The sequence below is a fragment of the Sturnus vulgaris genome, chromosome 9 (assembly GCF_052056855.1).
Source record: "Sturnus vulgaris isolate bStuVul1 chromosome 9, bStuVul1.hap1, whole genome shotgun sequence".
Classification (NCBI taxonomy): Eukaryota; Metazoa; Chordata; class Aves; order Passeriformes; family Sturnidae; genus Sturnus; species Sturnus vulgaris.
The window spans coordinates 27783402-28043276 of NC_142251.1; the positions used below are offsets into that span (position 1 = coordinate 27783402).

The window sequence follows — 259875 nt, forward strand, 5'->3', positions numbered from 1 at the left end:
GCAAAAGCACAAGCCACAGGCACCCTTAGATTTGGGGTTTCTGCTTACATCACCACACAGTTGGTGGAGTCTGCATCTTTAAAAAGCCTGGATTTCCACTGATACTTAATGAATGTAACCTAAACACCTTTGTTTGGCAAACACAGCAACAAGGTGCATTTGCACCTATCCACCCTCACATGGAAACCTTGGCATTACAGATTTTTTTGACCTTGGGCTCAGGACCTGCCCAAGGACTGAAGGACACCATCCTCACTCCAGCACACATATTGGCTTCCGCGTGTTTTATCCCAACAGCTGCCCAAGCTTTGCTTGCAATATCATAAGACTGTCACACAGGAATTCGAGAGGTATAAACTGTCTTCATTAGGAACTATTATCCCTACATAAAGTATATAACCAAGACACTCGATTCCAAAGAACCAAATTTTGAAAGCTAGACTGTGTGACATCAATAAAACTGAAAGTAAAAAATTACTCAAGAGCCCACATGAAAGGAAAACATTAGGCAATAATAAGCTGATGGTAATTTTTTTTAAGTGGTTACAGATAACTAAAAGCAACGAAGCAGCAGCAGGTGGAAGCTGTGGTCCAATGTCTGATCTCTTACCAGAACACACTCTCAAATCTGCAAAAGCATAATCGGCCCTGTAGGTTCCTTCAGATGCTTTATTCCCATGACACATTTCCCATATGTTCATTACAGGACCAGCTTTATCACTGGTGTTTTTCCACAAAATGCATCAACTCCTCAGCCCCTAAATCAGGCCCAGTTTTTAACATGTATAAAGGGAGCAGGGTAGTAAGGGATTGGTTTAGAATCCATTTGGGTTTCATATCTGCAACTGTTAACTTGAAAATCGGAACTTGTGCTTGGGATTTCAACACACAGCCTCATTTATCTGGGAGCTTTTAGTTCATAGCCAGTGTGTCAAGAGGGGCTGTTTTAAGAATTCAGTCACATCCAGCTTCAGGTGATTCTTACTGAAAAGCCCAGTGGTTGCCTGGGCAATGAAGATACACATGCTTCTAACAACTGACGGATCAAGTGGAAGGAATAAATAAAAGAAACCCATACTTTCCCCCCACAAAACATCCAACACTCTCTTCCCTCAGGAAACTCCACATTCAGTTTTATTTTAAAGTCAGAGTGCTATGATGAAGCAGAGAGTCCTGAGACACTCAAGTGAAAACTCAGTGCTGGGGAGGTCTCCTCTGACAAGGAGTCGCTGACCAGCCCGTGAATTTGGATTTGGCTGCACACAGTCCTGCTGGGCCTGACAGAATTAAGTCAGAGGGGGAGCGACCAGTAAAGGGCAAACTTCAAGCTGAAAACTCTGTTTTGAGATAATGACTGCCTAAACTTTCCTTTCAAGGCCTTTTGTATCCTTCACAGTATCAAGAGGTCATTTCATGCAGTTCTTCTCACAGAAAGCCACCACATGCAGGGATCCCCCAAGGCAAGTGTGAAGTGACCTGCTGGAAACCTCTCCAGCAGTTTCACAGGGCCACAATTCCTGACCTTTTGGACAAAGCACCACTCAGCCCTCAGAATCCACTCCCCCACACTCTTCTTTATTTAAACATTAAAAAAACCATCTAGGCTGACAAGTTTATGAACTCCTTACTACAGCCCAAAGGATCCCAAGTCCTAGTCCTAGACTGAAATTTTAAGACCAGTCCTTCACAAAGAATGTAAGCCACGAGTTTCATTTTCAAAGGAAAAAATGCGAGTAAATGAAAGACAAAGTGTTCAGATTTATTTGGAAATTCACAGTTTCTAATGGCACTACAGCTCTGTAGTTACATACTCTTGCTCCACAACGTTGGATGCTGCACTCTGGTGGTATGAATTTTCTTCATCCAGGTTTGACATCCTTCTGAATTCATGTTCAACACGTCTGGTTCATGTGCTCTGACTGGCTAATTGTGCAGATCAACTCTGAAAGTACATCACTTTAAAGTACTCATAAACTAACAAGAAAGCAGCAAAAAACAAAGGCTTTAAATAAGTCACATTACATACAATACCCAGGAGAGGCATTAGATCTGTTAAAAAGGGTACCACTAAAAGTGCTCAATAAGTTAACTTATTTTGTACAACGTGAACCTGTAACACCTGTCCAAAAGGAATAACCTTTTGTTCCACTCACTCAGAACCACACTCAACAGCTCAGCAACCACACATCCTATAGTATCCAAATACACAGTCACAGTCAAAATAAAAAACACTTGAGTATGAAATACCAGCCATACCAACACTGCACATTTGTTAGCCAATACAAAAGCAAACGTTATGGAAACACCAGCTGTGAGCCAGCCCCGAGGCTCAGACTCCCAGGCTTGGCAAACTCCGAGAATGCAGCCTCACATTCTTCAGCACAACAGCAGGGAGCAATCCTCATGCACTTCCTCCAGAGAGCTGCAGCAGGCCATTCAGGTGACAAATGCCTTCCTCAGCCTCAGATTCCTCACCAACAGGAAATCCTGAAGAGCCGCCGTCACTGATTTTGCACATCAGAGTAAGCTCCGATTGTGACTGAAGGTGCAAGTAAACACAATTGCCATCCCTGGTGAGAGATTTTCCTCAACAGAGTTTGCAAAACAAGAATCTAGTTAGGCAAGTCCATCTCTTGGTATTTTTACAGTATCCAGTCCACATTACTGAGTCCAGCTGAAGGCCAACACATGTCCCTTTACAGCACTGTAGTGTTGCATCTTCAAAAAAAGCTAGAGAAATTACAAAATAAATCAAATGACAAACAATTGAATCTCCCCTCTTCCAGTGGCATTATAAATAGACAAAAGGCACATAAATATGGGAAGGTGCAAGAAATAGGAACAAAGCTAAAGGAAGAGGATTAGGCTTTTATCCCTATTCCACCCAACAAACTGGGTTTCAAAAATTCTCTGCCCCAGGAACTGTGAAAAAAAACCTTTATAAAATGAACCCTGCCCTCCCTCCCCCCCCAAGCTGTTCTCATAGGAAATTATCAGCCTTGTAAAGCTGCAGCTTATAGCCAAGATTGACACAATCCCATCTATTTAAAAAGGCAGAAACCAAATTTCTGAATACTTTCCAATGAGTCGAGCTCTTCGTCTCCCACTATCCTCCCACAGAATACCACAGACTGTTCTCAAACGAACAAACACTCTCCTGTTTGACAAGTCCAGCTAGCTTTAGATGTGTCCAGAGACTGTCGTGACACCGAGTGTTCCCACTGCTAGATCTTTGTTTCCTTTGATTATGTCATGCAGGCTTGGCATGGACCCCGACTTAGTCTGTATCAGAGTTTTTATGAGCTTCCCTTGCTCTGAAACTTTCGACCGTCTCCGTTTGAGAGCTCTCTTCTCAGTTTTTGTCTTTTGGCTCTGCCCGTTGCACAGACTCGTGCACGCCGAGATGCCACAGAAGTAGGATTCATCTGACTGTGACGATGTCTCAGAGCTCCCCTCGGATGGAGGGCCCTTGTAGGAAGAATGATAAACCTCCCCAATGTTAGAGAAGTCCCTCTGGTTCGTGAAGGGCTTCCTGCCTTTGATGTCCCCGTTGGCTATCGGGTGCAGGGGCTCTGTTGTCGGCTTAATAGTCTCTGGTTTTTCGCTTTTGTACTTGCAACGCTTTTTCTGAAACCACAAATGGAAAAAAAAAGAAATGGTGAGGTTCTGGAAGGGAAGCAGAGCAACCAAGCCAAGCCTAGGAAGCAGCAGGGAGAGCAGCTGAGGAAGGACGTTGAGATGCTTGAGAGAATCCAGAGGAGGCAACGAGGCTGGGGAGGGGCTTGGAACACAAAGCCTGTGAGGAATGGCTGAGGGAGCTGGGGTTGTTTAGGCTGGAATAAAGGAGACTCATGGGTGACATTATCACTCTCTACAGCTCCCTGGAAGGTTCTTGTGGTCAGCTGGGGTTGGTCTCTTTCTCCAGGTAGCACTGACAGAACCAGAGGACACAGCCTTAAGCTGTGCCAAGGGAAATACAGGTTGGATATTAGGAAAAAGTTTTTTACAGAAAAGGTGATAAAGCTTTGGAATGGTCTGCCTGGGGAGGTGGTGGAGTCACCATCCCTGGATGTGGCATTCAGTGCCATGGTCTAGTTGAGGTGCTGGGCTGGGTTAGACTCCATGATCTTGGAGGTCTCTTCCAACCCTGGGATTCTGAGCCCCACCTGCCAGCACAAACACCTCAGCCCCACCAGCTCCCTCCCCACAGGGTGAGATGGTACCTTCTTCTCTGGGGAAAACTTCAGGGGCTCCACAATGTACAGATCCTCTGCATCCACTGTAAGAGAGAACAGACACTCAATAGTGCTGACACTGCCAGCTCTAGAGCAACACAATCCCAACCAACAGCAGCATGACAAAATATTCCACTGAGCAGGCACATTTTTGCCTCTCTCCCTTTGTAAGTTAAGGGGGGCACAATACAAACACTGGAAGTAGTCACCACACAAACTCCCCTGTGTGTCATGGCAGCTGTGAGTGACAACACTTGAAAACTCCTGGCTTCCTCACAGTTATGGCCATGGGAGAGGTGCAAAGAACAGGGAAAAGGAGGAGTCTGAATGCTGAAGTCTAGGAAAACAAACTGCTCCCAATGTATTTCACGTGCAGCCTAACCCTGACAGCACAGATGTGCACCCACCAACAAGGCAGATGTTCAAACAGACCTGAGACCAGCAGGGAGAATTTGGGAAAAGTGTCCTTCTGAAAAAAAAGTAGTCTGGGCCTTAGCTAGTGTTCATGCCAACTCAAGAGTTTTAATGGAGTTTTATTCACAGAACAAAAACCTGTGAAGCAAGTTTGCTGCACCCAGAAGAGCTGTGTCAGCAACATACTTGCTAGTTACTATGATCTCAACTCTTGCTTTTGGATGACACTCATAGCCTAGGAAATCAAAATTCAGTTGTCCCAAATCTACCACGAATACTGCAAAGATCAGATCATTCCTCTTACCCAAGCCAAGGTAAATGGTCTAAGATTTCTTACTGAAGTTGCTAAATTTGAATCCTAAATACCTGCCAAGTTTCAAACATAGGCTATCAGGACTTCAGAAAAGTAGGGCACTCAGACTTCCCACGTCTGGCATTTCCAAGAGAAAAAAAAAAAAAAAAAAAAGCAGCTACTTTCTGCAAGCTTCACATCTCTGCAGACCTGAGTGCCTGCACTGATTGACTGATTGCTCCTAACCCCAAAAAACCATCTGCAGAGCAGAATATATCTGCAGCAAAAACTGCATTTAAGGTTTTAGCATAATTCAGCACAGTTCTGTGAATATCTGGTAACTTGTTCACAAACCACCTTACAGAACACACACATGAACCACACACACATTGTGCAGCACTAAGAGCAGCACCACAGACCAGATCTATGATATAAATAATACCTTCTTTACCAGCTAGCTGGAAAGACTGGGATCTGACCAGTGGAAGGGAAGTTCTTCTTTTCAAATTCATATCATCATATGAAGAGAAACACCTAGGAAATTCCAGAAAGCTTTTTAAACACATTTTTCTCAGGACTTTGTCATGTTTAAAAATCATTCTTGGCAGAAAGACAGAACTGTTGAGGTGCCCAAGAAAGCCTGGCTAACAGACACAGGACTGTTTGCTACAAGTTATCAAGGCATATTTTTCAAGTGCAGTAGTTCCAAAATGCTCCTAGGAGAGTGTTACAATGGAGAGCCCTTTGCTATCAATTCTGAGTGCACAGAAAGAAAACTGAGAATTAAAGCAGACGTGCCAGTACCAGCAGACTCAGGAAATATTAATAAAACCTGCAAGAACAATTAAGTTTCAAATATAAATCTATTACCTTTTGGGGCTAGGGTAGTGATTGCTTTTGGGAATTTTTGAGAGGTAATCTTCACAGAACTGAGAAGGGCTCCTGCACCGCTGCACAAAAAGCACCAAGCCCAGAATGAGGCAGAGAACCAGAGAGATCACCAGGTAAGTCTGGCGGTCAGAAACCTGCAGGGATTTGAGACACCTCTTAAACACAGAACAACTCCATGACACTGCCATTCTTATGTTTTAAGCTCTAAAAGACAAATGCTATGTTCTCAACTTATTTTTTCTTTAATTTCACTAAGCACCTGCTCATATTCGAGTGATTTTTCAGAAGTTTGATGCAGTCTATTGGCTGTGCAGCATTTGAAGAGTGAAGACTGAATCCCACCAGCTGCTAACAGGACAAGATTCCCCTAATAATTCCAATATCAGCATAACTACAGAAGCTGCCAGCCCCTGAAAAGAGCATCCAAACCTCCCTGAAAGCAATATACTCCTCATAAAAAAAACATGCTCAGAAAGAAACTTCTCTGGTTCTCAGCTGACATGGATACAATACTATGGCAAATCTAAACTGCTTTTTATCAGCTGACACTGCAGTACTTCAGCAAATACCATTATAATCACTTGGTTCAATGGCTTCACTGGCCACAGCACTAAAACAGAAGCTTAGCCAGTCAGGTATCAAAGGAGGAGTCTCACCAAGTGTTAGCTCAAGGGAGCTCCTTGGCAAAATGCACAAAATATAAAAGATCATGTTTATGGTACTGCTGGAAATGCCAGCCAGGCAGAACATAAACATTTGAGAGAAAACGTTCCTAATATTGTTGCCAAGATTTCCCTAATCTCTAAAGATGACAACAGCCAGTGAGGGAAGGAGAAGGATGCCCTGGCTCACACTACAATCATGGGGGCTGGCAGGGCTGCAGTAACCATGACCAATTCTGCTGTGCACAAGACAGCTCCTTTTACTCAAATCTGCAGCTAGAAGTTTAGGGTAAAGTAGGCTGAAAGCAACACTACAGACAATTTAAAACTTAATTTGAAGACTCTGATCTCTTCAAACAGATGTGTTTATGCATCTATTTCCTCTGAGCTGTGATTACCTCACGTTTCAGCTCTGCCACGGTTGCTGACAGATTGGAGGCCAGCTGGGTCATGTTGGTGAGCTGTGCTTGGAGCAGCTGGATTGCCTCTGTCTGACGCTGATCCTGTGGGGAACAGTCATGGGCATGCTGTCAGTGCTCTGGCTCCCACTGTCACATGCACTCATGGCTACAGAATTTGTGTTCTGTCTGACACAGCAAGGCACTCAGCAGCCACACAGCCTGTCCCGTGTTGTTTTCAACACGGCCTTCACATGAAACATTTTTATTTGTCAGCTAACATTTCCTACCATGATGCCAAGTGCATTTCATTAGAGAGACTTCTGCTGTCCTCACCACGGGCACAGTGAGCAGGCAGCTCCACAGTCACTGTCAGGAGGCCACAGAACACACACAGCTGCCCAGGCACAGCTCCAGCCTAAGGCTGATGCACAGTCCAGGACAGGAGCAGCTTTCCCAGACAACTGCTCCATGGGAAGAGCCCTGACAGGACTCCATCCTCTGAGAATTTAAGGAAGGTGAGCAGAACAACAGACAGACTAGCCTCAGACTGACCAGCACTGATACTCTTCCAAAAAAACCCCAAATCCTACCCAGAAAAGGCAACACATTAAACTTGCCATTTTCTTCATTGTTCACAGATGAAGAAACTCCAGGCCTAGGACAGCACTTCAGAAACTTGCAGACAGTTTGGGATCAAGTCTGCTATGCCACAGCTGCTTTAGTGAATGTTTAACACAGCAGTTACTGCTCTATTTCACAGCTGCTCAGGAAAGCCAAGATGGCAGAGCAGGGAAAATCCACGTTTTAAAGAATGAAGTCAAGACTTTGTTACATGCACTGCATTTTAAAATGCAGATTTGGCCCATTACTGTACCCCTCTACCTTCCCATAGGTTCAATCTCTTCAGCAGCAGGGAAACTGTCTATCAATACTTTAAATCAGATATGAAAAATGAAGCAAATTTTAAAAAATTTGTGTGAGTGCAGTTACAACCAATAAACAAGGGTTGGAACTGCCCCAGATAACTCTTTCATTGACAAAGACATCGAAGAGTTTTAGCCATTACCAGCTGACAACTGATCTTTTCTTCAAGTACAAAATCAGAAACCAGAGCTGAAAATGGCTTTATTCTGAAACAACTAAGAACATGTCTAAAAATCTCCTTATGGAGAAAAATAGGGAAGCATGAAATGGATGTTTTCAAAAGGCAGACATACAGCCCAGCTGAAAGAGAATTTTTGCACCTCTGTGCAGCTCTTGATTAAAAGTAAGTCTTTCTAACTTGGAAAACAACAATGCTCCAAGCAAATCATACCTGCTCTTCTGCTATTCTTGAGGTGTTCTGAAGTTTTATTATTGTTTTATTGAAAGCCTTCTGCATTTCTTCCATTTGTTTTCGGTACCTAAAACAAAAAGTGTTTAAGGTTGAAATATTAGTGCACAAAACTCCTCAAAGCTTAGACTTGTCTTCAGAAAACATGACTATGCCAACAAAAACCTTCTCTTTGCCCAAAGAGGTTCATTTAAACATCAAGTGGTATCTGCTTTAAAGTTTCACAAATAAAACTGATGTGCCTTTTCTTTTTTTCCTCAAGGTTAGGGTCAAATCTATTTCAACACCTTCAAGCTTAGTGCCAATTTACTGAATTCATTCTGCACAGTAAATGTAACTGTGAGCCCCTTCCTTGGAATGGGTACATTTCCCCACTCTCCTGTAGCTAAGGAACACCACAGATAAACATTAACACACAGAGACATTCTCCATAGGAAGCTATCGGTTCCCTCTCCACAGTCACTTATTTAACCAGAGTTACTACAGATAACAGGGTACTTTAAGTGGAAACAATTTAATAATAAAGGCATTGTAAGTCTGTGACATTCAGTTCAACAGTAACAAGGATGTGCCCTTTTGTAGAAAGAATTATTGATAGGATGAGTGCCCACATCCTAACAACACTTTATCCTTTTAAAAAAACCCACAATACAACAAACAGGATTTTATCTGAAATACAAAGAGGCAAGAGCCTTGTCTCACACGGGGTAACTCCAACAGCCACCTAGGCTTGGATCCTCCCTTTCCTCAGTTTTGCATGAAGTTTTAAGCTGTGATTAACCCTCTGTCCAACTTGCCCTGTACTTGGCAGGCCCTGAGCACCCCTGCTCGGGCTCACCTCTGGCTGAGCTCCTCCAGGTAGCGGCTGCTGAGGGACATGTTCACTTCCAGGGCCTTGATGCGGTTGTTGAGGCGCATGAAGACAGATTCCTTCTGATTGGATCCATGCACGAGGTTCCCGTTGGCATAGCCCAGCTCTGTGGAGTTCTGCAGCTCAGCATAGAAATCTGTGGCTGTTCTCTGTGGCCCCCCCGAGACAGGAATGGCCAGCAAAGCTTCCTCTGCTGCCTGCTCCTCCTCCTTTGTGTCTGCAGGCACAGGAGGCTCCACAGGAGGCACCGCAGGTTTCTGCACTTCTGGAGTGCTCTCCTTTCCCTCCGCAGCATCGCTGGCTGCCACGTCCACCGTGCTTTCAGGCTGCACAACAGTCTCTGTAGGCTTTGCCATCACTGGAGTAGCAACAGTCTCTCTTGTGCTCATCTCCTTTACCTCAGTGGCCACACTGGTCTCGGGGCTTTCTTCTACAACTGAGCTCTCGGCCTTTTCCATTTCAGTGCTGAGCTCTGGCACATCCACCTGGGGAGTGGCCCTTGGTGCCACCTGGCCTGAGTCTTCCTTTGGAGGCTCCAGCACCATGTCTGCTGTGGGGGATGGCTTCACTTCAGAAGTCACTTCTAGGAGGAGGGATGGAGAGACAGTCTGAGGATGGCTTGGCTCCAGCTCAATGGACTCTGTGGTCTCATTACTGATCTCCTCGTGGGCTGCACTGAAGTCAACTGCAACAACAGTCCCAGGGGGTTTCTCAGCTTTGCTGTCCAACTGCTCAGGCAGAGGCTCCTCTGCTGCTGTCAGGGCAGATTCAGGCAGAGCTGGCTCTGGCTGCTGCACATCCACAGGGTAAGGTGGCCTCTCCTCACCCCCAGTTTTGCTGTGCTGCCGATGCATGGCTGCTGCCACCGAGCACCACCTGAACAGGTATTCCGAGAAGGTGGAAATGCAGCACACTGCTGCCATGTCACAGCAGTACTGCTCTGTCTCCACTTCAAACCACGCTGCTGCTTCCTCCTCCTGCTCATCACTGAGCAGCAGAGTTACTGTGGACTGGCTTGTATCCTCCTCATACTCTTGCATTAGCTGAACAATTGGGCTTTCTTTAGTCAAATCCACCGTTAATTGCTCTATCTGTGGAATATCTGTAGTAACAAGTCTACAACAGAGTTAAAGACAAGGCATTAATTCAACAGTTTTACATCCCTGCTCTTGAAGACCATGAAAACAGTCTTTCAGAAAATTAGCAAAGCTAAGTCCAGTGACCAAAGGCTGGTTTTGAGACAGAAATTCTGCAAGACAGCATTTTCAATTTTCAATCCCAATAAGCAAATTATTTCAATCCCTGCCTCTTAAACAGCAAGTTTTCTCAATTAGATATTGCCCCTTCCCTCAACCCTGAAAACAGTCAGCAGTTCAAAACCTCTTTTTTACACAGCAAGCATCTCACTCTGCTGATGCAGCCCTCAAATGCAAGAATCCCAGCATTCTTACTGACCTTCCTCAGCCTCACAGCAGGAATGATAGAAAACCATAAAGGCACTAAATACACCAAAAGTCATGTCTTAACACTGAAGAGGTAGGGTCTTGGCCTTAAACAGCCTAATTATCAGCAATTGTAATCAACTGAAAAACAACAGAATCTATAGAGAACTTCTCAAGCTCACTCTGTACATTTACATATATGTTTTCATTAAGGGAAGTCTACCAAAGCAGAAGCTGCTAAACCAGAATTTTGTCAATGTAATTTTACTGAAGTTTCAGCAATACAATTTACATTCCTAATTAGTCTCCCTTGCAGGAGACCACAAAACCTGGAACAATATTAAGTCAGTTTCTGTGTCAAAACAAAACACACCACAATGGAAATAGCTATAATAGACATAACCAAAACACTAAATTTCTCTGGTTAGTGCCATTACCACACTACAGATTTTACCAAATACCTGCTTTTTCCCTTGTTTATGTCTGCATGGAGCACATTACAAAAAGCCCAAAAGCAATCACTTACTCTGGTGAAGGAACAGGTGTTGGTTCAGGCAGTCTTGGTGCAGCTGTTGAAGTTGCAGGGGTGGCAGTGACATTTTCAGACACGCTTTTGTTCCCAGCTGCAGGAAGGAGGAAAATCTGAACGTGGAAATTCAAGAACTACCTTTGCTTTCAACAAATTCTAAGGTCTGGGTGGGGTTTTTTATGATTAGCTGTACTACCAAATTAATTGCAGAGTTATCCAAAGTTATCTGAATGAAATGCTACTGACAGTTTATGAGTATGATGTTGTGGACAGCCTCAAAATATTTTGATAAAGAAGCAGCAAGTTAGGACTTGACAACTTCAGTTGGGTAACACGGAGCAAAGATCTCCAATAAAGCTGAACAAGCACATGTGTCATCTTTGCATGGCTTTTCTTCTCAACAAATTCAGCACTTTTCACAATCACTAGGTTCTATGACACCAATCAAGTGTGCCACAAAAGGTGAAAAAATTCATTTAAACCATCACTGACCATCAAACTCCTCACAAAAAAAACCTTAAAGAAATGCAAACTTTCCAGAATGCTTTTCATCTAAACTACAGTACCTTCAGTTTCAGATGCCTCCTCAGTTTTGGCTCCAAGCATATTAGCAGCAATGTTCACCATACTCAGGATAGCATCTAAATGAGACAACAGCTATTCAGCAAGGGCACTCTCTGAGGGCCCAGAGATCAGCAGCACTGAGAAATTTCATATTTTGCAACACTTGCTTGAAATGAATCACAGTGTAAAGATGTAATATCTGGTCATTCTATTACACTGGAGACAGCTGTTTCTTTTAAAGGTAAGTGTATAAGCCACAAACCTGCATTTGAAAACCTGTACCATAATATCCACAGATCTGGCTTACACATGTATTTATTTTAAGGACCTGTTAAGTAGAACAGTTCCTCTCCCCTCTGAATTCACAGAGGTGAATTCCAAGAGGGCCTGCTCTACATCAGCACAGATATGAAATACAGCTACTTGATAATACAGGTCTTGATAATGACAACAAACATAATTGCCAGACTCATTTAGAAGATGAGGAACAGGTAGAGAGCACAACATTGTAAACACACAGAAGCTGGTTTCATTTTGCCCATTTCTCCCCCACCCATCAACACATGGCAATGTATGTCACACGGCCAAGGTCATCCTGCTAGAGAGGCATTTTAGTAGTAATGACTAATTCCTTGGGCTCCAGGAAGTTGTGTTCAAAACTTTGGTTCTGCCTTTCCTCCAGAACATGTCAGAAGCTGCAATTCCTGATTTATGTTCATTTATCTGGGTTTGTATAGTGCAGAATGTCACAATACTCAAAAGATGCTAAATTTGAGCTATGGATGGTTTCTTATGAAAAATGAGGGTGAATACAGAGCTGGTGTAGAAGCTTCACAATGTGAGAATGGCAGGAGAGAGAACAGTGAGCCACCCTCAAAGGCTCAGACTCCTGGAAGATTGCAGAATGTTTCTTATGAGATTAAATGTCTGAGAACCCTCCATCTCCTCCTCAGAGGACCTTCTTTCCCACTCTACTTTTAAGATTCACAATGGAAACCTGTCACATTTGTCTTTGTGCATACAAAAAAACTTCACCAAAAAACAATACCTATAAACTCCACTCCTTCCAAAAGAGGAGCACTGACCACCCTGACAGAGAGGAAAGGTCTCAGTAACAAAACCCACCAGGCAGAACTAAATACTGGTCACTGCAATGTTTCAGTGCATTAGAGAGACAGCTGAGCACTATCAGCAACAGGTGTTTCAAATCTTTTAATCCTAGCTTGAGTAGTCTAAAAAATTAAATGGAAAGTCACTGCATTTCTCAGACAGTGAATATAAACATCTAATACTGCCCTTGCAGACAGATCACGTGAATATGCATCACCAAGATAGCTTGAAGATAAGAAATTTAGAAGTCACAAGTAAGAGATAAGCAGTGTCAGGGAAGAATTTACTGCTTTATCTCATCTGTGAGAAGCAGCACACAGTTAGAAATAAACTGCCTTTTTCACCATCTATTTCCTTTTCAAAACTATTCTAAACTGTGAATATTTCTAGCCTTGACCTTATTCTCAGGAGACAACAATGTTCTAGGAAAAAGTATGAAATATTTCTGTAGCTCTGATCTACTACAGGATGAAAGCAAAGCCTGACTCCAAACAGCGTTAACTGAGTGCAAATCTACACTAGAAAAACAAATCTTCATTAGGTGGGACAGAAGGGAGAGTGGTAGAGTGCAAGAGCTCCTTAGGAAATGGTGTGTTCAGGTGATACTACCCTGAATAATTCAGCAGGGAAGAATACCATTAAAACTGAATATTCAAGGATTCTCAGCCAAGCAAACCTTACACATGGAAGTCTTCCAACGGGAAAAGTGAAAGGAGATAGTCAAGAACCTTTAGTTCTCTCCAAAAAATACACAGCCCTTATGAAGAACATAAATCACAGTATTTACATGGAGTGTTCTCAGAAATAGCATTCCCCATCCTTCTCTCCCCCTGAAGTTGTACAAAGCAAATCTTTATATTGCCTCCCATAAGTTAAGCATTTTAATTAAACACAGATTTCCAACTTCCAGTTAAAGTTCTACATCACTTTAGTACTGGTCATTTACATCCCCATGCAACTTTTACATGATTTTCAGTACTCAGAATCCTTAAGTACAGAAAACAAGTTTCCACAAAACAGATATCCTTACAAATTGAAAAATCATTTTTAGAACACTAAGAATGATCCCCAACTACAAATTTTTCATTATTTCTATGAAACTAAAGAAGAATCACAAATTCCTTCAGCAGAATATGAAAGTTGTAGATGTTACATGACAAATTATTTCATTTTCAATTAGCACACCTTGTTTTAAGCACAGGAATAACTTTTTCTAAATAATAATAAATCATACTCACTTGTAGCAGAACCAAGAAGATTTTTTGAAGATTTTTCTTCCCCTGTGTTATAATCCAATAGATAATCTGTGTATAAAGAAAAACAACTCGTGACTATAAAAATTTAATCTGTCATAGGCAAAGAATATAAACCTCAAGATTTAATATGTCACTCAATGATGTCAATTTGACAGTGTGGAAATAAAATTACAGAAAGCTTGAGGTCAGATATTACAAACTGAAATGGACACTAAGAACAGAACTGTTTTGTGTGAACTGCTTTATTTTAGTAATCCTTTCCTACTGTCAGCACATGAAGAAATTGTCTATTCTGTCAAGTAAATCAGAGACTTATTACTATCATTTTAAAGCAATACTCTACATAGCTACATTTAAACATTGTTTAAAACTTCACAGGATTGTTAGAAAAGTCCAGAAATGCTGAAACACTGTCAACAAATAATTAAACAGTCAAATCTTCCATCATATACAGGAAGTGATGAATCACCAAGATCAGCACAATAGCTGTGTGAATGGCTAAAAATGCACAAAAATATTTGCTTACCATAATCTTCATCAAACAGTTCCTGTCGTTCAGACTGATACTGAGAATCAGCTATTTCTTCATATTCTTCAACCATGCTAGTACCAAATACTCTATGATCAAAGTTTTAAAATAAAAAACTAGTATTAGGAATGATATGACATAACTGATAAGCAGTGTTACCTTCATGTAACAAGTATTGAGATACAGTAGGTACAGTCAGTTAAGATCAAGCAGCAGGGATGTTTATTTTCTCTAAGCTGTATCTACAAAGAACCAAAACAAGATCCTGTTTCTCATTCTAATTCCCAAGAGTCTTTTCTTCCTTTCCAAGTCTAACCTAGACCTCTTTGTCTTTCCATGAGCTCTTGCATCTCCTCTTCAGTCTCACCTTTGACTTGCTTTAGGAATATCTAAATATTAGGAATATCTACTCAGAACTACCTCACTTTGCATACCACATTATCTTGGACTGAATTTTGGCAGAAGAGGTAAATCTAAATTAAAGCAGTCTTGTGAACTAAAAATATAGTCTGACTTCTTAACACTAAAGACCTCCCAGGTTCAAAACCTGTTTTTTAGGAACAGTACAGAGGCTGATGGCTCTCTGAATTACAAATTCACAGGTTTTTCTACTCAGCTATTGCAAGCATTACTGACTACATGCACCCGTGGTGCCAAACAGCACAGCAGCTTCCAAAAAGCACTCACCACACCTGCTCTTTTTAGTTTACTTGTTCCTTGTCCTGCTTTGTCAGCCTTGAAATGCTCTTGTCCTGCTCTAAAGCTGCTCAAGGCTCCTGTTTCCTCCTTCCCTCCCCCTGCAAATATAAACTATTACTTACATACTGGGGAAGCAAATAAAAAGATTCAAAGATTCTTTAAACAGACATGAAAGACACTACACACCAGGCAGGTCAGGCAACTACTTCAATCCACAATACTTACAAGTAACTGCAGCTGAAAATTGGAATTGTTGCCCAGCTATTCTAAAAACAGACTAATCCTCATTGCAAGGAGGTAGAAAGATTAAGCAAAACACAAAGTATTACCTTATAAGACTTAAAGGACAAAAATGCTCTGATCCAAAGTGTGATATCAACTCCACCTAAAGAATAAAAGGTACTTAAAATAAAACTCCAAAGACCCACAGAGCCAAAAGTTCACTTGACATAAACATTCAATCTTGAAATTGCAAGTTTTGTTCACTCCAGGGAGTTGCAGCTTGCCCACAGCAGAAAAGCCCAGAGATTTATTCTTGCCATGCATTAAAGAGCTGAGTCGAGCAGAGAACACCCCCAGCCCCATGCAGCCATCACTCCACAAGAAGAAGTTGCTAACCTTTATGTACTTGATGAACATCTGAAGCGAGAGAGAGGAAAGGAGAAAAAAAAAAACAAAACAAAACAAACAAAAAAAGTAGATGTCAGTACAAAGGCTGAACACATGCCACAGGCAACTACAGAGTCCTGCTGAGTTTAATTCACTTCTATAAATGCCTAAGATGACAAGCTGGGAAGGATTAAGTGGTAACACAACTTCATCTGCCTTGGGTAGCAAGATTCCATTTAGCCCTTGTACCTTGCAGACTGAAGGTAACATGCAACAAGTGTTTTATTAAGCCATTGAAGTTATTCAATTTTTCAGGGCAGCATGACTGCAGATAGAGTACTGGAGTGTGTTAAATGTCCTAATGTATTTTTTCCCCTTAAAGGATACAGACTACAGAAAGTGACTCAAAAGGAAAAACCCATGTAGCATGCACTCTATATGTACTGCTGCTGCTTCAACTCACTATAAAGTATTTCAATTTATAGAAGCACAACTGTAAGAAATAGAGCAGCTGATGACAAACTTGGGAGCTTCAGACAGCTGTGCATTTCTACTGCAACCTTGATTACACACTGGTAGTTATTTAATTTGAAGTAATTTGCAAGTATTTATTAAACCACTATGTATACACTATCAGTGAGACCAAGACAAATAATCCCACAACAGCAAAAATCCCATTGTTTTTTATAAAGTTCAATAAGCCACTGCAAAAAAACTTTTGAAAATATTCTGGATTCATTCTGTAGACCAGACATATTTAGAACTTGCTTACTTTTTGCACTGTGAAGTGAAAACATAATGAGAACAAACCTTTGGAAAATTTACCATGCTGTATTATATACAAGGCAGAGCACTGCATCCACCAAGGGATTAAGGTGCTGCAGCATCTACACGAATTCTCCAACTTCAGTGACAATGGCAGCTACCTTAAGGCATTAATTCAGCCAGAAAACAGCATTAAAAATAAATGAAATCTCTACTCTGTGACTCATGCAGAATTTCTGGGTAGAGAAGTTAGACAATTATCATTCATAGCTACTTTTTCATAAAAGCAAAAAGCATAATTAAGGAGCACAAACTAATATTTTTTTTTGGCAACACCATAATTGGAAGACAACACTTCACTGAAGAGGACCTAAAAGGTTTGTATTTTATTTAAGCCTTCACTACAACTCAGTATTTCCACAGAAGCTTTAATCCAAACTCAAGTACCACATTAATTATTCATGGAGTTTTATTCCCTTTGAGTCTCCTGAATAAAGACAGCTTAATGCAAACTATTTTGAAGGTGGAGGTATCATGGCAATGCTGCAGTAGCAGTGAGCATAAATAATTTGCCTGAGTAAGAATTATGACTGAATAACTGCAGAACTGCACTTGGAATCTGTTAATGAAAACCAAGATGCAACCACTTCCACTTTCAGATTCACTGAAGTGTACAGCACAACATGGTACTAAAATCAAGAAATAACATGTTCTGATCTGTGCTCCAGAGACTGAGTGTGCAGTGTGTGTATATATACATATATATCTAAATAGATACAGATATATGTATATATATGTAAAGCAGGTACAGCCAAACAAACCAGGTCGAGATTGTTCTGATCTTACATTCAGGGGAAGGTGGTTAAGTCAAACAGAACAGAACTTTGTCTAGGTTTTCCTTAATTCAGGCATCAGCTCAGTATATACTTGGACCCAAGGGGCTTCCCAATATCCTTCAATTACCCAAGTGAGCAAGGTAATAATGTCACAACTGTGACAAGGATTTAGTACCCAGACAACCCAGCTGGGGCCACTAATTAACCAAGGGCAATTAATGGTAAGGCAGGCTTTGATAACACATTTCTTGGGATGCTGTTATACAGAGGAAACCCTTCCTTCCCTGAGGAGCATGGATGCTTTTGCAGTACTGAGTTACCTTAACATATTTTGCATACATCTGTTCATCCAGAGGAAAGCTCTGGACATTCCTCTCATCTCTGGCATGGAAAGTACCTAATTTAATCCATTTGTTTGTTGGATACCTAGAAAGGAAACAACAGTCAGGTAATGAAATGCAGCAACTCACTCTTTCCAGCTATTTCCCTAAGTTTCTCCTAATGCCTTTCCAGAGCAGAAATACATTTTATTCTTTCCAGCTGCAAGGTAGCAGCAATGTTCCCAACCCAAAACCTCAGCAGGAGCTTCACACAACAACAGCAACGTGCAAGATCTTGAAGCACAAAACCCCAAACTTATCCAATCACTGAAACTCCCCAGAAGAACAGTGAAGAACACAACACCTGACAGGCAGGAGCAAACTGAGCAAAGCAGAGCTACAACTGCACAGCAGAACAAGTGTTCAAAGCTTCTAAGCATACCTGCCTTAGGCATCCAGGAAAAGGAGTTTTTCTGATGCCCTTTGAAGGTCTGCTCACAGACCAGAATTATCTGCTCATTCCAGAAAGCAATAGGGACACAGCACTGCCTAAATCTTTGTGAAGCCACCCTCTAAGCAGCCACCTGGCCAACCTGTAGCACTCTCACCCCTTCCAATTTCTCAATAGTGTACTACACTTTTTTCTTTTCGAAGAATTGGTGGTGTTTTGGGCAGAGTTCAGCATTGAAGACAGCTCAAACCATGTGAAAAATGGTCTGAATTACAAAGGTGGGGAGAGCCCACAACCTCAGTGGTATTTTATTAAGGGATTTTATAATCTGCCATCCACTACCCAGCTACTATATAAATTATGCTCCTCAGCAAATTTTTCCTTTTCATTTTTAAGGTGGCAAAGGAAAAAAACTGCTAGCAACTGACAATATGCACAAAGAAAACCATGTGACTTCACATGACATTACACTTTGCATAGTAACAAGCATACACAGACCATGCTTCATAAAGCCTTGCATCGAATAATTATTTCATTTTTTAATTCAGAAGGATGAGTTTAGGTAACATACCTGTCACTAATTGACACCAGAAAGTCTTTAGGAGTGGAAGAGAATAATTCATGATTTGCAATGTCAAACTGCTTTACTTGCACTGGTTCACAGAGCTCAACAACAAACCTTAAAGACAAAAAGTAATTTTTTTTTAAGAAAATACTTTTCCTTCTGCAGTTACAATCTCCAGCCCTTCACCTCATTATCACATCCTTCACTGGGTGTAAGGAGGAACTACAAAAATGCTGTGCCTAAGAATCACTGGTGGTGTTTTTCTGAACATCTACTTTAATAACTCCAGGTAGCACCTGCAGCTACAAGAGCTTTATTCATCCTGTACTCAAAGGCATCGAGTCACAGAACTAAAAACTCAGAACACCAAACAATTTAAATCACACCTGAAGTACCAATTAATGTATGGTAAATTCTGTTCACTTGTACTACAGTTATTTGACAGTCAGGGAAGGAAACCAGGAGTCTTGATTTGAATGCTCAAGTGCTTTATCTGCCATAAGATAGTTATGCAAAACTTACACATATTAAGATAAATAAAAATATCACCTTAATATTACTTCTCAATAGCAGAGCTAGATTTCTGTGGAAGACATAATAAAACATTGTGCTAATTCTGCCAGAGTTCCTCACACACCCATTCCAAGGAGCAGCACACCAAGGTCAAGGCAGTCCCACAGCAACAGAAAACTGTCACCACTTCTGCCACAAATGTGAACCTCAGGAACCTACCAGATTTTAGTGCTGCAAGGATTGAGCATATAAAGATCCATGTTTTCCATCAAAATAGCTGAAGTGCTCTGTACAAAGAAAAAAATTAGTATTTTAAATTGCATGGTAGATACCAACAACATCAAGGATTTTCCCCCCTCTTTCCAACAATAATTTAAAAACAGGTTTGTAGACTAGTAGCAAGTTTCCCAACACTCTGAACAAGGTAATTATCCAGGACACAGTATGCCATACTTTAGGGTAATGATGGATTATTTACTGTGGGGAGCTCTTTAATATAACTCTGTTCAGTTTCTGTAGGAAGTAGACTCTGCTCCCATTTTCTGAGTTCACTTTAAAAGACATCAAGTTCTATAACAATCCCGCTTAAAAAAAGCGCTGATTACTGTTTATGTCTTATTTTTATAAATCAAAACCCCAATAAATCCAAACACAAAATAAAAACTTCACAAACCAGTGTTCAGTTTTAAGTGTACTTTGTGCTACTTGTTGCATAACAGTACACTAAAATAACACATACTTTTAATTAATAAATGCTTACCTTTGCCTCTGGATTCGCTGCCAAAATTTTGGCACCACACTCTACAGAGGCATAGTTATTCCTGTTTTTCTGGACCTTTTTCGTGGAATGCTGCCCACCAACAGCAGAAGGGTGCATTGACTGACCTAGGGACAAGAAAATATTGCTACTATAACAAACCACACAAACAAGCAGTATTTGCACTGTCAGGGAGCTTCTGCTCACTGCTTTTCTATAATGAAGGCTATTAATTACGTAGTTCTAGCAGAAAAATCAAGCTCCAGGCTGCATTCCAAATGAACACAGTCTCTCTATTCAGCTCTAGTGTGAGATGACAGTGGTCTGTATTTACACCAAACTAATGAATCCTGAACTTACTCTTTTCTTTCTCCACTTCCATGACTTTCTTCTTCCATTCATCAAATGTTGGAATGTCTCCAGGGTCCTTTGGAGTTATTACTGATGTAGGGTCAATTTCTCCTGTCTTTTTAAAGTCTTTCTGCAAAAGAAAGAACCACCAATTGTGAATATTTTTCAGGACCAACAACGAAAACAAAGATGAACTTCAAAAAACAAAGCATGGTCTGATCAAGTCAAGGGCACAGACATCATTTGCACCCATGTTAACAACTTAGAGCCAGTGTAAGCAAGATTATGAGCCAGAAAAAACATGTGATGATTTTTCTTTCAATTACAGATTATTTCACTGAAATACTGGCAATTTTTGTGGCTAAGCTAATACATTTTAAATAAAATGTAAGTCTTCTTCTCCAACACCTGCATTTTCTTCCCAATTTTTGCTTTTCCTCTTCCAAATGAAGAAAGGTCTCCCTGTAGCAAAAATCTTTAAACATCAATGCTTGTCATGACAGAATTCCAGAGGTTCTCTGGAATTTCTGAACATCTCAAAACCAGCAGAATGATTAAACATTAAAGGAACTATTTTTAAGTATCTCGGAAATCTCAGGTTTTGGACTTGCCTGACAAAGCAAGAACCCTGCCAACTAAACTGTACATTATTCCATTTCCAGTCTTCACTTCTCCTTTGTACAAACATTTTCAGCACACCACCAGATGACTGAAAGTTTTTGGTAGACATTTCAAGAGTGGAGGTTATTCTGCACACAACATTTTAAAGGTAGCTGCCAAGTGACAGCTTAAACATGATCCTAAACCAGCAAAAAATGGTATTGCCATGGCCTTGGTCATTCTGATTTGAAAAAGAGTCTTATTTAAAAAACACAAGTTTTAGGGAGTACCTCACAACCAGAGCATGAAAAAAGTCACACAGTTAGGCACAGAAGGCCAAGTGCTACTTCTGGGACAGAATAAAAACACATCACATGTTTCACCAGTGGTGATAACCAAACAGAGGGCATTACTCCTGGGTGTACTGAGGGGATACCAGCACTGCTTACCTCCCTTTTTAAGTTCTCTGAAGCATTAAGAGCAGATTTTTGCTCATCTGCCCCCTTTTCAGCTGCTGAAACTTTGGACTCAAACTCAGATTTTGTCTTCTTTCCCTTGCCATGTGAAGATGATATGTTCTCTATGTGTTGGCCTGCAAGGCTGAAAGTTTAAAGAGTATTAGGATCTAGAACATGGTCAGCCACATGCAATATTGCACACACACAAGTATGGAGATAAGCAAGCACATGCAAATGTTGGTTGCAAAGCCAGCACAGAAAAGAACAACTCCCTTTTAAGAATTCAGAGTCACACACAACCTGCTTGGATACTCACCTCTCTGGTGGACTGACAAAAGAGGAAGGCTCACTCTGAGGGTCAGCCTCAAGTGTCCCACCAATATCACAGTCAGGTTCTGACTGCTCAGCTTCACTAGAGCTGACTACAGGGATATCAGCACGGGAATTCTCTATTGCACTGAAGGGAAACAAACAACATGCTTTTTTAGCCTTCTGATCATACAAGGAACCCTGACAATCAACTACAAAGATATGTGAAAGTTTTAATAAAGCAACCATCTCACAGAAATGATTAAGAAAAGAAGAATGAAGCATGCAGTACTTGTGGAATTGCATTCTCAGCTGTACCCATGAAAGAACAGAATTTCCTTTTCCTGTCTGTCCCAAAAAGGAGCTCAAAACAAGCTTCTCATCTGCCACAACTCTCATCTAACACCTTACCAAACACTGCAATGGATAATTCTTCCCAGCATCACTACAAACTAACAGCATCTTCCTAGTCACCTGCCTGCCAGCAATTTTCTTTTCCCTTTCAACAAAGGAAACAAACCCGAGACAGAGTTCCCTCACTAAAAGCTCCTCATGTTCCCAAGTCAGGAGGCAGCAGTCAGAACAGAACTTGGCTAAAATTAGAGAATAGAGGGGAGAAAAGCAGAACCAGCCAGACTTCCTTTCTACTGATTTATTTCTTCTTTTTTGCTGGTGTAATAAGAATCAGGTAACCCAGCAGACCATTATCCAAGCTGTACCAACAGCCCAAACCAGCTCATCTGCCCACTGCTTCAGCTCCTGTCCCAGGAAGGCTGAGCACAGCTCAGACAAATCCTGAGGCACAAACCAAACAGAAAACTTCCCATGTGCTCTTCAGGAATGATGGAATGAGTGGGGAGAAGAAAATGGACAAAGAGTAACTCTCAAGTGATAATTTCTGCCTGTCCTCTCCTCTCCAGCACAAGGATGCCTTTCATGCTATCCAGGCTACAGACACATCTAAGGAAAAGCTTTACTCTGCTTTCTAAATTTCCACATAAGCTTTCTTTAATGGAAGCAGCAAACTAGGTTAATCCAGTATCATGACAGAGCTGCCAAAACACAAACAGCACGTCAGCAACTTAAAAGGGGATCTTTTGGTTCTCTCACTGCTACAATTATCAACAGAAGCAGCTGCAACCAACCCAGGGAGACAATTTCAGTACCTTTGACATGATAAACTTCCTGTGGTATAAAACAAAAAACTCCTAGGTATTCCAAGACTTTTTGCTATGCAGCAGAATCTAACAAACATGAATACAAGAATTTATTAGCTATGAACAGGGAATGTTTACTCTGTATGCCCCAAAATGCCTCCATCTGAGATGCAGTGTTTGGCTCTGCATGCATCTTTATACTGACTAAATAAAGCTGACCACTACACAAAACTGAAAAGCTCCACATTCTCCATTTCAGTGGGTAGGTGACAGGATGAATAATTATCAACTGAATAAAATATGACACAAGAAGGAACTTGAAAATTCCTTGCTCTCAGGGTGTACCTGACTGGTCTCAAAGTAACCAATTTTGGCAGAAGATGAGTCTAAAAGCTGTAATGTTCCCTCTCCTTTGGATACCTTGATTTGCCTTAATTTTTAAAATGCATTACATTAAGGTCACTTTGCACAGCAGGTTCCTTACTTCCAGACATAAAGAGCTTGGATTATTTTTCAATAATTTTTCCTCAGATTAGACTTAGGTAGAAAAGTTAAACTCAGTGCTGCTCTAAAAAAGGATTCACTACAAAGTGAAACTTGTTTGGGATAAAATTCCTGTCAAAATATTTTAGCTAAGAGGTTCTGTTGAAATATTAGACCAGTAACACCTGAGAGAGCTGGACTTTGTTACACTGTCAGGAATCAGCATCTAAACCAGCCAAAATGTAAAAAAATGTCTGAAGATAACAAATGCAAGTGTGTCTTTTTAATGATCTTGTTTAAGGATGGAGCTGGACCACAGCTGGTTTGGATATTAACCTGTTCATTACTGAGAGCTGAAGTGCAGTTGGAAATAATGCATCAACATGCTTCTCTGCTACACCAGCTCTGCCCTTTCTTCCTGTAAATGGCACTGGTGCCACAACACCACTGCCCAGCATGAACTCATCCATCAGGTGCTCCAAACCAAGTTTCTATTTTCATTTGTTTCACAGTTCAAGTCCTCAGAGTTCACCACTCCAGTATTCCCCAGCTATGGCAGCCAGACAATTTCCAACAATTACCAGACACCAAGCTGAATGTTTCAAAGAAAATAACATCCTGTCTCCTTCTAGGACCTGACAAAAGTAGATCTTACAACACATTACATAAATAAATCAGTGGAGCAGTCAAAAAAAAGCTATAAAAAGAACAGGCTGAAGCTACATTCCAGTCTTGCCTTATAAAAATTGCAAATTTTGGAAGGCTTCCAATTAAAGACACTGATGAAATACCAAAATGTGTTTAAGTGTTAGCCCTGGCAGACTAGGCAAGATCAGCCAGCAAACAAAGTTTCCATACCTTTTCTATGGTAAAGAAATGAAATTTGGTAAAGCAGAAAAATTGAACTCTAAAAAACCCCAAAACACCAAAGACAAGCCTATTTCATTTTCAACGTGTTCAATTTTTATCTAACAAAATACTTCATCTTTATCAGCAGTCAGGACAGGATTAGCACACATCAAAAACCCAACAGGACTTTGTGAAAATCCTTTGAAGAAGACATGAATTTCCATACTACAGTTCACATTGGATAGCACAACATCCCACAAGCAAAAGGAAACAAAAAGTACATGGACTCCAGAAAGATGCCTGCAGCAGAGGCAGCTCTGCAATACACTACTAAGCACTAGAACTAAACTGCAAATATGAGAATTTGCTATTTTGTCAAAAGTCTCTTATTGTCAGAACTCGAGACTCTGTGTTTTTAAGTCCAGATAAAACTCTGCAGTGTTCTTCCTGAACTGAAAGCAGAGGCCACTGCTGAAGCAGCCTCAATGCTTGTTGACACAGATGTGAAAGCACATTTGTGAAAGACAGAAATCCTAATGGTAAAGCCCTGAGGGCTTTTATAGTACAGATTATCTAAGCACGTTGGCTTTTTTTTCAGAGCAGCAGCTTAGAAACTGATCATGGCAATAGTACTGCACCTCATGCAAGTACACAACTGTTTATCCACACACTCCATGAGCACTGACACCATAAACCAGCAAAACAACTGTGGGGAGCAATCCCACCTTATCCCTACTAAACATTTTAACAAGAGCAGAGTAAGGGAGACCGAAACAACAAAATTGCAGCAGCTTACTTGGGCTGTGAGACTGGAGGAATCTCTGAGGTAGGTGAACTGGAAGTGTTTTCAGTGCTTGGGACTATGCTGGAGGAAGCTTCCTTTACATCTACTGAAGGTGGACTCACAACTTCAGGCTGGCTTGTTTCACTCACTTCTGTTATCTGTAAAAACATTCCAGGTGAATATACATTTTTTCAACACCTGAGTAAGAAAAGCATTCACACAATAACATCTGCTATGGAGTTCTAGCAGTGCAGATTTCTGTCAGAAATCAATTTTGTTTCTTCTAACACCTAGGTGGTATTTTGTGCTACTCTGGGATAGCTGCAGTACTCTTCTGTAGTCTGCAATAATCATGTAAAAAGTTGGAGCAGGCCAGTGCAACAGCTTCCTCAATGATGAATTCCTATAGAGACTGCCATGAGAAAAGCAGCTTGAATATGGCAGCAACCAAGAGAAACAGTTCTATTTGCATGCTCCATCACAATCAAATGTGCTGTTTTCATCCTAAACAAAATTTTAGAGAAGGCTTTTAATTTCATCACTCCAAATGATTTAAAGCCTACTCCATGCTGTAAGTGAACAAAGAGATAAATCACTTTTGAGCATTTAGTGGTCTTGAGTCTTATTTATTCTAGGTCTTCAGTTTTCATAAGCACACTCAAAATAAGGCTTTGTAAATCTGAAAGAGCATATAACCAGTGAAACAGGTCAGATGAACTCCTGCAGCAAAAGGAAACATTATTGTACAAAAGTCTCTTGTCAACAGCTACATTACTCCAAGTCATCTCACTGAAGGGGTCAGGAAGGTTTAACAGATTTAAACACCCAAAACATGAAATAAATATTCTGAATAAGTTCTATGTATGAGGTCTTGTAATCTACAAAACAAAAATATGCAATCAAATAAATGATCTTTAACAGTGGGTTTGTAACATTTAACACCAAGCACTGACTTAACAGCATCCATGGCATAGAGCTGAAGTACAACCCTTTTCCCATTTTAACAAAGGAAATGAAAGTGATAGAAGCCATGAAGGATCAAAGCTAAAACAGATTGCTATAATCAAGTCTGATCTACAAAAAAGACCTCAGAGAAAAGACTTATGTTTTATTGATAAACAGACATCCATACTTACAACATCCAATTTTAATTTATCTTGGAAAGTTTTTAGTCAGTACCTCCAAATACTGAATTACTCATTATTTATGCAGATGGGAAATGCAAGGTCTGTTAGCTCACACATTTTCTCTTTTACTGGAAACACGAGTCTGACAGCAACCCAGTGTACAGGTGAAATGTGAGAGATGGTTACTATGAACTTCAGATAACCAAAATGAAAGACTGAAATGCAAGAAGCATTTGCAGACTGTATGAGGACAGAGAATGAAACAAAGCCTTGCCTGGTCAGATTTTGTCAGGTCATTGAGCAGCTCTTCCATGGAGTAACTCCGTGTACTGGAGTCTGCATGCTCAGGCTCCAGGCTGGGAGCAGCCTCTTCCCCCTGGGATGTTGGAGGCAAAACAATAAATAAGTAAAAAAAAAAAAGATAAAAATCAGTCAGTCTGCAGGCACAGGCGTTCCATGCTCAGCCAGAGCAGCCACTACTCAATAACAGCACTTCTTCCACCAGGAAAACAGCAAGAAACTGAGCTACATTCATCTCCAGAACCACTGCCCACCTGTGTGCAAAATCTCATCTGCACAAGACTACAGCAAGTTAAAGCAATTCAGTTAAATCTTCATTTTAGCATTGTCTTAAACCATTCAGTTTGTTTGCTAAGGCAAGTTCCTCATTCTGCTATGACTTCCCATGTTGACAAAACCACCCCTATCTCTCTGCTGCCCAGAAGAGAAGAAAATTCTAAGCTGACTTGCATCAGACAACCTTTAGAAAATAACACGTGGCACATGTCAGTTGTAGCAGTCTTATCAGCAGAACTACAGTAATTACACAAATCTGCCAGGACCTTTTAAAGCAACCTTCTCTTCTACAACTAAAAATTCACAAAATAAAAAGCATCAACATTTGAGGGGAAAAAGTTTTAAACCCACCAGACTAAAACTAGCAAGAATTTACACTTGCCTTTCAAATTTTTTAAAAGTTGTAACTACAAAACATGCAAGCTGCTTTTGAGCAATACTTTGAAACACAGCAAGAAATGTGGTAGAAATTTACACCCATTTTGTTTTCTAAGGGCCAAATACTGCAGGTTCCAGTGCTGAGACCCAAAATGGGCAGCTGAGCTATACAACACCGTATGATATTAATTGGAGATAATTAAGGCATCCACTGAAGAGCAGGAGCTACAAATCTGAGCTGACAAACCTTGGAGACAACTGAGCAATACTTTCCCCCAAATATTATTAGCTCACATCCCAGTCCCTAAGATGAAACAGCATCAATGGCTGGAAGGGACAACTGATCAAGGGCTGCAGAGCTGCTCCTCTGGAGCAGGACAGCTCCAGCAGTCTAATTAGGAGTAATAGACATTTGCTTAAGATGTCTCATCCACCCAAGAGATTTTCTTTAATGAGAGGAAACAACAGTCTAACATTAGTTTTCACATCTGTGGGTTTAAGCTCAGAAATCTGCTTAACAATGCAGCCACATTAACAGAATGAAAGGAACAATGTTGTAGAGTAGGAAATCATCCACCAGTGGCTTCCCAGTCTCAAAGCTTACTTCAACTTTTCAGTATTATTGCATCAGACACTAAATTCAAGTAGAATTTTTTTTTAGGCAGCCAGAAGAATAGGACTGAGTGCTCTTTGGCTGCACAAGCTGGCAAAAACCAGAGTTACTCTACTTGGTGAAATGCTTAAGAAACCTACAATATTTAAAGGGATTTTTTATGGTCAGGCAGCTCTCCACTGGAGTCAGCTAGAATGCCCTACACACATTTTCCAAGTTTATTGTGGCATATAAAAGCTTTTTTGGAATGAGGATCGTGATTAACACTACTACAGATTGCTGGAGGAAATAGGAAAACCAACACATCATGTTTAGAGTAGGACTGATTCTGTAGCTGGGTAAATAAAGAAATGAAATTACCATGACTTTCTGACTCAACAGCCTGGGAATTCACTGTGCAATGCAAGATGCAGAAACTTGTCATGAGTTAATCAGGGTGGGACAATTACACTCAATTAACCTGAAATGCTGAGTAAAGTAAAAATGAAAGGGACCACAGCTTATTTATTGTACCTTTCAGAAACACATTTGAGCCTTCTTAATTTTTATTGAACAGAAGGAATACAAGTGATAAACGTGACTTAACCAATTAATTTTAAATCTTCTATTAGGATAACAATCATCTGAACACTGTTTTTAACACAATGCAGATGGCATAATGGGGCCTTGACTTACCCAGTCCATCACCTCCTATTGTGGCTCTACACTTCCCCGATGCCCACTCCTAACACCTGGCCCCCAAATTAAAATAAACAGCCACCAGTAGCTTTGCTATTTAATCCTTCTCTTGCCCCAAACTACCCACCCGAATTGTTGCATAACTGCAACAAATGAATGAAAGGAAAATAAAAATTTGGGAAGACACCACAGCTCAAAGAACAACTGAGTATATTAAACATTCTGGCCAAGAAGAACCTTATTTTAGAATTTAACATTTAGTCAGACAGAGTAATTAACAGGATGTATCCAGCATACCTTTTCCTGGACATTTTCATCCTCACTGGCCAGGGCACAAGCATCACCTGAAGCATACTGCACTGCTGATGAGAGACTGTCTTTACAAAAGACATGCCAAACAGGAAGCCTGTAAAAGAAAAGTCAAAAAGCTTTATTTAAAATGAAACTTTAGAATTCTCTCAGAGTCTCCCTCGATCTTCTTCAGCTGTTCTCTTGAGGCATCTAAAAAAACACATGTACAGTTCATGGAAACTCATTCATAAAATCCTTTTGAGGATTCACCGGAAGAAGTCAGCAACAAAACACCAAAAATTTACTATTTCCAAAAGAAAAAATATCACCAAACCAGATCCTGAAGTGCCACCACATCACAAAGTCAAAACTGACACAAATTAGCTAAGTTACTGCAAGTTAGGAACAATATGAATCAACATCCTTTGTCACAAAGCAATGGGTTATTTTTAGCAATCATTATTACTAAGCAAAAACTTAAGTCACAGACTAAAAAGTGAAATCTCCTTAATCCCCTGTACAGAGCCTACCTGAGACTGTTTTGTATTGTCAACATCACCAAGCACATTTAAGAAAATTAGGGAAAATAAGTACACTAAAAAAAGCCTCATGCCAAACCTCCCATGAGATTTGTTTTGTACTTTTTTCCAACAGCTTTAGTTGCCAGTAGAAATGGATTTATTTCTGCAGAAAAGCATCCACTGCCTCTACAAACACCTGCAGTAGAACAGCATCTTTTCTCTCTGATCATACATGGGCCCTTCACATCCTAGGGAGCACCTGCACAGTGAAGCAGCAGCCTTGGAGACCCCAAGGTTTTCATGCACATTTCAACCAAGTCCAGCAGAACACGAAGCAAACTGAGCTTTTATGGAGTCTTCAACAATGCTGGAACACCAGTTACCCACCACTTTAAACACATTTTCCATTCGAGAAATACTGTTTACATAACAATCAAGTGATCAGAATGAGCTTCTGTGAACACACAAACATCACCCTGCACCCTGAAAAGAAGAGGCACCTTCCCCTCAGAGCAGAGATGGGTCTACAGCACAGACAAACCTGGATGCAGCAACCTTCTGACAATAGTTTTGGAAAATAAAACAGCCTTAACACTCATAACAGTAAGATTATTAGAAGGTCATTATTCACTTACACAACTAGGATCACTACTGCTTGGCATTTGAATTACCAGTTTTCTTCACAACTTGAATATCTCCTTTATTGGGAAGTCTATGCAGTGTAGACTCCTCCACTAAGAAGGAACCCATGAAACAACAGACCACAGACAAGTATTAAAATTATAATGTATATATGAGTATGAAAATAATATATATGTGTGTATATATATTCTGTGGCTCTCTCCACAGAAGAGACAGTGCACAAGGACCTTGTGGGATCTGAAATATTATTATAGAGATGAGCAAATAAGGTGTTCCATCTCTGTCTCAGCCCCAAAGCACCTCAGTAATTTCTCTTCTCTTTGAGGTAGCACCTTTCCTCTGTACTAAATGAAAGCCTTCAAGTCAGGCAGAAGCAGCTGTAGGTATTACTGGGAAATAAAGAACTAAATGTAAGCTATAAAAATAGTAATAACCACATATTGTAGCAGGTTCAAAGTCTCACATCTCAACTGAGAATTAGGGATAAGCTTCTCACACATCTTAAATTCCCATCTCATCATGTAGTTCTTGTATTGAGTTTTCCATCAAACCTCTGCCCTACCCTATGCACAAGATGCTCCTTCCAGAGCATGAATTAAATGTTACCAGACTTCTATGACCTTAGTACTAAACTCTCACTTGGAAAAATTAAGTTATACAAATACTTCGAGTCATTTCTATTTCTGAAAAGGGGTTTCAATCATTTCGTGGTGAAATTCTCATGATCTTAATTCCAGTACCTCTGGTCTCTCCTTAGAGATATAAGGACTCCCTGGTTCTTCATAAAAATACACCAGAACCATCAAATATTACAGAGCATCATCCCACCCCTTCATTACACAGGCACACACATTTGTTTCTTATTCTGCTTCCACTCTGGGGGGCACCTCGGGTGAGCTGCACAGAACAGCAGGAACTCCTTGGGTGCAGAAAAGGAAACATTTCAACGCTGTGAATCAGCATTTTAAAACACAAGGTCTATCCTCACAAGTAACTGCTTTAGCACAAAAGGCACAGAGGGCACACATATATTTCTTACCTTAATCTACTGAGAAATTTCATGCAAGAAACCAGGCTTTATCAGGTCACACAGCTTTTAGAGGAATGCAGTTTGGCAGCTCAGATTTAAGCTACTCTGACATGATCTGTGTCCAATGTCTTATTTATTTATTTCCCAAAATTCTTCGTAGTCTACTCCCCAACTTTAACATGATGCCTCAAGCCTCCCAAAAGCCCTCCAAGCTAGGGAGGGGACTGAGAACTCATTCTGTGTGTGTGCATGCACCCACAGGAAAAGCTGATCCCTACTGCAGCAGGGCATGCAGCTCACAGGATGTATCACTCAGCTGCTGCCAGCAAACTCTGACAGAGCACAAACCCACGTGAGACCAGCCAGTGTGGGACAAGTCAACTTAATAACCTGATCAAGACCACCAGCAGAAGGTTTTTTTCTTCTGACTTTGAACATTTTGCATATTAATTCAACAGGCTTCTTTAGCTGAAAGGATAGAGCCCATCAGAAAAATTAATGGTCAAATGGCACAGCACCTCTGTTAACCATAAAAAAATAAAAAAACCAAAGATGAGAATCCAAGTGTTAATTTACAGAGAGCAAAACTCCCCTTGAGTTTAATTGACTTGCAGTGTAGACCCAGTGGAAGTACAGCAGTTTCTGCACACACTAATCTATCTTTTCCTTTCTTGCGACCAAGGAAGTGGAGTGGGATGTTAATGCTGACTCAGAACTGAGCAGACAATGCCCAAATGAGATCAGTCACTAGAGACACAGTCTCAGGTACGAGGTAGATCTTTAAACGAAGAGATTGTTCCAAACACATAGCCCACAGTGACTTACGTGGATACAGAAGTTTCCAACAGCTCCATTTTTGTAAGCATGACTCAAAACACCACCTGCTATTAAATCTCATCAAGAACAAAGCAACTTAAGCATGACTCTTTGTCCTATCATTAATGCAGTTTAAAAGCCATTTTCTCTAATACACCACGAACTTTCCAGCTTAATGTGCAAAGGCTACAAGCTCAGACAAAGCAGCAAGGGTGGGTGGGGGAATCTTTGCTTTTCTCAGGGCAGGCTCATACTGTGGCTGCCCACTGAAGCAGAAATGCTGCTCAGCCCTATCTGCATGGTCCACTACACTCATTGCTACACAAATTGGCCGTGGTCTGCTGATGAACGTTCTGCTTCTGAAAAGGAACGCATTGAAATTCAAAAGTGCAGGTGGTTTTGAAATTGCAGTGTAGGTTTCACGTGAAAGACCATCCACTTCTGAGTTGGCTGAAACTCCTCAAGTAATTGTAAAGAAGGCTGCAGAAAAATAACAGATAGGAAAGCTATGGATAACTGGTCTGACAGGCATAAAAATCAAGGAGAAAATGCAACTGGTAAGAAAAATTAATCATACAACTTACAGCTAAAAAAAATTTCAAAATACAAATGTAAGAGGAGATTTTATACAACATGATCAGAGAGAAACAGTTTAGGCTTTCCTTTCCAAAGACTTCACACAACACTGGCACATAGCTTCAGTTCAAACCCATCTGTCCTCAAAACGATTGATTTCATAAATTCTCCCAAAACAAGACCTATTTCTGGACACTGGAAAGCAAAGCAGGTCAGAACAGTTTACATTTCACACCTGCAAGACAGAGGAACTTGAAGCAAAGGGAAAACAGAAAGAATTTATCACCAGTGCACGATTCCAAGCCCAGGGAACAGTCTCCCTCCAGGGTGATCACTCACACATCTCAGAGGGTTTTGTTACCAACAGGTGCGGATGTGCTAAGAGGGAGAATGAAGATGTCACTGTCCCTGCCACGTGACAATTCCCTACTCAAAACATTCCCAGATCACTTCAGATTGGCCTGTGCAAGAGGAGGGTTTAGGGCCAGGACAGAGGCAGCAGAGCAGGCCTGTGACTGGGGAAGAGGCACCTGTTTGATGAACATCACCTTCATTGCAGATTAATTGATTTTAGATTAATGAGCTTAAAACAAAAATCTGTGAGAAAGGGCAAGGAAGGCAGCAAAATACTTTTTGCTGTGAACAAGTCCTACAGGTCTGTGACTGCTTTCACCAGCTGATTGACAAATAAAAAAAAAAGGCTCTGCAGGAATGAGGAGCTCAGCAGATCCACAACCAAACTCTCCAGTCAGCAGCAGCCACTGGCAACACAGGAAAAACAGCAAAGGCAGAGAATCCTCCCTCTGTCCCCAGCAATTCATGGAATCAATCCTTCCCTCCCAGTCCAGCCAGGGGGACTTCATTTAAAAGGGCCTGCAGAACAAAGTAAATGTCACAGAAAATGAAGAGCAGGACATTATTTCAACCAGTCACAGGAGGAAAGCCACTACTTGCAAGACACTGAACTGCTGCAGCACAACCTCCCTAGACACAACATTCATTTCTGAGTGTGAAATGGAAATACATCTTGATAAATGCAAAGAACCATTAATCTTCTTCAATACAAGTAAAAAACAAAAAACAAAAAAAACAAAACCAAAACAAGGCAAAGCAAAAAACACCAATTATTTGGAAGCCATTTATTACCACAGAGGAGCAGCATGTGTTACTAAGATAATTTTGAAAGTTATGATGGATCTTTAAAGGAGAAAAATGCTGAAAACTAAAACTACAGATCTAGACTAAGCAAGCCACTGGTATCACCTCACTTCCTACCACTAACACAATTCACATGCTTAAAAAAACCAAACCTAAAATATCTGAAATTGGAGCTTTTTTTGCAAATCCTTTACCAATCTGTGGTATGTTTAATTATGTTTTTAATAGCTTGCCCACACTTTGCAAAGAATGTGCTCTCCAAACAGTTATTTCACTCATTCAGAGGAGCCAAACACAAAGATACTTCTGACAATACTGAATTTCATTGCTGCATACAATGAGATTGGTTTAAAACAGGGCTTTCAGCATTTTAAATACCATCGGCATGCAAAGCTTGCAAAAGGAGGTTCCAGGAGCACCAGATAATTGATGAGATTGAACTGATTTACTGCATCCCTCCTTCAGCCACACAGCAATCTGCACCCTCTGCTCTGATCTGGAGATTGTGGAGACATTCCAGTAAGTCCTGAGGGAGGGGAACAAAGTCAGCTCTGAGCCAAGGTATGCTCAGATACCAAACCCAGGGAGAATACACTATTTGCTCATGACTGTCCACTGCTGTCCCAAGTTAAACAACACAAACCAACTTCATTCCTGGCTTGCAGTGCTCCCAGGGTTACTCCCATTCTTTTCCAGCCTGGAAAAGGCTGCTGAGGTTAACAGCACCTTCATAGGACTCTGTGACATTAAATGCCGGTTCCAGTGTAACACAAACAAACACAAAGCTCTTCTTTCTCCAAATGACTATCCAGGTGCCCTACTTCAAGCACTTAAAGCAGGGCAGAAGTCACACTGGAAGCACCCAAAGAACAGGCAGTTCCTGGTGTTCCTTGGAAACAGACTTCTGCAATAGTGAAGGAAGATTGCAGCTCATGAGAGTCTCCCTGCATTCTCAAACTCTAGTTATTTTCTCTGATGCAAGAGTTTGGGGAAGAACACCCACTCCAGAAAAAAACCTCCACAAAACTGATACCAGCCACAAAGACTACAGGAAAACAGAACAGCCAGAACTGTGAGTAAACCTAAAGGCTTCTGGAGTCTGTAGTAACATCAGGACTTCCCTCATCGCTTAAACTCACAAGCTTGTCCACACAGGCACAGCCAGAGCTGTGCAGAAGCAGCAGCTGCTCTGCAGCAACTCCTCATGCTAAAAACCCACCCTCAGAGCAACACAGCTCAGCACAGTGCCAAGGAGGGGAATGGTATGCAAGTTTAGCAAGGTGAATTTCAGCCCAGATCATTGTAAAGCTACTATCACCTGACTCCCAGACATGTCTCATGGATTTTTAATAGGCTTCCTATCTCTTAGAGATTTCAGCTTTCTCTTGACTGCCTTTTCAAAACCCAGCCAAGCCAAGTCATTGCCATTCTTTTGTGCACCCGAGCTCATTTTTGAACTGTTGGAACCTTTTACTAATATTCCAATCCAGCTGATCATCCACATCAACATTTTCACTCACGCAGACTTTGGGATGAGTCTGTTATACCAGCTCAGGATTTGAACCAAGATTTACAAGAAAGTTTTTACATTTACAGATCTAGGTTAACCTGCTCTTGGCACACCTCTCCAGGCAGAGGGCTGCAGCACCTCCACGGTGAACTCTGAAAGACACTGCACGTCCTCCCCTTGAAAGAGGCTTCCCAAAAGAACTTCCCAAAAGCTCGATTAATAATGAAAGCTAAAGACAAAAACTACTCTGTACAAGACTCACAGTAAGAACATCAAAGTGAAAAAGAACTAATAGCAGGTTAGAGAAAGACATTTCAGAAAGAATTCAGATGAAGTGCTCAAGGGAGACACATTTCACTGCAAAAGGCAAGGTCTTCTACACCAACACAGCAACCTCGTGATGGGGTAGAGGCCACTTCAGTACACCATTTGCATAACAAACAAACTAAACTTGAAGTTTTTGGGACAAATCTTCTAGAAGATACTGCATGAAAGCAGCTCACTGATTTTCAAACGATTTTAGAAGGTAAAATATTCAATAATTGATTGAGCCAAGCACTTGTTTTGCTTGCAGGCTTGAGCAGGCTGTAAGCTGGGCAGATTCGATTTTCATTTTTAAGAGTCCAAGAGTTCCAGTGCAGCTTTTGTCCCAACCTTAACCACAGAGTGAAGACACTTCCAAACGAGATACTCCCATACCTAGGAACATACTTTCCATTCTGAAATCAGATGCCTGGAACAACAGCTCTGATTATATCAGTGCTCAGATAATTTCATTTCTTCCTGCTATAAAATGTACAAGTAGTGTTTATTTTAGTATCAGCCTTCTGAAGAGATTTAAGCACAAAGAGGAAAATCAACAGATAAAATTGTGAGACTCACTATAGGCAAGTTACTCTGGTAGTCCTATCCAGACCATGAGGGCACTGTGCTGAAAAGAGGATTTCAGTGGTAAGAGGCACATTAACGAGGCACAGCAGAACACAAACCTCTCACACCTTTCTGCTGTTAACAGAGATCTAGGTCTGAGCCACAAGTCAATAACGAGGCAAATAAATGTTCCATCAGCAAGTGCTCCACTGGTGTGATCTCTAATGGGATTTGCAGAGCTCTCACCTGTGCAGCAGCAGCAGCACACAATGAACCATGGTGGTATCACAGTGCTGCTCCAGCTCTGGGCTTTTCACAGCTCCTCGTGTGTTACAGCCTGCAACGCCAGACAGGACTGAAAATGCAAACCAAAGCTAGAAATACCTTCTCTCATTAAAATCCATGTGAATCTACACCTTAACAGGTGTGAACAAAAACCAGCATCCCTTCCCACTGTACTTGGTAACCCAGGCTTCACTCCTGCCTGTGCCACTGACCCAACGTGACCTTTACCATTTTCAGTGCACACTCTCAGGGTGGATTTCGGTCAGAGCTCCTAGGCCAGGGGTTTTGCCACCAAAACCAGCACATTTTGCTGCTAAATCACTTTGCCACGAGGCATTTCCTGATGCAGGATACTCACAGAATTACAGATGAAGGATCCTGAAGTGTACATGCACTGACCCCCATCCTCCACTTACTCACAGCTGTAAACTCAAGCAGCAGAGTTAATAAAAGCTAAGTAGGTCAGGATATGGCAATGAACTTTCTGAGATAGAAAGACAAATTACTGGATGCATGATTTCTTTATTAAACTCCCAATTAACACTCTGCAAGTGCAGCTCATGGCAGGCAAAGGCTGATGTCAGAATAATTTATACAGGTTACTCTTCAAACAGCTGTCACAGCTGGTCTCACTTCAGATAGTCCTGGTATCCTACAAGCTTCTAAGCCTACTCCACTTACTCAGCTCTGGATATTGGCAAACCACAAAGCACTGCAAGTTTTAAATGTATTTTTTTATGTTCTGATCATCACACAAAGGGATTAACTGGAGCATTAAGATCTCTGAATTCAGGACAACAGCAGTCATTTGTCACACACAGTGGAACCCCAAACTGCACAGATGCCCATTATTTTTGGAGCACTACATTCCTGAGCCATACTTCCATCAGAAGTATTTCCCTAAAGCCATCCTGCTCTTTTGAAACTTGGAATAATCTTGTTGGCTCGGGTCTGTCAGAGCTGTGCTTGGTCCAACTTCAGAAAGCCTCAGGTACTGATAACTGACTCAAAGAGCATCACATCCTCTTTACTGAAAAGGCACTGGCTAACGAAGCCCTGCTCAAGCTTCTGCATTTTTCTATCTCCTAAAACACAGCCACATTTTTAATGAACAAGATGACATGTTCCAGTTCAAATCAATTATTTCCCCCCCATTTAATTTTTATGAATCAGTACTTTCCCAGTGAACCAACTTTCTAAGGTGAGCTTGGAAATGCATGATGAGAGATTTTAAGAATTATTATTTTAAGCTCAGTTTCAAAGAAAGAAAGGTGCTGATTTTTTTCATAGTGAAAAGTTAAATAAATCACAACTTACCAACTTCTGTAGTCCACCAACAATGTATGAAGCAACAGACTTCAATACTAATTACAACTCTGACATGACTACTGAAATTAAACCAGGTCCCAGTGCCATCCTGCAGACAGGATTTCAAACTCTCTAAAGTGAATTCCTATTTGGACAGCAGACTAGGAAACTGGAGTTGCATCCCTCAACACTTAAATTAATCCACTGGCTCCTAACCACAAGCAGAGTGAACATACAACATGAACCTTTCTTTTTTAAACTCTACAAGCTTTGGGGAACTCCAATGCAAACTCTGAGATCAGTTAAGATACTGCTTGAAAGAGCAATCCCTTTTGAAGAGTAAGAAAAAGAGCAGCTCTATTTTCCTCCTAACCACACCAAAGAAGAACGCACAAGCTGTCAGGGATTTACAGAACAAATACATTATTCCAACATGACAGCTGAACATGATAGTCCCCTGTCAATATGCAATTATCCTGAAAAGAAAAAAAAAAAAACAACTGGATTTTTTCACAAAATCAAGTCCTGGTGAAACAGCAGACTAAGAACACAGCAGAAAAAAAAATTAACCTGACTACCTATTGATCATTAAGCTAAAAACTCCTTCCACTAACAAATTACCTGAAGGCAGGAACAAATTATCAGCCCTCAAGGCACTGTAACCAAGAAACAAAAACTCTTTTCCTCCAAGAATCCCAGCTATACAACTAAAACCTGTTGCCAGAACAAACTTCACTGTCCAAGGATTAAAAGCAAAGCTGTCTGGAGACAGTTCATGAGGCTCACAGCTCACCTGATCAAACCCCCACGGCCAGGAGGTTTTTTTTTTGTTTTAAATTCTGCTAAATGTACACACAGCAACCGAGTTTTCAAGCAGTTTCTAGATTCATTTTTGTCTCCAAACCCCAAAAATGTGATGACAGAAACCAAAGCTGCTTCAGGACTGTCCAAACACAAACGCCAGCACCAGATTTGCAATTGATTGTGTAAATAGGGATACCTGTGCTGCCACTCTTCACCCAGCTGTGAGACAAGGCAGAACTTCAGGGTGATTTCTTTTTCTAAGCAGACTATCTGAACAATCTACAGGAACTGTACTGTAGTAATACACCTGACTGTGGCTGTTCCATTTGCAATATTTGCAGTTTGCTGTTCAAGCTGCCTATCAGTTCTCAAACAGTGACTCACCCAGTTCCAAGAGGGCCAAAGTTTCAGAAGGTTGGCACTTATCATGCAGAAATACAACTCTATTCTACTAATATTTGTATTCTAGTAAATGTCATCTCTTAAAGGAAGTTTGAATAGAAAGTAAACAGGAGATGCTGGAACAAAGTACGGCATTGAGGTAATCACTATAAAAAAAACTGTCAAAGGCATAATCAATGCAAAGAAAAAAAGAGAGTTCGTTTGATTTAACTTAACACCTGATAAAAGAGTTTCAAGAATAAGGCACCATCATTTTCCAGAGGATAGCGTAAGAGCTCAGCCTGGAATTGGAAATGCACGGATGCCTCCGGTAAAAGCAGAGAGAGACAATAACACACACGGAACTTCGAGCCTCGGTGTGTGGGTTCAGCCCTCACCTGACTCCTGGCAGTGGGATTCGGCTCCCGAAAGCTGTCACCTTTCCCGGGGGACACCGCACGGGAACCCATGCCCAAAAGGAAGCGCCTTTACCTTCCAGCCTGCCCAGGCAGGCCGCGGGATTTCCCTCGCTGGGAGCGCTCAAAACCCACCTGTGTCACCTGCCCCAGGTGACCCTGCCTGGGCTGGACCGGCTCATCCCCACAGCTCCCTTCCAAGCCCACCGATTCTGTGACTGCCCAGCGCGGCCCGGGCTGCCCGGGACGGCGGGGCTCAGAGGCCGGCACTCACCAGAGCAGGACGCAGAGCAGGAGGCAGGAGCCCAGCGCCAGCGGCCGGCGGGGCGGCTCCCTCATCGTCTCCCCCGTCTGGCTGGCGCGGCCGGGGCGAGGCGGCGCATCCTCCACCGGGCAGGGCAGCGGCGGCGGCAGAGGCGGCGGCGGCGCCGGGACGCGCGGCGGGAGGCGCTGAGGGGGATCGGCCGTTGTGCGCACGGCCCCTCCCCGCGCGCGCGCGGCCGTTACTGCCCGCCGGGCCGGGCCCCGCGCCCCGCCCCTTTCACCGCCTCACGCGCTGAGCTGGAAGGATGCGCGTCACCCGCTCCGCGCCGCCAGCCAATGGCCGGAGCGCTCAGCTGGATGGCCCCGCCTTCCGGCCACGCCGATTGGTCAGCGGGCGCGTCTCTCCCCGCCCCTACAAGGGCCCCGCTCTGTGAGGTGGCTGCGGCAAACAAGCCGTTAAAGGGAAATCGCCATAGTGATAAACGACGGCTGGCGGCCAAACCACCGGCCGCGAGGCGCCTGACGAGCGCCGCTGCCTCTGTTTCCAGGGACATTTCAAGCACCGGCGCTCCCACGTGACATCTGTTAATTATTTTTTTATTATTTTGATCAGGCTACTCTGCAGGCTGCCGAGCGCTGAGGCCCGCAGAGGGAAAGCCGCGCGGGGGCTGCCGGGAGTTGTAGTTCCGGGCCGCACGGGGCTGAAGCGCGGGTCTCCGGCCGCCATTTTGCGGGCGCCCTGAGGGGTCCGTGAGGGGTAGCGGCGCTCGGCTTCACGCCGTGTGCTCCAGGTGTGTCAGCGCACATTTATATCAATCGTGGGAGCAGGGACCGAGCAGGACTGCTCCTGGGAGACCCTCGGAATACAGGCCAGCTAGCATCTGCGACAGAAGAGAGGACTAGACCTGTAGAACACACCAGTCGTTACCAAAACACGAGGCCTTTTTGTGGATAACCGGGCCCAAACGTGCCCATCTGCAGCGTTGGTCTTCACACTGAGGCAGCAAAACCTTCCTTGTGGCTCACTCCTGCCAAAAACGCCCTCAGGGTCGGGGGAGTGCGGGGGGAGCAGCAAGGCCCGGCCCGGGGAGCAGCGGCACAGGGAGCCCTGCAAGGGGCAGGGGGTGAGTCAGGAGGATGCCACGCTGGAAACGTGCACATGTCAGGACTCTGGACGAGGAAGGACAGCTCAGCCTGCTGAGGGTGTGAATCACGGCAATCCCAGTAGCAGCAGGTCACAGCTGCTGTTTTTCCCAGAGCAGCTCCAGCCTCATGACCCGGCCCTTACAGAGCTGCATGATTGGAATCAGCCAGCAGTGGAAACCTCGGGAAAATCTTTGTGTCTGCTCTTTCCCTGATTTTTTTCACTTTTGTGCCTTTGTTAACACCTGGGTCTCTGTGCCCTTCTGGAATTCCCAGAGGGGTGGAAGCAGAGCACAGGTCCTGGGGCCGGGGGTGCCTCGGGGTGTTTGCACAACAACACAGCCTTGGCTACAAAGTACCTGCTGGGATGGCCAGGACCAGAGCATCCTTGAGTGAAGCACTGGAAATTCCAACAGCTGCTGATGTGGCTGCTGGAAGAGCTGGTAAACATTCATTAGCCCATTGCTGAGTACTGCCAGCCAGAGCTCTTGGCCTCAGCCTGCCATGGGGTATGGCTGGGCCTGGTTCCGTGTTCAGCCTCTGTTGTGCTCCCAGGGCAGGAATTTGACTGGAGAAGGCTCTGAAGCCACACTGGCTCAGCCATGGGGCTGCTCTGTCCTGGCACAGCTCCCACACACTGTGATCCCGTTACCAGTGGGGAGCAAGCACAGCCTGGACCAACCACAGCCCAAGAGCTGTCACAGAGGACACATCATTTCAGTGCTGGGATCATGGAGAAAAAGCCCCTTTGAGTCTGTGCCCACCAGGTATGAGCATTCCCCAAAAGAGCCTGGATCAGCCAGACAGGGTCTTGATGTCCCCACCTCTGCCATACCCACATACCAGTGCTTGCTGAGCTTGTTTCTAAACCACTGATGAGCAATATGAGAGTCAAAAAATGACAGATTACCCAATCTCCCAACTAGAGCCCCTAATTAACCCAAAACCCAGTGGCCTATGGGGTTACCAGGGAGCAAATATTTGTGTGGGACTCTCAAAAAGTGCTGCACATTTGTAGCAGGGGTTTTTTCGCTTGCTCTTGGCTTTTCTCATGGAAAACCCCAGGACGAAGTGAGCTGCTGCAGTTCCTGTAAATCCTGAATTTGAGCTCAGCCTGCATCCTCTGGGCAGGGAACATCACTCTGCTGACCAGGAATAAAACCTGGGTTGGAAAAGCTGGAGGAAACCACCCAAGGGACACCTTGTAAGCAGCAGGAAAGAGAAGGTGCTGCTGTTTTACCTGCACAGTGATGGGGCAATGCTTGTCCGTTCACTCCAACAGGCCTGGCTGTAGAGTGTCCCCCAGAGATTTGGGCTTTTTAGGACTGACTTCTGGAGAGACACCTGATCTTGGGGTACACCCTGGGCCTTTGTCTTTCAGCACTTTGCAGCATTTGTTTGCTGCAGTGGCAAAGCTTTCTCTCCCATTCATCCCTATCTGCTCTTTACAAAGGCTGCTTGTTTTCCCAAGTGTTGCCTTTTTTTTTTTTTTTTTTTTTTCCTTTCACGTGTGATTTAATTCACACAAACTCCTTCCTCTTCTGGATATTGATCTTGGCTCCTTACTGGTTAAAATAAAGTAAATCTTTCATAAGCAGGTTCTGACAACACAACTTTTGTTCCTTCCAGACACAATTTCCTGTTTAATTTCCTGGCTGTTTCTTACTTGGTAAAGAAAAAGCTGTAAATTGCAAGATTGCTTCAGAGACTTTCCTCTGACTTGAGATGAACCGTTAACCACTTGCAGGAGAGAATCCAGCAAACCAGCACAACACTTGTAAAAAAAACCCTGAACTTCTTTTGTACCTTCTGCGATTCGCAGCGAAAGGAAAGCTGTGCAAAAAAAAATAAAGGTTGGAATCGTTTTCCTTGGAAAAACAAACAGGAGCAACTCCACCTCCAGCTGAGCAGGTAATGGCTCTTTCATCACTCAGCAAACTGCCTGTGACACATGGGCTGTGGTCCCTAATGGGGACATCCCCCTGCACGGGCTCTGATTCCCACCCCCACACTCCTTTAAATCCCCAAGAGAGTCCCTCCCGCGGGCACATTCCCGGCTGATCCAACGGCACGTTTCCACAGGCAGGGTCACTCTGTGCGGGTTAATTAACGTGGTTAGGGTTAATTACCGTGGGCTGGCGCCGCGCAGGGACACGGTGACACCCGGCTGGGGCTGCGTGACCTGGTGCAGGAGAGCCACTGCTCAGATCTGCAGCCAGCAGCCACAGCCCTGCCCGAAAGAGCCCTGAATTCCAGCACAGGTGGCACAGTGCCACAGTGGCTCCCAAAAGCAGGATGGAGCCAGGAGCACCTGTGACAGCCCCTTGGGCAGCTCTCACAGGGCACAGCCAGGTCCAGCTCTGCTCCACCTGGCTCTGAGCCCCCTCTTCAGTGCCTCAAAACCTGCAAGTCAAAACTTTATGTAAGATGAAGAAGACGAATTGAGGTGGGACTGTCACTTCTGAAAACATTTGTATTTCTGTTTCTCATTTCAAGTGGCTGAATTTTAACTTTGCCTAGAAAGAGGAGATAAAATGATTGCTCCAGTGGGGATGCCCAGGCAGGGTGCAGCAGGAAGCTGCAGCATCTCCTGGCCCTCTTGCAGAACCACAGAGCCTCTGCATGGCAGCAAAGACTCCTTCCTACAGCCAGTGCTTGGGAACAGATGGAAAACAGCTTCCAGGGGAAGGGATCCACCTTATCCTAGCCTGGCTGGCAAGTGTTCCAGGCACAACTTCAGCAGCACCTTGGCAGTGCTGTGACAGCAGTGCAGAGCCCTGCTGCTGGAGAAGACAAACGTGGTCAGTCACTGGGGAGCTTCTCTGCCATGTGATGGGGCTGATAGAATGGGGAAAGTCCAAAGGCTGCTGACAGCTGAGACACAGAGAATCCAAATTCATTCTTGCTGTCGTGATGGAAATGTGTGGGAGTGGGGGCTTGCAGTGGGGTGGGTGCTGTGATGCCCCTGGTGCTTCCTAACAGCTGCTGTCTCAACTCCCCTGGGAAAAGAAAAATCAAATTTCACTGCAGAAACTGAGAAACGGCAAAACTTCACTATGAAAGTGTAAACTTTTTTTTAGCTTTATTTCTGGGAGGACAGTGTGGGCTGAAGCTTCCCCTTCCCTCCTCACCCTCTCCCCGGGGTGAGAGGAAGGGCTGGGAAACCACCTGGGGCAGCCCAGGGCTGGTTTCCTCCATGGCCCTGTGCAAAGCAAGGCCACAATAGGGGATGTCACAGGCGCCTGGTGCAGCAGGTCAGTGCATCCATGCATCCATGGCTTCCTCAGCACAAACCCAACCCTGAGACCCACCCCCCACACATCCCCGGGGCTGGAGGATGCTCGGAGCCCTGGGCAGCAGTGCCAGGAACAGGGGAGGGTGGCACAGCCCACACAGGAGCACCTCTGCTGGATCCCAGTGGGGATGAGGGGCCCAAAGGGCTGACCAGGCACACACAGAGAACACCACAGGCTCAGTCACAGGCTCAGCCACTTCCCCTTTCTGCCCACTACTGAAATAAACCAAATTCCCACCTGGCTCCATCCCCAACCTGCCAGATACCACATATGATACCAGATGCATTTATCCCACTTGTATCTGAGCAGGAGGAGCAGAAAAATCTTCTTTTATGAAAAAGAGATGATGAAAATTCTTTTCTGAAAAATGAGATGGGCAGGACCAGATGACCCTTCCTTGGTGCAGCCTCCCAGAACTCTGGGTATTTAAAAATAGGGAGAGGGGTAGGGAGGTGGCTGGCAGCAGGAGTGCCACTCCTCAGGGACTCTCATGCTGCAGGTGAACAGGCACCCCCTCCCTGTGGTTTGGGGCAGGATGAGCTGGTGTTGCAGGGAGAAGCACTGTATGTTAAACACTCCTCAGCCCCCACATCACTGCTCCTACCAAGCACTCCTGCTTGGAGCTCCAGGTAGATGTTCAAAGGAAAAGGGCAGGGAGGGCTGCTGGTGTGAATATCTCCTGGGAAATCCTGTGTTTCCAGACTGAGGCCATGCTGTGCTTGAACAAAAGCTTCTTTACTTCTTCACTAGGCAAATGGGAAGGTGGGCACAGAGGAGGATCCTCTCATAGCACACCAGGCTGAAATGGAGCTGCAACCTCTTTTTGACCTGTGCACACCAAATTTTTCCCCAGCTACACTTCCTAGAAAAACCAACAGTGTTTGCATACATGGTTTCATCCAATATCCCCCTCCCCATTTATAGAACAAAAATATCTCCATGGCAGACACTAAAAAAATCTTGTTAGGAACTCTGTGTCCCAGAGCTGCAAGGGGAGGGCAGTGGCTGCTGAAGGAGGCTCAGGGCAGGGCAGAGTTGGTGCTGGGGAGCTGCCCTGTGGCTCCAGCCACCACCCCTGGGGGGGACATTGCTTTTACCCTCTGGGGAGTTGGGCTTTTCAGTGTTTTGTCACCTGCAGCTCTTGATGCCTTTCCACCAACTGTGGAAGAGCTGGGTCAGCAGTTCCTATCCCATTCCTACATTACACATTTAGGGCTAAACAAAAGGGAACAGAGTGAGAAACCACTTGGCAAAGCTTTGCTATGGAGCCCCAGTCCTGCTCTGCCAGGTCTTGGAGACAACTGCATGGACCCTAAGACCCTCCTTCTTCCCAAATCTAAGTTTTCACCTTCCAGCTTCCATGACAACCCCCACTCAGGTCCCACAGGCAGGTTTTATTATTTTATCCCGAAGGTCTGGTTTCCTCCCTGTATGTCTGTGTTAGAGATGTGCCACATACTGAGCTTACCTGAGCAGCTGAAGTTTGGACTCATCCCACCTGGAGCACTCTGCAAGTGGAAGAGCACGTTGCTGATGTCATTTTTGGCTGTAGTTTCTTAGGGGTTTTCTTTTTTTAAAGCAGATTAAAAAGCAAAAACATCTTTGCTTGACCCTGATAGAGTTCCCCTACAAAACAAGCCCTGCTGACCCACTGCCCTGGAGCAGGCCAGGCCCTGGGCTGGGCTGGCTTGTCCTTTTTCCCAGAGCCCAGAGTGGGTGGTGGGGAGGCTGTTTTGCCACAGGGCTGCAGGGATCCATGCTGACCGTCAGGGAATGCCAGGAGCGAGGGAGCTCAATTTCACAGCCCCCCCACGTGCTGTGTGTTCCAGAGGTCACATCCCTGCAGACGTGTGTCTTTCCACATCACACCTCTCCTGCCCCAGATCCTCAGCCTTCCCATCTTTCTCCCTCTGCAACAGGCTCAGCAAATCCCAAACCTTGCTCTGGCAGATGCCAGTCCATTATGGGCTTCTCCCACCCAATCCCAATTTTCTGGACTGCTCTGCCCAGCTCTGAGCAGAGTTTCTCCAGCAGCCTTGGTACTTCCTCATGTCAGCTCAGGAAATCTGACCTGCACACAGGGAAGGGAGAGCTGGAGCAGGCCCTGCAGGGCTCTCAGGGCAAGCAGCCCTGTCTGCCCCAGCATCCCCCCATGGGGCTCAGCCCAGCTGCAAGGCATGGGCTGGTGTCATCCCAGTCTCTTCTGGGGATGGAATCCAAACAATCCTTAAGTAGGTGATTGCAGGAGAGCAGGCCCAGCCTGTGTCATGGGGCCTTTTAAGGCAGGAGACGGTCTCTGGACATGGAAAAATGCAGCAGCTGGAGCTGGGCCAGCCTCCCCCCTCCCTGAAAAACATTCCTGTGGAGGGAGGGCTTGGCTTCGGGGTCAAAGGGGAAGGCTGGGGGATGGTTTAGCAGAGAAACGGGGCCCAAGGATCCATAGCTGTGCAGTGTCATTCCCGTGGGGTGACACGCAGGGGAACAGCCCTGTCTGAGGGACAGGGAGAGCTGCAGGATCCACCCTCACCCATGCAGCCTCAGGCCAGCTCAGACCCTTAGCAGAGTGTGCTGTTCAGTTATTTTGAAGCCTATTTCTGCAGCACAAGTGATGGTCCCGTCCTGAGGGGAATCAGACACACCTGGAGGCAGCCCTGAGCCAGTGGTGGGGGAGCAGTGCCTGCCATACTTTGATATTCAAATATCTCCGTGGAGGTCCGGATCAATCCCAGCTATTTCAGTCCCAGGCTGTCACCTTTTCCAGCCTTCCTTCCAAACAACTTTAGCAGTGTATTCCAACCTTCAGAGCCAACAGACACTGAACAAATCTGCAGTGGGGTCCCTTTGCAAAAGGCAGGGCAGAGCCAAGCCTCAGCATGGGCAGAGTCTGTAGTGCCATGGCACCCAGCTCCTTATCCCTGCATTTCAGCAGAGGGGCTCAAAGCACTTCAATCCTACAGCCTCTCCAAAGGCCAGTGGCACTTGGGGACACCCAACTGTGAGGTGAGGGAGGTCTTGTGGCATGGAATCTTGAGTGGGCATTTCAATGCTCACAAAGGACTTTTTGACCTCAGCTATTGCCTAACCCTGCCAGGAGAGCTCCCAGGAGGGCTGAGGGATGACTCCATGGCACAAGGTCCCCTCTGAGCAGCAGGGCCGGCCGGTGAAGGTGACGTGGCGTGTCCCGTTGTGCAGGCAGCAGAGTCACTGCCCTGCGGCAAAGTCTGGGCCACCTGGGCAGCAGGGCCGAGCCGCCCTTTGCACCGTGGGCGGTGCCATCACACGTGGCAGTCACACGCTGTCCCCTCCCGGGGACACGGTGCCAGCACAGCAGCGGCAGCTGCTTCGTCCCAGAACCTGCTGGGGTCCCCCAAGCACCAGGTGGGTGCCAGAGCCTGTGGTCCCAGCATTGCCCAGAGTGCAGAGCCAGCGCCACAGAGATCCCCTTGTGTGGGTGGGCACCCGCGGGGGCTCCAGCTGCTGTGCTGGTATCTCCCAGAGGGGTTTTGCTTTGCTGGCATGCTCAGTGTGGCTCAGGAGCGTTCTGAGTCTCTGGCAGCCCCAGCCTCCCACCTCTCCCTGCCTCCACAGGGTACTTTGCTGACCCACAGCAAAGATTTGAAAGGGCACACGAAGTAGCCCTCACCTCTGTTCACTCCACTGGGGTTTCTACGTGGACCTGACCCCGTGGAAGCAGCCTCGTGCTCCAGCCCAGCCTGCTCTTCTTGGTCCCCAAAGCATCACAGATGTGCACGAGAGCCCAGGGCCAGGTTACAGCAAACCTGCTGTCACCACTCATGGCTAGATCACAGTATTGCCCTGCCCATACCCATGGGCGGTGATATTCCACTTCTGTGGTGGTCGTGGCACTTCTCAGAGCAGCACTAATGGCACTCTGCCCTCTCAGCTTTATTCTATGACTTTGGGAGAAGGACATTTCGTTCAAAATCTCAAGTTCCCAGGCCCTGGGCACCAAGGCAGTGCAGCAATCACAGGAGCTGGCAGCACTCCCTGTCCCTGTGGAGGCACGTGCACAGCTCTGTGCAAAGTGTGGGGCTGGGGGCTTTTAGGGAGGTCAGCTAAAACTGAGTCCAGCTCCATGCTGGCTTGGATCCTGCTGGCATGGGCTACCTGCACAGGGTGAGCAGCTGCTTCTGCCCTGCCCTGCTAAGCAAGTGCAGTGATAGGGGCAGGGAGGTGGCACTTCTTAGATGTCACTGTGGTGTGTCTCAGCCTGAAGCCTTCCCAAAGGCATACCGGCAGTATGGGCATTACCTGCTGCTCTGCACGTATTGATGAGGTGGGATCTGTTTGGAGAGTCTCCTGTGTGAAAAAAACCAAGAGCTCTTTTCCTTGTGACAGCAGGGCCGTGAATGCCCCTTCCCACAGCACAAACAGGGCCCTGTTCAGGGCTGCTCTGCCCCAGGCCGAGGCCTCTCGGCTGAGGCCAAAGTAAGCAGCTGCTCAGCAGCAAGCACCTCTCTGGGGCTGGGAAGGCTCTGACCTGAGCACAAGCAAACACAGACTTAGGGAAAACACCTCTGGCCTCCTGAAACCTCCCTTAATATGCCCCTGTCCCCTTGCTGCACATGCTGAGTCCCTTTGGCGTGGGGATGGAGGTCCTTGCAGAGCTGCACCTCTCCAGCCCTGCTTTCCTCCTCGGCAGGGTAGGGCTGAGCTGTGAACAGGCAGGAGCTGCAAGGGAAGGGCACCCTGTAGCATCACACCTACATTCCTGACCTGGCTGCTGGAGCCTGGTTTGGCCAGAAAAGCAGGTGCCTTGCTGGCCCGGGACAGGGAGTGAGGCTTGCAGCACGGGCTGGGGTCATGCTCCCAGCAGGAAGACCGGGCTCGCACCGGGACATCCAAGCACGGAGAGGCCCCAGCTAAATCCCACCGGCCGGCTGTGGCTTTCTCGGTGGCTGCGTTTGAGCTGAGGGGGGCAGCCCTTCGCCACGGTGTGGGACCATGGCAGGAGCGTCCCTCCGAGAAGCGAGACAGCCCCCAGCACGCACTGGCGTGGGACAAGCACTTGTGGCTCTCGGGATGAGCAGATCCCAGCGTGGAGCTGCGGTGTGGCCTGAACCCACCGCCAGGAGCTGCTGAAGCTCACACGGAGCGGGGAGCGGGGTCCGGGGAGGGACGTGACCCCTGCCAGGCGTGGCGGTGCCCGGCCCGTGTCCCGCAGTTCCAATCCCGTGTTCCCGGGACCCCGGCCCGTGTCCCGCAGTTCCAATCCCGTGTTCCCGGTTCTCTGGCCGGGAGGTGGCGGCCGCGAGCGCCCCGGCGTCCCTTGCGCCAGCTCCGGGAGCGGCGGCGGCGCGGCCGGGCCGGGGCTGCCGAGCTCCCCCGCCCGTGCCGGGCCATGGAGCCGGTACCCGGGCGGCGGTGGCAGAAGGTGCTGTACGAGCGCCAGCCTTTCCCCGATAACTACGTGGACCAGCGGTTCCTGGAGGAGCTGCGAAAGAACGTGCACGCCCGGCAGTACCGGTACCAGGCCGTGGTCTTCCAGTCGGGAGCGGTGGTGCAGCAGCTGTGCAGCGTCTGCGTCTTCGTGCTCACCTGGTGGTACATGGACGCCGGGATGCTGAGCCCGCAGGGGCTTTTCGGAGCGGCCCTGGTGTCCTCCCTGCTCGGCTATGTCCTGTTTGACGCCGTGGACGGCGGGGCCGGGCGCTGGGCGAGCGGGAGGACGCGCTGGGCCGACCTGAAGAGCACGCTGGTGTTCGCCGCCTTCACCTACGGCTTCTCGCCCGTGCTGAAGACGCTGACCGAGTCCATCAGCACGGACACCATCTACGCCATGTCGGCCCTCATGCTCCTGGGTCACCTCATCTTCTTCGACTACGGTGCCAACGCCGCCATCGTGTCCAGCACGCTGTCCCTCAACATGGCCATCTTCGCCTCGGTGTGCCTGGCCTCGCGTCTGCCCCGCGCCCTGCACGCCTTCGTCATGGTCACCTTCGCCATGCAGATCTTCGCCCTGTGGCCCATGCTGCAGAAGAAGCTGAAGGCCCGGACGCCGCGCTGCTATGTGGGGGTCACGGTGCTCTTTGCGCTGGCGGCGCTGGCCGGGCTGGCCACGGTGTCCAGCGTGGGCGCCGTGCTCTTCGCCTCCCTGCTGCTCGCCATCTCCTGCCTCTGCCCCTACTGCCTCATCCGCCTGCAGCTGCTCAAGGACAACATCCACGGCCCGTGGGACGAGGCTGAGATCAAGGAGGACCTCTCCAGGTTCCTCATGTAGGCCTGGCCCAGGGGGACCCTCTGCTGTGAGCAGTGCAGAGGTCCTGGCTGGGGGAGGACAGCTGAGCCAATAAAGTGTCTCACACAACAAGGAGCACTTTGGTGTTCCCCTCGGGATCTGTTTGCAGAGCCGGCTTGCGTGGCTTTGGTGAAGGAAGAGTTGAGCTCTGCAGTGCAGGGGTGCAGGCAGGCAGGGAGGAGTCGGCTCTGATCATGCAGACTCAGGCTCCGGGGGGATGTGGCCCATGGAACCCTCAGGGTGCGCTGGGGACTGCCAGCACTCCCGGGGAGGGCAGGAAGTGGTGCAGTGGCTGTGCCAGAACAGCCTCACAACACTGCCGACACCACACCACCCTAAATCCCTTAGGAGATGGGGAGGATGAGAGGGCATCCCGCCTGCCTCTCATCCCTATCCCTATTCCCTTCCCAGAGGCAGACCCCGAGCCAGAGGGAGGGGGCTCAGCACAGTCCCCCATGGGTGCTGGGGAGACGCCAGGCTGCCGGGACAGCGGCAGGGCCAGCGAATGTCCCACCGCCCCCGTGTGCCCGGTGTCTGTGTGTCCGGTGTCCGTCTGTCCCGCCACAACAGAGGGCGCTCCCGGCAAACAAGTGCCGCTGCAGGGCTGGGCTGGCAGGAGGGGGACCCGGGCCGGGCCCTCCCCGGCGCTTTCCTTGTCTCCCTGTTCCCATCCCTCGGCAAGCCCAGCCCGGGGGGCAGAGCCGGCAGCACGGGAGGGAAGGGATGCCCACACCTGCCCCAGCCCCATCTCCCAGGGCTGCGCTTGGCATCGCCCCGGTGTTTATGAAACTTCTCTTTTGGAAAAGCTGCAGGAGTGCAGCTTTCTGCTCGATTTTCCCCATCCCAGCGAGCAGGCGCTTTTCATGTGCTCCTTGGGCTTTCTCGGAAACGAGCAACCCCCGGCGGAGTCCCCAACACCTTCAGTGCTTTGTTACTGCTCTTGCCAAGTGTTAAATGTTGCTGTTGTTGTCGTGGTAACGACTACATCTCATTTCGCTTTTAATTAAAACCTGTAGCATTTGGAGCCTGCGCTCGGGTCTCGCAGGGAGCACAGAGTAGCCAGATGCTCAGAGTCAAGATGACATTTTTTAGCTCTGCAGAAAGGAAACTGTTTTTTCACAGGGAGGTTTCCCAGAAAGCTGCTCAGTGACCCCGATGTCCCATCTGACACTGGGCTGCTGCCAGTGTAACGCTGCCGTGCCAAACAGATCCACAGGGCCCATTGGTACAGGGGCCAGGCTGGAATGTAAATCCAAAATAAATCCAGTCTCGTCTGCTTGGCCCTGGCTATCACAGCACAGGCTACAAAGAAAGCAGAGTTTCTGTTGCACCCACTCCTCCATGGAGAAATACTTACCCCCCCCCAAAGTACCCTTCCCAAATTCACACTGTCAAAAGCAGTGGTGGGTTAGGAAAACTGCAAGCATTGACACTCAAACTTCAGATGGCACAGATGGGCACAGGCTGCCACCTTCCCCTCAGCTGGAGCAGGGACCTGTGCAGATCTGGGGACTCTGATGCAGGAGGCTCCATCCACCAGCTCCAGGGGGATGCAGACTGTCCTACCCAGCCCTGCCTGCTGCCCACAGCCCTGACTTCTCTGCTCTGCCCCAGATCCTTCCCTTCAACTCCTTAGAATAGAATTCTAGGATTAGATTAGGACAGCCTCTCAGTTCCCAGAGAGTCCCAGGGGAAAGGCTCAGCCCTCCCCTCACCTGCCCACAAAGACACCCTCCCCACCCTAACCTGGGAAATTAAAGCAAAATTCCACAGCCTGGCTACACAAAGGGACCTTGAAGGAAGAAGGAATGCCAAAGGGAGCCAGGGAGAGGAGAGGAGAGGGGAGGAGGAGACACAAGGGCAGGCTGGGTTTCCCTAGGACTTCCCTGACCTTCTCCTGAGGACATGTGCTCTGCAGTGCTGTTGCTATTTAAGCTGCTGTATAAATGGCCATTATTGGTGTGTCTGCATGCCTGAGGTCAGAATATCCTCTACAGAACAGGATTTTGCCATAAGTCTACACCTATCCAGTAAAGCTGGATGTCCTCTGGGCATTTGCTACCTGAGCAAACCCTCACTGAAACCCAAGAAACGGCTCCTTGGCTGTTGATGCAACAAACACTTCCTCGAACAACCCTAAGGAATTAAACGTTCTTTTGCATTCCAAGTTTCTTTCCCTTAAGGTTCAGTCCACTGAGATCAGTCCTTCCATGGGACATTCTCTTTTGATCTGAAGCTGGCCAAATGTGAGTAGCTGTGAAGTGGCTGGGGATCAGCCTTGCTCCTGGGGGAGCTGCTGACACGTGCCAGCTGCAGTCTCCATCTCCAGCTTTGCTGCAGGGCTGGAAAGGCCAGTGTCAGCCACCCACACCGTGCTCTCAGGGGCCACGGCCCTCCCCACGTGGGGGACTGCATCTGGGAAGCCTGCAAAGAACAAAGCTCCACTCTGATCAGGAAAGCAGAGCAGGATTTTGGTCCTAACCCAGCCAGTGCCTCGGAGTGTCACTGGTGCAGCACCCTTGTCCTTCTCCCCAGAGTGAACACCAGGGCAGGCTGCAAGCAGCACAGATGAGGTGAAACAGCTTCTTCTAACAGTCACCCTGTGAGCTGATGTTAAAGAATGTGCCAGGGTTTCCCAGCACACCAGCTCCTGTGCCTTTCTACTCCAGAGATTTTAGAAACAGCTGCCATAAACCCATGGAATCTGGAGTCCTATTTTCAACAATATTTTTTACCAAATATTTCCTAAGAAGGTAAGGATCTATGTGGAGGATTTACCACCACAAGATGCCCCAGGAAACCAGTTTGTGCCTTCCAGCCCAATGCATAGAGGGCAGCTGGGAGTCAGCTCCTGGCTGGGTGCTGTGGGCCAGGCATTGAGCTAAAATATCACCCACCTTTCAGCTGTTGTTGGTTCTGTACTGCAGCACAGAGAGATTGCAGGGAGAGCTTCCCCCAGCCCAGAACAGATTTTTTAACAACCTGGAGAAGCAGCAGCTTGTAAAGTTCAGCCTGTCCCCCTTCCCTCTTACCTCAGGCATGAGCAGAACCTCCTCAAGAGCTCACCAGGTACAAACACTGTTCCTTCTGTAGTAGTTCTGGAAGTGCACAATTCCTGAACTCTGCTGAGATGTTTCTGCCTCAGCACCTGATGGGTTCCACAGGTGAAAGCTACAGCCAACCTCAGCTACTCCATTCTTGGACAGTTGTTTTCCTGGAACTGCAGGTCTCCATTTCTCCATTATCTCAGGGTGTGGGAAGCACCTCACCCAGTCCCAGCAATTCCCAGTTCAGCACATGCAGCTCAAAGGTACAGCAAGGTTTGGGGTTTCCCCACTTTTTACTACACTGTTACTGTTTCTCTCTTCTGCTCTACCAAAAGACCAAGTCTAAGTGAGAAGAAGGAAAAATATCTGTAAGTCTACAGCTTTCTGGGCTTATATCCCCTTCTATTTTGAGCAAACTCTGTGTCTGGTATTTACCAGCTCATGCAGGTGATTCAGCAGCTCCCTGGATGTTTTAGAGGACCTAAATCAGCTGCAACAAGAGGAACTGCCCAAATTCAGCAAAGCTGCGTCAGACCAGGCTTGTAAACAAGCACAGGCTGGGCGTCATTTGGCCCTTTCTCCACACACCAAGTGATCTCATCCCCTACCCTGCCCTCATCCTGAGCAGCAGCACTGCAGCTCCCTCTCACCATCACCTCCCTACTCCCAGGAACATCTTGCTGGAGCCCCTGGAACAACAAGCTGGAGTCCAGCACCCAGTGCTGCCTCCTGACTTACCTGCACGGTTTGTGAGATACCCCCTTTGCTTTCCTGTGAGGAAAAACAGCCAGCTAAACCCATCAGCTCCTCTTTTTTCAGACTTCTCTGGCACCCAAAACAAGCACATCACCTATATCCCAGCTTTTCTTTTTCACACAGGGACAGGCACATTTGGAATCCCAGAGGTAGCTACTTACAGCTGCTTGAGCTCAGATGCTCCAGTGAGGTCGGCTTGCAAGGAATTCAGAGGTTTAGCTTGAAAAAGATGGGTCAGAACAGCTGCAATTTATTTATAATTGTGCAGATTAATCAGTCTAGAGACTGTCTAGAGACTGCTGCAATCTTCTACTTCGAGTTTCCGCTCGGCCAGGTGCTGCTGGTGCACTGGACGTGTTTAGGAGCTCTGCTGGCTCTTCTTCCTGCTAATGCTAAGCCAAAGCCATTTACAGGGAGCAATCCTGGTGGTGAATGAATTCAGAAGCAGTGCTGGAACTCCAGCAGAATGTCCATCCCTCCCTCCACAACCTTGGAAGGTAGGAGCCTCTACAGGGCCCAGGTAATTTCTCCCACAAGGTAACAACGTCTCCATGTGAGAAAGAGCGAGTAGACCCTTCAATAGAAGCACAGGGCACACTCCTTTGGTACTCAGAATTTTATTTTCTTTACATCCAGGCTTATCATTGACATCTGAAAATAAAATTTTTCATTTACAAATAGGTGAGTGCAAAATAAAGGTAATTTTGGATAAAAAAAAAAGACATTGCACATAACAGAAAAGAAATGTGTGTGTTAGGGTGATCTTCCTGGAACAGCTGGTGGAGGTCGCCTAGGAAAAAACCAAAAAATAACCCAAAAATCACAGGGAGAGGAGAGGAGGAGATTTAAAACAAAAGGCCAAGATACAATAAAATGACTCATATACAAAATTATCTTATTAAAATGGGTTAAGAGAAAAAGGCACAGAACATGCATATTAAGGAAAGGAGCAAGAGCAAGATTAGAATCAGCTGGCTCTCAGCACAGCCTGCCTTTCATCCTCACCGCCTCCCTTCTGCCTTGCCAGTGCCAGAGAACCAGAACAGTCCCACCCCAGGTGTGGAGGTCACTGGTCACAGGCTTTCTCATTTTCCTGCACCAAATTATAGCCTCTGGAAGAGCTTTTAAAATTCTCACCACTGTCTGCTTCAAGCACTGCTCTTGGAGTAGAGCTTTTGTGAGGTGCTGATGAAACGAGGTGGCCTGTGGGGTGTCTGGACTGGGGTGTGTAGAGGGGACACATTGCTGGGAAGGGTTAAAAATGAAGCTGAGAGCCCCTGGCAGTGAGGGCTCAGAGCACTCAGCTCCACCTGCCCAGCATGCCTGGAACCAGGCTCAGCCAGGGGTACTGAGGTGCCCTGGGCAGAGGGGACACGTGGGACACTGCTGTTCCCTCGGGGCAGTGCAGTTTATTAAACCATTAAGGACCAATAAAGGAATCTCCCAATGTTACAGGATACAGGATACACAGCGGGGATGTTCCTGCTGAGCTCATCCCACCTTCTGCTCCCTCTTTTCCCAAAACCTAAGGACCCACCTAGGCACCGTGGTGTTCCCACAGGAAGCTGTTGTGCTCTTTGTGCCCCACAGACCATCTCCAAGCACTGATTGCAGCTACTTGGCTCATCTTGATCTGCAGGAGGAACTGAGTAATCAGGACATCTGCACGTTCCTACACAACCTTTAGGGGGAAATCCCTTTTGGGGACATTTTAACTCCAGCTCCTGCTTTGGAGGACTCAGTCTGGCCTTCTGCTCAGCTCTGAAATTCCTCTGAACCTGCCTTCCTCAGCAATGAAGTGAATTCCAGGTACTGCTTGTAAAACATTCATCCATTCCCCAGCAAAATATCTCTGCAGCACTCCAAGCCCCTTGCAGGGGAACGGGCTGAATGCTTCCCAAAGGGCTGCATCTCCCCTTTAATGACATCTCCAGTGATGTCAGCACAACAGCACCTCCAGTAAATCCTCCCTGCAGCCCCCACCGAGGCACTGTGGAATGCTGAGATGATGGAGCAAGAGACAGGAGGCACCACTCATACACATCAGAAAGTAATAATAAAAGCCCATCAAGAATTACAGTTTATTTTAGGTTCAGAAATGCAGCATAACATTTTTACAGCAGGTGTATGTGATGCTCAGTAATGACCACGGTTTCGGGAATCCACTCGCTGTGCTCAAAGGTCAACACCGGGAACCATTTACAGATTACGAAACCAAAGGCAGATGTTTTGGCTCACATGACGTAGGGCATTAACATACACAGCAAAAAAAAAAAAAAAAAATCAGAAAAAAATTAAGCATTTGCTTCTTACAAAAAAGAAGTCATGGTTTAGCCCGTCCTGGAAAAGTAAAGAGACAGCAGCAAAGCAAACGGCCGGCAAGGAGGGACAAATCATAGATCAAGCAAGAGCGGAGGACTGTCGGGACGGGAGGAGCCGTCGGCATCAGCTCGCCTGCAGACAAAGCAAGAGGAAAGACAGGCAGAGTGACATTCATTGACACCAGGGAGCTGCTCTGCACCAGCCTGGCAGCAGGGGCAGTGCCACAGCAGGAGGAGCTGTGCCAGGAGGCTCCCTGGGGGCACGGGCACAAAGCAGGTCTGCTCTCAATTCAGGTTTGGACTGTTTTAAGACAGAAGGACAGAACTAGTCAGGAATCTCGGTATGCTGTACACACCATGGCTAGTGGAGCTGTGTGGAACACAGAGGATAATATTTTCTATGTTCTACTGGAACACGAAATGCCATAACCTATAATGTATCTTCTTTAATATAATAAATAATCTACCTTTTAGGAGGCTTACTCCGAAAGTGCAACAAGATCAGCAGTAAAGTAAACACACATTAATTATGTACATAAGCCTTTTTGTTGAACATACAATCTTTTTAACCCTAGCACAAGATCCCTTGAGATCCAAGGCCCAGAGCTGTTCACAGCACGCACAAGCTCTTGGTCAGCCACAGAGGGGTGAGGTGGAAATGTTCTCTAGGCAGAGATCCAGGCTCAGCCTAAATTCAGTATTAGATGAGCACCCTCCTGAAACTTAGCAACTGCACCACCCAGATCTTTGTGTACCTCAGGTAAGAGCAGAATCACTGGTGTTGCTTCACTATTGCTCCACCATGCCCTGGCAATTGGAGCTGTACCAGAGGCAATCAGAGAAAGGCAGAACAACCTGCTCAGACACCGAGTTCAGACTTGGCTCATCCTGAGTGGGTCTGCAGAGATGCTCAGGCCCTCTGGCAGGTCCACAGGTGCTTGTCCTGCTTTCCTTCAGCCATGGAGTGAGTTGCTGCCAAGGCTGCTCCTCCGAGAACAAGGGACAGGATGGACGGGACAGCATCAGGACTAAGTGGGACAAACAAACCCATTCCAGACACTCTAGAGCAGCAGGAAGTGGGCCAAGGCTGGAGGACAGTGCTTACTCAATTGGATGTGGCAATTTCTTGGGAAGCATTTAAGTATTTTTCCTAGAAACAATTATTCTACATGGTTTAGTCTCACAACCGCATACGCAAGAAGAGGTGAAATCATCAAGCCCTGGATTTGTGCTCACTGTTATTTATTAACCTGCACACCTAAAAGTGTTGCATTTAGGGCACAGGGTCAGATTTAGATGAGATCTGAACGAGGATGCAGAGGAAGGAAGGCTGTGCACCCTCAGCATCAAGCACAGAACCAGATGGTGCTGACACCTCCCTGTCTCCTCCTCCTCTTTCGGGTAAATCCACCCTTGAGAACTTTATTTACACTTCAGGATTACTGCCGAAAAATAGTTTCTTGGGGGCAGAGTAAAGGACAGTGCTCAGTTGTGCCACCTACTTCCTTATGCTTGGCAGAAACAGTCATTAAAGTAAATTGGGGAGTCTCAAGCAGAGAACATTTAAAAGTATGTTTTTAGGCCAGGATCTGTGTAATTGAGGCTCCTGACTTACCAGCACTGCCCTCGTGTCCTGTGCAGCCACACTGGCCTGAATCACCTCCTGGAGGTGATGCTCTTCCCACTGAACAAAGGACAGCTAAGCTGAGTCCTTGGGCTATGGTGGGATAAACCCAGACTGTGGCCTTGCAGTATCCCAGAATGGCTTGGGTTGGAAGGGACCTGGGAGCTCATCTTGTTCCAAGCCCCTGCCATGAGCAGGGACACCTTGCACTAGACCAGCCTGCTGAAAGACCCGTCCAACCTGGCCTTTTACCACCTGATAAACTGTCTGCATATACAGGAGTGCTGGTGAGGAAACAATATGGGCTACTGTGGCTATTTACAAATTATATCCAACAGATGCAGCACAGGTTACAGCAGAGAGCACTAAGCAGTGGAAAGCTCTGTAGAAGACAAGAAGAATCATCAAAAAAGTTTTCTTTTTTGCAGTAAAAATTAGTATGACTGTGGTTGTGTTTGCAACCTTTTCTTTTCCTTGAAAGCTGATTCTGTGCACTTGGCATTGGAGATGTGGACCTGTTCCCCAAACAAACCAACTCCATCTTCAGTGTGCATCAGATGTGACCTCCAGACTCCCCAGGAGTGTGTCACAAGTGTGGGGTTGACAGGAAATTAAAGTTGAGCTAACATACAAATCATGATGCTTTCCTAAGCTTGTCTCTCTCCTGCAAGCTGAAACATGACTTGGTGCACTGGTGAGCACAGCTAATCAGCAGCCTGGGGATTAATAGGCTAATTCCCCATTTGTTGTGGATCTTTGATTGGATTCTTCCTAACCATGGGGCTACAGCATACTGGAACCCTACAAGCAGTCTTAATAAATGCATTTATCAGACTGGTTGTACTGGGGGCCTTTGAAACCACCAACTGCTTTGCCTAGGGATCTGTAACCATAATTGTAATAGCAGCAATTCGTATTTTCTGAAGGAACAAGGCCAAATTCCACTCTAGTTTCATTAACTCTGTAAGTTCTAAGCTTTAAGGGTGACACTGACCCTAAGTGTTTAAAGTGAAGTAATGCAGTTAAGACAAAAGGTTTTTCTAATGCATTAATTTATAACGTGCAAAACAAGAGGCAGAGAGGAGCTCTGCATGTGAGCAGCTGCTAAAATAATCCAGGATGCACAGCTGAGCACTTCCCAGAACTTGGCTGGATAAAGCAACAGTAAACCAAGGTGTGTGCAAGGAACTAATGCAAAAAGAAAATCTTTACACAGGGGGCACAGGGAAACTTTATTGACTGGCATGTGAAAATATCATAAATATCTCACATCCAAACCCAGCCCTTGGGAAGCTCAGCTGCCAGTCTAGGCTGGAGCTCTGTGAGTGGGCACAGGAGGGGCATTCATGCCCAGCTGTGCCTGTATCTGTATTTCTGTGTCCTCCTGTGTCACAAAAGGACCAGAAGCAGTGCTCAGTTCCCTGGATCCTGCACACAGAACATTTCCATGGACTCACCGCCCTCCAGTGCTTCCCAGGAGTGTGAGCAGGCATTGGCACAGGACAGAGGGAGTGGCACACGCTGCTCTGTGACACCCCAGCCCTGCAAACCACCCTGTCCCATCCTGGGAGCTGGGGCACCCCAGCCTGCTCCTCACCGACCCAACCAACCTGGCATTGCAGCTGCCAGGATGGAAATAAAGCAAAACGTGCCTTGTCCCACACACACCCTGCTCGTTTAACAACATTCCTTAAAACTAAATTTCGGATAAGGAGACTTTATAGGAGAAGCAAGCCTCTTGCAAGAGAGACCTGGAAGTGTGGGGCCTTCAGAAGAGCTTGGTAAGAGACCATATGGCTTTTCTTTGCCCAGTTTAGCCATTACAAGAGAAAATAGAAAACCTGGAAGGTACAAATAAAAGCATGATTCCTTTCAGGTAAGAGGGGGGAAAAAAAGCAGCAGATCAAATTGACACATGCACAAACACACACACAGAGGCAAGCCCTCTGTTTGCTGTAGAGGACTGCGAGCACAGTTGTCTGGGTGGAGATATGTGTCAGTAAGTTAGCTAACATCAGTTATTGCAGAAGGAAAAGTCAAGGCAGCACAGACCTTCCCCAAACATTGAAGACCTCAGAAGAATGGACAGAGTACAGCAGTAAAACTGGTTACTTGCCTAGAGATGTCCATACATGCGACTATACATTGGTTATTGAGATAGTTACCAAGCAATTTGTTTCCACAGATTTGGTTAACAAGAAAACCATGCCAGAAACTCCTTTTAGTCTAACAGGGATGAGTCTAACGGGCGGATTACAGTGGGCCGAGTAGGTGAAGGGGGAGGTCTTCGACTGGAGAGAGAGAGAGAAGAAATAATGAGCAAAACACTGAGCACAAACACTGAGTAAAAGACTGAGTAAAACACTGAGCACAAACTGGCTGGTAATACATGGGCATGCACATGCTCATACACACAATAATGCTGTTTCCACATATGCTGGAGCAAGACACCCCTGAGCATGCACAGGAAGGAAGGAGGAAATGGGTTTGCCATTTCTGCCATGCTTTACCCTCTCACCCATCACTGTGTGCAGTCTCCACACACCATTGCCTTCTGGAGCCACGCAAACCAGCAGGAGAGGATTGTTATTCCCTGGTTTTAGGGCTCAGTCCCAGCCTGGACAGTCACAGAGCAGACTTACAGGCACATTTCAGAGCAGGTGAAAACAGCCTGCAGCAACTTCAGGTCTGTTTGCAGAAGCAGGAAAATCTGCAGCTTCTTGCACACCTGGGTAAACTGCAGCCCTATCAATGTGCCTGCATCTGAGGCACATTTTGAGGCTTTATATCAATGGCCAGGTTTGAAAATGCCAGTTATGGCCACGGCTGCTGGATTCATTAATTTACCACTAATGCATTTCAGGAAGTGCTACGGAGTCACAGCTTTTTTGGGAACACTAAAGTGCTTTCATTCAATTTTCCTGTGTACTGCAAACCCCTGCATTTTAATTTGCACTGTGTCATCCTCTGGTAAGAGACCCCAGAGCAAGAGTTAGCAGCAGTGTGACCTCCAAGCACATTCTACCTGCAGTCCAGGCTGGCACTTATCCCTCCCTCCCTTCATCCAAGAGTACCACCCAACTCTGCTGGAGCTATAGAGTCCCTCTGGTAGCTGTGCCACACTTTACCTTTCTGTGTGCAGTAAGATCCACCTCAGGGTGTGTGGAAGTAATTCCATCAGCTCAGTTACAAAGAGATTGTGTTGATGCTCCATCCCACCTGGGCCTGCCCAGGCAGAGTCTGAGCTGACAATTGCCTGCACCAGCTGGCACAGTCCTGCCTGGCACTGCTGGCTGCTGGATAATCAGCCTGGGACTGCTCCTGCCTTAACCAGCACCCTCCAGCAGTGCTCTGCTGCTGCATTTATCCCAATCCATGTCTTCCAGGGTGCTTTTGCTCCCTTTCTTTAGCAGGAAGTACCAGGTTCTCTCTCTCTATTCCTTAACCCAGCTCAGATCAGCAGGAGAGCTCATGGCTGCACCCAGGCTCTGAGCAAGGTGGGAGCTGAGGTTGGTTCCCATCAGAGCTCATTAATCATTTTAATAATAATAAATGAATCATTTGCCCCAACAAACTGTGCAGCCCTTCCTAACCCATCCTCCACCTGTGCAAGCAGGGACAGTTGTGGCTCTGAAGAAGATTGCCATGGAATTGTGTCTCATTCTGCTAAAGCTAAACTGAAGATGAAAAGAATGTAACAATGTGTTAATCTTCTTTGAACTGGAACAAAATATGTGAGACAAATTTACACTTGACAAAAAAAAATCTCGTTTGGCTCAAAGGGCATCTTGTGTGACAATATTCTCTTTTGGTAAAGAAACGAGAATTTTAATCCCTACCATGCAACAAATACAAAATATGCCAACTAAAGCATTCAACTAAATCAACAAGCTAAAAAAATAGGCAAAATATAATTTCTTCATGGTGTATTTTTCTTACAGGAAAAATGTTACTGTGTTAACTATTGTTTCTTGTGTTGCTCCAGTGTAGGTCTTCTGGACTCATTTCCAAAATTTGTAGTTTCATAAAGAACCACTTCTAAGGCTCTGCATTTCTGCTGGGTTGCATTAAATTATTCCTTTGTTGAAATGCCTCACATTGCATTGTTTAGTGCTTACTGAAAACATCGTATCATATGTATACAATTGACAAACAAGGGAAAATGCATACAGCTGTCTTCATATCAAATTCAAAAGATACAAGCCCAAACATGCATTTTAATACCAGGTTAAATGCAGCCCACTGGATTCAAATAATGCAATTTAGCCAAATTACTATTTAACACAGCAGGATCAGAAACTGGAGAGCGCAGTGGGAGGATTTCCTGGATATAATCAGTCAAACCAAACCTGAACCAAAATCAGGCCCAAGCCCCATTTCCTCCTTGAGGCAGAGCTGTTACTGCACACTGGCTGCTATTTTGAATTTCCTTTCAAGCCCAGTGCAGACCTGAACAGAAAAACTCCCCATCAGCTCTTTCCACTGCAGGGTACCAAGCACTTCAGGAGAAGCTGATACCCCTAAGGGAACGCTGTGATGAGGAGCTGCTGCTGAGCCACAGCATCCTTCTGTCCCTGTGCCACACCTACAGACAGGAGTGCTCAGCAGGGACCCTCCAGCCGTGCTCTGTCCCACCTGGGGACACTCCCAAGTGTGGCTGGGATGCTCTGACACGAGGTGCCTTCTGGAGCAGTGGCAGTGTTTGGGAAAGGCAGCACTTGGGAAAAGAGCAGCAGCAGCAGCACCAGTTCCCTCCAGCCCTGCTGCTGACACTCCCCTGGGGCACCTGCAGTGGGGAAAAGGGGAACCATGATCCCGAGGCCCTGGACAGAGCAGAGGGGTTCAGCCTGGGGAACAGACCTCACCTTCCTTGCCACTGGCACAGGAACAACTGGCACGAGCTGGAGCTCAAGTCCGAGTGAAGGAAACAACAAGCCCTGAAGTTGCCCGTCCTAGATTTTCCTATCAAGGTGACAAATCACTCTGTGACCATTTCTACTATTCTACCATTGCATTCAGACCTTTTTTCACCCTCTAACAGGAATCCCAACCCCAGAACCAAGTCCAAGGGAAGGAAACAAGCAGCCCTGAAGCTGCCTGTCTCATATTTCGCTGTCAGGCTGACAAGTCATTCTGTGACCATTCTACACTGGGAGTAGCATTGAGAGCTTTTTTCACCCTCTAACAGGAATCCCAACCCCACAAACAAGTCCAAGGGAAGGAAAGAACAAGCCCTGAAGTTGTCTGTCCCAGATTTCCCTCTCAAGGTGACAAGTCACTCTGTGACCACTTCTACTATTCACTGCTACATTTTTCACCCCCTAACAGGAATCCCAACCCCAAAACTAAGAGGCGAGGCCAAGCCCCGTGTCCCCTGTCCCTCCCTGGCTCCTTGGCACCGCAGCGGTGGCTCAGAGCTGTGCAGGATCCTGAGCCACGGCGACATCACCGAGCCAGCGGCGGCTCCGGGCCAGCAGCCAGCCCAGCTCCGAGGACGCCGAGCGTGGCCCCCCGGGCCAAGGGAGGCTCCCCAAGGCTGGGATGTTCCCAGGCAGCCCCAGGGATCGATCGGGGGGAAGCGGGGCCGGCGGCGGCAGGGGGAGCTGCAGCCTGCCCGCAGCCCTGCGGGGAAACCGGGCAGCACCGCCTCCCCCGAGCCCTGCTCCGCATTTACTCTGCGCTGACTTAATCCGTGACTAAGCCCAGCTCAGTGTTTAGTCTGAGGCCCAGCCCGGGCAGCGCTGGAACCCCAAAGCTCCGATAAAGCTGCTCCGGGAAATCTCCTGCTCGCTGTCGCCAGCATCCTCCTCGCCTTTCGGGGCCGTGGCTTTGGGGTTGTTGTTATTTGTTTTGCTGCCTTTTTTTTTTTTTTTTTTTTTTTTTAGGAAACTGTTTGTAAAAGTTAGTGCTAAAGGGCCAGGAGATCATAGGTCCCCCCGGGGTTGAGTAAACGAGTCTGCAAAAAGAATCAGTTCTTCTAACTAGCACACATTAAGCAGACACAAAGAATTTACCAATGAAAATTGTGGACTAAGTATGTATTTAATAACTCCCTGATGTTGCTGCAGAGACTCCTTTGAAGAGCTCAGTGGGGTTTTGAACAGAGGGGAGCTCTTACCCCCGTGCAAAAACTTTTTTAAAAAAAGGAAAAGTTTTTACATTTATTTTTAACCTAAGCAGCAAACTCCCCCCCATGTTTCCAGTTTAAAAAGAACTCTTATAAGCTTTAGCTAGGCAAATGCAGAGCAAAAGAAACTAAATAAAGCAAGTCTAGACTTAAAATTCGATCAGAAACATATGGGATTTCTTCGAGCCCGTGCCTTTCCAGACGCCCTATCGCTCCCCACCAGAGTGCACAAAATGTGCTTTCAGCAAAGCATGGCTGCAATTACCAGGGGAGGCCCCGCTCCAGGATGGCTTCTCACAGCACAGCCAGAGGACTTCGAAATAAAAGGCTTTCATTTCCACTTGTACTTGACATTCTTGCTTGCTTGTGACCACCAGAGAACACTTGTGGAAGGCATGCACAGAACTCGATTTTATGATACATCCTATAGATCTGAAGCTGTGAACAGAAGCCCATTATTCTCTCCCTTTTCCAGCATCTTGGTTTCCCTATAACCCAGCCCTCTCAGTGTACCCTGATACGTGACATCGTCTTTGTAGAATTTAACAAGAAAATACTTCAAATCTCTAAGCAGCTTTAGGACTGACTGCAGGCAAATTTGTTTTAGGTGACAGAACAAACCTGGATGTGAGGCATACAGTAAGAGGGCAAACAGTGACTTACTGCAGGTGAGGAATAAATCTGCTTTCCTGTTTGGGGGGATTATTTAGAGAACTAAGTAGCTTGGTCTTGAGAAAGTTATAACGCTTTGACTGATTTTATTTTTGTACTGTTTCTCTGGTTTTCTCTGTTTCAGTAAGATCCTGAGAGACCCACACCCTCTATTCTTGTATCAAGCTAACTTGTATATGGCATCTCTCGACCTCCATCAGCCTCAGGATTTGGAGGACAATCCAAACTAGAAGTGGAACTACTGTACCCATCATGCTTGAAAAACAGAGGCAAGGCACAGCTTGGAGACCTAATTAGTCTTCAGTCTGTGCATGCTTAAATTAAACTCTGTCCTACAGCAGAGCAGAGCAGCTACTGCAGAGTTTCACAAATACCAGTTCGGGAGCAAGGATCTGGAGTGGAAGTGGGAAAGCCAAGGGGAGGAAAGGCACTTGATCCTAGTGACACAGGTCATAACAAAGCAGGAAAAGCAGGAAAAGGAGGATGACACTGGGAGGAGTACAGCAGGAATCACAGACAGGGATCAGGAGGAGATGGTGCTTGCAGGGGAAATGAGAAACCACACTGAGTGGTGATGAAAGGAAAAAGGAGCTGGGGAATATCTGCCTGAGATGGTTCCTTATCCCAGAGTAATGGTCCAAGAGAGTGAAAATTGCTCGGATTTGTTTCTGTACTGGAAAATGTCATTTTGTTAAACACAGAATGTCTGCTCTAAGCGTTGCCCACGGGATCACTATGGTTGGGCAGGTCAGGAAGGGAAGCCTCAGGCACAGAGCACAGCTTTTGGGGGTGGCTGGCAGTTCTGAAGCAGTTCTCCAGCTGAACTCAGGCTCTACAAATGCACAGAGGGAGTGCTCAGACTGTACTGCCAGGGACTGACTCGGCTGTCCCTACAGCTGAACCCCAAAACTGCCCAAAAATCACCCAGCTGCACAGTGCTCTCTCAGTGGAAGAATTTTTTTGTTCAGTATAAGCAAATTAAGGTAATTAATTATGCTGTTTTATCAGGTATCCGTTTCTTTTAAGTGGAAGAAAAAATAAAAAGAGTGAATGGGGAGAATGCGTCCTTCCACTGGCCACCACTACACTGCAGCAGTATAAATCTCTATTAATTCAAAGGCTTACACTGTTTGAAAGCACAAGGGTTAGTGAGGTTCCTCTGTGTGTGATTTAACTTAATACAGATACTCCTTTCAGAGGCAAAGTGGTCCAAAATACGATGTTCCAGCAGAATAATTTATTATCTACAACTCAAGCTAGGTTTTCTATATGACCATAATAAATTCATGTCCATCACACACACATACAAATAGATTGTATGTTTATGTGAACACTGCATTTTCAAATTAGTCATTTCAGGGAATTAATGTGTCATATGAAAAGCTCAGCTTGAATAAACACAAAATTAATTCAACAGAGCAACCGAGACAGACTATTATTCTTAAAAAAACTGAGTGCTCTTGTTTGCCTTCAGCAGGGAACATGTCAAGCAAGCAAGTGTGCAGTGCATCTGTGGAATACTGTCCCAACCTTTCAGAAACCCTAGGCTAGGATGGTCCAGAGGGTCACAACTGGCCATGAAGAAGAGGAAGTTAGGAGTGCTGAGTGGGAACGTTCAGAATGCTGCTCTGTGCACAGAAGATGGCAACAGAAGGGCCACAAAACCAGCAGGAGGAACATCTGATCTTGTGACAGTAGCTGTGTGCTGGTCTGTGTGCAGCTGCACTGTTTGCCATTGGTGGGAATTGTGGACCCCACTTTTGTACACATCTCTGGTCTGCCTTCCTGCTCAGCTTTGACCTTCCTCTGCCTTGGTGCCTCTCTCCTCTTTACTTACCTTGGTGCAAGAAGGGGAGCAAATGTCCTGCTTGTCACCTCCAGCTGGAGTTGCACCTCTTCTCGTCCACGATGCCAAATAATGGGATTAGCACTGTTGTTAATGGAGCTGTGGAGTGCCCTCATTCACTACTGATCCAGTACAGCTCATGGGGGACAGGAGAGTTTCAAGACAGCCTTTCAAGATGCCTGCAGGTGCAGGAAGTTCAAATCATCACTGTTTCTCTCTGTTTACTCTCAGATGTTTTCTCTTCTAGCATTTGGCAGCCTAGAAATGCGCTGCTGCTCGCCCACTCTTTCAGACAAGGCAGGAATTCCCTGCTCAACACTGTCCCTCTAATCCTGAAATGCCTTCATGGCAACTATTACTAAACTACTTATGAAACGAAATAATTTTTTGGGACAAAACACATCTTCAGGTTTCTGTCAAACAACTGCTATTGCTTGACTCTACTTTCCTTCTTCAAGTAGGGAGATGTTAAAAATAAAACCACTTCCTTCTACTAACAGTATCTTGAGAGAGAAAATGCTAAGGAGGTAAGAAAAGAACCTAAACTAAACCAAACCAAACTCGAATTCTTGCTGAAATTCATTCAGTGCATCAGCTGCCACTCCTGCTATGTTTGAGGTCTGCACTTGCAACATCATCTTTATTCCAGAATCACTTCTTTCAGTGTTCAGTGATGCTTTTCAGGTTCCTTGTTTTTCTGTCTTTCCCCCTCTTGCATCTCTTACTTACCCTTCCCCATCACATAGATCTGGTCTACACTAAGAGTAATGAAAAGCCATTTCACTGCCAGATCCTCTTTGCTGAACTTTTAAAGTGACTTGCAACAGTCCCAATGGAATGTCGTTTTGTTATAAAACATTTTTTGTTGAATAAGGCAGGAGCAAGTAGCTCAGGAACAATACTCCAGAAGATAACAGCTACCTGAGATGCAGTAAATAGATCAAACCTCAACCCTGTGCAGAACAAGTGATTCTTCAGATATTTTTGTTCATCTGCCATAGTGAACTGCCCATCAGAAAATTCCTGGGCCACTGAAGATATGGACAGCCTGCCTCTGGCTGATGAAGAGAAATGCTGAGAGAAGTTTAGAGTCAGTGGCAGCAGACATGGTACCCAGGCTGTCATGTCTGGCATCCCATGAACTTTGTTTTCCTCTGTCTTCAAGGCAGTCATCTGGGGGAGAGGAATATAAGGGAAGGCAGTAACAAAATCCTACTGCCAGTCTAAAAGAGAGCCATCCTTTCACGGGCAGCAGTCACTGAGGCTCCTGGAGCAGAAGTGAAGGGTCTCCTGTATCTCTCATGGCATTACAGCTCAGGCAGCTGAAAAATCAGTTCTGTGCAAATGCCATTCCAAATTTCTCATAAGATCAGTACTGCAGAATTACAATGAAACCACCAGACTTGCTGTACTGTGACATTTTACATGTTTTTACAACCTGCTGTGACCTCCTTTCTGGCCAAGCTCTCCAATACTTATCCTCATGCAGAATGCTCCTTCTTTCAGTGCTTCTGTTGTCCCTATTCATTGCAGGGGGGCTGGACCAGATGACCTTTAAAGGTCCCTTTCAAACCAAACAATTCTGTGATTCTATTCTTTGATTCTATTCCATGACTAAAGTTGCACGAAGAGCCCAGGTTTGCACCTGGCAGGGTGACTGCCCCAAGCAGTGGAGCTCGAGTTTCTGATGGGTGTCACAGCGACCACTGCCACCAGGCTGCTGTTAAGAAAGATTGCCAAATATTGCATTCTATGGCTGGAAAACTGCCTGAAAAACTCTAAAAGACAGAAATGCAAGGTGACAGATTTACAAAGGTGGCAGGGAAGGGATAAGTTGGAAAGAACCCAAGATGGTGAGAAGGAAAGGAAGGAATATATGAGGAAGGGAGACAAATGTACCAGGCAGGAAACCAAGTGAAAGGAGAAGGTGAAGGAGGAAGCAAACAGGATGGCCAAGAAAGGGACAGAGAGGGAAAGACTGAGGAAAAAAAAAAGGGAAAACAGTGAAAAAGAACCCAGTGGAGGAGGGGAAAATGCAGAGCTTCTTTCTAAGAGATAAGAGAAAATAAATGGAGTCTGCTGCTCCAAGCAGCCAGCAGCAGAAGTAACACATTACTGGGTGTGGATTTCAACGAGAAATGTACATCAGACTGGTAACAAATTACACTGTCTTTTCTACAAAGGGCTGTCTTTTCTCTGGGAAGAAATCACAGAAATAATAACTGATACTCTCCTAAGTCTTGTGATTTTGGGGTCCTTGGACAGGCAGAGCTGGAAACATACTGACTACAGAAGGGCAGGATCCCCCCTGGGAGGGGTCTGGCTTTGCCCATGTAGCTGTATATTCTTTTGATCACAGACATGAGATGCAGAATTAAATTAAATTATCCTTTGGCTTTCTTTTCTCCTGAGGTTCAGCAGGATTTTGAATTCCGTCCATGTAACACTTTTGTCTCTTTGCTAGCATGAAACAATCCTAATTGCAGCCTATACTTTTGGAACAGAACTTCTGCCAAAGATCCATTCAAAGAGGACAGAGAGCTGTGCTCTCCTACTTGGGTGTTCAGATTAAGATCATCCAAGTCAGCATGCAAACACTCTAAGGTGGGCTCTCACTCATCCTGCCAGAAGAATTTGGTGCAATGACTATTTGATTACAATTTATATTCCATTAAAAAATACAGTAGTAAGCTTTTAAGGCTGCAAGGTCAAACTTTCAGGAGAAGGAAGATTGCCAGGCTCAGGCAGGATAACCCTTCTGGCCTTATATGCCTATGCACTATGACAGATTTTATTCAGAGGATCATGTGCAATTTTTGCACAGAATCCCCTTATCATTCAATGCACAGGGTTAGACATTTCATTAAATCTTTTCAAAGAACTCTAATCCGTAAAAATCCATCAGAGAAAACTTGGTGAATGGTTGATTTGGGCAATCAAAGAGTTGAGTGGGAGCCTGTGGGCTGGGAGACGTCAGGCAGCAATGCCTTCTGCACTAAAACTGACTTTGTCTGAGAATTTCCAACTGCAATTACTGTCAGGTAAAAGTACCTTTTGTGCCAGAAATATGTAATGATGGCTTACGAGGTAGATTAGCTACCAACACAGCAGCTGATGGAAATTAGCCTGGGTGGCAAAACAAAGGGGAGCTGCAGAGCTGCCACCAGCCCTCCCCTGCTGGCTGGCTGGGGGTGGAAAGAAATTGTAGGGACAGGATGTGAGCAGCACAACGGGAATTCTCTCCCCAAAGCCTTGGTGGGTCCACAGCAGCACTGCAGGACAGGACCCAGGGAGAAAAGGGCAGCCCCCTTCCACCCCCACAAACACCACGGGCTCTGCTGCCAGGAGAAAAAAAAAAAAAAACATTTCCAATTCAATTGTTTTCCTCGTGGCAAAGCTGAGATTGCCATTCAGGATGTTTAAAAGCTAAAAATCAAGCATCCACAGTAGAACTTAAACTAGTCCTGATCAGGCTTTGCACACAGGCAGGCAAGCACACATCAGGGTAAGCTGAAGTGCTTCTAGTGCCTGCCTAAAGCTGTCTTACCAGAGCAAGCACACAGCTGCATTTTCTTTCAAAATACTACTGAAGCCTTTTAAGAGAGAGGAGGAATAATCCAGATTCTGGCAGTGGGGAATATTTCACAAATCATATATGCTTTGGCATCAAGCCCTTAAAGCCAGGGGCCTTTACTCACAGGCTTTGCTGGGAGAGATCCACCCACCTCAAGTGGGATTAATTAAAAGAGGCATGTATCATGCAAATAGTTTCTGTTTCCTTACAGAAATATTCAGAGCACATAACCCAAACCAGCTTTAGAATCAGAGAGAAGCAGGGAACAAAATTATTTCCTGCTCTCCTAACTCTTTTCCTTTCCCTATACATCAAGGGAGGAACAGTGAGAAAATGCCAAGAGCTCACCATTTCTGCACAATTCCTTTGATTAAATGCTAATAAAGCAGAAGAAAAAAATTGTGTTTGCAAAGACAGGGGCTGTATCTCATGGAAAGGTGCCAAATTTTCTACACCAAATGTCTGCTAATCTGCTCCTTGGACAAGGACGGTGCAAGTCTTACCCCTGAAAACAATCTTTTTATCTTAAGGCAGAAGAAGAGAAAATGGAAACTTTGTATTTCTTCAGCATGTCAGGATTTTCAGCTTCATGTGACAGGGGCTGCAACAGAAATCTCCTTTGGACAGTGAGATAAACTTTAAAAAAAACTACTTTCTTCTCAGGAAGCTGAACTATTTCCCTAGATAAGAGAGATCCCAACACTTCAAGGAATCACTGCAGAAAATGGTGGTGGAACAGTCAGAGCACAGAGCCCCAGTTCAAAAATAAGTCACACAAAAAGCTCAAGTTTCCACAAGAACTCTTCCTCAAAACTCTTTTTTCCCCCCTTTTAATATCTCAGACCCATTTTCTGAGTCAATTTCCTATGATCCTGCAAAGGCTGTTATTAAAACCAGACCAAGCGTAGCTGAAATTCCAGGGCTCAAAAGAAACATTTACCAGGCCAGGAGCTGGCCACACTGAGCTGGCCACACTGTCCCCCTCAGGTGATTTCCCCTGCAGCCCCTTCCCTGGGATTTCCTCCCTTGCAGTTTAGTCAGCAGCAGAAACCTGAAGTTTCAGCAGAATGGCAAACCCTTCCTTCATTCTTTAGCAGTTTCTGTCTGAGGTTTTCATAGCTCGAAAAGAGAGAGAACTAGGACCCAGTCCAGAAGATGTGTATTGCAGATTATTTTTTTTTCCACAAAAATGTCAGGCAGCCTCACATTCAATTCTGTATCCAGCTACAGTATTTTAAAATCACTGACCTCCTTTATCCACCACTGCTGTTCACGCTCCCGCACCGAGTCGTTCCCAGGCTGCTTACCCTTGTGTCTTTTGAGTGCTAGAAAATTCCTTCCTGGTCTCCATCCCACCTATCACTTAGGCATGAGAAAGATGATCATCAGACATGCTCTTGGCAAGCCAGCCCAGGGAAGCAGAGTCCATGCACGGCCACGGCAGGCAGGGAAGGAGCAGGTTGGCAGGGCGAGGGGACAGGAGCCATGGCTCTCTCTGGCAGCACAGCTGGCAAAACTGCACCTCGGCCCTGCAGCTCATTCCTCTGGCTCTGCTGGCACAGAGGAACCAGCAGGGCCTGCACCCTTTGGCTCAGCCCCAGGCTCTCCCAGCCTTGGATGAGCCTTGGGCTTCTTCCCTTGCAGCGCAAAGTTTGGAAAGGCAATTCCAGGTTTCTCCCCTGCTTCAAGCTGCAGGATATCCACTCAAGTGAGAGAGTGTTTCATGGCTGGGCATTGATGCAACAACGCCCTTTTCATAGCAAATATATTAAAATGCTTCATTCCTTTGATATACCTTATTTATTTATGCTTTCTATTATAAAGGGTAATTATATTAGGAACACCGAGCCTCAAATTTAAGTTACTGACAACTACGACAGATCTCACCTATTTAAAAGAAAATTCTCCTCCAAAGGTTCTCTTCTGAATTACCATTTTTAAAATTGAAAATGTGCACATTTTATTTTGTTCCTATTTAACTGGCTCTTTTTTTCCCCCAAACTGTGAGTACTTTCAATGTAACAATTTATCAAAAACGGAGAAACCCCTTTGTTCCAACACTGCCTTATCTGCCCACGCCTCTCATAATTCAGAACGTTAATGAATCCCTCAGAATCAGAGGTTTTAATATATATATAGAAGTGATTGGGTGTATTACATCATTGTGAAAATAAACATTAAGGACATTCTATTCATATAACTTATATAAAAAAGCAGTTAATGCCATAGAAAATTATACAATATGCAAAGCTACTGATAAACGCAAAGCCCTGGGAAGGAAAGGAAATAATGCACTGAAGAGAATCTTGTTCCTTAACTAATTGCTTGGTACCATATGAGGTACTCTGTCAGACAACTGTTTGCAACTGGCTGGAAATCACTGGCTTTGCAGGACAGGAATCAGACTCCTACCACTTTGTTCCACTGGTTCTACAAGAATTGCTCTTGTTCTGTCCCAGGTGAGCCCTTGCTTCCCCTGGTGAGGGTTCAGAGGGGCAGAAGTGGGGAGCTGCACCCCTGCCCCTCTCCTGCTGGGGGTAGGTGACCTCTCCCTCTCTCTGAGCCCTCATGAGGGTACAACACAACCAGAACTGGGGTTTTAATGTAAGCAAATCAGGGGCTTCCAACTGACTGACTGGGATTTTTTTCAATGAAAAAAAATCTTCCTATCTTTTCAAACAGGGCACGTGCCAAAAATGAGTTCCACCAAACACCTCTGACTATGCAGGGAATGCCCAGCTTTGCTTTGCTACGAGACTTTCTGCACAGGAGCGCTGGCAGGGTGCAGGGTGTGCCATGCCAGGGGGAGAGAACCATGGCGGCAGCAAGAACCCCCAGCTCCTTACCTGGGCACGCTGGGAGGAGCCCGGCTGGGCCGAGAGGGGACCTGGGGAGGGGCTCCGTGGGCATCAGCGGCCGGGAAGGGAGGCAGAGCTGCCGGGCGGAACGGGACCGGGGGAGCCCCCGACTGAGGACCTGGAGACGGGATGGCAGGAGCGGGGCCCCGGCCAGATAAAGGTCTGCTCGGGGGGTTGCTCAGCGTGGGCCTCCTCGGAGTTGAAGGACTTGGAGGAGGTGATCTGGTGAAAGAGCAGAGATTTTAAGAGTGTCAGTAAGGTGGAGGTCCGAGTTTTGGGTTTTATTTTACTTTCGACGCCTGGGACGGGTGGCTTTTATTGGCATTTTCCTTTGCTGTCGGTGTCAGAGGATCACGTACAATTAAGTCTCAGGTGTTTCCCACTGACAACATACAAGCAAAGAGGTAAATATAATGGATTTTATTATTCAAGTCCTAATAATGTTTCGTTAAGTGGAATTTCTAGGACATGGAGCCCAAGATGCTGAATTACTGTAACAGCTTACAAAAGGAGGCCAAGTGGATACACAACTGGGGTGACAGAAGCAGCTGCTATTTGTGATGCCTAGAGAGGCTACCTAGAACAGAGGCTAGACAGAGTTAAAGGAATAAAGTAGGGTGTTATTAAAAGGCCTTCAAAGGATTCGCCTTGGGCAGTACAAGAGCCTGGCTGTGGCTCAACCCCAGATGGACTCAAAATGGACCCAAGATGGACCAAAGATGGACCTCAAGTCCCGAGTTTTCACACTTTTATAAGTTTTGGTCCATTTCCATCTTGGGGTTCATTGTCCAATCCCAGCTCCAGGTTCTGCAGTCCCATCCTCCCAGATTCTCTCCTCAATTCCCTGTTGTTTGCACTTTTTGGGGCTGAAGCTGCAGCGGTGTCCTTGGTTGTGGGGCTGGCAAAGGATTGTTTTGTGTGCCTGAGCTGTGAGGAGAACTTGTAACACTTTATATGAAGTTCAGAGTCACACACTAATGCATTACAGAATTTGGAAAATATGAAAGCTAAACTTAAGGCATCATTTGAAGCATCACAGCTGCTAAGTCCACTGCATGGTCTTTTGCAAGGCAAATATCCTGCCTGGTGCTCACATAAACATACCCACAGGTATATAAGGGAAAATGTTTTGATTTTCCTCACAGGTGCCACTAAGACCTGGAGGAGCACCTTCCCAAAAACGACAGGCAGGCAGGGAGCTCCTGACGCCGAACTCCGTCCACCTGTCCTGAATTTCGTGGCAATGCAGATTGGAGGCTCCTCACCTGCGTGCCTGCTGCAGCCAGGAGTCATCCACAGGAGGGGGAGCAGGGGTGGACACCGTGCTGGTGCTGATGTCCCCGATGATGGCCAGGGCCTCTTTCAGTGCCTGGTACATGCGCAGGGTCTCGTCGCGCCGCTGCGCCTGCTCCGCCGACTCCTCCATCAGAGTGTTCTGGTCCTCGGAGGAGTACAGGTGAGCCAGCAGCTCTGCATTGATAAATTCTTTCACCTATTTCATCAGACAAAATAAAACAAAAAAATAATATATTAAAATATATTAAAATCCAAGCCAAAGAAATAAACAGAAATCTCGACGGAAAATGCAGCGCTGAACAAATACAGGGGGAGATGGATGGAAGCAGGAGATTTAATCACAGATTAATTACTACCTTACACCAGTTCTGCTGCAATTCTGCATCTCTGAGGTGACACCTCTGCCTACAGTTCATTTCAAACAGCTCCCAGGAGCCAGCTGGCATTCGGGGCCATTTCTGAAGGGCTGACTGGGAAGTTAATGGCATCAGATATAAATTCCTCAGGGAATGGGAATTTTCAGGCTTTATGACATAGCTGTCAATTACTTTCTTAGCAACAATTTACCCTACTGTAGACAGTGTCTTTCATTTCCAGCAAGTCTGTCAGATTCTTGATAACCCATCCACACACTTTGAAACTGAAGGGAGAAGTCTCCAAGTAATCTAATTTACTATATTGATTTCCAGCTATGGTTATGGAAACCTGGGCCACATTAAGAGACATAAAAAGCTCAAGGTACTCTGATTAAATAAGACTGTGGTAAATAGACCAACTGCTGACCTACTAAATCCTTGCACTGGAGACTTTTGTTACTGTTCTGATCTATTTCTCATCTGGTGCTTTGCTCCATAAAGCTTTTTTTGAGCTGGAGATACTGATGATAATACATTCCCAGGACTCTGGTTACATAAACCTGAGCTCTGTTTGCACATGGGTTTGTGCTAGTTTGGGGATTTAAACCTGCCAGTGAGACTAAGGCACTGTTTGTGTTTAGAGAAGGTCAGGGAGAGCAGTCAGCCAGAGCAGGGACCCTTTCTGGTCACCAGCAAGGAGCAGGCAGCCAGGACAGACCTCACAGGGAAACAAAACCATCTTGCCTGGCCTTGGCTGTCATTCCCCATTCACGTATGACAGGAGATGTACAAATTCTTAGCAAAGCCTGCAAAACTTTTCCATGAGTTTCACGCTGTTTTCCAGTAGATGGTACTGATCAAGAGCCAGAGTACACTACTTTCCTTGTGATTGCCAAAAACTCCACATTAGAAACAGATATCATAGTTAAACAGCATCACATTCTGCTCAATGAAATGAGCATTTTAATGGCATCACTTCAAAAAAAGAAGTCCTAAAATTAGATTAAGGCCAGAGCTGATTGTAAACGCATTGTTAAACCACAAATATCTGTTTGAAAAAAAATCAGCCTGTGACAATTATCATGAGAGGTCCCTGTCTGTCACTGGCAGAGGATTTGAGTAAATCCCTGAACTCCTCTGTGAAGGGAAGACTGCTGTGTTAAGGATGGTTCTTGGATCAGCCTCCTGCCCTCACGTGCTGTACCAGACAGAAGATCTTCCACCAGAGCCACTTTCTCCAGCTTGGAAAGGGAAGGGAAAGTGATGCTAACTCATGTTTGCTCCTTTCTGGAAAGCAGACTCACAGGAATGGTGTAAAGCATTTTCCTTCACAGACATCAGGCCTGCAGTCAAAGCTGAACCATAGCAAGCATCCAAATCAAATGCCAGTGCCCCAAATCTGCCCTGGCACTCTGACAGGGGCTAAGGTGGGCTTGGAACCTCAGCAGTGGGAAGGGAACACATGGCACTGCCTCAAATGCAAACACAGCCCATTCCTGGGCCTGCAGCTTGGCAATAACAAGTCCTCTGGAGTTTTTCTCCTCAGCTCTGAGATCACTATCAGCACTGTTTCTGGAGCATACACTGACTACTCTTAAGACCACCCCTCTTGGATAATCCAGGATACCAAGGCACCATGAAATACAAATTTGTGTGTGTGTGTGTTTTGTTTGGGCATGTTTGAATTGGTAATAGTAACTCAATGCAGTTCTGTGTGGTAAATGTATTTTCTTTGAAGGTAATCAACATCCACCCTAGGGGAAGAACAAGGGATGCACTTGGAATACAATAATCTAGGTTTAGGGTCCAAAATACGCTCAGGGACAGCATCTAATTATTTTCTGTACACTGAGTTTGAACCTGATACTTTCCTCGAATTGTAAGTACTTGTTTATGGGCCCACAAAGTGGAAAGGAAGTTCTAGGAAAACTTGGGAGGTTGCAATTGTCATGGAAACAAATTCCTTGGGATTGATTTGTTTCCAGAGTTTGAGAGGCAACATGATGGGGCAGCAGAAAACACAGAATATGTTCATTAAGGGGGAGGGAGGGTGTTTTCATTTAACTCCTGGTGGATGGGTTGGACTTCTCAATACTCCAAGGAACACACACACACACACGACTTAACAGGACCCACCTTCCATCACAGCTCCACTCCTTTCCAGATCTTTGCACAACCTTTTGGCAGGGCTCAGCACTCTTGATTCAACCATTTCTTTCTCTTTTCAAGAGCCTTGATTTTTAAAAATTGCTATTTTACCCATTGTTTTCAATATGGTGTTTTACTGCCTATGCTGCAAATGTTTGTAATGTTTGTAGTGTCACTCTTTAGAGTTCTTTCAAATGCTCAGATGCTTTGCCACAAATTTAAACTGCAGGATGGAGGTGTAGGCCTCAGCTCACTAGGAAGCCCAAATGCAGCTTGGGACTATGAGGTCAGCTGAAAGGGAGCTGATATTTTAGGAGTGTGATTTCTGTGTGCCAGCCTGGCAGGCTTTATCAATGTCACCAACAGCTGATGAGACTGAAAGCACAAAATCTTCCAGTGATCGACTTCTGAGGGAGGCACACACTTTAGAGACCCCTAAACAATTCCAGATGAGGAGGTGAGTGGCAGAAAATTTAATGTAAGCTTTCAAAAGCAACTGCTCACTGAGCTCTGCTGTTCACGACATGAAAGCTAAACCCCAGCCTTTCCAAAGGCACTGCAGATAGGCTAAGTCAGAGCAATGATCTGGAAAGAGCAGTGAGGACACACACTCAGCAAGTCTAGAGCATGGCTGATTTCCAGAAAAAAGGGCAGTTCCATTGCTCCCATGGCTTTTTGTAAAAACTCAACCATTATTAGAGCATTACTTAGATCTTGACTCCTCTAAACCTAAAGAAGTTAATGAAAAATCTCTTGCTCTCGTGCAAAAATTCTGCTCATATTAACCGTACCAGGAAATCCCACTGAAATTTCCTGTCCAGCCACCTAACTCCTAAGAGCAACACAAATTCCACAGGGCTAATGAAATCCATCAGATGAAGGCCAGAGGTGGCTCTGAGTCAAAAGCAAATGCTCCCTTCTAATCACATTTGCCTCACAGCATATTGCACTTGTAAAGGCTGGTTGGTTTGATGACCTCTCAGAAATGGTGCTGCTCACAACTAGCAGGGGCTGTGCTTCCCATTAGTAATTCATATGGCAGCAGTGGCACTAATATTAAGCTTAGTTTTCAGCAAGGTCCATTCAGAACTCAGGCAGGATGTGAAGGCTGAGATCCCACTGCAGTGGAGAAACAATGCTATCTCAAAGCCGTTTTTTTAACCAAATAATCTTCAGATCTGAGAAAGACACACACAATAAATCAACCAACCACATCTGCTTATCTAAACAACAGTGTCCAAAGCTTCCAGATTTATTCCTTGAAAATGGTAACCTGAAAATATAAAGAAACCCAAACAAAGTAAGAACTGCTTTATGAACCCGGGACAAAGGGTGCAGATTGAAAATTAAGGAAGCACAACTCTGCTCTGCTGCTCTCACAGGCTGCCCACACGGAGCTCCCAACTCCTTCTCCTGTTGTATCAAAAGCAACACATCAAATAGAAACCCAAACAAAACCACCCCACCTCGATTTACCTTTAAATAATAACTTATGTTTTGATTAAGATGTAAATTAATTCAGTCTTTAGGATTTTGGGATAAGCACTCAGGGCAGCGTGCCAGCCTTTGAGAAGGCTGCAGAACTTCCAAACCCTATGGAATATTGGAATATTTTGTCTATGAGTGTGATATTTATTCTTCTCTTTAGTACCTGCTGTTGCTGCTGTATTGCAGAGGTGTGTTTGAGAGTGAGAGACCTGACAGACATGTTGAATTAATTTAGAACTGTAGCTGCTACTTACATTATTGATCATGAGGTGCATGATTGTTTTCGGTATCAAATCTCGGATACATTTGTTAATAATAGACATGTAGGAGTCCACAAGATTTCGAATTGTCTCCACCTGTCTTTCCAGCTGGGGGTCCATTGAAAAATTATCTGCTTGGCCATTCTCTTCAGTCTCAGTCTACAAAGAAGAAAAAAAAAAAAAGCCTTTCAGATTGCAGTAAACCTGAAATATGCTGGGGGAAAAACCTCTGGATTTAAACTGTAGTTATCCAGCAACACAACTCATACAAAGACCATCCACAGGTTAAAATATGATGTCTTGGCCTGTGTAACATCAGTGCTCAGCATCATGAAATTTGGACTTTTATAGCTGAATGCCAAATGAGACCTTTTGCACAAAGGACATGTATGTATTTCCACACAACTTTGTAACTTTATGTTAAAGAAAGTTTTCAGACAAAGATGCACGGTGCTAAATGTCACACCAAGAAATGGCCTCAGATCACTTACTGCAATACTTATTATCAAATCTTGTACCATTCACATTCAGCCAGCTGGGCCCTTGCAAGAAAGCAGCACCACAAGTCTGGATTTTGAATTTTACCCTTCTGTGGGTTAAACCACCCTTGTTATTTGAGGCTGACTCATTAGTGACAAATTTTGCAGTTCAGTCTCAGATTTGTTAGATGGGAACAGCACCTATAGAAACAAAGGGTGTGTAAAAGATAACAACAAAAGCATCATTGCTTCCAATGCTCAAGGCTGAATTATATATTTGAGGCCTCTTTTCCATTGGACAAAAAAAAAAAAACTTCTTTGCAGGTAAACAACTGATCTAATTAAATATCAGGAACTTTAACTGGAGGCTAAAAAGCCTCTACTTTGCCTCAGTCTGGCTTGTATAAATATAGAAAAACCTAAGAAAAAAAAAAAGTAAGCTTTTGGTGAAAATCAAACTGTCTGAGGCTTGAAGATGCCAAAAGAACAGAATTTCTATCCAGAGTGTAGAACAATATCCTACAAAGAACAACATTTCCCAAACTCTGCTATAATACTTCTCCCTGAAAACCACTGCCAGAGCATTATTAGCATGAACTGTAAAATCTCAATCTGTTCTGTGGGTACCTAGAAGCATAAAATCACAGAATCACAAAGTGCTTTGGGTTGGAAGGGGCCTTGCAGCTCATCTTGTTCCAGCCCCCCTTCCAGGCAGGGACACCTCCCAGCACTCCAGGGTGCTCAGTGCCCCATCCAACCTGGCCTTGGGCACGAAGAACACAAAGAAACAGAAAGCACTTGCAGAAACTGAAGAAGCCAACAAGGAGAACGAGTTATGGATCAGCCAGAGCCCTGCCAGCACAGCTCCATCTACAACAGAGCTTTTAGCTAAAACTGACACATGGCTGGTGCTCTAAAGATTTCTGGAGCAGCTGAGATCAGTATCAAACCCACCAGACAAAGGCCATTAGTGCCAAATATGCAAACAAGTCACCAAAGAGGCTTTTCCCTGCATGGAACTGGGCCCAGAAGGGATTCCTGGGTCCATGTCCTAGTGCAGGGTGTGCTTCTGCTCATTGGCAGGTTGATCACTTGTAACTTTTCCAACTTCAGCCTGGTCAGTCCAGTCTAAATGAAATGGTGTGTTCGTGATGGGTTAAGTTATAGTTTTGTTAAGAAATAAGGCCCAACGTACCATTTAGAAACAAAAGTGAATGTTTGTAAAAGAACTTTCAGAAGTATGGGTGGATTACTGGAAAAGCAGCTGATCTTTAAAAATAACTAACAGTGCTTTCTAAAATCTCGTGACAGTGGAGGACACTGGAAGAGCTCTTGATGAAAACAGGGTTTTCAATGCTGTAACATTGGTAGACAATACCTCATAAACCTTAATCTTTTTGTTAATAAACTGCATATAGCCAAAAGTGCAAAGATTATTTTCTTTAGTCTCTATGTCTAAAGAAAAAGTAATGGTAATTTTCCCTGTGAAATACCAAATAAATAAAAAAAATCATACATCTATCATGTATCTGCAGATTTGAGCCAAGTAACTGCAGACCAAAAATGCCCCCTTTCCAGTTCCCCTCTATTTGACATCTATTCTCTTTCTTCTCTTCTTTGCTGTCTATATAAAGTGCAGTTTGTTCATGTATTTTTTTTTCCTTTTTTTATTTTTTTTTCACTCTTTAAATTACACATTGCAATAAGATTCCTAACTGGCTAAGCAGCAAAGTGACAGATGTTTATCATTATCCTCATCAAGTGAATGTAAAGTAAAAATAGTAATTTGTCTCTGATCTTTAAGGCAAAGGGTAATAGTCTCTTGTTTGAAACTGTAACAGAGCTGACTTCATACTGTTGATTTATTTTCTCTGAAATCAAAAAAGATCAATCTTTCATGACTTTACAGTAATTTATTATGAAAGCTTCTGGCCATAGCATTCCTAATGATTTGATGTCTCAACTGAAGGCTTTTCATGCCAGAAACCATCTTGTTTGCATCGCATCATGCAGATGGAAATGTGCTCCCAGCAGATTTCTGTGCCCTCCAGGACACCCCCAAGCATTTGGAAGCTTTCTTTGCTCTGTGCCAACAGCAGCAGCCAGAAATGAGGTTGCCTGGTAAGGCTGGGCATGACAAGTGGCAGAGATGCCCTGTTCCACCTCCAGGCCACCCTTTCACAGCAGCTCTTGTCTCTCTGAGCCTCACAGCGACTCCACCTTCAGTGCAAACCATCCCTGAGCCCCAGCCCTGCCCCTCTTTCTTACACAAGGCTCCTGCAATGAAATAAATGAATAAACCCAGAGCAGAACAAACACGGGAGCAAACCCTCCCAGCTCTCTGTGAACGGAATGGCCAAGCTGAGCAGGAAAGGAGAACAAAGAAGGAGCAAACAGGTTTCCATGCCTCCTTTCCAAGGCAGCCCCAGTCCTTCCAGCTCCTCATCCCCAAACCTCACTCGTTCCAACACCGAGTGTTAAGTGACAGCACATGAATCTGGACTAAGTTTTTAGTCACTTGACTCTTGCTTAATACTGCTATTAATTGTTGACAGCAATGGAATATTACTACTTCAAAGGAATGCAAATGCAATTACTTTAGGGAGTTCTGTAAGCCTCCAGCAGAGAAGCTAAGGAAGAAGCTAGAGTGCTAAAAAACAGGTAAAGGAAATTAATTCATCTAGGAAAACTCTAATCAGAATATTGATGAAAGCACACCAAGGCTACAAAGAAGCAACAGGTGAAAAAACCACAGATGAGAGAAGGTAAGGTGGGAGCCAGGGTGGTGTTTCCATATGCCCTCCCACACACATCCTTCCCTTCTGCTCCCTGCACTTTAGAAGACTAAAAATATCAATCCCTTGCACTCTGCTGTGGGTCTCACCTGTCTTTCAGAAGCTGCTCTGTGATCTCTGCATAGAAAGGTGCCACTGAAACCCAAGGTGCACCACTGCTACTCTGAGCTTCTCTGCATTTAGACACCTTCTGCACTGAGAATGTGTTAAGGATTAACTAATGTGTCACACAAGAGCAGACTAAAAATTGCCTGTGAAATCCAAGCCACTTAAGTTTGTGGGAATTTTACTGCTGGCTGCAGTGGGAATAGGATTTCATCATTTCTACCAGAAAAGTTATTGATCTTCTGAAGATTGTAAACTCTCTGCTGCAAGAGCAATGATTTAGTGTGGTGCTGGGGATGCAGGCATGAGGAACTGTGTGCAATCCAAAGCAAAGGGGTAATACCTTAGGATATCAGGGTAATTCTTCTGATTGTAGAAATTACAAGCAAGTTCAAGAATGTCCCAAGGAAACTTAATGAAAAGTGATTCCTTTTGAAATTCACAGCAAAACTGGGTAACACACTGAAAACCGTCCTGAGCTGGCCACACAGAGAGAGCAATACTTCTAATTTCCATGATTTCATTACATTCAGGGCAGCTGGCAACATATTTAAGAATGTCTTGTATAACATTCCCGATGTCAGTTCCAAGAAGGAGCATTTGTCTAACATTTTCATTAGAGAAGTGTATCAACCAATTTTCTGTAATCAAAAAGGCATTCTATTAACAGTGACCAAGAGGAAGCAGACTGGAAGGTGACTGACTCAAGGGTAAAAATCAGAGCAGCAGCAAAGCAATGCTCTGTACAGTGAGAAATGTGCCCATGGCTGCAGTAAGAAATTGCTCATTTAAAAGCTGCTTTCAGCTCTTTCATTTACAGTTCCAAGTTCGTTACAACAACGACCACCTGAGAATTAATTATGCCAGCCAGATTGTATTTATGTTTTCATTCACAGCTGCTGAAAATACATATAAAATCTATTTTATGTATCCCTGTCCAAGTAAGTTTTTTCTTTAATGCACCAACACTCAGCACACTGCAGTTGTCCTTAGCCCCCTGCTTTTCCCTAAATCTGTACAATTGATTTTTCTCTTCACTGCAGTTTGATGCTGGATATATAATTTAGCTAAGATCCTCTCAGCTGTACATAGCGTGCCTTTTGCCAGAGGACTGCTGAAACCACATGATGGCTTCACACAGAGAGGTTTTCTTACTGGAAGGAACCACAAGTAAATGACAATACATTACTTTTGTATATTTACAACAAAGCAAGCAGCAGAAAAAGAACACTTCCCGGGTAGCTTGGAAGCTGTCCTTTTCTCTCACAGAGGGTGACTTTGCCACTCTCTTCCATGCTTTCAGCATGTCCTGACTTTGTACTGCTGTTCCCTTTACTGAGCCACCCACAGGCTGTCCCTTTCAGCTGCTCTGCCTTCTGCAGCAGCCTTGAACTGCTCCAAGCAGAGGTTATGATCTGCCTTTCCCTCACACACACCATCTCCCTCACTTCATAACCCCCACAAGAATGATACACCCTAGTGCAATTTGGTTCACAAGGATTTCACTCTCTGGATGAGCCTAAAGCAGCATTTACTCCAATTCTTTGCTGTGGTTACAGGCATTGCCCAGTTCAGACCATGAGCTAAATCCTCCACTGCTCCCCAGGTACCTGCATGGCTTTAACCATCCCAAATATTCAGAACCTGTCAGGCTCTCTGCCTTATCCCGTAAAGAAGGTGATTTGGAACTGTGACACCGAGGGGAATGATGTATGAGCAGAACTCCAAGAAATCTGGATTTACTTTCATCTGGCAGTCCTTAACAGGTTGATAACTGATCATGGCAAGTCAATCCAATCTCCTTTTAGAGTAGGGACTCGGATCTTATGGGTATTAACACAGATAGCACACATTTCAGACTTCAGTAAAGCTTCCTGACACAATCTCAAGTGACATTTTGATTAATGCAAGTCCAGTTTCCCTGCAGTTACTGGTTGGATGCTCATTGCACAGGAAAGCTGTCAGTGGCTCGCTGGCAAACTGGAGAACTGGATCAAGGGGACTTTCACAGGAGCTGTGGTCTGGAATGTGCTTATTAAAGTCTTAATGCTCAGGGTGGTGGGTTATAGCCTGGGTTTATTACACATGCAGATGAGAAGAAACTGGAAGGGAATATGAACAAGTCAGATGACAGCACCACAGTTCACAATGACCTGGAGAAACAGGTTCCAAATCTAGATGAATTCATAATGAAGAGAAAGTATTTGACTTCACAGATTCCCCTGAGTTGGAAGGGACCTGCAAGGATCATCAAGTCCTGGCCCTGCACAGGACACCCCAAGAATCCCACCATGGGGTTCCTTAGGCAGGAATAAATAATTTATAAAAAGTGTGAGAATGGCCACTCAAGGAGCAGTTCAGCAGAAAAGGAGCACAGTGCAATATAAGCAGAGCATGGGTCAATAATGTCTTGCTGTTATGAAATCAGTACAAGAATTGTGCATCCAGTGCTGGTTATCACACCACCAGAAATTTAAGAAACATTTTGAGAGTGTTCACAGGAAGCCACTGAAGATGGTTCAGGGCTCTGTAAAATATTACCTGGAAGGAACAGGTAAGATAAATTGGGACTGATGAGTTCAAAAGAAATCGCTTGTGGAAGGGAATAGGTAAGCTGTCTTTGCAGACAGCAAAAGATGTCAAATAAATATTTGGAAAGTGTTATATGGTAAGAACAGTGAAGCACAGAAATAGATGGACTAGGAGAGCTGCAAATCTCTTCCAAGGATTAGAGCAGCATCCCTCAGAAAAGACCTAGGTACAGAGATTTTCCCTTGAGAAAAAGAAATAGGCAACCTCTCACATCCCTTCCATCCAGCTGGAGCTACTGGATGCAAAGTGCTGTGAAATTACCCACAGCACTGCAACAAGAAGAGAGATTTCTGAAAATACAAAACCCAAAAAATTCAAAATTATCCTCTACTTTTTGTTCTATGCAAAGATCAAGTGAAAAAGAAAACCTTGCTGTGGAGAGAATAGCTTTCTCCCCTCCAAGAATCTGCACTCCAATTTCACCATTTGCTGCCATGTACATCTCTCACACAAAGGACTTTTACATAACCCTCCCTGCACTGCAAGTTTTGACTGGGGGCCAACAGCTGCTTCATGCCTTTCAGAACAGACTGCTGGACAAGCAAAAGCAGAAAGAGGCTGGCATAAGGAAAACAGCACCTTTGTTTATAAAACAAATACTACTTTGGAATTTGCAAACTTTTCCATCAAAGAATTTCCTTGTCATAACAACACATGAAGTGCCCCATATTTATAAGAGAACATTAGAAAAAAAAAATCTCGGATATGAGATACTATTGGCATGCTATCTGCTATTATTTCAGTCTAGAAGGATGTCAGTGGATATTGGGAAGTCCAAAAGTGGTGAGTTACCCTGGAATTGAAGTCATGATGATGATGATGATGATGATGACTCGAAGTGTAACCATCAGCCCATATGATGCTCAGGATGAAATTTATTGTGGATTTGTTACCAAATGCCTGAAACACATTCCCAGAGACAGCAGCCTGATCCAGCAGTGGCCATAAAGTGTGAGGGGAGCAGAATCATTTGCTGAGAAAGGAGGCAATCAATGGGTGGAGGCATCAGCCGGACATGGGAGGATTAAAGGATTAAAGCTACTGGCTGTGGTATGCAGTCCCCTAAGAACCAAAACAAATACAAATCCCAGAGTTTCTACCAAAGATGATGAAAACAGAAAGCAAGAAAATTAGTCATCCACGAGGCAGAGCAGAGAAGTATTAACATGAAGACTGAAATCACACCTTGCCTCTCTTCTCTGCTATTTTCCTCCCTTACTTAGCAGTAACCATGCAAGAGAGGGTCACTAACAAAATTCTCCTTATTCCAGCAACATTGCACAGAGCTCAGCTGAAGCATTCCTTTAGGAACAAGGAATTTTCTTATTTTCAAGATTAAAATGGGGCAAGGATGTGCTCAGTGCACAGACAGGGGCTGGGTGAAATACTTTGCTTGAGATGACATGTTACAAGTGCAGCTTATGACTTAACGTGTCTAAGAGTTGCACTTGTTTTACCAAATGTGATAATTTCAGCGGTAGGTACCCAGAATAATCAATTAAAATCATAATTCTGTTTTAATTGAATCCTGTACTGAACTCCTATTCCATGGTCCCTCCTCATTTGTTCCAGCTGAGGTGGTAACTGCTGGGTACTCAGCAGCCTGGTTGAAATAAGTGTGAGTAGAGGAGGAGGAGAAGGAGGAAGAAGAGGAGGAGGAAGAAGAGGAGGAGGGCAGCAGATCCATGTGCAGATCTGTGTGCATGCTGGGAGGGATGGGCTTGGAGGGGCCTTGCAGTGGGGGAGCTCTGTACAGCATCCAGTGCAGGGCTCTATAAATTACAACCCTGTCTTTTATTTTTACTTGATCTCATGCAATGTGGCCCCTATAACTCTGCTCTTTTCCATAATTAATGGTTTCTAGGAAAATATTCTGAAATTCTCCCCTGATAAGCACCTAGACAAACTTGATGTTTCCTCTCTGAGACACAAAAGAGGACATTAAACTGTTTTCACCCCCACATCCCTCAAGCCATGAGAAGTACCAGATCTGTCTCTGCTGGGCCAGACTAAGCCCTGGTTCACCACAAACTCAGTGCAGCACCGACAAATGATCTCCATAGTAAATGATGCAAATAAGAAATGTCAGCATGTTCCAAAAATTCCTCACTTAATCTTATTGCCAGTTGTATAGTCTGGATAATCAGTAAATAAATCCCTCTAACTTTGCTCGACTCCTTAGGGGCTGAATACACAGAGAGCACTTTCTAATTCATTCTCATTAACCTTCCCAGCTCTAAACAAAGTAATTTCCTACTTTTCTTAGTGCCTGAATTTTCCACTGGCCTCTGCAACACCTGATTTAGCAGCAATGATTTCTCACTTGTGATTTCTCTTTCGAACTGGCATTGTTCTTTTTCCTCACACATATGCTTTGCTGGAATAGCACGAATCAGCAAGATTTAAAACCTCCCATTCTCCAGTCTGAAGCCCCTAAAGGGAAATTGCAGTGGTGATGCCAAGGAACACAGTCGTACGTTATTTGACTTTTCCTCGGCCAGCCTGACAGCAGAGGGGGAGGAAGGGAGGAAGGAAAGGGGAAAGGAGAGGAAGATGGCATTTTAATAGCACCCACACTGGTTTCACACAGTTGGATCCCTGTGCTCCAGAGCAGCCCCATTTCCGTTCCCCTCTGCCTCACATTCAGCCAGCACTGCTCAGCCAGGCTCTATGGGAAGGATTCTCAATCTTTTTTTCCCCAGCATGGACTAGATCATAGTACAGAAATCTGTCTTGTGGACAACCCCCTAGCCCATCTTTTACCCCGAATTTTGACAGCCCATTACCAGCTCAAGCCTTGCAGGGACCACCCCACCCATATCCCAGATGTGACTAAATGAGCCAGCATTCCTGCCAGGACAAGATGGATTATCCCTCCACCTCCTGGCCCAATTCTCACAGTCTCTGTACTACCCACAGTAATTGCCTATCTGAAAAAAAATTACTGAGAAAGAGGAATGTATTTTAATCTAATTTAGTAAGAGGACACACAAGAAGCACCAGCATCTTATGTTGATAAATCTGCCTTTCCCAGACGTTAATCATATCCCAAACATAGCTTGGCCAGAGTTCTCATCAAAACATTTCATTTGATAATTCAGGTCCTAAGATTCAAAGTTCTCATCCCCATCAGTGGGTTTTCCATAAGCCCTCTGTCAGGCAGGAACTCTTATCCCAGCAGAGCATCAATGATCTCCATACCCACACTCTCCATTTAAGGCCCCCTTTAAAGCTGCAAGCAAAAATGGGACCTGCAACATTCCTGTAGCAAAAAAAGTCTCAAGGCCAGAGGAGGAATTGAAAACATTGAGAACCTTGCTGAAATAACAAATATTTCTAAACAAAAGAAAATCATCCATAGAGGATCATTTTGGATTCATGCCACAAAATCAGAAACTGAAAATTATTGGGTAAAATTATTTTCAGGGCAAGAAATGAGTTGTGAGGAACTATGCTGTACATAACATTTATGACATGGCTTCCATTTTGTATAACTATGACAAACCCCTTCTATATATTCCATAAAAGCAGTAGAAAATTAAAGAATGGGGGTTTTCCCTCCTAAAAATAAATTTTATTTAAGAGAAGGTGAGATTTTGATAAGTTAATACACATGTCTGTAAGCAACAAACATAAACACTTCGTGTTATAAGACCACATTCCCTTTGGCACAAACCACAACGAAACTGTAAAGTTTAAAGCTTAAATCACTCTGACCTCCTCTCTATGGGGAAGATAAAGGACATCAGTGATTAGGACTGTGTCCATAGGGAGTTTACTTCTGCAGTCAAAATTACCTGGCTTGACAGGTAACAATTCAGTTGGTTATTTCTGCCACTTAACTTTTTTTAAATGACTTGTTATGGCGCTTTCAGTACAAAAGGATTTATTGCTTTGCTTTTATTTAGTGCCCTTCTGGCACGGATCAGCAGCAAAAGGTAAAGTCAAAATTCATTCTCCACAGCAGTGCCAAGGAATCCCTGTCCTCGTGGCAGCACGATGAGGAGCAGCAGCTCACACACACAATCCTGAGGATTACAACTGCTTTTGTCGAGAAAATAAAAAGCTGCCACCCCCATGAGAGCTCTCCCTCCCCTGTTCCAGGGTTTGTGCCTCCTGAGCAAGGCTGGGGAGAAGAGCCCGGGTTTAATGTATCATCCCAAGGACTGAATGTCTCACACAAAATTTCCCTCCTCTTCCCCAATGGTTCTGAATGTTTTCTGCAGTGAAATTGCTGGGAGACAGCTCTATCCAAGGGCGGGCATGGAATTTGAACCCATGGCCTTCTGGCTTGGAGGTGAGACTATTCCTAACCGAGCCAAAGTGACACATACATAATATGCTTTCAAGGTTTTTAGAGAGCTCTGTCATGATTTAAAAACACTAAGTCTTTGTGGTACAAACCACAGGGCAGGAAAGAGCTGGGGCTCCCTTTTTACTGCTAATTTTAGCCAATGAATTGTTTATAATCTCCTGCAAAATACATAAAGCCTTATTCTGCCCTAAGCTAAGAGAGAACAGCTTTTCAAAACTGAGTCTTAATTATAGTGTTCCCCTGCTAGATGGGATGGAGGCGGGTTCCAAAATTGTGTCAGAGTACATGAAGTGATAAAATGAGGATGGGTGAGCTATTTTTAAACACACTCAAAGACTTTGAGGTCAAAATCCCTGGATTTATAGCCTTATGGCCATATTAAAACTCATGGCTTATTAAGACCTTCGTGGCAAGGCTCGAGCATCATTTCATTTGAGAAACCCTCGGGTGCTCCCCACCAGTCTGCCAAACTGGGGCACCCTGGGGAGCCACCTTGAAGCACAGGTGATTTCCCTGCTGCAGACAGGCACTGGGGACATGATAAAGGGGATGAGACACTTCCAGCCCAGCACATTCCCTTCTCCTCTTTTTTCCCAAGACATCCTGCACGTGAGAGCTTGTCTTTCCAGATGGCCAGGAAACGAGGGGGTTAGAGAGAGTTGGAGCAATCTTAGGCTAAAGCACAGAATTGTTCCTTATCCTGCCCAGCCTGGAAATCCCACACAGCCTCAGGATTGGTGATATTTCCTCAGCACACTCATGATTCCCATCTCAAAGAGGGCAGCTGGGCACTCAGGTTTAACAATCCTGTCCTCTCCTACACTGCTTATTCCCCACCACAGGAAAAGGACTCGGACCAGAACAAGTCCTGAGACACATTTTTACTGTTTGGAAAATCCAGATTTGTACCAAAATCCTTGTTCTACTCAAGGAAATAAACCATGCACAAGCATCACCTGGGAAGGACTGGCCCTGCCTCTGCCTAATCTCAGGTTTGACTCGGGATGAGTAAAAGCTGTCACCTGCTATGCACACATTGGTTTCTTTCAGTAATGATCAATATACACCTTTTTTTTTTTTTTTTTTTTTCTCTTTTTCCACAGGGAGAAAGGCCATACAGTGAGAAGAAACCAGGCTGAAAGATTTTCTCTGCCTCACAATGTGAAGTGGCAATCACTCTCAGACCCTTTTCCCCATCTACATTCTGCATCACCTGCAGATGTATCTTACTCTAGAGGCCAAACGAGTGGCAGCAAAGGCCTTAGGGCTCTGAGGACACTGCAAAATTATTTGCACCATTTGCATTATTCATTTTCTAACTGAGGTAAGGTTTTATGGGAAACCACTGCACAGAGAGGAGCTGCTATTTTGGTAGGACCAGATGCAGGTGAAACATCAGAGGAAGACAACAGACTCTAAAGCTGTTTTCAGGTGAGGGGATTTATTTGTCCATTTTTTGCAATTGCATTTATCTGAGCATCATTTAAACCTGTAATTTTTTTTTTCCATTTGGACTTCCATGCAGTGATGCTTAACATAAAATACTGATGAACTGTAAATGGCCCAAGTAAAAGCAAAAACTAGTCAAAACAAAATTCAAATCCTTTTCTTGATTGCATCTGGATTTATAAAGCCATAAAACCATGTAACAAGCACAAAATAAAAGCCTTGTAAAAAAAGAGGTTTAATACAAAAAAGTTCAAGTGAGCAGTTGAAAAAACCATCTAGTGTTCTTATTTCTGTTCATAATTAATGTACACTCGTGTTTCAACCAAAAGGAGTCACTGAAATGTGCATTTTATCTACCAGAACATCATAGGACACTTATTATCCTGAGAGGGTCTCCCACTTGGAGCAATGCTGGATAGATCCACGCTCCTACTCAGGCATTTTGCACATTTCGTATTTTTAAAAGTCAAGGTATTAGTCCATCCTATAAGCATAAAAATCTAATTCTTTCAGAGCTTCCCTGTGTTGGTGTGAACATCTTCACCATGACAGGAGAATGTGGTGAGTTCAGGGACACTTTCTCTCCTTGAGGTCACGAGCTGTCACTCCTGGATGGATGCACACCCCCATTACTCTACATGGGAATTGCTGCTTTCAGGAACTGGGCTCAATCCATCCCAACCACAGTCACCAGGAATCTCCTTCCCACTATCCACTGGCATTTACTTGAGACTACAGCTGCTTCCTTACATTTCTGGAGTGGCAAAACCAGTTTTAGTGCTTTTCCTACAGGTGACCTTCACGAGTTTGTTTTTCAGGCACAAAGAAAAAAAATAAATTCCTTAACTCCACACTGCACCACAAATCATCCTTCAGCTACATCCTGTACTCCTGCATCCCACTCTGCTCCCAGCAAAACCCCTGCCAGAATTCCCACCGAGTTTAACAGTCCTGTCCTATTCCCCCCAACTCCTAACTGAGGTTAATTTCTTTTCTCCAAGTATAAACAGAAACCAGCAGGTAAAAAAGTTTTGTCTAATGTGGCACTAAGGCTGTGGAATTTACTCCCATGTGAGAATGGCACAATAAAGCCATTTGTTTAAAAGTAAATTGAAAACATTCCAGTCTTCTCAGGCTTACAACTATTAACTTTGGTTTCTGCACAGCACTGTAGAATGTCTGGCATCAAAGACACTTTGTACATTGCACTGAACTTGCACTGGACACTGTTAGTGGACCATTAATCACAGCAAACAAAGATCCCATGCAAACACAGAAATTACTGATTTTTCACATGTTCAGCATGGCCTAGCAGAGGTTAACACCACAGCTGCTGGACACTGCACATTTTGAGGCATGAAGTGTTGACAAGGCATCTGAGAGCGTGCAGATTTTCCAACTGATGATTACATATTCCACATGAAACAATTCTTATTTGTGCCTAATGCTGTCTAGAATTAGACAGACACCTACCTCAGCATGAACTAGCACAACTTCAATTCAGATGCCTACAAAAGCATGTCCTTCTTTCACCCACACACAGATAGGATGTGGGAGTGCAGGGCCACGGGTTAGTGGCAAGAAAAATCCATGAGGATGTGATCCAAGGTTCACAGGAACCACTGCTGAAGGAAACAGGCACTAAGAGATCAACTTGCCTGAGGGAACGTGGAACAGGAATGGGAACTGAACCAGAAGAAAAATGAAAGAATCTGAAAACAAAACCCAGCCAGTGGCCAGGGAAGCAGCAAAGGAAGCAGTGAAGGAGGACCATGCTCTGGAATCACAGGCTGTGTTTCAGGGTGCTGATAATGTCAAAGGAGAAGGTGCTGTGTCACAGGAGTGTGAATTATTGGCACTCACAGAAAGTTTTCTGTCATCCAGAGCAGGCCAGGGGAAAATCTGAGCCCTCTGCCTTGAAGCTTCCTATCTGACAGGATGATTTCCATTGGGTTCCTCAGACCACGCTTCCACAGACAAAATTCTTGCACCAGCTTTCTCAGGTGAGAGAAACCTTACTGCAAAATCATCATTCTCTCCTAACCAGGGCAGGAGATGTGAACAGACACAGCGAGGGAATAAATTGCTACCCTCAAACAAACAGACCAAAACAAAAAAAAACAAAAAACAAAGCAAAAAACCCAACCCAAAACAACAATAACAACAAAGAAAGAAACTATGCAGAATCCTCTGAAATGGTCATGGATATCCATATCTAGACATCAGCTCTCAGTAATGCAGCAGCTCCTGCTACTGCCCATGGAGTGGGTGCAGAATCCCAGCATGGTCCTTGGTTCTGTGGAACAGCCAGTGCAGCACCCAGACTCACCAAAATGAGAAGAAAGTTGATGCAAGTACAGGCTTCTTAGTCAAACCATGACTCTGAGCAAGATTTTTGCACATGCTTCTAAAGAGAGACCTTAATAAAATTTAAAAAAAGAAAAATAAAGATGCCAGAGCATGCCAAACTCAGTAAGTTAACTGATTTTTCTGACCAAAGAAAACTTGACAGATCTTTGGTTCAGCAAAGTGATACTCTTAGGAGACTGGCAAATAAGCTTATAAAGATGAGTATTAATGAAAGAATAGTGCAGTAGAACAACTCTCTAAGAGATAAATAACTTATAATGTGGAAAGAAAAACTGGCAGCCTTGAAGGATTCGTTTAGTGTGGAAAGAAGAACTAGAAGCCTTGAAGGATTTAATCATCAAAGTGTTGAATGGATGGGTCTTACTGAAATAAAATAGCATAAACTTGCCAGTTAAATTTGATTCTGCCCATTAGACAGAATTGTGAGGCAGTGTCAACACAATGGGGGATTGAACACTGTCCTGGAAGACATGGATAACTTCAAGGACTGGAAAACCAAAAACAGGATCAAACCATTGCTGTATGCTGACAGAGCAATGCCAGCTGCTGCACGGGACAGGGAGCTCCTCAGCTGGCAATAAAAACGGAAAGGAAAGCCCAGGCACATCCAAGTGAGCATCAGATGATTCCAAGACACTGCTGTGATGTGACACACGTGCTGGAGGTGTCTGTTCTGAGCACTGCACATCCAATAGAGGTAACCCTGCCTGGTACAGCACTGGGCACTGATGGGGGAGGCCACTCCTGCTGACAGGAAACACTTGACACCTCCCCTGCTCCCAGGGCTGCTGTGCTATTTCCTTAAGACTCGAATGAAACTGCATGTTGAGAACGAGAGTATTTTATTTTCATTGCACTGAAACTTCTTTTCAGCCTCCCCTGGGTAAAGCAGTGCAGTCTCTGAGAGCCCTGGACAGTTAAATTGGAATAACTCTGCCTCTTATATGAGCTATATGGCTCTCTTCCTTCCTCCCCCACGACATCCTTGTCCATGTTCCAAACCATACTGCCCTGCCTTCAAGCTGGAAAGGGCTCTGCAGCAGCTCTCACCTTAAGCTGGGGAGTATATAAGGGAGGGAAGAGGGAAGGGGTTTGGATAGTGCCCTCCAGAAACTCCTGTGCACTCACTGATCCACCCAAAGCTGCTTCTGCTGCTTAGTGGAGCTGGAAAAAGAAGAAATGTGGCATTTGGAGAAGACTTCTCTTAGGCTACTGGGCAAGGAGGTTATTTTTGAGCATTTCCTTCATGTGGCTGGAGAAGCAGTGCATGTTCCACAGGTGTGTGCTTTAGGCATCTGAGGACACTGCAAAATTATTTGCACCATTTGCACTGTTCATCTTCTAATGAGGTAAGGCTTTCTGGGAAACCACTGCACAGAGAGGAGCTGCTCTGTGTGTGCAGAGCAGTTTAGGGAGCCTGGGCAGACTGGGCAGAGCAGCAGTGTAAGGAAACAATTCCTGCCTTTTGAAGCAGGATTTTCCCACTGCTGTCTCCAAAGGGGAGGATCGGTCCTCTGAGTTTTCACCTTGTGAGAGAAGAGCAGGCAGCTGAAAAGGCAGGTAAATAGCTGACTACAGGTCTTGATGCTCCCGTGGGCTGATGGTTACAGTTCCACATAATGCAGGAGGGAAGGAAAAACTTTATCCAAGAGCCTAAAATGAACATTTAAAGTGATGAAAGCAAGTTGGACTGGACTATCAGTACTAAGGACACTTGAGACAGTGACCATGTCAGAGACTGACCTCATCTAACAAAAGGTTGCTTTAGATTTATTGGAGGATCAAATGACACACTTGAGGATCTGCTACTCCAGCTAAAACTCCCTATCCATCTCATGAAAAGTTTTGGGGTGTTTATCAGGAGAATGGGAGAAAGGGGTGAGAGAGAGGTGAACTCCTTAAAATATAATTTGTTTTCTGACTACCTTCCTTTCATAAGAAAAAACCAAAAAAGAGTTCATCTTAAATTACAGGCATACAGACAAGCTCTCTCAGCCCCAGGAATTCATCCTACAGGTTGATTAATGATCAAACTACTAGAGCTTTAGCATGAAAAATGGGCTAGGCTTCAACTGAAGATTGCCTGTAGCTAATGATGCAGTGGAATGAACATTTTCATTCCAGCTAAACCATTCCTGTTCCTGTAAAAATAAAGAAATCCAATCTTGGGTTATGAAAAAGACTCGTCGAATTCTGCATGCTTCTTGGGTTCAAATAATGCCCTGCATCTTAACAGATCTGTAAATCCAGAGTATGTTACCTGTGCAGTCAGACCCCTGTGTGATCACACACAGAGTATAAATATCTGAGTGAGCTCAGGGAAGGGAACTTGGTAAGCCTAGCCTAGAATTTCACACGTACAGACACATCACCGAGTTAGCAGATTTAACACAGCTCCTGTCTCAGGCTCAAAAATGCAAAATGTAATAAAAAAAACCCACAAGGAAGTGCAGTGGGCTCACAGCATCTCCCTGGCGAGGCGGCTGACACAGGCACCGCTTGCCCAGAGATCTCCTTGTGGTTCAGCCCCTGGCGCCATCAGTTGGGCTTGAACTCAAAAGCTGTGGAGGGAGGTAATTAAAAGTGACCCTGCACCACTGCTGCAGCCACTGAAAGAGGGTGGGGAAGGATTCAGGCAAGGCAAGGGATGTGTCTCTCCTGCTCCAGTGATTTCCATGATGGAAACACAGCACTTTCCAGCTTTTAACCTTTATGCCGCTGAAGTCAACCGTCAAGGTCCTTTAAAATTTTGTTTTCATTTCAGCACATGAAAATGCAAACTCCAGTTTGGGTAATGTCAACAGCACGTTCTCCCTTAAACCACAAGGAAGGTGCAGAGTTGAAAAAGCAGCACAAGGTAGAAAGCTGAGAAGTGGAATTGCACACACACAGTGATCTCCACCGGCACGTCCTCTGGCCAGAACAGTGATTTCCAAGACTATGGAACTCAGAGAGAGTGTGAGGGAAAGCCAGGAGGTTCAAACCATCCTGCTGGCTGCAGGAACAACTATTAAAAGAAATTAAGAGGAAAGTCAGACCCCAGAAAGAGCACAAGACACTGTGTTCCAACTCTAACCAGCTGAAGGAAAGTTTATATAAAAACAATCACTTCGTTAGTGACTCATAAGGAAAGAATCCCTGAGCTTTCTTCAGGGAAACCCCAGTAAATAACATGTCTAAAAACACATGAAGATGGTGCTGTCTGTTCTGTTACAATATTCAGTCCACATGATAAAACCTTTGGCAGAACAACCTAGTGAGCACAGATCCTTTTGGGAAACCCAAAAACCAGTAAGAGCTGCTGTGGCTGCTTGCTAAGTCTGCCTCATATTCCAGCTCTTGTGTGACATGTCTAATGCAAACTGGGAGAAAGTGGGGGGAAAATGTTTTTTATTGACTACATGCAGGTGCACTCTCAAGATAAACAAGTGCCTGGACTTCAATGCATTCTGCAGGTTTAAAACTAAATGTTGTATTCAAATATCCTGCCATTCCACATCCAAAGACAAGGAGTGGAAAGGTCACTGCATCTCTCCCTGGAGCATCCTATCAGACACACACAGCAGGCTGGGCAAAGAACACTCCTCTGGCCAAAGCAGGGATGGATATACTTTGCAATGTAGAATTTCCTGGGCTATGAAGAAGTTTTTTCCTTTTATTTTCTTTCTTCTCTCTCTTTTTTTTTTTTTTTTAATTAGCACAACATTTTAGAAATACGTTGTGTGTTTTTAAGCATATCTTCCAGCAAGAGACTTTAAACTCAATAAATTTGTAAAAATATCAAAAATCACAGTGTTTCCCAACCAACGACCAGATTTGAACACTGTGATGTCTGAACTTGGACTGACTAGGAAATTCCAGGTAGGAATATTAACAGAAACATTCTGTGTCAAGCAGAGATTATGTTCTGTAGCAAAACCTCTTAGTTTTTGCAGATATCCAAGAGAATTGTGGAGAATATCCAAGAGAACCTGGGAGCAAATCCTTAGCAATTTTCTCTCACTCTCTGATGAGATTTTAGTCTAAGTGTGAATGTGGACATTTTATTTTGCACTGGAAACCTCCCCTGCTCAAAGTTCTACCTTTACATACTGGATAGAACATGTTTTAGTTTATTCTCAGCTGCTGCAGAGCCATAGCAGACTCCAGAAACTTTCCAGGATATAGCCAGAAAATTGTCAAGAAAAAACCAGAAGGTTGAAAGCATTGAATAGTCATTCCCAAGGGGCTGACAAGTTACCATAGTAAAGCAGTGTTTTTACCCAAATGCTCAGCAACAAAAGCAGCAGCATCACCAATATCTGAACTGTAATTTTCCATTGTCAGTTGAATTTGGAAGGAATGGGGTATTTGTGACAATTTTTCAGATATTTGTGACTATAGCTTAATGTTCTTGTCCACATGATGAAACATATTTTGTGAAAAGCTATGAAACATCATTCTGAAGGCCACCAATACTGAAGAAGCATGAGCAGCTGCAAATAAGAGATAAGGAACTCCTTTGAAAAGGGAGCATCTTTAGATCAAGTAAACCATTCCAACATCCCAAATGGAAGATTCAATTAAAAAGAGCATAGACAGGAAGACTTTGCCTGAAAAAAAAACCCCTAGCAATGCATGAGAGAGGAACAGGTAACACTTTACTCACTAGAGTAAAAGGTGTGTATTTACATACTCCATTGGAATTTGAGTTCCCCTGCTTTACTGCTCAAATACAGTTACCTGAGAACCTGGCACTGCCAGGGACCCACTGTCAATGAAGGGAGATAGAAGCAATTCACAGCCAAGAGATCCACACTTGGAAGGAATAATCATTGATTATTCTAAACACAAACTCCTAAAAATGTAATTTTCCACTAGGAACCCATCAGAAAAGACCAGAATTTAGATGGGAAAATGCTGATGGTTATATACACTAAAGGAAGCCCATCCAGTGTGCCTGAACAGAGACTTTCACCAGGGTCTTGGAAAATACTCAGTCTTGGGAACACAAAAGGAGGGAGAACTTCATATGCATGCCTACATCTAGGATGCTTCACACGGATTATTGATGTTTCATCACTTGAACAACTGACCCAACACACACTTTGGAGCAGTTTTCAATCATATTCTAAGCTGAGGTGGTTCTACCATGTAAGGATGGCCTTGAATCAACAAGTGTCAAATTTCAGAGAATTGAAGAGGATCTGGAAAACAATCAGAACAGGAGGATTAATCCCCTTTATATTTAAAAGACAGGCAGAAAGAAAATCCTGCATACTCAAAATATGTTGGAGTGAGGTATTTTTAAAGAACAAATATCCTTTGCCAGGCAGACCAGTGCCAAACAGGTAGTGTGCCCCAAACCCTGTTTCTAGAAGCACTCTAGTGCTAGTGACAAACCTTTCATAAACAACACTGTCCTGCAATAATTCATTGGTTCTCTCATGCCATTCTTGGTCTGCCAGGAAGCATGTTCTTACTCTCAGTTTGTAAAATGGGATCCTGGTCTGCAACTGCAACTTCTCCACAAATAGTATCTATTCCCAATATTAAAGCCAGCTGCTGGAAAGGAATCATGCTGGGGCTTACAAAAGAAACTGTACAAAGGAGAGGGAGCTCAAGAAAAGAAATGGGACATGGGGCAGAAATCACAGCCCCAGTGAGACAAAGACAGGGTTGGTTCTACGAAAGGAGAACTTTATTTTAGACTAATCAGACTGGAAAAAAAACCCTGGAAAACCCCAAACAGTCCCCTGAGTCATGCAACACTAAGGACAACACCCCCACTCACAACAGGTGAAATTCTCACTCTCTGGAAGTGATGCCATTGATTTCCCCATGCCCATCTTCCAGCCTGGCTGACATTAAACCATTTCTGAGCACACACATCCACCCACCACATTAAGAGGTATTTTCTGCACAGCAGTGTATAAAACAAAGGGGGAGCTGATATTTTCAAACTATAAAAACAACTGAAGGCGAAGTTTGCTAAAGCAAGAGCCTTGATTTTCACCACACCAAGGCCAACACAGGTGGTGTTAAGGACTGCAGACAATGCTGCATTGTGGTCTCACATGAGAGACCATCACCTATGTCAAAGCCCTCAGCTGAGGAGCAGCAAGGAGCTCTGCCCATGGAAGTCCTTGGTGCACAGAGCTGACCTGAACACATCTCTTGAGTGTTTGCAGTCACATCTTGGGGAGTGGGTGATCTCAAAGAGAAGCTGAGCTTTTTGAGGGTGCCTGCCCTGTATGCAGCTGCAAAAGTGGCTAAAAGCTCAGCTAAGCAGAGCTAAGGTCAGTCCTTAGGAGAGCTAAGCACAATCTCACTCACACTACTTCTGAGAATTTGCTGTCTGAATCAGCCAGATAACCTTTAATAACTATAATTTAGAAATATGGTGCAGCAGTTGTTTCCAGACTGTGGTCATGAACAACTACATATTTGTAGACAGTGCCAGCAAAACACAGCTAGGGACAGCTGGCCTGTGACTGGAAAGGCTTCTGTTCACTACAAGAAGGTTCCTGCTTCTACTGGAAGAGTATCTGGATCTGAAAATCAAACAGTATTAAACCAGACTACAACTGCACACGAAATTACATTGCACAAGACTAATTTTTCTCATGGACTTGATCTTAGGGGTTAGTTTCTTTAGTTGATTTCCATAAATGCCCTTAGGTTTGCTGCCACCCAGCTTAGAAACCCCAGCAGTTGAACAGTCAAGATAATAGTGTGCAGCAAATGCAACCAGAAAGTTTGAGTATCTGCTGCTAAGGGGTGTGATAGGGGCTTGACACCATGTGTAATTTTGTACCACCCATCAGTGAGCTTCTACCTGCCTCAATAATGTGACATGTTATTTGAATTCAGTAGCACATACAGTGGTACTTAGTAATTCTCTCTTTTAATTATAAATAGCTTGCTTATAGAAGAGGAAGAGCAGAGTTTCAAAGAGAAGAATACAAAGCAAACAGAGCGAGATCACTTGTTTCTCTGCTGCAGGAACAGGGGATTCAGGAACAAAGGAATGAAAGTCACCAAAAAACTGCACGGATCAGACACCTCAACATGTCCACAGACAGCTCTTCCTAATGGGAAATCACCATTCTGCAAAACTGGCACACTGCAGATATCCAGTGCCATACACCAAACAGAGAAGAACAGGGAAGACATCAGTCAAAGGGCACAGTGGAGCTGGGAAACAGGAGCCGAGGAGTGACCACAGAACAGGAACACACGACATGATGGAAGGAGAGTTATGTAAATAAAGAATGCAGCTCCAGAATGGAGCATTGTACACCCATAATATGGGCCTTGGTTCTGACTCAGCACATGGAAAGTAATTATAAACCTGTCTTCACAAAAAAAGTGGGTAGAGAAGGTTAAAGAAATCCAGGCTGAACTGTGTGTTAGAGTAGGCATTGCATATCTACATTTTAGTCCAAAACACAGTCAGGGAAAGCAACATTCAGTTTCTCCTGATCATCTTGTTTTCCCTTCTAGATGAGAAAAAAGGAGTAGCTGGCTGTTCACCAGCTGCCCTCCACCCTCATGTCCAATGATGACATTTCCTGTTACACTGTACATGCTATGGAAGAGTGAGCCTGGTGACATTTTTGGCAGAAAAAATAAAGTTTCATATTTTGATTTACTCCTAATTACTATTCAGCTTTGGTGCAATTACTGACTTGAAGACAAGAAAGATATTTCAGGAATGTCCCAAAACCTTGTGATAGTTGTGTGTTTCCCCTTCTGTCCAGTCTCCTTCAGGGGTGATCCCGATGCTGAAGGAGCAACCTGCCCTCCCTGACCACAACTATTCCAAGGCCTGGAGCCACAGGGACTCCAGCTGCAGGTACCAGCCTGGGCTCCAAAGGATGTTTGTGGCTGAGATTGGTGCAACACAGCCCAGAAGCACCTTTCAGTGCCCCCTCACCAGATCTGGGAAAAGCACCCTAAGAGTTTGGCCACCTTCACTTCCCCAGGGCAAGCCTCACTGAATGTCCAGAATGGGGCTAACATTCATGCTCCATGACCTGACACTTCACAGGCAGAGAGCTTTCACCTTTCTGCAGAGTTTCATCAAAATCCCTCAGCGGAGTGGAAGCGGTGCAAAAACTCGCTGCCCCATAAAAAACGAAGAATTTAAAAATATTTTCAGTATGCAGATGCCTTGCCAAAAGCACAGTAAAGAGCCCACCGTGAATACATAACAGAAATTAAAAAATATTTGCTCATTTCTAAATTTCCTGGAGTTTGCTTAATGTCAGCAGCCCCAGCTAAGAGCAGGAACATAAAACCCTGCGACAGCCATTGAACCCCCGACCCTGATCAGCAGCTTTGCTGAGACTGGGCTTGGAATCATTCAGAACATCAGCCTGCATCTTGTTACACTCCCTGCAACTGATGCAATCCTGTGAATCTCTTCTCCCCTGGACACTTTTAACTCTCTCGGGACAGCAGTTCTTTTACAGGAATATGAAGCAGGGCTGCTCTGTTTCTTCGGGAACATTTGGAGAACAAGGTTTCATCTAGTTTTTGTTTGAAGTAGTAAATATTTAGGAGAAGCAGAAGACAGCTTTCATCTGAAACATGTTTTCACATCCTTGGAGCAGTGAGGCAGGGAGAAAGGGACTGGAAAACAGGCTGCCATTTCCTTTCCTCCCTGGCTTTTGGACTCTCTTGAGCCAGCGGGTGTGCGCATGCACTCGCACCCCCTCGGGCTCCTCTTTTACACCGGGACTTCCTTGTAAAACCCAACTCATCTGTTCGAGGCAATGACTGAAACACTGTCTATAAAATTATGGCATTTTTCCACTTGAAAAAAAAAATAAATTAACACTTCATTTAAAAGTTATTTTTAAACCTAGTTGGCTTGAAGCCACCTTTAGTCCCAACTGTAGCGAATTCTTCTTTTCCTAGAATTCAATGCCTTTCTTTTCTAAAACATACTAGCTTAAAAAAAGTAAACTCAGTAAACGCAGAGTTTACACTTCTGACTTCACTGTTTTTCCCTCTGACATATCAGCAGTTTGCTTTTCAACAAACCCAAACAAATTTTTACTTTTTCTACTTTAGGGATTTATCCCGAGCAGGGACTTGAGCAGTCCCAGAGCAGAACCACTCACCTCCAGCCTGAATCTGGCCGGGGCACTTGCAGAGCATCACTCCAGCCAGGAACAGAGTTATGTCTGGGAGGGAACTGAAACCCCTTCAGAAACATGGCCAGACTTGAAAAGAAAGCACCAGAGCTTAATTCCAGTGCAAGACACCTCCAGCTTCTGGCACTGCACCTGCATTTACATGGAAGAGCCAAGCACGAAACACATGAAGTGAGAGCACTGTTGTCATATATGCAGGGAGAATGAGGATCCTGACTTCACTATGTTCCCGTTTTCCAGCACTGTCTCAAGAGACAGGAGGACATCTGGACTCCTTAATGAAGTAGCTGATCTGGAATCTGGGTTTAGTAACACTAATTCCCCTTAAAATAAAATAAAAACTTTATAAAAAATGGGGAGAGAAAAGAAAGACTTCAATTTAAGCCATTAATATGTCACCAAAAAGTATTTGAAGGACCAACAGGCAAACTGAACTAACAGGAAGAGTATTTTCCTTCTCTTTTCAGGGGGATTCTGCTTTTCCTAAGAGAAAATTCCAACTAAATTACACTGATTTTATAATCAGTGACCGTTTGCATGTGCAGCATTATCTGGACAACTCCACTGAGATGTGAATATGGAGTTTATAGACTTCCAGTCTACACATCCTGTAAAGGGTATCAGCAAACACAGCAATGCAAAATAATAAGGCAAGAAGTTTGCAGTCACTAGCTGTAAAAGGCAATTTAAAGAGATTTTGGTTTTCCAAGTCTGAGCTCAGCATTTAAGTGTTTGGTACTTTGAATCACATAGAAATTATTGGCTAACCCAGGGCTTAATGATGACAAAGGAAAGGTGACTTTTTACATTAAAAAGTGACACTTTAAGGTTTTGAGATTTTTCTGTTGCTGTTGTTTTATTGGTGGAGTTGCTGCTTTATTGAGATTCTGAACAGGGATTCGGAATCAAACTTTCCTAAGAACCCAGCATCCATCTATTCTTTTAACCTAACAATGTTAGAGGCACCTGGAGATGGACTCTGGGAGTTCAGGTTTTGATACTGTTTTCAAACAGCAGCATCTGGAGGGCAATTTCGAGGAGATTTGTTTTTTTAAATGGGGGTAGAGAAGCTGCACAGGGTAAGCAGGAAATCCACAGGGGTGGGTAAGACAGTCAGAAGCTCTCAGCTCCTCTGTGTTCAGTAGCTGGGCTGAAGCTGCAGCACTGTGCACAGCTCTGGATAATTCTGCACGGGTTCCCCATGCAAGGCTGTGCAGCTCAGTGTTAATATTAGCAAAATGCAGCTTGCCAACATGTGCTTGCTGAATGAGGTAGGTCTCCATTACCTCATTCTACACGACCCTTTTACAGATTTTATCCAACAAAGCTTCTGAAGATATATTTATCTTTAACCATGTGAGAAATCTCACTTACAGTAATGATTGTGCAACAATAAAAAGTAAAAATAAAAATGATTAGTAGCCCGCTGACGATTATAAACCCTCCTCACTTCCCTTCCTCCCCCTTTTTCTGATGGACTCATTACTCCAATGTTTATTTTTACTTTTGTAAGTCCAAGAGTGCAAAGCTAAAGGCAGAGGTATAAAAGCAGCCCCAGTCTGAACGGATGGGTGAGTACAGGATCTTGACATGTGAACATGTGACAGGATCCAGGGTATGAGCAGCACACTGGGCAGCACTGGAGGAGGGTTCCAGCTCTGGGAGCAACCCAGGAAAGCTGTGCCAGGACAGTAAGGCAGGATCAGGCAGCTTTTCAGCATAAAGTTGCATTAGAAGCTTTAAGACACTGTCATCATTTTCAATCTGCCATTCCTCTCTTCTCAGAAACTTTCTGGTCACCTCTCAGTTTTATCCATGTCATTTTCCACCTCCACTAAGTAGAGAAATCTCAAGAAGACTCTGGGGTTTGAGCCTCTGCAGGCAGCTGCAGGTTGGTCCTACCTGTGCAACTGGGATAATGTGATCTCCAGACTGCAGCAGGAATTATCTGTGTGAGGGAGAAGGGGGACACACAGATGATAAGACAGAATCCTTACAAGGAACAAAGAGAAAGATCAGGATGGTTTCCTGGAGATTTCTTTTGGAGTTATCTTCTGGCTGGCAACTCAGGCCAGATGGAAATGTTTGTGAACCCACAGCAAGAACTGTCCTTGGCTCAGAGTGAAGGAAGAGTTAAGAGCTCCCAAATCCTCACATCTCACAGCCTTCTCCTCTCCCTGCTCACGGGTATCCTGCTGAAATCTCTCAGCTGCTTCTGGTGCTGAGCTCCCCGGGGTGCCCCCACAGCTCCCAGCAGAGCTGGGCCATGCAGCTCCTGACCTCCAGACTCAGTTTGTGGCAGCCCCAAGAGCTCAGTGGTGTCCCCATTTCCCTTAACAGAGCATCCTCAGTCTCCTGTGAGATCAGAGCAGCATCCACTGCAGCAGCAAAGCCTAAAGCCAGTGTGTCATAAGGAAACATTATAAACGCCACCTTGACATTTCAGTGTACACAGTTAACATTTACATTTCACACCACCTCCTATGTAAAGTCCCTCTCTCCATACCATCAATACACCAGTTCTCTTAACCCCTCCCCACCCAACACTAGGAGCACCTTTTCTCAGGCAGGCCAACAAAACAGGGTATTTTTCGTGCTTCTGAGCCCAGCCACTGTGGAGACAGGAGTGGTCAAAAACTGGTTAAGAACACAAAAATTGGAAGCAGACAAAATTCCCCAAACTTCAAAACCTTTAAAGTCACCTGGGTCTTTCCCAAATACCCCAGAAAGCTTCCAGCTCACAAAGAGACGCTACAGGCAATATTCAATGTTTGCTGTGAAGCATCTTTTGATGCTCCAGATTAATCTTCCTAAGGGTTAATATACCAAAATAGGAAGAAGGGGGGGGAAAAAAAGTCACAAAAGCTGTCTAACTCCTTTCTGAGGTATGACAAACTCTCTCTGCTTCTTATTCCGAAGTGTGAGATGTGCAACTTCCATTCTTAAGCTCAGTAAAAACGGCATTAAAAAGTCCTAACCCTGGGAACTGCATGATTATTCGTTTATCAGATCAACATCAGCAAAACTGTCTTTTTATGTGCTGCTTACTTTCAAAAAAAAAAAAAAAAAAAACCCCTACCACGCATATTTCAGTTCTCCCTCTCCACACCCCACACCCTTCTGCTGCTGTCCAGCTGGAACACATCAAGGGTCTAGAAGCCAAGTCAAATGTTGACCCCACCCTCCTCCATCCATTTTAAGGCACCTTCAAAGCCAGTACACTGATCTAGTTCAGCTTAGCCAACAACGCCAGCAAATCTGTTATTTAAGACTTTAGTGCTGGGTTTTTATAACTGCCCATTAATACAAGCTTTGATGTATGGTCAAAAAGCCCAGCTGTAATGAGTTTCATCAGACTGTAGTAACCTTTCCTCAGAAGGTCTTTATTACTATACCTTCATCATCTTTGGGCCCAATACTTTTATAGTATCATTTCTACTGAACCTCCTTAAAAACAGCTCAGCAACACTTAACACTCTTTCTCCAGAATTAAAACAAAGAGCCAGTAATACTTTTTCTTGAAGACACTTTTGCACCCACATTTTAAATCACATTTTCCTGTTAAGAGCATGCAGGCAATAGCTGTGTGAACTGAAAGACAAACTAATTTTCATTACAAAGCCCTTCAGACAGGACACAAAAGGATTTTGTAAAAGGACAAACAACTTACTTTGTTGCTCCCCTTTGCAGGATGCAGCACAGAAGAAAGAGGGAAATAAAGAAATATTAGTTATATTCATTTTACATGCATTCAGCCTGAGTTGAACAGTTCTGGAAATGGCTCAAACCAAATGAGGAACTGACTCAGGGAACATTCACTGGGTCCTGCAGTCAGACAGCTTCCAGGGGAACACAGGACATTTGCAAAGGACACAAATGTTCAGCAGAGCTCTTTTCCTCACTACACAACCATTCTGATCCCGCTTTCGCTTCCTCCGGGGGCAATCAGGAGCAGCCCCTGGGAAATCAGTGGATACAAATACAAGGGAGAGGAAAATGAGACCTGAAGTGATCTAGGGATGGGATGGCAGCCAGAGGGATTTTGGTGTGTTGCTACCCACTGAACATCTCTGCTGAGCCTTCCACGACAGCCATTCCCTGCAACCTGCCAGCAATGGGAAGTTTCAAGATTCAAAGCATTTTCAAAAGGAAATATCGAATTTTTAGATTAGTAATAGAAATAAGGAGGAGATGGCACTGGGGGGCGTTGGGGGAGAAGGAATGGGCGGTGCTAACAAGGTAAAGTGTGCAGAGGGAGTTATGACAAACATCTGGGCTATTATTTTGGTTTAATTGTGAGTTTTGCCATGAGCTGGCATGAACAGTGTATATTATATACAGTGGGAAGGCAGCCAAAATAAACACCAGCCTACACCAGTTGAGAAATCCAGTCTGGAAAGGTTAGTCACAACGTTGTAGTCACTTTTTAACAAAAAAAGGAGGGTTTTGGATGCATCAGTCCAGAAAGCCAGCAGTAAAGTCAGCTGGTAAATGGATATCCCATTTCAAAGTGACTTGGCCACAGGATGATTTATATCAAGCAAGCTGACTTACATATGGGTTGGAAAAATAAAAACACTGATTCATTGCTATCTGGGTGGCTGTCAGAGCCCGTGGCCTGACAAAGGCAAATGGATTGTGGGAAGGAGGTGCCTTGGCAAACTGCAAAGAATTCAGGGGCTGATCAGAGGTAATTCATGGGACAGTGAGTATGGGAACATATTCATTCTCTGCATCCCCATGGACAGAGGGACAGGGAAGACAAGCAAAATGAAGCAAGGAAATGGAAGAAGGGGGATGATATATGGCCTTTAAAATATTAATGAGATTTGCTTAGGCAAAAAGAAAGATATTAAATCTAGAAGCTTGGACTTTAGCTTACAGGATTAAATGAGCAGCAGAGGCTCCATATTAGTGGCAGCAAATATGGAGCCCCACTATCACTGTAATCAAACAACTCTATGTAGCACTACTAAAAAAAAAAAAATTGACAGAAAAATGAATATTCTTAGTTGAGAGATTTGCCCTTGGTGGGAATTCAGAACACATCTCTCTAATCGGTGCCAGATTCCTACTTTTCCTTGAGTTTCCATTTCTAAGCAGCAGTTCTTCTGTGCCAAAGCCCTGGATATTCAGAGCTCCCAGCTGTGCCTCACAGGTGAGACAGAGTGAGAAGCTGGGTCTGGGAAGGGGCTAAGGCACCTCCTTGCCTTTGGAACTCTGGGATCACAAAGTTGGGGGGAAGCACTGGAGTAAAGTCAAGTTGCTGCCATTTCTTGGCAGTCCCTCCTACTTTAAAACATGGTTTCTGAATCTTTGAAGGAGAATAAAAGACTGGGGGGTGTCTCTAAAACTATTTTCTATTGTCAGAGGAAGGCGTGAAACTGAGGAGCACACACAGGATTTTTATTTAGGATCCACTGGATCTTCTAAGGTACCTGAGGCCTTGGAGATAAATTCAAAACTCTTAACAGGGGACTCACAGTCCACATTTGAACCTCTGGTCCTTTAGGAATAAAGTTTTGGAGCCTAGAGCAGCATGGAGCATCTTTCCTGAACAGCTTCATAAACTACTGGGCGAATTTCAAACTACAGGCATTTGGAACAATAATATTTACTCTTTTTATAATGTAAAGATAATTCCAGCTCAAAGGAGAACTGTATTTTGACTCCCTTCTACTTCTTTCAAGGAAGTCTCTCATCTTGCATCTAAGACTCCTTTGACAGACCAACTTAAACAAAACTAAGAATACTTTGTAAACATATTTTGAATACCAAGTATTTTTAGGGGGAAGGGAGAGACAGGAAGACAGAAGAAAAGTTCAGAAATCCAACTAGTCTGTCTTGTTTAAGCATAAAGTACCAGATATACCAATTTTATACAACCATCACAGAACACAAGATTAAACCACAGGCAGCAACAGACTTTTGTGAAATCATCATTCAAGCCTAAGCAAGAAAAAACCAAAGCAATACAGCATATTGGGCCAAGTAATTAATTAGGTAACCACTCATAACAACATCATAATCTCATCATTAACACTCATTAAGTGGCTTCTGATATTCTTAGGTAGGAACAGATCTACTGGAGCAGGCAACATATTGAAAAGCCACCAACACTGCTTTACCTTTTAAAAGTGAATTCTCAGACACCTGGGTAGCTCTCCTGCTAAATGCACATCTGCAATATTCTCTGAAAAAAATCATCATCATTTCTACCATCACTGTTTATTTCTATAATAACTGGAGAATCCAGCAGCACAAGAATTTCTTATTTATCTTTTTATGGTAGTCTCGAAACTTTGTATGAAGAGAAGAAGCCGAGCTTGTTTGCATGAATAGCTCCTGGAGGAGCTGCACACAGAATTGTACTGGAAGCCATGCAGGCATCACAACCACAAAGGAAGGAAAACATGAAGAGAGAAGACAGCACAAGACCCTGGACTCAAGGAACCTGGCCTTCCCATGGAAAACAATCAGGAAAAAGAGCAAATTCATCAGAATCAAAGCACCGTTTCTCAGAGCAGATCTGCTGAAGGCATCCAGCATTCACTGCACAAAGGTGAGCTGTGCATTTACAGAAACTTTCAAAGGCTCAAATGCCAGGTATTTCTGCTAGTCAGCCTTCTCTTTGGATACATCTCCTCAAACCTTCACTTGAAGTAAAATATCAAGAGATCTAGGTCCAAAAAATATTAAAAGTAGCCGGACATACTCTGTTTCCCAACTTTCTGTCATTTCTAGTAAATTAACAGAGACTTTTTTATTGTATCCTGTTCAATTTGCTCCACATGATGATTAGCTGAGTAAAACTGCCTTTGGAAAGGTTTAGCATGTGTTTCATACACAAAAAATGATGCAGTGAATAAGTAAAATAAATATACATGATTGCCTGGAATGCTTCTGTCAGTTCTGTAATACAGAGCTTGAGGGAATAAACTCTTCAAAGCACATCTTTACCTTAGAAAACATTAATAGAAACAACGAAGCTCAGGAAACCCCAAATTGCTCAATGCTTTTACTACATGGATCCAATGAAAAACACGTTGGAAGGTTTGGTTTGTGGTTGCTTGGGCTTTTTTTTTTTACATTGAGGTTTGACGCACAAATTGGTCTTAAAATATTTCATTATGAATCTTTCGGAATTACCACAGCCTCGTACAATGAAAAGGCTGCTCTTTCTCGAGTTATCTGCAGACACTGTGTTTCCCCAGATGATACAGTTATTTTTTGTTTTTTTTTTTCACTCAAACAGAGCAGCTACTGGCAAACCAGTGAGCTTTTAACTTACTGAGGATTTATCAGGATAGACACCGGCTCGTAGCAGAGATGCCTTCCAGCTATCCACCTCCTCTTGGGAGTCACAGGCTAGCTCAAGGAAACGGTAATCCTTGTAAACATTCCTAGAACAAAGAGCACCACATTGTAAAAACTAGCATTTTACTACTCTCTATCATGCACACAGCATTTTCAATTAAAAATCCTTTGGGAGCAGAAATTACTCGGTAATTGTCTTGGACAACAAACTTTATGGGACAGGTGCTTGCTTAATAATTACATGGAGTACTTAAAAATATCTTAGAATGCTACAGCACAGCTCTGGAAATAATAATCAGCTAAAAGCACCGTGAATCTACTTTAAATCAGTTTTCCTGCTTTTGCTAAAACAGGGCACTTTTAGGGGAAAAAAAGGGCATTGTGATGAAGAGGACAAACACGTAAGACATGCCAACACAACAGCACAGCTTGTGATGGATTGCTGCTGTAACCAATAAATACCAAAATCATCACTGATGCAACTTCTTCCCATGTTAAATCCTTTCAGCCCCTTTTTAGTTTCTAGACATCATCAGTAAAAGAGGAAAAAAACAGCAATGATAGTAAAGATATTTTTAAACAAACAAACCTCTGATGTTTCCCATCATAGAAAGAAAACTGGGATATGTTTAAATAAACCTCTTACAGGTAGTTCACATAATGAGAGGTGAATACAGGGAATCACTTAATGGAAGAAAAAAGAAAGGAGGAAAAATACATCTGTAGGAAGGTGGCACTTGTAAATTCTTCAATAAACAGAACAGATTTTCCCCTTATGGTTTAGCTATTAGTTGCTGAATTCCAATTCTATACACAGACCAGATCACTGTAAATTTGACAGCCAACAGACTTTTTAGGAAAGGCCACGAGCTTAGCTGCAAAGGGTTAGGAACCCACATTTTGCTAGATCTTAGCATTTGCACAGGGATCAATGTTCCATCCCAAGCAGGCTGTTCTCTTGCTGTGGAGGAGAGGGGCTCATGGAGATTGCTCCACTCTCAGTAACAAGGGGCCCTTTGGTTTCATTATGCAACTACAGAAGTAATTTCTCCCACATATTTAGAGGGGGGAAAAAAACCCCTGAATTCACTCTAGAACAAGGAAATAAAGCTATTATTGTCACTGCCTAGACAAATTTCTTTAGCATTCAGGGACTGGTGGGATTTCACTGCCACACTGCTGGAACACAACTGACTTGATGTAATTCCCACTCACAGAAGTGATTCTCTCTTAACCAGCAATGTCACCAGGCAGCTCACAGCCTTGCTATTTAGGGGCAGTCTCAGGAAACAGGGTAAAAAAAGGCAAAAAAAGTGTAATTGAACCTGAGCACCAAGCAGCCATGACACCAAATCATTAAATTATCACCTCTGAAACCACAGTACAGCAACCAGAGCACAGCCACTCTGAAGAGAGCAAAATGAGGTATTTTTTTAGCAGGCTCATAAGTTGGATTCAAAACTGCAAAATATAAAGGACATACTCAGATTTATTTCCTTATGTTGGTGACTCAATTCTCCCCAAATTCAAAGGCTACATTTGAGTATGCAGCACCCCAGGCTTGCACTACTCCTGTCAAAATCCCAGACTGGAGGTGCCACCAGGGCATTTCCTTCCCACAGAAACCAGTCCCAAAAGTCACAGAGACACTAACGAGCCTGATCCCAGAGTTTAGCCAAAGCCACTGACAACATGAACAACTGAAAGCACTGTGGATTCTTTTCTTGATTGAGAAATTTAAAATTAATCCTTTTTCTACTCTGACTCCAAAAGTACTAATCCTGTCTTAAGGCAAGTAACAGCCCAGATGATCCTATCAGATGCTGTTACCTTAAACTGAGCAAACACCTGAATTTTATTCAATTTGCAATATTGTGCAACTCCAAGTCAACAGAGAAGACAATTTAATTAAAAAAAAAAAAAAGAGAGAGAGAAACATAATAAAATTATCAGAGAAAAAATTTCTTTAATTTATTGTTAGGAGAAACTTACTGAGATAAGCTTTTCTGGCTAAGATAACCAAGCAGCTACAACTTTGAAGAAATAGGAAGCTGAAATGGTAAAAGGGTACTCTCAGCAAAGATGACTAAAAATAACAATAGAGCAAATAAAGGCTGTAAAACACAGTGATAGGGAAGTTCCAAATACACTTATCTGCAAGAGCAAAACAACATGACACCAGCTTGTGAAAACATTTTTTCAGCCCTGTCATGTTATATATTACGCTTTTTGGCATTTTGTGGCTTGCTCCAAGCAGCGTGGCTGTGTGAGCAGGGATTTCAGCCAAGGGCTCTGAACACGTGGGAGCTGACAGTCCTGCACTCTGCCCCTGTGCCAGCACTTCTCCTGGGGCTGGGGACACCTCATGTCTCCACATCTCCCAGGCCCTTCTTTCTCCACGAAGGACCTGAAGAGATCTTTTTTAGAGCAGCTCATTCTACTCCAGTGCCACTGCCAAGGACTCAGCACGTGTGAGGAACTGAAGGATGCACACCTTGAGTGCTCCCAGTGATGCTCCAGCAGGGCAGGTCAGGGGATGCTTTGTCTCCCCAATTTTCCTTGCTGCTATGACTGCCTTTGCCTGCCTTTCTCCCAGAAAGACTGACAAGCTTAGGAACTTTTCAAAGGGAAAAAAAGCCAAAGTAACTTCTTGCAGTAACTTCTGAAAAGAGTGTGTCCTTTTCCTCTTACAGTGGAATCTTACAAAAACATATTAACATGTTTTACTCATTAGGAATCCACTGGCGTCTCATGGAAAGCTCTAAAAACGTTCTTGAAAACAATTCAGATTTTCTGTTTTAATCTCTCTTCCACTGCTTAAAATTGCTGAAGACATCAGCACAGAAACAGTTACTACTCAAGCCTCACCTACGTTCTCCATATGGAATATTGTGAAGTCCTGTTCTCACTGTCATCCCTAGAGCAGCTAAATGGGATGTTAGACATCAAAGCTGTGACAGAATAAAGACACCAGCAAAGATGAACTCTCAGCAATACCCATCTTGTTGATACTCAGGCATCTGTAAATCTAAAGGACTGCAGAAATAAGACAGATAGAGAAAATGGGAACATGCCTGGAGGTACCATTTGCAAGCAGTTTTTCCCTTGAACGTGTAACATTTCTTAAATGTGAACACAAATGAGGGAACTGCAAAGATGTATTCATCTACCACACCTACCTACTCCACTTCCTTCTGGAGTCTCATCACTGGAATTTAGTATCATGCATGAAACATGAAAATATAGCTATAGTGGCATTACTGGAAAACAACACAGTACTGATAATACTGCCTTTTTTTCACAAAGTGAAAGGTACAAAAGGCTACCATTTGTTACCTGCAGATTTTGTTACACTCCAGGTAAATAAACCTCAGCTTGGAACTGCATTTCTACTAAAAACACAACATAAATACAATTAATACTAAAAATAATACAATAAATACTAAAAATAATTGCTCATGAGGATGAGCAGACAATTGGACTAAAAGCATTGTTTGCAGTTCTGGAAAGGTCCCACACTCAGGACATGCCTTCTCTAGGCCAGGCCCATCACCTGCAAGTCCAGCAGCCACCCAGCTGTGACTTTGCTTACCCTACAACTTCTTCACTTTATTTTTACCTTGATTTTTTGATTCCTTTCCCCTGTATATTTCAGGACCTAATACAGAAATATCCATAGGTGCTTCTTGAACTCCTCCCATCACAAAAGAATCCTAACAAGACTGGATTAAGGTATTTGAAATTGCCCAAGAGGAAAGTGAGAAATGCCAGGTAAGTTTGAAGACTGAGCCAGCTGTGAGTTACTGAGATTTCCCTTCCACCCATCCTGAAGCCTGGGCTGTCAGCACTACCTAGGGAAGGCCTGACTGCCTATAAACCAAATTTCTGCTGTCCAGGACCAAGGAGTGAATAACACACCTGAAAATCACCCAGAATGAACAGCCCCTGCAGCAGCAGTGGGCTTCCCTCCATGGTGGCTGCACATCAAGATGAACTGTATCTCTGCAATTTCTTAATATAACATAAGGTTCAATATTTATCTCCATCAAAGCTGGAAAATTTTGAAGGGCAACCACTGCAGGCACATTACAAACCCAGTGAACATGTGTGCATATATATTTATCTATATTCACATTTAATCACGTGCTCTTAGCTTGAGCTGGATCTGGATTTCACTAGACAAATTCGTACTGGATATGCATGAAATTTCTTTTTAGAGAGAGAAAATACCAATCAAGATTAATTAAAAATGCATTTATTCTTGCCAATGTGGGAGGAGACAGAACAACCATTACACAGCAAGTGTGACATACTAGTGAGATCTTTTAGAACTGAGCCTCTAAACTACTTTAATCCTCCAAAGAACACAAACCTGTATTTAGCTTCAGCAGTCACACTGATATAAGTGAAGCTACTCACAGACTGAAAGATAAAGGAATATCTTCTTTTACAGGGATTTCAAAGTGATTTTTTGCAAACATCTTGTCTCTATTAGGATGGAAGCAGAACTGAACGTTGGAAATCTAGAACTAAATGCAAATTGGTCCCATTTTATTCCATGAAAAACACAAAAGATTAAATTCTTAGGTATTTCTTACTTGATGGAAATTGCAAACATACAGAATATGGGTTTAATGAACAGTCACCTAAAATGAAAAGGGGAGAAAATAACAGAATCCAGACACTCCAGCTATTGGGAAAGGTAATCTTGGATGAAATTCTACATTCTCTATCTATTTAACCTGCAGCTCCACTGTGCACACTCTGCTTATTCAAATTTAGTCTTAGTCTGTGATTTTGGACACCTGTAATTGCACAATGGCTGGTTTGAGCATATGTACTTTTTCTTTTTTTTTTTTTTTTTCAAATAAGAAAGCTCTACCAGAAGCTCTGCAAATCATATATTTTGAAGAAACAAAAATGGCCATCTGCTCTGAGTTAACAGCAATGACTAACATTTTCTATCAAGGCAAACCATCTCAGATCACTCCAGTGTGAATGCTAATTAAAATTAATTACACATGGCTCTGAAGATTGGTTTTTTTTCTTAACATCGAGAAATGCCAAGGAGACAATCTCTGAGCAGTGTCATGAAATAATAACACTTTAAGATTTTGCCACCTATGCCATGGGAGTGCTCTCCCAAAAGCATAAGGATCTTTTCAAGTGCACACACACAAACCCCCACAACTTTAAGGTGCAAATGAACACAAGATATTCTGCTCAGTATATAGGCCAGCCTTGGCAATGAACTATCTCGAGTCCTATATGTAACCCAGAACAGAAATGCAGCCAAAACTAACACCACGCAGGCCAAAATCCACAGTAGTAACAGTGACTGCCACTAAAATATTCCAGAAGTCCCTGGAGGAGAAGGTTTGATGCCTTTGGCGGGGAGGGATGGAAGCCTGGTTTGGAATCTGCCTCGGGGCCACACAGACACAAAAGCTGCCCCCAGCTGTCAAATACCTGCACCATACTCTCTCTTGAATGTTATGCAAAAAATATTTGTCAATAATGACAAAAAAATAATACATTCTAGAAAAAAACTAACCAACTATTTTCTTTTTCTTTTTTTTTTTTTTCCTTTAAGGGAAAGCAGTTGGCAATAAAGGCTAGCTATTCCTTGAGTTGAGTTTGTGTATTTCTCTTGTTCTTAAATATTGTACTCTCCAGCATGTTAGGAGTTTGTTTAGAAATGTTAGCAGCTTTTTTCCTGGATTAAATTTGTAGGGCTTTTTAATTAAACAGATTCTCTCTCTTCCATTTCGAACAGAGAGGGCTCTGAATAGCTTACAGTCCAGCTCTTCCTGGGGCTTAGCTTTCTGAGTAATTCAAAAACAGTAACTAAACATACATCTCATTTTAGGCTTTCTCCTTTAGCCTGGCTTCTATCCAACACCTCCTCTGACCCGGTCTCCTTTCACTAGTTCCCTTTATTTTGGCTCTTGCCCAATTTCCCCTATATATGGATAGCAGTTAACCAGTTGCTGCCCATGGCCAGAAACTCAGTACTCGAAGCTCTGGTACATTTGGAGTCCCAGAAACAACTTGTGCTCCATCCCCTTCTAGAGCACCACAGAGCCAACAACATCTATCCCAAATGTGCAGTGACACCTTTGGCTGAGCACACAGAGTGATTTCCTGGGTCCTGCCACACACCACAGCTCCCTGTGCAATATGATTCCTGACAGACAGAGTGTACTCAGGAGTCAGCAGCTACAATTCCTCATCTGGCAGTTCTATTTTCAGCCCTATTGTGTGCCCTCAAAATGGCCTTTTGCTTGCTCTCCCCTGGACATTTATCTGGTTGTCAGATGAAAGATCTGTTTTTACAGGCAGGCAGCTCAGGAGCAGGGATGGCAGACTCTGTCCCAGTGCTTTGTCATGACTGCTCCCAGGAACCCACTCCTGTGAAAGCAAAAGGAACAGTTCTGTGCTTTGCACTTGCTCCTCACACCCCTCTATCACACAGAACCACAGAGGTGAGGAAAGCAACGCCTTCATCTGGGTCCTGGATGGGCAGGAAAACAAAAGACAACAACTGCTGGCACCTTCCTCTGCAAGGAGGGCAGAATTGCACCCTCTGCTTCTGCTCCTTTGGCTCTGAGGAGAGGAATGAGTCTGAAGAGGAGCAGAGGAAGGCTGCTGACCAGGGACTCTCCACCGGGTACCTCACCCTGTGCTTCCTGCTCCCAGGATTGGTACAGGCTTGAAAATTCAGCAACTTAACAAACACTGCAGCCTACAACCACTTATAACCCCCAAAAGCTGCACCTAGGAGAATCCCTGCTCCTAGAAAAGAGAATTCATCTCTCCACAGTTGGAGAACAGGTGGAAAGAAGCTTTTTCTCTGCTTCTAGCAAATGAAGACAGTTTTCTTTACTCAGCATCATTTCTTTAATTAAAAGGGAAATATTATTAAAAAGGAGTTGTAATACAGTAAATACAACAATTTCTCGACCAGTAAATCAGGGAAAAAGTGTAATTACACTACTGCAAAGGCAAGAGATTACTTTAGAACAACAGACAATCTGTCAAAATAGTTCCACGTGGATCAACAGGGCGAGATCATGAGAACTATTGAGTGCTTGCCCTTCTCAGGGGGGAGGAGAGGTGGGACCTGCACAGAACCTTCAGGGACACACATTTAAGACTACAGCTCTTGTCCCAGGCTACAGGACTTGGGTAACAGAAAAAGCACCAAAAAATGAATAATTTTCACAAGAAATACACGGAGAATAAATCAAGTATTTGGAATTAGATCCAGTAAGGAAAGTAAACTTTCTGGGATGGGCAGAATTTGTTTTCTTTGTTCCTGAGCTCTGAGAACAAGAGCCTTACCCACTCAGCAATGAGAACAGGACAGGGTAATCTCCTGAATGTGAGCTGAGATGCTGACAAAATCCTCTCTTCTCCTTTCTTAGCTCTGCCTAGAAAGGCACTCAGTGGCTACATGGACACAGCTTCACAGTAAGCTCTACAGCAGTACTGCAAACATTCTTTCTTTTCCTATAGCATCATTATTTTTAAATACTCAATATATTTGATCTCTTTTTCCAGCCTAAAAAAAAAAACCAAAAAAAACCAACCAGACTTGCCACGAGTTTCCTGTGGAGAAAATGGATAACACAAAATAGCACTCACTTGACAGCTTTAGGTTTAGACACACACTGCCTGAACCCACAGCTCAACTTCAGTCACTTAAAGGCATTTTTGGATCACAAAAATGATCCAGGAATCACAGGGCACTCACTTGAATTTACTTTGTTTTAATATCTAGTAGTCCTAAGGTAAGGAAGGAAACCAGAGGAGACCACTGCAAAGGCCTTCCATAATGTCTATAAATTAAGTAAATGGCCCATTCAAAAACTTTAAATGTATTACTTACTTTGCAGACAAACAAACCCAACCTCCCCCTTCTTGAAGTAATACTGTAACTATTTTCAGGCAAAGTTTTCCTTTTCCCACCCTCACCTTTTCTTTTTTTTTTTTTTTTAAGATTTAATTAGAAAGTAACATGAAAATAATTTAATTATTTCACAACGCAGCCTTTTCATAAACACGCAATTATGTTCATTTCATGAGAATTTATCTTCACTGTGAAATCAATCGTCACAGTCTCCATTTACTCTGCATTACCAAGTCACATTTGATTCCTGTCAGAGAACTGTTGACTTCTGCAGTAAATCAAAATGACAGATACTGTTAGTTTCTTTCTCCATCTATCCCCAAGTCTCAGCTAACTCAAGATGGTTTTTCCTTCTATGCAGTGAAATGAGTATTTTCCTGGTAACTATATTTCAGAGCTGGAAAGGTTTTCATAAGTGGAAAAAATGCAGTGCATAATCCAGGAAACTATTGAAATGTACAGTATCAGAAACATATGGCTGGAGCAAATACCTATGCAGTGAGGGGCTGGGAATGAAAAAGAGAACAAGCTTATTAAAATTCTTTTCCTAAAGAGTTTTTGCTTGAAAATTAAAATAATTTAATTGAACATTAAGAAAGATTTCATAGTTAAGGGGAAAAAAATGCTGCAGATTGAGGGGGGTGGGGGGAGGAAAAAAAAAGATTCAGAATAATCTCTGTGCTATCATGGAAGCTGGAACAGATGATTTGCCTTTGTTCTTTAACGATCTACATCTTAAATTGCAAAACGGTTCCATAACCAGAACCCTCAGTGGGCAGACTTCGAAAGCTGATTTCTTTCTCAGTTGCTAAGGTTTTTTTAATTAAAAAAAGCAACCACTCCACCCCCCCCAACAAAAAGAAAAAAAAAAAAAAGCCAGCCAGAAGCAAAGTTAATTTTTTACATGATCTTTGAAAAGCAAGCCATACTCACACACACATCAGAAACCAGGATTCAACAGATTACCACAAAGTAAAGCCACAGTAAGAATTCTTATTTCAATGCATCTTTATCAATTCCCTCTTTCCCTTCCCTTAAGAATGTGGGATAGGGGACAGAGTCCCCAGCCAGATCACTCTACTTGAGAACCAATATTCCTGTTTTTGCTGACACATCTGTGAACTCAGGATTCAGTGGAAAATGATACTAATCTTGTTTTGATCAATTTGTGCCAGGAGGCAGATTTTTAGAAATATCAAAAATCAGCTGGTTGACAGTAACAGAGAAACTGCTGTTTTAATTCGAATTCAAGAAATATTTCTTCAAAAACAACTTCTGCCTCCCTTAGAGCTGCAAGATTGATTCCACGATCTGCCTCTCCCAAGGCAGAGGTATTTTGTGGTCTTACTGCTGTGCTGTCATGTCTTAACATGCCCCTGTGGATGTAAGGATGTTTTTAGAGCAGCTTGCAGAGGCTGCAGGGTCTACTCAGAGCCCAAAGAGGCAGGGCTATCACAGACATGGCAAACATTTTAGACATCTGATTTTGAAATCTTTCATGTCCAGTATGGATGAAGATCAAGTGAAAATGTGAACGTCCAGCTATACACCACCGAAATAAATCCCAAACTTGCCAATGGAAATGATTCTCCTGGATTTTCACAGCAGTTCAATGATTAATAATGATGATGATGACAATATTCAAAAGCCATTAGTCGAAGCAAAGGAGAAACAAATAGCTAAAATTAACAAATTTCTCAGGGAAGGAACCTAGTATGTACAGCTGCTATCAAGCCACCAGGACAAAGTCACCTTTCTTGATGGATGTACACACAACACTGGGATGATCCCCACACAACTCCAGCAAGAATCATCAGAATTACATTCATTTCCAGCACCCAAAGATCATTTATGTTTTTAAGAACACGAAAAGCCTTTCAAAGCTTTTTTTCTGCGCTCCACAACGCAAGTGGTGGAGCATTTGAAATGTTATTCCCAGCTAGAATGTGTGTGACATGCTTTCCAAGGGCATCTCCTGGCAGACCATGTCCCCTTGCAGCCTGGCTGAGGTGTCAGAGCCTTCCTGGGCTGCTTCAGGCTGACACTGACATCGTGTCCTCACATTTCTGGGGTCAGCAGAAACTTGACAGCCCAGAAATCCCACGCTTTGCTTTTGCTTTGCAGGAGGGAGGGGCACTCCTTGCTTCTGAAATTCTGGCCACTATTCCTGGCTAGTTTGGGAGCAGAGACAGCTGCCTCTGCAGAGAGCCACATCCAGCCCTCATCATCTTGAATATCTGTAGGTAATGCCAAGCTTTGGTGATGGGAGGGAGAAGCAGGTGTGAAGGAATTTAGCAGAAGAGGGAAACAAGGATATCTATCCGTGCTACCTCTGCAATTCAATTTACTTATTCACCTGAAAAAAAAAAAAAGCTTACAGAAATTGCCCCTTACCTGCTAAAATGCAATGCCACTGAAACAGCTAAAAATGCAACTCTCCTCCTCAGTTAAAAAAAATTAAAATTACACTTTTGTGTCTTTTGTAATGTTTAAGGAAACTGTTTGTGCACAGTAATCTGAACTGGCTGTGCATCAGGAGTAGCTTCCATAGAGCACCCACATCACTTAAAACAGAGAGGAGTCAGAGAAAAAGTGTGGGGCAAAAACCAAAAAGCAAAGATTTTATTAATTAGAGGAGTAGAGGAATGTAATTTTTATCCATTCAGCAGTGTTTAAACCCAAACAAACAATCAAATGAGTCCCAAGATTAGTGACAGGCAAGATTTTCCACTGGAGAAAGTGAAAAGCAATGACGCTTTTGTGATTTACACCAGTTGAATCTGGTCACAAGGTACAGAAGTCATGAATGTTTTGGTAAGCCTAGGTGACTGCCAAATAAAACAAAAATAGGATCAGGAGATGATTATTCAGCCATAAGGAAGGACTGGCTGACTCATCATGGAGCTGTTTCACCCCACGAGTGGCTCGGAGGACACCAACCTCTCATCCCATGGTTATGCAACAGCAAAGCAGCAGATAAATCAAGAATATCAGCACCTTGTGTACTCAGCATGGTGGAAACAGCAGAGCTGCACTCACAGTTATCAAAATGCTCAGCTAGATCCCATTTGATAGAAGTGTCTGCAGAATAGCACCTTCTCTTACCTCTGCTCTGTGTTAAACAATGCAAAGATGTGTTTGCTGGACATGAAGCTCTTTTCAACATCTCGCACTTTCAAGTTGTCCAAAGGCAGCATATACTTCTTCTCTTTTTCCTAGAAAAAAAGATGGATTAAAACAACACTGTGTGAGAAGAAGCCTGATGTCAGCAAGCTCTGTTGAGTTGGTAATGACCTTGGTACATTTGTTATCATAAGGAAATACCCAAATTTAAATGTCTGCTTATCTTTCATAGACCTACCTGCAAGAGAAATGAAACCTCAGTTTCAGTTCTGTTTTTCACTGACCCTTTTAAAACATTTCCTAATAAAAAAAGTTCACCTCAAACACATAAACATCTACATTTGTTATTTTTCATTCCTCTGAATTCTAGAAAGGCAAGGGTCAGACTTAAATAAAAGTGCCTGATCAAAAAAGAACTCCTCTATGTGTGCACAGCAAGTGAAGTAACTGGTGACATAAGTTCATCTCTACTTTGTTGCTATTATTAATTCTGTAAGCATGGCAATCAATAAACCCACACAAAAACTTTCACTCTGCCAGTGAAAAATACAAAACCCATACAAATCAATCAAATGTACAAACAAAATCAGACTCTGATCTAACCAGCTCATTTCTCCAAACAGCAATGAGTTATTCACACTTGCTGTAGCCAACTCCTTTGCAATTTCATCACAACCCTCATTTATAGCACAATCACTGTAATTTCACCTTTTCAAGGTTTCTTCCTTCCTCTCACTTCCAATTAAGAACTAGCAATACTCCCAGGTAATTTATTATGTCAGAACAAAACACTCCTGAGATTATTTGCTGTTTCCACTGTGTTAAAGTCCTTGCACTGATGGATAAACTGAAGCAAACCTCTCTGGTTTGTTTTGCAAACACACCTGATGTTAAACAGAAGGATCCAAGGACAAGAGGGAATCCTCAAAGCCTCATTCTGGGCTTGCACATCAGGACAGCACTGCTCACAGGGGTATTAACACTTGAACAGCTTCTAAAAGACCCTACAGAACTTCAGTAAATCGCCCAAGGCTGACTGGTCTCTGCCCAGCCAGCAGCAGAGCCAGCTCTGAAGCCCAGCACCACTGCACTCCCCAAAGTATTCTGGGCTGGGACACCACTCATGGGGCTTGGCTCAAGGAAGAAATATGCATGGGACAAGAGTTTATTGTGTGCCATGAGCCAGGACAAAGGGACAAAGCAAAGTAGGACTCTGTCTTCTCTGGATGTGCTTCCCAGAATACACCAAGGAACCTGCAGGGCACAGGAGAGGAAGATGTGGAGAGGTCCTGGCTGGGCTGAACGTGTGTTCTGTGAGGGAAGATGCAATTCATCTTGGCTGAGCTTCAGCAGATTGCAAAACTAAGCTGGATGAGAAAGGCCCTAAGAGTGAAACTATAAAAACTCTGTGACATGGCCAACAAAGGCTCACTTTCCTAGACAGCCTCCTAGCAGGCCTCAGGAGAGGAAAAAGCAGATTTCAAAAGCCCTTCTGGAAAAGCACAGTTTCTCTTCTTGTTGAATACAAAGGTTATCAGATTCTGTGTATCACATAAAAAGCATCTGATGGATTTTGAAACTGCCTCTATCTTAACTACCTTAGAAATTATTCCACACAGAAGAAGATACAGAGGTACACTCTTCACTGTCTCATCTAACACCTGCTCCCATGAAGGAGTCCAGTTCTGTGCCACTCTGTAGCTGTTCATCACAGTTCAGATCTGCATTCTGCTTCCAGGGAATCTGTATGCTCCAAAGCCTTGGGACTCTCCCAGCAGGGACTGTACACTGTCATCCACTCAGTGAGAATTACCACTGAGACTAATAAAACATTCATAATTAATCAATAAAAATTAAATAATAGCAAACAACCTAAATAAAGATCTTATAAATACTTATGTATGCAAATTAGAAGTACCTATCCTCTAATACTGATTTGTATTGATATGATCTGTTTTGCTATTATAAATTTATATCCTAACTAGTATAGTAAATAAAAGGATAACAATGTATTAGCTCTGCTGCCATGACAAGGGACACACACTTGAAAAATATTCTAGTATATATTAAACTTTGTATCAAAAGCAAGTGTTTTCTTTTTCAGCTGAAAGCTAGGCTGCAAGGCAATGTAAGATACTTTGAATTCTACTTCAAAAACTTAAGGCAGTTTATATATATAAAAAAGTCTTTGGGGCAGATATATTCCATCATAGCTAAGAAAAAAAACCTCCAAGTTTAGTTTTTTTCTTTTAAACTCATCTTTCAGTATTACAGAATAGGCTTATCATGACTTACTATTCAATTACTGAAAATTTAAGAAGTTTCTGATGAAGTGTTTCTCCCGACAGACACTATTTACTGACAAACCAAGCAACCCCAGATGAACAAAAATAGAAACTGATGAAAAAAACTATACCAAGAATCTGATTGTCTAAACAAAAATTCCACAAGCAGGAAAGTTATATAAATGTTTGATGCCAAACTGTGAGAAAGTGTTTCTTCTGCAGCCACCAGGAAAAAGGAAATGCCTACTGAAGGCTAAGAAGTGGTTGGTATTTATTTACATGGCCTCCTACCCACATGCTGAGACAGGGCAGTTTCCAAGAAAGGGAAATCACAGGGTGCCTGTGCTTGAGGCAAACAGAGTCACACAGGAGAGATCAGAGCTAAATACTGCTTAATTCCAGGAGAATTACTGGGATGTGAAAGTGTGGCAGCAAAACTCATTGCCATTTTTTTTTCCCCTCCAAAGTGGGGGAAAATATACAGAAATGGAGAACGAGCTAATTCAACAGCAGATGAGCCCAACATTTCAGCCTAAGCTCAATTAATATCACATTATGGTAGGGCAAAAAAAGCTCCAGCCAGGATTATTTGTGCATGTTTCCCCATCCTGAGAAGCTGAGAGCACAAGAAGCAGGGAATGCATGAAGCCTGGGAGGAATGGGGCTAGGCACACTTCGACGAGTGACTACATGCACATAACTGTGGGTCCAGTTTGTCCCCCTCAGCATTTGTTCTTTCTTATTTATAGATTTTTATTTTTATAAAGAGGCAGAGAACTGAAGCGTGACACGAGGGGAAAAACCAGCACATGCTGATCTCACGTACAGAACTTTGCCTCTCTTTTTCCAGAGTAGAGGAGAAGAAGGAAAAAGTGGGAGGTAGAATGGCCCATTCCTGTCCCTGTGACATGAAAAAAAAAAAATTCCCCATACTCCACCTTAGAAAAACAAACGAACCTGCTGGCCTGGGGAGGCCTTCCCACCCTGGAGACGATGTTTCACCACTCGTGGGCATAAGTAGCACTCACATCCTTAATGGACCAATTCTGGTCTCCAACAGGCAAGGGAGCTGCCAGGAACTGACAGCATGATGTAAATATGCCATATTACAACTGCCCCTTCCTTCTGCACTGTTTAAATGTACTAAAAATAAATACTGCTCAAGTCCAAAATGGCACAAGGGATACAAAAAATACAACAGCAGCTCCCCTTCCCCCAGCAGGGTCTCAGCCAGCACTTCCAGGCTAATGAACTCCATTGCATTTTCAGCCAGGGGCAGAAGCTGCTTCAGAAAGTGTTCTGTGCTTTTGGAACTTTCAGGCTCAGTCAAAACAGCAAAAGAAACCTTGGACACAACATCAGCAAGCTGGATGATAAGAGAATTCCTTTGCTTCAAAAAAAAATAAATTGTTAAATGACTTCAGTTTCCTCCAGTTATCAAAGGTGGTTCTTTTGTCACTTCAGGCTGGCTAAGGCTCAGCAGCAGCAGCAGCACAGGCTCTTCTCCACAAGAGAACAGAATTAAAGTTTATGCAGCACAACTCAAGCACATGATGCTCAGATTTTGAAATGCAGGACTGAGCCAAGCATTGGCCCAATTGCACTTTTAGCTACATCAAGAGAATTGGGCTGGTTTGCTCAGCACTTAGCAATGCCTTATAGAACACCAGCTTTGAAAGGGAGGGTCATGACACCAACCAAAACCTGTCTGTGTGGGGACCTCAAGTTCAAAGAAATCAAGCTCCCAGCTGGAAGCACAGGCCACATTGGAAAGGTTGGAACAAAGGCTGGTTTACAGCAGGATCTATTCTCTGCATCAGCTCAGAGTACAAATCTCAGGAGTTTTTACTGTGCACTGAGAGCAAATGTAGATATGCACAAAATGCCTCTGCCATGAGTATGAGGCATTAACAAATATTAGGCATTGATGAGGCAAAAGAGTGAACTGCTTTAAAATCATGAAGAGAGGAAGAACAGCTTTGAAATAAAGCTGGGGAACAGCAGATAAAAACCTTAGCATTCATGTCTCTGGACTGGATTTCCAGACTGACACAGCCCTGCTCTCTGGATTTGTTTGTGCATTCATACCTGGGGATACTCACAGGCTTCACCTTGCTCCTGCCAGCAGCCAGTGATGCCAGGGCATCATTAAATATCCTGCAATCAGGACAGTTAGATAAATATATAAATTTAAAATAATAAAACCTGTGGGTGGAACACCCAAAGCAAGCAACTGCTTTGCAAAGCAGTTAAGCAGCAGAGGCAGAAAATAATCCCAAAGCAAAGATATTCTATAGTACTGTACTATTTTATATGGCCAGAGCAGAATCCACGTTCTACAGAGACACAAGAAGCAGTGGCTTGTGAACCTGCTGAGCCAGAGTGATCTGTATTAAGAAAAGAAGAAGAAAAATACTAGAAGTGTAAGGAACTGCTGGTGGTCTGTGCCTGTTTACTCCCAAAAAGGAAAGGCTCAGCCTTGTTTACACCTCAGAGCTCTGGCTGCCAGGGCAAACAGCCTACGCTGTGGCATTTGATCAAAGTGAAAATTATTAAGATGCCTCATAGAAACCCCCATAATATTTAAATCAATGTCCAAGAATTTACCATATTCTGACTTTAAATATACCCAAGAGAGTTTTCCTGTGTTTCTGTTTCAGTTTTTATTTCCCCCTCAGTTGACAAAGCCACACAACATCTTCACAATGGTCTCTGCTTCACCACACTTGGCTTTAAAGCATACTTTGAAAAATGAAGCATGGGATTCTCAGACACTACTGAAAAATTCTGAAGAAAAACAAAGCAAGTTATTTTATTACAGTCTACTTAGCAGTTTGGGATTCAGGTCTGAGCATGCTCCTGGGTACAGATGTAGAAAACATAATTCTAACGTGTCTATAAAATGAAGAAGGAGCTGCTTTACCAGAAAAACAACGTGTACCTAAATATTCTAACATTTTTCTGAAAAGCACTGCAAAAGAATACTTAATAAATTGCAGATGAAAACATGTTTCTTCCATCTATGCACCTCTCCCCTCCAGTCTTCTAGAGTCAACTCCAAACTGAAAATCTCATGACAAAAATGTGACAATGGCTCAGGCTGATAAGCTGGGCTCTTAGAGGAACAGAGCACGTGGCACAGAGCACAAATACCAAATCTTATATTCCTTCAGTCTTATAAATCTTTGTCTTTTGCCATGGTCAAAATACTGAAAAGCTGAAAATGTAAATAAAACAAAGCTGAAAATGCCAAAAGTAAGTAAGATCTCATCATAGAACCAAGCTGTTTCAGTTATTATCTTTCTGTATTTTACATTTGTACTATCTTTTTTCAGGCAATTAGGCATACTTCTTTTTTTTCCCAATCTTTTGGTATCTTTTTCCACAACGTATTATTAAAAAAAATTAAGAGCCTTGTTATATCTCTGCTATTCCTTCACAATTCAGCTATGGGACTAAAGCTGATGCTAATGGTAAATCATTGCTTAGTCTGGCCTTTTTTTCATTTTTACAGAGTGTCACTCATTTCCCACAGTGTTTTTTCTCTGGTAAGAACCAGCATTATATTTGTTTCTGCACTTTTCTTTCGCCCAAATTTCTTCAGGAATAGAAAAACAAGAGTTTGCAACTCTGCATTTGAAATACTTCAACAAGAAATGGTCACTGGCTGCTCCTTGAAAGCAGTTTTCTATCCTGCCACATGTCAAGACTTCCCAGAAGGACACCAGGACAGGCTGTCTCTACATTATTATTTTGCAGCACAGGTTTCCAGGGAACTGAAGCTGCAGTTTGAATTCCTACAGCACACCTCAGAGCAGAACCTCACAATTATTTTAAAAATAATTAAAAAAAAAATATGAGCAATCTAGAAATCGAGTAATTCCACTGGTACTCCCCTCTGCCTTTACATAATCAGTGCATCAAACACAAGGGCAATAGTTTCTGGAATATATAACAAATTCAGTGTTAAATTTGCCCCTCTCCAAAAGAGGTGTTTATTATCACAAGTGAAGGGCTGGTCTTTCACTGGTCTGTGCTGTCAGTAAAAGGATCAATCTGAGAAAGGCTCTGATGAAGAGGAAATCTCTGTTTAGCTCCTATTAGTTAGGATCTTGAAAGGTCATTTTGAATTTGGGAAATCTTGTCTGGGAAAGAAGCCAGCAATTCCTCTGAACTGAAGTGATGCTGGCATTTAAAACTCAGAGAAAGCCCCGACTGATGAACCAGTGACAGTCTGGAAAAATTCTGCTGGATGTGCCAAGTGGCTGCTCCCAAGGTAGGGGGGGATAAATGGATCCCTCGACCTTTTTATCCCTTGCTACAAAGCCTTCTTAGGACAGCTTGTTTTTCTCTGCTGGTGCTCAGATTTTTGTTTTTCACTCCTCACCTCTGCAGACCATCCAACAACCACAGTGGTTTGTGGGAGCAGCAGTGCAGGATGAAGGGCTTTGGAGCAGCGTGCCTGTGCTGGCACAGAGGGACAATGACACACCAGGCTCTGCGAGATCAGGCTGCTCTGTTTGCATTAACTATTTTGATTATCACACACACGTGTGTGTGTATAAAAATACTGTGGTTTATATATATATACACGTATGTATACACGCGTGCTTTGGTGGTGGGATTTTTTTATTTACACAAAAAACGTAATTCTTGAAACCTCTGCTCTTTGAATTGAAGTGCAGCTCAGATTTCAGTCTTGGAAAGGTGATGGTCTGGCTGGATGAACCTCTCTAGTTCTAATGATCTCTTGCATTAGGAATACTAAGGTAGTATGGAAAAAAAACCCCATTAGGTTGCACTGTATTTTAAGCTTCCTCAATGCCCTTAACTTGAAGATTATATCTTTCATTTATAAGCTTCCTGACATTCCTTGCTAGGCACATGAAGAAGGTGCACCTTTGATACAGAACATTTTTGTCTGCTGGAAAGGCATTTCCTAAAACTGCTCTGGCTTTTTTATCTATTTCAGCTTCTCCAAAGTGAACCCTAGAAAAGCTCAAACTCAGGAAGCCACCAGAGACCTTTCCCTGGGTACCAAATGAAGCCTCTTCAAAGACCATACATCCTTTGTGTATGCAGAAAAATTATCTTCCCTGCAAGATGTAAAATGATAAACATGCAATTACATAATTCTGTAAAAAAAACATTAAGCAGGATTTTCCTGAGGTGATGCATCTGTCTCTGCAGGACTCCTAACATGCAACATAATGCACACAGGCAAATTAGCTCATGGCACTTATGCTGCCCTACTTGCTTGTTATCATTAAAAGCTTTCAGACAGCAATCAATTTCACTGTGCTGGAGATTACTGCAAAATGCATTAAGAAGTTCACGCCTGTGGCAATGGTCACTGAAAATATTTTGGAAAGCATCCCAGAAGCATAAGACTTTTTCCAGACATCCGAGAGAAACTCTGCTGTGACAGAGCTGCTGGTGTCAAGACTTCTCCCCCAGCACCCCTCCTCTTTAGCTGTTTTTTTTTTTAATAGCAGCACTTTTTGAAAGGTACATTTCAGCTTTTTCCTTTTTTTCTTTTTTAATTTTTTTTTTTCAATCTAGCCAAGATACTTGGGTCATGGAAAACATTAACTTCTGAGACAACTGTCTGAAGCTATCTCCCTCCTTGCTCTACATCATATGTATAAATATATTCTAGCTTATCAATTTCATCAAAGAAAATGTAAATTGTAAAATTGTTGCATTTTTTTGTAAAATACTGAATACACCATAACCACCAAGCACTATTTCTACTTCATATCAAAAACATTACCTTCAAAGGCTAAGTCACATAATGCCATCAAATCTTCAAGGGAGGGTTTTGAGATGTGTCTCAGAATTTGCCAAAAGATATCCTAAAATAATTACTGCAGAAAACCTGCAGCCCTCTGTCCTTGGCAATGAATATTTAGATTGAAATCTCCTCAGAAATATTCACCAGGAATGTTCTCATGAAGCTCAGAGCCAAAGACTGACCTTAAGTTTTCTCTGTTCTCAAACCCTCCTCAGGCAGAAGCCACCTCTGAATGTCCATCACCTGCCCAGTAAGTACTGAAATGTGAGTGGGGATAGACTCAAGGAAAGGAACCTGACAAACAGAGGCATGGGAATGTGGAAAAAAAGGTTAGTAGAACATCCAAGAAAACAAAATTTTCCAAAGATCCAGTGGTCCTCTGGTTCAACTTGAGGCCACTTCCTCTTGTCTTTGGTTGTCTGGGAGAAGAGACTGACCCCATCTGGCTACAGCCTCCTTTCACATAGCTGTAAAGACCAATAAGGTCATCTCTGAGCCCCCTTTTCTGCAGGCTGAGCCATCCCACATCCCTCAGCCTCTCCTCATATGACTTGTGCTCCTTCACCAGCTTTGCTGTCCTTCTCTGGACTGGCTCCATCAAAGTTACTGCCATCAAAAAAAGGGACTGCAAGTGCCAGGCAGTGCTGGTCTCCTGCTGACCCTCCTACTAGGAGTGTGTGTAGGAGAGCTGCTAAATATGGTGGGTTTTAATCTGCAGATGCTGTAGATTAAATGCAAATGTCCAAGTGTTGCTCTTTCCTGATAACTGTATGTGAGCTTGTCACAGGCAGAAGTGTGCTCCGTGAAGGACACATGGCAAATCATTGTGATTGTGCTGCTCAGCTGTTCCCTTGTAACACAAGACAGAAAGCAGAGGGCCTGTTCCAGCATCACCCCAAGGGAAACCTACAGCACACCTTAAAAACACCCACCTGAAACAGAGGGACAAACTCCTCTGCCTTGGCCACGTGCTCCCTTCAAATGGCCTGGCAGGTGCTGAACTCGGGCAGACACCCCAGCAGAGGGGAGCACACTTTGGGGAAGCACACAGCAACCCCTCTGCAAGCACAGAGACACCCTCAAACTGAGATAACCACCGACTGTTCAGGTGCTGTCCCTGCCTTTCGTGTGGTGGCAGACCTTGGGTTATTTACTGACAGATCACCTTCCTCAGCTTCAAAGCCCAGCCTTGTGCCCTTGCTGAGTCTCAGTGAAGGATAACAGCCCTAACACCAAAGCCTTGGAGCCTGGCTGTCCTTGGCACTGCTGGCAGTTCTCCTGCAGGTCCAGAGCAGGCTGTGCCATGCCCAGGACAGATCATCCAAAGGCACCTTTGTAGCCAGCTCGAGCAGAAAAGAGGAGAACAATCACTCTGCAAGCACCAACTCACTGTGATGCCTTAAGTTTTAGCCTTTATATTTTTCAGATCAGTATTGCTTTAGTGTATAACTCCAAAATTCCATAGCCTGTCAGCTACTGTTCTCCCATTTTATTCAGACACGACAATTTCTCTCTTGGCTTGAAACTCAAGGACACCCGATTGTCTCAGGCCCCGAGAGGTGTGAACAACAGTGAAATGGGGGGCAAAACTTGGAGTAAATGACTTCATTACCTGAAACTGTAATCGGACAATTAACCTCTGATGTGCAAACAGACCAAACTTCTATCTGTCTGAAAAACTCATGACCACCATCCATTTTTGGTGTAGCCTCCGTGAGGCTCCTGCACTGCCCAAGCTGTACCCTTTGAAGGCTTTTCAATACATGCCTGCTTTATTTTCTAACTCTGTCTAGCCTCTGTTCTAGGTAGCCTCTCCAAGGCACCAACAGCACATCCTCAGCCATGTGGGATCGGTTTCTCCATGTCAGAGGCAACAGGCAGAGGTTTGTGCTGAGGCAGATCGTGCACTGTCACAGCCAAGAGCTAAGAACAAAGCTGGACTGGCACTGAGCACTGCAAGGGGGCACGGGGGGGAGTGGGGTGCTGAAATCAGGAGACAACATCTGGGATGCTTCTGGCTGCCAGATTCATTCTTAGCAAAGCAGCACCGAGCCCTCAGCCCACCAGAGGCTCCATCGTCATCCCTGTGAGTGACAAGCACAAAAAGTGGGCAAGGAGAGCATCTCTGCAGAGTGTCAGCAACTGGGAGGGGACATTTCCCTGGCCCTTGCACGGGGGATGAGGTCTTCAGTAACTGCCAGATTTAAGAATCTTACAGTTATATTCTTTGGTTATCCCAAAATGAAAAACCTTACTAGTAACTCAGAAGTATTTTTAATAGTTTTTCTACTTTTCTCCCTATCTCTTCTCATCCAGACTAACGCCAAACCTTGTCTTTTCTTACAGTGACATTTAAAAATATGTCATTTCTCCTCTGTATAAAATAACATCATCTTTCAAGAATTCCAGTTCTCCCATGTCTGGATTCCTGCAATCAACTACTACTCTGATTCATACCTAACACCCTCTTTTATTCCATGCTGTTTGCTTAGGGAGGGAAATACACATTGAATACACCATTGTGTAGTCTGAAAGTTGTGTTAGGATGACAAACACCTGCATTTACTTCATCATCTTTGTTAAGATACTGTCAGTTGGCTTCCCCAAGAGCACGATTAGAAAGGAGCTCTCTCCTAAGGAAAAAGCCTCTTACCAATGATCACAATAGCTCTAAGAACTATCTGCATCATGCTCTAAAAATTTGTAACATGCAGCTTGGATAGCTATTGTTGGTGAAGCGATATTATGAAAATAAGATTTTTAAAGATTCAATAAACAAGGTGTAAAGTTTTGCTTTAGCAGCACTGCTTAACCTCAGCTGTTTCAAACAAAGGTACAACAGCTTTGAAAGTCTCCAGGAGCTTGAGAAATCCACACAACCACTGGTAATGCAAGAGGTAATTACTGCAAACACAGAAGGTAACAAAAAAGGTGCACTGAAATCCAAAAGTTGAAATATGCCTGCAAAAATGGTGAATTTTTACAGTATGTGGACAAGGAAGATGAACCCTGCTGTCTCTCTGGAATAAAGGGAAATATTTACTGTGCAGCACTTCTTCAGCAGTGAAAGTCTTTATCAATGCTGACTCAAAATATTGGGAACTATCAATTCCCTGGCCCTAAACTTGCAGGACACTGTAACAATTGTAAAGAATCACTGCAGTGTACATACACCAGTTCTACATAACACTGACACACGGCACTGAATTCCCAGACAGTCAGTCAAAGTTCTGGGCAGGAAACCAAATTCCATGGGTTTTTTTTTTTTTTTTCTTTAAACACTATGTCAAAACACCCCTATTACTCCTTACTTGTGCTTTGAAAGATCTACTCCATTACTCCTTAATGTCGTTAGCTTTTACAGATACTGCAACCAACGAGGAACTGCAGCTGGAAAAATCTATTACACTGCTTTCTAAAACTGACATTTTGAGAGTGTTTCCATGGGAAAGCAGCACGGGCACAACAAAAATCCAAGTGAAAACAAGATAGCTAATTTCCAAATATACGTAAAAAATGAAATTTCAGCGAGGAATCAAGAAGAGTGAAACTATCAAACTCCCAAGCCTATAATTTTTCACAAAGAACCTGATTCCATGATGGATTCTGCAAACTGAATTCACACAACTAAGCCTTACTGATGTAAACCATCTGATGAGCTGTGCATGAGCTCATTTCACACTCAGTTAATTCTCTTATCAGAGACCATCCTATAATGTGCTCTAAAGCAATAAAGAACATTTTAGACAAACATTTTGTTTTCAGGTCACTCAAAGATACAAAGCAGGGAGGACAGCTCATTGCAAAATTGTCCATGCAACAAAATTTTAAAAATACAATGTAAAACAAAGAAAACAATTCAGCTAGTTTCCCTCTGGCCTTCAAAAGCCTCAAAAGTATTGAAATAAAATACTGAAATAAAAAGTTCATTAAAATCGTTTTACGTCTGCCCAAGCACTATTTTCACATCCTATTCAGCAATTTGATTTTCTGTGATCCATTCTTTGCATTTTCATTACTCAAACTAAATGTATATTTTAATTATTGTCTCGATTCATTCCTTTTGCTGAAATAACATTCTGTGCTCCTTTGAGGATATTCCCAAGGTTACAAAAACTAGATTGTCTAGCAGTTTAGATTTGTTTTAAATGTCTAATAATACATTATACTGAAATAGCTTGAAATAATGAGGGTTTTCTACTAATACATTACCAAAATATAATTACTAATAATTCCCAGGAAAGAAGTACATGACAATAGACAAGGCTAAATGCATGTATATTTAAATAAATGCATTACAGAACTAATTGCCATTACTCAAAAAAGAAAAAAAAAAAAAATTCCTCTCCAAACCAAGCGTTATAGGCCTGGAAAATTTACATTTAAAAGAAATTCACATTCCCTAATGAAAACAGAAGACCTCAAAATGCTTTTCAATCTGCCCTGAAACTGCACTTTGGAAATGTGGGTGGGGAGAACCTAATTCAGAGAGGGGGAAAAATACAGTTTAGATTAAGGAGACAAAACTATGATTTAAAATCAAATTCACTTGGCAGCTGCACAGAGCCTAATTCACAGGTGAATCCTGAGTCCCCTTATTTTTCTTGCACTCACTTCCTTTTCCCATCCACCTCCCACATCTCCTGCTAAAGACGTTTGGTGCACGAAGTGTTTTTCAAGTTAGGACCTAGAGAAATGCAAAGACACCTGTGCCAGTTTGTGTGTGGACAAAGACCACCACGTGCAGGTGCTTTCTGCAGAAAAGGGAATGTTTGTAAAGGACTGGAAATGTTCATTGCACTCCCAAAAAACTGACACCACCTCCTCCTTACAGGGAAGTGAAGATGGGAACCTCTGCCATCAGTGACTTCTGATATTTTCTGCAGGCATAAACAAAATCCCAGACCCTTTCAGAGCATTAAGACACAAGGTCACCTTGAAATGAAGCACATTATGGAATTCTTCTTCTGCTCACTGAAATGGAGGAAAATTTTATATACCATAACAGGCACACGCCCCTCAATCTAAAATAATTATACCCTAATTACCATTGGATACTAAATTCTCTCAGCTTAAACACCACAGCCAAAAAGTCTTCATTATTTCATGATTTGGCTCATTTAGTGCAAACGTTGACAGGTGTCAGGTGCTGAGTTCAGTAAGAAAATATTTCTAATTGATTTGAATTAGGCTGCAAATTCTCAGCTTACTCTGCAGCTCAAGAAAGTCCTCACTGCCCTCATACAAACATCCACAAAAGGAAAAAAATCCTCCCATAGAATGGTTTGGCTTGGAAGGGAATACAAAGCTCATCTCATTCCCACCCCCTCCACGGGCAGGGACACCTTCCACTGTCCCAGGCTGCTCCAAGCCCTGTCCAGCCTGGCCTTGGGCACTGCCAGGGGTGGAGCATTCACAGCTTCTCTGGGAACGTGTGCCAGGGTCTCATCACCCCAGAGGGAAGGATTTCTTGCTGATACCTGATCTAAACCCACTCTCTATCCATTTAAAGCCATCACTCCTTGTCCTATCACTCCAAGCCCCTGCCAAAAGTATCTCTCCAGCTTCCTTGGAGTTCCTTTAAGTTACACTTCAGCTGCTCTAAGGTCTCCCTGGAGCCTTCTCCAGGCTGAAGAACGCTGAAGTTCAGCCTCAGCCTGTCCTCACAGGATGCTCCAGCCTTCTGAGCATCTCAGTGGCCTCCTCTGGGCTTGTTCCAAAAGAACTGTTAACTACAGAACCAGGACACTCCTCTCCCTGCTGTTCTTGTCCTAAAGGGCAGGTGGGGCTGGAAGGGAGCAGAATCTAGCAAGGATGACTATAAAGCACTTCAGAGTACCTCAAAGATGAAAATGAGAAAGCAAAAAGACCAATTGACAAGTATAACACATGGTGATCTGGAGAAGTGGCTGCAGAGGTGGCAATAAGGTTAGGAAGAAACTGCTGCAGTTATCTAAAATACCTATAGATTGACTTAGTAATGGCTCACAAACAGGAAAAGCTAAAAATTTTTAATACAGAATCAAAATTACCACTTAATTGATCTAACAGAGATCTAGTGGAATAATTCCTCTGGAAAACTGACATATCTTCATATTCTTGTTTAGAGAGATGGACAGAAAATCATTGGAAAAGCAACATCTTTCATATCAAAAGTACACAGATTGTGTGGGGTTGGCACAACAGAGAGCATTCCCAAAGGCAATAAAGCAACAAAGAACACGTGCTCCACCATCACCAGGACTTTCAGTCATCACAATACAGATTCATGGTAGAGAACTTAATGAGGTATTTTAACTCAAACAGACACACCATGGAAAAAACTGACCCACTGCTTGGTTGAGGGGGAAACCCATTAATAGGCAATGCTGAGATGTTGAGAAAGCTCCAGTGTTCAACCCTTCTTTTACATTACTCTTCACTAAAAAGCCTAAAAAGCAGTGAAAATTATTATGGCTAGATATTAGGAAAATAAAATTAAGTTAAAGAAAACTAAGCACTAGTATAAACTGCAAAGTTCAGTTAAGCCCCCATCCCATTTCTTCAGCTCTCTCAAGTGTCTCAGTTTTAAATCAACAGCCTGAAGTCATAAGAGAACTCTGCAATGATATGTGTAAACCTCTTATCTGAATTACAGAGGGAGAAGAAAGCAGCAAACCTGATTTAAAATGCCCAAGAGCTCCTTGGAACTTTGCCCTGCTCTTACTCTGCTCTTTACACTGCAAGCAGCATCTCTGCTGTTTGAGATGACAGACTTCACCAAAAGGAAAGCCTGAGAGTCTCAAACGCTTTTGTATTTCAAGCACATTGTCTTTTCCCCTCTGCTCCATCCTGGTGCAGACAATTTTCCATGCTCTAGGCCTGGATCCACCAGCTCCTTCTCTCCAGAACTTTCCCAAGTCCCAGTTCCTGTCCGTGCTCCTCAGGGTTAGACACAGCTTGGCAGAGGTGCTTGAGGCAGGGACATAAGACAGGGGCTCTAAGAACAGAACTGAACAAACTCAATTTATCAGGAATGATGCAACTCTTTGTGTGGGGCTGAAGGGCACCAGCACCCTGTGCTCACCCAGCACGAGAACCCCACTCTGTGGAATAAACTGCAATTTCAAACCAAACCCAGGGAAGAGGAGCAAGTGCAGCTGAGCAGACTCAAAGCATCGAGGCACCTTCATCTTCCATTGAGCAGCTCAACACCTGGGTGTGCTCCAAAAGCCAAGGGCTCAAGGCTCTGGGAAATAAAGCACCACTCCCTAATTGATCCCCTCCTGGCTGGCTACCAGCCTAGCCCAGGAGCAGCTACTCATCTTTTCCATTTGGTAGAGTAGGGTGTTGGTCCATCATCTCAGTGGCAAATAATTTACAGAAAAGCATCAATTCACATGTCTCACATGGAGGCTACAGGAACTTGTGCATTGTACACAGCAAAGAAGAGCACGATGGAAATAATGAAGAACTTACAATTCTACGTTTCATGTAGACTTGTGCCAATAAAGTCTTGGTTATCCCAAATTAAGCTTGCTATACAAACTGTCCCTGAACTATTGAGTATTTATTTTTTGTAAGCAGGGAGAAACACAACTATAAATGTCTGAAGTCCTTGTCCACATTTTGACCTCAGCTGCCTAAAGGCGCTCGTTCTGCTCCCGCAGTGTGGAATGCCCTCCCACAAAGCACCCGTGTGCAATCTTCAGAGGCTGTTCTCACAAAGCACAAGAAAAAGACATTTCTTGCTAGACTCTCTGCTGTTAGCAGCACAGCTCATTGAGCACCTCTGTGGATGCCCACAGGATTTCATACAGATGGGATTTCCTATGTGTAGTTACCCACTACCGAAATCTAACTGAAAATTTACAGTTGTCGAAAATGAGACAAAGGAGGAAGCCAGCTTCTCTTTATGTAGGGATGTATCTGTCTTCACAGTGAAAAAAAGAAAATATTATTTTCACGAGGTTTACTGCAAATTTATTACAGCAATTAAACTGTCCAGTGAATCTGTCTGTATCAACTTATTTCCAGATCCAAAACCAGATGCAAAAACCACCTTTCATTTAATTTGATTATTCTAACTTGTGTAGAGTATGTAGAAACAGATATTTTGGCAACTGGCTGCTAACGAGCTTTCCTAACTCTTTAAAGCTGTTCTTGCAATGCTTTTTCTACAGTATTTACCAGAAAAAGCTAGTGATTAGAAAAGAGTTAAAATCCTTGCTCCTCCTGCAGCAGAAATCCCTGAATCTCTCCTGCACAGAGAAGGGTTTTACAAACAGAGCTCCCCGAGAATCCACTTTGCTGCTGGCCATGGCTTCAGTGAGTTTGTCCTGCAGCTGCACAGCAAAGGGTTAGCAAAGCATCCACACTACAACGCCCATTGCCTACTCCACCCATCAGGGCTTCTAACGTTACCAAAAATGTGCAGGATTTTTAACCCACTGGTGGCCACTGGCATTTAAATTCTCAGAAGTATTTATTTTTTCGATTTTATGCATTTTTGCAATGGAGCTATACACTCTCAATAAAGATTAATCATCAACTGGAAGTCTTACAGAGAAAATGCAGAGTTTTTTTATCAGTGAGTTTGTAATCAAAGAGACATGTATTTCATGTTTTAATCTAAAACTAAAATCCTCAATACTGTATTCAGCAGTGTAAGGTTCTACCTGTTCCTCTAAGCACCCACCTACCATTCTGCAACTTTAACATTAATTTTCTGTGTTTGTGAATATTGTTTTCTCCAATATAAACAGAAGATGAAATCTAACAAGTCACTGACTGTTGCATTTCCTCTGTGAAAGCTGATAAACAGAAGTTTCTTTAAACAAAGCACATACTTAAGCTATGACCTGCACTGATGCCAAGCATCCTTGAGACTGAGAATTCAGTGTGACTCAAGAAATCCTTTTCCTATGGATGTTCCCAGCTGCATTAGGAAAGGAAGAAGGAACCCATGCAAGGAAAAGAAAAGTTCCATAAAGGCAGGGAGGGAGCCAAATGCTGCCCAGCCGTCTGCTGTGGGGGCTGCAGCACTCTATTAGATTTAGCTCCTCTCGAGCATCTGGCATTTGCTGCTTTGACAAACACACTGATCTGATTCAGGACAGGAATTGCTGCTTTTCAAAATGCTGTCACATACACGATGGCAAAACTGGAGATTTTTCTTTCCTTAGCTTTTTCGTTATGGTAAAGTTTTGTTTACATCTAAGAGATAAGAAAATTGCAGACTGAAGTCTGATTTTATGTTGACAGTATCTCTTTACAGTGAGTTTAAGAACAAGATAAACAGTAAAATCAGAAACCCGATCATAGCTTTTAACTCTTCATCTTATGTTTTAGTTACAAGATTATTCTTTTTTACAAAATGTTTAAACCACTACCCTGAGTTTACTTCTCACTTGTTAGCCAGGCAATAAAAACAAGAGGGTATTTCAAAAGTGGGAAATGCAAAAATTCAGATAAACAGCACATTAAATATGCTTACAAACATGCATTAGCACATGGGATGTCTCTTGTACCAGATGAGGGATCACATAAAAGCTGCTCACACCACTGAAAGTTACAGTCCATTTTCACAACCTTTATCAATAGCCTAAGACTGACCAGAAGTACCATAAAAACAAACAACAGAAGAGATACCAGTCCTGCAGCCAGTCTCATCTCCACTATTAATCCCACGTTAATTAAACTAGAACATTCCTTATTTTCAGACTGGAGTCACTGCCATCTTTTACACTGATGCTTTTTACCATTCCCATCCCATCTCCAGTCTCTCCCACTTTTTAAGTGACTCCATAAATGAGAAAAATAACAAATTTCCCTTTAACAGAACACAAGGGTACATCAACTCATACTGAAATGATTTCTTTCTAAGCCTGTGTTCTGGGGTGACTTTATAATGCTAAATTGTATCCCTGTTCGTCTGTTAACTCAGAAATAAGTTTTACACTTCAAAAACCTGATCTGAGGGTGAAGGGGGGAAGAAGAAGTAGTAAAATGCCTGAGGAGGTTGTTTTCAAAAAATAGAAAGCTTCAGCATTCCTTCTCCTGGACTGTGCTGTCTGCAGCAGGAGAGAGCTCTCCTTTACTTTTAGTTGGTTTTTTGGCTAGCTAAGGCAGAAAAGTTCCTCAGACTGTGACTCTTCTTTTTCTCACAACTGTTCAAACCTGCTCTGAGCTGAAAACCCAGAAGAACACTGGGAGCTCACACTTGTGGCCCAGCAGGGCCTGGGATGCTGCATTCCAGCTCTGGAGGGACTGATGGGAGACTGAAGGAGCCGACCTACAGCTCATGAGAGAGAATTTCTAAATTTGCCATCTCTTCAGAACAGCACAAGGTTTTATTATTTAATATTATTCATTTTTTGTGCTTGTAAGTACTTGTTAAAGAAATAGGTTTTTTTCCACTTTTCTCCAAAAAAAATCTTTTCCCAAACCAATTAGAAGAGGAGCCACCTAAATCTGCTTTCTAAAACGACCCCATCCAGAAGTTTCCTCCCCAGTTTTGCCCTAAACCAAGACAGCCAGTTGCAGTGTGTTGCTCTTGCTGAGCCCCCACACTCTAGCAGTCAGTAGAACAGATGTGATCCAGCTAAGGCACCTCAAAGACTTGTTTACCCCATGGTCACCTTTCCCAAGTAGAGAAGAAGGGCTTTGGTGACTTATTCAATGTCCCCAGAAGGCAGGTGAAAGCTCCTGCAGGCACAGCTGGTCTCACACCCAGGGCACAGAGTGCTGCACCCCCCTGTGTGCTCTGAGCTCAGCATCACAACAATGGCACCACAGTCCCACCTTCATTACCTGCCTCATCTTCCCCTGCTGGACCTGTGGGAGCTTCAGTCAGGGCGTTCTGAGGGTTTTTTTGTTTTTTTTTTGCTATTCCTGCTGCAAATGGCAGCAAGTTCCAGAGACATGAGGCTTCAGGACTATTCTCATTCCTCTCCAGTTGGATACACTAAGGTGACCATCAAGACAATCCACTGAGCTATTCCACAAGGAGATGTTGCTTTGTCAACCATGGGCACGGACAGACAGCAAGACTTGAAATACAAACAAGAATTCAGGACAAAATTCAACAACTCTACCTATGTATGGCATGGGCAGATCCTGGTCCTCAGTACCAGCAGAGAAAGGATATTAAGGCAAAAGGAAGTGTTATGGGAACTCTTTCAAAATGAGTGGCTCTCTCATTTGCCATTCTAAAGAGACACAGAATGATTTCAAACACCATTCCTTTAAGGATCTGTACTATGAGTAACATAACCCCCAAATAAATGGAAAAGAGGAACAATGGAGCACATCTACCATACAATTCCCCAATGGCATGTTATCAACAAATCAAAAATAGTGATGCCTTTTCTCGACAGACCAGGAAAAAATTACCTTCAGAGATGTTCAGGGGAAAAACCCAAATCTTTGGAGCAGAACACAGAAATGATCGTGACAACTACCAGCCTGACATACTACCCAGTTTTCTGATCCCCTTCCTCATAGTTTTTGCTCCAGTGCATGCTGTACTCTGACTGCCAAGACAATAATTTACTTGCCTCAGCTATTAGAAAATACCTTTCAAAAATGAAATCATTATTTAAAACCACTGGAATATTTAATAGGCCAACTCACTCACCCAAGCTACTAACATAAGCAATTAACAAAATGTTTCAGCCAAAAACGTGCTGTAGTTATTACATTTCTTACTTGTGGTTAATGAAGAGAGATGGCTCAGCAGAACTCAAGTCATATTTTGATTACTGGTAAAAATATATATTCAAATGTGTGGGTCTGTGATGCAATGGGAACAGAGAAAGGTAGGCAGGTCTGAGAAATGCAGATTCTGTCAAGCTACTGCTAAACTCAGGACTGCTAACAGGACTGTTACCATCACCTACCCTGTGGGAACACCATCTAGGGAATATTCCAGACTGGCCCTGTAAAAATAACTGTAAGGTTTCTTGTCCCAGGGGCTGGCAAGCCTTGTCACCAAGAGTAAAAGTCTGCAGGCCACATGGCAGTGTCCCAGTAACATCCACTCTCCTAGACCCTATTTCAAAGGCTGCAAAACCATGTCAGGTTAGGAAAATGAGGATTATTTACAAACTGGTAACTAGTTGGTAAGATTGCCTCCACACAACCTCACTGAAAATAAGGTTGAATTGTAAAGTTGTCCATCTGCACAACAAACTGCATGGGCTAGTAACAGTGCTCAGACTAGGTGGTTTAGTAGGATTTAAAGTCTATTGAAAGGTCAGATTCCTCCTTCATCACTATTACTTCAGCTTCTTCTCCCTTGCCTTCAAAATCCACAAATCTCAAAGATCCTTTGCTAGACTGACACTGGCAGAGAGAATCCAGCCCCACCTGTGCTAAGGCCAGAGAATTCAGTACAGGAAGCCCTGCTAGACTGCTCTTTGTCACCAGGGCATCATTCTACACATGGCAGCTCTGAATGAAGAACTGGAAGTGGCACAGATCTGGTTCCAAAGGGCTCCACCCAGGTTAGTGAGCCCTGAATTTTTATCAGGTTATCAGCACAGGTGCCTGAACTACAGCTGAGCATGAGACATTTGAAATATCCTCTGATCCTGAGGAGCTCAGCAGCACCTCCATCAGCACTTAGGTGTGCTATGAATAATTTCTACAATGTGTTCTATAGCTCCACCAGCTCCCAGGCACAAGAAACCATTTCTCAGACAGAGCAGCTCCCATAGACTGAGAGCTGACAGGGAGCAGAAATGTGACCATACCTGCTGGGACAGCTCTGTCACAGAGTTCCAGAGCTCAGCACTAGAGGCACCACATCCCACGAGCAAAGAGCACACAATGGAGCTTGGAAAAGCATGCAATAATCACTGTGGTATGCAGGAACCCCTGAGAGGATCCAACAGTCCTGCACAATTTGGGCTGGCTCCAAGCTGTTTGCAATAATTATTAACTAGAGCTTTGGACAGCATCTTGTACGTTTGTTTTTTTGAACACTGCAACTGAAGTCAGTTCTTCTTTAATTTACATGGGACTCACTACTCGAACCAGGTGGTTGTGATTTGCAGGCTTTTCACAACACTTGTGCCTCTTGCTGCTTTTTTCACTCAGCTTTAGGTTCATAGCGTGTTTTTGTTCAAGGGGGGGTTTTTGTTTTGTTTTCAGATTTAAGTTGAAAAGCATGAAATAACCTACCCCTGGTTTTTGCCTGGTTTCTAATTAATGCCATTAAATACCACCCAAAAAAAGACACAAGGTGATCTGAATCTTTGTCAAAATTAACCAAGAGGTACAGTAATTGTGAAGGTAGGTGAAAAATTTACGTGATCAATCTCTCCACCAAGACATACTTTGTTAGTAAATAAATTCAGAAAGGAGCCTTAAAGATCTTTTGGAGGCCACTGGTCTCATAAAAAAATAGATTTGAAATTCTCTGGTTGAATCTATGATATAGAGGGAGGGGCATGCAACAGATATCCCTTGTGAATCGTGAGGTGGGAAGTGATTTCATATTTTATTAAATTAAACAGCTGTGGGAAGCACAAAGGACTGGAAAACAACAAGCTGGAAAGAAAGCACAGTACCTGAGTGTCATTACAAAAGACATCACCATTTGAATGCTCATAAAACCAGGCCAATTTCATCTTTGGGGGCTTTCTCTGCTAAATTTTAATAGATTTTTCTAAATATCTCCTGCTTTCATTACTCAGAACAGTGAAAAAAGCTTGGAATAGAAGGTATAAAAAGTAGAGAAAAATGAGTTTAGGTAAAGTATTAACTGCATTGTGAGCATAAGCATAATTAAAAAAAAAACCATTATATATAGAAAGAGCTTAACTTAAGGATTTAAATCAAAAAAACGAACACAAATTGGGGATTCCCCCTTCCCTTTTCTCCACTGAACAGGATTCAGCAGTTGAGCTTTCTGGGCTCCAGGAAGGCTACACTGAGTAAACTCAGCCAACCACAAGGTTGAAAATGTAGCAGACGAGCCATAAAAATTTAGTAAAGCTTTTAAACTACTTCTCACCTCCCTGGTTTGATGGTGCTGTGGTACTGTTATACAATATGTGCTGTTGCCAAGGCAACTCCATCTCACCTCCACAGCTGCTGCAGCTTCAGCACAGCAACACCACGAGCTGTGGCAACCCTGAAATTTACTTTTTTTTCTAAAGAGTCTTTCCAACTAGAAAGCATTTTCAGATGAATCTCTGGAGCTCTTTATCCAAGGACTATGACGACTATTTTTCAAAAATATCTATCACTGTATTCTTGTAAAAACACTGTGACACTAAGCTCAAAAACATATTCACATATTCTATTAAATCAGATTAGTGCCAGGCACTTTTATACCAGTGTAAAAACAGTATCATGCCTCTGTGCTTTTTCAGTGTAAGTGCAAGAGTTTTACATCCCTGGCAACACCACGAGCCTGCCTGGATAGTTTAACATGTCCTTTTCCATTAGAGGAGGGGAAAAAAAAGTCTAACTTCTTGAAGCACACAAAGCCTAAGTTCTAACCCATCCCTTCAACAGGAGCCAAACTGTAATATTGCTTCAACCCCATTTTAAGCAGAGCTAAAATAAAGGGTGAAGTCCAAAACAAGATTTTGTGAAAAGAAATCGGCACTGAGTCCTTCTATGATAAAAGCTTTAGTGGAGGGAGGTGGCTACAGTCTCGTGGTCCAAACCCCAAAGAATTTTTTTATTTTCATGTCCTTGGCTTCAGGGACAGTGCTGTGTGAGCAAGGACTAGAAAAAGAATCAGAACATTACGAGCCTTCCCCGCAGTAAGTATCGATTGCAGCTTTTAAGAAGATTCAGTGCTATTTCTTTCTTTTTTCTCAACCTACTTGGGTACAGAACCAAAGTAAACATAAGACAGTAGAGCATGCTGGTGAGGGTGTTTTGTGAAACGCAGCCAAAGTTTCTGCTACTTTAATTTGGGGAGAAAAATAAGTGTTACAAAATGTCTAGGAAAAAAGTTCGTGCTGAGAAAGCACACAAGAGTTTCAAGGTGGGCAACGCGATTTATTGAAGAGGAAGAATAGAAAAAGTGCATCCAAATAATTAGGGAAACTCCAGATTTATCTCTTTCTTTTTAAATCAACAAAGCACTAAAGCAAAAGTTGACTTTTCTCCAGTCTAGGCTTTTTTCCTTCCTTTCCCTTCCCTTGCCTGTTGTAAGAGCAGACAGCGGTGGCAGAGGGACGATGCTGGCCCTGCCCGTGTGTGCTGCGAGTCCTGAGCCTCACACTTCACCACTTCTGGGTACCAGCAACCTTCCTTTCCACTCCCATCTGCAGATACAACACAAGGAAAGGCCATTTACTTTTTTTTTTCCCCTTTCTGTTTAGTAAATTCTCTCTATATAAAAACTTTCAAGCGTCCCTCTGCCTCTTAAGCAAGCTTCACCACAAAAATATCCTGATACAGAACTTAAAAATGCCGGGTAGTGCTTAGAAAATTTTCAATGCATAACACACAAACACACAGGCAGTCCTTGTGATTTTCCTCTACTGTTCTGCAGCTCAAATCGGTGAGGCAAAAACTCCAGCTCTAACACTGAAACTGCAAAGAATCTGCTAAATTCAGCGATACTTAAAGAGTTGGAAAAAACCAAAACAAAACCAAAACACCAATGAGCAAAGAATGTACCTAATTACCACTAATCCTGCCTATTAGATTTCATTCAGACACCACAACTTCTTTCAAATAACCCCAGTTTATTTTTGAAAAAAATTCCTTTCTTCAGGCAGGATATGGGGGAGGAGTCAATCAGTGATGTTTTACACATGCACATCTGGATACAGTCCAATTATTCCCCTTATACATTCCTCCAGTTGTTTTCATTTTGCTCCATGCTCTGGCATTCATAAATTTGTGAGATTAATTGTGTGTGAGCGTCTGCAGTCTTGGATCTGGGCACGGGTTTAGCTGCAACACAGCTAGAAGTCAACATTAAAGAGAGCTCCAGTTCAGAAAACACAATTTACATTTATACATCTCTGGTACAGTAAGGATTGAAGCAGCCATCATCCTTACCACATGCATCAAATTGGTAAGATTAATTCAATATCAACTACATTTTATTACTGTAGTTAGTGTGAACCTCACGAATGCTTAGTTACTCAGTGTTAACTGCAAAGAAGGAATTTCTTTTTTTTTTTTTTTTAGGATTTGTTTGGTTGGGGTTTTTCTTTTTGGACAGTTTTTAGTTTTTCTTGGGGTGATTTCATTTTCCTTTGCAAATCCTAAGCCATTGCAAGGACAGAAGCATTTTAAACCTGGAGTCCAGCTGACCCAGTGGATCATGGCACTCTGGCCACCACCAGGGTCTACAGAGCTGGCAGATCCAGAAATCTGGGAAATGCCCCTGGCAGAGGCATTCCCATGGGAAGCTCCCACTCCTTGCTGCTCTGACTTGTTATTTACAATCTCCAGCAAAGGCAGACACAAAGGTTGTGACTGAGCTTCTGCAAAGCTCTGGCTATTCCAGGCTGCAGGAACAGCCCCCTTTGGGGCCAAAAGCAAGTGAGCTCAAACCAATCACCAGCACAGGGAAAGCAAGGGGGCTAAACCCTGCTTCTCCCCTCCTGGGGCCAAGCCTTCCATTTACTGATGTTTTGTATTTTATGTGCAATTTACTAACCAAAACCAGCTGTTTCCTCAAGTTCTCCGCAATTTATTGTTTTGCAAAATCAGTTTCACGTTACACTTCTGATCAGTGCAGTTCCACATGAGAGCTACACAATTGAGGTAAGGTATTAAAAAGCCAAGGGGTCGAAGACCAGGAATTGACTGCAAGCTTTGTGACCCAAAGACAAGGCTGGATGCACAAATCCCACTCGGGGTCCGAGAGCACAGGCAATTCCAGGCTGTGATGTAGCAGTCAAGGCAGGGTGACAAGGGAGACAGAGTGTGCCCTGTTCCTGAAGCTTACCCAGGAACAGTTCACAGCCATAGGTTGTTTGGGTTGGGCTGCTTTTGTGCAAGATGGCTGTTATATTTTTGAACAATAGATTTGATGGGATTTTTACAGAAGATAAATTGAACCTTCTCGCAATCTTGATGAACTGTGCAAGAGTCAATCTGGGTATAACACCATTTCAAGTTCAACAGATGATACTAATCTAAAATTAACTCCCTCTCATTTCCCACTGTTAATCCACCTTGTGGATTAATCTTTGACGATCTCTCAAATCTGTAGCTCTTGATAAGACAGAGCAGAGGAGGAAAAGAAACCAAACTCAAACCTACTCTTTAATCCAGGAGATTTTATAACATTTTTTCTCCAACCCATGAAATTCTGCTTTGCTTTTCTTCACGCAGAAGGAAAACTTCTTACACTGGGCATTCGTCATGGCCACAATACCTGAACCTGACAATGAATTGCCACTGCACTGAGACAATTTTCTCATTCTGCCACTGCTAATCCCTACAACTCCTCTGGCAATGCTGCAGGGTGAAGGTCTGAAGGCAGAAAGTGGTTACAGTAAGTTTATTTCTGGGGCAAACGTAGCTGATCTCCCCAGCACTGCAGTGCTCCCACAGCGTGTGACACCTGAGAGCTGCACCAGCTGTGAAGCTCAGCCCCTCACCCTGAACCTCCATCCACAGAGCTGCACCCAACCTCACAATCTCCATCAACTTTTAGTCTTCCTTCCTTCTTAAAGTCAGGAAATCATGCCCAAAACCAACCAATGTTGCAACTTGAATGAAATTCTTTCAACATCGAGCACCTGACAGTCAGGGAACGTGAGATTTATGGTTGCACACAGAACCTCCATTCCTCCGTGTGTGTAGCATTGTGAGGAAGTGTCTGATTCCGTGATCCTGCACTGCTTTGCTCCAGGACTCCTGCCCCATTCACTGTGCAGAAAGCACAGACAAGAGGAGAGAATTACATTTGTACAAACAACCATAAATCTGCTAGGTCCTAGCTTCTGAGTACTTGACTTTGCAAACAATCTTTCTTTCATGTAGATTTCTGGTTGTAATACTTGTACAGCCTACACCTAAAAACATTGCAACAACCTGATTGACAGTCACGTCTAAGAGTACAGAATCAATTTTTGAAACCTACTCATTTTTTTGGATGCAACGTTTGCAAAAACTCTTACTTCATGGTTGCACTATCATGCTTATAAAAGTCATATTTTCCACACAATAGAGGCAGTGTAAAAATTAAAACAAGCTGCAGACTGATTGACCAAGTTGTCTGAATTATTCTCTTTCTTCCTAACAATGAACTGTGCTCTCTGAGCTCCAAGTAAACAATTAAGAAGGGTGGGGGTGGGGGTTGGAGGGCAACCTATAGTAAATAGCATTTTAATTGCACTCTTACAAAAAAATACAAGGAAAATAGTAACACATAAAATAAGCCCCATTTTCCCTTTAAAGCTACTGGAGTTGTTTTAGCAAAGCAAGCAGAAGCTCTGAGCAGCAGGCGAGGGCACAAATCTTACCCAGCACAACTTGAAAGAAAAACAGAAAGTAGCTCATACAAATTTCTGGAATCATGTCTTCCAGGGCAGTATAAAGTAGCCTTTATACCTGAGTTGGACTATCAGAGCATCAAGTGCTAGCATGGAAGAGACCCAGTGCACACTGCAGTTGCTGGCTCAGCAGGTGGCACTGGATAAATACACACATGATGCTTTTACTCCACAGCTCCCAAGCAGATGTCCAAAAGCACTGCTTATTAAGCTGGTTCTGTTTAAAAAAAAAAAAAAAAAAAAAAAAAAAAAAAAAACCTATAAAAATAGTATTGAAGGGTCCCATATAATCAGGTCTCCTTGGTTTTACTTTGAGAGCTCCTGGAGGAAAACTCCATGCCAGCTCAGGCAGGGATCTCAGCCACAGCTCCTGAAGTCAGATGTATCCTGCAGTTTCTGGCCCCCTCACCTCCTTTAACCACTGGGGTATTTTTTTACTGGGCAGAAGCAAACACAACTTTGCAAACTACTGTTTGTGCTTTACTCTCTCATAGCTGTGTGAGTAAGTAAGCCAGTGAGCATCAGAACACAGTAAAATTAAAATCTAGCCCCCAAATAGTCATCACTAAGAAGATTACAAGTAGAAGTGTGGTATCTCCTTAAGTATTTATCTCCTTTTCTGAATGCTTTCCATGCTGTCCAAGGCTTGAAAGAATTCTTAAACTTTCCCTTTGACACTGGGAAGAAATTGGCACAAAGTTCTGAAGGAAATATCCTTAGCAAATTCAAGATTTTCACTAGACAGAATAAACACTTCAGCTAAATTGGGTTTCTCATTTCTATTGGAAACAGGTAAAAGCAGGTCTCCAATTTTGCCATTCATTCAGGAATTTTCATAGCATGGCTTACAGTGAGTCTTAATGGAGATGGAAAGCAGATTGCAGCCTTTTCCAGTGCAATGGGACTTTATTACAAAAGCAGTATGGAAGCAAGGAGAGGTTTCTGTTAATGTACACAACCATGCTTTAGCAATGCCCTCAATGCACAATGTCTGCACTGAAAGGCACAAACAGGGTCATTTATTTTCAGAAGTTTTAGGAGATAATTACAGGACAGCAAAGCGGGATTTTTCCCCACGTGCACACGAGTTTCACAATTAATATTGTTCAGAACAATATCAGCAAACCAGTGTGAATAGCCAGCAAGAAATATAGAGAAAGAGCCTCTAAGACTAAGCTTTAATTGCCTAGTGGGAGTGTTCAACATCCTTCACCTGCTCAAACCAGGTCACAGTGACCATGTTCAGGTACAACAGACACCAAGTGCCCAATTTAGTGATCTGTGCTTCCACACAGCAGAAGACAGGACTAACATTCCTTCCTAAGCAGCACCCAGCTGTGACTGAAGGGTTAACTAAACAGCAACACCTTCATTTTTTAACCAGAGAACAAAGTCTTCAAGCACACCTACTCCAACCTTTGGATGCTCTTCTGGCATCTGACACCTGCATTTGCACCACAAGCCCTTGGAGTACTCAGCTGCTGTTGCCAAGTTGAATTTTTATCATTAAATTTACAGCAATCATAGGAAGATTTCTGGGAGGCTGCCAATATTATTGAAGCTCTTTATGGATTTTCTAACAACACATGCTAAGGCTTGTAGTGCCACCAGTTCACAGACAGCCTGCTCCCTCCCCATCCCTCCCTTCCCAAGCTTGGTGTCCTCCTCACTTCTCCATTCTTTCATCTTTCCTGCTATTTTTCCTTTACTGACACAGGCCCCACTTTCCCTTTCTTCATAAACACATCCCAAGGCCCACAGAAATAAGAACCTGGAGATTTAGCAAATCTTCACAAGATGAGGCTACTTCTGTAACATTTACTGCCACAACCCCTGCTGAACAATTTGTATTGCCTCGGATCAGGTATATCACTTTCATTGCAAAGAAAGTCACAGATTATTTTGGGGAAGGTGATTAGGGGTAAACAAATGAAACACAGTTATCATTCACCTAGGCAAAAGAACTAAGATCAATCCCACCAAAAATATTTAACACAGACTCAGATAAGCATGTTCTGATAATACAAGAGAAGAAAATTCATTGATAGTAGCAAAGCTACATTAAAAGAATGAATCATCACGACCTTCATAAAAGCAATATAAAATATCAGATTCTACACAGAAGACTATGAATTGGGTGTATGTTTAACAGCTCTCCCTGATGTTACTTTCTGATACTATAAAGTAAGGCCTCATTTCTGAATTCCTGGCTCTGGAGTATGTTTTTCTTTAATTACATGCACATACCCGATGTAAAAGGAATTTACCATTAGTTTTTTGGCCTCTAACAGACATATTTAGTAATTAGTTTAAAATACTGACATTTATGATCAGTAGTGAAGATAAATATAATCTTTATGCAAAATTCTGAGGGAGCTTGAGACTGCAGCAGGTGAATAATGCAGGCCTGATTTCCACAAGTTCCTCTCCAGAGGATGTTCTTTCCAAACTCAACTCCATGTGGTATAGAAAAGTCTCAGATTATGAGATAGGCCACAGTCCAACAGTTTTTTCCTTCTATATGAGCAGATGAGTGCAAAGCAACAAAACAACAGAAGAATAAAAGGAAAAATAGAAACCAGATGTCCATCAGAGTATTCATGGATTAATGGCTAAATGGTTAAGTGGGACTAGACTGGTCCTGGGGAGCACAGGGACTGGGTGCAGAAAGAATTGCAATATTAAATCTTCCAGATGGCAATTCTTTGGAGATCATGGCTCACAGATACAATAGTGGAAGAGGGAAAGTCACTAGGGGAAGGAATTGAAGGTCCCTTAAGTCAGAGATTGATAAATGGTGATAGCATCACTTCAAGAAACTGAAAGATGACACAGGAGATGTGGTTTTGAAAACACAAATGGAAAAACAGAACCTTCAGGCCACATGGCAAAGGAGACTCTACTCAAGGTCCAAACTGAATCCAGTGCACTGAAGTTCAGTGTAGTCTTAGGCAAATTTTCCAGGTGTTAAGGATCCAGAAGCACTAACTGACAATATTCTGGTCAGGCTGGATCCAAACATGATCCCTGTACACCTCTTGTCCTGACACACAGGCAGTCTATTACAGAAACACTTTTTTTCTCCCCTGTAGCTGTTCAAGTGCAGGACTTCTGAGTTATCTAAAGGGGACACTGCAGGAGATTTTGTGGGACAGAATTCAATCTTACAGCCTATAAAAAATACCTTTACACATACACCACCTCCCATTGTGTAATTGCCTAGGGTCTCTTGCCTAACTTCAAACATTCTCTACTGCCTGTTTTTTGCTACTATTTTATCACAGCCCCAAACAAACACTTTGCATTGCATTTCAACAAGTTCTTCTCAAGGCTTTAGAGAAAAGAGAAAAAACACAAAGTAGAAATAATGTGAACAAGGTCATATAAGCTTATGACAAGGACAAGAACAAAAATCTTGATTCGGTCTTCATTCTAATCATACTGCTTATTCTCAACATATTATCAATAAATACATTTAATTCTTCAGAATGTTTCCAGCACTGATGTATTATTCAGCTTCCTTGCCTTTTCTCTTCCCTTAATTAATGCTTTTTCAGCATATGGAAATGGAATCATTTGATAATGATGGAATCATTATCATTGTCTCTTTAAGTCTCCAAGTCTGTAATGAAAAATGACCAACTTGTTGAAAAAAAACAAACAAAACAAAACCAAACCAAAGCCCCACTGGTTCCTTCATTCTACAAAGCACTGTGCACATTCACATAGAGCTGGAGTCTCAGCTCAGGAGCAGGGGTTTGTGCAGAACCTCACACAGGCCTTTCTTTGGGGTATCATCTGCAATTTCTTCATTGATTTTTGCAGCTTGTGTAAGAACAGGTTGGTTTGGAGGGGCTGTGGGGAGCAGAGTGGCACTGTTGGTGTGGTAATCCCTTTCCAAGTAATTAAATATTGCCTTTATCTCTCTGTCCCCTGTCACTGATCACCTCATTTCAACTCCTATGTTATGATTCAGTTCCAATTGCAAGAGATGTGCAGTTTTCAGAAAAAGAAAGCTGCTGGTGTAATAAACAGACAATGAACTGTGGCCATGAAGAGAAACAGTCTCATTACATGGAGATTTATGCAAACTTGTCCTCTCGTACAGGAAATTTTCTATCAGCCCTTCTATGAATGAACAAAACTCTAACAGCTTTGGAATTGAATGCACAGTGTATTTAAATCTAACTGAAACTCCAAAACAGCAGCAGATTGGCTTTACATAATCAAATGCCTCGTGGATCTTCAAAATCAAGAAGGGAAGAGCACCATCAACAGTGTTTTTTTTTAAGTGCCCATGATTGTTTTTCCTAGTCAAGGCAACAGTCTGTCAATACCTCAGAGTATGCCAAATATAAAGTTTCAAAACAGGAGCTTGAATTATGAACAAAAGCTAAAAAAACACCACGAGTATTTCTCAACAGGTGGAAAGCATATAAATAAAATTTCAGATAATTCAAATACATTCAAACAGCTAAATTTTCCACATAAAAACATGTTTATTCCTACTTAACTGGAAAACTTCAGACTAAAGACAGCATTTTGATATTTCCCATCCCTCCAAAATTAAGGGACCCAAAAGAAACTAAAAACCAAATGAGATTCTGTGAAACAATGTGCAAGCCAAACATTAATGGCAAATATTTTTGTTATAGCAATATCTAAATTGTAACTTAGAGTCACATCTTTATATGGAGATTTAGATGCACACAGAGGCAAACAATATTTTTAAGTGCTTACAGTTTAAAGACACAAGCAGAAAACATGAAATGGGAATGAACTATACCAGGCAAACATATTTTATAAGGATTAACAAAATTTTTTTAAGAGTTCTTTGGGGTTTTGATGAGTGAGATGTATAATTACATATTATATATAAAAATAGATCTTACATGCTTTGCCAATAAGACACAAGGATACAATGGTTACATCTCCTGTCCTCATGGCACTTCACTATTACACAAATTAGGGTATCCTTTTTTCCCCCCCTTTCAGTGCAAGGTTTTGACCACACCAACACCCAATCACTCTGTACATTCTGTCACAGCAATCTCAGTGCATTTTTAAAAAAGAGCCAATACAGGAGGAATCAGGTATATTTAATTAACACCTTAGGAGAAGGAGAAGGAGAAGGAGAAGGAGAAGGAGAAGGAGAAGGAGAAGGAGAAGGAGAAGGAGAAGGAGAAGGAGAAGGAGAAGGAGAAGGAGAAGGAGAAGGAGAAGGAGGGAGGATTCTCTCCTGTATTTGATGTTCAGAAGGCAGGAATTCAGAGTTACATTCCTCTGAATTACATTTCCATTTTTTTTCCTTCTCAGATTTCAAATACTCTGAGAGAACATTTGAGTTGTGCGACCCTGACAGAGCAGCAGACACATTCTGGCTTTTCTGACTTGCTTTTTGGTTATGCCTTTATGTGCCTTCAGGTCTTGGCTGCTAATTGAATCAAGAGAGATTTCAGCCAACTGCACGACAGCAGTGTCATCAGCCTGTGATCCACTCAGGCTTTCTCCAAGGCCCTCAATGGCTTTTGGGAGCTCAGGGCCTCTTTGTGCAGTTCTTCACCATTTAAAGTGTGTACTGTCACTTGATCTGGGCATTTCCACTGCTCAGAAGCTACTTCAGCATTCTTGTAACAGTCAGATGAAAACACTGAAAGTCTCTTTAAAGAGATCTGGCAAGTGAGACTGGTCCTTCAGCTTTCATTAATCCGTGACACTGACAGGAGGTGCAGAAACACTCCTGACTGTCTGCAATGTTCCTTTATCATAGTGGTGCTATTTTTCAAGCAGATTTTCATGTTCCCCTCAGAAATCTAAGAACACTGGACCTAGGGATTCATCTGCTTTAAGTTTCACTACTACCCTGAGCAAATGAAGATTCCTTACCATGCTGCTCAGCCTGAAATCGCTGGACAAATCTGGGTGTTCACCATATGCACACACATATTGCTGAGCTCCTGGTAATTATCACTAAAGAGTTCCATTCTGTACACCTTCCAAAAAGTCCAAGAGGCAGAAGATCTTCACAACTTCCCTTTCAAGCCCTTCACTCACAGACCAGAACTTAAAGTATAACATATGCAATACGTGAAAAAGCTCAGCTCTGTTCAAAGTGTACTCTATTTTATTTGTCCTGTGGTGCTTCTTTTCCCAGACTCTGTGCAAAAAACAAGGGACTACCTCAGCACTGAAGAGTCTCAGAGAACTTTTAAAAACTGAACTTCTGTTCCAAACTAGGTGAAAAAATCTAAACCCTGAGACTCTGAGTAAATCTACTGCACGGTTTTCAGAGATGGTGAAATTTTCCACAACTCCACAGCAGTTAAGGATGTTTTGAGGAATATCAGACACTGGTGCAGACTTTAGTTCTGTGTGCAGTGCTCATCAAGACCTTTACACTGTGGTGCCTCTCCTGTGCTACAGCTCTATCAGCTCAGCAGCTTCACAGATCTTTGATATCAATTCAATTCACTAAGACTTAAATTAACAGATGTTCCAACACATTCTATACAAATTATCTTCTTTCTGTATAGAATCCTACATGAAATTATACCGCTGATCAAATTGTTTTCTTCATTAAAAAAAAAAAAAAGGAAACCACACTCCTTTCATTTTAAGCTCCATACTATTCATCTAGCAGTTTGTTCCCCTCTCCTCTACTAGCAGAAAATATAATACAGGAAAAGATTTAAATGAAAAACAGATCTGTGTAGTGAATTGCATATGGTTTCCATTTTCCTCCATGCAATGTTTCATAGAGAGTCAATGAAGAAATCCCTCCCACAAATCCAGATCTGAAGTCCACTTGCAGAACCTTGTCAGCACAGGAGTTAGGAGACAACTGTGTGCATGAAAATGCTGCAATCCGTCTGTGCTCTATCTTGTTAGGGTAAATCATTCCTAGAAAGTACCACTGGATCTAGGTAATAAATCAGTATTTAGAAAATATGCACACTCAAATGATGCTGGCTGTGTCTGTGTGAACCTGCTGTTTTCAGGCATACCACGTTTGCTGTGCAGCACACAGCTTGCTGCATTTTACACCTCTTTGCAGCAGGGTTTTCCAGCACTAACATCTTTATACTTAGTTGACATTCTCTGTGCTAAACTAAACCCAGCCAATAAATATCACTTCTGCCAAAAAGCCTCCATAACTATGACATTCCATCAGCTCTCCTAGCTGATTTAAGTAATTATTTCCAAAGTTTTTCTGACTTTGTTGACATAAAACTCATCTTTTCCTCCTATCCCTCTTAGCCTGAACTATTTTTTTCCTCTTGCATTCTCAGCAGCTCCTGGTGACATCCAAACACCAAGGCAAGCATTCTATCAGACTCCAGAGGAGGTTCACAAAGCAGGAGGCTCCTCCTTTCCATGTCAGTGGATGAGAATGAAAGACGAGCTGCTTCTTGTCAGATGTCTTCGTTGTTTCTGGGAGTTAACAACTCTTTGGATTTCACCCCTTTTAGAGACTGGCTTCAAGAGGGGCATGAGTGGGTTCAAAAATGAAATAGAAAATCTGGAACACCTTCTCAAGGTAAAAGTCCAGGTAGGAGGGGATGTTTGTGTAGAAAAATGTTCCCAAAAGCACTGCTTGGTGAGCACATCAGAACCACACAGCACTGCTGCCTGGAAAGACAAGACACTAAAGTTCTGCATAGCTGCAAGTTGGAAGCCAAGACCAACTTTAGCAAAATCATAGGAAAATCATATCTGACAATATCTTGCCTCTGAGAGACCGTGCACCAGTATGGGATGAACACATCCTGCCTGACAGACACAGCCTCTGCTTTAGGAGGTGCTCAGTATCTGTGCACTGATGTGTCTGCTCAGAAAAATCCAGAGCACAGAGCTGTACCTGCTCTGTAGGTCTATTTCTGATGGAGAACCGTGGGCTGAGAATTATTTCATGTGTTAAAAGAAGAAAAGGAAGTTTTGCTGATTCTATGCCTCCTTATATTTGCACATACAAAAATGAAAAATGTTACCCAGGGAAAGAAGCAGTCTGTAGAAGACTAACAAAAAAATTAAAAATATGAATATAGAAGAAAATTATTTTTTTTTACACCTATTAACACGGAAAACTATCTGTACAGCATCACATGCTCCAAAATCATATAACAGAACTGGCACTCCCACTTAGCTCAGTTCCACCTGGCACTTCAGACCTTCACATCCTTGAGTGCTGACCCTAAAACCCAGCCAGGTCAGGGTGTGGAAAAAACCTGAGTATTCAAAGTTTGCAACAACACCTTCTGATCCCACAGAATTCACATTAAATTCATGTCCAAACAAAATCAAACCTGCATGAACAAACCTTTCTATTGGTTACTCCCATTTCCATACAGTTACTTCAAATTACTTTTTCCCAGCTTTGTAAAGTTTTCACCATTCCAAATTCTGAATTTTCTTTCAGAAGATTTTCAGATACCTGACAACTCAGTTTACTAAGTTTTACTGTTAAGTCTAGAGTAAAATATTTTCTTAGTTAAATGCCAAATACCATACAGATCCACCTGTGGAAGGAAGCTGTGGAATAACTCAGGACATCTCCCTGGTGTTTTTAGCCAGTCCTGGTCTATAAAGTATAAAATCTGAAAACCTTCTTCCTCTGTGCATTAGAGACTAGCACATCCAGTAACAATTAAAACACTTGTTCAAGTAGTCCAGAAAAACCATAGAGAGGTAGAGGAAAATAATATTGTACAACAAAGTCTTTTGGGGTTTTTATTAATGCATACACCAGGTATGTAAACTTTTTTAGCTGTAAAGAAGTTCAGCTTCATCAGGCTTGTGAAACCTGCTTGGTTGCAGAGTTTCAGAGGCATGCTTAGGCATCTCAGGCATGTATCCTCATCACTTAAATACCCTGCATTTAACTGCATTCTCAGGTCTCACTCTACATGAATAGCATTTGTGAATTATATGCCAAGCAACATTAAAATGCATAAAATCGCTGCTTCTTCTGTATTTTCCACATTTTCCACATGATACCCAACACAAGGCAATGTTCTGGTGCAGAGCTCAACCAAAAAATGCTTTTGTAAGGCTTTAGGAAAAGACACTTTTTAATAAACACACCTTGCAGCTGGAGTAAAAGATGACAGCAAGTCCCTTAGGGAATCGAGAGCAGAGCTGTCTACTTCACCCCTACACTTCAGGCAGCCTTCAGAATACCCTGAGATTCATGTATGGCAAAGGGAAGCACTGCAGAAATGTGAAATGTGAGCAGTGACAGGGGCAAGTTGATCTTGGCTGTTACCTATGGCTGTTTTGGAGGTTTTGTTTTCCAATCAAGACCAGATCCTCAGGAGGTTAAGACTTGGATAAAGTATCTGCTATCTTAGGTTGAAGTACTCAGTTGGACAGCAGAGGGGGTAATTCTGTACGTCCAAGGAAAAGTCATTCCATCAGCAAAAGGAAGGCCTGGGATGGAGCTGTGGAGACTGACAGCAAAGGAACAGATCAATATGCAGTGATGGCTGCTGTCAGTGAGACACCACAGAGCACAGATCAGCACTGCAAGAACATGAAAGGACAGAAGAGCCATGAACCATCCCCCAGAAAAACATCCTGAAGCAGTAATAGGGACTTCAAAGAATGAACACTTCCTTTTGGGGTTCTGCACTGCAAAGGTGAAGTTACTGCTGTGATTCCAAACACTTGTAGGGAGAGGGAAGAACTTTCTGATCTCTGAAGAGTGTGAACCAAGAGGCATCAATGGAGGTGTTTGTCATGACCAATGCTTTTAAAGCATCCCCTGGGTCTAACACGGTCCACAAGGGAAGGAACTTCAATCAGCTCTTCAGAAGCTCTCCATAGTCTCTCTCACACGACTCCATCTCTCCAAATTTTCAGTAAATTGCTTCATTTTTCTGAAACTTACACAGGCATTTGAAAATGCTTAGTAATTTGAGGAAAGGAAACTACTATGAACATAACAAGACTGAACTTACATTTTACTAAACTACTGGTTAGTAGCTACAGCGGGTTTAGGCAGTTGGATACTGTCAAACACCAAGAAATATCTACCAGGCCAACACCATGGCTCACAGGTTTTTAGAACACATTTTCCCTCAACTGCCAAGAGAACATTAGTAAAACCACAATAAACACACATCTTCCAGCCCTGCATGTAAAGCTACACCTAAGGCAAAGCACTAAAACTTTATTTGTAAAGCAGACAGGTGAAGTAAATAACAAAGAAAGTCTGTTGGTAGCTCAGCTTTATCAGAATTTCAGACTGATAAATCATCCCTTGGTAAGCTAAGAACAACCAACACATACTGCCATGAAGGCAGGACACAGCCTCTCTTTTGGCTCCAGAAGCTCAAGGGACAAAAATTTCTGTTTCTTATAATTGGGAGATACATAGAGTGGTGATGAGGAATTTTGAAACCTCTCTTCCGTGGAGACACCGATTAAAAAAAGCAACTATAAATACTAGGGACAATGTAACAAAAATGGTACCATTCTGTTGATGTTTCCCACATCTTCAAGAAACATATTTAATGTTTTAGGGAGGTTGTAAATTATGCCTGAGATCCCTATCATTCACCAGTTCATATGAAAATTTTGCAGAAATCAGATCTCAAAATCTCTGAGCAATCAAAACGCTTTGAAGTTGGCAATAAATTCTAATTTAAATGGTTATGTCTACCTAATTAACACAGACAGCAAGAGTAGGTGATTGCATCTTCACACCTACAGAAAAAGACACTGATTACTCCTTGGATATCACTTCTTAACCTGTGGAAACCAGAATTAGATTTCATAAATGAGGATGAGTCTCTCTGTTAGGGATTTCGTGGAGCTGCAGCAATGCAGCTCTGACAGTCACCTCTCCTCAGAGCTTGCACCTCTGCACAGCACAAATGACAGATTGCTGCACTCAGCCTCACCAAAGGAACCCAGGGGTTCCACATTCCACAACCTGGCTCGTTATTGTTAAGGCTTTATCAAAAGCAAGGAACCTATGAATAAATTATGTTATGAACAGAAGTTTTGGCAAGACAAAGACAACAATTCACGCAGCAGTTAATATAAAGAGAGGATAATAGTCCTGCCAAAGACAATAAATACTAGAAGAAATGGCTTTCAGTTTTAGAGGCCCTGAGCAATATTGCTGGTGTTCATTTTAAGATCTGCTTCTACAACACAATTCCCTTAAGATTGCTCTTAAATATGAAAAGGATGGATGTTTTTGTTTTGGGATCATTCACAATGTTGGAATTGCAAACCACAGGCTTGAACTGAGGTGAGAGTTAACATCACTTTGCCACTAATTTCTTTCAACTGCATCCTTCTATTTCTTGATCTCCCTTCCCCCCCACTAAAAAAATCTCCAGGCATTACTATCGAAAATATACTCATGTAATAAATCATGTATTTGCTCTCACGTGACTGGTATTCATTAGAGTCAAAGATCTCCAAGATCTGCCCCCAGAGTGTATTATGTTACTGAAACATAGAAATAGCTGCAACACAAAGTTTTGCCAGAAAAAAAAAAAAACCCACAAAAGTAACAACAAACTGTCTCTCGGTTGGGCAGAAGAAAGAATGTTCATAAAAATATTTCGGAGGGGTAAATCAAACCCCAAAGTCTAATTAGACAAAACCAGCAGTTTAAACCAACAAGACACAGGATTTTTAACTCGAAATTTCTAGAAGTATACACATTTTTCAGCCACTCAAGCAGTTCTCTTTTCAAGGGGAATTTTTTCTAGAACAGAATGGAAAAAGAAACATAAACCACTACAAGTTTATCCATTATATATCCTGGCTTTCGTTAAGCAGTAAACAACAGGCTCCTACATTCCCTCAAATGCACCCCCTCACTGTGCACTTATTTCACTTTACTGAATGCTACAATCACTTTGGAGCAGAAGTGACATCTCCTGTGAGAGAGGCAATGCTATTCCAGTGATGTGGTAACCTGACTGAAACATTTGAGCCTGAGTGGGGAAAAGGAACACTCGATTCAGCTGCACATCTGGGTTTTATAAAGGGTCCAAAAGCTGAACACTAACGTGCTTCAGGGCTAAAACACAGTTGAGGAGATCACAGCAGTCAAGAAGTAGGACAGTGTTAATCCAGGGCATATCATGCTCTTCACCACTGCTCTGAAAATTAACTTAGCTCAGCTAATTTTGCATCCCCACTAATTGTGTGTTGTGTATGAGTAAGCAGTGACTAAGGAAATGTCAAAGCTATTCCATATCCTGTTCTTTTCCTGAAGAAAAACATGACAGGCAGAGAGGATACCTCCCATTAAGGCCACAACAATTCAACAAGGCAGCTCTTTTTTTTACAGCAGGAATGAAATAACCTATATGCAATCTAAACACTGCCAGTCATTACAATCACTTGTTACCACTGTGCTGAGCACACGTGGCTCCCCCAAACCAATCTACTATCCAAATACCACTTCAGATATTCAGATATATATAATATATAACAACATATTATTTTTATATAATATATTAGATATGAGAATGAGTGCATACACACAATTTAAGCTGAAAAATGCACAGTGAGCTCAGCTGTACATGAAAATACCTGCTCTGTAGTACACTGGTTCTTTTCCAATGTTTCAGATTATTCATTGATAAAACTCTGACCACTGGCTAGAAAGGCAGAAGAAATACTGAACAATACAGACCAGAAAGCCATGCACATATTACAACCAGGGTGAAGAGGCAAAAAGAAGTGGCATCAGTACTGAACCTCTTGTTGGGTTCCTCATAGCTGTGAGGACAGAAATCAGCAGTGGCTCTCTATAGGGATCCACCTCAGAAGTGCTGAATTGTCCCCTGCACACCAAAGGTAAAGGAAAGGGCTCCTGAACATGGTTGTTATGAATTTCATCTCAGATATCCAAGATAGCTGGGCTGAGCCCCTCCAGCTCTGCCTTCTCCTTTGTGTCCCTCCCATAAACCTGAACGAAGTTTGAGACAAAGCACATAGAGCAGAAATATGGAATTGGGCAGAGAAAGGTGAAAGAGTAAATGTCCTAAAGCATCCAAACTACATGTCTGATGGGAAGGGAAAGGACAAGGGGACAAGTGATAAGGGACAGAGGAAGGGAAGAGGACTGGGAACAGGGAATACAGTGTTTAGAGGCTGTGGTTTTCACCAGTCCATTATGTGTGTGCTACAGGAACCACACAACAGAGGGGCATTAGGCTGGAACATTATCCAGAGCTGTACTAAACTAATTTATAAAAGATCAAATCACTGACTGCAATACTGAGGCCAGACTGCCTGGAAAACTGTGCAGCACATAGATGTGGCTCTGAGCAGTCCTAGAACCTTCCCAGAGGGGTCCCACCCAAAGGGGGCTTCTGTTAGCACTGCTGAACTCCTGCCAGCCTCACAGCCTTTCCAGACACCACGAATGATGCTAAAAAAAACACATGAGGATGATGGTACAAGCTGAAAATGAGCACCACACTTCAATAGCATGTTTTTATAACAATGGGCATAGCTACTTAAAAGCACAAATCATGCCTACATGCATTGGCCAGAAGCAACAATATTGCTAAGGGACACATTTTCTTTTTTTGTAAATTTAAAAGAATGAGTCTGATCACAGTGGAAGACCAAGAAACAACAGGATTGCAGGACAGCATTAGGCCTTGCCCAACCATAAGTGACATTCATTAACAGAAAGGTCACAAACTCCACAGGAACAACAATTAGATACTCTCACCTCTTCTGTCCCCACATTATCCTTACCTTCCTTCTTTCATCCGTGCCCCAAACATTCTGCATAGAAGTGAACACAACTGAGACAGTTTGCATTTGTTCACTCTCACTGGCATTTAATTCTCTACTTGCTTTGTTCACTCAACTCCAGTGCAGACCCTGGAGATGGTTTTGCAGGGGCTTTGTGCTCTGACAGCAACGACAGCCTGCTCACACTGTTACCTGTATCCTATCCCTATCTATTTTTAATCCTTTTAAATCATGATTTAGTTTATTGAGTGACAAAAAGGGTTAACCTTTGCTGCTGGACATGCAAAAAACGCTACAGCAAATCACGGTAGATGACTTGCTCTTCGAGAATTTCAAAAATAGCTACGTACAATTATTGCCTGCTATTATTTCAACTCATTTATCAGCTGCAGACATCCCACTTATTCTTCTGGAGTTCCCTGGATCATATCTAGTGCTTTTACAAAGCAGAGATAGGAAATTTACAGTTATCCAGACGCTTTCTACAGTAACTTTTTAATGCAAAAACACAAGCTAATGGAAGTTCAGCCACTTCACCATGTGAATGCAGTCTGGGATGTTTTACAAACAAGAAGCACACACCTCCTGTGCTACCCACACACTTTGTGCCCATTTCAAAGGTGTCCATCCCATTCAGTGCAAAGAATGGCCTGGCACTACACTGCTGTCTGCCAGGAGAAGGAAACAATCCAGCAGAAATACAGCTCTTTTCTTTTTCATAGTGGTCCTCCAAATAAGCATTAATGAAGAAGTTGGACTTCTCAAAATCTTTCGTTTCCTCCAAGTTAAAAATCAAAGAATATTGTCAGCTTGTGGAAAATAATTTAATCACGGGGCTGAGTTCACAGGCACGGCAGGAATGTCAGCATGACGATAAACTCGTGAAAAATGAAAGTTTATCACCACCTTTGGAAGGAACGTACTATAAACTATGGGTAACAGTTTATTATTGATACTGACTCTCTGAGTGGAGATTACTGCAACCATGAAAGCAGCCTGCCATGCTGCTGCCGTGATGGCTCAAAGTACAGGACAGCCTTGGAAGCTGACTGGAAGCAGTTCAAATCCCACTGTAGAGAAGGGGAGCTATTTAGTGCAAGATTTCAAATACTTCAAGTCCAGTCTCAATTTGGTATCAGAAGGAATGGAAATGTCGATTTTGGGCCTATTCCTTTCCAAACAGAAATCAAGTGAAAAGGAGAGATTTGGTCTAAACATCTAAGACAGATTCGTGTAAGCAGCTGAGCAGCCCTTAGGAAGGAAAGAAAAAATGTATTAGAGGTCTGAATAGCTTTGCACTGTATTAGAGGTTCTCCCCAACAAGGCTTCAGCAACTTCCTGGGCTCTCAGAACAACCCAAACCCCCTGTTCTTCTCCTTCATTCCTTTGAAACTCTGCTTTTGCCAGGAAACAAAAGTTACAGGGAACAAATTTCCAGGCCGCAGTGTGGGGAGCTATTCTGGTTCTATTTAACCATCTCAGGAAAAACTCACAGACTAATGCTGCTGCACTTGGCACCAAGACTCCAAACTTCACTTCCCTCAACACTAAACCTGCTTGGTTCATCAATGTTTTGCCTTCTGTTTTATCCAGCCTATTCTTTCCATACCAGCAGAAAGGGTATGAAGATCCCTGGAATGCTGTCTTTCCTTGACAACATAATTTCTTGCTCTTGGTGACACATGCAGTAATTAATCTCTGACTGGGGAAAATCTGACTACTCCACTGAGGGTCCCACTCACAAAAATCACTCCTCAGTCTTTCCAAAATCGTATTCTTCTTCCACAAGGCAACTGCCAAGTGGTAATACCATAACAAAGCCAGCCCCTACACATGCACTGATACACAGACAAGGAGCCCTCCTGGTTTATCCATGCTGTGCTCTACTTTGTCCTTGATTACACTTCTATCTTCAAAAACCCTTGCCCACCAGCTCACTCTCTCTCTGACACACTCGTTGCTGGTTTTAACAAAGTGAAGCACACATCACATCAAACCTCTCCAAACCTTTACCTCTGCTAATTAGAGAAGAAACCCCAGCACTGCTCGGACACACATTAGCCCCCTGTGACCCAAATGGGAGAGTTGGAGGATGCACATTCTGAAACAGACACTCAGTGCTTGGCCTGCCACCACCACAGAGCAGCCTGAAGGTCACTTTTCCTTTTCGTTGGACTGACACTCCAATTCCCCAGCAGCCACGTTTGTTGCATTCATTCTCCCTGAAGTGAGAGCTCTGCAACCTGCCCTGTGCTTGGCTCTAGGAGCTACGGCTCTCTCTGAATCTGCCAGCACCTAGGAAGGAAGAACCAAATCATGCAGAAGTTATTTAGGACACCAGAGCTCACAGCACATGTTTAGATTTACACAGAATGCATGGAGATTTACATACATTCCTGTGCAGGAAGCTGGTGGAAATCTACCTCTCAAGATATTGATATTTGCCTCAGAATTCCAGGCAGAAAAAGAACTGCTGGCACCAATTCCATCCAGTGCATACCCAGACCCAGACACAATCACCTCCAGGTTCGACTTGAGAGGAGCTAACTTGTTCTGTTAGCTGTTGTGTTAGACCATGGGCTAAGGCAGATTTTAAAAAAGGAGAAAAAAAAAAAAAAACAAACAACAAAACCCACACAACAAAATTAATGTAAGTACAACACTTAGATTCAACAGAATGAGTAACAAATAAAAAAAAAATTTACCGGAGAACAAGGCCGGTTGCCTGTGGGGAGAATATCTTCAAATCTACGGTAAAGTCATAGTTGGCAAAATTGAATAGATCTGGTAAACATCAAAGATAAAATTCAGCAGAATAATTCCACCAAGCACCATTAAAAGAAAAATGGGACCAGCAGGGTTACCAGTGAAAAACAATGCCAGGCCTAATAGCACTGATCTACCAGAAGCAATTTATTATGACACCAGAAATAGCTATTTTCACAGTGGATGCTTGAAATGAAAACTTTAAAGCTTCTTTAAGTCTTGAGCTATAGCAAAGTATTCAACCAGCCAGCCAAAATAGCTGAAGGGAAATAGGAAGGCCACATGTGGAACTAATTACTCATGTAGAGGCTATGACAAAGAACATTTCTCCAGACTTTTCATGGGGGCTTCACTTTCAGGAAGTAACTCTAATTACTGTTCAAGTCTCGGCAGCCTGCATGCCGCTGACAGTTCCAAGAAAAAATGAACCTATTTGCCCTTTTCTTGGTCTGAAATGCCAAAATAGAAAAGCACAACTAGAGTCATTAAAAAGAAAGAAAATAAGCACTGGCTTATTACACTAGCTTCCCGAGCAGAATCCTTTTCATAAATTCGGTTTTTCAGCCTTCACAAAAGAGCAAATTCTGCGTCTACATTAACTCGCTCTCTGTTGGCTGCAGTGAAACTGTACATCTTGACTTTTTACAGCTTTTCCATACTGGGGCCCACTTCCTGCCCAGTTGAAGAAAAAAATCTGGCCTGAAGATGAAATGACTGCTTAACATTACACTAAAACATCTGGTACCATTTTATACACAGACCCATGTCTGAGAGCAGGCAATTCTAGCGGTCTCACCAGCGGCACAGTGCATACCCAAACCTCCCCAGGGTGACATCATCCCATATATGGACTCTCAGGCCCAGCCCTCCCCCTTTTCCTGGTCCTAAATTCATTGCCAGATCCCCAGTCTGCTGCAAATGTGCCACGTCAAGACTGGAAATCACAGCACTTCAGTGTGTTTCAGTGAGTGCTGCAGAGTGTGAGCGAGAGGCGAGCACAACCCGTGATGCAGGAAGGCAGTTTTTTCCCCGAGACTAAAAGAGGATTTAAAATAAATAAATAGACGAGTCCGGAGATCCTGCTCCGTCGCCCCAGTGTTCAGACTACCTGTTCAGGACAATGCTGTTGTACAGTAGTCTGCACATTGGTTAGACTGGGCAAGGCAAAGCGGCGGCGTGGACTGTTGGGGACGCAAGTTGCTCTTGCCAAGGAGAAGACACTCATTTGCTCCTTTCAGATCTCATATGCAGTATTTTTCTTCGCAGGTTTTGCACACTAGGGAATAAGAAACGCTAAGGGACACTGTGAAAAAGGAGGACTGCAGAATAAAGCGGGGAAGACATTCTGGTAAGGCCTACTTTGGAAGAACACCTGGCCTATGACCTGGCGAACCTAGGTGACTCCCCTCCCCCCTTCCTCCAGTCATCACTGCAAGAAAGATGGAGCTCTGATGGTGCACTAAAAGCCATGCAAGAAATGAGAGAGGTATATTGCCTAGAGGTACACTGCCTAGAGAAGTGTACAACAGTAAAGCTAAAGTCGGTCATTTCTTTTCGATTAATTTTTCTTTTTTTTTTTTTAATTTAAAATAAAGCTTTTTTTCCCCACAAACTAAAAAGGTAAATTTAATTTTTTTTTTTTACTTGTAGCTGTCAGTATAAATATTTAAGAAGTATATTTTTTTTTTCTTAGGCTTGCTAGAAGTATGTGTTCTGAATAGCTCTTGTTGTGATCTATGACCTGAAGATCAATTTTTAAAAATTACTTTTGCTTAAAGTAATAAAATACTAGAAAAGAATGCATGAATAATATTTTAAATTATTGTAAAATATATTATATCACCTCTGGGAAAACTGTACTTAGTTTTTTATATGCAGTTGAAACTTCTTTGCAAGTAACTTATGCTAGATGTGCTAATGAAAACCGGGAGGGAAACCATTGAAAAACTGACTACTCCATGCTAGGCTGCTGCCATGTAGAATACAAAACCTTTGATTGCCAGGAAAAATTACCTTTTAAAGTTCAGGATGTGATGGGGGAAAAAAAGAAAAAAAAAAAAAAATCAATCAATAAATAAAAGGGAAGAAAGAGCTTTCCACCCCGATACCTGGCTGGACATTGCATGGGAGTGATCAGGACCGATTGATTGTTGCCGCTCCCATGTGTCCTTTGAATCGCTGATAATTCTTCTACCATTCAAAATGATAAGTTACTTTGTCCTGAATCCCACTGATAAAAATGGAATTTGTAAACCAATGCAGAAGTTTGCTTTGGTGAATTTCCAGCTGTCCTAGTAGGGGAAAAAAACCCTCAGGCTGAATGAAATCCCCACGGACAAAATAATACAAAAAGTCTGGGCTGCAATTTGATACCAGCCGAAGTCCAGAGTCAGCTCCCCTAAAGTTAACAGTAGTAAACTACTGCAACCAGAAAAAAATCCCACCTATATGGTGCTCATTATTGCCAGGAAGGCTTGGAATAGCTGTACTGCAAAAAGAATTAGCATAAATATGCAGCCATTAGTATTATAACCAGCCGATTTTGCAGAATGCGTGCTGTATTTCAGATAGCCTTCATGCTATACTTTAAAAAAAAAATTTAAAAAAAGCTGTATATTATGCTGACCTTTTCCATTGCTCCTTCGATAATCAACAGAGGAGCTATTGGGGAGAACTGCTCATGGTGTGTTGGGGTGATGGTGCCTGGACTGGCTGCCTTAAAGCTTACAAAGCAAGGACTAGCACTGTCATTTCCCTCTGCCTCCCAGCAAAACTTTTCTTTTGACCAAAACCCTCTTTTTTAATGTATATATACACTCGTAAGCTATTCAGCCTCTCTTCCTTTTTTTTTTTTGCAGGAGATTATTTTTAGGATTAAGTTAGTGAGGTTTAATCCATTATAGTACAAGTAGATGGAATTTTTATTCTCGCTCTGTTTTCAAGTGGAGTTACAACACACAGTTAAATGTGGTTATTAAGAGAAAATCTGAAGCAACAGGAAGAAATTAAAGGAATGGAACTAGAGTCAAACTGGCATTAATATTTCTCAATCTCTACGTACGATTGCTGTCTTATGTGAAAAGTTTTATGACTTAGACTTTGCTTAAGCCGTAGAAAAATGTTTCCCCATCTTAAGAAACTCGCTCAGTTTTGCTTTCACGGGGAATATAATTGTTTGCAAATTTTTTTTTCTCTCTAATGCTTACTTGCAAAGCTCCTTTTTTTTTTTTTTTTTTTTAATTCTGATCTAGAAATTAAGGAAGGAAATGCTGTTATCCAGGGAATAATAGGCTCTCCATGCAAACAGCGTTGCAGATAGCCTGTGTTAACTTTTGCTAAATAAGCAAGGACGATGGAAACATATGGAACGAGTGTTTCTCTTATCTCTAGTCCACTATTTGCATTAATCTTTATTTTAAATGACCTTTCTGGATTTAGGAAGTGATTCCCCTCCCATACACCCATGACTCTTCAAAGTTACATTTTTAGACTAAGGCTGAGATCGAGGAGGCCCCCTTGGCATGGGGCTTGGAAAGGAGGCGGGGGGGAAATGCAGAGTGCAAAGCAGCAGATATGGAAAGAAAGGCTCTATTGTTAGCAATGAATAAGGAAGTATATCGACCTCAGCTCAGTAATCAAAACATTTTCAAAGTGAATTAAATGATTCTGTGGCTCTTAAAACACTGCTGGTGTAGTTGAAACAATTTCTAGTTGATCACAGCCACAGAGAAGGGATTTCAATAGTTATAAAACAAGATGATTTAAACATGCATGTCAACAAACACAAATAGGCTGCATATAAGTATTTCAAGAGGAAAAAAAAACCCAAAAACCAAAATATCAAATATTACTTTTTGTAATGAATAACAAAAAAATTAGCAGGAGCCAATGCAGACTAATCATGGTGAGAGTTCTCTAAAGCCAGGACGATACCAGTGCTTAAGCCTATTGTATGAACTGATACATATTACCATAAAATACACATTAAAGCCAGTAGGAACATTTAAATAGCTGAGTGTTTCAATATAATAGACTTTCTTTCACTTTTAGGGAGTGTATTTTTTTAAGTGCACTCAAAAAAAATTAAATAGGGAAGAGACAGAAAATATTTCAAACCTTTTCTAACGATTCCTTTAATGTTAAAAATAAAAGGAACAGAGAGAGAAGGGTGGGGGAAAGTCAGTTAACTTTACAGAAATAAATATAGATCAAATAAGCATCCAAATATGAAAAAAACCTAGCTACTTTTTTAAAAAAAAAACACCATGTCATTTGCCATCTTTCTGCCTTGTCATTAAGCTGCATGCTGTCTCCTACACTCCCATTGCCAGTGCTGTTTAGTGCATCTGTATTTTCAGAGCACAAAGACACTGCCACCCTCCCCACGCTCCTTGCCCCCCTTCCTCAGCTATCACTGTGCCTCCAGACCACCCAAGTATCATTTCTAGATGGAAAATATTATAACCAAAATGGCAAAATAGCTTCCTCAAAATTCCAGGCTTCTACACAGAATCTTCATTATAATCTTTCAATCAAAATCTGTTAAGCAGATCGGAAAATGAAAAGCTCTAAAGTTTAATGTGTTGTTTTATTTAAATAACACGTTTTAATCAAGAGTATAACTTTACTTTTACTTGCAAAGGGCTTTGCTTCCTGAACTGTACTTTATTTAGAAAAAAAAAAAATTAATTGAAATACTATTAAGGGTCAGGTTTAAACCTACAAAAAAAGACAGGAAATGCCACAGTTAAGAATGAAACTTTCCTGAATTATTCTACTGTAGTTCTGTACTGCATTTTACACAGCATAGCAAAGCAGTATCTAAAAATAACAGCCTTCCCTTAAATAAAGAGTCCTGATCACTGCTGAAAGGAATACATATCTCAATTCAGTTTCTAAGGTACCAGTATTTAAAGTCAGGTCCTTAACATAAGTTTCTGTAAATATAATATTGGCAATCATGAGATTTTTTTTTATTTTTTTGTTACAAGTATTCTAAAATATTCTCAAGCCCTTTCCTGACTCAATGTCACACAAAAATGTTAAGCCCTTTCAGCAAGTTAACTACAATTTCAAGGAATTTCAGTTTTTAAATAAAAATCAGGTGGAGATATTCATCTAGTCACGTCTAGTAGTGAATTAACTGAAGGGAAAACAAACTTGTCTCTGTTGAGATGTAAAACTTTTTGCTGATTCTTTGATGAATTCTCCTTGGGTACAGTTAGTAGAAAGACGGCACAAAATTTCCACTTACGATTTTCCTCCCAGCACAACCTCCCTGACATTTGTGAACAGAAAACCTCTTCTAGAAAATTAATACTTCTGCTATTCCAATATTCTGTACTATAGATTGCCAGTGATTTTGAATATGCAATTATTTGTTATTTCAAGAAGGTTCCATAACACAGAAAGTGAGACCTAATTTTTTTCCAGACTAAAGATTTCCCATTTCTTTAGCAAATACATGAAGGAGTTAAATCTGATTAAATCTATGAAACAATCAGTGTATTATATTTATTTTTAAAATACTTCTAATTTTCCACTTCTGTTTTTCTCCAAAATGGCCAAGCGGGTAGGAAGAAATGTCAACTTAAAGCATACTCTTAAAAGTTGACTTAGAGCTACAAAAATTTAAGTAAGAATTTTATAAAGACCAAGTATTGAACGCATTGGAATTAATTTTTCAGGTCTGAATTAGTTAGCCGTGTTTTGTGGTTGATTCATTGATTTAAGACATCTTATTCCACCTTGTTATTTTCAAGGAAAATTTTATTCATATAACTGATAAACTCGTATAGTCAATTTGTACATTAACTAAAATGCATATTATTCTGTACGGCAAAATTATCAGAGCAGAACACCTGAATAATTCCATACTGATTTATTATTAGTTTAATATCAAACCTCAGCACTATCCCCTCCTTTAATCTCTGGTAATTTATAATCAGTTTTCAGGCTGGATTTAAAATTGTCTGGCTGCTATTCTGAATGGGATACGTTTGAGAAGGCTTTGAAAGCACCAGTTTGTTGCTTACCTATGGTGGCACTAGCGAGCAACAGAGATTCAAGAACACCATTACAAACCAGAAACATTTAATTGTAGAGAAAATTAAGACAATCATTCTCGTCCCCTTTAAAGTTCCAATGGGTTCTCTACCTTCTGAAACAATATCCCAGCAAAGGCACAAATGTCTCTGCAAAGTTGGATTAGTCACTGTGTGTGCTCTGCATAGAGAAAATTCAGCAAAGCAGCACATCTTGTGATGTGAAATGATGCTATTTGCATGCTTTTATCTCTTGTACAGTCCGTATTTAACTGAAAAAAAAACTTTCTATAGTTCTATGAGGTTAATTCATTTTGTCAGAAAGTACAGATTTTGAGACAAAGCAAAATTTAAATAATATGCAAACCAAAATACTAGAAGGAATATAATACATGTACAGCTACCACATATTAGCAAAATGGATACAAAATACAACCAGTTCTCTTTCCAGCACAGTCACTATGTAATGGGGTTAATGTGCGAGTGGCGGCCTCCATTTATACAGAAAGATTTTTATTTTTAACATCCCAGCTTATTGTACTTATCTTCTCCTAGCAAATATGCACTGTATAAACATATCCTTTATCTTGAACTTCAGTATTTCTGTGCTTCCATGAAGAGTAAAAACATCTGGTTAAATTACTATGTGTGAGTACAGTATGCAGGAAAAACCCTGTATGAATTGCACATAAAATAAACCACGGCTTCGCTTCTTTTTGCTTTTCCAGCGTGAGCAGTCTGTTGAAATCGCATCCCTGCTATGTGTCAGCACAATGATAACTCATGTACCCGGCTTCTTTTCTGAATAAAACCAAGTTCTGTTCTTGTTCTGCAGCTGCCAATGTTTGAAAGTTTAGTTGTGTTATGTGTGTTCCCCCCAACAAACGCCCCCCAGGGCGGACTGGCACAAAGTGTTGCACAGCAGCGGCGATGGCTCCAAGGGACTGGCTGGACGGAGTTGTCATGTGTCTGCCTGTCTACACTTGCTGTGCAGAACATCCTCTCACCTGTACAGCAGGCACAGACAGGCAGTCGCATGACAACCCAGCCTGAGGGACAGTCGCCATGGGACCCCGCTCTGACAGCCCAGAGCATCTGCAGCACCAGCTCCAGCCACGAGTCGCTCTGGACCTCAGTCACCAAGCCCAAAGCAGCACTGCCTGTGAAGTACAATAAAACCCACTGCTGAAATTCTCACTGTGCTTCCTATAGTGCTCTTTTCCTAGGTGTTCTCATGAACTCACTAACAGCAAGTTTGGTTTATCTGCAGCCACGCTCTGTCCTCCCGTTGGCTTCCCAGGCATCCCTCCATTCTTGCTGTACAAAACTCCCTGACATTCCTGCTCGCCACAGGAGCCAAGGGCAAGTTCATTCTGTAAACACACACAGTGTCAGACCTTAGAGTAACTTCTCCCCTTTCCACCCTCTCACCTCCTCACTTCTTTTTGTAATTTCGCTCTCAAATCTCACATAATTTTACAACTGGGAACAAACAGTGAAATTATAATACAAACTGAAATTACAGTACAGGCTGCATTCATCGCTGGATGTTGACAATAATATCATTTACTATTGAAACAGAATGGAAGTATTTTCTCTGGAAATAAGATTAAAGGAGATTTCCCCCCATCAATGTAAATTTCACATTTTTAGAAATTTTAATCCTGGAGTCCAGCTTGGCATCCTTTGCACAGCAATAATGCCAGTGAAATCTCTGGATGCTTTAGAAAGAATAATAAAATCACATTCTATGACCATGCACTGTAACAATGCTACACCACTTTACAAATGGCATCCATATCTTTACAGTAAAGAGGATTTTTATTCACAAGCTAGAATGACATTCCACATTCCCAAAGCTCATTTCATCCTAATGCAGAAATGGCTAATTCACAAACTTCAGATTTGCAGGTTGACTCTCAAATGAACCTTAGTTAATGCTACTTAACAAAAAAGTAACAACTGAGAGCTAAAACGCTCAGATTTAATAATTTGTGTGTAGGTGTGTGTGCCTTATAATGCTTCAGCTAGGATTACATGGAATACTCTAAGAAATAAATCTGTATTTGTGAGGTCACTGAGTGTGCTGATCTCACACTTGTTTACAGCAGCCTCAAAGCCAGTACACAGCACTTTCCCTGCTTGGTTTTTAAGTAGAAAAGCACAAAGTCATGGTATTGGTCACACAGCAAAGTTACAAACAGAAGCAACTGCATGCAGGATCAGAAACTAATCCAGGTTAGTTCTCACAGAACCAAAACTCTAACTGCTTTAAGCACACTGCTCAAAAATCAACCTGGCATTTCCATAACTACAAGTCTCAAAAGCATTCTTAGGCACTGAATTCCTCTCACCAGGAATAAAATCCTAGTGTATGTTTGATAGCAACAAAACTATGTGAAGAAACCAATTGTTTCTTTTCTAATACTGGTATCATACAGCCAAATCTGAAATCTTTTGCCAAAGCAACTTGCTTTCAAAAGCATTACACCACGGATTTATCCCTTAAAAAGCAGCACCTCACAAAGGAATTTCCATCCTCCTAACGGCACTAGCAAGCCACCACTAGTGATCCTGCTCTCAGAGCAAATTCCAGACTGGAAAACAGGCTCAGCTTACACTAGAGGGGGTACACAGCCCTGGAGCTTTGCAAAGCACATGGTCACAGCTCTCTGGTACAAAGCTGCTGCAGCGCTGGGTGCAGGCACGGAGGGCACAAACTCCTCAGCATGGCAAGGGAAGCAAGGTGAGAGCTGCCCCTGCTCCCCCCCAGCTGCCATGGCAAGGATCCAGCAGGAGCTGGGGGCTCTGAGCTCCCCACGACCTGGCAGGGCACAGCCAGGCACACCAACACAGGGATCACTTCTCACATCAGCATCCCACTGAGCATCTCACTGGGGGGAAACAGCCCCACAGCCACTCCAGCCAGCAGCTGAGGAGCCTTGCTGATTTTTCAGTCTTCCTGAGAAGGTCCAGTACACAAAAAACCCCACGAAAATGAAATAAAAAACAAACAAACTTTAACTTCATCAACTCATTTCCAGGACAGAATAATCAAATTATACAGCTAATCTATACTTAAGGAGCAACTTCTTCCACCAGCACAGCAAGGAATAGTACTCTGCTATTATCCTATGCTATTATCTTCTTACCACTCTATGAAATTCTGGAGTGACCTCCTATGGCCTGAATTAACCACTGACATTTCCACGACTCTCAAAACATAACTGTTTGGCAATTAAGAGACATCATCTTTAAATATGCATATGGAAATCACACAGTGGCCATTTCTTTCCTCTTTTCTGAGCATTGTCATGAGTTTCCCAGGTGACTCTCCCCAGTAAAACTGTTTCTTTTTAAAGTTGCACAGCACAAGACATACCATTAGGATTTTCAGGAATTTTTATATTTCACACTAAACAAAAATCAGATTTTTAAAAAGCAACACCAAAAATACCTTAAAAATTGCCACAGCTCATCTTGGATGCACCTCCAGCTGCTTGAGACAAAACAAGCAGGTGTGCTAATTTTGCCACAGAGTTTATTTTAGTTGCAGTTGCCTGTATCTTACCTAAGAAAGGTTATAGTAACTTCAAGATAGATCACAAAAAACAACCGCTTCAAATTTTCAAATTCATCAAGTCACTTCTGCACTTTTTTTTCAAATTCTATTTCAACAATCCAAGAGTAAAACTGCCTCTCTTGACACCTGTCCCTTGGCTCCTCCCCTCTGCCCGACATGCATTGCTTTTCCTATTCCACTAAATCTGAATCCCTTGAAAACTTAAATAAAAGGGCAGGGGGCAAAATCTTCAAGATTAATCTAATTTGTCCCTCTGCCTTAAGGTCTATCCCAAACTGGCAAGGACTGGGGGGAAGAATAACAATTTCTGAGCATCACAGTCCCCATCCTCAGCAGCATTTCTGAAGGAATTCCACATCCTGGATTTGCAGAGCCCTGACTTATGCACTGCAGGCCTCTCCCAGGGCTTCCAGAAAATTCACTGCAGTAAAATACCACATTAGTTTAAGCAGAATATGAATTTGCACAGTCCCCATCAACCTGTTTTGTTGGGATCAACAGTGTTTTATAACTTAGCTTTAAATGAGCTCTAAAACATCACTCCATCTTTTCATCTTATTCTTTCTCTTTACATGTGCTTCTTCCATCCATTGAACTGGTTCACCCTAAAAATCACTAATTTCTTACCAAAAACATTTAAATTTAAAAAAAGAGGGAGACACAAATACAAAATACTAGGATTTTTTTTAAATGTAGCATTAAATTTTCTATAAAAAAGAACACAAACTTTAAAAAAAACTCACAGAGGCTTTACCATAAATCTGATAGCACACATGATCCTGTTTTAACCTTCAAAATACCTCTAGAACCTTGGATAAAATGTATCATTACACACATTGTTGAAAAAGTCATTAAACAGAACAGACAAGCTGCCTAACAATATAAAGTGAGCAACGTGGCTGTTCTTTTCTTTATTTCCATATTACTCTCCTCAAATTTACTGATCACCCATGAAAGGTGTATGTTTTGTCAAATTTAAAATCCACACCAACCAGCTACAGAATCCTGCAGATGGGCTTTCATTTTCTCACAACATAAGACTGGAGAACAGCTGTTTTCATTAAATCAATTGCTGTAGTTACTTTCAGAAGTAAATTTACCCAATTTATGCTCAACTTGCAGTAGATGTACAAGAGCAACCCAAGCAAGGATAGGCAGATTATTTCAAAGCAGCCTGGGAGTTTTTTCCTTTTTTTCTTTTTTAAAGCAATGTGTGGAAATGACAGGAAGAGAAGAAAAAAGTAAAACAAACAAAAATATCTCAGACCACACCCTGTATTTGTTATCAGCATTTCAACAGAAGTCTTAGACAGTCAGCATCCTCCATGAATCAAACCAGAAATTTAAAGAACACAGTTAAAATCTCTCAGTTCAAGTTGACACAAACTGATTAAATATTTTGATTATTAACACAGGGGGTTTTCCCCAATAGAAAAAAAAGTTCTTTATTCCTTACCTCATCATCTTTATACCAGGACAAGCTCTCTGCAGTCAGAACAAACCAGTATTCCTTGGACCCTCCTTTCATGATGCCAATGTTGTTGATGGTGAGCCAGCCTTTCCGGATGACCTATGCAGAGGTGCAGTCAGGGACAAGTTTAGTTCATTACTCACTTGACACATTTCTGCTGCTGCATTCATTCTTTTAAATAAAGATTTGCTAAATGAAACAAGAACAAGGTGCATTTTTTCAGTCTCTGAGAAATTCAAGAGTTTTTGCAGGTTTCTAGCATTCAAAAAAATAATAAAAGTAACGAAGTGAGTATAATTATGAAGTATGAAAATATATTTTCAGTCTGAAGGTTGGAGGGAGAGAGAAGCCTAATTATCAGCATGCTGTAATTACAGCAAGTGTGAGTGTGTTAAGGATCATTCATTTGCTGTTTATGAATACATTGTCAAAGTCCACACAACTTAATCTCTGTTCTGGTCTAATTGTTAAGCTCATCTCTAAAGGTGGAGAGCAGGAAAAGCACCTAAATTCTGGTGAAGTGACTGGCTTCTGACACTGGGAATTTTCAGAAGTGGTTGTATGGAGTGACAAAGGAGAGAGGTCTCCTAAAGTTAAGGTAAAATTAAGGCAGGGAGCAGTAAGGAAAGGCATGTGAAAGCCATTTTCTTCTCACAGGATAGAAGAGAAAAAGAAAAGAGGAAAAAAAAACCTTAGGCAGCAATAAAAATCAGAGAGAAAATAGGTAAAGCAAAACTTATAAAAATAGATACAAGCCAAAGATGAAAGAACAGATGGGAACATACCTATAAATACTAAGACCAGGAGGCTACATCATGCACAGAGAAAGGGGGACAACAGAAACCTCAGAAAAATGAGGGAACTCCACAGCAGAAGAGAATAACCATGAAAACTCATTTACAGATGAGATGGAGACTTCCAATTGTATTGGAATGGTTGTTATATTGTTTTCCACTATAACTGAGAAAGCAAACACTCCTTCCTATCATCCTGTGAACAAGACAACACAACTCTCCCAATGACAGATGCAAGGAATGTCAGCTCTTCTCCCCACAGCAACACCCTTCACTTGCCAATGCAATACTGAGAGAGAAAAAGTGCTCAAAGAAGCCCTTCAGAACCCTCTCAACAAGCCCCACAGGCACAGAATTGTGTGATCAAACACGAGTTTCCTCTTGTGTTTAAAGAAATATATGAGACCAACATTCAACTCACAGGGCTTTACAAGACCAGAACTCCAAAACCAACAACTCACCAAAGAAGAACATGGCTCACCATCTATTTTTTGCCATCTATAAAAGTTTCAGAATCAGAATCCTATTCAGTCTGGATGTTCATGTAAGCTCCTAAAAAAACCCCTCAGCTTTGGTTTTGCACAGGGCAAGGGACTGAGTTGTACTTGATAACTAAATCAAAGAAGTTGTACCTGAAAAGCAGGAAATTGTATCAGAAATGCACACAACCCACAAGTTATCAGCTTCATTTCAAGGAAGATAAATGTGTTTTCCCATTTACTGCCAAGCAGAAAAGAAAGGAAAAAAGAAAACTCCTGATGATCCAAGAACAGGCTCTAAGTTTCCAGCCTGTAAGAAAATTTCTAGGAAAGCACTGGTTTGGTTCTGAAGCCACAGTAAGAGCTGAGAGAACTGGAGATGATTCCTGTAAAGAAACTCAAGAGCATGGCACAAGCAGATTAGATGGAATAGCCTGTTCCACAAAGGTTTCTACAAAAGTGGGTGAGGACTTTTAATATTTGTGTTTATTGGGGGGGGGACCCAGTGGAGAGGGGCATTAGTGAGTACAAACACACATGGAATGCTTGCCTAAGTGCAAATTAATAGAAATATACTGATAAGAACTTGATTAGCCATCAAATCCTCATTTTATTTTACAATGTTTATTGAAGTAAGTTTTGAACAAGAAACAAATAACATGCATATACAGCCAGTGTACTGCCCTTCAGGCAGCTGCTACAGGACAAGTTGTAGAACCAAACTAATTCTATTTTTTCTTTCTGCCCTGAACTATAAAAAAAAACAAAGGGAAAAAAGTTTAGGGAAAAGCAACCAAATTAAGGTCCTCCATTCACTTGAACTTAGTTCTGCAGCAAGGGGAGCTATATTTGTGCAGCAGACTAAAGCCTTCACAGCACATGTGCACACGCTCCCATGCTCTAAAGAAGCTGAAATAAGAAGCTGGGAGAGAGGATGCTACTGAACCACATTGTCTGCAATTGTAAATGCCATGTTGCTCCATATAAAGCTCCTGTCTGCACACAGGCAGCCTGGCCAGCACCTGGTTTGGAGAAAAATGTTTTGGAGAAATATCTCAGGGAAGGTAAAGATTTGAACATATATGTCAGTGAAGATAAAGAAGTGATTCCTAGAAGAAAGCCAGGCTGGAACACCTAAGCAGCAGGTTCAGGAACCTTACAGGTGATGAGCACCTCAAAGGGAAAGGAAGGAGCATTTTGCTTGTTCCATCTCCTCCATCACCATCACCATGGCTCTGTAACAGCTTAATAAGAGTCCAATCTTCTCAACTGGACAAGAGGGCATTTGTGGTAGAGGTCTCAGAACAGACCAAGCCAACATTTTAAAAACTAAACTATACAAACCACTTAAGAAGCACTGAAAGTTTCAATACTTCAAAGGTAGGAATTGTGTCATGCTCCAGTCCAACACATCTCCCCATAAATGTGCCACCATCATGGGGTGTGGACAGAAACAAACTGCCCTGCTAGGACAATCCCTGGGCACTGTCTTGTAAAGGAAGGAATTTGTTAGTTGTTTCCTCAAAAATCCTGTGTGCTGAGGATGAGATCCAGCTGTCATTCCCACAACACCCTGCAGGAAGAGCAGGACACCAACCTACAGCAATATTCTATTTTCATGTGAAATTTCTAGACCTGTTTATCTATACTCCTCTGGGAAAACAGAGTCCTGTGTTCCCTAAAATATCCTGGATTCTACAACAGGTCACAGCAATCTAAAATACGAGGAAGCTGCTCCAGGGGACACCAAGAGGGAGAAGATGAGCTTGGTGTGCTAAGCCTCATGTCCTTTTTACTGAATCTTCCTGTCTCCCAGGCACGTTCTGTTAACTATAAAAATCTACACTTTCAGAAGACTCAGCATCAGTGCTGGATGTAAAGGAGAGGGAGATGTTGGATCAAGGTGCAATGCAAGAAAAAGTGAGATTAAGGATCATAGTTTCACTTTCCAGAGAAGCTGAATGACACCTTAGACTCTGGCCAAATTCTCAATAAAAACCACAAACCCTCAAGCCATATTTTAGAAGTGCTCCTCCACAGGCAATAAGAAGGTAAGATTTTTCAAAGACACTTTTGAAGTTTAAAAAACTCTGAGAGGGAGTTATTATTTTGGAGGTTTTATTTAAACCGTTGTGTTAGCTTTGTTTTACAGTACTTCAGCTTGAAAGATGAAAGCACTGTGTTTCATTATTGTTCTCACTAGTTCATTTTCTCCTTGGGTTGCATCTAAGAGATACATTTCACTATTTTCTATCACATTTCTAAATGTCATTCTGGGCAGAGAGGATGTTAGTGACATGAGTTGTGAACCTCAGGAAGGTGAAAAACATGGGCACAGGCAGAGGCTGCTGGAGACAATATTCTGACCGGCAGCTGGACTCCATGCACAGGATGAACAAGAGATGACACAGTTCCTTCCTTCAGGATCCTGATACCTAATCTGGCTGACTGAAAAATGAAACCCAGAGCCTCTGAATGCACACCAACGAGCCAGAAGGAAATCATTTTCTCGAGAGTTCAGCTGCACAAAACCCAAATCATATTTGTTGTTCTTACTCTCCACTGCTTCACGGATAAACAGGAAAGCAGGATTTCACACAATAAGCACATTTTTTGTGTTGCTGCATGACTTTAATTGCATTAAATCAAATGAGGCATTTGTAGAAGAAATATATTTAAAGAAATGGGACACACTCTGATTCTCTAAAGAACTATTTGAAGGAGGATTTCAAGATAAGTGAGATACAGGAAATTGGGCAGACAGAAACACAAGTGTGAGAATCATGAGACTGGACACTCCCACAAGGACACAAGCAGCAGCACTTGTTAATGTAACACCATTAAAATTGGGTTGTGAAACTCCACTGAAATAATTCTGAGCACAGACCACAACTGCCAGTCCCACTCTATCTTCCAATAACTATCATTACAACACGTGCTACTGAACAGTAAGCACACAGAACAAAAATGACAAGCACTATTCAGGGAGGCATCCTGACAAGCTGTTGGTTCTTTGGATTCAGCCATGAAGATCCTCACACCACAGAAGCTGTAACCTAGAGGGGAAACCTACTACAGAATTTCACTGCCAAATGTCCCAGCATAAACTGATCAGATCTGTTCTGATACTGAACACAACCAAGACCTTGGGACATTGTTTCCCTACAAACCACTGCACAATATATTACATAATTAAACTAGTGACAGTGGCTAAATCCCTAAAATCACGTCTGCTTTAAAGAAAAATTTAGTCTTTACTGAAGCAAAGCTCTCAGGGGTAAAAAATTGAACTATGCTTCCAAATATAGTTAAACACTGTGGCAAGTCAAACATGAAGGAATATTAATCTAAAAAATAAATAGTTACAGCTTTTCCTCTAGACTTGATGATGTGAAAATTCAAAACCAGCAGGTCTCATGCTGCAAAATTTTGAAGTGTTTTTGAATGTGTTAGCTCATGGGCACCACCTCCCTCATAGAAATACTGACATTTCTTAAGAGAACATCTTTGTCACGATTTTTCATGACCACCTCACTGACCATGGCACAAGTCTCCATTCCCATCTGGTTGCTTAAAAAATTCTATAAACATTCTTTTCCTGGGTCATGGAAGATAACAGGATTTAAGTATATCTGAAGAAAAGAAACAGGAAAGTATGCTACAAAGCAGGATTAAAAGAAAAAAAAAAAAAACAAGAAAAAAAGGGGCTACTAGGGAAAAAGTCATTTATTAGAACTATAGTTCAGGCCAGCTGATGGGATCTGCATGCTACTTGTGTCCACAAGAAATTAATCAGAAAATGAATCAGATTGTTGGTGTGACACTGCAGAGAGAGGCAGGTCAGACAAAGCCCTCAGAGCCAAACTTGCACATCAGCTGGACAGTGCCCTGAAAGTCACAGTTCACATTAAGCCCCTTCTCCAGTACAGGGCTGCTTCAAGCACAGCAGCAGATTTTGCCACTGAGGCAAACTATAAATGATATATAATCCTCTATAATTTGAATGTCTTACATTCTCACACACATCAATTGGGCACATGGGGCAATGACACCTTCATCTTTTCAAGCTTTATCGTGAAGGGGAGCCTCAAACATTGAATTTTAGTCACCAAATCTCAGCACACAACATACACAATTAAGAATGGGTCAGCTTTCAGGAGCCAAACCTTGCTGGTGTGCTGAATAAAACCAAGCATTGCACAGATTATTCAAGCAAATGAGAAGAGAGACTAACCTGTGGCTTAAAAAGAAACTTTGTAGAGTCAGGTCAAAACCTCAGGCGGTAGCAAAGAAAAGACAAACAAAAAAGGCCAAAGATTAAGTGTGAGAGGATAAATTAGTAGCAGAGGAAAAAGGAGAAAAACATGCTAAGAGGAATTTGCATTATTGTCCAAAAATAGGGTGTTGCTGTGCTCATCTTATTTCCAAGATACACAGAAAGAGTTAATAGCTATCTGTGCCAGTCCAGTCCAAAGCAAGCAACTAAAAAAAGCAAGGAAAAGCAAAGTATTGCAAATGAGCATCCCACTGTTTGGGGAAAATTCAGTGATCTTGGGGAGATCATTCAAGAAAATTCAAGAGGTTCAATTCAACTGCTGCTAAAATCAGTGCTGCCTAGTCCTTTTTCCATAACTGAACATAAGTTGAGTTTGAAATGATAAGTAATCAAATTCAATGATGTGTCAACAAACTGAAAAAATGTACATTTTTATCACAGATATTGCCAAAGAATACACGCAATACAGAAATTTATTTCTTGCACCTTACTATCACTGAATTGGTTTATAAAATTGTTATAAAATTAACTGCAGTTTAGACAATTAATTCTAATTAGTAATATTAAAGACATTTACATATTTATTTACTCATGAAGTGGAAGGGTTAGAAAAGAGTCTGTCCGTGATATATCGATCCTCCTGGTGCTATGAAAAGAATGCTAAAAAGGCTTTTAATATTTTCATTCATAAAACTCACTTTTTCTATCCAAAAGAATTCCTTGACATAAACAAACCACCAAGAACAGTACCTGTATCCATAAACAGCACGTTCATTTACACCAGAGCTAATGTTTCCTTTTGCTTACCAGAAATTTATCTGCCCACCTTTCAAAGAGAGTTTTACTAAGAACAGAGACACTTACATCAGATAAAAACTGCTTTCCAGTTATATCATAAAATAAACACCAATTAGTCATTTTAGTTCGAGAAACTTGGTAAATTATAAAAATATTAATTCTATGCAAAATCTTCTACAACATTTTAGGTTATACTAGCCCAGACTGGTAACAGCAGGTTAGTAGCAGTTAAGGGATGAACTGCAATTACACTTTGTTGAGGAAGTGTTACACACAAGACAGCTGAACATTAAAATAGTTGAGCAGCAAGTATTGGACAAACCAATGAGTTAGAGACAAACTTTGCCCTCTGAGAAGCTAAATGAAAAAGCAACAATAAAGCTTACAGAACTTAGCTCGTACAATTTGCCTTGAAGGCGGTAGATTGGTTCCCTGAAATAGCAAATTGCAAAAATGAACTTTTATTTCAGAAACATTTTTCTCATTCTTTTCAACTCCAAACAATCAACTTACAAACATCTGTTTATTATCTCTACAATAAAAGGTTCAGCAAAGTCCTTTATACCACAAGTAACCAAGTTTCAACATTGAATTTAAAACACCAAGTTTTTTCTTCACTTCTTTAGAGAGAAAACATTCACTCAATTAAAAAAATCATTCATTTTATTTGTGTATTCTTGAAGAGCCAGATAATTGGCTGCTTTTCCTTTTATGGGACACTCCAAAGTGATGACAGTCGTTGTGTTTGACACATGTTCCAGCACAGCCAGATAAGAAGGAAATCTCTCCTCAGAGAGGAGAGGCTGCTCTTTGAAGCCATTGCAGTGTTTAGACCTTCTAGTTGTTTTTTTCATTTTTATCCAAACCATATATTACATCCAAAATGCCACTCATGCTGGTCAGGCTGTGGGGAACCATCACATCCAAGAAGTTGCTGGATTATTTTAAGAAATATCTTGAAAATAACTAGCAATTTCTTGGTGAGAGGAAGAGATTGAATTTCTAGCTCCAAAAAGACGACTAGAACTCTTGCCAAGAACTCTTGTCTACAACAGCAGAAGAATAGGAGCCTTACTGAAATTTCAGGTTTAATCACTTGGATCTAAACTCAGTGGTCACATTTGAAAACTTTGATCAGGAGGTGAAACCTCCTGAGCTTGACCAAATTGTATGTGAAAACATCAGGAAGATGCTCAATACTAGTAATTGTACAAAATTTCATCATCTTATTTTTTACTACTATTTTTTTTTATTTCATTCTCAAGTATCTACTAGTTCCATAACACTTTTTTTCCTGTTTCAGACTTTGCAAAAACCTCAAAGTGAGCAGAAACTCTGCAAGTCATAGCATTTTCCATATTTTCATCTCATATTAAGAAGAGGACTGTTCCTGCCAAGTGCTGAGAACCCCTGGCCCACACAAAAGCAGAGAAGGGAGGTGGGCTCAGGAGCAAAGAGCACCTTGCAGAACCAATCCCATATTCTTATGTGATAAAAAGAAACCATTTCATTAATGAATCAGTAAAGATGCTAATTAATCTGAGAGCATCAACCATTTATTCTTGGTTTATTTTGAGAAAGGTTTATGGTACATAGTCAACATCTGTGTGAAGTCAGCAGAGAGGTTTCAGAAGAGGTGAAGGCAAATCCACATTTGCTTGCTGACTTGCCCTTCACTGCTGTTTAGCTGTGAACACATCAGGAGTAGCAAAAGACACAAAGCACACACAGGCAGGTACTCACCAGCATTTGGGACTCTGAAATTCACAAGTTTGCAGTTAATGACAAAACACCGAGGTGTAACAGGAGGGATTCAAGGCACTGAACAGCATGGGAGGGAAGACACTCACCAGCAGTGCAAGCAGCAGCAGAAATGCTAAACAGTAAATGATGATAACCATGGAAGGCAGGTGGCTTTGAAAAGTTCAGCAAAACAAGGCAATGAGGACACATTGATGTATGTTTGAAGCAAACAAAGGTAAATGATACACTTAAAACAGAAAATGCAGCCAAGAAAACCAAACAGCTGGGATTAACTCGCACATGCCAGTCTCCATTCTCCGTTAGGTGCCTACCTGATTTCCCACTGCACTTTTGTTAACCTGACTGCTTCTTTGTTGGGCACTAAGGGAAGCAGAGGAAAAGAGTTATGCTGAAGAAACTTGAACTAAGGCAGTTTCTCAGGAATAATTCTAGCAGTAATAGTTACTTTTGATTCCAGCAGAGAAAGCTAGGTTAACACAGCAAAAGAAACAGAGGAAAATCATTGCATATATGTGCATATTTCAACTGCTTTTTTGCCTGATTATATTTGCCTGCTAAGGACAGAAGGGACATGCACAGCAGACAGCTCCTACCAATCATCTCCTTTCCAACAACATCCTTCTTGCATTGGTAAAGGTTACTAAAAGCACAAGAGAAATTATGGCTCATGTGGGTAACTTTGGAAACATTAGCCTCTATAAATATTCAGAAGAGACAAAAAGCAAGCCATTTCTGTTATTTAGAGCAGTACAACAAAATCCTCCCCTGCTGGAGGCTTCTTAATAGCTTTGTCTTGACAGTTTGTTTTGGATATTATTCTAATATTTATATGCACTTTGAGGGTGTAAATATAACCAATGGATGACGCTGCCATAAAGCTGCTTCAAAGCTGAAATCTTATAAGAACAGAGCACATTTGAAATTAAACCATATTTAAAATATTTTTCTCAATTCTTGAACTTTGGTAATCCCAGTTCCTGAAACAAAACACACTCCTTGTCTCAAAACCAAACAAGTTGCTATTAATTCTAAAAGCATTTGCATTATGTGGCGGTTTGTGTTAGGCCACAAAACTGAAATATTGCTGGAAAGAAGAAGAAGAAGGAGAGAGCAGGCTTTGGCTACTCAGCCACCAGCACTTCACCAGTGACAGGAAGTTTTGTTTGGATTAGATTATACCATTTCACCAGGCACTGATTCACTGGAGAAAAAAGCACCCATATGGCAGCAGCTCCAAAGGCTGCTCTGACAGAAAAAGGCAGAGAGGTGTGCTTGGATCAGAGCCTGTGGCCAACCCTGCTGCCTGGTGCTGCTGCTGCTCCAAAGAACTCATGAAGCACCCAACTCGACCCTTGTCCAAATCCTGATGCTGCCCTTTGGCCCACACTATCAAACCAGCAGTCTGGGAGGAGATCCACAAGGATATTTATTCCATGTGCCTGCTTTACTGTGTTTAGCTCAATCAGCCTGAGCCTTTTGACCAAACAATTCTGCATGTCCCTGGTGCATCAGCTAAGCTGCATAAGCTTTGATACACAAATTATGATTAAATGAAGTGTACCCAGAAAGCACAGCACTAATCCCTGATTTGATTTTCTTAATTTTATCACCTTAGAAAAGCTAATTGCACCATTAACACCATACTAAGCCTTTTAGAAATAGCCCAGCAACTGGTTCTCTACTTAATGTTCTAAATGCAAATTACTCTTAATGTAGATTGAAGCATGTAGCTGTTCTTGAGTTACACCAATTGGACACAAACCCAAGGCCAGAATTTTGCCATTTGTTCTGCCAAATGAGACAAACGTTAATATTCTAAGATTTTGCAATTTTATAACTGTGCAAATTTGTTCTAAATAGTGGCATTGTTAAATCCCTCTCAAGACAATTCACATTGCACTGTACCTGCCTCGGGTCCTGCAGTGCTGCAGGGTAGTTTGTAATGTCTTGTGCTCTCATTCCTATGACCAAGGCTCACAGGACTTACTGCAGTCACATGGGACAAGGGGCTGGAAGGCTCAGCAAAGGAAAGGAAACACCAGGAAATCTGGGGAATCTGTAGTCCAGGATGTTTAGATACTGCAAAAGCCCCTGTGCTACCCAACTTATTTCATTTTCCAGTTCTAACATAACTGCTCTAACAATAATACACTTCTAGTTTCAAATTACTATTTTCTCCTGTTTGTCTCTCAAGTGACTATATTTTAAATTCTTCTTTGCTATCCAGATTTTCTCTTTTGAGTTGAGCAGAAGTCAACAAGGCTACTTTCCTTCCCATCTGTTCCAACCTAGAGAAACCCTGGCTTAAACTTACCAGTGAACTTAAGCCAAGAGTTGCTTGCTTATACCCCATACACAGCACTTGGAGACTTCCAGATCTCAGCTGGCAAAAAGGAAACAGTTTTCCCAAAAAACTGAACTTGGGAATTGCAAAGACACAGCAGCAAGGACCTTGGAGGCTGCAGGAGCAGCACCCACGAGGGGAATTTTTCCAGGGGAGAAGCTTAATGAAATAGCTACAGATACACCTGGAACTCCAGAATCCAGTATTATAAAATATGGAAAGTTCCAACTTGACACAAGGAGAAGTCTTTTCACAGTGAGGTGAGGCTGGAGAATCTCCAATTTTGGGAAATCTCCAAACTCTGATTGGATAAAATCCTGAGTAGCCTGGTCTGAACTCAGCATGGACATTCCCCTGAGCAGAAGGTGGGACTATGTGACTTCCCAAGGTCACAACACACACCATGAATATACATGGAGTGTTCTTAGCAGCCTTTTTCCTGTCAGAAAAGGATGAAGAGCAGTGAATAGCATTCAGCCACCATTCCTGCCACTTGTCAGGAGAACTGATAACGATATCTAGGCCCTGCAAACAATTCTAGAGAAAGTTGCTCAAACCAAACACATCAACAGTGCCTGGCTTTGCCTTCTCCCCTCTCAGCTTACTGAACTGCCTGTTTCAAACCTTCAAGGCACACTGCCAAAGCTGTGGACCTTCCTTCACAACTAGAATTGGCCAAATACGTTCTGTGGTGCCAAAATTTGTTGCCAGCATCCCACAAGGCCAAAACCTGTTGTGATTCCAATCGCTGTTATGGCAAATGTGGCATGAATATGTCTGAAGGAACATTTGTTCTTCAAAGAGTGAAGACATCTTCAATGTTTTTACGAGTGTCAAAATGTTGGTATGAAGTCCCTGAGGCACAAATTGCTGGAAACTGAGGGAGAACATTCTGGAAAATATTCTCACAGCCTTTTCAATTAAGTGAGGAGAACGTCAAACCAGGCCCTGCAGGGCATTCTGCTACTATTATTCTCTGCAGCCAAACAGCAGGCACACTTACAATTCAGTGACATCCATTATTCTGAGCAAAACTGTTTCACACAGAATCACAGCTCCCAAAGTAGGCTTTAATGACAATGTGGAAAGACCACCAATATCCATTTCTGTGGTCCTGAAATACATGTGGTTCCAGACTAAGACATAAGCTCCAGCTTCAGTGAAACCAGGCTCGTGAACTGGGTGAAGACTCCCCTGCAACTGGGACAGAGTTCAACATTGTGGCTATCGAGAAAGACATGGCCCTGCATGTTTGGGACTCTGCAGCCTGGATCTTCACTGCCACACTTCAGGACTTGTGCTCTGAACATAATGAAAAAAAACCCCAAGCAAATAAACTAAAAAGCCTGGCAGTGTCTTCATAACAAATTTTCCATATACTTACTTTGCAAAGCCAATGAAGTCTTCATGGTTGGTGTTGATGTAAGAAACCTGGATATCAATGAGCAGCAGCATCTATTATGGGAGACAGGAGAGCAAAAATAGGATGGGTAAGATGGAAGAGAGAGATTGAAGAAAAGGGAGGGAGGAAAAAAACAGAACTCGAGGTCTCTGCATTACTGAACATTGTTTTCATAATTATTCAAGCCAAAAGCAATATTTTCTAAATTCCACTGCTTCTGTTTCTGTGCTTGTTTAATAAGTTACACTACAGAAGTCCTATTCCCTCTTCCTACTTTTTTTCCTAACAGCTTCATTTTTCACTCTCTTGGCTCTTGTCCATTCCATTAAGATCAATCATACATGGGCAGAGAGAATTTTAATAATTACATAACATAGAATTTTGCTTAACTTGCAAAATGCAAGCCTGGAATCTATCTGGAGCATTCCAGCCAAGCCAGCAAGGAATTAAACCTAAAATCCAGGTACCTACACTTTCTTTATGTACCACACAAAGAAGTGCTAAGCAATCCAGTCCTGGCCCAGAAAATGTCCAGTCCAGGTACCAGCCAGCCATTCTGGTGTGCACATCTGGATTGAGAGATTTTTTTTGCTGGGCTACCAGCAAAATAGCACCATGGTTTGTGTACTTATCACTTGTCAGCCCTTCAGCAGCCCACAGAGAATTTGATTCAACCTTGACAATCGAACTCAGCAAAGAACTTGCTAAGACATCAGCAAAAATTCCCTCCCAGCCTCCAACAGCTCTGGAATATGCATGAGACTGCACTTCACCCCTGTCTTTTCAGACTTCCATTTATCAGAGGGAGCAAGGAAGGAACCTATTGTTACCAAATGGTGACATTTCATCTCTTCAGCCTTATTTCTGCACAGTTCCTCAGATACAGCATCACTCCCAAATTCTTCACAATTTCCAGAAGATATCAGATGCCTCACTTCGACTCAAATCCCTCCTATGTTTTTGCTCCATCTCTTATCTCTGAAAATATTCTCACTAGTGTTTGGATTTATTATGGATAACTGCTAACATCATAAATAACGATGTGAATGTGACAATAACCTATCTGGTCAATTTTGGCATTTACAAAAAGCCCATATTTTGTTCTTTATTCTGAGAAATAGTCAGGTACGTGCATACAACGAAGAACAGGAAAATAAACTCAATTATTTTAAACTGCTTGTATTTTCTCCAAAATTTTGAGATAATCATGTTCTGACTCAAACTCCCTGCAAGTACAAGCCAGCTAATATTTTTTGTTGTTAAATTACTTTTATGACTACATTTGCAGCACAGATTAAAGCAGCAGGATGTGCTGCACAGCTCCCTAACTTGCACAGGGACAGGACTAGAGAGCCAGGAGTTCAGAACAGCTTAGGAGCTCTGCTGAGCTGTTCTTCCCCAAATATTTCTATTGTTACACTCTGCAGCCAATAATTCCTGATTTCACTTCCACTGCATCTTCTCACATGTAATCTCAGATTTGCAGTTTCCTGGATTTGGAATAGTTGGCTGAGTGATGAATGCTTTAACCAAATTTCTCTGAATTTTTATTTGTTTTTTAGCTTTTTTTTTAACTTGAAGGAAAACTTGTTACTTTTCAAGGGTTCCAGTAGAGTTGTTTGTGAGCCTCACTGTAATCAGGGTGAGAGGTGGGTGCATGGGATGTGTTAAAAACACCTGGAAACAAAGTAGAAATAAGCTATTCCTGTGTGCATTTGTTTAATCAATATTGATTTCCCACAAACAGCTCCAGTGGCCCAGCTAAGAAGTTGGCACACTGGTACAGGAACAAGCCAACACTACTTAACCTTTCTGTAACAATTCTTGTCTCTGTCAATGCTCACTCATAAAGAAGCAATTTTTCTTCCTCTTTAAAATGTGCAGCCTACTTAAAAAATAAAAAAAAAAAATCTCTCACTGTCCTACTGTACTTTGGATGCAAGAACTGTGCTCCCTCACACACTTGCCCAAACTGTCACATCTCCTGTTTATTCTCACCTGATCCTTGGTCTTCTCTTCTCTTTCACGAATGTAGCCAGCAACAATTCTTTCTGTTTCCTCACACAACCTTGGATATGTTGCCAACTGAAACAGAAAATTAATAGAAATTTACACCTGCAGGGGGGTTTCAGTGGAATACAAACAACCTGCAGCTTTCCTCTTTGGAAGGAAGCAAATATTATAAATGCTTGGGACTAGAAGTTAAGCACACTGCAAAGCAAGCCTTCCTTGCTGCTGCTCAGAGACCTAAACCCTTGGATTGTTGCTGTTCTTTTCCTCCAGGGAAAACTGAGGAAAAGACACTTTGGACATATGAAACACAACCTATCTGGGGTGAGGTTTCTCTCTTTTCTACTGGGCCTAATTCCAGAGTGGTGCTCTATATGATTTCCCAATTTCTCGTTTTTTAAAGGCTCCATCTTGTGGCTACATCTTTATATAACAATACCGAAAAAAAGCAAGATACAGTGGTAAATTTGGCCAATGCCACTGGGGAGAGCATCTGCAAGTTAATTCAAGTGACATATCTTCCAGACTTTGACAAAAGTGAAAAAAACCTGGAAACTCTGCTGAAAATACACCAGAGAATCTGCTTCTCTATGTACTTTGTCTTTCCAGTTTTAAGAAGCATCTCCTTTACTTGCTCATTGGTATGAAAAAGTCTGGTTTTTTTTCAGAAAAAATCTTAAGAGGACATTTCTCAACAACCTCATCATACGTGTGCTCACCTCCCAGAACCATTCCTGTAGTTACTATTATGGGGTACAGGCAGATGGACAGGTGTGACTGCAGCCAGTCAGCTGAGAAGTGAAAACTTGGTTTTAAGGAGGAAACTGAGGGCATCTCTCGCCTCAAAAACGCCTCTCATCATAAGAATCAAAAAAAAAGAATAAAATAAAAAAAGAAGTTTTCCATCATTACATTGTTTTGAGAGCTCTGCAGAAGTTGTAATTACTTGAGGAAGTCCTATTCTGTCCAATAAGTGACTGAATCAGAAATCTCTTGTAACAGCATAAAATGCAAGACAGGCTTTATATTATGTACTACACCATTCCATTTTACTCACATTACCAGATCTATGTGCAAGCTACCTTTTTAGTGCACTTCTTGACAGTGTTGATTAGCTCTTGCATCACCAGATCCACACTTTTTAAGCAAGGTCCTTTCAGCTTAACTATCTGCTTTTTAACAATGGCTTCAAATGCCATATCTGGAGTGAACAAACCTGTTCTGTGGACATAAAAGAATATGTAAGACAGTAATAAAAACAGACAAGGAACTTTTTTTTTTCTTTTTACTAAATTGCTCAAATCTTCACTTTTGGAGCTGAGTAATAACAACCCCTACACAAACAGGCTTCCACAGAACTAAATTTGCTTCTTTCTCAAAGGAAGTGTCATTCTGAGTAAGAATATACTCAGAACATAAGAATATAAGTAGAAACATGCTTGGAAGATGGAACTCCTTCAAGAGGACTGCAAGAACTCTAAGGAGCACTGCTGTAATGCAGAAAAGTCTCAGCAGCAGTGCATCAAACCTTAGGGATGAGTGGCAGCTGCAAGCACTCCATGCACAATCCCTTGCACAGCAAATCCATAGGAATCCTATGGCTGCACTTTTCACTCCCACCAGAAAATGAGATTTTGTTACTCAGAGCCCAACATGGAGAATTTCACAGTTGGTCACTGCAGAGTAAATGAATCTATAAACAGCTACCCAAAAACCCAGTTCTGAACAAATGGGCCTTGCTTCTCTTTCAAACACTGTTCTCCAAGGTCTACCTTGGCAGATAAATCATATAAAAAACCAATCTATAAAAGCAGACCCAAAACTATCAGTTCACTCTGATAAATCAAGACCTCTCCAGCCAACAGGCAAGGAAAGTTCAAATACAAGCACCATGGCTACCAGTGTCAACCATGTGAGAATTTACCAATCAGGCAAAACAAGAAACATTTCCCAAAACAGTGAGAACAACAAAGCTTGTAGGCAATGCTTTGGGAAGAGGTTGCACCTGTACCCTGTGACCAGGCAGGAACACTTGGAGCACTTGCCTGATGCCGTGTATGTTCTTGATGGCATAACTTATCTCTCTCCTCAGCTCCTTCTCGTTGAATTCCATCTAGAGCACATAAAAACAAAATATCCCCTCTCTATATATAACCATAAGACAAGCAAGTTCAGCTGTTAAAATAGTAATTTCTAATTACGCTAAACAATGCATAAGTATTTTAAAATGTTTTAGCACTAAGGTTACAGGGAGCAGGAAATATTGTTGAAAATCACACACACTTCCATTCCAGATACCTCAACAGCTGGAATGATTTTGAAGAGTAGACAGAATAAGCCAGAAACAGGATTTGGAAGACTCCACTTTTTTTTATAGCCTGGTTTCTTAATCACTTCTGTGATTATGATCTGTTTATCCTCCCTTTCCCATTCTACAGTTTTCAACTAAATTTAAGAAAGGAGTTGTCTCAATTATGAAGTCACAGAGCTTTTCTTTCAGTTTCCTGAAAGCCAGCTAGCTGGAAGAGAAGTCAGTGTCATCACAAATGAACGAGTCATTACCCAAGTCAAACCATCATAGAATGATTTGGGTTGGATGGGGCCTAAAGAGCAATTTTCTATAACTCTCATTTTAATAGATACCAGCTACATGAACACAAGTCCAATTTACCAACTGTAACTGTTTGCCTGCCCCATTTAACCAGAAGAAAGATGCCATTTGTGATAAAACAATAGGAGAGCACAGAAAATAGCATGAACTGGGACTATAATTATATTCTAATTCTTATATTTGAGAAGTCTTAGCATGTCTCAGTATCCGATCTTAGAAATTAAGTCAAATGTCTCAATTATAACTTCATGTAATTTCTTTCACAGTTAAAAGCATATTCTTTCAATCAGATCTTTTCTTGGCTACACTACTATCAGTATGAACGTGAGGATACATAAATAAAAAAGCACATCAGCAAGATGGAGAAATACCTTCACGAGTTCAAAGGGAAAACGTTCATGGAAAATACGATTGATTTTGGCACCTCCTGAAAGCTCTAGTGTATCAACTTGATCTCCTGATCCTTCAATTCTTTTTTCAAAGTCCACTGAAAACTGCTGTACCATCCTAAATGTCAAAAGAGGGGAGGAAAAGAAAAAACAAACAAAACCCAGAACAATTTAAGCATATTAACTACCAACTCTTATTTCAGTACAATGCAACTAGTACTGCCTATTCAAACATATTTAGCAATTGCCAAAAGTATCTGTACAATTGATTCAGCCAAGTCACCAATCCACAGAATCCCTACCTGCACACATCCCCCTGCATCCCAGTGCTGGAAAATTCAGAAGAGATTGGGAAGGAACTTCTTTTCCCTATGCCCAAAAGCAAGCCCAAGAATATTAGTATGGTGATGTGTCAGCACCACAAGCTCCAGCTTACTTGGCTCTGCTTTGACTTCTGCAGCAGGAGCCTTCAGAAAAACCCACAGGAGAGTTCTCCCAGTCATGGAAAAGTCAAAGGTGATGTCCCTCTGTTTTTGCAACCAAAACATCTGGAATAAAGTCACGAGGAACTGTCTGCTCTTCTTTTGGACACGGTTGTTAGAAAAATAAGGAGTAAATCAGAGTCTTCATCTGGCTCAAGAAAGCCTCTCTAGTGCAGCTGATTACTTTCCCCTCTGAATTTCTAAGTTTTAATTAGAGAATGAATCCGGCCCCAAACTTAGACATCATCACAACCCAGTGCTATTATCATCTATCCCAGAGAACTGAGAATGCTGAAAACCTCTGAAATCAGTCAGTCAGAGCAGGAATGTGCCAACAGGCATGTAAGAGAGAAGAGCTAGGTACATTTTACACTTCTTCCTTCACATGCTTCCTCTCTAAGAGGCAAATATTATTTGCATATAAACACAGAGGGCTATAACTGAAGGAATAAAAACAAGGGAGAGTGAACATGGCTTTCAGGCAGTACTGGGTATCCAACACCCCTGGAATCAGGCCAAGCAAGAAAGCAGCAAAGCAGCAGCAGCAGCATCCTCCTTCCTCCCTGGTGCTGAACCCACAACCAACACAGGGCTGTGATTCCACCTCCACTCCATTCCAAGCCACATGAACAGACATCTCTGCTCCATCACTGTTATCAAAGTCTCATCAGACAAACTTCTTTTGTGGATGAGACCCAAACCAGACAGTGACCTCAGCAGTGAAAAAGCTTTCTAGTTCAGAACTGATGATGAGAACTCCCAAGAATTTGCCTCGCTGCTTTCTGAAAGCACACAAACTTTGACTGACAACTCCTGCAGCAAAGATCTCTGGGCCTTAGGTGCATAATGTATGAAGGACGACCATCTTTGACTAATTTTGATCTTGCCATCTCTAGGTTCTTTTGCCAGGTTTAAAACAGCCAAGTTTTTATACTAGAAAAAGAAATATTCTTTATTCTTCTTCCAGCCTCCTCATCTTACAGACTTCCAACACAATGTCTTTCCCTTGCTTGAGGTCATCTTTTTGGCACACAGAAGAATGTGTCTACACAATCAAAAGCAGTTTTTTACCTCTGATCATCTCTGCTGCCCATCTTCATGCCTTTTCCTTGCTCTGCTTTCTCCCTTTTCTAAGATTACTAAAATTAATTTAGGGAAAATTCTGTTGAAATTGTAGAATAAATAAAGTGTTCGGGAACATCAAACACAGAATTCTTTGGAGCTTGTGTAAAGAATCCTTAACAATATCCTAATGTTTAAATTTAAACCAATCAGAAAGAAGAGGGCAAAAGGCAAAACAAACCCATTCAAAGAGAAAAGCAGACAAAAGAAACTCACTGCAACAAGGCTTTCGTTTTTCTGGTGGGATCTTCTGGTCTGAAGTTCTTGTATACCTCTACTTCATGTTCTATAGAAAGCAGCTGGCTCTGGAGTTTGCTTCTGAAGGCTGGCAGGGTATCCCGAATATGATTGGTAAGTTGCTAAAAAGCAAATAAAAATCTCTTTATACTGTTAAAAAGATGAAAGCAGGAGCACAATCATTTCCTTCTGACAGCCAAGCATATCAGCCATGACCTGTGCTAGTTCACCAGTGCAGCTCCTTTTGATCTCTGAGGCAATGGAGACTGCTAAAGAACAATCCAATATTCCTGGTGCACGTGTTTAGTTACACCTGAAAAAGTTACACACATTCCATGGGTAATTTAAAATTACCTCTCATCTGTCTGTGCTGATGCCACACTCTCATTTTGCTGCTTTTCTTAAGGGTGTTGCACAATTCCCTATGTACTTGTTCAGCACGACCACAAGGCAAAATGGGAAAAAAAGAGATTCTGAGCACCCACAGCACACAGACACACACACACACACATATATATGTTTTAATGTGTTAGGACAGCACTGTCCATGACTTACCTGTGCCATACATTTCTCAGGTATTGTACATATTCCTTAATTAAAAGCAAACTGCACTTCTTCCCAACTCCACCCAGACAAGCTATACATTTAAACTGTCATACACCAAAATAGATCATCTCAAGTCTGAAGTTGCTCAGCAGACTGACAGGCACAAAATCAAAAGCTGGAGTTTTCCTGGAGCACCACCTCGTGGATACAAAGAAATTGAAATATTACCTGAAACCACAATAGGATCCCCCAATATCTTGAGGACAGAACTTTTGTAGATCTTCCCATATCTAACATTCTACATGCAGTACAAGCAACAGAAAATCAACAGTTCCCACTGAAGTAGGTAAATATTCAAAACAACTCTCAAAAAAGTTAACAGCATATAAAGCAATATGAGAATCAGAACAGACAAGACAATTGAAAGGTATGTGCAGTTTGTGTTTCAGTCTCAAAACTATGACACATGGACTAAACTTTTAAGATGTAAAACAAGGCAAAACATTCTAAACACAGATGAAAATGCAGAGTACAAGTAAGTTCTTGCATCCTGATGGAGACTTTGGCTCTGAGGCACAAATAAATGGCATTAATAGATTTTCTGAGTGAGCCCAGAGCATTCCATGGCCTGGTTGTCAAATTACAGCTGCAAAGTCACTGTAGCAAAAAATTAAGCAGACCAGCTACTTAGTTTTCTACTTGAATCAGGAACATTCCAGCTGTTTCCAGCTGCTGTCCAAAGCCAGGCTGACCTGGTCTTTGTCTGCTCCAGAGGAAAAGCTGCAATTTGACAGTGAGCTGGAAAAATCAGTATCAAGTTGGATTTGTAGGAATGCCAAAAACACAGGGCAACTGATAAGTTAAATGTAACAATTGAGGAATAGGATGGTATACTTCCAGGGAGGGAAACAAATCTTATTTTTGATGTTCATATTCAGTATTCTAAAGAACAGGGGAGTGCAGAACTGCCAGTAAAAGTCAGAAACTACAGCTCCCAGCAAGCTTTTGTATGATATATGTAATATACAGCTTTGTTTTTACCTTGTGCAAATTAAAAACACTGAAAGCAGGAAAGGATGAGTGAGGTTCAGTGACCAACTTGGTTTTAATACAGTTTTTATATTGGCCCTATCCTTACAAAGCTGCCTTTCACCACAAAGGCTTCAGGTTTTACCTGGTTTAGAACTTTCTGGAGATATGGTGTTCCCATCCGATCTGCCATGTGCCTGTAGGAGGGGTGGGAAAGAAAGAATTTCCTTTCTGCTAGAAGAGCTGCCTTTATGTCCTTCTTCCCATCAATGTCTTTCTGGCTTCTGTTTACAACACCAATATAACCTAAAACAAGGCAAAACCGATGGGTAAATCAATGCAGCTATTGCCTGAACCACTGAATTCATCTTGAATAGAACCAGACTGTCTCAGCTCAAACAAAACTTGCCAACTTAGGCACTTCACATCATGTTTACAAGTAGAAAAGTAACCTTAATACTGTCTAAATTGTTCATGCTGTTTACACATAACAGACTTCCTTTTAAATCACCAATTCAAACAGAGAAATATCTGAAACGCTGATGAATCCCAAAGAAACCACTTCAAAAATAAACAAAAATCCAAAATAAAATTGAAATACACACACAGGCCTACACAGATAAATGATATGACATTAACAAAGTACAAAAAAAATTTCTTCTCATTTGCTGGACCAACATGCTCCATGGGAGGAGACAGTAGTTTCATCAATAAATTATAACTAGAATCAAAACTCTTGATATTATTAACAGAATGAGAAAATGTGGCAGTAACTGCCAAAACATGGAAAATTTCTTGCAGGGATCAAAACTGGTTTACAGTGAGATTACCAAAGCTCTGGTGCTTGCTTCTGTCACATGCAAAGAAAAAAAAAATAAATTCTTTTGTTACAAGGAACCAGGTAGAAAAGAAAATATTGGCTAATGAAATGTGCTGGCATTACACTGCATATTCCAGAGGAAGCAAGGATTTTCCAGATCCAGAAAGAAGATTTTTAGCACAGCCACCTTTATGTTTGCTGAATAGAAAACTGCAAAAGCAAGGAACACATCAAGTCCAGCACAAGCTCTGGTTCATCCCCAGGACTGCAAAGAATAAAGGCCACTGAACATTCTCACCTCTGCGAAGAGGGAGGAGTTTGTTTTCTAGAACTTCTCTTGCATCTGTTCCTTCATCCATCAGATCCAATTTTGTGATCACGCCTATGGTCCTAAGGCCTGACCAGAGTGAAAGCAGGAGGAAAAAGTTATTGAAGAATCATTCTAGATTCAGAAGAACAATTACATCTTCCAATTATGTAATAACATATCTGTGCCCTTCTCAAATCTATCACAAATAACAGCTCCAACTCAAATTATGGTACGTCTGGAAAAGAAGGGAACATAATTGCCAGTGCTGAAATGTGTCCCATAAAAACTCCCTAAACAAGGCTCAGCATCCCAACAATAAGACTGTATCACATTTATGATGTAAGTACCCAGAACTCCCATCAGCACCATCCCCTATTTTGCCCAGCACTACAAAATTCCTAGATAAGCATTTCTGCACTTGCTCATAAGAGACAGTGACAACATTTTTTGAATCCATTTACAGCAACATATCCAAATGATGCTGAGCTAACAAACAGGTATATTGTGATGCTGAAGATCAGACACATCTATATTACATACTATAAATTATAGAATTTCCCACTATAGCTGGTCTGTTATTCTCAATTATGTTATTACACTTGAGAAGAAAAAGCAGTGACACTCAACCCTGCTTACCCTGAGGGTCCACCTCCTTTGCCAGCTTCAGGGCATCTGAGTTGGCCAGGTCAGTGTTGGCTGGGGTGACAGCCAGGATCAGGCAGTTCTCTCTCGAGATGAACTGCATTATCATGTCTCTGATCTGCTGCTCAATATCTGGAGGCTGATCCCCCACTGGCACTTTAGTGATCCCCGGCAAATCAATCAGGGTCAGGCTTAAGACTACAGGGACAACAGGGATCATAAAACTGGTTAGCACACGACAGGTCAACACATCTATGGCTGCACACAAGTTTTGGTCACATCAAACCTCTACACAGGCAGATAAATATGTCAGCAGTTGTTCAAGAGTTCAAACAAAATGCCTGACAATCTGTAAAGACTTGTTTTCCCCATTGGTCTTGAATCTCTGGATTTATTAGTATTGTTTAATATCTGAAATATTGTAACAGGTATAAATTGATACTTGTGTCAAATATCCTTGAGGGCTCTAAGACAAATGAACATGCTTTCTGAGCTTTGTCCAACAACAGGAGCACAGGCAACAGACCACTCTCACTGCATCCTCCCAATAAATCCAAACAGTTATTTCAATTTTTTTTAATATAGTGTTTCTCTGACCATGTTTTCAACCATGTCTCCAATTAAGAAATTCCCAAAAAAACAATCAACAGCTAGCCTAACTTATATAGCAAAACTGTTGTTAAGGGGTTTGGGGATGTGTTGTTGGTTGTGGTTTTCTTGTTTTGTTATCATCTGTGGCATCTTCAGAAAAGTCAAAAAGATGAAAAAATGAATCCATTAAGAAAACCTGGTTTGCTGTGGTATGATTTCCCCAGTAAAGGCCACAGCTCCAATTAGAGGCATCCTGGCTTGGGGTAAGCACCCTGCTACTGGAGTAACACAGCATCCTTTAGACAAAGGACAAAAATGCAATTCCTAGAAAGGAAACACCAGAAGTTTATTTGGAGTCTGCTCAATACAGACAACCGTGGCTGAACCAAAAAAGATTGATCCCAATAAAGCAAAGCAAGAGCAATGGGTAGGAAATTTTCACTTTCTCCTGGAGTCAGCATGTTCAACAAACAAGCTTTGAGGCAGGGGACTTAGCTGAGTTTCTCTGCAGCTAGAAAAATCACGTGCTTCAACCAAACACACCACTTTTGTCCTAAATCAAAGACACATTCCATGGAAAACATTTTCTCTAGATTGTCTTCATTAAACTGGGCAGATGGCAACCAGAGGAACCAACTTTGATATAAACAGGGGGTCTTCAACAGAAAGCAACTTCAAACACTATTATTGTCTGGCTGTATTTTTAGTGACAGCAGATAATAAATTTTCAGTAAGGCAGGGAGACACAGAGATTTTCTAGATCAGGAGATTCCTCTGGAGAGCCACAAAAAGAAGTTTTCATATTAAGTCCCATTATTAGTCTTTACTAACTCAGCCTCAAACCTTTTCCAGCCCAGAAGATCAGACAATAAGAACAGATATAAAAGGTGATGGCTACACAGACAGAGCTACGTAATATATTAATATCACATAAATGTAAAGAAGAATGATTTTACCTACCATGTGGAGAATATATTCTTAAATTAATAGGAACTGAAGAAATGCCTTTGTTCATTCCTGTTACTCTATCTGTTTCTACTTCAATTTCCTGACGAACTTCATCAAAATCAGTAAATTTCTTCCCTTTGCAGTGCAGAAATTCAGCATACTCTGTCAAGAAAATCAATAACAAATTCTGTATTTCACAGCCTCATTGACTTGCACACCCACTTTCAAGCCCCCAGATTTCTTCAGATGTGTGGGCACAAAAGTTGGTCATCGTGGCTATCAGGAAAGTGTTATTGTGACTGCACATATGAAAAGCAGCCCTCACCAAGACAGGCTCAGTTAAAAGTCTGGGTTGACTGGGTATGATTTACTGCTCCTGTCTTTAGCACATCATCTCCTGGAACAATGGGAAAGATTCAGTTAAATGCAATTTACAGTAATAAAATAGGGAACAGCTTAAGAATGAGATTCTGAGTTTTCATCTGATCTCATTTTCCTGTAATATATCCTAAATGGAAAAGTAATTCAAATTCTGTACCATGAAAGATTTTTAGCATTTACTTCAAAAACTAACACCCCATGTTACAGATGAACTTAGTACATGTCCTAGGGTGATGTTATGGTGTTTGTATCTCCAATCGTGTGTCCTGATTATGTTTGGTATTATGTCCTGTGCTTCCAGGACTGACTCTGAGAGTGAAGCTTTGTTTTGTCTTGTTATCAGCCGGCTCACCTCCCCCATGGTCTATGTTTAGGAGAGGTTTTAGCTCGGCTTGCTTGCCTGCTTGCTCGCTTCTGCCTCTTTTTCTTTCCTTCGCTTTGCCCTTGCTTTTTGCTTATTAGTTAGTTCAGCTAGGCAGTCCAACTTTTTCCCTGGACTGTTTTCTCTTCCACCCCGTCCCCTCCCTCTCCTGGATACCATCTGAACCTGTTCCGGACGGGGACCTGGGAAACCCCAAGAAACACCGGGAGGCTACACTTTGTCACCTGCAGCAGTCATTCCCCAGCGCCAGAGACTGATAACTGAGCGACCACTCGCCAGAGAGACTGAACTTGTCATCCCTTCAGAACGGTGAAAGAGTTTTTTTGTCAGCTGGTGTTGTTTTTTTCCCTGTGCTGGGGAGTGTCTTGCTTGTTAAATAAACAGGTTTTTTCTCCCACTCTTCTCCGAGGAAATTCTTCCCGAACCCGGTGGGGTGGGGGAGAGGAGTCGTGGGGTTTGCTGTCTGGGGGCTCCTTCTGGAGGTTTTCCCCCAAATTTGGCCAAAACCAGGACAAGTTCAACATGAAAACAAGATCACTTTAAAACACTGTAATGTTTTTAACATAGCTTCTCATTTCCTAAAAATGTCCTGTAGTCTAAATATGAATCGTGTTTACAAGTTTGCAAAAGTGTCTATAGAAATAGCTGTGATTTTGCTGAAGTGGGAGAGCACAAATAATTCCCAAGTCTTTAATATAATATAAATTGTTGTTTTACCTTAGAAAAGCATTGACCAGGAATCAGAGACAGATAATTTATTAGACCCAAACTTGACACTAAGTCCCTATTTTGATTTTTGAATCCAAATAGTGATACCAATTCTTGCAACCTTTTGGTTGCCTGCATGACCAAAAGCACATGCCAGGATTTGAAAACTGGAGTTTCTTCCTTCAAAGCAGAACACAAAAGTTTATCTCCATAAAGATAAATAAAGACTTCAAGAAATAAAGACATAAATAGCAATTCCAGACACGAGCTCACAGCCTGTCCCCCCGCAGGTCTGAGCAGTAGGACTGGAGAAAGGCTGAAAATACTTGTGCACATTCCAGTTCATTTCATCCTGATCTCAAAGTTCCCTTTAGAAGTTCCTTCCCCAGAAAAATGTTACTTGGTAACAAGGCCACCATAGCCAGAGTTTGCTTGGTACTCAAAGAACAGCAGCTGAGAACATAAAATATGAGAATATGGATTAAAAGAGGACCTGATATGTCAGTACTGAAGCCTGATCCCCAGAAGTCACTTTGTTATTATTACTGACAGAACTGTCAAAAAACAAACAAACAAACAAACCTACAATAAATAGTTAAAGCAAACTGACAGAAGAAAAGAACAGAGTGAAGAGGAAAACATCAAATACCCACCTGTCTGTGCTACAATATCATAATCTCTCCACATTCAGTGTGTGAGGAACAGGGAAACTCACCCTTGTTCAGACAAAAAAATACATTGCTTATTTTAAAAATGAAAGCACCTAACAAAAAACCACCTCATTTGATGTAATTTTTTCAGCTCCAGCAGCAAAATGACAATGAATGGGAGTTTCGTTTATTTAAAAAAAACTCACTGAACATTCAAATATTTCAGAAAGAAATGGAGCACAAAATAAAATACCTCAGCTGAGAATTTACATTTGTAAAATTTGTCATCTCGATGTTGGCAAACAGATACCTAATGAAAAAAAGAGCTGACAAGTGGTTCATATTTTATCCCACTTCACACTTAGCTCCTGGCATAAAACATACATATTCTTCTTAGTTTTTTGGTTGTTTTTTTTTTTTTTTCCCAGTGGATCATCAGATTTTCTCAGGAAATTATTCCTAAATCCAGTAATTAATAGTTGGTGCCCAGCTGTAATCAGGTGTCTCAGTTGGTAGCCAAAGCAGCTTTTTAATTTGTCCCACTCGACACTCAGTAACAGATCAGCTATCTGACAAAGCTTCAAACAATCCAAATAAAAACCATTTGCTGCTTTTTAGCTGGGTTAATATTCATCAAAACTCCTTCTCCTGGGGCCATCCGTGGTGGCAGCAATGCTGAAGGAATAAACTCCACGGTGGCTCCTAACCTGTGGTGCCACAGGCAGCTGATGGAATAAGAATTCCAAGGGACAAGCAGAGCTTTGTTCTGCTCCTTTTCAGCCCTCAGCCTGTCCTTGGCAGTGATGCCTTCAGCCAGGCTGGAGAAGCACATGCTTTATGCAACCCTCACTTCCCAGCTTGCATGCACAGAAGAATAATAAGAAAATGTTTTATTTACATTTTTGTGGGAATGGACACAAAGCCAGGCAAGAAAAAGCGATCCTGGCTGATGTCTAGCTTTCAGATGTGTATTTTTTGTATTAAACTGAAGATACATTAAGAGAAAGAACAACTGAATACAAAATTAAAACAGTCTTTGCATGTAAAATAAGTCTTTTCCCCCCCAGACTCATTAAAAGCACCTTAGATAACACAGAATGAAAATCGTTTCTTCAGTGCATCCACGAGTGATTAATTATCTCTTCAGTTTTGATTAAATTAGACAAATCATTCAAACAAGTGATATGGGATCACATCTTTTTAAATGCTCCTTATATTTCCAGTCAGTTATATCTCCCTATGCCTTTAAGATTTAATCTAGCACAATGACATATTGTTATGAGTGCTAAAACAGCCATTGCTCTTCTCAAACTATTGAAATGATATCAACACCTGAGATAGTTCATAAAATTGCCTCTAAGCTAAAGAGAGCCAAGTGACAAGGATCAGCCCTTAGGAATCCATCAGGGATGTTTTGGAAATCATCCTTGATCCACACCAGGCTGAACCCAAGAGCTTCCAGAGCTCAAAGGTTTCACTCTGTACAGAATAATTTGTTACTAGAGGTCAGGAATTTGCCAAGATCAGAGACCTGCATTCAGAACTGCTCCCAAACTCATTTCAAGCAGAGCTGCTCCAAGTTGGTGGCAGTATCCAGTGCAGAGTACTCCAAAAGCTTTGGAAGTTTTCCAAAAAGGTGGTTCATTAAATTGTAGGCCTGTAGCAAACATTTTAAACATTTGCAGCACAGGAGGAATATCTGCTATTACTGCACCTTCTATCTGCCAGCCCCTCGGGGAGACACCACTCAAAAGCAACAACACTTTTTAATCTTCAATAAAGCATCTCCCAAAGCCTCAGAACTCTTTCCAAGAGAGTGGTTTCAAGAGGGTGTTTTAAAAACATGCAAAGAAAGATCATCAGCCAAAGTACTTCACTTTTTCTTTGATGATGGACAGCTTTTTCTGAACAAAGTAAATGCAGTTCAGTGAATCTGGACCATAGCAAATCATTCAATGGTGCATCCTTGAAAAGAGAGGCAGTATCAAAAGCCCTTGTTGTCCTACCCAATCCACAATCCCTCTTCTGCTTTGCCATTTCTGTAGCTTTTCTAACAAGCTGAAGATGAAATACTCAAAACTGAGTTATTCCACTGTTAACCTTCAAGCAGAAAGGCTACAAGAAATACCCTGGTATTTCCTGAAGACAAAACAGAAAATCCTGGCAATGCAGAGAATTCCAAGAATATCATAGCAGGAGACATTAAACATGGAAAAAACTGTAGATCTGATGAAAGTAACTATCACAAGACAGCAGGTCATGCTCTTAGGAGCCAGTGAAATGGTTCATTAGAAGGGTAGACACTCATACCAGAGGAGGAAAAGCATTTTTTTGGATGCAACAATATTCCACAACCTTGAAAGTTTTTGTTTGTAGAAGGAATTTCTCTCTGTTCTTTCAGCCTTTTTCTATGGATGATGCTTTCTATCGTTCCAAGCCCTCACACAGCCCTCCTCCAGGCAAATTTTCCTAAATTTACAGAGGCAGAGCTCCCACCAGAGCTCTCTCCTTCCCGGAATTGATAAAAAGCAGAACCTTGTAAGACTTCATTTCTGTGATGCATCCTGTACAATGTTTACTTCAGTATTTTATGACAGCACAACATCAGTGAGTTATGCTCTTTCAGAGATCCACAGTGAGCACCAGGTCCTTTTCTGAAAACCAACCTTCTTCTCAAATACCAGCCTTTCAGTACAGGAAAAAAACCTATCCCAGTTGCATTGCTTCTTTCTTTGGGGATATTTATCTTCTTTTGCAAGCAAATTGAATTTCAATTCTGCCCACCGGAATTTTTCACATTCTTGCTTGTATTTGCCAAACACCAACTTAATAAATACATTCAGTTCTGTCATCCTACCAGTAATACAAAATACTGAACACAACCCGGAGGGGTGTCCCTTCCCCTCTGTAAACAGCTCTGCATCCACCTCACCTTACAGGAATCCTTGCTAAATCATGTTTCCCAAGATTGCTCATGATATTTTCAAAAAAAGCCAAGATAATTTAAAAATCTTTACTGTAGCCAAGATAAGATACCCACCACATCTTAATTTACAAGCCTGCTACCCTGCTACTGCAAAATTATTGCACTGACATGACAGGGTTATTTCCCTTGATGAGTTTGTGGTGGCTGCTGCTCATCTCAAATACCTTTCAGATTGTTAATAACACTAACAGATTTCTTTCTCCTAAAAGTGAATTTTGACTGATTCTTCTGTCACTTTCCTTTATTATCTTTATGAAGATGAGCATATATAGAGCCATTTTCCAGTCTTAATGAGGGGATTCCACCTTTCCTCATGTCACTGAGCATCAATCTGGGATCAAGGAGACAAAAGCTTCCAGGCAAAACCAAATATTTGTGGGTACCAATAATTTGCCCCAACAGGAGCTGAAACTCATATCCCATTTTGAGGGTCCTGATGGGACAAGTGGCTGAGCCCACCAAGCCTTGCTGCCAGACTTCACAGTCACTGGGATGAGCTCAGATTATCAGTGCAGACAGCAACAAACTGCGAGTTTTGCAGGTGCAAAGGAACATGGGCAGGTGTCTCTGACCTTACACAAACCTAAATTCAGGTTTCAGACCAGCAGCACTGTCTCTCTTGCAGGATGTCACTCCTGTAGGAAGGGGTCACCCATCATTATCACATTTCCTCCTGCTGGTGGCACTTTTTTACCTCGGGAACTTTAGTGATCTGTCCAGCATCCCTGTTCATCACCTAAATGAGAGTGGGATCCAGGGAATGGCAGCCACTGTCTGCCTGTCCCCCCTGCAAAGAGCCCCTTTTCTTCCCTGCTATTGGCACCGTGGCATTTTTCCACTTTTGTCCCTGAAGATCTCCAACTGATGAAGTCTCTAAGATCATTTGTGTTCGCTGAAATAACCGGTCTAAATGATTTTTGTATTTCTTTTTCTGTCAGAGGATTGTTTTTGCCACCAGATGGCATCAGAAGATGGCTCTGTGTGAGGAATAGGCTTGCAAAGTACGAAATTCTGATTAAAGCTCAACAAACTCAATAGAAAAGAGCATCTGCAAGACTTCAGAAAAAATCAGAATGTCTTTTGAACCTTATGATTTATTTTCCACTTAGAATTAGTATTCTAATTAACAGAACTCAAACAAATGTGGGTATTGTAAATATGACTCATTTATCTAAAAAATGTCCACCTCAAATTATTTTCAAAGTCTGTTGATCTGCTGAAGCAAGAAGAAAATCTGAAATTGCTCCAAAAACAGTTATCAAAATGAGGAAAATAACTCTCCTAGAGTGAGGATATTTAAGATGCAAATAACAAATAACACTATTTATACAGCAGGCAATGTATTTTTAACAAAGAAAAAAATCTACTACAAAGGCTGCACACATTTTTTGTTGCCACTGCTGTTCAAAAACAATGTATTATCTAATCTCCAACAATCTAGTCATTATCTCACCTGCACAGGCAGAAGAAGACAGCACAGTAAGAAGAACAGATTGCCTAAGGTTATACAGAACGTGTGGCAGCAGAAAGAAAAAAAGTAAAAACCCACAAACAAAACTCATAACAAAATGAACAAATCACCAACAAACATACCAACCCATCTCTTAAGATCTCAGAAATTTCAAGTCATTACTTTCTAAAGCTTACTCAGCAGCACCACTTCAAATATCTATTAACTCCAACAAAAACCATTTCATCTGACTGCTGTATTAGATCAAAAAACCACCAAGCTAAGAACTATACTCAAAGTTGTGAAACAAAACCTTCGAATGTTGAAGAAATGAGTTTTAGTGTAAAAATGAAGGAACTCAAGGGAAGAAAACCCCACGAGCTCACAAGCACATCCTAAATTCTCATCCCAGCTCAGCTGTGCACCAACACCTGCATCTTAAAGACACACAATTTCTCACATTATCAAACTCAGAGAAAAACACTCAAGACTATTAAAGACTGACTTGTTACTTGCAAGATTTAATTTAAAACTTAGTATTTGTCTTCAATATTTCAGCAGACTACATATTTGCATGAATGCAGAGTGCAAATGTCATCAAGCCATTTAGGAATTACACTGGTACCACTAAAATGTGGCAGTGACTAAAGGAGGCCAAAATAGCTTTGTACAAACTGCATAGAGCTTTTAAAACAGGTAAACAAAATTCTAAAAAGAAAAAAAAAATCTATATACTCCACATGTCTCATGAGATGCATTTCTGACTGTGGAGTTGTTTGGGGCTAAGAGCTCTTTACCCAGATGTGTCACATCTCTCAGATTCCTGCTGCACCTCTCCATGCCATGTCTGACCCCAGGAATGGATGGGCTCAAATGCCTTTTCTGCTCATTTTCATCTCTTAATGCAGCAACTCTAATGAAGCTTTAACCCTCCCTGCCAATCAAATTCACATTCCAAAACTGTTCTCAGCCACTTCTAAAATGTTGCTGAAGTACCTTGTAGTCATCTGTGCCTGCCTGTACAGAAAGTACCCCCTTCTCTCCTTGGAATACTCCAAGATTAGGAACAGTTACTTTTAAGAGTCAAGAAAAATCCTAGGATTAAAAATTAGTTTTGTTTACTACAACAAGAAGCTGATACAGCCCTCTAATTATTCTATAACATTTTAGATAATTATGGGCTTCACAGAAATCAGCCCAGCATCTGCTTCCTGTAAGAGAACACTGTGCTTCTCTAAGCAGTTTTCTTTATTTTCTTTTCTTAAAATTAGTTCACAAAGATAAAAGTGACTTTAAAGATAAAGTTACTTGGAATTTCACCATCAAAAACAACCACAGTGGAACAGAGTTTAAAGAAAGTAACAAAATAATTAAAGCTTGCATTTTAAAGGTCTTGGCATTTAATCCCAAACAAAAACTACACAGCACTTTCCAAAGGGAGAAATACACCTTGACATACAGGAAACACAAAATTAGGTTGAAATTCAGTTCTCCTGAACTTTTCAAGGTTTTTGTTGTGTTATTTAAGCTATAATGAAGAACTAATTTTCAGCAGAGAAGGTACCTCCTAGAGACCTACCTAAAGACACTAACACTTTGGGAACACAGAAATGAGAAAAAACAGAGAAAAAAACCCTACACCAAGGGACAAGGATGATTTTACAAAAGAGGTCAACACAGAGCAGTCAGGGGAAGTTTAGGATGGGTGTCAATGAATAAGAATTGAAGCACCTGAGGTCAGAGTGTAAATGCTCACTTACTGACAGGTGCCCTCAGTTGAGTCTTTTTGAAAGGATTGCCAGCACAAAACTCTTAAGCTTTTCTTGCTTCTGCTCTTGCATGGTGCTGGAAAAGTCAGATGAAGACTCTCCCCAGCTAAGCCTTATTCATGCATTTCTGCATCATCTGTCAGAGGCCAAAAGCCAGATCTGCAGAAATAGCAATTGTTCATTTCTCTAACTAAAACAAATGTTAATATTTATGTTTATATGTTATATAAAGCACTGTAAGTGTATAACACACTGGACAATCCTAAAGTATCTAAGCTGAGCATGCAGAAATACCAAATTCCACAGTGTAAACACCATGGAAAATTTCACAGAGGCATTGAAAATATGACTCATTTTAAGAGCAGTAATTCAGAAAAAACTCTGAAGCCCAGGCAGACTGCAGACTACCTTCCTGCTGAACAATGCAAAGACCTTCAGGAAAGAAATACACACAGAAACTTAATTACACCTCACACACAGGGACAGACTAAAGTTTCACAGGCAGCTATAATTTTGTTTTTTCCCCAAGTTTCATCACGGTCCATAATTCAAAGACCACTTTTTGGTTTTCAGCGCTGGTTTGGATGTTATTTAGTTTCTTTTTTTACTCTTTTGAACAGAAGTAAATAGCAAACCAGTGGTTTTCATTGCTTACATTGGTTTAGAAATAACACCACCAAAAACTGGAATGATGGTGAACCATAGCTGCTTTTAGATATGCCAGGGAACCGAGCTACACCACAGCAGATCAAGTGCCCCATGGACGAGTACAGAGTGGTGAATTCTCAAAGATCTCAATATGTTCCATAGCTTAGTGGTACACCCAAAAATATTTCAATTTTTGACCAGAGAAATACACAGAAACCTTGTTTTCCCCCAATCCACCTTCTGCTCTACTTAGTGCAGTGAGCCCAACCAAAAAAGACAAGTTCTGAAAACAGCCTGTGTGGAATCAAAGCTGTGTGCACTGAAGCAAGAGCTAAAGGTAGAAGTGCAGCAATTTTGGAGTGTTAACTAATACAACTGCAAAGCTCATCAAGAAATGAATAAATCCAAGCTGAATTCCACAGCATATTGCATGTAATGATGTGGATTCAATCCACCATGTGCTCTAGGATTTAGATGTTGCCATTTTCCCCAAATGGGAAATGTGATGAGTTGACCCTGAGCATACATTTCTGAAGCAGCAGCCCTTTGTTGCAGACAGTCTGGTGGCATCTTTCTTCACACTGCTCATGTCTTCTTAGAGAAGATTTTTCTCCTGCTGAAGTACATCAGCACTTTGTCCAGGCACTGACCCAAAAAGAGGGAGAGATTACCTGTTTTGGCAGTGATGAGTTGCAGGACCAATGGTCGTCTTGTCACAATTCCAGAACCTCGTGGAAGAAAATCCCTAGAAACATTAAAAAAAAAATAGTTACCAGCCAGGAGTAATGTGCAATTACATAAGATATTGGACTAATTTGGAACCTTCTCTGTAGGAAAATGGAAAGTTGGTGTGGATAGATTTATATCAAATACTCCTATAAAGTAGGGCTGTTAATTTTGGTTCAAGATAGTAGTAGGTCATTACATACTAGATAAATGTGTATTAAAACTAAATTACTGTCTCAGGGCATCACCAAGCCTGTTCAAGACCATCACAAATAACATCTCACCTTGCCCAGATTCCCCAAATGATTGTGTCCTCACTGCACACTGAATCTGAAGAGGATCTGGGCACAGGAATTCACACACACAGCACACCAAAGCTCTGGATAAACCCAGCTGGCAGCACTCTGCACTACTCATTCACATTCTTAACTTCTGCCAGTTCAAACCCCCAAATAACTTCTCCCCCAACACATCTGCCCAGAAGGTTTTGAGTGAAAGCAGAACACTAGAAGTCCTGTGGGACACAGGGAAGAGTGTCCTTGAACCAGAAAGCAAGGAAACAAAGACACCAGTTCTACCATATCATTATGCATCCTCATGATCCTTTCCATGTCCCTAGAGACAGGGAGACTCCCTAGACGACTGAAAAGAAAGAAACCCAAAGCAAAATAACACATTTTTCTCAGGGTCTTCCCCAGTTGCCAGACCTATTAAATGTTTAAAAACTATGAGATGAGGTTCAGCGAGAGGCTTTGTAGAATGTTCAGAGGAATAAAATTCAGGGAGTAAACAGAGTTGCACCATCAGTGTAAGACCCTCGTTTTTGCTGCCTTACAAGGGATGCTGAATCACTTTCCTGCCTGCCTGAGCAGCACTGCTAACTCACCTCTGTGGCTCAGGTGAAAAGCAATGCAGCAAAGGATTAGGGCAGGAATTTTCCATCCATGGGCACAGCTGACCCGGGTGCCTGTTGTTGCACACCTAAGTGCCTGCACAAAGGTGAGGCAGGGATGGGGAGAAGGACAAGAGCCAAAGGAACAAAGCACAGCCCTGCTGGCCCTTTAGACAGAATTGCTAAGCTAGGTCTGCTCAAGCCACTTGGGAAATCACCTCTTGCCTATAACCACTGAGGACCTTCATACTGACCTTGCACTACTCAATGGAAGCCTGACTTCTGCAGCTCCTTTAAAGGCTGCACACAAACCTGCACGGGTTAAAACAGGCCTTGAGGAAATGAAAAATAAACCAGACAAATATCCAGGATATTATTTGTGCAAATCAGAGGATATTAGTTAGGTCTGAGCAGTGCCAGGAGTGCAATGGTGAACCTCTTTCCACAAGCACCAACAAGGTGGCAAAGCTTTGGCAAAAAAGAAACACAGCAACTCTATCTGTGATATGAGTCCTGAAGGTTTCTATCCCGACCTAACACCTAGGCATAAAAAACAAACATATATAAGCAGTTCTAAGGCTCTGTGTCAGCTGTGCCCCACACCACTTTAGAAGACCCCAGCATTTTGAATGAAACTGTTAATTTCTAGCCAAACTGTGTTTCCCTTTCTCAGCACCTGTTAATGTTTGCTTGCAGCATGATTACTCTGCAAACCAAAGCCCCCATGAAAGGGGAGGCTGTTCAAACACAAGCTCTCTCATTCACTTCCCTACTCAAACACAGACCTGCAGGCAGAAGTACAATTAATTAGGAATTCTAGTAATCCCTAAAGCAAAGGTACTGCAAAAACATCAGGTGTACTGATTTAAATCTGCTGTGATGCTTTATAACACTTGAGACAGCAACAGGATATAGGAATTAGCTTAAAGAGATGCCAAGGGCCTTCAGATAGGTCTCTATCATAATTTCAGTGTCTACTAATGGAGAGAAAGCTGCCCCTCAATGAACATCTACTGATATTTTCTCATGGGGAAACAGAAAATAGTAATGGGAACATGGTCATACTTCTGTATGCACTGAAATGACAGCAGCCCAGGAGGTAGCAAATGCCTATTAAGATTTCATACATTGGTTTTCAAGCACTTAATATCTGTTTTTAATTTTTTTTTCCCCCCATCAAGAAGCTGAAATGAATTGCCTCTCAGGACAAAGTGGTCACCCAAACCAGTGTCCTCTACAGCACCACAGGAGACAAGAAAATCCTTTGGGGAGCCAAAGGTTGAAAAGATTTATTGATTTTCTGCTTCAGAGTAAGCACATTCAGCGATAAAGAACACTGCATTAATGCAGTGTACACAGTGCTGACCTTTCCTCAACAGCAAAATTACAAAGAAAGGTAAGATGACAATCTTCCTTCAGAACATCCTCTTAATATGTCCAAAAGTGATGGCATTTTTTACCCCTGTCTAATGGGCTGAACTGTTTTCTGCTCAAGCAAAAATCAGCAGAGAGAGGTTCCTGCCTGGTGAGAGGGAGAGCTGTGTTATCGCACAACCAAATAAACAGTGCAGCAGCACGACATAAAACTGCTACAAATGCACAGTTTGAAGAGGGAAAAAGTCAAAGAATGAGGGTAATGGGGCTCACAGGGAGAGTTCAAGAGGAAATTCCTCCCAACCATTTAACCACTGAATGGGTGCTTTACCTCTATGCAAGAGACAATCTTTCCCCAGGGATTTTTTTTTTCCCAACATTTGAAATTTCAGCTTCAACACAAGGCAATGGCACCTGTGTGCATTCTCTGTACGGCTCAAATCAGATGTTTCAAATAAATACAAACTCTACTTACAGGGAAAAAAAGCTCTTTTTTTAACACACACATAGAAATCTAAGTCAAATTTGAAACACAGCTTGCACATCTTTAGGAAAATCAAATTAAATGTACAGCTGCTTCTGCAGAAATGCCTACTCTGACATCCCCAGGACAGGATGCAGCTCCTCTTCCTCTCGCCTTGGAACAGAAAGCATTTGCTAAAGGGTTTGTTAGTGGTGCTGAATAAAACAGCTCTGTATTAGCAATGGTCCCACAACTTATACAAGTAACTGCAGCAAGAAATGGAAAATGAAACAGGAATGAACAGAGCCAAGCCTTAAAGGTTCCTTCTGACCAAAAGGACAATGTCACTCCATGTCCTTATGGCACACCCTAACATCCTCCTAAGGACAGACCTGCCCACACCTTTTGGTTACCACGTACACATTTGTTTAGTGAGAGCTGGGAAAAAAAATGCACATCAGAGTTGAAGCAGCTGCAAAGAAATCCATCTAGGAAAGCATCAATGCCTGAGAATTTGTGCTCAAAGGCACCAGCAATGGGGAGAAAATGCTGTTTTCTGTGGTGGGGACAGAGCCTGGGAGCACCTGTGTGCACAACTGCAGGGCCATGTAACAATGAGGAGGTGCAGGAAAGAAGAAACACATTGTGCAAAAATGAAGCTGGGAATGAAAGCCCTGCTGCTTTAAGAGACATTCATCCTGCATTAAGATTCCAACTAGTTTTGCATCTTGACTCTCAGAGCGTTTTCAGCACAAAGCACTGTGCTGACAGCAGCTGCACCAGCTCAGCAGCAGCGCTGCAGAGACAGGACACGACAGCAGCAAGGCCTGGCCAGTGCTGAATTCATCAAATGCAAATAAGAGGCAAACAGCCAGGTCTGCCAGGACATCCCTTCAGCAACTTGTCAATCTTAGAATGCACTCAGCCATTAGAATATCATTAAATACCTTCAAGAGCAAAATATTCTCAAGGCTACAGAATTTTTACCCTAAAAATTACTCAAGTCTTACTTCATAACACAAGCTGTGCTGTGTTCTCTACTATTGCTCATTTCCAGTATCAGACATCATCAGCATCATCTGGACAAGTGTATCTACTAAGTTTGGTGTCTGCTGTTTGTTTAATGCATAAAGGAACAGACAATAACTTGAATTTGACTTGTTTCACCATCCTAAGCATAAGCTTGAGAAGTGGCTTTTAGCAAGTTATCAATGGACATACCAACACTTCAGTAGTTTATTATAAGGAGCCAGTTCAGGTTTTAAGGTGAGAAAGTAATTAGACAAGTCATTAATTGAAGAGTGTCATGGAAGGGATGGAAATTTCAGCAAGGGCAGAAACTGTAGGGAAATGCAAACTAGACAGGGGCTCGTCATTGAGGTCTCATTATAATGCAGGACTGCAGCTTACAAAGAAACACACATTAAACCAATAAAACATAAAGTGTTTCAGGGGGATTTCCAGGGAGAGTTTCCATTTAGGAGATCTCTAGCACACTAGTAGTATTTATTATATTAAAAAAAAAAAAGAACAACAACAACAAAAAAAACCAAACCAAAAGGATCCCCAGTTTGTGTGAAAAGAGATGATGCATCATCATTTTAAACTTATTTGTTGTTTCAGGAGAGTAACTTATATTTGATTTTCTTTGCCAGTACAGGGCTGAAAAACGTCCTGTGCTCTGATCAGTTACATGGTCAGTATCACACAGGATAAATGGTAACTAATTTACATTAATCCAATATAATTAATTCATACAAAACATAGGAGGAATGCAGAAAATCAAATAACCGAGACAAATGTCAACAATTACACAGTAACTGCCGTAATTAAAGAGCTACGAACAACTCAAATTGATAGTGATGAATTGTTTAAAAAAATCAGAATTACCTCCAGAGAAAAAAGCCTCCACATTTTTCACAAAGGGTAGAAACATGCCAGGCTCAGGACAAGAGCCAGAGAGCTCTCTTACAGAGAAATGATTTCATTTTTTTTTTGTGCCAGACAACATCAGCAATGTCACAAAAGTTCTCCCTCTAACACAAAGTCCATCCCAAGACCCCAAACCACACTCCAATGCAGAAATTCATGATCCATCAGCAGAGCATTGGTAGCACTCCCCACAGGCTTTTATCCCTCAAGTTTTGCCAAGGAATGCAACACAGCTTTAATTGCAACAGGAAGCAATTGTGCCCAAAGTCAAAGTTTTCCTGGGCCTTTTTCCAGCAGTGTTTATTGTTTTATACAACCCCAGCCTGGCACAGCAGGAGCACTTGTGGCCCATATTAGCAGCTGAATGACCATGCCTGGTGCAAAAGACCACAGAGTTTCCCAGAGCACTGACACATGTCCATACAGCATCTCCAACTTCTGTGCAAAACACACAGAAGTACTCAAACAGCTTTCATTGTTCTTCCATTTCTCATAGTTAGCCCCAGAGCAAAGTGCCAAAAAACTCCAGAAACAGGAGTATGGTCCAGTGTAAGCCTGAGGATGGGAGGCATGAAACATTTCTAACTTCTTCCATCAGGTTTTAAAAAGCCATAAACCACACCCAGTTAATTTGTAACTGGAGAACTCTCAATGCTATAAACATACATCTGCAGATGTGCTCATTCTATCTCACCTGCTCCTGGGCTCACCAACCCTAGAGAGGATCCAGCAGCAGATCCTTCACTCACTTTTAACTCACTACAAAGCAAGGAATGGGAAATGTACTTTGCATTAGGAATTAAGTCCATGAGATTTGTCATCACTGACACGAGACACCACTGTATTTATTCTTGGTGGCTTTGGAAGCACAATATTCTCTACCCTTCAAGTGACAGTACAAAGATAACCCTAGGACACATTTTCAAGAAGTCTCAAAAGCCTTAAGGCACTGCCTCAGTTGTGTTTTGATGCTCTCAACCACGAGCCTTTTTTAATTCAGTAACACACTAGTGTTCCTACATGACACTGATATTTGGCCATATATCAGCCCCAAGTACAGAGACCAGTTCTTACTTTCAGTCACCACTTGATCCCTCACCTCCTTTCATTAGTTACAGAAGAGTAAATGGTTTTTTGTTCAGGACAATGTCTGTCACTCAAGGGTCTCCCACAGCTTTGTTCAATAATGGGCCTTACAGGAAGATGTACAAGACAATTAATCTGCTTTATTGAAGACCAATGATACCTACCTTAATTAAGCCTACCAGGCATGCTAAATGCATTTTAGAGGCTGTGGATTTTCAGTAATCTCAGATGCATCAGCTCCTGAAGCTCTGTACTGATTTTTCCAATGTTTTTATTTTTTAAACCATACAGCATAGATGGCTGGTGCTTAGTTCATGTTTGGTCTCAGTTTGTAGCAACCATTCTTTCAAGGTAAATATTCATTCTACTGATGAATCATTTTAATTAACCTGCTCAATCAAACACAGTAACTACACATTCAGCCCATGCAGTGTGTGCAGGGCTTTAGGGGCAAAAATCAGAATATCCAGACATTTTAGGGCTGTCTACTCCTCTTCCTCTCAGGCATATAAACTTGGTGTTTTTGAGAAGCCATTTTCCAACTCATCAATGTCCTTCACCACCAGTGCAGAACTACTGGACCTTGACAGCAAAGCAGGGACACCCCAATTATCCTATCCATCACTTTCAAGTAAGAATACAGGTTGAATTAAGAAAAACAAAAAGTAAAGTGTTGAAAATCTTACACAGCACTACAGCTAAAAGCCTAAAATGTCTCTTTGGGTCCCTTTTCCCCTCCACTCCTTTATGGAATTGAGACCAACTATAAAAAAATCCCAGAGGGCAAGGTTAAAAAAAAAAGTCAACCCAAAAGACCCAGCTGTGGGAATATGAGAGTGTTGATTCTAAATGTGACAAAAAATGTATTTTGGAAATGCCCTTGAAAACTTCAAATAAGCTGGCAAGGGATTCCTGTCCACTAACTGGGTACCTCCATAACAAGGATGCTCAATGGCAGTGCTTAGGTGAGAAAGAAAAGCAAAGCTTGGGATTTCCTCTTAATGCAGAAGACTGGAGAGAGAGAGAGAGAGAGAGCAGGCTCAGAAATCCCTGTCATTACACTTCTCTTGATCTGGAAGATTCTTTCTGTAAGTAGCAGCAACATTTTTGCCCAACAAGCTGCCAGAAGTTATTACATCTCCCCCATTAGACATCATAGGGCTACAAGAAAATTAGTGCCAAAAATTACCCTGCCAATGGTAAAGTCTTCCATTAAACAAAAGTGGAATCAACAGGTTCTCCAAAGTAGGGGCCACTTGAACTCAAGTCCAGGAAGGCACAGACCTTCTCAGACCCATCTAATTTGTATTTTGACAGCAGTGACAGCACCCCACATGACATTTCCACACAGGAAAACGGTGAGACTGTTCACTGACTCGAGGAAAGAAAATGCTCTTCCTAGGAATTCAATTAAATATCTTTTACACGACAGAAAGTTTGAAAATCTCAGTAATGCTTACAGGACTGCAAACCTGCTGTACACGGGCATGAAAACCTGCCAGGCAAAAGGCCAGGAGAGTGAGATGAAGAGTGCTCTGTTTGCAGAGCCTGGGCTGCCTGGATGAACAGAGAGGGAAGCTGCCAATGTGCAGGCTCGTGGGCAAGGCACGGTATGCACGGTGCATCTGTCCTCCCTGGCAGCCAGCCAGCACTCTGCTGCATCATCCTCGTCCCACTGCTGAAAATGCCCTTTTTCCTCTTGCCCTTTGAAGATTTTACAAAAGCTTCTGCTATTTCCTGCCCAACGGTGCTCTCTCCGTCAATTCCGAGCGCTGGTGGGAGGGGGAGAAAGGAAGCACAAAACACAAAGCAAGCCCAACAATTCTCAGAATTTTAGTGTCTAAAAGAATAAAAGGGGACTTTGCAGGACAACTCATTCTCCCTAATCAGATATGTTTGCTTTCAGGAGAGGACTCATTTGCATAGGATGTTGGTGCATAAAAGCCCATCCATTCTCAGGATGAATACTAATGCAGCAAGATTCTGTATCTCAACACAAGAAACAAACAACAAAAATTCTTGACTCACTTTAAATTGTTGTCAGTGCTCTAAATAGACCTTGGCTGTTTGGGTTTTTTTCCAATCACTTCCAGCTGCCAAATGCAATTAAGAATGTTTCTTTAGAAAGATCAGAGAAAGAAGTTTTCCTCCATAATATAATCAGAGAGAAAAATCTGCCTGCAAGATCAGAAAGGAAACAACATGTCCCAACAAGCCAGGCATATCAGCTACATGAAGCTAACTACTACAGAAATACTTGCATTTAGCAAATAATTCACCTCTTGATGCTCTGTCAGGACAAACCTTTTAGATATTGTGAATTCCAATGCTGTTACCAAAAACCCAGAAAAAACGATCTGCTGCTCTTTCTTCCTCCCAAATCCCACTGTCCTGAACTGGGATCCATCCATACAGACTTTTTAAACAGTAGCACAGTATACAATCAGCTGTGACACATCCTAGCAAAATCCAAGAACTTTTCAGAAGCATCGTGAAAATGCATTTTTCTTTTGTAGTAGACAAGGTGTCAAATTGTACAATTGCCCCTTTTTGGTACAATACAAGCCATTTCAGATCATTTTGCAGAGCTGGAATGTAACTGGATTCAGCTCCTGTACTCCCTCTGGAATATATACACAGTGGGAACTGCAGTATAAAGAGCATGAATTTATCCACAGGAAGACAGCTACAGAAGGAAGGGGGAAAGGAGATTGTTTCCAAAACAAGTTGGAATTCCAAGTTTCTCAAACAGCTTCTCTTCTCTAGACCTTTTATCCTTTTCTACCTGCCCATTTTTCCTTCTCTGAGCTCATGGTATGTGCAAATTAATATATTGTGCAGGACAACATGAAGTCTGTTTAGCTCAATAGTGAAATTTAGTATCAGCCATGATCTCTCATCTTTCTGCTCACCAGAAACTGAATTATTACCACAAGAAAAATTTATTTTAGAAGTTTAGAGTGTTTTGTGCTGCTACTTCTCAAAGTCATTAGGCTGCAGGTCTCAGTCCAGACTCCTGAGCCTCTCAGCTCCTTTCCCGGATCTGGCAGACATTGAGGATCTTCTGTCAACGTTTGTTTAGCACCTGAACAAATAAACAGGTGAGCACTCGAGGGCACAACACTGCCTCTGATGGATTATGCCAAAATTTCTTCAGCAGCTTCAGCCTGGCTGCTGAGCAGGGCTGGAAGAGAGCCCATTTCCCCCTGACATGCAGCAGAGCTGTCTCCCAGTGCTTCCCATGCTTGCCATGCAGAGCCCTGTGCTCTCTGCAGGTGACTTACACACAGACAGCCTCAGAGCATCCTCCAGAGCCGAGCTCCCCTGAATGGCTGTGCACGGCTTTAGGCACCTGCAGTGCACAGAGTGAACAAGGGACCGAGTGCCTGACGTTACTCAGGCTCTGATGATCTCATCTATGAGGGCTGAAATCGCTCTTACAGCACAGAGAGAATCTCCTGCATACCTGAACAATAAAATCTTTTTTGTGTGTGTGTGATTTTGCACAGGAGCTAGGCTGCAGAGATACCATGCCAGGTACTGAATTAAAAGCGTGGCTTCCACACACAAATTGTAAAAGCTGACATTATCAGCAGACACTTGGGTTGAAAACCTCTCTTATCTGCAGCTACAGTCTCCTTTACATCCCAGAGGCTATCACAGACAACAGTGCTTGGCAGTACATCAAAGCCCAGCACCCAGTTAAGTGGGATTCTGCTCCTCTCTAGTTCAATAATGCTGCCTTGTTCATCTCGATGCAACTTGCTGAAGAAAAGGATGCAAGGTCACAGATAAAAAATGCTCATTCCCTGTTCTCAGCATATTTACACTACAGGTTTGACAGTGTGCACACACAGCAGTAAAGGGATTCCCAGTAGCCCATTACACGTGAGCACAGCAAACATGGGGAATTCACAGACCTCTATTTACTGCAAGGCCTTATTAAGTTTAAAACACCCCCAAAACGGTAAGAAAACCAAACCAGAAAAAGTAAAAAAGTCTCTCCCTCTCATGCCTGCGATCTAGGCACTGTTTGAGAAACCCATAAATACTTGGAGGAGCATCATCAACTTGCTCAGTGATCAGCTGAGGAAGGCAAACCACAAACATGATCTCTCTCACAGTGACTAAGCTATTGCTGGTGCCTTTCTGGGATGAGGAAACACTGTTACATCTCAGCTGTTCAAAGCAGAATCCAAGGCTCAGTTTTGGTTCCACACAGAAATCTAAATCAGCCATCAATCAAACAAGAGAAATGCATAACAGCAAGTTTTAGACAACAATCACTGTTATCCCACACCGATGTTAAGATTATATGGCACCATCTTCCTTCCACACAGTTAAAAATAAAGGAATAAAAATCTATATTCTGTATACAGTTAAGGCATGTGTGGATATACATGCAGGTAATATTTCAAAAGCAGTTTGAGGTCACACAGTAAAGAGTGGCAGAGAGCAGTGCTCACACTTCCAGCCTCTGCTGCAATCCATGGCAGCATCACTCCTGATGTTTACTGGTGACTGTCCAAACAATCCCATTGCTAACACCCATTTATCTAAACTGGAAATCCTTGTTTGCTATTTCATCTATACAGGAAAGTGACATAAGCTTGAAACATCAGCAGCAATGCCCATCAAGAAATAGCAAGGCATCAAAGGTGTTGGTTATCTGTTGATTTCAATACTACAAAATCCCAAGTGTGGGCTCCTTCCTGAAGGCAGTAACAGGATTTATAATATACAAGAGTCTAGAGAGTCAGACAATCTATCAAACTTTCAGAAGTGCCTCTGTATTAAAAACCAGGAAAGTCTGGATAAAGTTGATTCCTATGGTCTGAAAAAAAAAAAAAAAGAAAAGAAAAAAACCAACCCATAAACCTCTCCTGAGATGACTGCTCCCCTTTAAAAATGATCAGAGGAGTGCAGCCACCTGCAGTACCTTGATGGATTGAACTCCCACTGAATCTGTAGCACTGATTTCTCACAAGGCACTCGAGACCAGACTGGGGTTTTTTGGTTTTTTTTGAACATTGCTTTTTGCAAGATTTTGAAGTTTTTCTGACGTCTAGAGCACAGACTTCAAATACTACACTTGTGTTCACTAAATGCTACAATACCCTGATCATACACAGCATGCTGAAGTTCTAGTAAGACTGTGTATTCTCACAGGTACACTGAACAAAAGTGAAGAGTTACTTATTGATTTAACATCTCTACACTGCCTGAACACGCTAAACTTAAATGCCAGAATAAAGGTCAGAGCTCCCTACACTGTGCCTGCCTCATGGCAGACTACAGCTTAGCTTTACTAAGGCAAAATTTAAATGCAAAAATAAAGGAGACAAATCCTCAAAGCAGTTTTAGAGGAAAGAAATTACTTTACATGTGGGGTGGTGGTGAAAATACAGCTTATTTGTTTGCATGTCTGTTTTTTAATACACATTTCCTTTCCTTTCTACATATCAATTCTCAAGACTTGAAGAAAAAAAAATAAAGCAACGTAAGTCCACAATGGAATTACATTTAAGGACAAAACCAGGCCACCTGTATCCCATCTAAATGGCCAGTTTGCCCTTCAATATATAAATGCAAAAGCTTATTCAGGGAAGAAACCCAAATGAGCCACTGTCTCATTTGCTGCTGTTTCTAATTAATGAAACAGCCAGAGAATTCTTGCTTTTGTTCACCAGAGTACTTTGATAATCAGGCTAATATGCTCAATACTGTACTCCAAGCTGTACTATGACTTAATTAGTCAGGAAAAGGAGTGGCTGACTCTCATTTCCAGAAGATCCTTAAGATTAAAAAAGGGTACACAGCACCATGTCTCAATTTGTATCTCAGTTTGTACTCAGTTTGATTGCTTAGCTTTTACATGCCTGTTAAACAAAAGAGGAGATTTTCTGTAACAAAGTTTTTCTGTCAATGCCTAGTAACTCGAAGAATAAAATACCTGCACTAATCTTAATACATCTCCCCCAGGAAGCATCAATCTAAATATGTGTCTACATTCTTCAGAGAAATTTTCTGCTCTAGCAGCCAGGGTTAAAGTCCCTTCTCTTCTCCTAATGACTCAACGCAGTCTTTTCACAACCGCCATCTCAAGCAGAACAGAATGAGCTGAGCACACGAGGAACAGCAATTTCAAAAAGAAATAATCACTACATATGTCATAATAAATAGCTCTACTTACATGCAGTGGCCCTAAGATTATCAAAAGCATCTCAGATCAAAAAGCTGCAAAGCTGAATTACACAATCAGACCTCGGGCTCTTAAAATGAAAGTGCCTGTTTGATTATGAGTGACAGGCTTACAATCAAGAGTTCATATCTCTTATAAAACAGTTATTTGGCCACATGCAGCTTGTATTATATTAAGCAGGAAGGGAAGAGCTTCCAAGTTGGAAACCTAATTATTAATTTCTTGCTATTTTTAAGAGCAAAACAAGGTTCTGATTGCTGAAGAAGGAGGGCCTGACAAGGTAGCTTGCCGTCTGTGCCTTCAGTTATCTGAAAAACCCATGTGGATACAGATGAAATAATAGCAAGTGCTTTCTCTCCAAATACAGTTTACCGGGATTGCTTCCTGCCATTAGTTTTCTTTTAAGTAACCCTATTATTATCAAAAGCGAGTTTGAAAAGCAACAACAAGGTCTAAGCTCGTGGCCCTGAGCTGCTCAGGAGCACAGCAATAAGAGAGGCCAAGTGCCTTCTCCCACCGGCAATCTGCTGCCATTTGTTGTTTTGACTCCCCTTTGTGCTTCTGAATCGCTCTCCAACCAGCCTCTACCAGAAGGCTGCATTAAATCCTTTGCTTCAAACACTGGCTCAACATTTTGGGCACATTTACTCCTGTTACAAAAGGAAGCAGAAGGAGGTAGGAAGAACATTTGCTCTTCAGACAACTTCATTTCCTCAAACACACACCGTGAGCTCCAGCTATGAACACATGAAGGTCTAACCCATAAATGGAAATGACTGCTGTCCTCAGGAGCTCTCTGGAATCTCTGTTTCTATCTAAATGTAACCAGAATCCTGAAAGAAAAACCTTCACACACAGTCCTTGACTACCATAAGAAACTGTTTCCTTACACACAGAGGAGCAGTACCTAAAGAGGAAACCTTCCAAATTCCTCAGGGGCTGCTAATCCAAATAGCAACAATTCACACATTGGGAGATTTCACACTGCTCCACTCCAGCTTAGTTCACAGCCAGCCTACAACGAGACAAGTAGCTCTGGGTGTCACACAATTCCTGCTCAATCAACACCACCATCAATACAAAACACATCCCAGCGTACCCCCTGCCTGCTGGTAGGCACTAAGGATCCTGTGTGCACCTAAACAGTGTCGGTGCATCCTGGAGGCAGGATGGATTTGTGCCATTCAGCAGGACCTGTGGGATTTGCCAGCCCACACAACTGTGCCAGCACCAGAGTCCTCACAACCCCTCTGAAAAGTGATAGCAGTGCATAAACGAGATGGTGGATAACCCTGCACAACCCAACACGTTTCCTAGGACCCATGAAGAAGCTCTAACTCTTGATACCACCTGCAAGTCAGAAAATAGTTTCTACTGCCCAAGTGCAAAAAAAAACCAGCAATCTTTGCACAACCAAAATTCTTGTGGAAGGCTGAAACACCCACAGTGCTATAGTGCCTACAGACAGCAGGGAATAACAACCTGATGACAGAGCTAAAAAACCACCTTACCAACCTCACCACAGCTCCACTGACAAATACAGGTTAACAACCAGCAGCACGTTTGTAGACCCTGCTTTTCACATAGAGGATATCGTGCTTTACTCATACCAATCACAGCTATCCCTGAAGAAAAGAGATCATCAGTGCCTCTCTGAAGGCTAGGAGCTCAAAATCTACTAATGATAATGATTCATGTGGTTAAAAAAACAAAAACGAAACCAACACAACAAAAAAACTCACAACCACAAAACAACCCAAACCAAAAAAACCGAAACAAAAGGCATGAGAATTAATGCTCAAACTTGAGAGCAATACAAGGACTGCTTTATTTTGATGTGAATTTCAAAGCCGTGTTACTAGCAGTTAAAGCTGGCCCTGCGGTTGCCAGGTCATGCAATATACCAGTAACCAAGAGAAATGAGCCCAGCACGGCTCTGCAGGGAAACCTGCCACCTCTACAAGCCATAGTAAGACAAACTTGCTTGCAGAGAGCAGCTGCATTATCCCATAAACGCAGGAATATCTGATGGCTTACTAAAAAGAGACACAGGCCATTTGTCTGCTGATCTAACAAGGGAAATCCTCCTCCGAGCTCATGGATATTTATTAATCTGGTTCTGAGGGTTCACAACCAAGTTCTCACAGCTTAGCAAGGGCACATCTGCTGACCACATATACTCAGTCTGGAGGAAAGGCACAAGTAAAACATCCACGCTCAAGCCTCATGGAATAGGTTTGAAACAATGAAGTTTAATGTCATTTTTGCAACTAGCTCCAAGGTTGCAAGTAGGGAGGTACTACAGATCAGTTCGTGCTGAATCTCAAGAAGTAACTGCATAAAACAACGATGTAAAACTCTGAAAGAATCCAAATTCCAAATCCCATGTGACAGAGAGATTCTGGTGTTTCACAGTAGCCTGTAATCTTTTCTCTGAAGAGACTGTCTTGAAGCATCTGCAGGCTGCACAGTGAATAACCACACGAGCGAAAAAAGTTACTGCCCTTAGCTCTCCTTCAGAATTCCTCCTAGAAGCGCCCACATCTCACTGGTGCAGCTGACTCCAGCCCCTTGGATCAGCACAAACCTCTCATCTGCACCTTCTGCTCCAGCCAGGCACACCAGGCGGCTCCACAGAACAGCTCCACCTGCGGATCACACGGAGCACATCCCTCCGGCAGCCGAGCAGCGACAAACATCTGGCAGCAGTACCATCTTCCATCAGCACAGCTGGATCCAGAGACCAACATCAGCCCACCTCACTCAGCCCCGACCCCAGGGACCAAAATACCCAAAATATGAAGGTGCTTTTTCCCCTCAGCACACGTGCTTTGCGCAGCTTCGTGGACACGTAGCTCAAAACGTCAAAAGGTTCCCAAAAATACTTTTTAGGGACTCTTTTAAAGAAAACAGTAATAATTTGATGGCCAATCGTGCTTCATGAGTACCTTACTTATGTTTTCCGAACTAGAGAGACTTGGTAGTACTATCAACACCAGTAGCTAACTACGGTCTTCAAGGAGAAAGAAAAGGAAGAACTGACATTTAACCCCGTCAGTTCTGAAGGAGAGACGAAGAACCACTGTACAGTATTTTTACACCGGGTATCAAGAGCTATTGCAGCCTGACACACGGCCAGGTTGTGGAGTGTCACAGCATTTAATATTACCTTTCGTGAAGATCTCCGCACATCGGAGTCCCCCAGTCACCGACACACCGCAGTATTTCCACCCCATAATCCGTTCCAGGACCGCAGCACCACCTCCCCCCGGGAGCCCGCAGCTATTTGAGGCAAACGCAGCAGGAACTCCATCAAACAGCACGTGAAGCCCGTGTTTACCTCGGGACGTCTCCAGAGGCACTGCCTCGATCGTCAGGCTTCCCCTTCTGCTGTCAGCGATTTGCTCGAAACGATGCGCATGTTGGACTTGACGATCTTGGAGGTCTTTTCCAACCTTAATGACTCCGTGATTGGAATACCCACAGGCGCGTTGGGACTTACGCGCGATGGGATGGGAGGAATGAGCCGCCCCGAGCCAGCACCCCACCGAAACGAGGCTTTGGGGCTGTAAACACCTCGTTCTTCCCAGGCAGCGGTCACCCACACCCACACGCACACCAAGCGGGCACACGATCGCGCTCGCCCCGCAGCCGCGGCCGCTTCCCCGCAGCGCGCACATCGCATCACGGGCACTGCCGGGCCGGGGCCCGCCTCGCCACCCCCGAGGCACCGCGGGGGGAGGGACAGAGAGCATCCTCGGTGGGGACCGAGCACCCCTGTGGGCTCGGAGCCGCCGGCTGTCCCCCAAAAACCCTCCTCGTCCATCCCTGCCCCCACCCCCCCATCGCCGCTCTGAGAGCGGCGCGCTCGGGGCGCGGGGGCGCAGGGGTGCCGTGCCCGCCGCCCCTCACCTGGAGACGCAGTTCTCCAGCACGGAGCTCTTGCCGGCGCTCTGCCCGCCCACCACGGCGATCTGCGGCAGGTCGAGCAGGCAGTTCTGGCCCAGCGCTGCGAAGGCATCCTGCAGCCGGTTAACGAGCGGGATGAGCCCCTCCATCCCGCCGCCGCCTCCTCCTCCTCCTCCGCCCGCCGCCGCTGACAGGTAACGGCCGCGCACTGCGCATGCGCGCCTCCCTCCGCGGGCTGGGGGCGGGGCCTCCGCGGGAGACCACGCCCCCTCCCGCTGCGGCTCCCACGGTTGTCCCGCCATTGATTTTCCCACCATTGATTGTCCCACCGTTGTCCCCAAATCCCTTCTTCCCCTCGTCGTGCCAAAGGCCCGTCCACGCTCAGAGTCAAGGGGCTGGATTTATTTATAGTTCTGCGTAGAAGGATGGCTGGGTGGCAAATCCACAAAGCCAGCACAACGAGTGTCAAAAAGTTTTCCCTTTTTGTGGATTTTAACAAATCATAGTGGTTATGTTTATTGGCTACAAGTGCGCTTATTAATTAGTGTTCTGTCGTCTCTTGGTTAATGATTCACTTGCTTCCAATGCTAATTAGTCTGCATGCTCAGTCTTTCTCTTGGGTTAGTGGGTTTTTGTGGGTCAGTGGTCACAATTTACCCAGCCAGAGCTGATTTCAGCACAGCTGCTCAGTTGCTTTTATTAGTTTCTTCCTTATCTTGGGTGTTCTGTCAAATACCCCTGTAGCCCCTAAATTCTGCATTCTTTGTGTCAACTAAGAGTTGTACACCCTTCTTCACTTTGGTAACTCCTCCTTGGTCTGAAATAACTGACACATGTGGGGCCCTAAACCTTAACAAGGCAATTCTTCCGACAAGTAATTTGTCTTTCTATCACCTGAACATCACTTAGAACTTGCTTGTTAGGGATTGTTTTTTCACAGATTGCCCAGAATCTCCCTCACTGGATATATCCCAGAACCAGCTGGACACAATCTTGTGCCTGTGCTCTGGGATGACCCTGCTTGAGCTGGGAGATTGGACCAGATGCCCCACTGTGCTTCCTGACCCATTCTGTGGTTCTGTTCCTGCCCGTGGACAAAGCCACCTTGGTGCTGGGACACTTGGAGCACCATGCTGCCCCTCTCCCCTGAGAGCCCCAAGCCCAGCTGGCCACCCCATCCTGCTGGTGGGAAGGGCTGTGACAATGCTCAGTTGTGACTCCATTTTCTTCATGCAGGAAAAGCCAGGTCTTTATTCCCACAACTCATTTTATACAGTTTTCACAGACTCCATGTGCAACTCCAATTGGTTAATAGTTTGCTCACCAATCACTCCATTGGTTAGTAAAAGGTATTTTACTTGTCCATCAAATCTCTCTATTTCTGAATTCGTTAACATATTTTCTATACTGGTTCTCATGGGACAGATCCCACTGTTCACACAGGTGCATTTGTCCTCCAGCCTAGATTGTTGTGTTAACGAGCTCCCATTCTCAAAACAGCTTCACATGGGAACTTGTCACTGCTTAGAAGTGACAAGCCAGCTATTAATCCAGCAGAGCAAGGCCTGATTTTATGAAGCCTTTCTTTTAGAATTCTTCTACCTGTCTACTATGCTCAGGAGTGCTGCCAGGGTCAGGCACACTGTGAGGAGGAGTGGGATCCAGCAGGGCTGGCAGCAGGTGGATGGCTCAGGAGCAGGCTGGGGAGTGACACCAAGGTCCAAGCCCTGTCACTGTGTCACTGCAGCGGGTTCAATTAAAAATGCACGCTGTGGCTGAGCTCAAAGCTCAGGCACACAACAGAGATGAGATTTATCTGTGATTACTGGCAGCAGTCACATCATGAAAATATCCAAAACGCAGGCTTTGGAGTCATGCAGTGATAAAAGTTATCCTCTCTATTACAGCACACACTGGCCTGGCTCAGCGTGAAAAGCAAAACAAAAGGGAGCTGTGAACATCCCGCAGGCTGAGAGAAACTAACGATCTGGAGGATTATCAAAACTTCTTGGCCAGAGGTCTCAGTAAGTGTAAAAAAATTACAACAGCCTGACCCATAACTCTGGAAACAAGTAACAGCTTTTAATCAGCAATAGGCAGAGACGGCTTTTCCTCGCCTCTGCAGTTAGATCACAGCCTCTGGGAAAAGCCTTGCCATCATTTCTGTCTAGTTGGGAGCCTGGGAGTTATTGACATAATTATGCCAATTAGCAGCATGATTATTTCTTTCCCCACGAGCTATGCCAGGAGGCACTGGCCTTCCTCCAGTTCGTGGGTTTAAACGGAGGCTGGAAGTTGGGAAGAACCTTATGAGTGTCAGAGCACTTTGTGCTGCCCCCATGAAATAATTAAGATTTGTAGAAGAGCAGCCTGGCCATAGGATTGCATCTCCACAGGAGACAAATGAAGATTGAGAAAGGCACGATGCCTGGAGAGCAGCACCATGCACACCTTAAATTGATAACCCGGGTAACTGTCCTTTCTGTGAGGTCTTTAAATTACAGCTTTGTCTGCTCCCATGAATAAAATAAAATAAATTAGTGAAACAACTAAGATTAGGGAAAGTTTGAGTTATTCCCCCAAGTCTGGGAAGTTTCCAAACCAAACTTTTTTGCCTGGTGAAGCAGAGTTAAAGCCACAAAGTTCCCACATTCACCCTGCAACTCTGTCACTTACAAAAACCCAGTCTCCCCCCTCCAAAAAAAAAAGCCACAAGCAGCCAAGTATGGGTTCCTCACCTTCTGGAAAAAGCACAGACAATTCCATTATGGATTCTTGTGTCATCATGAGAGGTTTTCCTCATTTTCCCAACATCTCCAAGAGCACAGGGAAGCACAGAGGAGAGGCACCCGAGCCTATCTTTAGGTCTCTGCTTTTCCTGACTGGCTTCTCTGGGTAGCTTGTTCCAAACCCCCATGCAGAGCCCAGCCTGGCTTTCTGAATTTGCCAAGATTCAGAGTGGCTAAATCAAAGGAAACAGGGGTGCTACTAGCAGAGACCATTGCAAAACTCCTTGTAACAAATAATCCTGAAATACAGACCCAAATCAATGCCAGGGGGCCATGCTAGAAATTGTTCACTGGGGGACCAGTGGGTGCAATCCCCAGGAGCACAGAGCTGTGCTGCTCACTGGTTAACCAGCTAAACACAATCTGGTTTTACCATGCTGTGCTCAGTTGTGCCTCACAATATTTATCATTTCCTTTTGCTGCGTGCCAGGCTCAGCAAGGAGAGAAAACCTCTGCCAAGCACCTTTCCTGGCATGGCAGGAAGGGTGGGTGCCCTGCTCCCCAAGGTGACATCCTGGCTCCAACAGCGTGGCCTCATGTCACATGTCACCAGCACAGCCCCCAGTGCCTTTCTGATCAAGGCTGCAGACAGCAAGCTTGTCCTGCCATGACTTTCAGAAAAATAGATGGCAAAAATAGCCTGGCTTCAGGGTGCAGCTGAACCCACAAACTCACACGCAGACACTTCTCCCTAACCAGACAGCATGATGCTAAAACTGAGGACATTTGGACCAGGTCCCCAGGCTGCTTTATAAACACACACCAGTGCAATTCCCCCCACGAGAAATGAGTTCTATATAGAAAGCAGCCGAGTGGAGACTTGAAGATGCCTGCAGTGAAGAGCCCTGCCCAGGGGGAGCAGAGCACAGCAGAGGCTGCATCCTCTGCCCTGAGAACAGGCAGGTTCCTTTTCTCCAGAGACCTTCATCACCTCCCTCTCTCTCTTCGGACACAAACGCAGAGTTTTTGCAGAGCTTTCCAGGCAGTGGGTGGGCGCAGAGCAGGAGGAGGTGTGGGCAAGGAGCCCGTGCAAGGGGGAGCTCCCAGGTTCTTGGCTCTGCGATGAAGGTGCCAGTCAGCATTATGCCTGTGCATCTGCCAGACCTTGAAGCTGCAAAAGATGGGATTCAAGCCCGGGAAAGGAACCCGGAGTGGCCGCAGAGCTGTGATTAGAGCAGTGGCTGCAGCATTTGTCCATGTGAAGAGGATGTGCTTTCTGCCTTCCCCCCACAGCCCGGGGCGCTGCTGACTCACGGATCGCAGGACAGCCCTGTCCCATCTCTCCTCTCTCCTGCCCTGTGACCTCCAGCTGCATTCTTTAGTTGGGTGCATCCAGTTGCAGGGTAGAAAAAGGGCACCGTGCTGCACTGCAGCCTGCAGAGATGCTTCCCTGCAGCCCTGAGCACCCCAGGAAAGAGCTGTACTCCCTCCCTGCAGCCTGGCAGCACGCCTGCTCCCTTGGCCACAAAGCCTGACAAGCCAAGTGCTTCCCCAAGGGAAGATTCCATGGACAAAACACTTCCCACGTGCTTCCAGCTTCTGGGAGTGGCTGTTGCAGCCGCTGTTGTGCAGGACTATGCCATGCAGCATCCCCAGGCAGTGGGGCCAAGGTTCTGCCCAGCTGAATGAAGGGAATCACCCCAGGGCTCAGTCCCTGCAGCTTTTGTCGCTGCAAAATCTCTCCCAGCTGCTTGCTGTACTTTGAGCTGATGACAGTATGTCCCTTACCCACCTCCACCCTGTTCCCCAGAGGGAACTGGAGTGTCATTCTTCTCTTCTCCAGAACAGAGACCTGGGCTGTGACACCGTATGGGGTGTACATGTGGCACTCCATCAGTGCCTGCTTACAGCCACCCTGGGGCAAAAAACCTCTCTGCATCCTTCCACCTGTGATAATTGATAAAAGATTCGTGTTAATCACAAAAGCACTGGGGTTTGTATAAACCAGAATACTAAGCTCTGAAGTGAAGCATGGACACTAGATAAAGGAAATTATATGATAAAATCATTCTGTTTAAAAACACCTTGTATTGGTATATTATGTTATGTTATGTTTTCCAAATAAGTTGTATGAGCTACCAGCTTGCAAAATCAGACTTCCCAATGGCCCTTCCTGCCTTTGTCTGATCAATACTGCTTATCTCAAGGACCAGACTCCCAGAACTTCTCTGGTGGTTATCTACAATGGCTATCTGTGACTGATTATCGCTCAGAGGGTTTATGAATTTGTGTAAGGATGTTTATTCAACCACCACTGCTTACCTGGCAAAATTATGACAACAAAAAACCAAAAAATATTGATTACAACGAGAACCCACAGTATAAGAAGAGGCTGCAAACCAAGGTTGGGTGGAGCGTGGAGTGGGCGGTGACCCCTCACGTTCCCCAGCGCTGCTTGCTCTGTCTATATCAAATACAGCAATCTAAATTTTGCTGAATATCGAGACTTTTGTCTCTCATTTATAACACACCCAAGCTCAGGAAACTCACCAACTCCCAGTGTCTCATTTGCTGGAGTGGCAGCAGGGCATGGATGTGATGCTCTGAGAAGGGGCTGGACGAGTCCAAAGCATCTCCAGCTGGTACAGCCTCACACCTGAGCCATGGGATGTGTTACACAGCCGGCTTTTTCTGTGCTGGGAAAGCCAGAAGGAAAAAAAGTCAACATCTCAGTGCCAGGGGAGGTTGCTAAGTGACGGCAGAGCTTGTTTCTATCCCGCCACTGACAGCGTGCCTACGCTGCAAGGGGAGGAAGTGAGGAGCAAGGGATGTAAACATGAGTACATTGCCAAAACACTCGACGGAATCACCCTTGCCAAACATATACATTAGCTGCATGTTTTGGCTGCCAGCAGATGAATATTTACTACGTGTCACTTACTCCAGCCTTGGAGTGTTTTACCTGCAGAAGAGGATTTGCAGATCTCATGAATTTTCCCATTTTCCAGCTGAAATTAATTTCCAGACCAAAGTTGTCAGGCTATCAGTAGCTGCAAGAACAGCTGCAATGAACTGAGATTTCATCCTTACATTGTTTCTAATAGATGGCTTTTGTTTTGCCACCAGGATGTGGCGTTATGCAGCATTTTGGAAGCACAACAGAAAGGGAGGACTGGACAAGAGAGGGATGAAGGCAGCCTTTGTATGGGCTCCTGGGGAAGAAAGGAGATGGTTTTGGTGAAATAAAGGGCACACACAAACCTAGGTCGTTAAGATTATGTTGAGAATTGCAAACTAAGTTTAAAAAAATCCAGAGTAAATGCAGCACTGCTGATCTAGTTGAGAAATTTGCCATTGCTAAGCTAGGTGGATAATAGATATCTTTCAAAACAGTGCTCATCACAGAGCGCTGCATGGGGGCAGGCACACTTCAGCTCCGGCTTCAGCCTTGTTTCTCCCCTGTGCTGTCCTGAACTCACCACAGAAGAACTCACCACAGAACTCACCCCTGCCAGCCTTTATCTGAGGCAGGGAGCAGGCCAGCCCTGCTCTCCTGGGCTTGGGAATCATCAAAAGCACTTATTAAAAAAAGCATCTATTCCTTCTGCATAAATGAAGGCTAGCCCAGGGAGAAAGTAGGGCACCCATCTGTCCCTCTGTGTGAAGGGGAACAAGGGAGGAAGCATCAGAGAAGGGATGTGAACAGAGCAGTTCCAAAAGTAGAACCTGCTGGGAAATTAAAATGAAAATACCTCCCCAGTTGCTGATCAGAGGGAGGTGCTTGCTGGCAGCACAGCTGCCATGGTGCACCCTGGGCACCAACAGCCCCATCTCCTGCACTGGTGCAGTGCCCACATGGTCCCCACTGCTTCAGGGGCTGAGAGCTTTTGGGGTGTCCTTTGGATGCCTAAAGAGACTCCCTAGAACAGAGGCTAGACAGAGTTAAAGGAATAAAGTAGGGATTTATTAAAAGGCCTTCACAGGATTCACCTTGGGCAGTACAAGAACCTGGCTGTGGCTACACCCAAGATGGACTCAGAGTCCCAAGTTGTCACACTTTTATAAGTTTTGGTCCATTTCCATACTGGGGTTCATTGTCCAATCCCAGCTCCAGGTTCTGCAGTCCCATCCTCCCAGATTCTCTCCTCAATTCGCTGTTGTTTGCACTTTTTGGGGCTGAAGCTGTAGCGGTGTCCTTGGTTGTGGGGCTGGCAAAGGATTGTTTTGTGTGCCTGAGCTGTGAGGAGAACTTGTAACACTTTGTATGAAGTTCAGAGTCACACCCCAATGCAGTGCAGAATCTGGAAAATATGAAAGCTAAAACTTAAGGCATTGCTTTCCATGGCCCCATGGAGCTGGGGAACTGCAGACTCTCGGGCTCACCCACCCTCTCACTCTGCTTTCGAAGTGGCAGAGGTTTTCCCACAGATGTAGAACCGGCTCCTTCCAAGCAAGGAGGCAAAGAGGGGCAGCCCAAACCCTGCTGGGACAGGGTGTGTGAGCTGCAGAGCTGGGAGACGGCCCCAGCAGTGATGCTGAGACGCAGATCCCTCCTGGAGCTACTTCTGGTGTGTTGTTAGCTCCCTGGGCTGTGGAAAGGTGGCTGTGGAGGGTTTGCTTTGGGAAGCAGCTGTCAGACAGACAGTCCTCAGGCTGCCAGTGGCAGAAGGGAGCATGGAGTGAGGGTGCAGGATCAGTGCCAAAGCACCTGTTTGTCACCTTGCTGTCTGCAAGCTGGTCACTTTGATACCATGTCTCAGGCTCATTTTGGCACCAGCTGTTGCAGGGGAGAAAGACAAGCCCCCCCAAAAATAGCTTCTGATGAATGAATGAGGAGTTGGTCATGCAGGTCAGCTGCTCTGTAACCAGCCAGGACACACAGGTCAGCTCTTGAATGAGCTGTGTGGCAGGACTGGGGTGCTGTAGGAACACCTTAATGGGTATTTTCTGGCTGCCCTTTCATCCTGCAGGAAGGCTGACCTGCAGCAGCTGGCTGAGTGGGTTGGTGTGGCCAGGAGCCTGAGCCCAGAGCTGGGTCCCTGCTTGCCCTGGGGCAGAAAGGCTCTGAGCTCAGGGGTTTCAGTTCAATGGAGAGGTTCAGAAGAGGGGAAACATTGTGGGATGCAGTTTGGGGAGGATGAGTGGAGAAGGGGCAGTGAGTTCAAGGAGCAGCTGCCTGCTGCCAGGACACGCCTTTGAAGCACAGAGGTGACTATATTTTTTCCATGGGTGTGGGTGCTTCAGAAATAAGCCTTAGCAAAGCATTACAAAGGGCCTCAGAGCACCCCTGAGCACTTTTATTCTCACAGCTCGAAGCCCATCCACACACATCCACAAGCAGGCCTGGAGCAGGACTGGGGCTGCTGGATGCTGGAGAGGCACCATCAGAACAAAAAGAGCTGTGCTGAAGGGAAGAGAGAGCCAGAGGGACGGGAGAGAGGGAAGGAGAGTCGCAGGGATGTTCTTCCCAAAGTGGGAAAGCAACGAGGACAGACCCAAACCCACAGTCCTGCCCGTCCCACAGCACCTTCCTCACCTCACCCCACCTGCAGGAACCACCTTCCCGGGCCTCTCCCACCTCTCCAGCACACCCAGGCCAGCACTGGGAGCACCCTGGTGTGGGTGGAGCAGCAGAAGAGCCCCATGACCGGCTGCATGTCTGCCAGGGCCCAGGAGCTGTTCTCAGAGGATGTGCACGGCCTGCAGCATGTCTGCCAGGGCCCAGGAGCTGTTCTCAGAGGATGTGCATGGCCTGCAGCATGTCTGCCAGGGCCCAGGAGCTGTTCTCAGAGGATGTGCACGGCCTGCAGCATGTCTGCCAGGGCCCAGGAGCTGTTCTCAGAGGATGTGCACAGCCTGCAGCATGTCTGCCAGGGCCCAGGAGCTGTTCTCAGAGGATGTGCACGGCCTGCAGCATGTCTGCCAGGGCCCAGGAGCTGTTCTCAGAGGATGTGCACAGCCTGCAGCATGTCTGCCAGGGCCCAGGAGCTGTCCCAGGGCCGGCCCGGCTGCCGCAGGGCCTCCTCCAGCGCCCGGGCCCGCGCCCCCAGCTCAGCGGGGCCGTGCCGGCCTGCAGGGCCCGCCTGGCACCACAGGATCTCGTTGACCTCCCCCTGGATGCTGCGGGCGTAGAGCAGCGGGAAGATGTCCCTGAGGGCGGCCAGCACGGATTCCTTCAGCCCCGCGTCGCGGCACACCAGGTTCAGCACGAAGACTCCTGCAAGAGGGAGGGGAGTTAGGAGCAGCCTGGGTACCCTACCCTGCTGAAATTGGTGCCTGTTCTGCTTGGGTGTGCAGATTTTAGTTTTATATTAAGGGTTACTAGGATCTTTTTGCAACTGGTGAAGATAAAACAGCTATTCCAGCTCGGGACTCGAAGACAAGCTCTTCAAACTTCAGGCCCTGAGCATAAACAACGTGAAAAGAAGAGGGCAGGCAAGCAAGCAAGCAAGGAGGATGAAACTTCATGATTTGAAGCTATTAACTGGACAGTTGACTTCTGTATGCAAATAGACTAAAACCTATAAAAATGTGAGATCTCGTGACCAAACCCTCTTGTGCTTCCATCTTGGAGCCATCCAGGCAGGTCCACGACTGTGGCACTGGTATTGCCAGGGTGTGGCCTTTGAAGGCCCCTCAATAAATATCCATTTTATTCCTCTTAACTCTGTCTAGCCTCTGTTCCAGCTCCTCTAGGCATCACTGCCACCCTGGTGAAAACATCTCCCCAGTGCCCCCGGCCACATGGTTCATGGGTGGCCAGAAAATCTGTTCTCAGGTACTGCCTACACCTTCTGCTTCCAGAAAATTCTGCTGGCCCCCCCGGGAGGTCTCAGCCTGCCTGAGCCAGCAGTGTTGCAGGCCATCCTCTCCATCCTGCTGTCATAGTGTGCAGCAATGGATTTGAACAGCTTAGGCCACAGTGCTCCAGCCAAACCATCCTTAGTTATTCTCATCAAATACTCTGGAATTAGTCAAGGTTACTGAAACATAAATTGTGCTAAATTGGGAAAGAAGAGGCTGAAAAACAGAATACCAAGACTGTAAGAATTAGATAAAGAAGGGTGGTGAAGCACTGGATTGTAACCAATCATTTCCTGAAAGGTGCATGCAGAGCTCGTGGACAAGACAGAGGCACCAATCAAGTAATGGGTGATTGCATGGACAGTAGTTTTAGAATGTGTAAGTAGAGCATAACGTGAACAGTGAAGTGGCTTCTGCACAATCACATCGGTTAGTTGTTCAGAAGTCCTGAGTTTCTGCAACAGTGCCTACTAAAAAACACCCAGATGCAGGACCCACCAGGAAAAGGGGATGCCAGGCAGCAACCCTGGCTGTGGCCACTATTCTCCAGGCTGAGAAATGGTGACACAGCCCCAGCTCCACAGACAACCAGCCTGGCTATGGGGACATGGCCAGATCTCCCCTCCTACCTTCTGGCTTGAGGATGGTTTTAACTTTCTGCAGAAAGGGCTTTTCCACAAAGGCTGGGGGCGGGCAGCTCATCCCCACCGTGAGGTCTTTGCTGTCCACATCAAACATGATGGCATCATACTGGGCTGGTGCTGCAGGACAAAGCACAGACAGCTGTTATCCTATGGGACAGAGGTGAGCTACACACGTGGGAAAGCCTTTCTGCCATGTTATGGGTGTTTTCTCTGCTGGGGTTTCTCTTTACAAGCCCTAGGTGCTGGGGGAGGCAACAAATCTCAAGGACAGGCTGTGAGCTGCAGGCACCTAGTGAGGCTGGAGATTGTGACACATAGCAGGGAGAGGAAGCAGGTGGTGACAACAGCCCAGGACTTTGCTACCCACCCAGCGTGGCACCCACTGGGCTCAATGGGGCACCTGAAATGCTCCGTGAGATGGTTGGTACCTTCAGCTGCCAGCTTGGCCACGTAGTCCAGGCCATCACAGACGTGCACTTGCATCCTGTCACCCTGGGAGAAACCGAACCAGCGCGTGGCCACTTCCAGCATGGAGGGGTCGATCTCCACCACGGCCACGCGGGCCTGAGAGAAGTAATCGTGGACGAAGAGGGGCAGGCTGCCCCCGCCGAGCCCCACCACCAGCACTGCCAGCTCTCCTGCCAACCCAGAGCACCCAGTGAGCCACCAGCACGCCACAATGCCACTGCTCGTCCCACCCATCGTCCCCAAACCGCTTTGGGAAGGGCACACGGGACACCTGCCCCCAGCACAGCCTCCCACTGCTGGCCTCGTCACCTGGGAGGGCGTCGGGGCCCCCCAGCAGGCAGAGCCCCGCAACCATGGCCTTGTGGTGCTCACAGCACAGGTAGCTCTTGTCGATGGCTCCAGGTGGCTCAGCGGGGGTGGGTTTCTTCTTGTCCTTCCTCCTCTTCTTCTGGCCTGAATCACAGGAGACACCAGCCAGTAAGGCAAGGGGGGAGATGGAGGTGCTTTCTGGAGACCAGACACCCCCAGCCCTGTCCCATCCACAGTGTAAAAACACTCCCAGAGATGCTCTGGGACAAGAGAGACAGGTCCCAGCAGGACTTCTACCCTCTTCCTGTATTGCTCTCACTCTCTGCCACCCCAAAAAACCAGCCTTGGCCCCTGCTCCACGTACCTGGGAGAGGTGTGGGGGCCAAGAGCCGAGCCTCTGACTGCACCACGTTCCTGTTCTGGAGGAAGATGAGGCGGCGGAAGTAGCAGGTGCCATCTCCCCTGACGTCCTCCACCACGAAGTCCCCGCTCAGGGGGCTGCTGCCACGGTGCTGCACTGCCCGCACCCCGATGTCCCCTCCCACGGACAGGAAGGGCACCTGCAGGGAGGACAGGGGCTGCTCTGAAGGAGAAAAGGCTGCAGGAAGAGAGCTTGGCATTCCCACTGTCTTGACTATGGCTACAGAGCCAGGATGAAGCAAACAGTGGGATGCCACAGGAGAGCTGGGAATATGCACTAGATTCACTCAGGGAGCAAACACAGAAAGATTTTCTGAAAGATCTCAGATGTGTGCAGTTGGGGCAGGAAGGAGAAGACAGAAGGAACAGAAGTTAAAGCCAGGATTAAGACAGGATGCTTTCAGGGTTTCTGGATCTCTGCTTTTCTTGGGGATGCATTTTGGAGGGCAAGGACTTTGTACTGAATCCTACCACACAAGCACCTCAAATCCTGCCTCCAAGCACAGGCAGACAGCTGGAGGGAAAACCAAGAGAAGCTGCACCTGAGGCCCATCTCCTGCCCACCACAGCATCCAGCTCACACCTTGCAGCTTGGTCTCTCTTGGAGAAGAGGGTTTCCCTGCTGGCAGAGAGCAAGCCTGGCCCTGTTTTGGGGCTGGGCAGTGGGGGCTCACCTGCTGGCGGGCAGGGAGGCCCGGGGGGGCCAGCTCCATCACCTTCCCCGACAGCTCTGCCTGGATGCCGGCCATGCCCTCGTAGTGCTGCTCCCTGTGCAGGGCCACCGTGAGCAGGCGCACGAAGCCCGCGCTGGCCGCCAGCTGCCTCCGCCCCTCCTCCGTCCCAAAGAGCCACTCGGTTTCTCTGCCCTGTGGGACTGCACAAGGGGCTGCCATCAACCTGCGCCGCTCCTGGCTCTCCAGCCTCCAAGGGAGGAGCCACAGGGAATGAAATGGCAAAAACATTTAAGGGAGGTATGGCTGCTTGGCTAGAGCCGTGCACTGCGACCATCAGGAGAGCTGGGATCTCCCCTGTTTTAGGCAGGCTCATGCAAGAAGCTGGAAAAGCTACATCTCATTAGAAGGGGGTGTCTAACAGGCTCCTGACCTGTCTCCAGGCTGTGCTAAGCCCCAGCTTTGCAGGCATGCAGGAAGGGAATGGTGCTGCTGGCAGAGGCCGACACATCTCTGTGGTGCAGCTCCAGCCCTGCAAGCCAGGTCATCCAGACAGAGCAGCAATGCCTTCCCAGCTGCAATGTGCTAACCTGACTGTCACCAGCATCCAAGCAGGAATCCCCGCCTTGGAGGCAGGGTAGGCAACGAGCCCAACAAGCTCTGTGCCAGATCTCACCAGGCAAGCACATATCCCACTGCCAAGCCTGGACTAAAACATCAACCCAACCCCACACAGGTGAGTTATTTCCCTCTCCAGTCCCAGACGCCACAGGCCCTGAAGGGCTGGCTGTTTTGCAGCTCCTGGCCAGGGCAACCACCTGACAGCAGCCTGGCCAGGCTGTACTCACTGATGAAGATGGCAAAATGATTGTCCCGGGAAGGTTTCACAGAGGGGCTGTCAACCACATGCAGCGTGTAGCGAGGCTTCCCACTCTCCTTGTCACACAGATCCAAGGAAACCTGCTCCCTGCAGGGGGTTTTGCTTATCTGGCTGCAGAGCAGGGCATAATGCTGCCTGTCCTTCACTGCTGCCACCAGCCGCTCGGCGCTCTCCACCCGCATCGGCTTGTCCTGCTCCTCGGGACAGATCTCCAGGATCTGTGCTGCTGAGCCAGGGATCTTCCTGAACTTGGTCATGACATACACAAAGACCGGCAGGACAAACTGCTGCTTGTCCCCACTGCTGGCCACCTGGTGGACACGCACGACCCAGCCTTCCCGGGAGAAGTATTCCACGGCTTTCTTTAGCACGTGGGCTTGAGCCAAGGAGACGCAGAGGTAGCGCCCTCCTACCTGCAGCACCCGGCTGATCTCAGCGAACATCTGGTCCACTTTGGCTAAAGTGGCCTCCTCTTCATCGGTCAGGAGGGCATCCAGCGTGCCTTTGTCCAGGACCACCTGGAAGTGGGCATCAGGGAAGTCCATCTGGAGCATGTCCATCAGCAGGTAGCTCATCTTGGGCCTGGTGCTGGCGCTGCGCTCCCGCATCTGGCGGATGACGGCGTCGCTGATGTCGATGTTGACGATGTCCTCGCACATGCCCATGTCATACATCTGCTCGCTCAGCTCCGAGTTCCCACAGCCCACCACGAGAACCTGGGCAGCAACACGAGAGCAGCGTGATGGTGAGAACACCCTGGAAACAACCCCCTCATTTTAGGAGCAAATACCGACGTGTTTGGAGCCCTCTGTGAAATCTACACCCTCAAGGCCTGCAAACTCACTCTCCACGGCCTAAGATAACGTGTCCACAGAGAAAAGTCCCATAGGCAGAGAAGTGACGCATCTGCTGCATGTTTTTTGAGAGTAACCCCGGTGTTTCAATCCCCGCAGCTCCTCAGAACAGGGCCACCCTGTCCTCTTGCTAAGGCACACTGGGGGCTTCACATTATCTGTGTCAGACCTCGCACAGAGAACCAACTAGATTGGAAAAGCCCTCTGAGAACACGGAATCCAGGCTATGACCAAACACCACCATGCCAACCAGACCACGGCACTGAGTGCCACATCCAGTTTTTCCTTAAACATCTCCAGGGACAATGGCTCCACCACCTCTCTCTAGGCAGTCCGTCCCGATGTCTAAGCGCCCTTTCTCTAAAGAAATTCGTCCTCCGAATGACTACGTTAAACCCTCCCTGGCACAGCTTAAGACTATGTCCTTTCATCCTGTTGCTGGTTGCCTGGGAGAAGAAGCCGATCCCCAGCTGGCTACAGCTTCCGTTCAGGGAGCTGTAGAGAGGAGTAAGGTCACTCCTGAGCCTCCTCCAGGCAAAACAACCTCAGAGCTCGCCGCCCAGGAGGAGCCCGGAGGGGACACAGCGCTGAGTACCAGCCGGGGCTCACCTTATCGCGGGGCCGCACATACTTGTAAAGAACGGGGCAGAGCTCTGGGAAGGCCCCGTACCACTCGAAGGGCCGCTGCCCGCGCTGGCGGAAGAAGCGCTCCCAGTAGCGTGCGGAGCCGAACTCGGCGGGGCTGCGGGGCAGCAGCTCCATGGCCGGGCCGGGCCGGACTGGACCGTGCGGTGCCCCGCTCCCGCCGCCGCCGCCGCGGCCCCACGTGCTCCCCGCGCTGACCGCTTCCGGCTGCGCGGCGCGGCGCGCCCGCTCCCCATTGGCTGGCTCCGCCACGGCAGCCCCCCCATTGGCTGGCTCCTCCCCTGCCGCTCCCCATTGGCCAGCGGGAGCGCGCAGGAGCCCCGGCGCGCCCCCGCCCGGTCCCGGTCCCGTTCCCGTTCCCGGTGCCGGTTCCGGTCCAAAGCCGCCCCCGAATCACAACCGCGCAGCTTTAACAGCCCACACTCGCTGGGCTGGGCGGCACTGCTGAAGCAACAGAAGGAGCGGAGAAGGAGGCAGAAGTGGGTTCAAAAGGAGCAGCTTTAATGACATCCCGCAGCGGAGGGAGTCTCTGCCGGAGCTGTGTGAGACATGCCTTGGTCTCTGGGGGGTTGGACTAGGTGATCTCCAGAGGTCTTTCCCGACCCCAATAACTCTGTGTGGGTGTGAGAGCCCACGGCTCGGCGCTAGCTGGGAGCGGGGTGGGGCTCTGTCGAGTCGCTCTGAAGAAAGAAGGCTGAGAGCTCGCTCAGCGCCCTGTACCGGTGTGAGATGGAGTTCTTCACCGCCTTGGGCATTTCAGCGTAGCTGCAGGGGACAGAAACCACACGTGTCAAAAGCAGAGCCACTACAGCACATCCCCTGAGCACCGAGAGCTCCCCCTCTGCCTCCCTGCTTGGCTCAGTGGGGCTCTGTAGTGACACAAGCCCTGATCCGGGGGTTTCCCATCATCTACCGTGTTCTGATCCAGGAGGACATTTCTCCCTGGACACCCTTGACCAAGGTTAGTTTTACATAAAGAGCTGTAGGTAAAACACCACTTACGTCTGGTTGTAGCCATCCGGCTGAAAGCAGGGATCCCAGCCAAAATCCCGAGGGCCTCTGGGCTCCACTATCATTCCCTGCCACGAGAAAGCACAAAAAAAACCCCTTGAAGACTGCACTTCTTTTGCAGTTTTATTTCAAACACAGACACAGCAGCCATAGCTCACACTGCAGCCACCACAGGCCCTTCCCAGCTCCTCCCCAGGATCTGACCAACATGAGCAGCTCCAAATTCATGCTGCCCTATGCTGTCAGTGCTTAGACATTTCCAAATAACAGAGCTAAGAACCCGAATACAGCCCTGTCAGAGGGAGATGGGGGGCTGAGGAGACTGAGGTCACGTGCAGAGTCCAGGAAGCACCACTGAACAAAGGGCTGCACCCCCAGCACCCACCTCCCACCAGCTGTGCTCTCCCTAAGCCTGTTCCCAGTATTCAGCGACCCAGAGGCCACCAAAATTGTCCTCAGCAGAGCCAGAGCTGCCATGCAACTCTCAGCACAGCCCTCCTCCCTCGGCACATCGCCTTTCCCAGCACACCCCACCTACATGGGTCTGGCCTTTGAAGAGCCTCACTGGCTCCTCCGGGTTGCCGCTGCTGAAGGCGAAGGTGCAGAGTGCGTAGGCAGACTTGTCCTCAAAGCCAGCCAGCAGCTTGTGCAGGCCTGAGGGACACAGAAGGGACCCAGGAGGTGCTGCTGCTCCCTGGGAGAACAGCACACCCACCCAGGCATGGATGGATAGGGGGAGTGTTCCACATGGCATTCCCAACCACCACAGGACGTGACAGAGCTCAGGCACTGGGATGTTCTCAGCAGGATCCCTGCTGTGACTGAAGCCAGAGCCTCAGATCTCATCTCCAAAGCCCTGCTGTGAATTTGGGAGAGTAAGCAACACCAGGGAGGACTAAAGCCCCTGGTGACTGAATGTGATTAATGCTCATGCTAATGAGACCAGCACAGGATTTGCAGTCACACTCTGAGCTGCAGAATCAAGGCACAGCTGGGGAGGGGAGCATTACTGGAGAGGGGTTTGCCCTGAAGCCACAGGGAGCAGGAGGTCTTCCAGGTCACACTGAGGACAAACAAGATGCTCCCACGAGCCCTACCACCAGCCTGCAAAGGCAGGAGTCTGGGAATGCAGGGATGAAACTATTGAGAAAAACAACATCCCAGGAAGGAGGGCCCAGAACCTGTTGGCTCCCCCAGCACGGGCAGGGAGCCACTTCAGGGGCAAAGGAGTGGGTTACACACAGAGCAGTAAATGAGGGCAGTACCTTCTGGCTTGAGTTTCTCCAGGAACCATTTTCTGAAAAGGAAGGAAAGGGGGAAGATCAATTTTTGCTATTAGCTCTCAGAAATACACACATCCTTGTGACACTGTTGCTTACATTTTCATAGGCCTTTGAATCACTCTCAGTGTGCTGTAAGATCACCCATTCTGGACTATTTACCAGGAAAGACAGACTTACCTCTTAAGCTGAAGGGGACACAGTCAAAACAGCAGTGGGGTATTTAATTTACTGCATCCTGGGGTTATCTTCTGGATTAAAGCTGTCCCTACAAGAACCTATGGGGCACTCATGCCAGCGTCCTGCTGAAATGTTTGGTGCCTTTTTTGGTGCACAGAGCCTACAACCCAAGTCTGTCTGTGCATTCCTGCTCCGTGATTTACAGCAGGGCTCAAGGAGTTCAGTCCAGCCCCTGGGGTGCAGGATGAAGAGCAGGGCACAGAGCAGCAATCACCTCTCTGACCCCACTAATCCTGGAGTGTGGAGCCCACCCTGCCAGCCTGTGCTTCTAACCCTGGCACATGAAAGGGGAAACAGCTTCCCTCCTACTTACATGTAGGGTCCTGGAAGGCCCCCTAGGGCATTGAAGCACAAGCAGGTGTCTTCTACTATAACAGGTCCCTGAACCTACAGTGACAGCCCAAGAGAAGGAAGACATTAGACCTCCAAACCCATTCCTGTGCTGTATCCCATCCCCATGTTTCCATTTGACCTCAAAGGCGACCACACCCGACAGACATAATTAAACCCAAACTCTCCCCACACAGGCCAGAGAGGCTGAAGAACTGCAGGGAAGGTTTTGTATGGAGGCAAACGAGCAGAGCTGAACAGTCCCTGCCATTCTGGTGGACAAGGAAAGAGAAAGCCTGTATTCCACAGGCATGCCTGTATTTTTCTCCAGTCTCAGCCCTCACTTGGTTCTTTTAAGACACCTATCCCAGAGACGGCTCTGGAATGTTCAGCAGACATAAAACTCTTTGTCCTGCAGCCACCGCGCCTGGACTGAAGGAGCTTCCGTGAACTCCTGATGATGGAGGGACATAGCATCACCCAGAAGAGCCGGGTGATGGGAGAGCAGCGAGGCCAGGTGGGGTTTGGATGCTTCAATGTCCCTGTCTGGGGTCCCTCCGCACCCATCCCGCCGGGAATAGGAAGGAGCGAGTGACCTGCCGGGCGGCTTCGCGGCACTTCTGCACCGAGATCTCGTCCGGCTCCCCCTGGTACTCGGGCACTGCGGACACAGGGATGGAGCGGGGCTGAGCAGGGCCGAACCGGGCCGAGCCGCCGCATCCCGCCAGGCCCTGCCAACAACTCACGGTCAATCTTCTTCGCCACCAGCGTGTACGGAGAGGAGTCCCCGAGGATCTGCGTGACCTGCGCAGAGAGAAGGGGGTGAAAAGGGAGGGAGGGATAGAGGCAAACCCGCTGAGTGCCCGGTCCCGCCGCCCTCACCTCCTCCAGTTTCTTGGCGTTGCCTGTCACGAACACGACGCTCCGCCGCGCCGGCACCGCCATGTTGACCGCGCTCGTGGCCTCGGCACGCCCAGCCGCCAATCAGCGCCCGTGGCACCGCCGCACCCCGCAGCGCTCGGCCAATGGGGAACGCGCCCGCCCCGCAGCGGCCAGCCAATGGGAAGGGCGTCCGCCCGCGCCAGAGAGGCGGGAACTCCTGTTCTCGCGAGAGGCGCGCGGGACGGGTCGTCTTGGCAACGTGTCATGGCAACCTGTCCCCCTCACGGCCCCGGCCCTTGTTTACAGGCCGGCCTTTGGATCCCGCGCTGTTTTTCCTGCACAGAATCAGCTGTAGGTGGGGAATCGGGAAGGGGATTGTGCTCTGCTGCTGTTCACTCTCCGACCAAGGGCGCGTCTCTGCGCCTTCTGCCATCAGGTTTCGGAGCGATCAAGTTCCGCCGCTGTTCCTTTGCTGCTGGTGGTGCCTCTCACAGCCAGAGCTGTCCCTTGGGAACGTCTGTGCCCAGGACAACCCCAGCTCTGAGTGACTTGAACCTACAGCTGATCAATACCCAATTCCAGCACCTCAGGGCAGTGCACTGATGGCTGGGGTTGTGGCAGCTTTCCCTGCCCTGGATCTCGAGTAAATGCAGGCCCATCTGGCGGCTGTAGGAAAATCTCCTCAAGAGTTCTGTGCATGGGGCCGGTGTGGAGCCCTGTAGAAAGAGGTGGGGAGCAGGGCCCTGGGAAGGAACAGCAGCACAGTCCCAGCTCTCCCACCCAAGGCCCTTCGTTACTCCCAGATCCTGTCCAACTCCTGTTTTGCACAGGACTCCTCAGGAGGGACCTCCTCCCCCCCGGGCTGCCCAGCTGCCACAGCCAGGAGGCCTCTCTGACCTGTGCCCCATGCCTGCAGTCCCCCTTCCCTCATGGGGACCCGGGGTCACAGCACAGGCTCACAGCAGCAATCCCAGGAGGAGGAATGCACTGCTTTCGCCAGAAGATGCCATTCCCTGTACAAAAGAAATCATGTGGAAAATAGCAGCTGATGGTCTGTCCTCTGCACAATACAAAAATGGGTAAAACAGACTCAAAGCTTGGGTGAAGGAGTTGTTTTTGTTGTAGAATCTCCTTCATAACATCTCCTAAGTGAAAACCAATCCCCAAGCATGCAGACAGTGCTGGAAACAACACCCCTTTCTGGTGACTGCAGTTCCCTCTGCCACCAGTCCAGGCTGCAATAAACCACAACAGCAAAGGAATATGTGGAGGACTGCTCTGTACCACCCCAAGAGCAGACATCTCTAATGGTCTTTCCAGCCTTGTGGGGGGAAAAAAAAACCCTATAAAACTTGCTTAGCAAATTCTATTCCTGCGATGTTCCTGACCAGGATTCCCATGGCACCGAGGTCCTGCTGTGGGTGGCAGCAGCAGCAGCAGCAAAGGCAAGGCTAGGTTGAGGGAGAAAGGCAGAGGCACTGGCAGGGCTCTGCAGCAGCAGGAGTGAATTAACTCACTTTCCAGTTGGCAGGACATGGTACCAAACAGCTCAGTGGGATCTGCAGCCCCCCTAGAGACAGACACAGTCCCACCTCATCCACCTTCACCATCCCTTGCAGGCAGAGAGTAGCCAAAGGCACAGGCAAGATGACTTTTGTCCCTTCCACCGAGTGTATGATGTTAAAAACAGCCTTTACTTCAGGAGAAAAAAAACTAGCTTGCCTTCCTGATTCCCACCTGGAGAGATCACGTCTGGCAGAGGGGAAAAGCCCTGTTTATATTCCAGCTGGCCAAGAGAGTTTATAATGACATCCAACCCTCCAGGCTGCCGTGCTCACTCCTAATCCCCTTCTCTGCATGGGGCAGCACTCAGGTGGAAACTGCACAAGGTCCTGGGGGCAGGGTCAGAGGAGGAAGCTGGGACATGGCACTGGAAATTCTCTGGGGCACCATTTCCCCTCTCCAGAGTTATTTCAAACACGTGCTTAGCAGGACTGCTAAGCAGAAGCTGAAGCAGAAGTCTTTTCTCTCGTCAGAAAAGACAAAAAAAGAGAACCGGAAGAGCTTGGCTCAGCTAAAGTGCCAGGCTCAGGGCTGGAAAGGAGCTCCCCAGAAATAAAGGGTTGACAGAAATGCCACCAGCACTTGAGACCAAGGCTGGAAACAGCCAAAACACCACAGTCCCACCTATGGACAGAGGAGCTCAGTTCCTGTTCATTCCAGCACAGGCATCCCTACAGCTCCCAGTGCCCATGTCTGGGAATAATCCCCACTCCCCTGGATCACAAGGAAGCAAAATCAGCTGCCATTCAGGACCACAACCACCACATCATGGTGAAGGGCTCTGAACATGAACTGGGCTCGTTCACTGTGGATGGGTGTCAGGAGAATTGTTCTCCAGCTGTGTCTTTATATAATCCTGGTGCTTGCTGGGTTTTACACACATTTCTTACTTTTGGTTAAGAACACACAGAAACAGGGACTCCCAGCCTCAGAGAGCCCTGAATGCCCTCCAAAACTTTACGAAGATATGCAAAAACTCTACATGTACAGTCAAAAATAGGTTTACTGGAATGTCTTTAGTCACAGCTGTAAGCAGCAATACTGAAAACACTGAGCTTGTGCATTCCCATGGCAGGACCAGAAAGCCTTCTGGACTGTAAAACCTAATTTCATTTTTTCTCTTTTTTTTTTTTTTTTTTGAACAAGAGAAAAACAACACCCTTGCAGTTGTCCTCATAAGAATCCATTCCCTGTAATATACTGGTATATCTCCCTTCAGACATTTATCTCCTCCTTTTCTCTGATTCAAAGACAGAGTCCCCTCTGCCTTCCACAGCAGGCTGCAGGGAGCTGCTCAAACCATATTATTATTATTATTATTATTATTAATATTACAACTCAACCATATATACAGATAGACCATAGGGGCAAGTAGCCAGCTCTAAACCAGAGACCCAGAATTCCACAAAACAGGAGGTTTGGGATCTGAATCTTGTGTTATATTAAAAAAAAAAGTCTTGACAGCAGGAACAGGTCCTGGACTGGAAAAAAGTTGTTTGGTAGTTCTTAAAACACTCCCTCAGAACTGGCTGCTTGCCACCACCTCCTGCTCCCAGGAGAAAAAAGAACTTCCAGGCTATATACAGATATCTCACTTAAATTACACAGCAGTTGGGTTATCCCAGAGGCAGCTCCACCGAAGCCTCCGGCTGCCCTGTCAGGAACGGTACTTCAGGACTATGGGGACTGCAAAACACAAAGAAAGAACACTCAGCACACACCCATCCCTGCCAGGGAGTCCCCCCATTTCTCAGTGACAAACACCCAGCAGCTGCGAGCAGAAGTGTGTTCCCAGCCCCTAGCTAAAGCAATCTGCTGTCTGCACACATGCTAGACAACATATCCTGCTACCTTCATCTCCTTCCAGCTTCCCAAAACTAAACCAGATGGGATTTTCCATCAGTCTTTCTCTCGACCCTGCTGCCAGCTTTGCCTCTCCCACTGCAAGGCTGTGTTAGAAGGACAACAAGACACAAGGGCTTTGCTGAAGGAGCAAGAACAGTTAGAGAGCTGCCCCTGGACACTTCAGTGGGAGGAAAACCCTCCAGACCCAGTGGCACAGAAGAGCTGCACTGCCATGCTGGGCTGCCCGGATCCCTGGAGCATGTCATTCTGCAGGCAGAGGGATCAATTATTCCTGCCTGCAAGAAACATGCTCTAATCATTATGAGCTGTTTGGTAGGAAAAGCAGTGACATCTCTGCTCTGGGGAGCTCCAGGAAATGCAGAGAGCATGGGAAGGGGCCAATGGCAAAGCCACAACAGGTACTTGATGGAAAGTAAGCAGCACATCAACATTGGAGAAAAGCATTCGTACACAGCAGGCTCATTGCAAGGTGGTTGATACACGTAGAGATGTTTCTGGAAGACATTGCTCTGGCCTGAAACTTTTCCATGTACTCGCCTTGGGATCACTCAGTGCCAACCCTGGGTCAGGACAAGGTTGGCAGGACACTGCTGGCTTTCTTTGGTCATGGTCAGCAGGACTTGTTTTGAGCCAGCTCCTCTGCGTGCACCCTTAAGCCGTGCAGAAGAGGAACACGGGATGCTCTGCAGGCACCCCTTAAGGCAGAGTGGAGCCCATGGAGTGGCTCCCAGGGACAATAGCACCAGGGTGTCGCTCACAGCACGGAGTGCCACCAGTCTGTCCATGGCAGACATGGCTGGGGTGATGTGGAGCTACTCACCGATGATGACGAGCAGGAGAATGACCACCACCATCGCTATGATCGCCTTCATCTGCAAGAGGAGCACACAGCACCTTACACAGGGTGCCAGGGGCAGCTGCTTCTACTTGAAAAGGAGGCCTTTGCCTCCCAGCATGTTTTCAGCTGGGAAGCAGAGCTTCTACACCCTCACCACCCTTCCACAAGCCCAGCCCTGCCTGTTCCCCTTCTCGCTCACCTTACAGTCTCGCCACCACATCTGTCTCCGGAGATGCTTGGCTCTTTTGCTGAAAGCTGCTGCATTGTCTGATAAGCTGTCTATTAAAGGAAAGAAAGGAGTCCGTTCAGTGGTGCACACACTGTCAGAGCACCCACTCACCTGTTCTAACCCCACTGAGTTCTGTGCAATAACATTCCCAACCACAGCATGATTCACCAAAGCCACAGCAGGGTCAATGTGACGCCCTTCAGCAGAGCACACAGAGAAGTCCCACTGTGCCTTCTCTGTACTGGGTGTCCTCTGAGGACAGGAACTTGCTCTGCAAGCCAGTGGACAGTACCAGAAGACAGGCCAATCTACCTTTGCTTGAAGGACCAACTAGATCCCAGCACCCAGACACCTCCAAATTAATGCCTCTGCACGAAGCAGCAGGTAAAGGTGGAGAGAGAGTCAGCACAAAGTCAGATCTGCAGCCCAAGGCTGAGCAACACTGCTCTCAGGAAGGACAGAAATGTAAGCCCAGGTCTGACATGAGGTGTTTTCAGAAGTGAACCAGGTTAACCTGGCGCAGCAGAGCTCTGTTTGACATCACACCTGATTTATCCTGCAGGTCGTCCAGCCGCTCGCCCCTTTCGATCACCTTGGTGATGTTCTCCTGCATGACATCGATGACTTCATCCACCTGGTTCTGGACACTGGGGCAGGGCAGAGGCAGTGTGAGAGGCAGAAGTGAGCACCAGAGTGAGCACTCAGCCCGGCAGGATCTGAGAGCTCACCCACAAAAATGAAAGGGCACAACAGTGGGAAGAGGTTGATGGGATGCAGAGAAAGCCAGAGGCATGGTATTGCATAGGGTGGATCTCTGGCAATCCCAGGAAGGGCAAGGGAACACAAGGGGTTCAAAGAGAGCACGGGGAAGTCAGCAGAAGTGGGACACCCTCTCTAACACGTTAAACACACAAATGCACTGTGAAAAGGCACTAATTGCTGTTGGTGGGCACCTCTGCTACAGAAGAGCTCACAAAGGGGAAAGAAGTATGAAAACCATACCTTATCTTTCTACATTTCACAGAACTCCACATCACACCTTTGCTCAATAACTTGGGGTGAAATTAAATCAGTTCCTTCCTCCAGGAACTGAGTTGCTAAATTAAATCCAGTCTGCCAGGGGCATCAAGTGGATAGCAAAGAAATGGCTGATATGAACTAAACCAAGTTATAATTCATCTTCTCACAGGTTACGCAACTCTGTGGGTAGCCTTCAGTGAACAGTAGCCTAAATCACACCAGTAGGGTTATTAAAAATGCATTTATTCATTCCACAAAAAAAAAAATACACTGGCAAGAGAGAAAAATTTTCCTGGTGGAAAAGTACTGCTCCGTTCTAGTTTGTATTTTGGAGCTAATACACGTTTGCTTTCCTGGAGATAGAAATGAGGATTTTCTTGAGGCCCGGGGGATAACAATACATTGCTTGAGACATACCGTTCCCAGAAAGGCAACAGCAGGACCTTGGAGGCAACAAAACAGAAACAGCTCCAAAGAGAAACATCCTCCCCCATGGCCAGGACACCAAGGCCCACACAGACTCAAGGCCAGTCAATGGGGCACTGCAGAACCAGAAACAGGGCTCTATCCTTGCCACCATGCCCTAATTAATTAATTAATTAATTAGAGACATAGCTTCACACTGATCTATTTCTCCTACCAGCTACATGTTTCTCACCAAGCAGGCACCTGTGCTGATGAGGGGCAGCTGCAGCCAGCAATAGTGGTCACATCACTTGCTCAGAGTTACTCTTCCAAACAGAGGTGAGAATGGTCATTAAAAGGCATTTTTCTCCCCAGAAAGCTCTAGAAGAGTTCCACATCTCTAAATATGAAGGGGTTTCCCACCTTAGCCTTTCAGGCTGAGCTCTCCAGCACCACTGCACTGTGGCTTCCAGAGCTAGAAGAGCCAAGCAACTCCTCTGAAACCAATTTTTAAGCCAACAGCTGTGATAAGGCACATGCTGGACTCCAGCAGCACATGTAAAAACGTGCTTTATTTAGGACAGCATTAAAAAAGAACCTGCCTTCTCTGCTGCATCGCAGAGTCTGTGGGAGCAGCATCTCTGAACCAACCTACACCGTGCAGTGGCAGCTCCCGCCTTCCACACTGACAGGAACCGCCTGCCAGGACCTCCTTATTGGAAGGTGGGGCACAGAAAATCCCCAAAGACCTCTCAGCAGGAAGTCCCCCGTGCCCAGGAGCCTGTTCTGATCCTCTGTTGGTTTTACAAAGTCCGAGGTGAGTGGCAGAGCTGCCACTGTTTGCAAAGCTCCGAAGGTGGTACTGAGCATGCAGCAGGAAACACACAGCAGTGCCCTTTGGAGCCAAGTGTCCACCCCACACAGGACACACATGGCCCATCCCTGGGGCACTGGGTGACAAGCAGTGACAAGCAGGCACGTTCTGCAAGGGGCTTTCCTTACCCTGGCACAAGTCCCAGCTTGGAGCTGCCAGCAATGCAGCTACAGCTTGGGGCGAGAGGAAAAGCACCAACATCTGCTACCCCAGATGAGCCAACTTGGCAAAACCTCTAAGCCTCAAACATGGGCTTCACACGCACAAGTCTACATTTGCAGTATGGAAATGTTTCTAAAATCATCTTCTGGCTTGAAAATAAAAAGATTTCCTCCCACAACAGATTTGTAACCAAGTTATCCTGGTACAACTAACAAGTGGGAGCACACGAGGTTACAGTGCATCTAAGAACTTGCAGAGCAATGCAACATCCCCTGTATCCCTGCCAGTGCAGGTCAGAGCCTTGAGGGGTGCTGCTGCAGTCCTGGGACACCCCAAAGTGCTGGAGGCAAAACAGGCTGGTAACTTCAAGCTGCTGTGGTGGTTAACAGCATTTGGGGGAGAGCTGTGGAGCACAGACCCTTACTGCCCAAGCTGCTTCTCAGCATCCTGTCTCTTCTCACTTGAGCTGCTGGGGCCCTTGTTACCTGCCCAAACCCTGGGCAAGCTGTCAGCTGTCCCCAAGAGAACAAAACATTTCACAGATGGAGAATGGAGGTACAAAGAAATCAAGGCTTATAAACTCCCACAAATGTTGAGGTGTTGACCCCCATGGAACACAGATGCATTTGGGTAGCACAGTTTGCCATCTGAGGAAGAAACCAAAACAAAACAACAAAGCAAAGAACAGGAGGGAAGAGGCCAAGTCAGGGAAATTCAGATCTCCTCACAGCACCTTAACCAGACCTTAAGCCAGCCCTTTCTTTCTGCTCTCTCCCACCCTTGACTGCTGCCCCTCCAGGAGGGGGCTGAAAAATGCTCAGCCTTTGTATTAGCCCAGCAGCTTCAGAACAAATTCAAAAATTCCCACTAGTTTGGCATACTAGACGTAGGAAACTCAAGTCACATCAAGAAGAAAATGTTTTCTTGTTTTATTTGGCAAGAGGAAATGAGTCCTCTAATACAAAGTCTATTTCCTGTTGGGGAGCTGCAGGCTTTTGACACATACACTTCATGTGCTTTACTCCTGCCAGATTTCCAAGAGAAATAAAGTGGAACAAATACCTGCCAGGAAAGGGAGAAAGACAAAAACATGAAATATGTCTCCCACGACCTTCTTTCTCATTGATTACTGCAAGTCTGATGCTTTTAACAAGGATAGCAAGCATACACCATCACAGCAACGAGATCCAATGGCACTCAGCTCACTTTAGACTCCTCTTTTCTTGTGCTCTGCTGTTCCAGAGTGGGAGGAATAAGCTTTTCCATTTGGGCCACACTGGGTTAGGTACTGAAAACCTGCCTGGGCTGGTCAGGGTGCTGGGCTAACAGTGCTGCATTCTGCAGACACTGTAAACAGCCTGTGCACACACCATGGACGTGCTGCCCAAGGCTGCTGCTTGTCTCCAAGCTGGCTGTTTGCAGCCATGACACACTCCAGTTTTCCACCCCAGTGATATTAATAGTGTGTATTTTGGTGCAAATTACACCCAAACACCCCTGACTGTGGCAGCCACCCAGGGAAGAGGGAACAGGAGAGAGAGCCAAGGCAGATGGAGGGTACACAGGCAGGAGGCCAGTGCTGCACAGCACTCCACAGCTCTCTGCAGAGAGCCCTGTTGTTCCCAAAAATGGGGTAACAGTGCTGAACCATGCCACAAAGCCCTGCTTAGTCCCAGCTGGGAGGAAAACAGCAGTCTATGCCTCCCTGAAGCCTTTCAGTCATTGAAAGGATTATATCCAACAATGATACCTGTCAATGTGGTCTTGGCATCATCTTCAGATGAAAGCCTGGACTGTGGTTGGGGCTTACTGCACAGCCTGCAATGAGCTCTGGGAAGCTGCAGTCAGCTCTTGCCTCAGGAGATCAAACCATTCCCCAAACCTTCCCCCTGCTCAGGGCCTGCATCCAGCCAGAGCCACTGGGGCTGGGAATGCTGACCCTCCAAAGCAGCACAAGGGGGATTCACAGAGACCAAGAGGTTCCTGGGGAACCCCAGCACTGTGCTGAGCCTCAGCAGCAGCATGAACAAGAACTCAATGGCACAGTTCCCTGAAAGCACAAACATCAGCAGTGAAGTGAGTCAAGCAGTGCAGAAAAGGGGCTGATTTTAGCAGAATTTTTGAAAATTCTGTTGTCTGTGATGAGAAGCTCCTTTTCTAAATAAAAGAAATCCAGCTGGAAGATGAACATCCCAGCTTCCCTTGAAAAGGCTCTCATGCACACATTCAGCACTCCTTCCAAAGCCTCAAGGCAAAGGCAGAGAAAGGAGATCAGCTCTCCCTTACCTGTTCTTTGTACCTTTGGGGAAAAGGATAAAAGCACTTTAAAAGCTGTGTTTCAGCTTCAGCCCACCCTGGGGATGAGAGGCCTCAAAGGGAGCCAAAGTGGCTCTCTCAACTACCCCAAGCAAGCAGCTTCCAGACACATCAGGACAAAGCTCAGCTTGAAGGGGGCTGACACTTCCTCCTCTCACTGTTGCTGACTGTAACTCACCTCTTTCTCCTACAAGGTTTGCAGTGTTCCCCACAGCTGAGCCGGCCTTGAGGGTCTCTGCTGCCAAACTCCACCCTGACCCAATCCATCCCCCTTTCCTGCCAAGGACAAGCAGGAAAACTTTACAGTCTTGTCCCTCATGTTTGACATGTTCCACACCTTTGCTCCCACGATCCCATCACTTTTTCCTCTACCCAATCCTCCACCCAGTTTCCTTTTACGCCCATCTTCACACCTCGTTCCTCCAGCCCAGTACTGCCATGGCCTCTCTAGCTTTGCCCAGCTATGCCTCAGCTCTCCAAATGCTCAAATTCCTCCTTAAAATGTCTTTTCCTTACAGCTTTTCAGCAGCCACCCAACACTTTCTTTGCTGAAACAAAGAAAACTGACTCACTGTGAGACCAGGCACTGATCCCTACAGCAGAAGGGCTGAACTGATCAGAAACTTCATAGTGATCTCCATGACAGGAAATGATGACTGCATGGTGTCAGTGCTTATTAAACAAAGCAATCAGTGCTGATGAGAGCAGAAAATAAATTCTGTTTTGTAACAGATGCTCTAGATGCTCCATAGATGTAGTCCCTTGATTGCCCAAGGGACATATTCCATGCCACATCCACTACATACAAGCAATCTCTGGCAATGGGCAAGCCTTGTGTGTGGGCCATTAGTCCCATCACACCTATGGACCCACCAGCTCCTGCTTAAATGCTTCTTTCACTTTTCTTCCTTTCCACAGGTGCAGTGCCCTCCTCTACCTAAGCCACTGCTCCCCTCTGCCAGGCCAAGACAGTGGGAAGAGAAGGGGAAGAGAAGGGGAAGAGAAGGGGAAGAGAAGGGGAAGAGAAGGGGAAGAGAAGGGGAAGAGAAGGGGAAGAGAAGGGGAAGAGAAGGGGAAGAGAAGGGGAAGAGAAGGGGAAGAGAAGGGGAAGAGAAGGGGAAGAGAAGGGGAAGAGAAGGGGAAGAGAAGGGGAAGAGAAGGGGAAGAGAAGGGGAAGAGAAGGGGAAGAGAAGGGGAAGAGAAGGGGAAGAGAAGGGGAAGAGAAGGGGAAGAGAAGGGGAAGAGAAGGGGAAGAGAAGGGGAAGAGAAGGGGAAGAGAAGGGGAAGAGAAGGGGAAGAGAAGGGGAAGAGAAGGGGAAGAGAAGGGGAAGAGAAGGGGAAGAGAAGGGGAAGAGAAGGGGAAGAGAAGGGGAAGAGAAGGGGAAGAGAAGGGGAAGAGAAGAGCTCCTGTTTTCTCCCACCAAAAGGGAACACAGCAGCCACTGTAGGTGCTGTCCAGCAGAGGAGGATGAAGGGATAGACATTACCCCATCTCCACCTCTCTGTGGAGGTGAGACCCCGCTCATAAACCCAGTTCTCAGCTTTCTCATTCATTCCAGGTCACGCCCTAGAAGGGAGGCTCTATCCACACTGGCTCACTCCAAAGAGCAGTTCCTCTCTACCAACAGCATCCTCACACTCTGGAGGGAACAGAGATGCCCTGAAAACTCAGGGTACAGCCACCTGCCCTCTGCCTCTTGTGCAGCTCAAGTGCCCTTCACTCCTCAAGATAACAAGCACAGCCTAATGCTGATGGCAATGAGTCATCCCAGAGCTGTGCTAGCTTCCTCCTGCCATAGAAAAAATCCCCAACCAAGAGCCACACTCAGGCTGCAAACATGACCCAATCTGAACAATGCCCAGGCAGCATTCCCCACACAGATCTCTGTCCTGGCTCCACAGAAATCAGCAAAGGAACACGGCAACACAGACCAGGGGGCTGTGAGTATCCCCACACTTCTGATTGAGTGCCACCACCACAACCTTCACAGGAAAAACTGGAGCCCTGAACAAGCATCAAGCAGGAAATGACTCAATGGGAGAAGGATCCAGAGTGTTCACTCCTTCCTTCTTGCCCCACTCCTCCTCCAGCTGTAATGGTTTCCTGTTTTCCAGCTGCTTTGACCCCAGTGAGTCACTGCTCATCTCCAGGTAACCTATATCAGGTTTTTATCTGGAGAAGAGGATGCCAGAGGAGCAGCTGCTGCCCAAAATCCATGGTCCTGCTATGTTCCTGACCACCTTCTTGAAATGTTAAGGAGCATGTTACAGGATGAGTTAAAAAAGCCTCAAAAATTAAAAAATGGTGCTAGGAAAGGTTAAAATTCAGGGTTAATGCTGTAGAGAAAGAGCCTCACAAAAGCACGGAACAGGTCACCACCAGAACACTGAAAGGGCTTCAGAAACTACAATAAGCTCCTGTGATGGAATCTCATCTCTTTGCCTCTATCAACACACAATTTCTTGACAGGTTGCATCAAAGCTGAGATTTCCTTTAGCAGTGGACATGTGGGGTAGCACATGTCAGTTAGAAAAACCCAGGCATAAGGAATGTTCATATGATGAGCTTGTCAGAAATACTCTGACAAGACAGCAGCCGGAGCTCACAGTGCCAGAATAAATTATTCTCTCTGTGACACTAAGGAACAACAACTTACTGCCTGATCTTGTCATTCCTGGGTCCAAACCTGGGTCCAGAAGGCCCCCTCCTGCAGGCAGAAAAGAGTAATCAGGACAGGAGGCACAATGAAAACATGTTTTTAAACAGACCCAGAAGATAGAGAGGAGAGAACCAACGCCTTGTGCGCAGAGAATTGTTTTCATACTTCCCACAGGTCCCTCCCACATCTTAGGATCCGTGGGACATCTCACTCTTACAAAAGGTCATACCTATTAATTCATGCTCAAGGCCAATGCTCTGGAAGAACACCCCAAAGCAATCAAAGGTTTTCATTCCCATGCCCCCAGTCTCAGAGCTGCAGGCAGGTATGACACTGCATTCCAACTCACAAGAAAAAGTCTTCCTCTTCATCAGAATCTTCCTCCAACAGGTTCCTCTGCAAACACAGAAAAACCATCTCATCAATAAGCAACCACCATCTCACACACACATTTCCTGCTCTTAGAATGCAATCAGCATCCTCTGACTACAGAGGAACCCTCTCTGCTCAAGGGACAATCCCCAGCCCTGCACCCAAAACCATCAGCATCACCCACAGCCACCCTGGGCTGTCCCATCCACAGGAAATCACATCCACTCTGGGTTTGGAGGACGTGGTTTCTCTGCCATCTGATGGCAGCAGGTGTAAGAGGGATGACCACAAGGGTCACATTCGCTTCCTTGGGCTGGAGGGCAGAGTGGTCTGGCAGCTCCTCTGCTTCACCCCAACAGGCTCCCTGGGGCTTCCCTTTGCTGATCCACTACACTCCATGAGAGGATCCAAAACCTGATTTTTAAGAGCAACCCCACAATCCCACTGAAGCCTGAATGTTTCAGACAAAAACATTTCTGCTTAGGGTCAAAAACAATCAAGAGAGGGAGGTGACACGCTAAAGGTGTGGGGCCAAGGACCCAGCAGATGGTCTTTGGGGTACCAACACTTGCCTGGGCTCCCATTTGCAAGCCTGATGCTCTGATGTTGAAGCTCACCAACATTTCCATCCTGTCACATTTGCTCAATCAATCCTGCAACACCATGCAATAGTTCCAGCCACTGCTTCCCTCAAAGGAGGAGCAATCTGCTCTTGGCAGCACGGGTTCCTGGTGTCGCTGACAGCTGTCGGGAGCTGCAGCAGCATTTCTGCTACAGCCTAACGTGAGCTTTAATACAGCTTGACCCCAGCAGGTTAAATCCATTTTGTCCAAACCAGGCAATTGCTGGGATCTCTATTCAAATGTGAGGGAACCGTGGTGACAGGAATAAAAAAAAAAAAAACAGCTATAACGCACAGGGTGACTTCACTCAAGTCCTTCAACCAACGTGGGCAGCAGAGCCAGGCCGTGTCCCTGCCAGGCTCTGCGGAAGGGCAGGAGGCTGGAGCACCCCGGCATCTCCTGGCCATGATGCAGCCTGAAGGAGCCGCAACAGGCTCCCAGAAGAGCCGTACCGAGGCTGGTGTGACACACACGGAGCGGGGCTGGCTCTCGCACAGCCCCTCAGTGACTGAGCGGCGCTGTCACGGCGCTCCGGGCTGCCGGGCCCCTCGGCTGAAGGCTGCGGCAGTACCAGGACACCCGGCCAAGACACCCCTACCGTGGGCACCGAGCCCGGCCGCCCCACGCTCAGCCCCGCAGAAGAGGCACTCACCCGCTCGCTCTTCACCGAGCCCGTCACCTCGTCATCGTTCAGGTGCCGCTTGAATTTGGGAGGCATGGCCGGTCCGTGCCGCGGGGCTCCGCGTGCGGGAGGAGAAGCCTGGAGAGGAGAGCAGGGAGTGCCCGGCAGGCCCAGGACGGGACCTGCCGCTCCCGCGCTCACCGGGCCGGGCCGGGCCGGCGGGAAATGGCCGGTACCGGAGAGCCCCCGTCACATCGAGCGCACGGCACTCCGCCCGCCGCGCCGAGCGCCGAGCTATCGATGGCGGGCGGGCCGGGGGCGGGGACGCGCACGGGGGTGGGCGGGGCCGCCCGGGATGGGGCGGCGCCGCTCTGGGATGGGGCGGGGCCACTCTGAGGCGGGGCCGCTCTGAGGCGGGGCCGCTCTGAGGCGGGGCCGCTCTGAGGCGGGGCGGGGCCGCTCTGAGGCGGGGCGGGGCCGCTCTGAGGCGGGGCGGGGCCGGCGGGCTCCGTTCAGGCCGCGGGCCGGGCCCCGAGCGGCCCCTGAGGGGTTCGGCCTCCGGCCCCCCCGCCCCGGCGTCACCCCTGGCGCTCGGCCTCGGCCAGCGGCCCTGGGGCAGTGCCGGTGCCCCCGCAGGCATGGGGAAGGTTCCGGCTCGCCCGCCCCCCGCCGCCCCGACCCTCTTCCTCTATAAATGCGGGTGCCGGTGGCCGGCGCGCTCAGAGGGGCGGTGCCGGGGCCATGCTGGGGGTCTGGCTGCTGCTTTGGGGCTCTGTGGCCCTGGGCGGCCGGGCGGACACCGCCTTCCTCCGCCGCGCCCATGACAGCTCCGGGCACTGCACCTACTCCTTCACGGTCGCCAGCCCCGTGGAGGCCGCCTGCCCCGAGGCTGCCGGCGGCGTGCCCGAGCTGCGCGCCGAGCTGGCCGCCCTCGCCGCCCGCCTGAGTCGGCTGGAGAGCCGGGAGCGAGGAGCGGGGGGCTCGGGGCCGCGGGGAGCCGAGCCGGGGGGCGCACGGGACCCCCAGCAAGTGGCCGCGGCCGCCCGCCTGGAGGCTGCGTACGGCGAGCTGCTGCGGGCCAAGTCCCGGCTGGAAGAGGAGAAGGGGCGGCTGGAGCGGGAGAAAGAGGAGCTGGGCAGGCGGCTGGAGAGCAGCGCCCAGGAGATCACCCGGCTGCGGGCCGCCCGCTGCACCTCCGGCAGAGAGGGGCCCGGCCGGGACACGCTGCGTGCCCCCGCCAAGGGTAAGTGCCGGGGCCGGGACCTCTGTGCGTCCCTGGCGCCGGCTCCGAGTCCCTGTGCGGCCCCCATGCTGTGCACCCACTGCTGCCCCCCGCTCCTGGGGACCCTGGCGGGCTCAGCCCTGCTGGGAGGTCGCAGCCCATTGCCCCATGCCTCCCTCCCCACCCCTCCTCATCCCATCGCCTGCCCTGCAGCAGAGCGGGGATGTAGGAGTCCGTGCTGATCTGGGGTATTAGTAGTTTTCCCCCAGAGACAATGGTCACAGATGTGCTCTGCTGCAGTGGGAGGGGGCAGCGGGCTCCTGCCCAAGGCACCGGCATTTCGGGGGGCAGCAGCCCGGCAGGAGCCCCCCGAGGGCGGCAGGAGCAGGCAGGCGGTGAGGGGGGCTGGCTGCGCCCCGCTCACGCTGTCCTGACCCCGCTGCAGCGCCGCGCTGGGAGCCGCAGCCCCTCAGCTACCAGGAGCTGCAGTCGGAGAGGAGCGAGGTTCCCGTGGCGCGGCTGCTGGACGAGACGGCGCTCGGCCGCCCGGCCAAGGAGGACTCAGGTACGGGCACGCCGGGCCGGCCCCGCGCCCCGCTGCTCCCGAGGGGCTGGCGGTGACCCCTCCGTGTCCCGTCCTGTCCCCGAGCAGGCTGCGGCCAGCTGGTGTGGGTGGGAGAGCCCGTGGTGTTCGGCCGCGCCGACTCCATCGCGGGCAAGTACGGCGTGTGGATGAAGGACCCCGAGCCCGTGGCGCCCTTCACGCGGGACAACACCTGGCGTGTGGACACCGTGGGCACCGAGGTGCGCCAGCTCTTCCAGTACGAGGAGGCCGAGCAGCTGGCCCGGGGCTACCCCGCCAAGGTGCACATCCTGCCGCGGCCGCTGGAGAGCACGGGAGCCGTCATCTACCGCGGCGGGCTCTTCTTCCAGCCCCGCCATTCCCGCTCCGTGGCCCGCTACGACCTGCGGGGAGAAACCATCACGGCCGAGAGGGAGATCCCCGGTGCCGGCTACCACGGGCAGTACCCCTACTCCTGGGGGGGCTACACCGACATCGACCTGGCGGTGGATGAGACGGGGCTCTGGGTCATCTACAGCACCGAGAAGGCCCGGGGAGCCATCGTCCTCTCCAAGCTGGACCCCGAGACGCTGGAGATCCGTCGGACCTGGGAGACCAACATCCGCAAGCGGGGGGTGGCCAACTCCTTCCTCATCTGCGGCACCCTCTACACCGTCAGCAGCTACTCGGCGCCCAACGCCACCATCAACTTTGCCTACGACACTGCCACCGGCAGCAGCCGGGCCCTGAGCATCCCCTTCGAGAACCGCTTCCGCTACCTCAGCATGCTGGACTACAACCCTGCCGAGCGGCAGCTCTTCGCCTGGGACAGCTTCAACATGGTCACCTACCCCATCCGCCTGTCCCGGGAGTGAGCCGAGGCTGGCTCAGCCCGCGGGCTCCTCGTGCGTGCCTTGGCACCCTGCTTCCCTCCCCATTTCCCCCGGCACGGCCGGGAGCGCGGCCTCGCACAGCCCGGGGTGCTGCTGGGGGCCGCACGCTGCCCAGCCACATCCCCCTGTGCTCAGGTGCAGCAGAGAGAGATGAAGCGCTGCTCCAGAGCCTGGCAGAGCCAGGGAAATGCCTCTCACCAGCCTCGGTGGGTTTCGGATAGGTCACACCCAGCCCTGAGCAGCTCCAGTGGCCTCCCTGAGCCCCCAGCCTGGCCACCCTGAAACTGGAGCAGGGAAGGCTCAGGCATGGTGAGGGCTGAGCAGAAAGATCCTGCCTTAAAATAAACGTTTTTCCCTCGTTGTGAGCAGCGATCCCCTGTGTGGGATCAGGGTTTGTTGTTTCCACACTCTGGCCCCGCAGAGCTCTCATGCAGAGATCCCACAAGCTCCACTGGCATCCCACACTCCCAGTGCCCAGGGGCATCCTGGAGTTCAGCCACCTCCAAAAGTCATCGAGTAGGCTCAAAAGCAGCAGAAAATACAGACACACATTGCACAAGCCTTGTTTTATTGAGGGGGAAAAAAAAAACCAAACCAAAAAACCAGCCAAGAGAGCAGAGGTGAGGAGTGCTGGCAGAGCATCCTGCGGGTGGCTTCTTGGTACCCAGCCTTTCCAGCCATGTGCTTCAGCTTTACAGGCCATTCCAGGCCAGCAGCTCTCCCCCCACCAGTCCAGAGCATGCTGCTTTATCTATTTATTGTAGAAAGCTTGTAGGAGGAGGCTTCTTTCCCCCTGTGGCATTCAGGGCAGCAGGAACTGCTGCATCGGGTCCTGGCCCAATAAACATTGCCCAGCACCACTGCTGCCTTGTACCTCGTCTTTCCAAGCCTGTTTTCCAAGGAGTGTGGTGGGCTGGTGCCCCTAGATGCACCTACAGGCTGAAGGTGCCGGTGAGGGGAGCTGTAAAGCTTTGAGCATGAAAATGCCACATTTTGGAAAGCAGCTTCTGACAGCAATACAGCAAGTATTGGAACAATGGAAAAGGACAGAGAACACAGTGGGACACTTGTGATGATCCCCTGCAGCTACAGGGATTTTCAGTGAGATGCTTCACCCCATTGCTGTCCTCCTAACACTAACACTGAAGTGTAACACTGTATACTTGCACATCACAATGAAGCATTTGGTTTATCCATCATCCCCACGCATTATTTTGGAAAAATACATGATGGCTGTAAAAAGTGAGATGATATGTGTAAGATATATTTGGTCAGCTGCAGGGTGAGCAGCAGGTGGGAGCCCAGCACGAAGAGGGAGGAGGCTGAAAGATCCATTCCTGCTCCTGGGCAGGCCCAGAGCCAGGCTGGGACTCTCACCTGAGCTGGGGTCAGTGAAGTGTCCCCATGGCCAGTGATGTCCCCAGGATCCGCAGTCAGGCTCAGCCCAGGTGGGGCAGGAATGCCTCACCCCTGTCACTGTCCCACAGGGAGCTGGGCAGCAGCCAGAGCCAGCAAACCTGCCACCAAGGATGGCAGAAAGGCATTTCTGTCCCAAACCAGGATGGGAGGCGAGGCTGGAGCCCCCCTTCACCCCACGGCTCCCCGGGGGTGTGAGCCAAGCCCCGGGATGAAAGGCAGGGTTTGTGCAGAGCCCCGGGGAGCAGCAGCACCTCGGTGAGCCCAGACACCGAGGGCAGACAGCTCCCCCCTCCCCACACCAGGGCTTTTCAGGCCAGGAAGTCATCCCTTAATTGAGTGAGAAAATAAAGGAGGACAAGCCAATGTACACAGGATTTCCAGAAAGCTGGGCTGGAGCTGAACAGCGCTGAATACACTGCTTTACTTAACAGGCTTTGGGAAAACAAGCCCTCCCTGCCCACATCCCAGCAAGAAGCCAGCCTGAGCCCAGGGGGGTTGCTGGATCTGGCCCCAGGCACATTTAACATCCCTCTGGGCTCCTGCCCTGCAGAAAAGTTACAACCTTTTCACAGCCTCAACATTATTAAGGAAAAAGAAATCAAATTTCCCAAACAAAATTGTTCCCTAATTTCTGGGAGGTTCAGCACAATTATTTCTGATGACCAGAGTCCTAGAAAAGAAATTACACACCAAATCCCACTCAAATTAAAAAAAAGCAAGAGCTACTCCAGTGTAAATAGCCAGGAGCAAGTTATCTGATTCAATGTCATAAAAATATTCAACCAACCGGGGTCAATGACTGAAAGCTCCACC

At 44.3% G+C, this 259875-nt stretch overlaps 7 protein-coding genes across 14 annotated transcripts; 2 read left to right on the plus strand and 5 right to left on the minus strand.

The window, feature by feature from the left end:
- Window positions 1–1738: 1738 nt before the first annotated feature.
- Window positions 1739–39429, minus strand: SUCO (SUN domain containing ossification factor). Its single transcript, XM_014874777.2, has 24 exons — window positions 39290–39429; window positions 28705–28813; window positions 26437–26538; window positions 25048–25193; window positions 21770–21910; window positions 21445–21595; window positions 20405–20525; window positions 20048–20172; window positions 19507–19574; window positions 18781–18888; window positions 17759–17864; window positions 15847–15867; window positions 15558–15613; window positions 14527–14618; window positions 13983–14048; window positions 11637–11711; window positions 11068–11164; window positions 9067–10215; window positions 8211–8298; window positions 6893–6997; window positions 5812–5966; window positions 5384–5475; window positions 4224–4279; window positions 1739–3627 (listed from the first exon to the last, which is right to left on the minus strand). The coding sequence occupies exons 1-24, from the start codon at window positions 39352–39354 to the stop codon at window positions 3181–3183; spliced, it is 3741 nt and encodes a 1246-aa protein (XP_014730263.1). The 5' UTR covers window positions 39355–39429; the 3' UTR covers window positions 1739–3180.
- A 3446-nt stretch (window positions 39430–42875) lies between these two features.
- DNM3 (dynamin 3) lies at window positions 42876–228680 on the minus strand. Of its 8 annotated transcripts, none has more exons than XM_088170265.1 (24): window positions 228529–228680; window positions 207337–207410; window positions 197704–197853; window positions 196147–196350; window positions 195499–195597; window positions 194526–194686; window positions 192785–192927; window positions 190947–191082; window positions 190010–190077; window positions 189047–189185; window positions 187953–188039; window positions 185937–186007; window positions 182520–182568; window positions 180847–180876; window positions 174083–174196; window positions 119933–120042; window positions 108890–109001; window positions 105269–105280; window positions 78345–78509; window positions 74068–74294; window positions 72791–73024; window positions 53010–60016; window positions 45187–45226; window positions 42876–43421 (listed from the first exon to the last, which is right to left on the minus strand). In XM_088170265.1, exons 3-22 carry the CDS (start codon window positions 197756–197758, stop codon window positions 59947–59949), a joined length of 2286 nt encoding a protein of 761 aa, XP_088026391.1. In that variant the 5' UTR covers window positions 197759–197853; window positions 207337–207410; window positions 228529–228680; the 3' UTR covers window positions 42876–43421; window positions 45187–45226; window positions 53010–59946. The 8 variants fall into 8 exon arrangements, with proteins under 8 accessions (XP_088026391.1, XP_088026387.1, XP_088026384.1 ...); XM_088170261.1 differs by lacking the exons at window positions 180847–180876; window positions 228529–228680 and adding exons at window positions 179605–179622; window positions 223253–223453; XM_088170258.1 differs by lacking the exon at window positions 228529–228680 and adding an exon at window positions 223253–223453.
- Window positions 49002–50052, plus strand: PIGC (phosphatidylinositol glycan anchor biosynthesis class C). The gene has a single exon (XM_014874719.2). The coding sequence runs from the start codon at window positions 49081–49083 to the stop codon at window positions 49957–49959; it is 879 nt and encodes a 292-aa protein (XP_014730205.1). The 5' UTR covers window positions 49002–49080; the 3' UTR covers window positions 49960–50052.
- Window positions 228681–231242: 2562 nt separating the features above from the next.
- Window positions 231243–237819, minus strand: METTL13 (methyltransferase 13, eEF1A N-terminus and K55). Its single transcript, XM_088170266.1, has 8 exons — window positions 237638–237819; window positions 236143–236890; window positions 235298–235497; window positions 234568–234763; window positions 234204–234347; window positions 233855–234064; window positions 233412–233543; window positions 231243–232195 (listed from the first exon to the last, which is right to left on the minus strand). Exons 1-8 carry the CDS (start codon window positions 237788–237790, stop codon window positions 231921–231923), a joined length of 2058 nt encoding a protein of 685 aa, XP_088026392.1. The 5' UTR covers window positions 237791–237819; the 3' UTR covers window positions 231243–231920.
- Window positions 237820–238153: 334 nt separating this feature from the next.
- On the minus strand, window positions 238154–241562 carry ITPA (inosine triphosphatase). Its single transcript, XM_014874804.2, has 8 exons — window positions 241417–241562; window positions 241281–241338; window positions 241131–241195; window positions 240518–240591; window positions 239950–239981; window positions 239223–239338; window positions 238676–238752; window positions 238154–238438 (listed from the first exon to the last, which is right to left on the minus strand). Exons 1-8 carry the CDS (start codon window positions 241477–241479, stop codon window positions 238318–238320), a joined length of 606 nt encoding a protein of 201 aa, XP_014730290.2. The 5' UTR covers window positions 241480–241562; the 3' UTR covers window positions 238154–238317.
- A 2402-nt stretch (window positions 241563–243964) lies between these two features.
- On the minus strand, window positions 243965–255269 carry VAMP4 (vesicle associated membrane protein 4). Its single transcript, XM_014874806.2, has 7 exons — window positions 254997–255269; window positions 253699–253745; window positions 253347–253397; window positions 246459–246559; window positions 245883–245962; window positions 245666–245717; window positions 243965–244665 (listed from the first exon to the last, which is right to left on the minus strand). The coding sequence occupies exons 1-7, from the start codon at window positions 255060–255062 to the stop codon at window positions 244637–244639; spliced, it is 426 nt and encodes a 141-aa protein (XP_014730292.1). The 5' UTR covers window positions 255063–255269; the 3' UTR covers window positions 243965–244636.
- A 438-nt stretch (window positions 255270–255707) lies between these two features.
- On the plus strand, window positions 255708–258889 carry MYOC (myocilin). Its single transcript, XM_014874677.2, has 3 exons — window positions 255708–256209; window positions 256634–256753; window positions 256841–258889. The coding sequence occupies exons 1-3, from the start codon at window positions 255708–255710 to the stop codon at window positions 257623–257625; spliced, it is 1407 nt and encodes a 468-aa protein (XP_014730163.2). The 3' UTR covers window positions 257626–258889.
- Window positions 258890–259875: the final 986 nt, after the last annotated feature.

Excerpts from the sequence above, each read along its gene's own strand:
- SUCO (XM_014874777.2), bottom strand. The coding sequence starts at position 39,354 with ATGAGGGAGCCGCCCCGCCGGCCGCTGGCGCTGGGCTCCTGCCTCCTG. Across the intron at positions 20,173-20,404 it reads GGAAGTGGAGAAAGAAAAGA|GTCAGTCAATGCACCCTTCT; the intron begins GTAAGTTCAGGA and ends TCTTGTCCCTAG. Across the intron at positions 18,889-19,506 it reads CCTTGCAGCACTAAAATCTG|GTTTGTTGTTGAGCTCTGTG; the intron begins GTAGGTTCCTGA and ends TTTGTCTTTAAG.
- PIGC (XM_014874719.2), top strand. The coding sequence starts at position 49,081 with ATGGAGCCGGTACCCGGGCGGCGGTGGCAGAAGGTGCTGTACGAGCGC.
- DNM3 (XM_088170259.1), bottom strand. The coding sequence starts at position 223,398 with ATGGAGGGGCTCATCCCGCTCGTTAACCGGCTGCAGGATGCCTTCGCA. Across the intron at positions 196,351-197,703 it reads AAGAATATATTCTCCACATG|TCTTAAGCCTGACCCTGATT; the intron begins GTAGGTAAAATC and ends TTGTCCCTGTAG. Across the intron at positions 174,197-180,846 it reads TACCGCCTTCAAGGCAAATT|GTCATCCGGAAAGGCTGGCT; the intron begins GTACGAGCTAAG and ends ACCTCTGCATAG.
- METTL13 (XM_088170266.1), bottom strand. The coding sequence starts at position 237,790 with ATGGAGCTGCTGCCCCGCAGCCCCGCCGAGTTCGGCTCCGCACGCTAC. Across the intron at positions 235,498-236,142 it reads TCATTTTGCCATCTTCATCA|TCCCACAGGGCAGAGAAACC; the intron begins GTGAGTACAGCC and ends CCCCTTGTGCAG. Across the intron at positions 234,065-234,203 it reads GGGCCCCGACGCCCTCCCAG|GAGAGCTGGCAGTGCTGGTG; the intron begins GTGACGAGGCCA and ends CTGGGTTGGCAG.
- ITPA (XM_014874804.2), bottom strand. The coding sequence starts at position 241,479 with ATGGCGGTGCCGGCGCGGCGGAGCGTCGTGTTCGTGACAGGCAACGCC. Across the intron at positions 240,592-241,130 it reads GCCGCGAAGCCGCCCGGCAG|GTTCAGGGACCTGTTATAGT; the intron begins GTCACTCGCTCC and ends CTGTCACTGTAG. Across the intron at positions 238,439-238,675 it reads CCGGATGGCTACAACCAGAC|CTACGCTGAAATGCCCAAGG; the intron begins GTAAGTGGTGTT and ends TGTCCCCTGCAG.
- VAMP4 (XM_014874806.2), bottom strand. The coding sequence starts at position 255,062 with ATGCCTCCCAAATTCAAGCGGCACCTGAACGATGACGAGGTGACGGGC. Across the intron at positions 253,398-253,698 it reads GAAGAGGAAGACTTTTTCTT|GAGGGGGCCTTCTGGACCCA; the intron begins GTGAGTTGGAAT and ends TTCTGCCTGCAG. Across the intron at positions 244,666-245,665 it reads TCTCCTGCTCGTCATCATCG|TCCCCATAGTCCTGAAGTAC; the intron begins GTGAGTAGCTCC and ends TGTGTTTTGCAG.
- MYOC (XM_014874677.2), top strand. The coding sequence starts at position 255,708 with ATGCTGGGGGTCTGGCTGCTGCTTTGGGGCTCTGTGGCCCTGGGCGGC. Across the intron at positions 256,210-256,633 it reads GCTGCGTGCCCCCGCCAAGG|CGCCGCGCTGGGAGCCGCAG; the intron begins GTAAGTGCCGGG and ends ACCCCGCTGCAG. Across the intron at positions 256,754-256,840 it reads CCCGGCCAAGGAGGACTCAG|GCTGCGGCCAGCTGGTGTGG; the intron begins GTACGGGCACGC and ends GTCCCCGAGCAG.